The sequence below is a fragment of the Protopterus annectens genome, chromosome 11.part0 (genome assembly GCF_019279795.1).
Source record: "Protopterus annectens isolate FY-2018-M chromosome 11.part0, PAN1.0, whole genome shotgun sequence".
Classification (NCBI taxonomy): Eukaryota; Metazoa; Chordata; order Ceratodontiformes; family Protopteridae; genus Protopterus; species Protopterus annectens.
In genome coordinates this window covers 645,380,482-645,668,839 of record NC_056745.1, presented here as the reverse complement: position 1 = coordinate 645,668,839, position 288,358 = coordinate 645,380,482, and the positions used below count along the sequence as shown (strand labels likewise).

The following is a 288,358-nucleotide window of genomic DNA, read 5'->3' as shown; positions in this document are numbered from 1 at the left end:
ATGTGCCTGACTGATGAAGTTGTTTGCAAATTGACTTTGATTTGAGATAATCCTTCAGACCAATAGCATTGGCAGTAGCATCTAAACTGCAGCCAGTATCAAAATTTGTTGACAGGGCCTTGTTTGAAGTGGTTAAATCAATTACATTTTTGCTAGAGATACCTTTCATTTTTTTTAGAGAAAATCAAAAATGTTGTAGATAACACCTGTGATTTGCTTGTGAATTTGGATGTTATTGGTCTATATATGGTCATTCCACATGAAATTGGCACATAATGGGTCACTTATTTGCTTATTAAAGAAGTACAGTATACTGTAGGAGAGGTCAGAATTTTATATGATTGTATGGATTTCATCTTGAACAGCTATTTAATTTGGTTTGATGATAAATATTTTCAAAAGAAGAAAGGAGTGACTGTGGTGGCTAGGATGGATCCAAGCTGTGCAAAATTTGGTGATCCCATTTTGCAAAAATAACATTCTCAACAATAATCTGAGTTACAATGACCTCAGGGTTATAATAATTTTATTCACAACATCTTTTTTGTTTGGGGAGGTAGTAAAGAGGCATTGTGTGACCTAATGAAAACTGTTAACAGTGACACTTGTTTTTTTTTTTGTTTGTTTTGTTTTTTTCTTTACACTTATATACTCTGGTGACAATAATGAGATTACTTCTGGATGCTGAAGTGTACAAGATCAAAAACAAAACATGTTGCAAATGATTATTAGACAGAAATACTGAAAGCAATGCTTTGCTGTACTACTAGAGCATGCATCCTTGTTATCTCAAGGAAAATTAACTAGTGAGGACAAAGACATTAAAAATTTGTTAAGTAGTTTACATCAAAGGATTCTTGCTTGTGGTTATACAGACAATATTATTATAAAAAGATATTAATCTGGTATAGGAGTAATAACAACAGAAAATAAGAACAATGTGGATTGGAATGCTATCATGCCCTTAGCGTACTTACCTGACAATAATGCTGTTAAGAATTCATTGATTAACAACTAGTACATTTTTCAGGAAACCAAGAAGTTGCTACTAGTTTAGATATTTTTAAGAACAGCCTAGACACTTATTATGGGAACAAGTGTTTTGGTATATTGGCAAGCTAGAAAGGGCATGAATGCCTATGCTTGAAATATTTGTATGTATGTATGTATGTATAGTTCTATGGGCTTTCTTGCTTGTAATTCTAGTTTCATCTTTATGTGGCCTCATGTTTGCCCTGCGAAGTATTCAACATAGGAAGAACAAACAAGAAATTCAGGAAATGCACCTATGGTCATAACTATGCCATTAAGAATTAAAGTTTAGTCAGTGCCTGTCTAAGCATGCCACTAACTGTAAAACTTTAAAAAACATGTATTTTATGTGGTAGATTTTGTAGCTGAACAGTTTAATAAAAACAGAAATAATGAACTGAATTTTACGAATTGTAATGCCAGACTAAACTGAATGCAGTTGATTTTCTTTGTTTTAATGAGTTTTCAACTGTAAATGTACTTAAAAATGAATAGAAAGTTTAAGAAATATAAATATGTAATTATTCACGGTATGGTGATTATACAATTATTCATGTGACTTGTGATTTTCCAGTCTGGTTATACTAGATACATGTTTTTAATTACATTTAGTCTAATAAAGACCTCTGTGTAGGTGAGAAGTGCTTATCTTTGGAATTCAGCTTTTTCAGTAAGATCTTAATGGAAATCAGGTGTCTTCCTCCACTTTTAGCATTTTTTTATTTTTACTTTTAGTTTTGTAATATAAGTAGCTACAGGTAAAAGTAAGCGCACTAATTGTTCATTCTTCTACTAAAATTTATTCTAAATAAATCAGCTTTGTCAACCTTGATAATCATAGGTGTGACAAAAGGAGATACTGCCAGCACAGCTAGCTGGAATTTTGTAAATAATTATATGTCACTGGCGAATATCAAAATGATTTATTCAAGATGCTTGGGTTACAAATGTTATTAGAAATGTATGCCATGTGTATATCAAACTGCTTGTACAGATGTGTGCTTGTTGAAAAGGTGTTTGCAAAGTGCTGTTTGAAATGTAACTGCAGTGTGCCCTACTGGAAGAGAACAGAAAAGTACACGCACTATTGTAACTGTTTAAATCTATATATTTTAACTGTGGAAGCTGGAATACTGGAGGGCTAACCTAAGTCCAGGAAACTTGTAGAAAAATATCTGAAATTAAATTACTGTATAGGATGCAATAAAGAGGCTATCTCTCAAGTTTTCTATGCAGTTAGAGACACAACATCTGTACTAGGAAGCTTTCTTTATTGTCCTTTGAGTGAACTAATTGGTACTTTTGAAGCATGAAGGAATACAATTATTTTATGACTTCCAGCATCTGCCAAAGATCTGAGGAAAACCCCTTGTCTGTATATTTTTACAGGTAGATGCTAAATGCTTCCCACTTCTATCTATGGGGGTTTTGGCCTTGGACCTAGAAGTCAGATGACCGGAAATTATGTAATTCTGTAAGCTATCCCATCAGTATTAATTTGAGAAGTCTCTTAGTGCGACAGAGCATTTGGGATTCTGTCTTGGATCAACAACAACTAGAAGATCCATTCACCACATCTGATTTGCTCTTATGAAGTAAGTTTCTAGGGAACAGAATAATTCTGTTAGATACAGTTAAGAATATAGTGAAGTTTAATTTAGATGTTCTTCTTTGTTTGTGCAAGCCTGTACTGCAATGTTACTTTAAACATTTCCTGTGGTTTTGAACTCTAATGTCACTGTGAATATATATTTAGTGTAGTCTTGTTCTTTTATTATTTATTATTAAGTATATTTAAACTTTTAATTATGGCTGATCTGTGTAGAGATGTTTAAGTTTTGAGAGTACTTGCATATTTATTTGGTGACACTGTGTGGGCCATTCCTAATTGTCTTGCTCTTGGTGAAACTACCATTTGTATTAGTATTAATATTATACAGTAAGATTGGACACCCTTTGCTAAGGGTCCTAAAGTAGCTGATAAGGATTGACTGGTGGCAGTAATAACTACCATATAGTCTGGGCAGAAGGAGGCATAGCTTGTAAACCTGTGCCAGCCTCTCCCAGGTGTTTGTGTGTGTGTGTGTGTGTGTGTGTGTGTGTGTGTGTGTGTGTGTGTGTGTGTGTGTGTGTGTGTGTGTGTGTGTGTAAATCAAACCTCAAAGAGTGTGTGTGTGTGTGTGTGTGTGTGTGTGTGTGTGTGTGTGTGTGTATGTGTAAATCAAACCTCAAAGATGTGTGTGTGTGTGTGTGTGTGTGTGTGTGTGTGTGTGTGTGTGTGTGTGTGTGTGTGTGTGTGTGTGTGTGTCAGCTACATGGGCAGGGACACAAAGCACTGGTTGGACAGCGAGAGTGCTGGAGGTCTTGGCTTGGTCACTCAGCTGAGATCTCAACTCTATAGCTGCACCAGTGGGGAATCTTACTGGGGATCTGGAGAAAGGGGGAGAAACCAGCCCCGGACTGACTGTGGTCTCTGTGTGCTCTTAGGGGAAATTGCACTTGATGCAGAGAACTGCATTTGAAAATGCTGTGTGTGTACCTGTTATCCTCCCAGTGAATGTCACCCACTGCTGCCAATGGTGATGATTGAGGCTCCTTGATTACTGGTCCAGTGGTGGGTCATCACAATAGGTTAATTTAATAGTTGAGTAAGTCCTGTTACCAAAGGCAAGCAGCTGCATACCAATGTTTCCATCTGCAAAAATGTTGCACACTGAGAATAGCTCCTGGAAGCATTAAATTAGATTAAATTTGCCTGTTAACTAAGTAATGAAACTTAAAACATATGTAACATCCAGCTGCTGTCACATGATGCAACTGAGCTTCTGGAAAATATGCCAGTATGATTGTACCCAAGTGGCTGTGCACAAAGCAGTCACAACAGAAGCTATAATTTGTCAGTCTTTCAATTAGAGTGTCACACCATGGGGTGAACTCCTGGGTACACCTGTCAACAAACACACTCAGTGACTCTGAGACTATTTACCAGCAATGCACAAGCCCTGCTCCTCTTCCTAGTCCTCCAGAAATCACAAAGAGGGTTCACATATCCTCCAAAGACTAAGACACACAACAATAAGAGCCCCTTGATCTAGAAATCTGCAGGGCAACATTCCAAAGTCATTAAAAGCTGTTCAACTATCCAAAGAGAATCTAATGTCCTGCACAATTGTACTTCAAAGTAGTGATTGAAGAAATAGTAAGTATGACTGATTGGAAACCAGAGTGCTGTATAAATGCTACAGTTACTAAACCTCAGTCTCTGCCATTCCCGATTGACTACTGTCATCAGTTACATTGTATGGCTTCCTACTTAGTGTCTGGAGACTGCACTTGCATTTTACCTTCTACTGCCACTCTTTGTCACTCCCAAGTGTGTCTCTTAAACAGAGGAAACAGCTCAATAGATGCCTGGACAGCAGCACATAAGGGGCCAGGATAAGTTTGCAAACCCCTATTCCTGCAATCTCGGGTAGTGATTTTGAGGATGTCCTCCTGCAGACTATGCAGGATGCCTCCTTTAATGAGTGGCATGTACACCAGGACCCATTAATACTAACCTGCAGAATAGCAGGATACACAAGTCTAAACTTTAATTTAAGTGGTTTACCTCAAACAATTAAACACATGGTTAAAGGCAGCTCTCTCTTTCCATGTCTCCACAGATCAAAGTAAATCCTTTTACCAACAGTGTAAATCTTGCCTGGGGACCATAATACGCAAATAGTCTGTCGTTTAAGGAGTAAGTGGATAGTCTTACAAGTATGTGTCTAGGAACTTTATTTCTTACAACATGTGGCAGGAATATATAATGAGATCTCTCTGTACAGGTATTGGCTCCACTGTAAAACCAGATCACTCTGTGAGTCTTTCCTTTATATAATTAGCACATCTTCCTGTCTCTTTATTTTCAAGAATCCCAGAAATATACATATTCTTGTGCTGAGCCAAGTCCTCCAATTTGATCAATCTAGCCTCTCATATGTCCAGTTTTGTTTGGCTGAGATGAGCTGTTGATCAGTAACTGATTTTATATATCTTCCAGGAGGTCCAAATGTAAACCTAGGGAAACTTCCATTAATAAATAGCTTTTTTTCTGACCTCTCCATTTAAATATTCAAGGTACTGATTTTTTGCAACTACTACTTTATCGACTTCAAAGAGGCAGAAGCAGGAGTTTGTGGATCCTCCATAGTAACAGCGGATAAAGCACACTCTAATTGGTAGGTCATTCAAGAGGGGCTTGTAGGCTACAGTTGCTGACCTCATGGCAATGCAAGATCCAACAGATAACATTTTGTACTGCTTTAGCACTATGATTTCTAGTCATGTGTAGTCAAAATATTTGAAAGATCTTCTCATTTGCATAAAGCTATCAGGAACTTATTCCTGTTCAGGCTCTCACAGAGAGGAGCAGTGTTAAAGAAATGCTTCCAGTTTCCCATCTTAAACAGAAATCCAAGAATGCTTTCACCTTTTTTCTTTGTAGTAAGGGGTGGGCTATATCTGAATGACTGGGCTGAGACTGAAATTGGTCTGAAATGATCAGTTCCATACTCAGATAAACAAATTCAAATAAATTAAATAAAATTAATATTTGGCAGATCCTCACCTAATTTTTCCACCACCCACTTTCTTACACAGATAAGTTACTGCTGCAATACCCACCTGCCAGTTTTTACCTTGATAGTCAGCCTTTCTCTTTGCAGAGTGTCCCAAAGTTCCCTGACATGCTGAATATGTTCTGCCCATGACAGACTATAGATAGCAATGTCATCCAGATAAGTGAGAACATAATCTTCATCTCCTGCTTGGGTGTGATCTGTCAGAATTGGAAAAGTTTCTGGAACAGTCTTCTTTGCACAGGGTCTGCTGGAGCATGCCAAATGGGTTGAGTCTGCAGATGTTGAGGGTACTTGACAGTAATCCTTAGTTGAGTCAGTAGGGGTTAGATGTTTAGCCCCAGTGAACTGCTCAAAGGCTTCATCTGTCCTGGGCATCGAATATAAATCTGTCTCTGTGGTCCATACAGAAATTGTTCCTGCCATCTTTCTTTGGCACCAGCACCACTAATGGACTGTTGGACTCCTAGACTACCCCTAGTTTCAACATGTCATGCAGTTCTTTTTTCAGGATTTGTCTAACTGGTTTAGCCACCCAATAACGGGCTTTTTTGATTAGCTGTTAAGTTCCTATATGGTGCTTCCCATGGTGGGTATACCCTGGCTTACTGGTAAACATATCCCAAAAATCCTGTAACACTGCTCAGATTTTTTTAACCTATAAAGGAGTTAACTGTTCTGGCAAGACTACCCCATCCAGCAAAACAATCAGACTGAGCCTCACCAAGCACATTTGTCAACATAGCCTTTCTGATTCCACCTGAAACCTAGTCCATATGCCGAGTACCAGAGCTGCTCTGTCATCTTTATCATATTAATATAGTAGTCTGTGCTTCTGCATCTGAATGGTAACTCTGCTATATAGTTAATATCACCCACTTTTTCACAGTAGGCTAACCACAACATGTTGTGTCTAACAGTGATAAGTTCCACTACCTGCTTGCCAACGGTGGTACAGTGGTAGCGTTGTTGCCTCACAGCAAGAGGTTCTCCTGTTCAATTCTCGGCTGGAGTGCCTTCTGTGTGGAGTCTGCATGTCCTCCCTGCAGTTGAGTGGACTCCAAAAGACATGCGTGAATGGGCGTACCTTCGCTGAAGGTTGGGCGTCAGGCTGGCAACTCGGCACCATAAACATCTACTGCCAATCATTAGTGGACCAGAGCTCTGCTGTGGCGACCCCTAACCAGGAAAAGCTGAAAAGACAAACCTGCTTGCCAACAGAGTACTCTCTGTTTCTGGCTGTTCTGTCATACCAGACTTTGTAGGGCTTGTGCCAGATGATCCAGGGTCCTCCCCATTATCTCCCTAAGTATAATCCAAATGTTTAAGACATAATTTACAGGAGGCTCTTTTTTGAAATCACACTCACTTTCCCATTAATTTTAATGTAAATCCAGGCCCTCCCTCCTGCAACCATACAGTAATTCAGAGGGTGAAAAACCTATGGATTTATGAGGTAACTTTTTGTATGCAAAGAGAAAGCAAGGCACGTGTTTGTCCAACTTCCTCTTGAGCTGGCCTGGGAATGCTGTTAACATGGTCTTGAGTGCAGAGTTTGACTTCTCCACCAGAGCATTTGTCAGTGGATGGTAGGGTGCAGTCATTAAATGCTATATCAGCAATTCCACAACATGACATCAGGTCTGATATGAAGTTGCTACCTCTATCTGTCAAAATTTCTCTTGAAAAAACAACCCTGCAGCAAATGTCCAACAGGAAATCTACCACCTCTTCTGTTTCAGTGGAAGACAGACCCAGTGCCTCTGGGTATCTATGTCATAATCTACCATTACCAGAATATGTTTCTTAACTGTGGAACTTAGGGTGCTCAGGGGTCTACAATGCTCATACTTACCCTTTGAAATGGTTTCTCAATAACAGGCAAAGGCATCAAGGCAGCCTTGCTAACCTTTTTGCATGGTTGACATTTCCTGCACAGCCCTGCTACTTCTTTTGGAATCTCCTGCCAATAAAAAAATTTGCATAAACATTTTTTCACTACAGTTTATGACCATATGGCCTGCAAAAGGAATACTGTGGTCTATGGTCAGAAGTGCCTGTCATTAGGCCCTTGGTACTACCAGATACTTGGTTAATTCTACCTGTAGCATCTTTCAGGGGTCCATTCCCTGCACAACAATCCTTTGTTCCAATATATGGATTCTCTCTGCCCTTGAGTAAGCTACCCTCATCAACTCCTGTAAAGTAGAGACCGTGACCTTAGCCTACTTCATATCTTTCTTGGTGACCACCCCCAGCTCCCTTCCAAAGGAAGGCATGTAACTTCTTCCTGTGGTACATCAAATTCTGATTGACTACTACCACCTACATCTCCCATTGAAGTACCATCTTCCAAGAGTAGCTCAGTACTTTTCAGCTGCTGTGGCTCAGTTTTGGTTTACTGCTACTAACCATATCCCCCTCTCTGAAGTATCCACATTGTTTGTCATGGATGTAAGAGTGGAATCTGATTTAGGTCTACATCATATTACAATCCAGATCAAGTTTGCTTCCATGCCTGGCAGCATAACCAACATGCACAAAATGTATTACATTGTATTATCAAAGTCATTCCCTTTTAGGACATCAATAGAGATATCTTTAAATAAAGCCATCTGCTTGCTTACTTTTCTCTTCCCACTCCAGATACTTTATGGACAAAGGCACCTAAAAAGGTTTCCTCTCTCAAGGCATTAACTAAAGTGGAGTTTCCAGGCAAGTATTGTTCCTGTCTGACTACTGGAGGTTTGACTTGTTATGTCTGATGCTGTGTCTCTCTTGATAATGGCTTCTTCCCCTTACCCTGGGTTCATAGGTAAGTACTAGGTCAGATGCCCTTGCTGGGCATTTTAAGCCTATCTTATTTCTTTTTTGTGCTTAAAATAACCTATCCCATGTGGTTATAGATTGACTTTATCCATCCTGTGGTCAATAATTATATATTGCCCCTAATGAGAATAACTGGGATCATACCATATATAATTTGAGGGGACCCATGTACATAATAAAGCATTTAGAAGCTGCCTCTGTTCATTAGTAGTACAGGGGGCAATCCCGGGGTACATTTTCTGTTTTCCTTCCATAGATCTAAGTCAGGCTTAAATATTAACAGGGACATGCTTTGCTTTATGTAGATGGAAAGTCTGTTTCACAGTAGCATTATCCTATGTGAGATATGCCTGTCCCTCCAAACCATTCTGTTGATGTTGAAGATGAGGTGTAGATCCCTAGACTGTGTATTTCTGATGCCATTTGACTTGCTGATGTGCAGTAAATCCATCAGTAATGGGTCAGAGGATGCCTTGTATGCCAGACATATGTCATCTCTTAGCAGTCCGTAGGTTACAGAATATAGTGACAATGGTTTGAGTCAGTCCATGTAGAATGTGATTGTTTAGGCCTTGTATCCTCTTAGTAAGGTATCTCTGTGGGCATTCCAATTGCTGCATGTGTCTGATAGAAACATGCCAAAGGGGGCATTATATTCAATGAATGGCCTAATGAGGGTTGAGTAAATTGGTACAATGCATCCATAGATCTAGACACAATCCCTTGGTTTATAAATAGAAAAGGACTTTCTTAAAGCAATAACACACTGTGATCAAAAGTTACATCACTATCCACATAAGTTCCCAAATCACAAACAACTAGGTCAACTCTTAGGAGCATACTGTCAATGTTGTAGTTCCCTGTGGTAGATGATTTCCCAAATGATACAGTAATGCATTTTTTGGCATTTAGTTTCTGTCCATGATTTTGGCATCTGTTATTTATTTGGGACAGACCTTCCTGCAGGATGGATAAAGTATTTGGGGATTCAATGACTGCTCCTAGCTTGCAGTCATCTGCAAACTTAGTCAGCCTGAGTCCTTTGGTATTAGCTTTTACTTCAAAAACATAGAGGCCAAACAGGAATGGTCCCACTATATAATACAGACCTCTGTGATAGTTAGGAACTGCTGTTGCCTCCAGGCAAACTGTAACTGTCATAGTGCCTGTCTTACTTGCTGCTTTCTGAGGCCATAGTTCTCCACTCTGCTGAGTGGACATGTACCAGTAATTATGGCTGCCCCCTTAGGCTACACTTGTGGATTCCCTTTTACCCATGTCCAGTGCAGAGTACCCCCCATGCAGTGACAAACTGATGCTAGATAGAGATGCCCCTTCCTCTCCATCTCCTAAGCAAAATTACTTTTATTGTCTGCCAACCAAATCCTCATGTCCTCATGCAGAGTACTGAGGGCTTGTTGCCTGACCAACAAATCTGCAATAATTTCAGATGTGGTGACTGTACAATCACTCACTCATCTATGAAAACAAATGCTGGTTTCTATAGCATTGTCACATTGTCATCCACATGCCTTCCATGCTCTCTAAATTTCTTTATGTAGATTTCAGGACTCAGCTTGAAACATGCAAGAAAACATTTTTTAACTTTAGCATAATTTAAACAATCACCATCATTAAGTTAGCAACTGCATGTTTTGGCTTTACTCATAGGTGAAGGTGTTAAAAAACTTGTCCACTAGTCTTTGTCAGATTAGTGCTGATTAAACACTCCCTTTGAATGTCCATACAAATCATCTCTATGTTTATAGTGAGGAAAAAATTTTGTTCAGATGACTTCTCCCTCCCCATGCAGGGCGATCATCTCTTTATTTCATGCTCCCACGACTTCTCTCTCTTCTTGCCTTGTGCTGCTCTCTTTGTACCTCCAGCAATTAAATTCATGCTTTGCATTCCAGATGGTTCACCACAAGTACCAGGTTTTCTAATTACATTTGGGCTCTGTGGTCCTCCTTGGAAGGAATGGATTATCCTTTACCTCCTGTACACCCAAAACTAGGCTGTATCTAGGATGCATTCCAGCTGCATATAAAACTGCCACTATCTCCATCTTGGATATGCTTGCATACAGGATTCCTTTTGCTCTACACTAAGTCAGCTGTAAAACCAACATTTTAGCATAGTTGTGAGAAGAGTTATTTTTCTGCCAGCTGCTGAGCAAAGTTGACTAAAAATAAAATAAGTGCAGTGCAGAACAAAATCTCTATATATTTTACCTTGTGATTGAGAAGGTATGCACACACATTTGGCAATAAAGTTGCTTTATTCTAAATAATTTCAATGCTAGTATCTCCATTAATTGCAATCAAAATTCAGTGGATGGTCTAACACTGCAATAAACATGTGATGAATGACACAAAAGTGGGCTTGAAATCACACCACTGCCAACCTGCATACCACCAGCATATGTGAGGGACATGGACTATGTTCCTTGTATCAACTCCAGTGCCCCAAAAGGGTCTGATGGTTTATAGAGATTTTATCTTTCAGGTCACACAACTGGTGACCAGCAGATTAAAGAGAAAAGTGCACACACATTTGATCTAACAAATAATTCACCAAATGTAACCTGGGCCCAAGAGCATAGAGAGCAGAGTGGGTACTGGCTTCTAGAATCCAGGCTAAGAATACAAACTGATCACTTACAGGACTTTATCTTTGGCTTAGCACCCCAGGTTCCTTTCTCAATGCTCTTGTTATGAACCACAGTGTTTCCCATGACCATTACCAAAACTAACTGCTTTTCAATCATATTGTTGTTTATATATACACATACCCCCCCCCCCCACACACACACACACACGTCCCATGGAAGGCTGGCAGAATACTCCAATTCCCCATTTTTTGTTCCTGACACGGCAGTGCTGCAAATACTTTAGAGAGCTTTAGAGACCTAACACACCAATTAACTGAACAATCTTTATTTAATCAAGTATAAGTTATAGAAAATTAATATCTTAGTGGTAGTGTGCTCAAATTATCTATCTTCTGGAGGAGAATACCACAATTTTTTGTCAATCTACAATGCTAAACAATACATTCTGCTCAGATAATAAAAGCAATGCATAAATAAATATTAAATCAGAGCTCCAAGATCTTAGAAGGCAACAATAAAGACAGTGCTGGTACAGATTAAATATGGAGAAGTCAAGGCAATTAACAGATTACATAAAAATGTACAATGACAGGAATACTTAAAGAAGAATCTGATCTAAAGTAAATACCTCAGCTATCTCTTATTGAAGAAATACTGGCCCTAACTATTCTAAATTAGTAAAATATCATACAAGAGAGAAATGAAGCCACCATAGATGTGCTGGCAAAATATCCTAACCAATAAAATAGCTGAATTTTACACTGGTTTCATTTCCAGATATATCCATCTTAACTCATCATTCTGTTCCCAGAGAAAATAGGTATACTCATATTATATCAGATTACTTTGTTTCTTTACCAGAAAACAAAAGAAAGATAAACTAAAAGTAAGCAGGATACTTATATTACTGTTCATTTCACTGAAGTACATTGTGACTGCATTTTTATGACCATTGCCTTTCCTGAAATAAATTATATTGTGACAGTTATAAGCAATTATATCATTCCTGAGAAACTGCAGAAAGTTACACTTTACATTTCATTTGCAAATTGTGGGCATTTCATCTTTTATTTACAGAGAAACAGTTTCAAAAGTGAAACAATGTTCTTGCCACAGGAAGTACACATATTGTTTTACAAATGGGTTAACAGTGTGATATAAGAGAGATGAAATACATCACAGTTTGAAATCTAGAACAAAAAACACCTCTTTGAAGTCCAATTATATTATGTTGACCACACAATTGTCTGGGTTGGTTAAAACTCATTCTGTGTCTGCATTTTAATATGACTTGATAGTGCATTCTAGATAGGGACCATTCTCATACTGACCATTCCTTTCATTTCATTTGACTATTTGAATATTACCCTTTTTAATTCTAAAATGCATGTTTCTTAACTTTAGACTATGATCTGAACTGTGTGTAGTTCCAGGCAATTACATAAGCATTCATCACAAAAAAAGCTTTATAAGCTGTGATCAGGTCCCATCTTAACATTTTGTAGTGTAGCATGTTGAGACAATTTTCCTAGTCTTTGCGTGCAAGTTCTTTCAAATCTAGAATATTTTTTGTGACTCACCTTTGAATCTGTTCATCTTCTTATAATCCAGATTTCTAAACTCCATAATATGCCTCACCAGTGTGGTATATGGAGTGATCATGATGTGGGGTGTTCTGGTGTATATGAATCTTTGGAAGTCACCCATCTTCCTCCTTTCTCTCTTGCATGATTCTATATGACTTTGAAAATTAACTTTTTATCAGTAATGATTCCCAAATCTTAATACTTATGAACAATTATGATTTTATTTCAGGATTATTCCTTGTATAACTTATTACTATAATATAACTCATACATCTTGTCATTGCACAATTTTTTAAGATGAATAGAAGGCCTTTTGATTCTATACATGCTTTAATTTTAACAGCTGACATCTGCAAATCTGAATCTGTTTGATTAAGCTTTGAGATAGTACTGGGTGCTGTGGTAATATTGTATGCACACTTAGAGCACCAGCACTTATCTGAAAAAGCATTATCACTTTCATAACTAGAATATAGCATGGTCCCAGTGGAGATCCATGGAAAACACTATTTTTTTATAGGAAAATGTGTATTTAGGAAGTCACTATCTTGAGTTCTAACAGTTCTAGCTATTAGCCACTCTTTAATTCCATTGATAACTGTCTACTTTTTCCCATTCTTAGCAACCTTTAGACTGAAGTCCACAAACAGGCTATCAATCTATATTTCTTTATCCATGAAGTTTGCTAGTAGATTATAAAAGTGAAACAGAAAAACAAGAACGAACCCCCCAAAAACTATAGAGTGTTTTGAACCGCAAAACAAATACAAATGCAGCTTGTTTTTGTCATTTGTGTTGCTCACTGATTTTTTCAGACCAGCTGCATTTGTGTTTTATTTTTGTTTCCCAAAAGTATAAACAGTTTGACTCAATATATCCCCTAACATAATATGCATGCTGCCTCAAATTTAGCTTTTGTTTTAATCTATTTCTTTCTAAAATTTCATATGCCATCAATGCCTCCATAACAGATCGGTCTACAATATTTAAGACAGTCTATATTGCCTTTGCCCATTTATTCCTACTTCCATAACCTCCTTTCCCATTTTTGTACATGGGGTCAGAATGTCACTTCACCTGTGACAATCATCTAGAAAAAATGTTTATATTGCCAGGTAGCAAGCCCTGCTAAAGTTGTTCTTCTGTACCATGCACATTCATACTTACAGCTAGTTTAGAGCATCTAATCCACTTACTGCATGTATTTAGAATGTGGGAGGAAACTGGAGCACTCAGAGAAAATACATGCAAACACAGAGATGATATATAGACTCTGCACAGAAGATGTCCCAGCTGATTATTGAACAGTAGAACCTCTTTCTAGACAGTTGTACCCACTGTGCCACTAATATAAGGACTTTGCTCTTATATATTAGTGATTTTTTTCTTAACTATTACAAAAAATTGCTGGATATAATTGGGGTCTTAAAAGACTATACATCAGGTGAAATGTTATTTTTCTTAACTGTAAGCTAATTGTAAAGGGCACAATTTGTGGTTTGAAAAGACTGGAACTGTTTAACTGTTGACCAATTTTCATGTAAGAAAATTATGCTTATAATAAACCTACAACTTGAGCATCTTTAATTAGTTTTAGATGAACTATATCATTTGCAAATAAGATTACATTTTAGCTAAAAAATAAGTAGTTGGTGAGTAATAAAAAAATATATTTGAGAAGCAAAATTAACCATATGACTACTTCAATGATGAGAATTCAGGAGCAGAGAGGGAGTTATCTGCTTTAACCCTTGCGATTTAATTGACAAGATAATTTTCATAGCAGATGTGGAGAGTGAAGTGGATCAGAACTTGGCTTAATGTCGTGGTTGGCTCTAGAAGCATGTATGTTACATTTTAATTTAGTCTTTCCATTATAAAGGATGCTTCTACAGCTTCTTTATCTAATGACAACAGAGAGGTTCATAGTGACATTCACTGAACTCCTGTTCTGTCTGGTTCTTCCAGAATTTATGCAGAAGTTTTAAGTACTGACAACAGAAGATTTTTCCTCTCCACCTATTTTGTCTCTCTCCTTTTTATTTTTCAGAACAAACCAGTGCCAGCTATAAAAAAGACACAGATGCTGAACTTCAAAGGCAAAACAAGGCGGAGAGGACAAGGGAGAGGCAATGAAAAATAGCAGATAACTGTCAAGTTTTTAACTTTAGCAATTTTTCTCTTAACTGTTATCTTTTAAGCCTTTTTAAACATGGCTTGTTTTTTATTCCATCTAAAAGTGTCAATATTGTGAAGACTTTAGTAGTTTTAAACCTTTATGTAAGAAAATTTAACTAGTTATATTTTACATAAAGTTCCTGAAATACAAAATAAAACTGTTTTTTTAAAAAAGAAAAATACATAAAGCCCTATAGCACCATGTAAGTTTTTTTCAAGATGTTCGTAAAGATGATTTAAGAAAAAGTTTAAATAATAACAGAACTAGGTTTCACAATTTGACTTCGTATGATAGGGCTGCTTTGTGAGCTAAAAGAAAGTCATGATTTAAGAATAATGAAGGCAGATAAACATAGTGGGGCAGTCATTATGAAGTCTAAATATTATGTTAACGCTATTAATTGCATGCTGAATGACCATTCTTACTATAAGGAGATCACTTTAAGATTTATTAATTATAGCTTTGCTGCTATCATTAAAGTATTAATAGACATGCTTGATCAAGGAGACATTGGTTTTAATCTTTATCAATTTTTAAAAGTAGATTTCCTATGATAACAAGATTCTTTGGTATTCTTAAAACTCATAAGGAAAGATTACATTCTCCATTTAAGCTTATAGCAGCAAACTTTTCAATCTGTCTCGACTTTATATTAAACCCTGTAGTACAGAAGTCACAATTTTACTTGAGAGATTCTTGGATACTTTTAGACACACTACATACATTTATATTTGATGACAAAGAATACTGTTTAATAACCTTGGATGTTGTTTCACTTTATACTAGCATCATTCATGACACTGGTATACATTTTGTAGGAAAGTATTTAAGTAAGTTCACTAATTTTTCAAACTGTCATATTAATCTTGCTATCTGCTTGTTAAATGTAGTTTTGAACAATCATTTTTTTCACATTTGATGGTAAATACGTACAGAACATAAGGAGTCACTATTGCTCTCTCCTTTGTGAATCTGCTTATGAGCTGGTGGGAGCAATATTTTTTTGTTAAACATCCTTTGTTTAAAGAGGTTCACATCTACTGCCATTACATAGATTTGATTTTCTTTGGGAAGGTAGTGAAGACACTTTTCACCAGTTTTTTTAAATTTTTAAATAACACTACCTCATTTTTAACATTTAGTTGTGATGGTAGAAGTAACCAAGCATTATTTTTACATGTGTTACTATCTATAGATTCTAATTAAAAATGCATTCACATTAATGTTTTTAGGAAGCCCATTTTTGTTAACAATTATCTAACTAGTAACAGCCAACATCCTTTTTTATGAAAAATAATGTAGTTAAAGGACAATTCATAAGGCTGAGCAGACCTATAAGTGAAAATGTGGCTTTTAAGGCAGAGTCCCTTAAAGTTAAAGACTAATTTTTAGAAAGGAGCTATTTTGATGAATTTTGAGTGTTATATCACAAGAAGGGCTCCTAAAAAGACATACTGATTTCAAGCTGATCTTAAAACATGGGCTATTGTTCTAAGGGCAATGTGAGGTCTGACCAACATTCTAGGTCCTTTTTGTTACCAATTATCTGTGACAAACATGTTATAAGAAATGTCATCAATAATAACTTTAAAATTATTTGAGGTAACAAGGGGTTGGTTAACATTGTAGGTAATAACCCTGTCTTAACACTTAAAATCATTTTTTAGATGAGATAGTCCAGCTTTAATGTTTCTAATACATTGCATTATTCTTGTGTTGGTACATTTTGTTGTCAACATTGTAAATATTGAAAATATGTTTTTGTAGGTTCTTCTGTTAAAAACAGGTATACTTGTTACACTATTAGGATAATTATATGTAACAGCTGGAAAATCATTGTTGGTGACAGTGAGCTTTCTAGGCTAATGGGAGATAATCAGTCTTTTGTGTACAAGAAAATGTTTGGTATAAAACAGTTGCCACAAAGAGAAGGTACTAATATTTCTCTACCCACTACTAAGAAATGTTTAGGCAGCTTTAAATGGAATGGATGTGCTGCTTGTAGGTTTATCTATGAAGGGCCCTATATTTCTTTGAAACATACACCATATGCCATCAAGGTTTGAGGTAGGTTCAACTGTAGTTCTGTAGGTGTTGTTTATATTGGTATTTACTCTGGTTGCTCTAGCTTCTATGTAGGTATGACCACTAGAAGCTTGGGGAAATAGAATCAAGGTGCATATTTATGCCCTTAAATCTAAATATAAAAAAATGCCTTATTTAGACATTCTGTGAGATGTAATAGTGTTAAAAAAACTGTAAATGTAAATATTTACCAACTACGTTTCTTGTTGCAAGGAGCACCAGCACCTTAACTTCACATTTAGATGTATCTGTAGTATTTCACTGTAATTTCTTGGTGTAGTACTAAAGTAAAAGGAAGAACTATTGCCTGAAAATGTACCAATTGTTCTTGTCCTCAGTATCCTGAATTTCTGTTTTCCTGCTTTGTGAATTATTGCTTTGTGTATGTCTAAACTGTGCTGTTGTTATCTACTGTTGTTCTGCATTACTTTATGCATAGGTGTAAACACTGCTGTGTTCTTAGCTAGCTATGTGTGTAAGACACTCATACAATGGAAATTAATGCTAGGTATACTGCCTCTGCCTACCTGTATTACTTTTTGTTTCTCTACCCATGGTATTTTTGTCTCTCGCTCTTTTCCTGAATTACTTGCTCATAACTAATCCCCCTCCTCTCTTTTTATAGCCCTAGTGGATTTTTCCCTGTGGTTTTCTCCTGGCCACAGTACAGGCAACACAGGTTTGAGGACCTTAATAGATACCCTGCAACTCTAACCATTGGTCCGGAAGCCACCATTTTAAGCTTAAAATAATACCACTGAAGTATGTGTCCCAGTAAATAACTACTACATAAGCTAATCTTTTAATTAATGCTAGACTTTATAAGCACAACAAGAATTTATAGTGTTTTTTTGCTAGTCGCCATGAAAAGCAGATGCCAGCAGCTCCTATCCTTTCTCTTTGGTCACCCACTATCCTCATAGTGTTTCTGTGTATATTCTCCTGTTCTGTACTTTACCCTTCCCTGAATTCATTTCTAGCCTCACTCATAACTGCCTTTCCTAGTGCACCTGCCCTATTTTACTGTCTTCAGACTCGTACATATTAATGTTTTTTTTTTATTTTTTGCCCTGCTTTTAGCTGCTAGTAATCCCTCTCTCTCCCCCTCCAAAGCCCCTCTCTATTGTAGCTTATTTTAACCATACAGCACTGGGTTTGCTTCAAGGAAATCTACTTGTGTAGCTTGAGGCCAGTGTCCTTTTGTAAGCTTACTTCTGCTCATATTTTATTTCTTTTTATTTTATTTCTGGTGACTATACCTTTAGAAACTTGATATCCTTGTCTCTCAAGCTAGTTTTTCACTATCTTTTTCTGATTGTTTTTATGACTTCATCTTGACCAGGGTGCTGCCCCGCTCCGTTCGCCCTCGCTACGCTCGGGCTCATTTCACTCCCCTACCCTACCCCCATTCCCACCCACCCCATTACAATTACCTTTATACCTAATTACCCCATCCCTTCCTGTCTCACTAGCCACTACAATTCCACTTACTGCCTATTGCCACAACCACCTTACTAATCTGTCAATCTTGTCAACACCACTTCCTCTATACCACTGTCTCTACATACTCTATCTGACCATATTTTATTCCAACATCTATTATTTTCTAATATCTTCTACACTACTCCTTATTCTCTCTATCTCCACCTCTTACCACTCCGATCTCTCTGACCCACTCCTATGTTCACCAACGTCTCACTCATACAACATATATCCAACTACTTCATCTTTTACTATCTCCCCTAATCTCTTTACTACCTCTACCTCACGTCTAAACTATCCATAATACAGGTTTTGAAATCTTCCCACAAAGCTAAGTCAAAACTATACAAACTCCATCTAGCATCTACTACACACTCTCTCCTCACTAAAAACCTACTTTGTTCTGGAGATATCCATCCCAACCCTGGCCCCTCTTCTCTCCCCAAAACTACCTCTACACTGCCCCCATCTTACTCCTCTAACTACCTTCCTCCTGGTAACAATCTGCCCATTCTTGAAAACATCCTATCCTGGTTCTCCCACAACATATCATATGAGACACTTATCCTTGGTGATGTCAACATTGATTGGTCCAAACTTACAACTGACTCCCCCCAACTCAGTATCCACCTACATGGCTTCCACCAACTTATAACATCTCCCACTCCCTTCCATAAAAATTCCACTTACAGCTCCATCATAGACTGGATCCTTACCAATTCCCCCCACCAATACCACAGTCCCACCACCTTACCTGACTCCCTCAGTGATCATCTCCCTACCATCATCTTAAGACACTGCTCCCATATTCCTAACCCCACCTTATCAAAGACTGTCGAAAACTATCGACTTTCAATTCATCCCAGTTTAACTCCATTCTCCACAACATATCCTAAAACACCTTCCCCTAAACGATGCTGTAAGCACTTTCAATAGCATCTTCATGAATACTCTAAACTCCTTAGCTCCCTCTAGGAAGATCAGAGTAAAATCAAGTCATGCTCCCTGGCTCTCCAAAGAGACTAGGTCCCTTATGAAATAAAGAGATAATGCTTGGAAAACCTGGACTAAAACTAAACAACCACCTTTTCTTCAAAAATAAAGGCAACCAAGGAACCTTGCAAAAAAACATACAACTAATGACAAAAAGTTATACTATTTTTCTGCTCAGCTTAACAACAAATCCAATCCTCAAAAATGTTGGTCAACTCTCAACAACATCCTCTATCCTGGAAAGCCCTCTAATCCCTCCCCGTACCCTAACTCTTCCTCTCAGGAAACAGCTACCCTCCTGAATAAACACTTTATCTCTTCCATCCAAAATCTGGTAACCTCTAAGCCAAACTCTACTTCGACACCCACCCCTCCAAGTTCCACTAACACAACTTTGTTTTCTTTTGAGCCAGTTCCCATTACTTACATCAAATCTCTACTACTCAAGCTAAAACCTTGTTCTCCTGCCTCTGACAATCTGTCTCCTACATTCCTCAAACTTGCTGCTGACTCAATTGCCTATCCTATATCTATACTAATTAATCAATCTATTCTGGAATCAACTGTCCTCACCCTTTGGAAATCTTTCTTCACTATCCCGCTTCATAAAGGTGGAAACTCCACTAACCTCTCAAACTACTGACCCATTGCCATTCTGTCCTCCCTCTCCAAGATATTAGAAAAATGTATTTACTCACAGCTTCTCAATCACCTCCTCACACACCACTTACTTACCCCCTACCCAACATGGATTTCGTCCTCACCACAGCACCACCACTGCCCTCCTCTCCTTCACTCATATCATTGCAGAGGCCCTAGACAACAATAAACTCATATCCTGTCTCTTCCTAGATCTCTCCAAACCCTTCGATACTGTCTCTCATCCTCTACTACTATCCAAACTCGCAAATCTCCACCTATCCCCCTCCACACTTGCCTGGTTTAATAGTTACCTATCTGGCAGGGAACAATCTGTCAAATGGCTCTCATCCTCCTCACCTTTCCTTCCCATCTCCACTGCTGTTCCCCAAGGCTCCATCTTGGGACCTATTTTGTTTAACATCTTCACCAATGATCTTTACACCTCATGCAAAGAATCCTCCTTTATTCAGTATGTCGACGACTCCACACTTATATCCATCTCAAATAACATTCCTGAACTACACTCCCTGACCCAACAGGCCCTACTATCCACTGAACAATGGCTCTCTCACAACCTATTGATCCTAAATCCCAAAAAGACCAAACTCCTACTTTTCCTTCCCCATTCTCTTTCTCATCACAAAACCTCCTTTTTATTACATCTTCTAACAATACAACTATCCAACCTGACACCCACACAAAACTCCTAGGGATCATTATCGATGACGAACTAAAGTTCAACCTACACATACTCCAATGTATAAAAAAAACAAACCAGAAAACTGCTATATCGGAACAAAAAATTCCTAACCCCTAAATCTAGACTTACCCTGGGCCAGGCACTCCTCCTCCCCTCCCTCTTATACGCTGCCCAGTTAGATTCATTAGATTCATAGATTCATAGATTCATAGATTAGTACTAGGCTGACTGCTCTTGCAAGCCATTTTAAGCCTAGCCAATTATCCCTTGTGAGACTCAAACCCTGAATCTTGTGTTTGTAGGGCAAACACCTTAACCATTAGGCCACCCTCCCAACCCTATATAAAACTTGATGGCCCTATTCATAGGTTCATAGATTAGTACTAAGCTAACTGCCCTTGCGAGCCATTTTAAGCCTAGTCAATTATCCCTTGTGAGACTCAAACCCTGTACCTTGTGTTTGTAAGGCAAACACCTTACCATTAGGCCACCCTCCCATTCTTTCTTACCAATATCCAGGCCTTCACTCTAAACAAACTCCAACAGACTTACCATAAAATAGCCAGATTCATTACTAACTCCCCATACAACTCACACCACTGCATTTCTTTAAACTCTCTTCAATGGCTTGAACTTCCCCAGTTTCTGCTATCTTATCAATTTCATATGCTACACTCGATTCTTTATAAACCCTCCTTCTGTCCATCTCTATCTTCCCTAGTCTCCATCTACATCCCATCCTGGACCCTCCGTAATTCTAACCAACAATTACTTGATATCTACCACCCAAAAAGGTCAGTAGGCAAACTACTCTACAAACACTCCCTTGCCCATGCTTGGAACAAACTTCCCCTTGACTTACGTTCAATCTCCCACACCTCACACTTTAAAAATGAACTAAAAGCTTATTTTCTCATTTCCATTTTCTCATTTCCAGAACCTGCCCTTGCCATGACCCTACCTAGTCTTCCTTCCCTTTATGTACCCTGGAAAGGACCATACTTAGTACCTCATTACACCTCTCTCTCCAATGTGTCAACTATGCATTTGCATAATTTTATAAAAACAATTTTTTTATTGTTGACCTATTGAACTATATCAATGTAAAATTGTTACTTAGCTTCTTTTTAATGCAACTTTAACTTTATGCATGTAACCCAACATATGTGAATCTTTTTGCTATAACTGCTATTATATCAATATTGTTTAAAGTTGTACTTGTTTAAAATGTACTACTGGAGCTTTTCTCCTCGGTTGTCCACTGAAAATGGGCCACAAGCCCAGTTGGACAAACCCGGTTAACAAATGTCAATAAAATAAATAAATAAATAAATAAAATTATTTGCTGTTTTGGATCAGGTGATGGAAATAGAAGAGAAGTTAATTACAAAAGCCAAGTGCAGAAAAAAGAGACTGAATGGCAAATTAAGCTAGCAGCTGATAGAAACCATTAATAGTAAATGTTTTCTTTAATACTGTAAATTAGTTATTTAACAAAGGTTTAACACCAATCTGTATGTGTTTTAATTCCTTAATTGCATCATTGTTTTATTCAGTCTTTTATGATTGGTCAAGTTGTTTTAATATATTTGTATAAAGGCATCTCATTTTATGTATGTAAGAATTTCTGATAAAGTCTTATTCTTGATGAAAGTGACTATTAAAATGAACTATGCTAAAAATTGTCTTTAGCTGCTGTTTTTTCTTGTGCAACAACTCACTGTTTTTTTTTTTTTGTATTTATTGGTCCTTATTAATCTGTTGAGTCCTGACCTACAAATTCCTTGCTACACCACCTCAGGTTCCATCAATTACTTCTTGCTTGAAATGTTCTAGACCAAATACTTCAGTAAGGTATTCTGACTAGCCACCTTGATCAGAAAAATACTGCTGCCTGTCTTTAGCAGTTTAATGCCTATCATTATAACCACCTTATTTTCCCTCTCCGTTCCCTGATCCAAATTCTGACTAGCTCATCATGCCTCTAATTTATGTTGTGTGGCCTCTAGACAATGGCAGGGTATACATTTTCTCCTTTCCGTTCAAGCAACTTTATTTATTTATTTATTGATTTCACATTTGTTAACTGGGTTAGTCCAACTGAGTATGCAAACAAACCCATTTTCAGTGGAGACCCAGTGGGACCTTTTATTACTAAGAGTTACAAGAATCATAGGAAACACAATACTATTTGACCAGAGACCATGTGTACCATGCCAATAACCACCCTCACTCTACCTACTACCCTCAGACTCTGCTTACTTTTTCAAGAATGGCATGACCTGACAGTCCTGTAGTGCATTTTAAGGCACCCATCTATTTTTCTTAAAAAGAAGTTTTGTCTTACCATAATGTTCCATCTGTGTTGTTGATCTTCTTCCATTCATCACTGATGGGTTCTAATACCAACCACGCATACACCAAAAACTCTCAAACGAATCTTCTACCCACAATGCCCTTCTCCCTGTTATCTCAGATCGAGTTTGCATAAGACATATAAAAGTAAAGTAGAGGCCATTTCTGTGCAAAAACCCTGACACACCACAAAGATCCAGCAGGAGCCTTTGGTGGGGGATGGAGGATGGGATGTGATGAATGGAAGAAGATCAACAACACAGATGGAACGTTATGGTAAAACATAATTTCTTTATCTGATGTTGTTAATCTTCTTTCCATTCATCACTGATGGGACAGAATCCCAAGCTACCTGAGAAACCTGGGTGGCCCTTATGGAAGAACATTCCTGAGCACCATTGAGCCAAAGGCCGCTCTTCCCCTGGAGACCATATCCAACTTGTAATGTTTGATGGGAGTGTGTGGTTTAGCCCAAATGGCTGCTGCGCAGTTGTCGTCCATAGAGGCTCTGGAGTGAAAAGCTACAGAGGTTGCTATAGCTCTAGTTGAATGTGATTTGATATTGTGAGGTCTAGGCTTGTTTGTATGTGAGTATGAAAAGGAAATACAATCTGTGAGCCATTTTGATAAAGTGACTTTTGATGGGTCTATATCAAATTCTTGAAAGCCGACAATGTTGAATCTGACATTGTCAACACGAGAATAGCGAAACTGCAGAACATCGAACAAGTAAACGGAAATCTCCGTAGGGGGAGATTTCCATTTACTTCAATGTAGTATGGTTTTGGAGTTGGTATATTTAAGTAGCGTATGGTATAGGGGGCGCAGCCCCCCATGAGGGGAGTGCAGGGAGGCTTGCCCCCCCTGCCTACACCATTTAGTTTTTTTTTATTGTTTTTATTTTTTTTCTGAACATTCGATATTGTAACAGTTCGATCACTAAAGGTCAACCTTTGGTGATTCGAACTGTTAAATATTCGATGTTCTAATATAGACCCCTTTAGACACAGCATATCCCATCCTTGGGCCAGAGAAGGAAATAAAAAGTTGGTCTGTCTTGCGTATAGATTTAGTCCTGTCTAGGTAAAAACATAGTTACCTATGTACATCCAAGGAGTGTAGGCAGTATTCTCCTTTATTGGAATAGTTCGGCAAAAACACTGGGAGCTCGATGGATTGGTTCACAGAAAAATCAGAAACCACTTTAGGGAGAAAGGATGGATTAGTACGTAGAGATACTTTGTCTTTATGAAAAATCAGGTACTGTCTCTTGATGGATAAGGCCTGTAATTCTGAGATCCGTCTAGCTGAAGTGACAGCTACCAGAAAGAAAGATTTCCATGAGAGAAATTTGAGACCACATTTTGCAGCAGGCTCAAAAGGGGGTTAAGAGAGAGACTGTAGTATTAGAGAAAGATTCCACATCTCTAAGGGATGTCTAATTGGAGGTCTGCTGTGAAACACTCCTTTGAGAAAGGTTTTGCACAGGTGAATGGACATAATCGGGATACGCAATGTACTCCATTATGAAAATTGGAAATTGCTGCTAAATGGACTTGTATAGTAGAGGCTGATGCTCCATTTTTGAAGAACTCAGAAAGGTATTGAAGGATGACTGAGACCAGGGATGTGAAGGGATCTAGCATCCATTCTTTAGACAAAAGAGAAAACCTTTTCTATTTGTCTCTGTAAAGTTTTCTGGTGGATGGTTTATGGGAGGCCAGAATGATATCGTGAACAGGTGAGGAAAGGGCTTCCTGCCTGGTGACTAACGGAAGTGGAGAAACCAAGCCGTCAGCTTGAGAGTGGACAGATTCAGGTGAGTCAACCCTTGGGGGTGAGAAATTAAGTCTGGATGAGTGTCCAGGATCCATGGAAGTTGTAACAGATTAGGCCGAAGGAAGGGGAAACCACACTTGACGAGGCCAGAATGGGGCAATGAGGATCACCTTGCATCTCATCTTAGTGGCTTTCTTTAAGAATAGAGGTATCAAGGGAATTAGGGGATAAGTGTAGAGGAGACCCATGGGCCAATCGTGAGTCAGAGCATCTCTCGGGGACTCCCCCTCTGGAGGAAAGAGGGAAAAATAGCTGCTGCATTTGTTGTTTGAAGGAGAGGTGAATAGGTCCCATCGGTTGAAAATTTCTGCTGTCACTTTGGGGTTGAGAGACCACTCATGTGGAAGGAGAATGCATCTGCTCAACCTGTCCGCAATCACATTGGAAGTCCCTGGGAAGTGTGTTGCTATAAGAAAGCAGTTGGAAGCTATCGCCCAGTGCCACATTCGCATGGCCTCTCGACATAAGGGGTAGGATTTGGTTCCTCCTTGCTTATTGATGTACCAGACTACTGACATATTGTCTGAATGAATTGCAATTGTTCCAGGAGGAAGAAGCAGATGTAATGCCTGCAACACTAATAGCACCGCTTTTAACATTGATATGCAGGTTGACCTCTAAGCTCGACCACGTGCCTTGGACTGTCTTTCCCTGAAAATGGCTCCCCACCCTATCAAGGAGGCATCCATGGTCACAGTGGCATTGGGTTGAGGGGTCTGAAAGGGGTGGCACCAAAGTTCTAAGTCTTGCCTCATCAACCAGAGGAGAGCTTGCTTGCAAGTGTTGGTTATGAGCACCTGTGAGTGTAGGAGATGATGATTTGGAAACCACTGGGACAATAGAAGCCATTGTAACATTCTTATATGTAACCTTGCCAGAGGAACTATCAGAATGGCTGCAGCCATGGACCCCAGAGCCTGGAGAACTTCCCTTGCTGATACCTTTTTTTGACAGAGTATCACACACACTTGCGATCCTAACCTCTGAAGTCTGTGAGCCGGCAGAGATACCAGGCAGGATTGGGTATTGAAAACTGCCCCTATAAATTCCAGCTGTTGGGTAGGTTCTAAGTTGGATTTATCACAGTGTAGAGTGATGCCTAGGGACTCCGCTAGTGAAAGGGTGTATTGGAGGGCCATAGCCAGAAGATGCTTGATGGGGGTGTGGAGGAGCCAATCATCTAAATATGGTAACACCTAGAATCCTTGAAGTCTCAGATGAGCTGTCACCACTGCTAGACATTTTGTGAACACTCTGGGGGCCGTCGAGAGACAGAATGGCAGGGCTCGGAACTGGTAATGATTGGTTCCTAGCTGGAAGCAAAGGTGACTCCTGGAGCATTTGTTCATTTTGATGTGGTAATACGCATCCTGGAGATCTATTGAGCCATTCAAACATCATCCCTCAAAAATGGGAGAATGGATTGAATAGTGACTATGCAGAACTTGGTTTGTACAACTGATTTGTTTAAATGGCTGAGATCCAGAATGGGTCTCCAGTCCCTGGTCTTTTTTGGCACTAAAAAGAATCTTGAGTAAAACTCAGATATGTATTGGTCTGGAGGGACTGGTTGAATGACTCTTTCTTGACACAGCTTTCTTATCTCTGAAGCTGCTTCTTCTCTTTGATTGGGTGGAACATCAGGAAGGTTCTTTGTAAGTTTTGGATGGGAGGTTAGAGGGATGTAGTAGCCTCTGGAGATTATTCTCTGCACCCATTGATCATTTGTAATAGAGCACCAGGCAGTTTGGTGCAGACAAAAACGAGCCCCGACTGCTTCCAGAGGAAAGCAATCAGGCAACGCTTCAGGAGCATTGATAAGACCACCCAGAGAAGGAATCCCTGGAGTCTTGGTTTTGGGGACCCCCTCTGCCCCTAAAGGGGCATCTTCCACCACTGGACCCCCCTCTGCCTCTGGGGGAATCCTCGCCACGTGCGTTACGGAAAGGACCCTAAGAATTCTTGTGCCAGATTTTCCCACTCCTCTGGTTCCTGGAAAAAGAACGTTGTGGCTTGGAAAAATGTAGGCCAATGGCAGACAGAGTCTTTCCATCTTGCTCACACCTGGCCAGCGTGGCCTTCACTTTAGAATCAAATATGGTTCAATAGGGGCATTCAAAATGGAGGACTCAAAGGAGTCTGCGAGGTCACAGATATGCATCCAGGCATGATACCTCATAACTATGCCTGCACCCGCAGCTCTAGCCGCCCCTTCGGTTGCATGGGAGAGCAGCCTCATGGACGAATTGGAAATAGATTCAAGGGTGGCAAGTGGAGAGGCAACCTTGTGCCGTGCCTCATCAGAAACTTGACCCGCGAGGGATCCAGAAAGTTCGGTAATCAAATCTCTTTGGAATCTCGTGAAATGTGCCAAGTAGTTCAGGGACCTGACAGCAAAGGTCACTGAAGCAAAAACTTGCTTCCCCAACCTGTCCACAGCCCAGAACTCCCTATTGGATGGATGAACAGCAGGACTTTCTTCCGCTGGATCCTTTTTAGTGGCCACTGCCACCACCATAGCATCAACTGACAAACCTCTGGACCAGTGTGGATGTTCTTCCAGGGGGGAGGGGAATTGCCTCAATAGAGTCAGGGTTCTGCCAAGCACACTGCACGATGAGCTGGATTAACTCGTCAGCAGGTGGGGTCACCCAAGAGGTAGAAGGCCAGGAGTGAAAAGCCTTCAGGAACATGGACTCCTCCGAGGAAGGGTTGGAGGTCTTCCAGCTACTCCACTGTTTTAATATTTCCAGGATGTCTCTGAAGGAGACATCATCTGGGGGTGACCTTGGGGACCCCTCCCCATCATTGTAGTCTGTGTCTTCTGTCAAAGATTCTTCAGGAGAGTCAATGTGCTTCCTCTTGCATGCTTTCTTCTGAGGAGGCTCTTCAGTGAGAATATCTGAGGAAGACTTGGAAGGATGGGTACCCCAAACTGGGGTTTCCTGAGGCTTCTCCTCCCGGTGTCCCAGGGAGGTGGCTCATGGTAGCTGTAGCTCAGAGGGAGCAGGGTGAAGTTCTGATGTTGGAGGAGCGCTTCCCAAAGCAAGCACCCTCTCCATCACCTGAAAAGCAGGCCCGCCCAAAGAGGAGTGGAAGCCTGGAACTGAGAAGGACAATCTCAGAACCGGGGTCACACCCCGCTGCATTGGACCCACTCCCAAGGATGGAGCCTCAAGCAGGATCGGGGCAGATGTTATCCCTGGATCTGAGGGCAGAACCGATAAAACACTCGGAACCATGCCCTGGACCAAGGACTCTGCCCCCAACCATGAATCTATAGAAGGGACAGTTCCGTTGGAACTAAAAACAAAAAGGGGTGGTCTCAAAGCCTCAGTGACAGTCACTGTTGGTGCCGAGAAAGTGGATTCCACAAAGGACATCGGACCAATGGGCTTTGGAACCGATGGGTCTGGAGGAGGAGTATATGTCGGAGTTCTGGGAGAGATAGACCCAAGTCCCAGAGGGGGATGAGTCTTAGGAACATTTGGTGCCCCTCTGGCCATCAACAGCTGATCCAACAGGTGTGCCACATCAAGTTTGGTGGACCTCGTGGACACTCCTGAAGGGTAGTTGGGTCAGTCCAAAAAGGGACTGTACATTTGACCCAGGAACGGATCCAAGGAAGGGAAGTATCGGGTCCGTGGTGTCTGAGCTAGTGGCACCATAGTCACTAATTTGGAGACAGGTAGCAAAGGAATCACTGGAGTAGTAAAAGGGCATGGTGCCGAAGAGGTGCTCTGAGTCGATGACATCGGTTCCAAAGAAATTGCATGGGGCAGAACCGTTTTCGGTGTGGTCAAGGTAAAGTTGGTGCCATAGCTGTAGTTGAAGGCAAGGTTGGTGCCATAGCTGAAATGGAAGGCAAGTTCGGTGCCATAGCGGTCCATGCTGAGGGTGGCGCTGACGTCGAGAATCCGGTAATGTCCATGGCTTCAGTCAATGTAGTAATCGGAGCAGAGCTCAGAACAGTAGTGGTAGTCGGAGCCAAAGTAGCAAGTCTATACTCCGAGGAAGTTTTGTGGGCCTTATGTTTATGTGTCTTACTCGTATCACCAGCCGGTGAAGAGGGATAAGAATGGGGATGTTTCTTGTCCTTTATTGGAGGGGTTGAGGCCTCTGACACAGAAAGGGCCTCTAAGAAAGGAGAAGCGAGAAGGCCTTTCAAAATCTATTTATTTTTCCTTTCATTCAGCATCCGCTGACTTAAACTTTGGCAAATTTGACAAGGGGGTTTAACAGAGAGGTGAGAAATCCCCAGACAATAAACACAGTTGTCGTGAGAGTAGCTGTTTGGAAGTTTACCATTGTAAGAGGTGCAATGTTTAAACCCCGAAGTCCATTTTTTGTCACACATTTCCACACACATACAAATCACCAGTTAACAATAATATTAAACACTTAAAAAGGCAAGAAAAGGAAGAAGAAAAGGAAAGACGATACCAATGATGGTATCAAGCGATACTACAAGGGTAAGGAGAGGGCATACCAACCTTGGTAAAAAGAATTATCCAATGGGTAGAGCTAGTTAGGAAAGTTACAATAACAGTAAAACAAGTGAAATAGAAGGGGAACATTTTTGAACGTGACTAAATAAGGGCTAAATATCCAAAAATACAAAAAGTATCAAGAAAAATACTTAGCTTGAGAGCTCAGTGAAATGCTGCTATATGGCTACATGGCAAATGAGATCTAAGGTAATATAGAGAAGGACATTGTGGGTTGCAGCTTAGCTCGAGAGTTTTTGGTGCATGCGAGCTTGGTATTAGGCCGACACCCATTAGTGATGAATGGAAAGAAGATTAACAACATCAGATGCTATATTTAGAAGTTTGACATGGAGTGTCATTGCTTGACATGCAAAGTGATTCTATTCCAGAACAAGGGAAGATGCTGGGTAATGAAGCTAACTCTCCATTTAATTTTCTTTATTACCTGATATAGATTAATATCTGTTGTATTAGTGTTGGCTACACTATCTGATATAGCATGAAAGAGGAGGTCTGAAATAGTAGGGTTCCTGAGGGCATGATAAACAAGGCACAGGTCTCCATTCAGGAGCCTATATGACTCAGAGTACAGAGTCAGTGATTCTTGCCTTTTCTGATAACTGAGATTTTTGAGGCATGAGATAACTTTTGATAGAAACATCTGTGTTTTTTGAGCTTTTTGATGTGTCTAGGGAGATACATACCAAAGGATGCATTATGTTCTATAATGGATCTAACTAGGGCAGAGTACAGCAGTAAACTAACTTCCTCGGTTTTAGATGAAATGCCTTTTGTGATTAATTGTGTAATATAGAAGAATTTTCTGACTGCATTTGCTACATGGTGATTGAGAGAAAGGCAATCATTACTTTTCTCATTCGCTTAATGTGTCATGTTATATGCAGATATTTCACATGTATATAGGAGTTTATGTATTATATGCATAATTGCATTGTGTTATATGCACAACTTAGCTTGCATTGTGTATATATATATATATATATATATATATATATATATATATATATATATATATATATATATATATATATATATATATATATATATATATGTTTTTCAATGCACTCTAGCTGGATCTTTTAATGTTACTCTATTTGCATTCAATCTTGGTATGTTCTTAATTTTGCTATGTACTCATTTTGCATATAATATTGTTGATTGAAAGACCATGATGTATTTTCTGCTACTTAAGATCAGGCAGTGGCCTATTTACCTGATGAACTAATAGTAAATAAAAAAGTAAATGATCAACCCAGGTATCCAAGTCCCTGTTCACAGATTCACTTGAAAGTGGGGTGCCATTGATACAGTATGTGGTAGGAGTTTATTGTTTTCAGAGGGAGATAATACTGCACTTTTAAGCATTTAGTCTGAGTCCATTTTGGTGCACCAGGAGTTAATATGTGTTAGTTGCATTCTTTTGGTATCAGCATTGTTGGTTAATTTAACAACTACACCCAGTTTACAATTATCAGCAAACTTTTTCAGCCAGTGATCCTTGCTGTCAGTGTTTAAGTCAGATAAATAAATGTAAAAAGGAAGGGGCCTTAGTACAGAACCCTGGGGAACACCACTTGTCATCACGGACCCTGACAGCATACATTAAGTCATTGAGCTGGTCTGCAACCCATCTTATCACAGAGGGGTCAATGTTTAAGGCCATTAGCTTATTAACAATCTCACCAGGTGGTATAGTCTCAAACACGTTTGCCAGACCCAAGAAGACATCTTGAACAGTGTCCATTGCCTGCATGGTCTTTTCAAATAAGCACACAAGATTTAGCTACTCATGACCTGACCTTAACAAATCTGGATTGTAGCAGGTAAGGACCTGATAAAATCTTTATGTCCTGGTTCATGAGGTTAGTGATGATGTATTCCATGGCTTTACAGACAAAAAGTAGTAAGGCTAATATGTTGATAGTTACCTGGGTCAGTGGTGCAGCCACCATTACAGAGGGTCATCACCACCACAGTTCATGCAGACTTGAGAACATATCCTATGGCAAGGCTTAAGCTGAACAGCTTAAGGAAAGTATAAGCAAAAGCCTGCTTGACACTTTATTAGACAACCCAGTGTATATTATTTAGACCCACTAAAGAGGTGTTTTGGACATGAAGACTGTTTTAAAGATATGATCCTTTGAGATGGTGAGGTCATCTGGGTCAGAGATGTTTGGAGTGGGGATGACAGTTTCATGGGAGACATTTGTAGTAAATTTATTTGCTAGTATGTTGGCAATATCTTTGTGATTGGAATGGGAGATGCCATTATAGATCAGTTCAGGGCAGAAACATATCACTGGATGTTTACTCTCTTCACATTCTTCCCATTGTCATATATTTTCCCTGCACTTTACCCTTGCTCTACATACCCCACACACACAAATTTCTCACCTCCTCTGAAAGCCTTCCCTTACTTAAATTGTACCTCCCATTCTTGCCTACCTTGTTAGTTACCCACATCTCCATTCCCTCTACAGTCTGCATTATTTTCCACTAGCAATGATACGGCTCAGCTATTTTCTTTCCTTAGGTTCATAGGTTCATACATTAATACTAGGCTACCTGTTATGTGAGCCATTTTTATGCCTAGCCAATTACCCCATGTGAGAATCAAACCCTGCATGTTATGTCTGCAAAGTAAACACCTTAACCATTATGCCAACCTCCTAACCCTCAATCCTTTATCTCTTTTATGCATGTCATCCTTTGTGTTACGGAAATCTAACTCCTCACACATGCAGACATATTCACTCTGACATTGTACTATATCTTTTTTGTTCTCTTTCTCCACTGTATTATTTCTTAGACCCAAAATAAATTAGTTCTTCTGCCTTTTGAATTCCTCATCTCCTTGTCAATTCCTTTTCTCCCATCTTCCTGCTTCCCCTATTTCTTCCTTCTACTCTATCTTACTTTGGGTTTGCTACTGATGGCTTCCATTCTTGTTGGTCTCTGTCAGCCCATTCTGACTATATTAGTTTATTATTCTGCCTCTTGTTACTTTTCTTATGTCATGTCTTTCTCCTCCTCTGATACACTATTCTTCCTCCCTAACAGCCTTATCTCACTTCACTGAAGTCTTCAGCTTCCGCAACATTTTCTTTTTCAGCTTTAATAAAGATTGTTCCCTCACAGAGCACCTTTTCAAATACAACAAAAATCCCTAGCTATCCATTGCACTGAAAGTTCTGCTCAAACTTAGGGACAATGTGTAGTTTTCATTAGAGATAAAGCCCCTCACTAGAAAATTGTACTGCATTTTCCTTTCTATGCAGCCTAGCTAAGCAAGCCATATGCAGACACAAGACCAACTATTTCGAAAACAAACAACCTGTTCTGCTAGGCAAACCCAAACATTTCTGGCTGAAAATAAATATTCTTTCAAGATGAAAATCCAAAAATCTCACCTCCTTCCCTATCACCATCCAGATCTCTCAAGGCAAACTCTCAACCTCTGACTTTATCAAGGAATTTAGTCACCTCCCTAGTACTACAACCTCTACCACCCCCGCCCCAAACACACCAAGCCCCCTCTCTTTTATTTCCCTCTTCTATTTTAGGAAAGTTACTAACAAAAACCTTGACCCACTACTAGTAAACATACCTCTGGAAGTTCCCCCTGGTGCAGACAACTGCCTCCATTGGTTTATTTTACTCTACAAAGACTTCTTTACCACATCTCTTATCCATATTTATAACCTCTGCTTAACTCAAAATACAATGCCAGAAAACTGCTTTAGTCAAACCCCTTCCCAAACTGCCTCAGCAAGAAAATGCCTCCCATTTCCTCTATCTCCATCCTTCCTGCACTTGGGGAAATACTTGAAAACTAATCTAAAAGCAATTCTCCACTTACATCCAACAGTACCATTTCCTCACACTTAAACAGCATGGATTTTGGGCTGGCTAGAGCATAATGACAGCACTATGGTCTCTAGCAGATGATCCTTTTCAACATGGATAAAGGATAAAGGAAACTTTTCATGAGTGCTCTTCATTGACCATACCAAAGCTTTTAATATTATTGACCACTTCCTTGTTATTTATTCCTGCCAAGAAATTGGAGTTAGACCCAACACTGTTTCCTCGTTCTAACATTTCTTAATAAGTAGGTATTTCAGAGTCAAAATAGGCCCATCCCTATCCCTTTCAGCACTCCTTACCAGAGGAGCATCACAGGGTTCCATACTCACCACACTCTTGTTTTCAATCATTATTGACAAACTACTCTCTGATCCCCTTAGCCTTCTCATCACTCTTTATGCAGATGACATGGTTATTCTTCGATCCAGTCCTTCACATTCAGCTATTCAGACTCACCGTCAGTCTGATCTCTATTTCCTTAATTCTTGACTAAACAACCATAAACTACTGCTAAACCCCTCCAAAACAAACAATTCTGATATTTGGAACCTTACAAAAGCTGAAAAAAATTCTAAAAGTCTCAGCATCACAGGTCTCAATGATTCCCCAGCTGAAACAGCCATATCCTTTAAATACTTAGGTTTATGGCTAGTCACTTAACTTTCAAAGCCACATTGAAAACACCAGGAAAAATCAGTTCTCTTTTATTCTGGTCCTGGAAGATATCTCATTTTCTTTCCAGACCAGCTAGAGCTGCAATAGACAAAGGAATCCTCCTTGCTTAACATGAATATGGGCTCCCAATTATAGCTCCAGCCTCTAAAAAAACTCATCTACTTAATTGAAAACAAAATCTTCTGACTAATTTCCATTTCCCACCCTCATGAACTCCACTGTATCACTCTCTCCAAAGTCAAATGGCTACCAATCTCCTACAGAGTTGAGCTACTGCTAGAGTCTCTCCTTTTTTTAGTTACTTCAACCAGGTGACTTCCCACTTCTTGCAGCAAAACCCCATAATAAAACCACACCCACAACCTATGTAACCTCTGCTTATTGAGTCATTGGTTCCAGACACCCCAAACCAAACTGCATTTTACCAACCAGTCCTTTTCTTTTCTTGCACCCATAGTCTGGCAATTACCCCCAACCCACCTAAAAGTAGGGTCCTGTTTCCCCACATTTAGAGCACAACTCAAAAGATGCCTGTATCAAAAGTCTCACTGCAAGTACTTTTCCAATGGGCACATAACCTAACTCCCTCCTCAGCTGCAGCACTTCTACTTTAACCATCTGTTCTCACCTGCTGCTTTCCTCCCATATTTACTACCGAAATTAATTCACAGTTGTTTTTCTACTCTGTTAATAATATTTACACATTGGTTCAATTGTCTATGGTTTTATCTACCTTCTGTAATTCCTCTTTGTTTGTGAATTTGCTTTATTTTATTATTTGTGAATTTCTACCATGTGCTGTGCCTGTAAATGGTGTGTTGTGATCAATGTACTACCTCAGTAAACAGACTAAATAAAAAAATTATTAAAAAACCTAAAGCAACATTACAACTGTTGATATAGAAACACCATTCCCAGAGGACTGAGCTGTAGCCTATTGCTACTGAATAACTTATTATCCTTCCAAGATTTCTTCCACACAGTACCAATCCTCTACTCCCTAGCCCAATTCCTGACCCTAATCATGTCTTTCTGCATACTGCTGTCTCTTTGTCTTTGGTTGATTGTCTGATGATGGTACCATACTCCCCAAACGGTACTTACATATTATCACAACCACATTCTCGTGGTTGCGACTTTTGCATAGTGTCAAAAGTTGTTTTGCAGCTTTTCTTTTAGGAAAGATACATTAACAAAAACACATGGAATAATGCTCATTTAACTGTTTGAATTTTATTTTTATGCAGTTAAAGACATTTACTGCAGCTTTTTGTCATATTTACAAACGTTTCGAATTTCAACACAAGTAGCGAAACCTTTCCTAACAGTGTTGCTGATAGTAAGAACATGATTCCTTATATGCACAATGATGACTATTTCTTTACTAACCCGAATTTAAATCTGAAGAGTGTAAAATGTCAGTTGATCACACACACACACACACACACACAAACACACACACACACACACACACACACACACACACACACACACACACACACACACACACACACACACACACACACACACACACACAGGAACTGTTAATGATTGACCAAAGGAATGCAAAATATGAGGCCAAAATTAGTAGATTCTGATACTGCAGAAAACAGGAATTACTCTTTCTGAAAAGTAAAAGGTTAAAACATGCACATTTCCCCTACGGACCAAATAGCAGTTGCATAGCCGTTAAAAGAAGAGTGATGAATACAATAAAACTTAAACACTGGCCATGAACATTCAGAGGGAATATTCCCGATTAACTTGCCTTTGCTTTGGTGGTAATCAGCAAGGCAGGATGTGTCATGCGGTGCAGCAGAGTGGAGTTCACTGTGAAAGTGAGACATGCCAAGCAGGAGTCGAAAAATTGACATTTATTCTACTCCCTGCCTCATAATGTGTGTGCCACAGCAGTACTTACTTGCTTACACTTCCCTTTCTAGCTCAATAAAACTGTTTTCCATGACACATTGCGAATTTCGCAACTGTGAGAATGTGGTTGCGATAATATGTAAGTACCCCCCAAACTTTGCACAACTTTGCCACCTTACTGGCCTTTACCATCCCCTCTTCTACTGTCATTCTGCTGGTGAATATTCTTTCTTTTTTAAATTTGCATTGGGCAATCATGCTTCTCATGGAGAGAGTTAGGTCTGTGCACATTTATCAGACATTTAAGGTCTCTGGTGATAGAATCACTCACTACTAACCACCTCAGTATGTCAGACTGCCTGCTGTTCTGCCTGTGTTCTTCTTGCTGGTCCCATGACTATCTGTTCAACCCCCCCCCCCCATGGTTACCTATATCATCTACCTCTCGCTCCTACTGCCTTCTCCTTGATTGAGTTCAACCACTCCACTTCTGTCCACTTCTTCTCTCATCTCCCTGTGGTACTGCCTCCTGCATGTCCACTTTTGGCCCTGCTGATCCGTCATCTCTCATCCCTTCTGTCCTTACCTCTGTCATGGTTTTTTGCTCTTTGATAACTCTGCCTTAGCTGTCTTCTTCACCCATCATCTTCTCCTTCCAACACATTTCCTGTCAATCAACTGTCCTACTTTTTTGTTCTGCCCTCTTGTCCAGTGCTTCTCATGTCCATATACATCTGTCAACCTTCCACCCCATCTTCTACTATACTTTCTGTTGCCTACTTCTATCTTTTCCTATCTATTCCTGTAGCCTGCCTTCCAGCTATTTTCTGCATTTTCTGTCTGCCTCCTCCTGCTTAACTAAACATGTTACTTTCCTTATAACCTCTCAAGTTGTCTCCCACAGTCCCCTAGTCTAGTGAAAACAGCACATCTCTGACAATACAAATGCTGTCTGAGCCAAGGCTCTGCTTTACATGCTGAACATCCCAATCACATCTCATCCAGTGTGTACTGCATCATTCTTCCTGCCTCCCCTTCTTCCTTTCATGGAAGTCTTTCTTGTTTTATTTTAAGACTCTTCTCACTTCTTGATTATCCTCACTTCTTCTTGATTATTTATTTATTTTGTCTGATGGCTGGAATAGGCCACTTCACTTCTTCTTGATTATTTATTTATTTTGTCTGATGGCTGGAATAGGCCACTTTTAAGTGATGTCCCAAGGAGGAAAAACTCTTACAGTAAACATATAATTGCAGACAAATTACAGTCCTTGTGCATAGGTATTTTTTTGTCTTCACTCTCTCTCTCCTGTTCTGCCCTGGCATCTATTTAACCTTTTGCTCAGTGCTGTGTACTCCCCCAGGGGCTGCATTTGTGGTCTTCCAAGTATGCTGTCTATTTATTGCACCCTTTTTCTTCTTGCTTATCCTATCCTGAGTTACCTGAGTAATCAGCAGTTTCAGACACTTTGTAGCATGTTCCTTACTCTGGCTTACTCTTCAAATAAAGCTGTGCCGCACTGTATTGAATATCAGTCCCTCGTGCTGGGAAATGCTGCTAACCTTTGGTTGAGTTTAGTCCTAGCCTAGTTGGTGCCTACTTCAGCTGGTCTGTCCTGGCATACTTAAAGTGCTAAGGGTTAGTGGTAAGCATCTCTGAGCTAAATTATATTATCTCTTCCCTATTTTGTTCTGTTCAGGCCTGCTGTTTTCTGTATTACCTCTGAATAATTGCACTACTGTGGTTTGCTTTGGCTGCATATAGCTTTTTTGTAGGATGCTACTATATAGCAGCACTAAATGGAATTGTCAACTTCTTCCGGCTTTTCCCGGTTAGGGGTCGCCACAGCGAAACTCCGGTCCGCTAATGATTGGCAGTAGATTTTTACGGTGCCGAGGTTCCAGCTCGACGCCCAACCTTCAACGAAGGCACATCCATTCTCGCATGTCTTTCGAATGCCAGCCACTCGACCACGGGGAGGACATGCAGACTCCACACAGAAGGCACTCCAGCTGCGAATTGAATGGGAGAACCTCTTGCTGTGAGGCGACAACACTACCGCTGCACCACCACGGGTAACCTACTAAATGGAATTGTCAACACTGGGCTGAAAAGGGGCTAATGTTATGTGTACCTGAATGTGTAACCAGGCTGTGTGAAGTTTACCTGGCTAAACATTTATTTGCTTGAACAAGTGAACTGTGTGTTGCTTCTACTGAATATTTATTTTGCCAAACACTGAAGTTTGTGAATTGTTTCCCTTGTCAAAAGACGAAAGGTGGTGATTATACAAGTAGTAGGGGTACATGGGTTTGTGTGTGTGTGTGTGTGTGGGGGGGGGTGTTAGGGTTGGAGTAGGAGTTAGGTAAGGAGAAAGATTTAGTGGTGTGTGTGAGTGTATTGGGTTAGGGTTAGAGGAAGGGCTAGGAAAGAGAATAGTTTTTGTGTTGTAGATGTGTGTGTAACATGTGGGATGTGTGTCCAAGGCTCTTGTGTAGTGACACTATTAGGTAAATTGTTTTTTGTAATGTATGTGTAACGTAGGGGATATGGGGCAGGATTAGGGTTACAGTTAGCATGCATGAGTATGGTAGTGCAAGGGGGAGGGCAAAGTGCTAACCCTAACCATAACTCTGCCCCTAAGCCTTCTATATTCAGACAAAGTACTGTATGTCTGATGTGATTGTTATTTACTTCTTTTTTTTAAGTTAGTGGTCATCATACCTCTCAACTTCTCAGAGTAAGAAATCTGGACAAATCCACAAAAAATGTGGGGACAAAGGCCCAAAACTAGGGACAGATTTTAAATATTGCTCCTACAAACTCTTGATAGTTGCTAGAATAACAGGTTTTGCATTATTATTTTCTAAGGGATATAAAGTCTGAAATTCAAATGTCTGACATTATTATTATTTAGTGACTTCATTCTTCAGTGATTTTCTAGAATACCATAAATTTTACGAGGAACAGACCAAAAATACAAGGCAAAAATCTGGATAGTTGAGAAGTATGGTGGTCGTCTCAATTACAGGAATTGCTTTGGTTGTTGTAGATGTGTGAATGTGCAGAGCTCAATGTTATTGTCACAGATTTTTCTTCACATTGAATTATTTAACTGTATCTGTGAATACATGAGTGGAAGGGTGACTAAAGTTTATTTAGGTTAAAGGCAGGCCTTCATAATATAACCTTGTAGCATAAAAAGATAAGAGGTGGGAAAGTTATTATGTGACATTAGCATAAATAGGGCAACTGAAAAGGCACTTGGTTTAGGAATGCAAGAGGAACAAGGTAAGTGGGATGGGGAAGCTTAGAAAAACTTACACATCAGTTTGTTGTATTAGCTGTTTGAAGAAAAACTTGAAATAGTATCATTTGTTACTTACCAGTTGTTCATTTCTTGCCACAACTCACAAAGTAAACATAAACCAGCACTAGCCCTCACAAAACAAAGTATTCACATTTCTTTTGTCCTTTAACCTGAGGCCTTTTAAAGCTAGAACATATGAATAAATTAACTTTATGTACAACTGAAAGAAAAACAAGAAGAAGGACATGTTTTTCATTGTTATGGATGTTACCAGTTTATATACAAATATTGAACATGTACATGGCTTAGAAGCAATATTATTTTTTTATAAGAACTTGCCTAAAACACATTTTATTATTGAACTAATACATTTTTGTTTAAATAATAACATCTTTGAGTTCAATGGGGAACTTTATAGGCAGCTTCGTGGAACAGCCATGGGGCAGGTTTTGCCCCCATGTATGCAAATTTTTTCATGGGCATGTTTGAAAGCAAATATGTATATAGTAATGAATTTTTTAGGAAATATGTCATAAGTTATTATAGATTTATAGATGATTTAATATTCATTTGTGAAGGGGGGTGGGAAGAAATGAATACATTTGTGCAAAACATTCAGATAAATCCCTATAATATCAAGTTTGAGGGAATACAGACAGGTGTTAAACTGTCTTGATATAACTTTGCAAGGTATTAATAATGGTAGAATACAAACAAGTTTACATAGAAAATTTGAATGGAGTGGTCACAGGGGCGGCTCATGCTATCGGTCTGCAGGACTGCAGCCCTCCCACCTAGAAATAAAAGAAATAAAAAGCATTAAACATAAACTTTAAAATAAAAATATTTTCTATTTTCACAGAGTACCAGAACTGCCACTCATGCGCGGACACACTGCCCTGCCCCGCAGATGCCCAGGAATCTCTGCGAACTCTGACTGGCACTCAGGCAGTCCAGATGCAGAGAAGGTATTTTCTGCCCCGCAGATGCCCAAGATGTCATGCGGTAGATGACCGCACAGAAGAGAGGATTTCTGGACTGCTTGAGCCGCAGACAGGACCAATCAGGAGAGAGGTAAGCAAGGATTTGAACGCAGGACCAATCAGGAGTGAGGTAAGTTCATCGAGCGCGGGCTTGCTGTGAGAATGGAGCTGGATATTGCTGTGAGACAGATTACTGCTTTCTGGACCCTTTGCTGAGAGAATGGAGTTGGATTATGTCGAGCGTGGGTTTGCTGAGAGAATGGAGTGCTTTCCGGACCCATTTACAGGTAAGGGGCGTGTGTGTGTGTGTGTGTGTGTGTGTGTGTGTGTGTGTGTGTGTGTGTGTATTTAAGAATGGCGAGATTTTCTCATAGAGAAAGTGCTCGTACCGTTTGTAAATTCTTGCTGGACTTTGGCTGCTGAAGTGTATGGGCGGCTACTTTTTTCTGTCTTTAAGTTAAAAGTACTGTGTAAGGGAAAGGTTTAGGGATAGTGCAATACGTTTACGTTGCCGACTTGATTCTGTCTGTAGTTTAAAGGTAAAAATGGGTGACACAGAATATAAGTGGGCCTTGAAGAATGGAGACTTGGATGTGGTCCGAGAGTTTGTAGCCAAGGGTGAAGATGTAAATAAAACACTTGAAGGAGGAAGGAAGGCTCTACATTATGCTGCAGACAGTGGACATCGGGAGGTGTTAGAGTTCCTGTTATCCAAAGGAGCAGATATTAATGCTCAAGATAGGTATGGTATCACACCACTATTTTCAGCCGCCTCGGAGGGTCATAAGTCCTGTATTTCATTGCTCTTGTCAAAGGGTGCTGATAAAAAATGTGGTATGTGGAGGAACGAAAATCATTGATGCTACTGAAAGGCAGGACATAAAGGATCTTCTGAAGTGACAAGGATTTGGATTAATGAACTACAGAATGGGTGCCTCTTCTGTGGCCTCATACTGCTGCCTCTTTATCTGCAAGCTTCAGCTAATAGTTGTTAGCACTTAAACTGTGCACTTTAACATCAGTTTTGGAGATATGGAAATCTACACAGTTGCATAACTTGTCCAATTTTCTGTTTGTATACAGATTTGCACATTAGTTTTTTACTCAAAACTTAAAACTGGTTGTGGGTGGGGGTGGGAGGGTCCATAGCATTTTCTGAGGCTACAGCTGCCTTGCATAATGCAGTTTTAAAATAATTGTGGAGGTTTAAGAACTGTTAACCAAAAATCATGTTCTGGAGCACAAAAATTCTAGTGAGAAATAACTGTCTTCTCCCCATCATCTGTGTGCCCAAAAGTCATGGTCCAAGAGCATTTGCCAGTTTGTGTTTTCATTGTTTAATGACTTGAGCTTTGTTTTCCATATTGGTAGTAACTTTTCTGGAAACACGTACTTGGGAGAAATTAAAGTTGCTGTTGAGGTCCTACTTTTTGGGCATGCTATGTAGGTTTCCATAGTTCCATTCAGTTTTATAATTACAGTTGGAAACATTTTTAAGAAATCTGTGAACTGTACTGGGGTATGTTTTAAAGCACCCAACATAATTCAGAAGAATTTCTTAAAGTAAGATTTCATCATGACAAGAGTGACTTGGTGTAAATCAAGAGTATATTGTTAAACATGTAGTGTATAAAGCACTCCCTGAATATAGTAAAGCTATTACTTATGCAGGAATGGAAAGAATATATTTGACCAGTACAACAGTCATGTTTGTATTTCTGATTACTCTGAAAACAAAAAATACTGCACTCCATATTAGTTTCAAGTAGTTACTTAACTCATTTTTTTTCTAAGAATGTTTCCTTGAATGTATTTAAGATGCAGGGCCTTACTTGCAAATTTTCATGCAGGTGTTTGAAATGTCTGTTACCATTTTCGAAATATAAAATATATATTGTCTTGCTATTTAAGAATGACCCCATTATAGTAAGGTTCTTTGGAAGAGTCTTTTATTAGTGAGATTTGTCCTGCCACACAGATGGCAGCACTAAAAAACTGCATTGGAAACCTAGAGAAAGGTTTGAAATTTGTAACAGACTTCACACTGCTACACAACAAAAGTGTGAAAAAGCAGTGTGTCAGACAGCTTTTAATGTTGTTCTTTGTTTGATAGGAGTTTGATTTATGCATAAAGTATTGATGTTCCCCTTTTATTTGCTAATCAAGTATTTTTCTAAACTAGTCTGCTGTTAATATGACAGTTTCAAACCTCTAAGATCTGTACAATAGCAATGTTTAGTAGTCTTATTTTTACGACTATCCTCTTTTGACAGTAACTCGCAAGCTATTATAACTGTGGTTCAGAAAATGTTCAAGCCCAATGAAAGAGGGAATTGAAAATCCTACAACAGATGCTAGTCTGTTGTATGGTACAAGGCATGATAATGCTGGGATGTGACAGCAAGTGGAAAAAGATACTTAATTGGCATTCACATTTTCACTTATTTGTGATTTGAAAGCCATTAAAAACAACAAATGCAACTTTTTCACAACACAGAGGCCTGTGTATCATTTTCACATCTTCATGAAATAGAAGGTACACCTAGAGCAGATGAGTGGCAGTGAAAGGTGGAGATGACATAAATAGCAACACAAATGAAAAATTTGAGCAAGTTAAAACCACTAATGCACCAAAATTGCCATTCAAGCAGCCATACCTGTCACTTGTGCCTATTTTGGAGGAAGAGTCTGATTTTCAGGTGTTATTTACTCCTGCACATGATGTATGTATTTCTGGAGGGATGTCTCTAATTTATGACTTGAGTTACCCCTTTTCATAATTTTCTGAATCCCCCTCTTCATGTGTCATTTTTGAAGCTGTCTACTATACAGAAAACCACACTCTCTGACCAACATACTACTGGTACAGATAAGTTAAAGAAAGACGACACACATCTTACATCTCCGTTTCTCTGAATCAAAAATAAATGACCTTGTGTAGTAGAATTTTGGAAGACAGTTCATTAAAGTCTGCAGATTTTACACTGCCCCCTAGAAGCGGGAAAAGTTTTGTGCTATTTGGTATTCAAATTGTATGCTAATTTGATGTCCAGATTGTTGGTTGGATGTATCTACTTTTCAAGGGAAAACTGAGTATGTAGTTCAACATCTTTGTACACATAATCCTTTTGTACACACAGATGTAAATTAAAAATGCTAATAATTTTCAGTACACATTATTTATCTTATTTTGTTTATTATATAAAAAAAGAAATGCCTTCATAGTCAGTCAGTTTGGAAGTTTAATCTGTACTGCTTTCCCAGAGCTCTGCTGGATTTGGGTCCAACCACTGCCTTAGACCTGCATAGGTAGGAGCAAGTCAGTGGCAGTGAGCATTTTCACATCTTTAAAATAAATGTGTATGATCTGATGGGGAAACAATATATTTATAGGAATAGTATAGAAAGCAGAGGGTTAAGTCTTTTGTAAATTAAAAGAGTAAAAATCAGGATGGAAAAGTAAGTCAGCTTTTGTAGTCTAATGTCTTGTTCTTTGCAAGACCTCTGTGTTGCTCTGTGCTTGTTTTTGTATGCATACAAGTGTTGTGTGATTTATTTAGAAAGCTTTACATTAAAATGTCTGTTTCCTGGAGTGATGTGATGATGATTGCAGGTGTTGATTTATCTACATACAGAGACTCATACTCACACATGCATGAACATGAACACACACGTGCACGCACTCGCACACAAACCCATACACACAATTGAATATATTTCACACAATACAGTTTACATTGACTTGGTTATAGAAACAAAATGTCCTATACCGTACCTTTTAAAGGGTCATAATTAGAATTTCCATATTATAATGAGGTCCATAAACAATATAACATTGATTTACAAAAAGTAAAACGTAGTCACCTGCAGGTATAAAATTTTATGCATCTAAAAGTTACTATGAAAGGACAATTTTAACAGAAGTTTATGTTTTCTCTTAATCTGTGGAAAATCAGTCATAAGATACTGCAGATGAAATGACTGTTTTTATGGTGAGGCTATATCACAAAAGGTAGTGTCAAGGAAAGGAAGAATATGAAGTTTTTCTTCTACATTTCATTTTGTCTTGATTGGACTCTCTTAATGACGGTTTGGCACCCAGGGCAGCATATTTAATTAAAGTTCCAGTTGTTGTGGTTTTGAGCATAGCTCCACCACTTTCACACCCCTTCCCATTGTCCTCCACCCATTCAGTTGTCTCCTGCAGTCCCCTTTTAATTTGAAGTCACCAGCTGCCACTGAGTGGTCATATACTGCATGGGGAAAGTTGTCACCTCCCTCACACACTATTAAATCTACCCCCCTATGGAGAATTTCTTAGAATAAAAAGAATATGTAGTGATAAAAAGTGTGTGAGAAGGAAATAGAAAAAACAGCACGTGTTTGTAACTAGATGTTACAAGGAAACAGTGGTGGAAGAAAATAAAAGGAGGGTAGTACAACAAAATAATATTAAAAGCAGGTATAGCATGCAAGGCAGAGTGCATCAACAGAATAAACAAAAATTATGTTATGTGACCAAATATACAGTGTTTACAGAAGTTTTAATAAATATGGTAAAATATCATTGGGGTATTTTAGAAAAAAATAAATTCCTTAATATGAGCAAATTAGTATCCCATGTTTTCTTATTCGAAAGGTAAAACTATAAGAGATTTCTTGGTACATGGCATGTTTCAGCTGCCTGTAAGTCATAGGAGTTTGGGGGTAGGTGCAACAGGTACTTTCCCTTGTAGAAAGTGCAGTTGTTGCCAGTATGTAGTAAAAAGTTTTGATAAAAGTCATGAAAAGTATTTTACGTGCAAAGGGAGATTTTCCACATTTTAAAGGATGTCACAGTGGAAATATACAAGGCTTACAAGCTACAATTTTGGGGCACGTACAACAATTGTATGGCTGATATTAAAAGACAACTCTGGAAGTTAGAATCTACTTTAATTCTGATGTTTAACACTTTAATTCCATATGGAATGAATCAAGAATGTGATTGGAAATGTTTTCTTCAATTAATTTAAGTCTGTGATTGTTTATTGTTTGTAATCGTGCTATTTAAAGCTAGAATATGTGAAGTATGGATATACTGTGTAAAGGCTGAAGAGCTGAGGCGCTAGAGGAGTCTGCATTTTATGCTTTGTATTTGCTGCTAACCAGATTTTATTGGATCCAGTGTGTGCATATTGTACCTGTTTTGTGAGACTACATTGTGGCTCTACTACTGGACTGGACTATAATTTTAATAAAATAGAAAAGTAATCACTGGCTTTTTTTCCTTGTGTGGTGGTGAGCTGTTCTGTTTCCAGTTTTTGGTGAAGTAAAGAAGTTCTAAAAACTAAAATCAAAAATCAGATTATCATACAGACCAAATTAAATTAAAAGTTATATGTAAGGACAAATGATCTCAAAAGCTTGCCTACCAGGTCTTAAAATCTAGTATTCAAATTATTAAACAAGCCTAATTTGAAAGCCATTCCTTTGTTTTGTGTTTTAAGGTGATAAAATAACAAATTCTAGCCTTTAATTACAACTTTTTCTATTTTATTCAACTCAAAGCATTCAAGTACATTAATTCCTAGAAGCCTTCCTCTTCTGAAGATCAAGCAGAATAAATAATATTTCCACAGTGTGTAAGACAAACAAGACATCCCATCAAGTCTCTTAGTGAAGGCTCCTGGTATCGACACAGTTGTGATCACTTTACTTATATGGAGACCATATTGAACAATCGGGCCATCATATTCATAAAAAATGTGCATACTCCTTGTTGCTCATCCACAGTCAAATCAGTAGTATGATTCTACATTAACTTCATGGGATCCCATACACATTAAGCTGCACACACGAGGCTCTGGTATATGTAGCCGTGAACTTTTATGTACCTGCTTCGTGAATTTTGGAGCTTTGAAACCCTCACAATCCAACTAAAATAGCTTTTTCATCACTTGTGTTTTTGATAAAATGATGCTTGTACATAGAAAAGTATGTCATACATTCTTTCAGTAATAATAATATAGTGTTAGGGAATGTGTAAGCTTATCACACCTTAAGTTATGCTCTAATTAGCAGACCTCATTACAGAAGGCAAGTACACCATTGGTTACTTTTTTGGTTCGGTTATGTTAACAATTTCATTGCCCTATAATAAAAAATTTTCTGTAGGTCATCTGTTAAGATTTTTAAATCAGAAACGTTTGTCCCACATGTTAGTACTGTTGAGATAAATCTATGTTGCCTTTACCAACAGTTCAATAACATCACATTTTTTCCTAACAGTGATAAGGAAGTTCAGTAATTGTTTCTCACTTTGTTACTTTTGCAATTACAAGAGACTCAGGAGACATGCTTGCAGAATCAGAAAACTTGCCCTTTACAAACTGCTGTAGTACTTTTTCCTAAACATTTGTTGGCAACAGGTAATTCATAAAAACATTTGCCTCATTACTCATACCTGTGGAGAACAACTCATTAGCATATATGCTATTAGGATGTATCTAGTATAAGAGCCCCTCCCATTTGCAGGAGCTCAACCTCATCAATGTGTTGTGGGTGGCTGACATATCACCATTACTTGTTCACTGGCTGTCAGGCTGCACTTTTTTTGTGTGGTAATCTGCAGTTGGATATCCATAAACCCCTGCCCAATATAAATGGTGTAGTCCATTATTAATGCACCAGTTATTTATCTTTGTTTGCTGGGAAAGTCCACCTGGGATAAAACCCTTTTTCAGAGGAGACTGAGTGAGAAAAGTTCGACATTTAACACCAGTGTTGACATGTACATAAAATACAGTCACATGATCAGTACAAAATATAGGAAATTGCATACGAGAGAAAAAGCGTTACAGTAGCTTACAGAGACATCACATAGAAACAGTGCATGTACCTAGCTTGCATGGGATTATACAGTGCTGATTATTCATTAGAAATATACAGGCTTATATGTAGTAGAGAGAGAAAGAGAACATTGCAAATAATTATGGAAATATTAGAAAGGAGGAAAGCAGTTCATAATGTCATACAGTATGATATCTTAGCAGTAGAGCTGCTATGATGGTATTGTTACATTTAAGATTGAGAAGTAAAGTAATTAGGCAAGTGAGGAGAGTTAGGGGCTACTTGGACTGTTATAAGGAGTATTAGTTTTGGAGAGATGAGGAGAGAGAGAGAGTGGTGATACTGTGACAGAAGAGGAACAAAGAAAGTAGTTGATCTAATTAGAGAAATAAGATTGAGTCATGTCACTTAGAGCCTGTGATTGATCTAACTTATGTAAACAAAGTTACTCCTAGAGATGTAGTGAGTATCTTTCTGGTCTGATAGAAAAAAGGGGGAAGCAGAAAATATGAAATTAGTAGGTATGGCCGCAACATTTATTTTAGTCAGGAGCTGAGCAGAAAAGTACAGTTTTGTACCTACCATAAATGTAGATGTCCGAACAGGATAGCATCTGCAGTCCTAACAAATGGGTTGACCTGTCGTCAGGCAGCCCTTCGGTCGGCCGGATTCCAAAGTCTGGGTCTGGCCTCGGCTGGTGTCGCACTTCACCCGACGTCATCTCTGCTGGTCTTCGGGTATAAAGGCATCAGCCGGCGCCATTTTCCTCAGTGTTTCTTGCCCCAGATGCCAGTAGCCCTCTTGGATAGCTAAATTTTTGGGTAAATGCCAATGTTTCCCAAAAGGTAGAAGGCAAACACAAAAAATATGCATGTATGTACATATATACAAACAAATACACCATAAGAGATACCCCCCCAGCTAGCTATTAGGTGGGCAATACCCTAGGAGTACCACAGAGGGGAAGGAGGGTGGGTAATCCTGACTGCAGATGCTATCCTGTTCGGACATCTACATTTATGGTAGGTACAAAACTGTACTATGTCCTTCAAGGATGCATCTGCAGTCCTAACAAATGGGTAGAATACCATAGCCAAACTAGGGGAGGAGGAATAAGAATTATGGTGTACTTAGGATCCCTTGCAACACAGCAGTGGCAAACCCTGCTCGGGATCTAGAGTATAGAGGTAAGTTATAATGCTTGGCAAATGTATGCACGGAGGTCCAAGTAGCAGCCTCAATAATGTCCTTGGTAGCCACTCCTCCTAAGAAGGCTGTGGTAGTGGCTGTAGCCCTTGTAGAATGAGGCCTTATGTTCTGTGGAATTTGCTTTCCATGATAGGAGTAACAGAATCTTATGCAATTTCCTATCCACTTGGAGATTGTCTGTTTGGAAATTGCTTTTCCTTCCCTTCCTGTTGCATAGGCTACTAGGAGCTGGTCAGTTTTTATATTGCCCTTGGTTCTGTCCAGGTAGTAGCGCAACTGTATATGTACATCCAAGGTATGCAGCAGTCTTTCCCCTTTGTTCTGTGGATTGGGAAAGAAGGTAGGTAGGTGGATTGCCTGGTTTAGAGACAGTCTGGATACCACCTGAGGCATAAATGTAGGATTAGTTCTCATGGACACTCTATCTTGATGGAAGATTAGGAAGGGTTGTACTGCCATTAAAGCCTGTAGTTCCGAAACCCTTCTTGCTGAAGTAATTGCCAGTAGGAAAGCAGTTTTCCAGGATAGGTGTTGAAGATCTGCTGTTGCTGCTGGTTCGAATGGAGGAAGTGTCAATTTTTCTAGCACAAAATTCAAGTCCCATGCTGGTAATGGTGGTTTCCTAGGAGGTTTTACATTCTTAATTCCTCTGAGGAACTGCCTGAGTAGAGGATGCGAAAAGACAGGAGGATCGAGGCTGTATTCTGCAGAAATAGCTGATGCATGTATCTTGATGGAGGAATAGGACAGGCCAGTATGTAGGAGCTCTGCCAAATATTCCAGGATGTTGGCAATATCTACTTTTGACACATCTTTCCCTCTTTCCGACTCCAAATGACAAACCTTTTCCATTTCCCTGCATAGTTCCTTCTAGTAGAAGGTCTGCGGGCCTCAAGGATAATGTCTTTAACCCTTTGGGATAAATCTGGGTTAGATGTTCTTATGTAATGTTCCAGGCAGTGAGTTGCAGAGTTTTCAGGTTTGGATGCAAGATGTTGTAGTTGCACTGAGTCAACATCAAAGGAATCAGGGTAGAGTCCACGTTTCCCCCCGAGACATGCTCCTCAGTAATGGATACCAATGTTGTCTTGGCCAATTTGGAGCTATCAGAATTATCCTTGGCCGTTCCTCTTTGATTTTCAGTAGTACCTTGTGCATCAAAGGAAGGGGTGGAAATGCATATGCTGTCAGGCCTTTCCAATTGAAGGATAGAGAGTCCACCTTCCAAGCAAGAGGGTGGTATGTCCTTGTGCAGAATTTCTTGAGCTGGTGGTTGAGTGGGGATGCAAATAGGTCTATTTGTGGCATTCCCCATTTCTTTGTGATGGCCTTGAAGATGTCCGGGTGTAGCATCCATTCGTGAGCATCCGAGGTAGTTCTGCTTAACATGTCTGCTAGGATGTTTTCTTTTCCGGTACAAATATTGCCTGTAATTGAATGTTGTAGCTCAGAGCCATATTCCACAGGTCCAGAGTCATTCGCATAGGGGTATGAATGAGTGCCTCCCTGTTTGTTGATGTACCACATGACTGTGGTGTTGTCTGTCCTTATCATCACTTGGCCCTCTTTGAGGAATGGTCTGAATTTCTGGATTGCCAGTTTTACTGCCAGCATCTCTTTTTGATTTATGTGCAGGTGTAGCTGATCTGAAGTCCATAGGCCTTGAATGCACTTGTCCAGCATGTGTGCCCCCCAACCGAGGTCTGAGGCATCCGTTGTGATGGTTTGGCTTGCTTGAATGTTGTGGAAGGACAATCCTGGGTTTGCCTGGCATGTCTGAGCTCACCATAGGAACTCTTGTTTCAGGCATGGAATTAGTGGTATTTCGGTTTCTAAGCTGTGCTTGTGTTGAGACCATAAATTCTTTAGGTACCACTGTAGCTTTCTCATATGCAGTCTGGCATGGGGGACCAAGATTATGCAGGATGCCATGAAACCCAAGGCCTGCAGTTCTTTCCTTGCTGTTAGTTTGTTCTGCTTTGCTAGTGTCAAGAAGTACAGAGGAAGTTGTTCTTGTTTTTCTGCAGTTAGGAATGCCATCTGTTTTACTGTGTCCAATTCTGCACCCAAGAATGTTATTGTCTGGGATGGTATCAGTTTTGACTTTTTTAAATTGACTGTGTATCCCAGAGCTTGTAGTAAGCAAATGACTCTTTGTAAGTCTTGTGTCAGCTTGCTTTTGTTGTCCGCTTGTATCAGGCAGTCGTCCAGGTATGGATAAATTTGGATTCCCTGAAGCCTGCAATGAGCGATTACTGATGCCAGGCATTTCGTGAACACTCTGGGCGCAGTAGATAAGCCAAAGGGCAATGCTGAGAATTGATACTGCTCTGATCCTGCAAGAAATCTGAGGTATCTTCTGCAAATTGGTCGTATGGGGACGTGCAGGTATGCCTCCTTGAGATCTATTGTTACCAGCCAATACTCCTTGCCCAGCATGGGAAGAAGTTGGTGTAGGGTCAGCATTTTGAATTTTGGAACAATGATGAATGTGTTTAAAGCGGACAGGTCGAGAATAGGTCTCCAACTGTTCTCTTTTCTTGGTACTAGGAAGAGTCTGGAGTAAAATCCCTTGCCCTGTTCTGTAGGTGGTACCCTTTCCACAGCTCTCATCTTTTTTAATTGAGCTATTTGTTTTAGGGCTTCTGACTTTTGATTTGGTGGCAGGTTTGGAATTCCTCTTGTTGCTAGTAAGGTGTGGAAATGAAACCTGTATCCTTGGTCTATAGTTTGCAAAATCCAGTTGTCTCGTGATATAGTGCCAGTTTTTTGAAAATAAGGCTAACTTTCCGCCTAAGGGTGCTACTATTTGTTCCCTGGTAGGCGGTGTTAGAACCAAGTCACTGTGATTGTCCTGTTGCAGTGGTAGTGGTTGTATCCGTGCCTCGTTGGTTATTGCCTTGCCACTGGCGTCCCCTGTAGGCACCTCCTCTGGATTGATTTCTGCCTCTGGAACGTCTATTCCTGCCTCTCTGCTATTTAGAGGAGTCTGGAAAGGACCAATTTTTGGAAGGCCAGTTCCTGCTGAACCTTGGGGGCTGTACCTGTAAGAAATCTTTAACCGTTTGTACAGATTTTGCCTTCTCTTCCATTTTCTTCATTACTTGTTGGGCAGGAGAACCAAATAGACTGACCTTGTCCATAGGAGCATCTAAAAGCTTTGTTTTAACATGATCCGGCAAGACCTTCTCTTTCAACCATGCATGCCTTCTTATAACTGTGCCAGTCATGGCTGATCTAAATGAAGCCTCCAGTGCATCATAGCCACATTTTAAAGAATGGTTACTAACCTGCTGAATGTTATTCACCATTTCTAGAACATATTTCTTATCTAAGGAATCATCAGAGGACAGTTTCTTAGTTAACTGATCAAGCATAAACTCTTGGTATTGGATCATATGAAACTGACAGTTCAAAGCTCTAGCTGAGAGAGTAGCGGAGGTGTATACTTTTTTACCCCATCTCTCTAAGGACCTGGATTCCCTATCAGAAGGGAGAGGATTTTTAGCTGAGGTCGAAGCTACTGCCTTAGGCCCCTGGGAGATAGTCTCCGGATCTGCAAAAGGAGCCTTGTATAAGTGGTGATGAGTGTCCGGTACCCTGTAGAACCTGTCGGGCTTAGCAGGGGCTGGAGGTAAAGTATCAGGAGCAGTGCAAACATCATTAAAGGCATCATCCACAACAGGAAGAACTGGAGGTATAGCTAAGGGCCTATGCTGCGGTAAGTGTAAAAAGGTCCTAAGCCTTTTTCTTGAATCTGAGAAATCTTGTCCCTGCCATTGGAATTGCTCACGCATGGCATGTAAGGTTTCCCCAAAGGAAAATTCCTCTGGTGGAGAGGCAGAAGGAATAGATTCTTCAGCATCAGAATCTTCATAAGTAGAAAGAGGAGCCTCTGGATGGTCTGTAATGTCTGAGTCATCAGAAGAGTCATCTGAGGAGCCTGGCTCAGGGGGCTCTACTCTGGGTCTCTTTCCTGGAGGTTGTGAGGCCCTGTCTGGGTGAGATTGGGATCCTCTTATTAAAGAGATGAGATCCTCTGCCAAAGTAAGCATTTGTGAACTGGAGCTGGGCCTGTGAGAGGGGGGCTTAACAGGCACTGATTTAGCAGTTTTGGCTGCTTTAGCCCTGGCAAAGGCCTTTATAGACATGGCTGCAGGAGGCCTAGCAGCACCACGTGCTGGGGTAGAGACATCCAAAGGGATGGTGTCCGATAGCTCTGGAGAAACCACAATTGTAGGCAAAATTTCAGAGGCCGATTCAGCTAGGGTAGAAGGGGCCTCGGTAGTAGTCATGGATTCGGCTGTAGATTGAACCGTTTGCTCGGTTTCGGCCGAAACCGAGACACTCGCGGTTTGCTTTACCGTGGTTTCGGCCGAAACCGCGGACCACGAGTGTCGGTCCTTTTCTTTGCGTTTTTTAACAATTTGGGTAGTCGGAGGATCCGACGGCATAATGTACGCAAAGTCTGAGCCGAAAAACTGTTCAGCAAACTCCGACCGACGCCTAAGCGTTCGTCGGTTGAAGGAAGCACAGGCTAAACAAGCTGCTACGTCATGGTCTGGGCCTAAACAAGGTAAGCAGTAAGAGTGGAAATCTTTATGAGGTATTTGTTTCCCACAAGTTAAACAGTTATTTACTTTTTCTGACATCGGCTGAGGCAAGAAAGAGTCCCCAACGGGTACTTAGCTTTAGAAGTCTTGAGTTGTATTCGGTAGTAGTAATCTCTGGATCTGACCGACCGGCACTTGCGAACAGCTTCTGCTTCGGGCGCCACGTGGCAAGAAAGACTGAGGAAAATGGCGTCGGCTGATGCCTTTATACCCGAAGACCAGCAGAGATGACGTCGGGTGAAGTGCGACACCAGCCGAGGCCAGACCCAGACTTTGGAATCCGGCCGACCGAAGGGCTGCCTGACGACAGGGCAACCCATTTGTTAGGACTGCAGATGCATCCTTGAAGGACATCAGAGCCAGCTTTGCTTAGATATTGTTTTAGTACTAACTTGAAGGTATTCGTCTTGTTGGTCTGTTTTATTTGCAGCAGGAAACAGTTCCAATTTTTAGTGACTTGGTGGGAGTATAGAGAATCTACAGGTGAGCTGGTTGTTTTGGACATGGGGAGATTTGCTACTTGATTATAGTAGTCTAGAACTGGTATATGCTTGGAGCATATTTTTCAGTGATAAGCATTATTCAGGAAAATTAATTAAGTTCTGGGCTATCTTGAGTTATAAACATATAAGGTAGTGGGGGAGTTCTACTGAAAACCTGGATTGCATTATGGAATGTCATTTGCATACTGTGCTCTTTAACACTTCTAGGAATACAACTGTGCATGTTGTTTTTCACTTGTGTAAGTTTTTGTTTCTATGAATCATGTAGGATTGTGTTATGTGCACCAGCCCTGTTCTACTGTAGGCTATGTTTATGAATTCCAGTCTATAACTTTGATAATCAGGAGATACTTAATTGGTTCAGAGTGGACAGGGACAAAGTAGCGAGCATGTCTGACACCTATAGGGCTATTGTTATAAGGCATGGACTTCCTATCCCTGTGGATACTTTTGTATATATAGGCCTCACTATACTTGCCATAGGGATCTTCCAGAGACAGATTGGGGACACATTGGGGATCTCACAGGCTTCTATCTCAAGGTTCCTGCAGCAGTTCCTGAATGTACTCTTGGCATATGTGGATAAGTACATCTATTTCCCGGAGTCACCTCAGGACCAACCTATGACTATGTGTACCTTTTATGAGGTGGCATGTTTTCCTGAGGTATTCAGTGCAGTAGATTGTAACCATGTTGCAATTAAGGTCCCTCCTGGTCCACAGGGGGCATGGTACCACAATAGGAGGGGCTACCATTCCATTAATTTTCAGGTAGTGTGTGTTGCATGAGGTGCATTATCAATGTCTCTGTTCAGCATCCTGGCAGTGAACACAATTCCCATATCTGATACACTAGCTCACTCTATTAACTCTTCCTGCATGGTAGGATGCCCAGTGGTCATATCGGTGGCAAGTGGATTTTTTTTTTCCATTTTATTTAAGTGGTTATTTATATTAAAATGATTGCTGAATACCAAGCCACTTTTCCTTTGTTTTATCCCTCCCTCTTTCTCTGTTTCTTTGTCTTTGAGGTGAAGCTGGATATCCACTGGATCATGACTCATGACACCACTGCAAAATTCAAGTGGATTTGCAGAAGATGCCTATAACACATCCTCACATCCTTGTTCCAGACCTGTATTGTCACCGAGAGCATCTTTGGCCTCCTGAAGAACCATTTCTGGTGCCTGGATGAGTGTGGGAGTGTCCTTCAGTATGATCCAGCTACTGTGTGCAGGATGTTTACTGCATATTGCATTCTGCCCAACATGATCATACACTAGTCTGGTGGTGAAGTGACCCATGCTGTGTCTGCAGCTCCTGGTTCACTGCAGATACGAGTAATGATAACCAGCTTGCAGAAGTAGTAGGAGACTACATGCTGCAGGCTTGTGCATGGCATAGAGCTGCACAGGTAAAGAGGAGGTATCTAGTTGGGAACTATGGACTGTGATATTCAGGATAGTGTTGCCTTTCCTATAAAAAACAGAGTATAATTGATGCATGCACTGATATATGTGTGGGCTATGCTGTGTGGTACATGGTCTGTTGTCACTGTTCACCTGACATTCTGTCTCATATTAGAATAATGTATTTATTTATTTATTTATTTCAGAACAGTTAATCATATTATTGTCTGTAAAAGTCATGCCTGAGAGCTCACCGAGTCCTCTTCAGTGATGTTGTAAGGCATTCTATAAATAATAATTATAATTTGCACTGCTTTGCACAATACATTCTAATCAGATAGTGTACCTAAGTATGTGTGTATGTACTTAATGTCCTCAAGTGGTAAAATTATTCAAAACCATTAATTCAGCATTTACCACAAGTTCATACCTTCCATTTAAATGAAAATATATCATATATGCAATGTTTTCTCCATATAAAATATGTTGTTTGTTGAGGAAATGCACATCATATTATTTTATTTTGTCATATACAATATATTGTGCCTTCAGAGACAAAAAGGATCATCCTTTTCTGCAGTGGTGAGAGGAGAGTGGTAGCAGAGTTTGTTTACATGGCAAGGTACTAATTTTAATCTGTAATTGTTCTAATTAATTTTTCCTTGAAAGCTTGTTTATTGCTACTTCAAAGTTGTAAGTAACTGCCAGCTATAGGAATGGGGTCTATATCACAGAGTCGAAGTTTAATAACTTCAAACACGGAATGTTCGAACCATCCTGTTCAAAGTTAAAAAATTTCGACTGTGGATAAAAAAAAAAGAAGAAAAGAAAAACAAAATAAACTGTTGTAAGCAGGGGGGGCAAGCCCCCCTGCACCCCCACATGGGGGACTGCGCCAACCACACCCCCCGCTACTTAAATATACCAACTCCGAGATCGCACCACATTGAACAAAATGGAAACCTCCCCTTACAGAGATTTCCATTGAAACGCTCGAACTTCTGCAAATTTGAACTTATAGTCTCGACCATATGAGGTTCGAACTTGCAGAAGTTCGACTATCTGATAGGAACCCGTAGGAATGGTACTGCAGAGAGCATTAATGGGGATAATCACTGCAATCTTATGTCATGTCATGTACAGATTTCTTTCCACACTTCCCTGAGGATTTAAACAGCACCATTACAGGAATGGAATGCATACAGTTGTAAGGTGTCCTAGCCCTCCCTTAATTTTTTTTTTCATATTTTTTTTCCCATTCAAGTAAAACAATGACTTGTATTTGTTAAAGTCAAATAGTAGCTAATACAAATATTTCACTTGAATCACAATAGGTCAAATGTCTCATACACATTTCCTAAAGATAGGCTAACTTATGGTGCAAATGATTTTGAAGAGGAGCTGACGTGAGAGATGGATAGTGAGTTGGTCCAATGTCAAGACTTACTTGATGCAAGTGATTCTGCAGAGACTCATCTGACAGTTCTGTAGGAATGTGATGAAGATCTCAAATGAGAGATTCTGCTAGATGCAGATTAATGTTGATGTGGCCTACATGAAATCTGTTTCTGTTGCTCCTCCAATTAATTACAGTACTTCCATGAGAAGCACTTGTAGTGCCATGAGATCTGCTCCCATATGCCCAGATGGTATCCTGTCCTCTTCCCCTTCCAAGACTGACTCCTGCTTGAGTCTGGTAAGTCCTAACTAGTGTGTGAATGGAGGTGGTCGTGAATGTTTGGTGTGCCAGTATAGTACACATCAGTGTGACCATGACATTATACCTACTCCAGAAATCCTCACTCATCCCTTGGAGGATTCTGGTCATTTCTGACTCATTGTGGCAGTGCTCTGAGCCCTAACAATGACGACACATTTACTGCTGGGCAGCCAATGCTTTACATGCTTGCTTGAATAGCTGTAACAAATTCCTGTACCTGGCTCCCCTTTGTAATGGTGTCAGTGTGGACACCGTTACCTCTAACTGTCTGCTTTCATCCCCAAAGTGTTCATCTGAGTTTGGAGATACTGGTATAGAAGTACATGGGTACAAGCATAAGTACAATATCAGCATGTACTTAACTTTCTGATGCACTGTCACTTCCTGCAGAGCTACTGGCATGTTGTGGCATGTGAGATCCTGCCATTAAACTTAAAGACTGCAGGCTGCTTCATAAATATAACTCTGCTACCATCAGCAGCACCACCATCACTAACAGCCAGTCTGCTGTTGCTATCCTCAAAATTTATTAGCTTAATGGAACTATTTAATTCCACTTCTGATCCTGTAAAAAATAAATGGAATACATTACTGGTAAGGAAATAGTATTCACTACTGTATGCTTATTATGGGGGGCACTTACCTTGACCAATGTCTTCATTGTCATTCTGTGTAGATGTGGAGGGTTCACCTATTATTAGCAATTGCTGTGGGGTTAGTGTAATCATTTCTTGTCAGCATTCAATTCTCTACATGAATATGTATTACTGTTTTCAATCCAACCTTCCTGAGCAGACGAGTGTTGGTGTTGCTGCAGACCTTGGTAACAGACAGTGTCCACACTACCTCTAAGTATTGCAGTGTCATCATTTTCTGTGTCATATCCCCACAGATGGACAGGAGGTATTTCCCATCTGTTGTTAATGGGATAATTGTTGGAGGACCCCGGGGACTGGTACAGGTAATTGATTGTGCCTCACCTTGCTTCTAGCACATCACTACCATATCATTTGCACAGTACTTGCACTGTGTTAATGTGTGGTTTCTTCCAACAGCTGTATTAATGTCCAGGACAACTTGATTCTAGGCCTTTGTCCTTTCAGCTTGTTTGCCCCCACTTACCAAACAGATGTTTTCCACGTGTCCTAAAGGCTGCAATGAGGATGTAATTTTCCTCATGGGTGACAATAGGATTTTATACTAGCAGCACTTCTCCTTGAGGAGTGTCTAAGTGGGCATATAGTAATGCAGAGCAACTGACTGAGTTCATTTAGGTTAACTGATGAGCAGTACAAGGAAAATGCTGACATAAGGTTTACTGCTGATAAGCATAGCACCTTGAATCAGGGAAATGCTTACACATTTAGGAAATAGAGCATTATGATCAAGCCTCTGCTCACAACCAGCTTGTTATGTGCTGGACACGTTGATATAAAAAAATATTCACTGTGTGTGAGACAAGTTTGAGAGGTAAATCTTGACATCCATTTTAAGATTACATAACAAGTAGAATTATGATTACAAAAATGTAATCATAATTCTTTGTAGGGCATGGAGCTTAACATGCTCTGTTGTACTATAGCAGGAAAACAGGCTGAAGCAGTAAGTACTTCACAACTTTGACAGCTGTAAAGTACTTACCACTGCCACTCAGGAGAGCAACTACTACAGAACACAGAACAGAAGTAGAAAAATGCTTTAAAATGTGTTCATTTTATTCAGTCTTTTCTGTTTTTTCAGTTGATTGAAGTGTTTAATAAATTATATAAGTTCTTTGCAGATCTTGCCTGTGTTCTGTGGTGGATGCTTCCCACTGTTAATGCTCTAGCATGAGACTTGAACTTAATAGCAGTGTGTCTTTCGGAGGTTTTCACCAGTTTTGGAGGTTAACTATGGTGCTCTATGCACTATATAGAGTTTCATGCTAAGCGCACCTTAATGTGTCATTTTCAAAGTGAGAGCATGCTGCTCATAACATCATTGACTGGATAGAGAACACTATCAGACCATTGGACAGAAGAACTGTACTTGAAGGATGAAAGCTATCCAACAGCTCTGCTCTGTTTTCATATAGGTAACTTCTTCTCACAGAGTGTAGCTGTTATGGGAACTGGACAAACTCTATGCAGTGCAGAAGTTTGTTCCTTATATGTACAGCGAACATAGTGCATCATACATTAGTATCCCATGTAACCAGGAGAAACTCAAATAAAGACCTTAATGTATTTAGGGTAGTCGTGATATGAACAATGATCTTGGGATGTTTAACTTCCTATTTTCTGACACTGCCCACCTCTCACAGGGAGACAGAACTTGATGTTTCACCGAGAATGAAAGTGATAATTTTACATCTATCTTTCAGGTATCATTCACCAGGGAGATACCTCTAAGGGTTTTAAAACCATAGTGGAATGGCATACAAATAACAAACATATAACTATTGCTACTGCTGTTACTCCTAATAATAATAAAGACTCCAATAAAGTAATAATAATAATAATAAATAATCCAATAAAAATGAAACAGAAATGTAAAGCACAGCTAGTTCAGTGAACCAGATAAAAGGTAAGCGTTTTTGTTACTTACCTCTTATCATTATAAAAGTGGGTAAAAGCAGAAATTCACTAGAAACCATTAGATGTACCTCATTCAGGTTTATAAATTGTTCATATCAACACATTTTCAAATAATTATGTCACATTTTATAAATATTCATCTTAACCTGCCATTTTATGTATTTTGCATGCAATTAACCAAGAGTATAACCTAGTATGCTAGCATATATAGACGTACATTCAAGCAATAGAGAATTTTTGTAAAAACTTTTATTTTATTTCATTCCTGCTTAAGCTAATATCCACTGTCAAATAGAAGCATGACGTGATACATAGAACTAATTTGCTGTGAGTATTGGTTTTCAGATGATAAACACACATTTGACTGTAACATCCTACCTGTACAGAGAATATATTTGCATTATGCTTGTAATTATTCAAAAGTAAAGACAGTGAACTGTACAGCCTTGAACAGATATTGTTATAAAAAAAGTAAAATTAAATTAAAAAAAAAAATGAACTGATGGCAAGGTCTCTATGCAAGTAAAACAACACTGTATGAAGTAATATATATATAAAAAAGTCAAAACTTAATGCATTAGAATTATGGTGATCAAAGTTCAGGAGTAACAAAAACATATAGTTCAGACTCAAAAGTGGTGACAATTCCATAACGGATAAGTTTCATCTCTATGGTAAGGATAAAGTCTTTGGGCTCTGAAAATTGCTGCTGTGCGGTCACAACACCAGTATAGTTGTTCAGTGTTTGAGCACTGAAATAACCCTCTTCGTTGCCGCTGGTTATGGACAGTGCAATGGTATCCCCAGGGATGGAATTAGAGGGGCCCATACGGAAGATGTTGGAGGGCACTTGAATGTTGGTAGGAAAAGTGAGGTAGTAGTAGGTTATTCTCAAAGGCAGGCTCTGGCATTCCGTATTCTCATTACAAGGCAAGCGGTCACAGCGACTGCAAGAAAAGTGAGAAAACATGACAAGAGGAGTGTTACTGCACATTAAGCAAGCATGCCAGCAAAGCAGAAAGAAATAAAAGAGGCCCACTCAGATGGACACTTTCTAAGAATGAGCTATAGAGCAAGAGGATAGTATTACAAATAAGCAGCAAAAACCATAACAGTTACATATTTTCTGTACATATTTTTGCATGGAGAATGTCATTATTCTGTGTACACTTGCAATATATACTGCATTGTACACGGCAAACTTTTTCATGCAGATACATCTGGTATTTTTTGCACCTGTACACTACCCCATCATCATTTTCCTTCTCCAAAGTTCTGAATTTGAAATTTGATCTTAATGTCAGCAAATCAATTGTGCAGTTTTGTTAGAATGGGTTCTATATATCTTAAAAGTGCAATGCCCACTATCTAGACAATGTTATAGTATTTTCCCATGATATTTGATTTGATTTTGTCCCATGTCCTCAGCAACTAGATTGCTGTCTGCAATACTCTTAAGCTTCATTTCTCATAAATAATTAGGTGTTTACATTAAAAAAAAGAATAACAGAAAGAAAAGCAAAAGAAAAGGAAAAAAAATAATTTAGGTGAAGTCTGTCTCTCTGTACCTCAACATTAAGTTTCTCGGTTACCTCAGCAATACTACTCAGCATGCACAATTCAGATGTTTGACATGATCTGAACAGTATCCAGTAAAAGGCAAAATGAGCCATGTAAAAAGCTCCTTAAACAGACACATTACCTAATATCATCTCAAGAACACAAATCACTCCTGTACAAAAAAATACTATTGTCACATTACAGGGCATGGAATTATTTTGGCTATTCTGTCTGCAGGGTTTAATCTAGGATAAACCATTTTCAGTAGCAAATCATAATGAATTTCATAAAAATGAATCATAAAATGAAATTGCTAGGAAGTGGAATTCCTTCTGGAATAAATTACTGTTTGTTGTCACATTAGAGGAAGGAATTTCTTCTGTGGCATATGTTGCATTTAGGGTCAATGCTATTTTCTAAAAGCTCAGTTGTATGCAGATGATATAGTGGACAAATAGTAATACAACCACTTCTAACACTGCTGCATCCTACCAACAAGTGTATCCCTTTTTTTTATTTTGCGGGTACCAATCTATAACTTCAAGTGAAAAAGTTAAATAAAATTAAAGAAATGCTTTAAAACAGAAAGCAGACAGTTCCTTTTTCCTTGATCACACCTACTTCTGGTAGGTCCCTTGTACAAATGCATCTCCGATACACATACATTTCCCCTTTTGTACTTATGCAGGTGTGATTCAAGCAGTGACAGAACCAGTTGTAATCAGTGAGACACTCAATGCTGTTCACTGGTCCTATTTCCCTCTTGTACAAATTTATACATTAGTTATGACTTGAGCACACATGGAGGGTGAACTAAATTCATTAATCTGGTAGTCTCTGTCATCAGCTTTATAAATTTCTAACTTAATAAGCATAGCTATGAAGTAACTATAACTTTACTATTCATTACAGAAATGTGCAGGATTAAGATGCAGGCTGAAACTTCTCAGTGTCACTCAGCTAAATGATGACATCATCCCGGGATAGTTCTACTCAGGGATGCAAGAACATGCTGTCTATGCTGTCTAACTATAAATCTGATACCCAGTAGGAGTAACAAATTAGGAATGTTATGAATAAACATGTGCTAGGCTTACCTTTTTAATAGACACAATAATGAGGGGGTGCATTTATTCATTGTATTGCATTACTCCTTAAGTCCCTAGGAAAAAAAGTGACTAAAAATCCATACTACACTTCCTAGTGCTTTATAGCCACATGCACTTGATCAGTTAAGGTTGTGAGATTTTGTTTGGGTAAAGCCCTTAATATGTACTTCTTATAGCTCAGGAACAAATGCAGAAAACTTTTCCAACTAACTGATATTGAAGGTGGCTATAAGACCTGAAGATGTGTACACATCTAAGTATTTAGCAGTCTGGAAGATTAAAGCAGCTATTGAGACAAATGCTTAAATTAAGAAAGCCAACACAATTACTCGTAATTGTGATAATAACACCATTAAATCTGACACTACTGATATGGGGATTTTGGAATAAGCTGAAGTCATCAGAACTGGCTATGATACTATGATACAGGTGAAATGCCAGTACAAACACACACACACACACACACACACAAACACACACACACACACACACACACACACACACACACACACACACACACACACACACACACAAATCCTGTACTACGTGCAGTGCTTGCATTATGAAAAGGGTATTTGGATATTAGGTGTGTAGCTGGATTCTGGTGTGTTATATTGCAGTACTGAAAAACATTTTAAAAAGCTATGTGTGGTCATATTTCAAATACTATAAAGATGGTAATGGATTTAAAAAATTATCGCATGTATTGCTGAATCTTTCTGCATTACAGACATTATGCAACTGATTCTTTCTACAAATAATGTATTATACTAAGTCATTACAGAATAGATGACATAATTAAAAGATCATTAAGTGGCATTTGATCTGTCTGATAAGTGGTAATGAAATCAAACTTTCAGGAGTGTCACAGTCTTATGTATGATAGCACCAGAGACAATAATAAATGGCAATGGTCCTCCTTTCAATAATTCTGAGTTTAACAAACAGAAAGGTCGCAGCACTCTGACTATATACTAATGAGTCAGACAAGAGGTATAAGGCCAAAGACTTCCAAGATGGCTGCATATCAGTCAATAGGTTGATTAAAACTCTCCCATTGTGAAAACAGAAAATTTGCAAAACAGCCAGAAAAAGACATTTAGTTGGAAAAATTAATTTGCTGATTAGCCACTATACGACCTGGATGTCAGAAAGAAGAAATATGGAGAAAGCAAGAGAAAATCAACTACAAAAGGAGAAGAAAAATATGGTTGGGAAGAGCCTTGTAGCTGTTCAGAAAAAAATAAGTTCACATTTTATCCTTAATACAGGAATTAGAGGAAAAATAAACCAAATGCATTCTTTGACACTGGAGAAATTCATATAGTCAATGACTAAAGGCTGGAAGGAATGGAAGATATTTAAGTAGCTATGAGATGATAAAAATGCAGAAATGAAGGAAAGACCAGCTGAATATGGGACTTCTTAATAACAATTGTTTCAAAAAATATCCAGGATAGTGAGCACACAGGGACAATATGAGATTGTCTGCCTTTGAAATTGGGAGAAAAAGACCGCATTAATTTTATGAAAGCATCAATTTGCAACTATACTGGTATTCCACAGCAGAATATTGAAATGGCACATTGTGTGTATGCTGCGAACCTAGCCATGAGAAAGAAACCAAGATATATAGTAATAGAGATACAGTTGTATCAACAGATGGACTATCCTGACAAATCTGTGGCTGAATGGTAAAGTATTATCAATTGAGGACACCAGAGTGTTAGAGGAAAATGATTATTCAGTTTACATCAGGCAGCAGAGGAGTGAGATTATCTCTGCAACCAGAAAATGTTGAGAAGCACGTGTTATATTCAAGTTGCTATATCCAGCTGTCTTCAGAGTAATTTTCTTCTGAAGGAACAAAGACATTCTTGGATGCTGAGCAGGCAAAAGATGAAATAAAAGAGTTTACCCAGCAAAAAGTGAGCCAGCAAGTTGAAGGGGATTCTGCTTCTCATTCCTCAGAGAATGGCATAGCCCATGGGCAGAACTTGCAAGTAAAACCTTTTCCAGTTTTCCAAGGAAAAACATGATTGAACAACAGAAAAAAAGCACAGGAGCAGACTAGAAAAAGCAGGATTACCTTGGACTTCAACTGATATACTGATGTTGGGTAGTTGAGATGATAAAGAAAAGGTACAGTAAGAAAATGAAAGTAGGAAATAAATGGATGAAGTGTGAAGTGAAATTTCCATACAATATAGTTTAGACATGAGAACTATGTTTCTGCAAGAAGAAGGGAAAAAGATTGGAAGGTTGTAGAATATGTTAAGTTTCAAAGTATAATTCCCACTTTATCATTAATGTTTAGATAGATGAAGGAAATGCAGATGTAGCTGTAAGTAAACAAGTCCTTTCTCTCTCTCTCTCTTATTAATATGTATATATTTCTTGGAGTCAACTGTATGTTTCATTGTCAAGTAATTCTGTACAGAATGCAGATGTATTTTAAATGCGAGGTAGGGTAGTCTTATCAGTGACTGTTGTTTGTACCAGGAGTGAACTTTTTTTCCTTTGGCCTGCAATGGATCTGGGGTCAAGACAAAGGCTAAATGTAAGTAGCATGATGTTGTGATTCTGGGCTGTTTAGGGGAAGACGTTGAAGTATACTGATCATACGTGTTTATTAAATTATGGCAATTCCCTTAAGGTGCAAGTATACACTAAAATTATGTAAAATGATAGTTTCCCAGTATTTGAGATGAACCAGAGAGGCCACATTAGAAAGTATGAGTTGTGGTAGATCCACTGGTGTTTCCAAAAAGAAAGCTCAAGAATACTTCCAGCTAAATAAGTAAGCAAATTCAAAAATACTGCCAGTTAAATAATGAAACAATTTCCACAGACCTGTTGAGACGTTAAAACAGAACTCTATTCCTTGAAAGCCTGTATGGGTGCTTGTATCTTCTAAGAGATTTTATCAGAAAGCAGGCATAAGATGAGCTATGCCATGTCATTGTGAAAACATTATCTGATCTTTTTGTTATCTACCAGCAGAGCTATGCAATGGCAGAAACACTGTCTGCAAGTACAGCCAAGTAACCAAGAAATTACTAAACCATGAACTGTGAGGCATTGTTATGGGGAAATACTAAAATTAGTACTTGGAAACAAGAAGTAGCTTATTGAAAATAAATGCTCTGTTACATTGAAGGGAATACAGTTAGAGGCATTCCTAATGGAAGCAATCATTTCAGCATAAATCATAATGCAAAATCTGTTTACATAACTCTAACCAGGGCACTTTTTCTTAAGACTAAAATTAATTTACTTAAGAGTATGCAAGCTGTTTTAACTCCTGGAAGGGAAGACACCATGAGACAAGAAAGGGTGGTGTGGGTGCAGGATAGAACACAGGTTCTAGCATGCATTTTCAGCATATTTAATCCTAAGTTTTGAATGAGGGAAAACTGTGGGTGCAGCTGTATATTTGGGACATTTGTCCATTTGTGGTGGGGTAATTTTACAGTTTGGAAAATGTATATAGTTGTTTGTGTTTGTTTTGATTTAAAAGGGATTGGGGTTAAAAATGAAAATGTGCATGGTTACTTTTTTGAATGTTTTATTGAAACAAAAAGCTCAGGAAATATCAAATGGGTCCAAACAGAGATGAAAAGCTCCAATAAGATCAGCTTGCCAATATTAATATGTGCATGTGCATTGCATGCTGAAATATATTTAAGAGCTGTCAAGTAGAATCACCACCTTAGTAGAATAACTGCTTTATCAATAATATCATGGAATGTGAATGGCATTATATGTACATACAAGAAGCAGAGAGTATTGATTTGTATTAAGGAGTGCAAGTTACAAATAGCACTGTTACAGTAGGACACAGACATAATGTATATGCATGTGTGTTTGAGGATTAGAGACAAAGGAAAAGGGGATACTAATATTGATTGTTAGAGGGGCTCTGGTACTGATAGAGGAGGAGAAGAAAGACAAAAATGATAAATTTGTGGTAATAAGGGGGTTATTGGCAGGGAAGGATAATTACACTGGCATGTATTTAAATTCTACATAAATTTGCTTAAAACTACTATTAAGGAATTTAAGAGAATTATGGGAGAGGAGACTAGCTATCAGCAGAGATTATTATTCATGTCTGGGGACTGGAATCTAATATATAATAATGAAGGTATAAAAGGGGATTCTAGAAGGGAAAATATAACTGGAGAGGATAGATTCCTAAAGGAATACATGAGAATATCTGGAATGGAAAATGTGACATTACTAGCAGGAACCCAGGGAGAATTTAGACATTATTCCCCAAGGTACAGTAATTGTTTTAGACTGGACAGACGTATTTCACAGGAGCATCAATATGTTATGAAACACTTTTAATAGCTATTTCAGATCATGTGTCAATAAAAACTAAAATAAAGATATAGGGTAAGCAAGTAAAAATGAGACACTAGGGTTTACCTACTTACTGACTAAAAAAAGAGGATTTTAAGGAATGGGTGGTGGAAATGATTCAAGTGTTACCAGAGAATATTCAAATTACTTCATAAGAATTAGCTGAGGAGTGGGAAAAATGAAAATGGAATTTAAAAAATAGGTTAAAATACTGTAGATGAAGGAAAATCTTCATAACAAAAAGGAGCAATTGTTGAGTGCTAAAGGGAAAGTAAGGTAGTATTTGGATAATGTGCATGAGTTTGTAAAGGTTTCTATGAAAATCTGCATAGAGCAGGGGAATGAGAGAACCAAGAAAAGGCACAGATGGAAACCGTACTCTACTAGCTTAACTGCCTTAGTCCTTTCCCTCCGGATGCATAGCCTGGATGTGGCTTGTCACTCTAATTGTTACTATTAGGGTGCAAAACGTAATACTATAGAACAGGAGGAATTCAGGTGCAGGGGAGAAGCTGTTGTACAGTCTGACATGGCCCAATCAATGAAGGGAAAAGTTACACACCAGCATTAAGAGGTATCTGCAATTTACCCCATCTACCACTTTACTACTCTAAATGCTTAAGCTAATTGCAACAGCTAATTTTGTTTCCTTTCTCACAGAGCTTGAGTATTCAAGAACACTGCTGCAGCTAAGACTGCAGTACAGAGGGCATTCATTGCTCACCTGTGTTTTTAGTGATGCAATCTCCCTCTGAGTTGGCTGCAGTCATGTTTAAGCATCCTCAAGCATCCAGTGGTACACAGTGCAGTTATATTACACCCCATTCTGCAGGGTTTGCTTTATTACTAGTTTGCAGTGGTGGACTTTCGCTTTTAACAGCCACAGTAAAACCCAGGCCATTTGTTTGCCTTTGTTGGGTTGGGTGTGCAGAACCACTGGATTTGAGAAGACCCAGACTGATTGTCTCCCACATTAGTGGGAGGTACAACTGATAACCTGAAGACCCCCTTTTATATTCAAGCACAGTTTGGCTCTATTTTAGTTTGCCCTCCTTCCCCTATACCTGATTAAACTAATGTAAATTCCGACCAATGCAATACTCGCCTCTCACTCTACTAGCTTTAACTGCCTTAGTCCTTTCCCTCTGAATGTATAGCTTGGATGTGGCTCTTCTCTCAACTTGCTACTATTAAGATAAATATATTATTTAATTATATGCTGAAACTGCTCTAAATATCTGTATTACTGTAGTCACAATTTCTACAGAAAAATGCATAGTCAATGAATGCTTAGATCATCCCTCTGTGACAAAGTATCTTCTATTCTCCATTGTATACTGCATCGTTGCTGTCTGTTATAATGTGCTAATTCCCTTAATGTTGAGTGTCGTTCTTTTGTTGACTGTTTTACAACACTTGTATGCTAAAATGTAAAATGGGAGTCAGGTTTTGACATTGTTTATGCCTCAGGACTAGAACACACTGCTTGAAGTACTGTTCAGTTTTAACTGAATGTGTATTTTGTTAAACAGCTCTTGAAGCTATCGGTTATTCTTCTAAGTTACTGAAACAGGGCTCATGTTTCATATAAAAGGGGAGAGCATTTTGCTACAGATGTGTTTCAGGGATTTTATCTTTTCTTCTGTTTTCTGTCTTTTAACAGCTGCAGCAAAACTCTGCCACAGGTCATTTGTTTACCTTTGTTGGGTTGGGTGTTCAGAACCACTGGGTTTGGGAAGGCCCAGACTGATTGTCTCCCACATTAGTGGGAGGTGTGGCTTGCTTTGTTACCTCCCACTATGAAATCCCCAGCCAACTCCCAGAGCCACACATTTAATCCTACTGCTCTCCTCCCACTTTTTAATGACATCACAAATGTGCTTAAAGACACAGCTACATAGAACCATTTCCACACATTCATCCACCCTATACCATCCATCACAATAGGATTACCTGCTTAAAACCATATTCCTCACTATCCAAACTGATAGAGCGCATATTAAGAGCCCCCCCCGGAATTCAGATGCTCACTACAGGAGGACTAAACAATTCCCATTACTGTTAGGAGTCTAAATATCTTTCCCAGTTACCTCACAAGCAATATTTGTCCATCCTGATTATTCCACCTCTTGGAAAACTTTAAACAAAGAGTAGACATTAACAGAGCAAGAAACTACTGGCTTATGTCCAACTTCTATTAGGTATGCCAGTAGAGCCAGCTTTCTCCCCTATCCAGCTGGTCTTATCTTACTGTTAAGCACTACATTAAATGCAGTGTTTCTGCAATATCTTGTAATAGTTTGCTCTGTCTTCATTTAATCAGCTGTCCCCTACAGCTATTCTCCCATATCACCCTTGAGACATATACTGCAATTCACTTTTCCCTAAAACTAAGCAACTATGTAGAAAAATAACAAGCAGAAACCATGTAACCAGTCTGATAAAAACACAAAGAAAAAATATTTAACATTAGATTTTGATGATCGTCTAGATCTTTCTCTATACAAAACAAAAATACAGCTTCTAGATATTTTCACCCATCAATCACTCACATCTCACTGGTATCTCACAAAAACCTCCAACAAACTGTACACACAACACAGCACACAATAATGATATACCTACACCTAATTTCACCACATTACACAGATGACCATTGAACTTGCATCTCTTCAAAGATGCAAACCACCCAACAACCAACACCCCAGTACACCACTCACAATAGCACCCTCCTTTTTCATTTCATCACAAAATACACCCGCCATATCCCTCCCACCTACTTACCTACAAATAGGTAGAAACTAACCAGAAAACAATACACCACTTCCTTATAAACAAATCCAAATTTAAACGGTATTTCTATCTCTATTACTCACGCATCTGAAACTCAGCAGAGACATCCATCCAAACCGAGGCCCTACTACTATGTCACAAACTGTGTCAGTATTCTCCCTAAGCTCAACAACTCTAGTTGCAAACAAATGTGACATAAAACTACTTATCTCAGAAGCATTTGCAGAAAACTCCAAGAATTCCAAGTATGCCTAGCATTTTACAATCCTGATATAGCTGTAGTCACAAAAACCTGACTAAAACCCCACATAAAAGACAATGAATACCACCTCCAGGTTATAACATTTTTAGACTTAACAGAGCAAGCAAACAAGATGAAGTAGCAGCAATTATATATAAAAACTCCATCGAAAATAGCCTTTACCTACACCCTTTACCAATATTTAACAATGCAGACTACCTCATAGCACATCTCAAACTCAACATCAGAAAAGTCATCGGCATCACTGGGGTTTACAACCCACCAGGATAAAATAATAACATAGCAGAACAACTTCTGCACTGGTTATTTAACAATATACCCCAGGAAGCCATTATAATGGGTGACTTTAACATAAACTGGGAACCTAAAGACACAAACACCCCATCAATGAATCTATTTGGTTTCTCACAAATAATAAATCTAGTTGGCATCTCACAAATAATAAAAGCTGCAACTACGATACATAAACACACAAACAAGGATTTCATATAAGACTGGAGTTTTACAAACAAACCAAATAACACAAATTCCTGTGGCTGTCTTACCGACAGTATCAGGAACCATTTACCAACTTGTACTGTCAGAAACCATCCCAACATATCCAAACAGGTAGTCTACAAACAAGTGTGAAATATAAAATAATTTAATTCAAGTGATTTCATCTCCACAATCAAGCTCCTCAACTGGAATATATAACCCGATTCAATAATACTTTCCTAAACATTCTCAATAGCCTTGCACCACTGAAAACTAAGGGAGTTAAGTCAAACTCTGCAGCCTGGTTAACAAAAGATACCAGACAAATTCTTCTTCAAAGAGATAAGGCATGGAAAATATGGACAAAAATGAAACCCAATCCAACTTTAGATACTTAAGAAGTCTTACAAAAAAGTTAGTAAACAACAAAAAAATCCATCATCACCAACCTTTTGGTCCTCCATAAACAAACGACTACACCTTGGCCAAACAATCACTCTGGCACCAACAACCAGTAACAACCCAGACAATATAGTCACCCAGTTCAACTCTTACTTTGTAAACTCAATGCTCTCTTACTAAACAAAGCTCTCCCATCACCCTCACATCCCCAACCTATTCTAATAGCAATACTGTATCCTTCTCTTTCAAACCAGTCCCAACTATCACCATACAAAATACCTACAAAAACTCAAACTAACAACCTTAGCAGCAGACAACCTTCCAATGGAGTACTATAAATTTCTGAAACTCTAGCCTTCCCTATTTCTATACTAATTAGCCAATACATAACAGAAAACCATGTCACAGACATCTGGAAGGAATCTTTTATAATTCCACTCCCCAAAGGTGAAAATTCAACTGACCTATCCAACTATAGACCCATAGCTATACTGCCACAACTATCAAAAATATTAGAAAAATGAATCCAGCCCCAGGTGCTATCTTACCCCAAATAATTTTCTCTCCATGACCCAACATAGTTTCCAACCTAGTCATAGCACAATTGCTGCTCTTATAACTTTACCAATGCTGTCAAGCACAATTCACTCTTCCTGGATCTGTCGACCTTTGACATCTTCCCATTAAAAACACCTCAGTGAACTCTCCTCCCTAGGTCTAAATAAATCATCTCTTACCTGATTTTGTAGCTATTTCACAAATAGACAATAATCAGTACAATGTTAAAAATGATTCTTGTCTTTTCTTCCTGTCACAGTTAGAGTCGCACAAGGATCAATACTGGGCCCACTTCTATTGGATATATTTGTAAAAAAAAAAAAAAAGAAAGAAAACTCCATACTGCCACAAAGAATGTAACTATAGTTCAGTATGCAGATGATACAACCATCATCTGCTCTGCCCCAAACACTAGAAACCCTCCAGAAAATCACAAAAGAATCTTTTTCATCTGTTGAATCTTGGCTATGCACTGCAGACCTACTCCTAAATGCAAAAATGATTAATGCTCTTTTTACCAAAAAAGTTTAGTACTCAAAAACATAATTTCCATACTGTCTCATCTGAAATACAAAATTTGAAATTGTGATAGAAGCCAAATTACTTGGTGTACTTCTCGATGAGTAATCCAAATACAATCAACATATTCCCCACATTATCAAACATACACACACAAAAACTAGGCTCCCTATATAGAGCAAATTAAAATCTTACAGTATCCACAAGAAAATCCATAGCAGCAGCTTGGCTACCCTCATCTCTATTGTATCTCCTACCTTCCTAATCTCCAAACGTGTTGCATACTATAATAATATATCAAGACTTGTTAAATATTCCTCTCATAAAATCCACCACTGCACAGCCCTAAAGGACCTAAACTGGCTAGAACTCCTAAATCAGCTAACCTACTCTCAACTTACCATTGCCCCCTGCACACAGACTCATCTACAAACCAAATAGTTGCCCCTGTCTAAAAAGCATATTACTACAATACAAGAACAGAACGCTACGTTCCAATAACGAATCCCTCTTAGCTGTAACTAACTCAAAAACTCTGTCAGAAACTCACTCTATTATTTTTGTGTCTCAAAACTGTGGATCATAGGATCATAGGAAGTTACTAGGCTAATGGCTTGAAGGCCCTTACAAGCCTAGCCAAATTTTACCCTTGTTACCATGATCAGCACCTGTTGCCCCTGTCCAAGAGGGATACAGGTGGAACTCCTGGGGTGAATTTATGGTTACCCATCCAATTGTCCAGATTGTGTTTGAAAAGGGCCAATGAGGTGTTCTGTTTGATGTGAAGTGGGAGTCTATTCCAAAGGTGTGGTAGCCTCTGGGAGAGAAATCTGTCCCTCCAGCAGGTTCTACTGATGTCACATACCAGGTTTAGGTCTTTAGAGTGAGTAACCCGTGTACCATTTGCCTTGCAGATGTGCAGCATTTCCAATAAAGTGGGGTCAGAGATCACCTTATATACAAGTCAGAGATCGCCTCTGAGTAGGCTGTATGAAACAGAATAAGTGACAGTGATTTCAGCCTATCCACATTTTCTTTTTAAGGAGCCTTTGTGGTCTCTCCAATTGCTGCAGGTGCTTTGAAAGGTACATGCCAAAAGGGGCATTGTACTCAATTTTTGGCCTAATGAGTGAAGAGTACAGGGAGGTGATAACTTCACTTTTTCTTGAGGCAATGCCCTTACTTATGAGGTGATATATAGATAGAATGCCCTTCTTACCACTCTGGAGACATGGTGATCAAAGGCAATGTTGTTGTCAACCTGAGTGCCCAGATCTCTCACCACTGAGTGCGTACTTAGGGTATTGTCATTTATGTGGTAATTTGCAGGAACATCACTCTTGCCAAAAGGGATAATGATAATACACTTCTTTGCACTGAGTATGAGGCCATGACTTTGGCACCAATCATTTGTTTGCGTAAGACCTTCCTGAAGGATGTTGACATTGTTTGGAGATTCTATGACCACACCCAGTTTGCAGTTGTCAGCAAACTTTGTCAGCCACAGTCCCTTAGTTTTAGCTTGTACTTTAGAGAAATAGATTCCAAACAGTAGAGGTCCCAGGACCGACCCCTGTGGAACACCACTGGTTACAGGTCTGCTGTTGGAGGTGGATTCCCCTATTATGACTGTATGGGTTCTATCAGAGCACCAGTTCACAATCTACCTTATGATATAAGGATTGATGTCTAGCTGGGAGAGTTTGTCAATGATGCCTGAGTGAGGGATAGTGTCATATGCCTTGGTCAGGTCTAGGTAGGCTGTATGCACAGATTTCCCCTCATCCAGGGCCCTTGTGACTGTCTTGAAGAAGTCCACCAGGTTTAACAAACATGCTCTCCCCTTGACAAATCCAAACTGGGTAGAATCTAGTGTTTGGAGATCACCTATATCTTTGTTGATAAGGTCCATGATGATTCTCTCCGTGGCTTTGCAGATAAGGTTAGTCAGGTTAATAGTTCTGTAGTTCCCGGGGTCACTAGAAGCATCACCTTTGTGCAGAAGTATAATAGTGGCTGTTTTCCATTCAGCTGGGATGAAGCCAATGCTTAGACTGTGATTGAAAAGAGTATCCAATGGTGATGCTAATTCTTGTTTGAGCCCATGTAGGACACAGCCTGGAATGTTATCAGGTCCCATTGATGCTGTGTTTTTGGCCTTAGAGAGGGCATTTATGACCTGCTTTTTAGAGATACAAGGAAGGGGACATGTGGTAGAGATATCAGGAAGTATGTGTGGCGGGGATGAGGAGTGAAGTTTTTACTGAACCTGTTGGCTAGCAGGTTAGCTATGTCCACTGGCTCAGAGTATGTGTTACCATGAACTACCAGTTTGGCACAGATCTGAGCCTTAACTTTTAGGTTATGGATGTAACTAAAGGATGCCTTATGGTTGCCCTTGGTTGAAGACGCTAGCTTGGATTTGTAGTTTGCTTTGGAGGACTTCACAAGAAGTCTTATTTGCTTATTTAAGCAAAGGAGGGAGTGTCTTTATTTTAGAGCCTGCTCCATCTTACTCTTGGACAGCAGTTTCTTCCTTTTATTGTAAAACCTTTTAATGGTGGTTGTCCACCAGGCAGGTTTGCTTTTCCTTGAAGAGCTTGTTTTGGTCCTAACAAGTACTGCTGAGTCAATGCAGTTATACAAGTGCTTGTATAGGGCATTGGTGTAGAGCACGGTATAGTTACAGGTTCTGTCTGATGGGAGAGATGCAATTAAGCTATTTATACCATCCTGTAAGAAGTTATAATTTGCTTTGGAGAAGTTTTTTAGGAGGGTCAGGTGTGATAGTTACCTCAAATGAGACTGATTTGTGGTCATATCTCACCAGGGATGAACTCACAGTGGGGGAGCTAAAGTGGTCTCCCGTATTTGTAAGCACCAGATCCAGGATTTTGGCACCTCTGGTGGGAGTGTCAACTAGCTGGTCCAGGGCATTAAAGTTGGCAAAGTTGAGGAACCTTTGGGCAGGTGAGTTTGAGCATGAGTAATTCACCCAGTCAATGCTAGGGTAGTTAAATTTGCCCAAAACAATGGTGTTAGGATATATCTTGATAGACTCAAGTTGATCCAAATAGGCAGAGTGGGTGTCCTGATTCATGGAGGGGTTCTGTAGCTGGCAATGACTTGAATAGGTGTCCTACCAACAATTAATTGCACCTGAAGTATCTCTAGGGTGTCATATGTTTGAGCAATCTGGAGGTGTATTTATCCTTGATGAATATTGATACCCTGCCTCCTTTAGTTCTCTTGCCTTCAGTTTGTGGTCTGAACATGTGGAAGGAGATGTAACCCTGTATGGATGGGATGCTTTCTACAGCCTTGAACCAGGTCTCCATGACTGCACAAATGTCTGTGTCCTCCAGTGTGAGGACTGCTTCCAGTGAGAGCAGTTTCATGTTAAGACCCTTAGCATTTAACATGACCTTGAGGTTGTTTTTGGTTGATATTTTTACATCAGGAGTTTTGACCTTGTAACACTGCCTAAAAAGGCACTATGGGGGTGGCAAGAGCCTTAGCCAGTAGTTGAAATCCTGAGTGACAGATGAAGACCATCCCTGGCAAAGCATCAAGGTCTGTTGATTATCTCATCCTGGGCTGACAGATACTGGATCTCCTTAGAATGACACCAAAAACTCAGCCAATTATTGAAGTCAATCATTTTCTGTTTATATTGAGGCATCATTCTACGTGAAGGTAAACTGCTGCGTAAGGCTAAGGACATACCTACCTGAGATACAAAGTCTGAGTGCTGAGTTATGTCTCTCTTCATATAGTCCAGAAAGGTACGCCTCAAGTTGTTCACACCAACATGGACTATAACAGAGTCATAACAGTACATTTTGTTGAGAAACTTGAGTGCATGTGTGATATGGCAGATCTTGGCACCTGACAGAGGACCATGACCTTCTTCTTATCCAGCCTGGTGAGAGGGACATCCTTGTGTCTCTGGATGGAGTCTCCTGTGAATAATATGTTAGGTTTAGTGTTTAGCCTTATGGGCTTGACAGGTGAGACACTGGTGCATGAGCTATTGAATGTATTGTGTTACGCAGAGGAAGTATTATGTGTAGTGTGCTTCTGTTTGTGTTTGGGATGCCTCTGGTGTTTAGGTAAATTTGTTGTGTGGACCTCCATGCATGTAGTTATGTGTGATGTGGGTTTGGGTGGAGTAGGTGGTGAGGTGTGCATGCTGACAACCTTCTCAGTATCAGATGTATTCCCTGGCATGTGAGAGAGCATTGATTCAAGGTTTTTAATATAGATGCATCTCTCACATGTTGAGTTTGTGTACACTAGAAGTAGGGGGGTTGTCTGCGTAAATGAGGCAGTTGCTATACTACCTCAGGATGCCCATGTCAAGTAAGCTGGCTGGAGAAACTGTGGCAAATTGCCTGTTCATAGTGCTAGGTAAATTTATATGGTCAGAAACAGGAATATGGTGGGAAAGGGGTCACACGTAGGAATAACTAGTGGGTGAGCTGTGTTAGTACCTCAGAGGCTAGGTTTATTGCTACACTAGTAGGTAGGGCAGGGCCTCAGAAAAACTCTTGAGGCTGTTAATACAATGGGTGCTTACACAGCTTCACTAGTACTGCCTCTTTGCCCAGACATGTGCTAAAGATGAAGAACTACACCATTGGGAAACAGCTGTATCTAAGAGAAAATTGTCAAAACTATCTGGCTATGGAGCACAATTGCGTGGCAATCTGCGGTGCTACATGATGAACAAACAAGAAGAAACACACTCAAGGGTGGGGGTTAAATACCAGAAGGTTAAAACCTAAAATAACTTTAAAAAAAGCTCAAAAGAACCAATGAGGTGCTTACTCCAAGCCCCAGACCAGCCAACCTTTATGAACCGGGGACCAGTCAGCACAATCCTCTCACTAGAGTGCAGAAGAGCCCTTTCTAATCTAAGATGGGCTGGAAAATGTGCTCAGAACAAACAGCCACTACAAACAATCAACTAGGTCCAGAAACAGCACTCCATTCCACTCCAGTTAAAGCTTACAGAAAACAACACATGCTTTAAAAGTCTGATAAAACAACACCTGCAAGACACTTGGATCTGCTCTTTTTCTACACCTGAACAATTTCCGATCCTGAAGAAAATACAAGCTGCAATTCCTCTGACAAAAATGATAGCTGCTCCTTTTCTTCTGCTAATGTAAACATTGAACCGATTCTATTTCTACCTACTCCTACTTAATCCTCCTTTTTCTACATCATACCACTACTTACTAATTTCAACACAAATGTCAGTCTTTGTCTCCCCTTGTTTTCTTTGTATTTCTGTCTGCTGTAACCTTATACAAATTCACAGGTAATCCCTTATTTTCTCATCTTCCTTTAGTCACAAATTGTATGATACAAGGCTAGTATTAATCATCTTTTACACCTAATTATGTATGCAAAAATGTATACAGTATGTAACTAAGACAAAATATTATATACTGTACAATGTGGAAAATGAAAATATACTGTATATTGCTTATGTGAATATTGGAAGTTTCTCACCAGGCCTTCACTGAAAAAAAAGGCATATATCCCAGATGGACTTTCCAAGTCAACAAAGATAAATAAATAAATAAGTAATTAAATTAATACATATAAATAAATACAATTTATGGAAGACAAAAATATGCAAAGGGTAGAGCAACATGGGGCTCAAGAATTAATAGCTAAGATGGGAGAGAATGAGTTAAATGGTGATGTATAATCGATCAATAGAGATCTCTCCAAGAACATGGTGGCATTCTTGGGAATGTTTAGAAATTGTGTGGGAAAAAGTCAAAGATTTGAAAGATTTTGTTTATCAATATTTTTAATGGAGGCTGGGATGTAGCCAGAAATTTACTTTTCGTACTTAAAGCTATTGTGGTTGCCCTGCCCAATATCATTTGCTTATCATTTTAAAAATATACTCAGTCCTGAAAATGCTACCCCCAGACATAGATGAAGATAACACTTTAGTTAGTTTCAACTATTACTATTTATACCCAAAAAGCAATTTTTAGTGGTTTATTCATTTCACAAGCATTTTCTGTATATCTCTATGGTTCCCCTTCAGAAGCCTGAATGATCATAAGCTAGAAATTCATAAGCCCAAGACAAAAAGCCTGAAAATTCAAAAGCCTGAAAACTCAAAAGCCTGAAAACACACAAAATACTCATACTGACTTTAATGTGGCTTCGCTATTCTTAGCGCTGTGGTGGAAAGTTATGGGTTGGGTTCAGGTAAGTGTGAGATTGTTTTTACGTTAGGGTTAGGGGTGGGTTAAGTGAGTTAGGGTTAGGGTGCAGGTTAGGTGTGTGTGCGATAGTGACAGACTTTAGGGTTAGGGGCGGTTGAAGTGAGTTAGGGTTAGGGCGCGGGTTAGGTGAGTGTGCGATAGTGAAGGACCTTAGGGTTAGGGTTTGGGTTAAGGTTAGTGGGTAGATAGTAGTGTCTTTGTACTGGCATATTAGCATTATTTGTATTCTGTGTGTTTTCAGGCTTTTGAGTTTCAGGCTTTTGAGTTTTCAGGCTTTTGGTTTCAGGCTTATGAATTTCGAGCTTATGATCATTCAGGCTTCTGAAGGGGAACCATCTCTATACAGTAAATATCCTTATATATGGTTCTAAATATTGTGTGCTTTTTGAGTGCTGACATTTCTAAGAGATTCTCAGAAAAAAATGAACATTAAGTATGCTTAGCAAAACCCTTCAATGGAGGGACAGTACCTGCATCTTGAAAGAAAGCTGTGATGGCTGCACTACTCAAATAGGGCAAAGACTCTTTAAATCCCACTTCATATAGACCAGTTTCAATTCTGAACCATGATTATAAAACATTTATGTCTATACTAGCTAGGTGAATGGCTACGGTTTTGCCAAAAATGACAGATATGGGTTAACATGTTTTTGGAGGGGAGGCAAACCTTTAACAACATTAAAAGAACAATGATTATTCAGATGGAAGTAGAGTGCAAGAAAACCCAGCTACTGTTGGTAGGTCTTGATGCAGAGAATGCATTCAATAGAGACAGATGTGATTTTGTGATTAGGGCAATGGCAGCATTTGTGTTTCTTGATTGACTAATAAGGTTTATTAGGGAGATATATGGAGGGTTAGAGGCAAGAATCAAAATGAGACATTTTCTCAGACAAATTATGTTTTTATGGAGGAACGAGGAAGGGATGACCTTTTTCACCTATGCTGTTTGTTTTACTTATACTCAGAATAATTGGAAAAGAAAATAAGGGACTTGTAAAGGGTATAACTGGTATGATACTCAAGAAAGCTTAGCCTTATTTGCAAGTGATATTATAATGAACTTGATAAATCTAGAAAAGGATACTTGAGTGTTGAGGAATATTTAGGGCCAGTTTCAAGTTTTTTTTTCTGGATATAAAATAAATGAAGATAAAACAAAGGTTATAGCAGTAAAATATGTTCCCACACATGGATTGTTTCATCAATACCCACATTTATGCAGCCATAATTAGATGACTTACTTAGGTTTTTAGATTAACAAAAATATATTATGATAGTGAAGGATTTGTGAAATGAGTATAAGCAAAAGATAAGCAGTGAAACAATTAAACCTCTTTACTGTGGATATGGATAGTAACAGGCAGAAAAAAATGTTTCTAGTCTGCGTAATATTGCATACAGGTTAGACATATTTTTTATCAACCAGAGGAAAAGCTATGGACCATAATTAATAAGGAACTGAAGGAATGTATTTGGGAGGAAAGATGGCAAGAGTTAAATGGAATAAGCTGTTTTCTCTCCACAGAACAAGGAGGTTTATGGTTACCAGGTTTGAAAAGATTTTAGAGCTATGTTGTTAAGGCTCATACACATAACACAAGCAGAAGACTACAAATCAAAGTGGAAAGACATGATGTTGAAATGGGAGGAGGAATTCACTAAATAAGGTGAGAGTAGTATTTTAGATGTAGGCCCTTAAGGAGATCAAGAAGCATAGAGAGCATTATATTTACAAAACAACAGAAAATATTTTGAGAACTAAGCCAATGTGGGAACTAAGAAAGGAGATTTTACTAATACAGCTTATTGCAAGTATGGATATAGAAAATAGGCAAGAGTAAGCTGTTATGTATTATAGAACAAATAGGAAAAGAATTGAGGTATTGGGAGCAAATAAGTAGGGAGGGAAGGGTCATACAGTGGGATGAGGTCAAGAAGAAAATCAGACTCTATATCAGAGACTGCCTTCCCAACGAGGGATTGACAGACTATAAGCAAAGAGAAAGGTTTAGGGGAATGCTAAATGAAAGACCAACTCTAGTTTATAGTTGAGTCTAGAACAAAAGGTGTGGTTCAAAGGAGGTAATTAGCAGGGCATATAAAACAATGCATGAAAACTATAGGAATTAATCAGAAAATGTTAGAAAAGTCTGGGAATTGGGAATAGAGAAGCAATAAACAAAAATAATAGGAGGATATTTGTATTGCTCCCAATTATGCAACATCCTGAAGGCTTAGGATTTTTACATGGAAGTGTTTGCATGGACATTTTTTACCCCCAAGTAGAATTCAGAGAATTTTTACACAGGTATACAGCAATTGCTGGAGATGCTCTGGGAAAGAGATGGGTACTGGGGGACATGTTTTTGGGGAATGCAATGTGTTTGTAGAATTTAGAAATTCCCTACAGGACATTTGTCAGCAAATTATTATAATTCAGGAAATGTTTCGTCTGAGGTGGAATATAGAAACTGAATTGCCTAGCATAGTAAAACCATACTAAGTTTATTGTTGTTGACTGACAAAAAAGCAATTACTAGAAAATGGAAATCAAAAACTAAACCGTGACAGAATTATTGAATGTTGTAAAGGAGATAAAAGAACTGCAGTTGTAATCTTTAGAAAAGGGAAGGATCAAACTACTTAGAAGTAAATGAGCTCTGTGGGAACAATACATACAGAGTAATGTTCAGGAGGAGGAGGAGTGAAGTTTCAGTTAAGGCAAGACTTAAGCAGTCTGTGTAATGTTAAATGAAACAGTAATTTCTTCTATATTTGGATAATGCATAAAGAATCTTTGTAATGATTTTTCTCTATCAAAATTAAATATGTAGCCATCCCATTTTATGCCAGTGTAAAACAGTATATGAGTTGTCAAGATCAATGACATTTAAATTAAGGAACAGATCTCCAGTATGACAAAAGGATATAGGAACTCTAGACACTCTATGACAGGGACCACTCCAGCCATCTTACTGTCCAGGCATGACTACAGAAATGAGATGCCCTCTCATTATGAGCACCTGCAGCCATAGCAGACTTAAATGCAAGAAAAGAGTTTGTGAACAAAAAGACAAAGAAAATAAAAGAAAAATTTTCCTCTTGCCTGTAATTTAAAGTCAGCATATCTTTTAAAATTATAAACAAAAGGCCAGAAAATTCTGACTTTATTAGCAAGAAGTGAAAGACAAAAGTAACCATGTAGCCCTGTTTATCACAGAGCCCTACACTATAAAAGACATTACAGACTCCATGATATCACTGAACAGAGAAAAGCATTATTTAACTAGACATTCTGCTTCCTTCTTTAAAACAATTTAGACAGAATTTTGAAGAATATTTAACTGGGGGATGCACAAGCCAGTATATTTCTTTGTGCCGGTCCCAAGCCTGGATAAATGGGTAGGGTTACAGCAAGAAGGGCATCTGGTGTAACATTTTTACCAGATCAAATATGGGGACAACAATACAGATTTCCATACCAGATCGGTTGAGGCCTAGGCTAACAACGACTGCCTCTAGTACTGTTAGCCAACAGGGTGCTGGTGGAAATTAGGCTACTGCTGGCCAAAGGAGAAGGTGAAGAAGAGGGAGAAGGCATGCCTGGAGGCAGAAGGAGAGGAGGAAAGGTAGGAGTGTAGAAGTGAGGGTAGGAACTTTGAATGTTAGCAGTATGACTGGTCATAAGCCGGCCTTAGGCATAGGCCAACTAGGTGGCCGCCTAGGGTGCCGCTCTAGCAGGGGTGCTTTTCCAATATTTATTTGGTGTAGGTAGACCAGGATAGGGGCAACAGGTGGTGTGGTGGGGGGCACCATGGAGCCCTTTTGCCTAGGGCACCAATTGACCTAAGGCTGCTCCTATGACTGGTAAAGGGAGAGAGCTAGCTAATATGTTGGAGAGAAGGAAAGTTGATATATTGTGCATGCAAACGACCAGATGGGGGGGGGGGTAAGGCCAGGTGTATTGGAGGCAGGTTCAAATTGTTCTGGCATGGTATGGATGGGCAGAGAAATGGGATAGGGGTTGTCCTGAAGGACAGTATGTAAAGAGTGTTTTAGAGGTGAAAAAGGTGTTGGATAGAGTGATGTTAATGAAGCTGGAAATTGATGGAGTGATGACGAATGTTGTTAGTGCATATGCTCCACAAGTTGGGTGTGCGATGGATGAGAAAGAAAATTTTGGAGTGAGTTAGATGAAGTGGTGGAGAGTTTACACAAGAGTGAGAGAGTGGTGATTGGATTGGACTTCAATGGGCATGTTGGTGAAGGGAACAGAGGGGATGAGGAGGTGATGGGCAGGTTTGGTGAAAAGTAGAGAAATGCAGAAGGTCATATGGTATTTGATTTTGTATTTTAAAATGAGGGAGGAGCATAGGGTGATGTACAAGAGTGGAGGAAGATGCACACAGGTGGATTATATCCTGAGAATGCAAAGTGGTGATTAGGCATCATAGGATTGTGGTTTGTAGGATGACACTGGAGATCAAGAAGAAGAGGAGGAGGAGGAGAGTGAGGGGAGTGCCAAGGATCAAATGATGGAAGTTCAAAAAGGATAACTGTAAGGTGGAGTTCAGGGAAGAGATAAGACAGGCACTGGATGGCAATGAAGAGCTACCAGATAGCTGGGCAGCCACAGCAGAGGTGGTAAGGAAGACAGCTAGAAAGCTGCTTGGTGTGACATCTGGACAGAGGAAGGAGGACAAGGAAACCTGGTGATGGAATGAGAAGTACAGGAGAGTATACAGAGGAAGTGACTGGCAAAGAAGAAGTGGGACTGTAAGTGAGATGAAGTAAGTAGACAGGAGTACAAGGAGATGAGAGAGGTGGTGAAGTCTAAGGATAAGATGTATGGTGAGTTGTATGAAAGATTGTACATTAAGGAGGGAGAGGAGGACCTGTACTGATTGGCTAGACAGAGGGACCAAGCTGGAAAATATGTGCAGCAGTTTAGAGTGATAAAGAATTAAAAGGGAAATGTACTCACAAGTGAGGAGAGTGTGTTGAGCTGATGGAAAGAGTACTTTGAGGGGCTGATGAATTAAGAGAATGAGAGAGAGAGAGAGAGAAGGTTGAATGATGTGGGGATAATGAATCAGGAAGTGCAACAGATTAACAAGTAGGAAGTAAGGGAGAAGAGGATGAAGAATGGAAAGGCTGTTGGGCCAGATGACATACCTGTGGAAGCATGGAGGTGTTTAGGAGAGATGACAGTGGGTTTTTTAACCAGATTGTTTAATGGAATCTTGGAAAGTGAGGGGATGCCTGAGGAGTGGAGAAGTGTATTGGTACCATGTTTTTAAGAATAAGGGTGATATGCAGAGCTGTAGTAACTAAAGAGGCATAAATTACAGTGTGAAGTTATGAGAAAGTGTAGTGGAAGTTAGGTTAAGAAGGGAGATGATTATTAGTGAGCAGCAATACAGTTTCATGCCAGGAAAGAGCACTACAGATGTGATGTTTCCTCTGAGGGTGTTGATGGAGAAGTATAGGTCAGAAGGAGTTGCATTGTGTCTTTGTGTACTTGGAGAAAGCATATGGCAGGGTGCCTAGAGATGAGTTGTGGTACTGTACGAGGAAGTTGGGAGTGGCAGAGAAGTATGTAAGAGTGGTGCAAAATATGTACGAGGGCAGTGTGACAGCGGTGAGGTCTGCAGTAGGAGTGATGGATGCATTTGAGGTGGAGGTGAGATTACATCAAGGATCAGCTCTGAGTCCTTTCTTATTTACAATGGTGATGGACAGGCTGACAGATGAGATCAGACAGGAGTTCCTGTGGACTATGATGTTTGTGGATGACATTGTGATTTGTAATGAGAGTTGTGAACAGGTAGAGGAGACCATGGAGAGGTGGAGATATACTCTAGAGAGGAGAGGAATGAAGGTGAGCAGGACAAAGACAGAATATGTGTGTGTAAATGAGAGGGAGGATAGAGGAATGTTGAGGATGCAGGGACTAGAGTTGGCAAAGGTAGATTAGTTTATATACTTGGGATCAGCAGTTCAAAGTAATGGTGAGAATGGAAGAGAGGTTAACAAGAGAGTACAGGCAGGGTGGAGTGGATGGAGAAGAGTGTCAGGAGTGATTTGTGACAGATCTGTACCAGTAAGAGTGAGTCTATAAGATGGTAGCAAGATCAGCTATGTTATATGGGTTGGAGACGGTGGCACTGATGAAAAGAAAGGAGTCAGAGCTGGAGGTGGCAGAGTTAAAGATGTTAAGATTTTCATTGGGTGTGACGAGGATGGACAGGATTAGAAACTAGTATATTAGAGGGTCAGCTCAGGTTAGACGGTTTGGAGACAAAGCCAGAAAGGCAAGACTGCGTTGGTTTGGATGCTGGGTATATTGGGAAAAGGATGCTACGGATGGAGCTGCCAGGTAAGAGGAAAAGAGGAAGGCCTAAGATAAGGTTTATGGATGTGGTGAGAGAGGACGTGCAGGTGGTTGGTGTGACACAGCAATATGCAGAGGACAGGAAGAAATAGAAACAGATGATCCTCTGTGCCAACCCCTAATGGGAGGAGCAGAAAGAAAAAAATGAAGAAGAATATTTAATTATCATATTTGTTAGTGGGTAGGTTGGTCCTTGCACCATTTCAGCCATGAAAAGCACACGTACTTAAAATATGCATGACAAACAAACAGCATATTTTGTTTAAGGAGCTTGGAGAATACTGGAGTAACCATGTAAAGTCCTTTCAAATATAGCAAGAGCAAACTCCATACAGACAGTCATGATAAGTCAAGATTGAACTCAGGTCAGCTGTAAGTCAGCCATCTTACCAATGAGCCATAATGCCAACCAGATACAGCAGTACTCTTTATAATACCACTAACATCTTATCAAACCATGACTAGGCAGTGTTTGTCCATTGTGAGGGGATGCAGTCAATTATTATTAATAACTTGGAAGGCAGTCAGAAATGGTCCAGATCAAGACTTTCTGTTACATAATGTCATGATTAATTTCATTTATAGCTTAATTCATATTTGGCAATAAGTAAAAGAACTGTGCTGAACTAGAAGAAACTAGATACATACAAAGTTTAAATAAGACATCTATGAGTACACTGTCTCACTTGTGTCAGTTAACCAAAACCACCAAGTCCATTGATGATGCCAAACATTTTTTTTCATTCAACACACTTCTACTATCCAAAAAATCACTGCAAACTGCCTTTATGAAAACACAATCATGGGTGTCTACATCTGAATTTAAACTAAACACTAAAAAAAAAAAAAACAAATGTATGCTAGATGACCCAGGTCAAGTCACAACAAGTAGCCAGATAGCTTCATAATGTTTGACACACCCTTGAAATCATATCTTTTTTAAGTTAACAGCTATCACATTTCACCCATCCCTAAAGTTCAGTCACAGGTCCTTCTTGCAGAAACATTTCTCATCCCCAGACAAAGATCACCACCTGCTACTGCTTCTTTCCATGAAGAAATCCTATTTTGATCTTCAGCTATATTAACCAGTGTACCTTTCTCAGAGTAAAATTGAAACATGTACACCAAACAAATCATCTAGTCATCTAGAAAGAACACACCACTTTATCACTTAAATTACTGAAATGTCTAAAATATGACTGTAATTCTCCATTACTTGGCTAAGATCTTCCCACTAAGTACTGCACCATCCTAACAAATGTCCTCCACTACACTCTTTCTTTACTGCAGAATCCCTAGGCACATCCGCTTAGAATCTCAAATCAACAGTGTATAGCAACCTGTTCACCAGACAATAGACATGGAGACTCTAACATCATCTCTAAATTTTGGAATAGCTTAGCCACCCACACAAAACGTGCTACCAAACAAAACTACCTTTAAATACCAGATTTATAAGTGACTTTCTTCAGAATGACAGTGCAGCAACCTGTAAGCTGTTTACCATCTATATAATATGTAATTACAGCTGTATACACGTGAGAACAATTGTATCTTAACTATCTGTAGCCACTCTGTGTTTCCAAAATTTAATAATTGTGCCCTCTCAGCTTCCTACATCATATATTATATTACTGAACCCCAACAACCCATGAATTCATAACTGCTTCTATCAAAATATCTTTTTGTTTAGTTTGTAATTGCGGCTGTTTTTCTTGATCAGGTCTTCCTCCCTGAGTAATCTACAGTATTATTATGCTTAAATATAAATAATATTATAAAGTATACAATTAATTTACAAATTGTACATTGGATCTTTTCTTATCAGACTTCCAATGAAAATGGGGTCTTATCCCTCGCAAACAAAGAATTAACAAATAAATTTAAAAAGCCTTTTCTCCAACAGTGAAGGCCAAGGTTAGACTAGTTACTACATTAGTGCTGCTTGATGTTGAGATGGATAACTGGTAGAAGTGATTCTTAACCTTTGAGACTGGGAAGGACAGTATATCATATGGAGGAATTTAAATGTCAGAGAGACTATTATCTTGAAACTATTAACTTTGAAAGACATCAATAATGAATAGGATTGCTATCATTTGAGTTTCAGGTGTTTGTGGTTCCATCTTTGTTTATTTGTTTGTTTTTTTATGATTATGTTTTTCCACATTCATAATTCTTTTTCTGCTCAAGCTTTTGCTGTCTTTTATGCAAAACTTGGTGAGGTGTGAAAAGCCCCTTAAATGCAGTAAGAGGCTTTTCAACAAAAAAGAACAGAAAAAAGCTTTTATTTAACATCTGCTTAAATATTTTATACTGCACTTAGAGTGACCTGTTTGGCAATTCTTTTTTGTACTTTTCTGCTTTTTTCAGTGTTTTAGCCAAAATACACACACACACACACACGCACATATATATATATATATATATATATATATATATATATATATATATATATATATGTGTGTGTGTGTGTGTGTGTGTGTGAGTGTGTATATATATATATATATATATATATATATATATATATATATATATATATATATATATATATATATACATATGTGTGTGTGTGTGTGTATGTGTGTGTGTATGGATCTCGTACTATTGAACGAAAGTTCAATAGTCCGAATCCACATCTACCGAAAACAATTTAGCGAAAGTGCTTTTTATTGAAAAAACGCTTTCGCTAAAGTCCCAAAAATAAACAAAAAAAATAAATACATAAAAAACAAAAAACACATAACTAACATTTACACAAAAGGGCAAGCTCCCCTGCACCCCTACCCTCCTACTTTTATATTCTCACTCCAAGATCATACTACAGTGAGGAAAAGGGAATATTCCTTTATTCCCCACTGTACTCCGATCTCAGCAACAGCCATTCCCCACTGATTTCCCCTATTTTTTATCATACTTTCACGAAAGTGCTTTTTCGGTGAAAAGCACTTTCACGAATGTATGATCGGCGGTTTCACTTTCGGTGAAATTGCCATTCGTGCATAAGTATGGATATTTTATATATATCTATATATATATATATATATATATATATATATATATATATATATATATATATATATATATATAAAATCTGTTTTCATTTTTAGTGTTGTTTTGGGACTTTAGTCTTGTAACTTCATTTTCTGCTATAGGAAGGTTGTGTATTTACATTATACATTACTATAAGTAGAATTACTTATACAAGCTAGATGTCTGTATTCATTCACAACTGCAGCAGAACTGTGAACTACTGCCAGATTTGAGCCTCACTTAGTCATTTATTATTGATTTTTTTCTATAAAGAGTGTTACTGGTAAAATTTGATATTTTCTGGTGCCTTAGACATTGGATCGAATTACAGTAGCAAGAGGATTGTAAATTCTGCTCCAGAACTGGTGCTTCACTGCTTTTACAGTTGTTTATATTCAGATTTTGCTGCCAGTGTCTTATCTTCTGCTTATTATTTACCTACAAAATGTTGCATTTCAGTGTCTTTCTGTTCCTCTGTTCTTTGCATTTGCCTCCCTCCCTGTGACATATTAAGCTAAAGTTTCTGAAATTCTAACCTACTTGTGGTCATTGACTTGCAGCTGCTTGCAACTTGAAATTTTTCCCAACCCTCAAACATTTTTCCTGTTGTAGTTTTAAAAAAGTTGCTTCTCTGGCCTCTGCCCCTATTGGTAATCTGATTTCCAAAGACCATCCTTCTCCTCTTTCATTGCCATTGCCTGTTGTGTAAGCTGTTTAAGTACTCTTCCCAACCATTGCTTTCCATACATTCATAATACTGATTGCCCACACAGCAAACCAGTATTGCTCTTGAATAAACTTCTTTTACTGCATATCATCTCCCGTTCATTTTTGCAGAGCTCCCATATGTGTGGCACCCTTGCCACTCTCTAAGAGGGTCATGAATTAAGCTTGCTCCATCCTTGGCAGATGAGTTTTATTTCATTATATTGCACTTCATTTGACTGTTTTAGAGTGGTACTACTTTAATTTTGCTTTATTTGTTGATTTAAGTTGCTTTGTGGTAACATTCTACTCTCAAGCAATACTTTGTGCATGTTTAAATTAAGAGAAATTGGATATGGCAATAGTTGGTGGCTTGGTCTGTTTAAGATGAGAAATACATAAGAAAACTGTAAGTCAGGGACTGTTGCTGTTATACACTTGATAGTCCTTTTTGTTGTGCTTTTACATTAGGAAGCCCAGGATCATCCATCTTGTGCTTGCCTGGTCCCTCTGATTTGGGAAACACTCAAGGAGAGCTCAAAGTGTAGTTATTTAGTGGTCAGAGGGCACGTGAGTTAGTTTTCAGCTTTTTTTCTTTTTGCTATAAATTAGGTACATTTCTTTGGCTCTTTGCTCTCTTCCAAAGTGCTCAGCAATGGTTGTCAACCTCACCTGAGAGCTTAAGGTGTTTCTAGTACACCCAGAAACATTCAGGCTAGGATAAGCTACTTTACTTGGTTTTTTGACCTTGGATTTGCTCTTAATTGTGATTGCTACTGTATGAATGCATTTAAAAGCACTAATTAATTTTGTAACAGAAAAAAAAAATCATTCCTTTTTTCTGTCTGATGGTGTTCTGAACTGTTTGGTTTCTAAATTGCCTTGCAGAAGGGTGATCGAGTAAGGGACTTAGTAGTTGGATTTTGAACTGCACTTAACAGTCTTTTTTGCTGTGCTTTTACATTAGGAGGTCCAGGATCATCTGTCTTGTGGCAGAAGGTGTTTGCCTAGTCTCTCTTGGTTGTGAAGCACTCCAGGAGAGTTCAAAGTGTACTAAAATCTGACACTGTAATGCTAAGCAGTTATTACATTTGTATATGATAAATACATTGTCCTGTTGTCCTTGGAGTACCTAGCATTACAGTGTTGGATTTTAGTTGGTTATTTTTACACTGCTTCTTTGGGTAATACTTCAGTTTTTTTATTATTTTTTTCATTCAGTTTCTGGAGGTCCTGATGGCTGGTGCTTTCGAGGGCGACCTACTCAACTTGACTCTATACCATGTATCCGAAAGTCAAGATAAAACCTTACAGGAGTTGATGGTTTTATTTGGGGATATGCAGAAATCCCACACAGTGCTGACCCAGTGGAATGGCTGTTTTGGTCCTCTTATGAACTATGGACAAGGATCTATTAATTCCTCTGATAGAAAAGACACTGTCATCAATTTCCCACTCCACCTGAGTGGGGGTGGTAATACTTCAAAGATGTCACTACTGTTCTTAGCCATAATTATGATCATTCTTCTGGGGTCTTTGAGTATACAGAAGGACAAGTGGTAAAACAAAATCTCAAAGGTTTTCTTATAGACTTGGAAAAGGGTCTTAAAACGTAGAGGGTGATCCTTATAGTAAACAAGTACTTTGAACATTGTATTCAATTAAAAGTAATACCCAAGGGTCTCCAGTCTTCAAAGTCCCTAATGGGATCATTCAGGATAGCCCTTTCTATAAAGAACTAGTTGACTTTTTCAATAATGCTGGACTTGAATTTTTGAAACTCCTTGTCCATAACATCAATGACATTTTGCTGAAAATTCATAGTGAATACACTAATGCAAAGGTAAATGAACTTTTAAACCAATACTCTGATTATAAAACTGACTATGATGGTATATTAGTTTCCACTGGCAGGCATGAAAAGATCATAGTGCAATGGAAACAAAAAAAGCTAAATTTGTTGCTTATGAGAACAATACAGCTTATAATGTCCCTATAAAGAAGAAAACACATTTTGGTTATAATAAGAGGATCTCTGCTAACTTTGAGGGTCGTATTAATAAAGAAGTTGGCAGGGAGAATTTCAATGGTACTGGCCCTTTAAATTCAGAAGCAGCTACATATAGAAGTGATGTCTCCTCCTCTGCTGGTTTAATAGAAAATTCTGGAGGAAGTAAAGAAGACAACGGTGCTGGTTTGGTGAATCTTCACAGTCCAGGTTTGGATTTTTCGGAACTTCATCTATATCCCTCCAGCACAGCTTCTGCTTGTTTTAATGAATAAGAAAGGGATTTTTCAGCAAAAAACTCCAGTTAGGGGAGGGGGCAGAACCCAATACAAAGGAACAGGGGAGCAGTAAGAGGGAAGAAGTGCTGACAAGTGCTTTACAAACTGAGGTTTCCCACTAACATATTTAACTTATCAGACTTTGGAATGAACATCATTGTAAAGTATTCAAATATGGACTAAATGTTATTCCTAGTCAACGTTCTAATATTACGCAATGTATCTCAGAACTGAAATTGTATACTAGGAAGTTAAATTTACAGTATATTCTGTTCACCACCATATTATTAAAACTTTTGAAGCATTTTGTGAAGATATAAGATACAAGACATATTTTGAGTAATAAAATGCATAGACCATTTTTCAACTTGAACACAGAAGAGCTATAGGCCTTGAAAGAAATGCAGAGTAACAAAAGTTTGTGTTCCATGAAAGCTGATAAAGGGGGTGGGTTGGTGATTATGAATGTTCCTAAATATAACTTAGCCATTGAAGAAATGCTTAATAATGAGGAAGAATGTCTTACAGTAAGTGAACATGACGTACAGAAAAGTTATTCCTTTGTGCAAAATTGTTTGTATGAATTCCTTTTGAATTGTGACATTAGTACAGAACTGTATGTGTGTTTTAGTTGTTGAACATCTCCATGTTAGAGATGCTTTTTGGCATCCCTAAGATTCATAAGAACCCAACCCACACTCCTTTTAGACCTATAGCATCAGCTTCAGGTTGCATTACTGAGAGCATTTCTTTATTTTTAGATTCTCTTCTGAATCCCTTGATTCAGAAGCTTCCCTCATGGATCCAGGACTCTTGTGACTTTCTGAATAATATCAGGAAGTTTTCCATGCCATATAAATATTCTCTTAGCAACACTTTTTTTTTTTGTACAGTTGATATTCTCTCCCTTTTTACATCTATTCCTCAGACTGAGGGAGTAGAAATTATCAGATATTTACTAAATAAATATTGTAACACTGTGAACCATATTGTGGATTTGTATTGCGTTAGAAATATTATTGGAGAATAATTTATTTTTATTTAATTCTAAAATTTACAGACAGAAAAAAAGGAGTGGCTATGGGTGCTACTGTTTTCCCCACCTTTGGTAATTTAATTCTTGGATGGTGGGAGTTGGAAATTTTATCTGCACTAGTACAATATTCCAATATTTTTATTTTACAGAAGGTTTGTTGATGACCTGTTTTTTTTTTATTATACAAGACACCATGGATGGTCATCAGTTGTTTCTTGATAATTTAAATACTAGTACAGCTTTTTAAAATTTGTTATAGGAACTGTAGGGCAAGCTGTATGTTTTTTGCAAGTGGAAATTTGTCGGGACAATTCTATTAAGAAATGTAATAGTCGCATTCATTGTAAAAGTACCTTTACTAATAATTATCTTCATTTTAATGGTAATAACCCCACACGCATTAAGAAAAATATTCCTAGGGACCAGTAAATTCGGGCCTCTAGGATGACTAGCAATGACATGGACTTAGATAAAGAATTTGAGATTATCACTTCATGTTCATTGAACGCAGCTATGAAAGAGAGTTTTTACTTAATATTATGATATACTCTCTAAAAGAGAACCATTTTGGATCCATTCATTTATATGGGTTTCCAAAGAAAGAAGGTAGTGAACCGGGAGGCCTTTCAGTTGAACAGGCTTTAACACAAATGGTGAAAAAGAGTAAAATATAACTAAAAACTAAGAACAAACTTTGTCTGGCACACTGGAGCCAATAAAGGCAGATAAAAAAAGGCAAAATATATTGGAATAAGTTGAAACATGTTTTAATATCCAATCACAGTCAATAAGTACAACTCCAGCAAGTCACCTCTGATAAAAATAAAATTTAATCACAAATCATTAAGCGCTTTGATTCATCCCAGGGAATTTCCTCAAAATACACACTGGAGTTATTCTATATAGGCACTTATCTCTGTGAGAAATGCAAAAAATTTATTTTTGCTGTTTTAGAATCAGTGTTATTGGATTAGAAGAGAGGTAACTACAAAAATGCATTAGAAAAATGTGAAGCTAGATTGCAGATTAAGTTGGCTGCTGTTACGCCCCCTGGTTTAAATGAAACAATAAACATTAAATGTTTTCTTAGGTATAGAAAACTTACCATCACATAAAGGGTTAATAATTTCAGAAATTGTTTTTTTGAGTGTTTGATTGTTTTACTGGAACTTTAAATTTATTAGGTGTGGATATTTTAACCTGTGTAAAACCTGCAGATTTTTGTATCTGAATATTTTCTGAAAAAGTAATTTCTGACAAAAGCGGTTATTAAATTTGTATACGCTAAAGAAGTGGTCCTGTTGTCCTTGGAGTGCCTAGCATTACAGTGCTGGATTTTAGTTGGCTGTTTTTACACTGTTTTTTTGGGGTAATACTTCAGTTTTTTTTATTATTTTTTAAGAGTTCAAAGTGTAGTCATTTATTTGCCAGAGGGCACCTCAGTCAGTGTTGAGCTTTTTTTCTGTTTGCAATAAATTAGGACATTTGCATGGAGTTGCTCACCATGTAGTGGCAGTTGGCAGTGCCCTACACAGAAGCAAATGCTTTAGATAGTAAAATGTACTTACAAAATTATATTAAGACAGTAACCTGTAACATAGTGAAGAACTGCATGGAAGTAAGCTTACAGTAGCTAGTTTGCATGTCAAACAGCACCTATACCACATCCTAGGACTATCTAACATCTGCCCTTAACCCAAGAAATCACCCCAGCAGACCTCTGTAAAACCCAGAACTTAAATCATAATAGACCATCCTAATACAGGTCCAGACTACAGGGATATGTAATTTCCAAATGTTTTTTGGCCAGCTTGGTAGCTATGGGTAATGTGAGACAATATAGCAATTGCGTATTTTTTTCAGGAAACCATTTAATCCTTAAAGAAATGAATGCAATATGTGAGAGATGTACATACACAACTTCCTTGGAGGCAAAAATCTTGCTTACAAATAAGGTTGTCAAAAACACACGTACCACATCCTCCACACATACTTACTACACACACACACACACACACACACACACACACACACATGCGCACACACATGCACACGGACACACACACACAAACACACACACACACACACACACACACACACACACACACACACACACACACATACACACATACACACACCATCTTATGCTGAGTCATTTAAAAAAAAAACTTCCAAATCTCAAAGACCTCCTAAGCCTACAAACAGCAATGCCTTTCCTCAACAATTGCCAAAGCACACAACTAACAGCATTAATAAACACCACACATAAGCCTATACCCAATGGTTCCATAGATCAAAGCCCATAAGGTAAGCAAACACTTTACCTTGGACAATTGTCATAGGGGATTCCATTGTATGACACAAAGATGGCCCAATCACCAAGCTAGACAAGGAAAATATAACAGTTAGCTGCTTATCTTGAGCCAGGATCCAAAACATCATACACACACTCAAGTCACAGCACCACATGTACCAATATGATTTTATCATAGTCATTGCGGGTATAAATGACCTGAGATGTAACTCACTGGACTATGTGAAAAAAGACATTATGGTTCTGTCTGAATCTACCTTCACCAGGTATGATGCCACAGTATGGATAAAAATGATTGATTTTAACAATCTTCTTAGTTTCTGGGGTCATTCCAGGGGGATTCAATATCTGTCAGAATGAGAGTACATGCTTTGCCAAGTATAGTCTCTTCCCTCCCGGGCTTTTGGATATTGGCTAAAACTTTATCGCAAGCTTAGAGTTTTCTCAAGCAGTACCAAAATGACAACCCTTCCAATATAGAAAAAAAAAACATTCAAAGCAACTTTAACGTATTACTACTCAATGCTAGGAGCTTCAACAAGAAACCCCACACCCTAGAAGCTCTCCTCACATTTGTTCCATTACTGAGACTTGGTTTAAAGTTGCAGAAAGTACTCCAACAGTGCAAGGCTGCAGTGCCTACCTCACATTTAGACCAACAACAGCACAGTCAGGGTATGAAGGTGAGGTATCACCATTATCAACAAATATACCTCCACGGTGGTTAAACAGGATGATGCCCTGGAGTTAATCCATGTGCAAGTCACCAGAGATAAAGTAAACGAGCTAACTACATGTCGCCATCTATGCCCCAGGAATCTCATAACTTGTACTAAGACCTACTGGAGACACTCAACATCCAACCAAGTACCCTATTCATGGCAGACTTTAACTATCCCTGTACAGAGTGGGAAACATATGCTGCCTCAGAGTCAGAGGCACAACATTTCCTGAACTTTATTAACACAAATATCTTGGAACAGATAATACATACTCCAATGAAAAGTTCAAATATACTGTACCTAATATTCACATTGGTGAGCTTGGATCATAAAGCTGTCTCTTTCAAAATAAAAATCAACTCAGAAAACCCAGCTAAACCCATAACAGTTAGGAACTATTCTAAAGCAAATTATATCCTACTGATGACAAAATTCAGCCCCCTCCCCGAATCCTGAGATCACAGCAACCAATGTGTAACTGTTCACAGAAACTCTGGACAAACATGTAAATGGTTGCACACAGAGTACTGTAACTACCAGAAGTAGAATTCCAACCTTAATAGAGTATATGACAAAAGGAAAAAAGTCATGGCCAAAATGATAAAGTGATACTCTCATAAAGACAAGAACTCACTGATTAAACTAAACAAGAAACTAAGAGGATTAATTAATTCCATCAAGGCCAACTATGAGGCCAGGATAGCCTTTCTTGCTTAGAGCAACCACAAAGCCATCTTCAGATATGTCCAAAACCTTAAAGTTAATACACAGCAATGTGCCAAATTGGTGGTAAAGTGTACCACCTTCACTGAGACAGAGCAAATTTACTGGCAGGCAATTTCAGCTCAAACTTCACCCCTCCCCCACTACTCCCTATTACCCTCTGTGAAATCCCTTCTAGCATATCCTTCCAACTTTCAGCAGGGAGCAGGTTTTGGCAGCACTCGCCAAGACCAAAAACACTGTTTCAATGGGCCCTGACAGTATTCCATGTTTTTTTCCTAAATAGATTAAAACATGCCCTTTCAGGACAACTTGAGGCAGTTATCAGCTACAGCCTCAAAATAAGTTATATATGAAGTGAATGGAAAACTGAAACTGTCATCCATCTTCACAAGGGTGGTAAATCAATCAGCCCCAGAAACTAAAGATCCATCAGTCAAACAAGTCTAATATGCAGAGCCATGGAACAAATTATCACAGTAATGATCAGCAAGAGCACTGGCAATGTACAGACATTGGATCTATCCAAGTTTGGCTTGATCAATGGAATGTCTTGCCTACTTAACCTGGTAGACTTTTTTGAGAGGGTCACCAAGGCAATGGATGAGGGGAAGGTGATGCATACCACTTACCTTCACTTGGGCTAAGGTGTTCAGTACAATCTCATACTCAGATATTGTTGACAAACTCACTGAACATGGCATAAATCTCTCCATAACCTACTGGACTGCTATCTGGCTTACAGATAGGACCCAAGAAGTCAAGACTGTTGAGACCACCTCTACCAAAAGACAGATCACCTGCATAGTATCTCTGGGATTAGTGCTAGGCCCTCTCTGATTTGGCATCTACTTCCCAAAAGTCAGAGCTAATGTCACGGGCCTATGGCTCACCAAGTTTGCAGATGACTGTAAAATGGGAACTATCATAGATCCCCCATGACAAAAACATTCTGAAAGAGGGCCTAGCACAAACAAATGACCAGTGCCAAAGTCAGGTAGGTGGTATGCACCACCTTCACCTCACCCATTGCCTTGGTGACCCACTCAAAGAAGTCTATCAGGTTAAGTAGGCACGACTTTTAAAACTCAATGCCAATAAGTACATTATAGTGCCATCTGGGAAAATGTTTACACAAGCCAACTACTCCACTGATAAAACACATAAGAGTTGACCTGTTAGGGATCTAGGAACATATGTAGAAAATAATATGGCCTTCAACCAACATGTAGCCAAGACAGTAAGAAAGTCATTCTATGCTACCCAACTTGTAAGGGTATGGCACCAGGTCCAAGGAAGTTATAGTACACCACTTTACTTGGCCCGTATCAAACTCATCATTGAGTACAATGATCCCTTTGGCATGTACTTGACCAGGCATTTACAACAGTTGGAATGCCCAAAAGGTTCCTCACCAGAAGAATCCAGAGTGTTAACACACTGTCCTACATAGATTGCCTTAAGGCCCTCTCTCTATACTCATTCTCCTACAGAAAGGCAATCTATGCTTGGCATATAATGCATCTTCAGATCCAGCCCTGATGGATCTTTTGCACATCTGCAAAATGAACAGCACTTGAAATACTAGATCCAAGGATTTAAACTTTACCTGCAAATTAAATAGAATATGCTGGTGAGACCGATATGTGTTTCAAAGGATCCACATGCTGTGGAATATGATCCCCATATATGTGAAGTAGAGTTCATTACTGACCCTATTCAAATGTAACCTTGACCATTACATGGGACATCTTAAATTCACTCAGTCTGTCTCCCATGTCTCTAATGGACAGAGACAGTAAGGAAAAATTTATGCAACTAACATACCCCCCACAAAACCCCTAGCCACATCCAAACAAACATACCCCTCCTAACTGACACCCAGGGTACATGGGGACACACTTGGATTGGGTTGCAAGGCTAGGTTTATGAAGACCCTGTGGTTGTAATCCTAATATATATCTGTGAACCTATAAGATTAAATATTTTGAGTCTTTGTGTCTAGAATATATCACTTACAATTACTTATTAATTTAATTTATACTAAGTTTTCGTATATATCTACTTCTTTGGGTAAGGAGAGTCCAACATTGACAAAAATTCTAAATGAAATTATATATAAAGATCAGGAAATTAATAATCTGATCTCCAAATTACAAGCAATATTAGCAATAGATATTAATAATTTAAATGACAAATTTTTGAATTTCATTACAAAAGAACATCAAATTTCTTTAAGTGAACAAAACAAAGAACAGCTTCTTCATTCTATTTTGAACACATCCTGGTCTTTGAACTGGAAATTCATTTATAGAGCTTTTCTGACTCATAATAGAGTTGCTAAGTTTTAAAAAAGATTCTGAAGTTAAATGCTGGAGATGTAAAACAACATTGTAATGCTAATTGCTCACACGTTTTTTGACTGTCCTATGTCATGTGAATTTTGGGAAAAGATTCAAGATTTTCTCAAAACATTATGTTCTGATTATTTTATACTTATAAAAGAACTAATATTTTTAATGTATTAGTGATTAACAATAAAAAAACATTTTCTATTTAATTTGGACAATTCTTGCAGTGGCTAGGAAAAACATCACATGAAAATGGAAGAAAAAACTTTATTGCCACAATTTCAGGAATTTCTTCTCTCCTTAAAATAAATGGAGATTAAAGAAACAACAACTAAGAAGAACAGAATGTATCCTAACAAACTGGAAAAACAATCCTTGGCTGAAAGTTACTCTTCTCATTGAAACTTTTTCATCATAGTCTTTTTTTATCTTTTTTGATAATTAAATCTGTAGTCATAGCTTGTGTTACTTGAAGATATCTTAGTATCAGGCAATTTGTATATAATGCAAATAGTTTATTTTGTCTTTTTTTTCTTTATTGGAAAATGTAGTATTATATTCAATTTGCAAAATGTTTCTATTTATTCTAATTTGAAAAAAAAAGACAATAATAGGTGTGTGTGTGTGTGTGTGTGTGTGTGTGTACATACACACACACATATATATATATATATATATATATATATATATATATCTACACATGCATGTGACTAATGTTATTTACCAGTTACAGCATGCTCTGATTATATAATACTGGGTAATATACTCAATAGCAGTCTGTATTATTCAGTGCAGCTGGATCCTTTTTACCAATAATAAGTAAATAATTGTGTGGGTAGTTACCAAATACAAGTCTATGCTGAATAATTTACTCTTTTGCTATCTTTGACAGATACTATTAACTATATCACAGACTTTGAGGTTTATAGAAGGAAAACAGAATCATCTCAAAAGAAGCATTTGGTCTTTATACAGTGTTGTACAAACTTTGCATTTTGTTATTTAAAGGGGACAAAGCTTTTGCGTTTTATTTATTTATTTTTCTTATTAAATGTGGGTAAATATAACAAAGACAACAGCACATATTCAAGTCCTTGGGTACATTAACTATCTAAAATGTATAGCTCTGTATTCCTTATCAGTAGAAGAATTAGCAGAAATGTTCCTATAATGAGAATATACACAGAACACTTTATGGATCTGACAAGTTGCATCTGAAGAAATATACAATATTCCAGTTTTGTACCAGCTTATTAACCTTGGCATTAGCTCCCTTTTTACTATTTGGAACAGGGGATCAGAGTGTCACATCAACATTGACAAAATCAACTAGACTCAATGTAGCTTAGTATCTACTTATCTTCCTATCTATCTGTCTATCTACTCTTTTATCTTACCTGTTTTTCCTTGGAGACTATGCTATAAAATGCAATCCTTATAGCTACTAAGAAAAAAAAATAAGTTCATTTATTTTCATTTTGTCTGTATTCAGAAATATGATTTAGAGAAAAAAAAGATTAACAGCTTTGTGTGATAACATATGGCAAATGTACTGCTTTAGTAGCTTTAGGAGCGCATCCATAACTTCTAGCTTGAAAGAAGGTGTAACTACTTCGTAACATACAGTTTGAGTTTTTCTATTATGCTAATTTAAAAAAAAAACTAAAGGAAGTAGAATCTACTTACGTGTCACCAGACTTCTGGTAATTTTTTGGGCATTCAAAAGCCAGGCAGCGGAAGCTACCCTGAATATTAAAACAGGTTTCTGTGCCAGAGCAGTTATGAGTTGCTGTTACACATTCATCAATATCTGTAAACAGAAAGATACAGATTAAAAACTCTGATTTTCACAAGAAATATGTATACACACACACACACACACACACACACACACACACACACACACACACACACACACACACACACACACACACACACACACACATATTTAGACAGATATTAAATTACTTGAAAGTGCTGCATATATTCATTATCTGCAGTGCTACATCTATGAAAGGCAGTCACAATTAAAACTAATATGACTTATATGCAGATCATTAGTTTTACTGAATATTCTAGCGTGATCTTAAAATCTCAGATTCAGAGCAAATACATTTTTTTCTTCTGAGAAAAAATTCCAATTGCTGAATGGAAGATCATAGTCCAATACTGAAATCTTGACAGACAAACCCATACAAAATACATTTTGTATGCAACTTCTAACTACGTTTTCTCATTGGAAAAATAAAATGCTCACTGAAGTAATTACATAGAGGCGTCTTGATCATATATGAAGAAAAACAAGCTGGAAATTGTCCTAAGTGCTAATGAAGAAACATTGGGAAGTAGCTTATGTAGTCTGTAAAACATCAAGCTGTGTTTTCCCTATTTGAAAAGCATACACATATACTAGCCACCTTGCTGTGTAAATATTGGCTATAGGTGATTTGGTCACATTGACTAATATTGATGTGACACCCTAACCCCTTGTAAAAATGGGAAAAAGAGGTTGATGATGAAGATGAAAAATATACATAATATTTTCTTTTCATTATTTTTTTCTAGATATGCATGACAAGAACTTAAACAGTTGTGCAAAAAATGTATTTCTGCCAATGTTCTGAAGGAAATATTTGCAAATAATCATTCATGAGAAGATATAATCAACCCCTGGGATTCATGAAGCTTGCGCCAGGCGCAGGCGTTGTGTAGGCGGTATAATGCCAAATATGGCCGCCGAGCGATTCAGGTATGATCCAAATCCACATGCACTACCAGTGTATGCCAGATCTGCGCAGCCCTCAGCTCAGGTATGCTAATCACCCCATGTGCAGTACTGCAGCATGCAAATTAATGTACATAGCGATTCATGAAGTGGTTCAGGCATAGCGTAAGCCTACAGAAATGTAAACCAAAAAAAAAAAAAAAATGGTTTACATTTTGCCAAACAGAACATCGGAGCTATGAAAGTGGACCAGACTCATGTATTACAAAGTTAACATATGCCAATGGCTAAATATACAGTCAATGGCATAAGAAAAGATGCACAACACCTAAAACACAATATTTAATGTTATGTCCACAGTAACGCAAAGTACAACCGCAGGGCATGTGTGCGCTAACAGGAACACAAGGAAAATATATACAAATGTCATAAAATTGCAATGTAATACAAATCATGATTTCACCATAATAGTCAATGGTATGCATGGTACACCACAACTAAGCTGCAAGGGTTGCTAAGGGTTTGTGATGGCACGGTAACTATGAATTAGTAGTCAATGCTATGCAAATGAGGCAAGTAATAGTGAATCGCAAACATCCCGCTGGACTAAGGATGTACCATACGGCACAGTGCTACAACACCGAGGAGTGGTTTGGAGGTATACATGACATCAGCAGTGGGGTGTGCCACCGTAGCTGTAAGCACATTGGAGCAATGCTAATCCGGGCTGCCCGTTGCTAAGCAAAGCCGCAGGATAAGGGTGGGGATGTAGGTATAACATCTTTTAGCTGAGAGCACACATGGTGCCCGAAAGCGCATGTGTACGTGGATAAAAACATGCCCAAAACCTGGTAAGCGGATGCACGCGCCACTTACCACAGCTCAAACAGGAAGGTTAGGGGAAGAAAATAAGGAAATGCCACAGTAGGGTAATTGGAGTACAACTGAGCAATTATCACCTATTAACTCACAGTGGGCAATCGACGGCAGCTAACAAGTCTGCTCGCAGCAACCTGCAGAACAGGATAGGGGAGGTGTCAGATTGCAAAGAAAAGAGAACTGTCACCGCAGAGCAAAGCAAACCTGCAGTAGATCGGCCATATAACATATTTCGCAAGATAAACCAGGTTTTGGAAAGTACAAAAGAAAGCAAGCTGCTGGATGCATGCCAGAAAATGGGAGGAGAAATGTTAAGAAATGTTAAGGGAAGGGCAAGAGGTAATCCACAGCAGCTAAATGTAATTCAACACCAAAGGCACCACAATAGCAGTACCTGTGGTAAAACACATAAGATACCCTGCAGCTCCGATTGTACATACACACCTTATGACATTATCAGTGTTCAAAGCACAATAGTATAAAGTGTGAAGGCACCTCACACACACCTGTGTATTTCCAAACACTGCACCATCGGTGTAAACAGATGGGGAAATTTTACAATGTACATGTTGGGAGCTGCCATAGCTGTGATTCATCACCATGTGTTGGAGACTGAAGGTGTTGTGGAGGATGATGATGACAACCACCGCAGGCCCCGGAGGAGGAGAAGAGTGTTCAGACCAAGGGTAACCTACCAGGGGCTACATGATCTGGAGATAGTAGAGCATTACAGGGTGGACAGGGACATCTTACAGCAAATAGTTGAGCTGTGCTGGCCACGCCTGAGATCCAGAAACAACAGAGGGGAACCCATCCCAGTGAACACGAAGGTATGTGTAAGCTTGAGAATACTAGCCACAGGTACCTTTCAAAGGCCAACTGGAGATATAATGGGGATCTCACAGGCATCAGCATCCAGGGTACTCCACCAGTTCCTGGATGCCATGTTACCACATGCCAATGAGCATATATACTTCCCCCGAACTCAGGAGGAGTTGGCCAGCAATATGCGTCTCTTCCACCATGTGGCACACTACCCAGAGGTACTGGGTGCGATAGACTGCACGCACTTACATATCAAGTCACTACTCGGTGAGCATGGTAGGCGCTACATAAACCGCAAGGGATACCACTCCATCAACTGCCAGGTCGTGTGCAATGCCCAGGGCATTATCGTGGATGTGTGTGCTGGCAGCCCTAAAAGCTACCATGACTCCCACATCTGGCATGTCTCACAGCTGTATCAGGTATTTGTCAGAGGGGACTTCCCATATGGCCACCTAGTGGGGGATGCCGGCTATGCACTGGAGCCGTGGATGATGACTTCCATCAGAAATGCACACACACCCATGCAAGAACGCCATAATGAGGCACACGCACAAACATGAATCATCATAGAGCATGTATTTGGGATGCTGAAATCACGGTTCCGTTGCTTGGACATATCTGGTGGAGCCTTACAGTACTCTCCAGGCACGTGTGCCCACATCTTCATAGTATGTGCCATGCTACATAATATGATCCTGCGGAAACAGCTGCAGCAGGGACATAATGGTGAAGGCCCTCACAGCCCACCGCAATTGCCAAGGCCATCACAGGCACAGAGGGATTCAGACCACAAACACCCTGTACCAGCCCCAGTAGGCAGATGGAGGCGTGCCCAATATGCCCATGCCTTGGCAAAGAGGGAACGTATAGCACATACACTGACAGTGTAGGCCCCTATGGACTGACACACCTCTCCACCTGCACACACAGTAAACTGGATGGCACACACACACGACCACCTGTAAATTGTAATGTATAGGTGGCCTACTGTGTGAATCCTACATAGGCAGCCCTCAACCATTGCACACACAACATCTATTGGAACAAGGAAAGTCAACACCTGAACAGTACATGCACCTAACAGCATATGTTGATACTGTATGTATAGGTTCCTAGGTACATCAGTAGGTACATGCCCAATTGTCAGAGGTCATTCATCAGCCGAGGCACCACATCGATTAACCAACTGTCCCTCAGTGGAGCAGAGCCAATTGCGGGATTCATGTGTGTAACCACTGTTCCCCACACACTCTGCATGGATTCCCTGGTGTGTTAATGAGGGGCTCCATATAATGTAATCAGGGATGTAGTGCCAAAGCATGGGGAGTACCTATGACAGGTATCTGTCACCCCAGCATGCCCCACTTATGGTTGTGTGAAGGTGTAGCACATTATACTGTGTGGCTCACTGTGACATAGATTCCCAATGCTGGAGCACATCCATTAAACATCACTTGAACATACCATTAATAGGTCTCATCCATATGTAAACTAACCGAGTTACACATTTGATTGCAGTATGGAGTAACAGCCGTAGTACAGTCCACATACAAAACACCATAACACGTGTACAAATCCCAGATGCCCAAGTGGTAAAGGCACTGACTGTCGTGCATGTTCCCGGTTCCACATCCTGCAAGGGCCGTTATGTAATCCCGACGGCATGAATAATGGATGTTGGATGCAGGTCATCAAATCAGGTTTAGCACATGTTAGTGGGTTTATCCGTTGGCAAGTGATGGTAAGCGTCGTTTAAACATGACTATACAGATATGCGCGAAACAGGGCTAAGCTTTGCTGAATATCATGCAGATCACGGTCAGCGATGTCCAGAACAGGTGAAACTAGCATTATTCACCCCTGTACTAATAGTGCCTGCTCTGAAAGGTAAAACGACCACTGCCAGGAGTAGAACACGCAATCATGTACACAATCACCTACCACTAAGCTACCCGAGATGTACCAACAGCAGGTGTGTATTGTGACAGGTTAAAGCACAAACGTGTGGAGTTCAGGAAACAGTATATACCGCCATGTACACAATGAAAGGTGTGTTCACTCTCCCTCTCACTCTCTCTCTCTCTCTCTTCATATATATATATATATATATATATATATATATATATATATATATATATATATATATATATAAAATAGAGATAGAAAGGGTGATAGAGAGATATATGTCGATATATACGGATTCACCTATATCTGCAAATATATAGATAGGTTAATGACATGTACACAACCATGGAGGTACAAATAAATAGGATACTGCCAACTACCGAATGTTTTACATATCGACAAGCGTAATCACGAGGCTTAAAGAAAGACCACAGTACCGAACACTAGAACCGCGAGTAATATTATCACGATGTTAAGGGACATTTAGTTATCGCTGCCAGTGCTGCGGTCCAGGTAGGTACTGTGTTCAAGTGTGTTTGTGATTGCTGTAGTCTGTGTAAGTGCGTGTTGAGGGTGCCGTGTGCATTTCCGTGGGACTGTAATGTGTGTGTGTGTTTGCATCGTGTGTCTGTTAATGCTAACTTGGAGGTAGATCATTACGGTAGATGTGGTCATAGCTGGCCGTAGGCATACGGTTTCCACCTGTCCCACTTTGAGAGGGACAGCCCCTCCTTGGGCAGTTGTGTCCTGACAACAAATATTAAAAAGGGCAAATGTCCGAAATTGTAGGACATAATTATGTCCCATATATTATGTAATAGTTGCATTAAATAGTTATTCCTGTATCTGAAATACGTAAATGTTACAAGAAACATGATAAGTAGCTAAAGTGCTACAAGAATAAGGATGTATTTAGGAAAAAAGTACGTTCTATCCTGTGTACTGACCATGGGTATGTGTTGGCCTGTAAACACCGATGTGTGTCCTGCAAATGTCCCACTATGGCCATTTGAAAAGGTGGCAACCCAAGCCAAAGAGGTTCAGTCACCAACACAACTGCAATGAGTGTAAATATCTGTGACAGAAATACACGAGACAGCTGTCATTTAGTAACATTCCCTTATATACTGATGTATTTCCGGAGGGATTGAAGTATCAAACTCACCTGCATGCTATATAGGAACCAATTAACAATGGCTCAATGAATAAGCCTGCAACAACCATAGTTTTAGTCTACTAAATGATAGGTCTTCAATTAGGGAAGGAGCCCACACACACATATGGAATATGTATAAATGCAGTCCCCACAAACCTGTATATGCTATGTACACCCACCTGCATCTCCCCCACACCCAAAACAATTGCAATACAGACTGTAATAACATCACAAACATCCACTCACTCAATGATATCTGCAGAAGCGTTAACATACCTTGTGAGAGACACACTTGTAATGGCGCCATGTGAAATCGTAGCTGTTGTATAATGGAACAGACGGCGATGTTACAGGTTTTGTTTGCAATATTCCTGTATCAGATGGTTGAGATGACAGGTACACTCACATGTAGAACCACATACTCTAGCCGTCACACACAATCCACGGGGGACATGAATTCAAAATATCCGTGTGTCTCCAAATAGCATTTGCAATTCCTCACAACAAAACACATACAGGCCATCTCCCTCGAAGATAGGGCAAAAGGCCAATGCCCAAGTGGAGTATTCAATTATACCCCACTGTTGCCGCATAATTGGCGAATGGAGCAGCTGCACAGCTGATGTGCATGTAATAATTTACTCAGGAACACCAGTTGGTGGCAGGATACCACATGTTACAGGTATCTACGTATAAAAGGATGGCTTGCCATACATTCAAACCGTATGCTCATACCATAGAACCGTTTAAACAGGAAAGGTGTAAGACAGATATCTACGAAGACTCGGAATGCTAACAAGGTATGTAGAACACTCAGTATGTTAGTGTATGTTCTGTATTAATTAAAGTGTATGCAATGCATAAAGTGGGAAAAGGTATTATGTAGTGATGTCTTGTTGAGCATAGTAACGCTTGTAAAAATTGTGTGTCCTGCTGTGGGCCACAAGGTAAACATCTCATATACCACAAGGGGTGCTACATAAGGGCTTTAAACACAACAATTCCACACCACCCACCATCAGTGGTAGGGTTTGTCCAACAAGTACGTGCCATAAAGTACAGTTTTGTACCTACCATAAATGTAGATGTCCGAGAGGTATGCATCTGCAGTCCTAACAAATGGGTTGTCCTGGCCTCAGGCAGGCCTTCGGTCGGCCGGATTCCAAAGTCTGGGTCTGGCCTCGGCTGATGTCGCACTTCACCCGACGTCATAGCTGCAGTTCAGCGGGTATAAAGGCATCAACTGATGCCATTTTCCTCAGTGTTTCTTGCCCCAGATGCCAGGTGCCCTCTAGGAAGGCTAAATTTGGATAAATGCAAATGTTTCCAAACAATAGAGAGCAAATAGAAATAAACATGTATATACATATATACAAACAAATACACCATAATAGATTCCCCCAGATAGCTACAAGATGGGCAAATACCCTAGGAGTACCACAGAGGGGAAGGAGGGTGGGTAATCCTGACTGCAGATGCATACCTCTCGGACATCTACATTTATGGTAGGTACAAAACTGTACTATGTCCTTCAAGGATGCATCTGCAGTCCTAACAAATGGGTAGAATACCATAGCCAAACTGGGGGAGGGGGCACTAAGGAGGCACTAAGAGTTTATGGTGTAGTTAAGATCCCTTGCAAAACAGCAGTGGCAAAACCTGCTCGGGATCTGGAGTATAAAGGTAGATTATAATGCTTGGCAAATGTATGCACGGAGCTCCAAGTAGCAGCCTCTAAAATGTCTTTGGTAGCCACTCCTCATAAGAAAGCTGTAGTAGTGGCTGTAGCCCTTGTGGAGTGAGGTCTGATGTTTTCTGGAGTTGCCTTTCCATGAAAAGAGTAACAGAATCTAATGCAATTTCCTATCCATTTTGAGATTGTTTGTTTTGAAATTGCTTTTCCTTCCATTCCTGTTGCATATGCTACCAGAAGCTGGTCAGTTTTTCTATTGTTCTTGGTTCTGTCCAGGTAGTAGCGCAATTGTCTGTGCACATCCAAGGTATGCAGCAATCTTTCCCCCCTGTTCTGTGGGTTGGGGAAGAAAGTTGGTAGGTGTATTGCTTGGTTTAATGATACCCTGGAGACCACCTTTGGCATAAAGGTAGGATTAGTTCTCATGGACACTCTATCCTGATGGAAGATAAGGAAGGGCTGTACTGCCATTAATGCCTGTAATTCAGAAACCCTTCTAGCTGAAGTGATTGCAAGCAGGAATGCAGTCTTCCAAGATTAGTACTGTAATTCTGCTGTTGCTGCTGGTTCAAAAGGGGGAAGTGTCAATTTTTCTAACACAAAGTTCAAGTCCCATGTAGGCAATGGAGGTTTCCTTGGTGGCTTTACATTTTTAATTCCTCTGAGAAACTGCCTGAGTAGAGGTTGAGAAAAGACTGGAGGATCCATGTTGTATTCTGCTGAAATTGCTGATGCATGAATCTTAATGGAGGAGTAAGAGAGACCCTTGTGGAAAAGCTCTGCTAAGTATTCCAGGATGTTAGCTATGTTTGCCAATGATGCATCCACCTTTTGTTGCACTCCAAATGAGGTATCTTTTCCATTTTGCTGTATAAGTTTTCCTTGTTGAGGGTCTGAGCCTCCAAGATAATGTCTTTAACCCTTTGAGATAAATCTGGGTTATTTTTCCTTATGTAATGTTCCAAGCAGCTAGCTGCAGTGTTTTCAAGTTTGGATGCAGGATTTTGAAGTTGTTCTGTGTTAGCAGTAGAGGTAGTAGGGGTAGAGGCCATGTGTGTTCCCGGGACATACTCCTCAGTAGCGGGTACCAATGTTGCCTTGGCCAGTCTGGAGCTATCAAGATGATCCTCGGGTGTTCTTCTTTGATCTTCAGTAGCACTTTGTGCATCAAAGGAAGAGGTGGGAATGCATATGCTGTCAGGTTTTCCCAACTGAAGGATAGGGAGTCCACCTTCCAAGCAAGTGGGTGGTATCCCCTTGTGCAGAATTTTTTCAATTGGTGGTTGTGTGGGGATGTGAACAGGTCTATTTCTGGCAGTCCCCATTTCCTTGTGATGGTTTTGAAGATGTCTGGATGCAGCATCCATTCGTGGGCATCCGTGGTGGTTCTGCTTAAGGTGTCTGCTAGTATATTTTCTTTTCCTGGCACAAATATGGCTTGGAGCTGAATGTTGAGGCTCAGGGCCACATTCCAGAGGTCTATTGCCATCCGGCATAGAGGATATGAATGTGTGCCTCCCTGTTTGTTGATATACCACATAACTGTGGTGTTGTCCGTCCTTATCAGCAAATGACCCTTTTGAAGAAATGGTCTGAATGCCTGAATTGCCTGTTTTACTGCCAGCATCTCCTTTTGATTTATGTGTAGGTTCATCTGGTCTTGAGTCCATAAACCTTGTATGCACTTGTTCTCCATGTGTGCCCTCCAACCGAGGTCTGAGGTGTCCGTGGTGATAGTCTGGCTTGGGTGAGGCCTGTGGAAGGGCAGTCCTTTGTTCAATTGACAGGCCTGGGCCCACCACTGGAATTCTTGCTTCGGGCATGGAATTATTGGAATTTGGGTTTCTAGGCTGTGCTTGTGCTGAGACCATAAATTCCTCAGGTACCATTGCAACTTCCTCATATGTAGCCTGGCATGTGGGATTAATATTATACAGGATGCCATGTAACCCAGGGCTTGCAGGATTTTCCTTGCTGTAAGCTGGTTCTGCGTTGTTAATGCCATGAAATAGAGTGGTAGCTGCTTCTGTTTTTCTGCTGTGAGGAATGCCATCTGGTTTGATGTGTCCAGTTCTGCACCCAGGAAGGTTATCCTTTGGGATGGTATCAGCCTTGACTTTTTTGTGTTGACTGTGTATCCCAGAGCTTGCAGCAGGTGAATAACCTTTTTTAAATCTTTTGTTAATTTGTGTTTGCTGTCCGCTTGTAACAGGCAGTCGTCCAGGTATGGATAAATTTGAATTCCCTGAAGCCTGCAATGAGCAATTACTGATGCCAGGCATTTTGTGAATACTCTGGGTGCAGTAGATAAGCCAAAAGGCAATGCTGAGAATTGATAATGCTCTGATCCTGCAAGAAATCTGAGGTATCTTCTGCAATTTGGTCGTATGGGGACGTGCAGGTATGCCTCCTTGAGATCCAGAGTCACCAGCCAAGACTCCTTGCCCAGCATGGGAAGAAGTTGCTGTAGGGTCAGCATTTTGAATTTTGGAACAATGAGATATGTGTTTAGAGCGGACAGGTCGAGGATAGGTCTCCATTGGTTTTCCTTTCTTGGTACTAGGAAAAGCCTTGAATAAAATCCTTGTCCTTGTTCCATAGGCGGTACCTTTTCTATAGCTCTCATCCTTAGTAAGTGGTCTATTTGCTGTAGAGCATTTGTCCTTTGATTTGGAGGTAGGTTTGGCATTCCTCTCTTCCTTGGAAGAGTATGGAAGTGAAACCTGTAGCCTTTGTCTATTGTCTGTAAAATCCATTTGTCTCCTGTAATGTAATGCCAATTTACTGAAAATAAGGATAAATTTCCGCCTAAGGGTGCTGCCAGTTGTTCCCTGGTAGGCGGTTTCAGAGCCAAGTCACTGAGATTGTCCTGTAGAAGTGGTAGTGGCTGGATCTGTGGCAGTAGTTCTCTGGCTGTTAGGCTGCCACTGACGTCCCCTGTAGGCACCTCTGGATTGACCTCTGCCTCTAGGGCGTCTATTTCTGCTTCTCTGTGCTCTGGTGGTGTCTGGAAAAGACGAATTCTTGGAAGGCCAGTTCCTACTAAACCTCGGAGGCTGGACCTGTAAGAAATCCTTGACTGTCTGGACAGATTTAGCTTTTTCTTCCACCTTCTTCAACACTTGCTGTGCAGGGGAACCAAACAAACTGTGCTTTTCCATGGGAGCGTCTAGAAGCTTTGACTTTACATGGTCTGGTAAGGATTGCTCTTTTAACCATGCATGCCTTCTGATCACTGTACCAGTCATAGCTGATCTAAAGGAAGCCTCCAGTGCATCATAGCCACATTTTAAGGAATGATTACTGACCTGCTGAGTGTTATGCACCAAATCCTGAAGGGACTTACGGTCTAAAGGCTCAGGCGAGGACAGTTTTTTAGTGAGCTGATCTAACAGAAATTCCTGATACTGAATCATGTGGAATTGACAGTTTAAGGCCCTTGCCGAAAGAGTAGCAGAAGTATAAACTTTTTACCCCATCTCTCCAATGTCCTAGATTCTCTTTCAGAGGGGAGGGGGTTTTTGGCAGAGGCAGCTGCTACAGCTTTGGGGCCCTGTGAAATAGTTTCAGGATCTGCAATAGGAGCCTTGTATAAATGATAATGTGTGTCCGGAACCCTGTAGTATCTGTCGGGCTTAGCAGGGGCCGGAGGCAGTGAGTCAGGGGCAGTACAAGCATCATTAAATGCATCATCCACAACTGTAAGTACTGGAGGAATAGCTAAAGGCCTATGCTGTGGTAAATGTAAAAGGTCCTAAGCCTTTTCCTAGAATCTGAAAAATCCTGGCCCTGCCATTGAAATTGTTCCCTCATAGCATGCAAGGTTTCCCCAAAAGAAAATTCCTCAGGAGGAGAGGCAGAAGGTATGGAACCCTCTGCATCAGAGTCCTCATATGGAGAGTAAGGGCCCTCTGGAGGATTTGTGTTTTCTGAATCATCAGAGGAATAATCTGAAGAAACTGGCTCAGGGGGCTCTGCTCTAAGCCTCTTCTCTGGAGGTGGGTGAGAGGCCATGTCAGGGTGAGACTGGGTTCCCCTGATCAAAGAAATGAGATCCTCTGCTAGACTAAGCATTTGAGTACTAGAGCTAGGCCTGTGAGAGGGGACTTTATCAGGCACGGCCTTTGAAGATTTAGCTGCTTTAGCCCTGGCAAAAGCCTTAATTGACATGGATGCAGGGGCCCTAGCAGCTCCACGTGCAGGAGTAGATACATCTAAGGGGATAGTATCTGATAAATCCTGAGAAACTGTAAGAGCAGGTGGATTTTCAGTAGCAGATTCAGCCATGCTGGAAGCGGCCTCGGTAGAAGGAGGCATGCTTTCGGCCGAAGGAAGAACCGCGGACTCGGCTTCGGCCGAAACCGAGACACTCGCGGTTGGCTTAACCGTGGTTTCGGCCGAAACCGCGGACCGTGAGTGTCGGTCCTTTTCCTTGCGCTTTTTAGCTAAATGTGAAGTCGGAGTCTCCGACGGCATGATACAAGCAAAAGCGGAGCCGAAAAACTCCTCTGCAAACTCCGACCGACGTCTAAGTGTTCGTCGGTTGAAGGAAGCACAGGCTAGACAAGCTGCTACGTCGTGGTCTGGGCCTAAACAAGGTAGGCAGTAAGAGTGGAAATCTTTATGAGGTATTTGTTTCCCACAAGTTAAACAGTTATTCATTTTTTCTGACATCGGCTGAGGCAAGAAAGAGTCCCCAATGGGGTACTTAGCTTTTTAGAAGTCTTCGATAGTAGAAATCTCTGGTTCTGACCGACCGGCACTTGCGAACAGCTTCTGCTTCGGGCGCCACGCGGCAAGAAAGACTGAGGAAAATGGCGTCAGTTGATGCCTTTATACCCGCTGAACTGCAGCTATGATGTCGGGTGAAGTGCGACATCAGCCGAGGCCAGACCCAGACTTTGGAATCCGGCCGACCGAAGGGCTGCCTGAGGCCAGGACAACCCATTTGTTAGGACTGCAGATGCTTCCTTGAAGGACATCAGGGGATAGTATATGTTGATATACTGTCACAGTAGGCATGTGTATGGGTATATAACGATAATAACATGCCTAAGGTGGTCCTGCTGTGCAATTATGCTTTGCATTATGGGATAATGTTTAAAATATGTGTAATGTACAATATTGTAGGTAGATATGTCAGATATTTTACACAGCATAACTGTTATATCATGCAAACAAAAGGTATGTCTATTGGCATGTACAATGCACAATAACAGGATACATATGGCTTGTAGTCACGGGACAGTGTAACAACATGATAGCTAATTGAAATGGAAGAGTTACTCAATTATCCATGCACAAAGGACATGTAATAGCTTCACAGGTTCATAGTTATGTACTATGCTGTCTGGCCAAGTCCATTTGTAAGCCCAACTACAGTGTTTTCACTGGTGGCACCTCCCTAGAGTAGTGTCCTGTGCCTGTGAACAGCAGAGCCATTTATTACCTGCACCTGTGTACAGTACAGCCACTGCAGTGATCCCTGGTGTACATGTCTGTCTCCCATCCACCCATCGAGGTATCTCATGAAGAATGCTAGTGAGGGTCCCTGCTTGATGTACATATGAATCATGTTCCAAAGCATGGTGAGTGTCCGGTTCAGGAATGTATCCCTCAAGCACGTCCCACTCATCATTGCGTTTGGATACATATCCCTGAGCATGTTGCTCTCAGTGGTGTTTGCTTATGTTGCTTATGTGGAGTATATCCATCAATATTGTTGCAGACATGGGCCTTGTATGTTCAGCAGAGGTCACCCCTGAGTATGCAGTATGCAAATGTGTACAGTTGTGGTGTCTGTAGTTGCGTTACATACGTCATCCTTCAGAGGTCAATAATCCTCATGGTGTGTTAATGTTGTGGTATTTAAAGCCGTTGCTGTTCCATAAGGTACACCCCAAAAGGGGTGTTGTACCCTTGAACGTGTTTCATACGTCAGGGGTATAGAGGTACAATGGGTGCCTTTGTTCCAGCTACAAACCCATTACAGGTTAGGGTGGCCACGTAGAAGGATATCCACGCCACATTGGCAATATGGTTATCAAAGGAGTGGGTGCTATATACGTGTGTACTAAGATCCCATATAATGTCACATGTATGTAGGGGACTACCACCTATGTGATAGTCAGTAGGTGATTGGTGTAATCCAAAGGGGATGTCTATGCACCTTGTGTCATGCAGCTTGAGGCCATGTTATCGACACCAGGTATCCGTCATAGTGACACCCTTATGGAGGGTGTCTGTATCATCTGGTGGATCAATCATGGCTCCTTGTTTGCAGTCATCTGAAAACCTATTCAGGGAAAGTCCCTCTGTGCTAACCTGTACCTCAGGGAAGCATATACCGAACATGAGGAGCCCTATGACCGAGGACTGGGGTACGCCAAGTGTAACTGAATTACAGTAGGTACTACAGTATGCTACTCTCACTGTGTGGGTCCTGTCCATGAGCCACTTTGCATAACATCTCGAGATGTAGGGGTCGATGTGCAGGTGGATGTGTATGTTGTCAATACCAGAATGGAGAATGGTGCTGAAAGCCAATGAGAGGACAAGGTAGGCTGTGTGGACCTCCTTACCCTCATCTACTACCTTGGTAACTGTATCAAAGGAGTCCACCAGGTGTAGGAACCATGGTCTGGCCCTAACAAATCCAACCTGGGTGGTATCAAAGGTCTGCAGCTCACCAATGTCTCTGTGAATGACTTCCATGATGATGTGCCCCATAGCCTTGCAGAACAGTCTAGTCAGGCGTATAGGGCAATAGTCCCTCTGGTCCATTGTGGCGCCACCTGTGTGGAGTGTGATAACTGTTGCTGTGTGCCATTCAGGGGCCACAATGCCTGATACAAGGCTATTAGTGAATCTGGTGGCCAAGTGGGGAGCCATGTCATTCTGAGGTTTGTGTAAATCACAGCCTGGGATGTTGGACGGTCACATGGAGTCTGTGTTCCAGGCCTTAGAGAGTGCAGGTTGGAACTGCGTAGTTATGACCGCAGGGACTCTGCATTGTTCCTGTATAGATTTGGGCCCTGTAGGGTGTGAGAGGGGTGTAAAGTTAGCATTGAACCTATCTGCCAGGATGTTGCCAATATCAGTCGGTTCTGTAATGTTTCTGCCTAACCGTCGTATGTCAGAGCAGATGTGGGTATTGCCATAGAGTACCGACATACCTCCATAACGCTTTGTGGTAGTCCTTGGAATGTGTCACAGTAATGTTTACGTAGCTAGCTTTGGAGGATGTGATAAGGTATCCCGGATTCCTACTGAGGCTGACCAGGGAGCTACCCCACCCATGGGATTGTACTCCACTTTGCAACAGCCTCCACCTTTTGTTGTACATTATGTCCATGGAACTGGACCCCCAGAGTGGCGTCCGTTATCTGGTGGGTACCATCATGGCTCTGCTTGGGATAACATGATCCATGCAGTCGTGTAAGTGCTAATGAAGTGCAGTTGTGTATGTTTCAGCATTTGTAACTACATTGTCCATCTGCACGGGTGTCATGACATTTACTACCGCTGTCAAAAGACGTCTGAAGTTGGCCTTGTAGAAATATTGTACTGTGTATTCCATGAAGGGTGTGGTGCCGGGATGTGGATAACAAGGGTGATTAGCATACGTTCGGAAACTACCAACGAGGGGATAACCCCAGGTGTGGAACACCAGTCACATGTTGGTAATGTCCGTGTCTAGGATATTGTTGGCCTTGGTGGTGGTGTGTATAGGTTGATCCAGCTAATTGGAGGTTATGAATCCCAGAAGGCATTGGCCTAATGTGTCGGTACATGAGTAGGTATCCCAGTTAAGTGTGGGGTAGTGTCAGTCTCACATCAGTAGTTCCTGTCTGAACCCTACTGTCCAGTACACCAAGAAATGAGGGCCAGTAAACGTGGGGTATGGTGTGGAATCTGTAGCAAGTTACAATGTGTATAGCAGTTCTGGCCACAGTTAGTTGCACTTGTATTACATCTGATGCATTGTGCTAAGTAACCAGCCTGGAGGTGTGTACATCCTTGTGAAATATGGACACTCCTCCGCCGTGGGTGTTCCGGTCCTGGTTACATGACTGAAAGGTGTGGTCTGCATATAACCTGTCAGTGCAGGGGTGCTCTCCGGAGCCTAGAAGCAGGTCCCAGTCACTGCAGAGATATCAAAGTGGTCCATTATAAGGAGTGCCTCACCTGAGTACATTAGAGATGAAGATATCAAGCATTGAGTAACATTACCCTCAGGTTTTGCTTGCCTGTTCCTGTCCTGGTGGTGAATATGTTATTGGAAACTGTCCAAGACAGGCAGTATAGGAGCAGCAAGAGCCTTATATGTTATCCGTAATCCCAGGGCCGACAGGTGCAGGTCATCTGTGCCAAAGCATCATGTTTTGTTGACCATGTCATTCAAAGCAGACAGATACTGGATGCCTGTGGAATGACAGCAGAAGCATAGGCAACTGTTGAAGTGAAACATTCAGTCGTTGTACAGTGGTATCAGTCTGGATGAATGCAGAATGCTTCTCAGGGCTTGGGCGATACCTTCCTGGGCTACAAGATCGGAGAGATATTGCATGCCCCTGTACATGTAGTCCAGGAAGTTACATCTCAGGGCATTCACACTAACATGGAGAATGACAGTCAAATTGTACCTGGTGAGGAGTGGCATGAGTGCATAGGTTATGTTGCGGATCCTGTTACCTGACAACCAGATGTAAGCGACTATCGCCTTGTGTAGCCTGCTGAGTGGGACACCAGTGTGACCGCCTACAGAGTCACCTATGACTAGTGTGTTGGGTATGTTATAACACCCTATTGGCTGTAGTTGATGGGCACACATGAGTCTGTGGGCTATAAGTAATTGGTGTTGTGTTTGGTGATGGGGGCTGCCTCTGTTGCCTACATAGAGAGTATGGAGAGGTTCTGCAAATGTCGTAGTCATACTATGTGTGGCCTGTGGTGGTGGAGATCTAGTGAGACTATATGATGAGTGGGTTGTGTTGCAAATGTTTAACATCCCCACATGAATGTCAGGTTCAGTCTGGGTTGGAGAGAGCATTACTCCCAGCATGGCTACATATGTTCATCTCCCACAGGCTGTAGTGTTGTATGTTGGGAGGTGAGCATTGACTGTGTACATGGGACAATTGCTATATTGCCTCATGTTTGCCATATTCATCATATAGACAGGCAATAACACTGGTAATTGACACTTGGACATGCCTGTATATTCAACCATGTCTCACAAGATATGTGAGGTACATTTGTACAACAGCTGTTGTACTGTAAGCAAGCTGAAAATGTAAGGACAAACAGTGTACTTGTAGGAAATGAGTTGGAATGGGTGCTATAGTAATTAGTAGCTCATGAAGTGCTTACATGTTCTGAACAAGTGCTGAGCATGAATATGCAATATAGATAGGGTGTTGGATAATATAAACCCACTGCCCCCCCAACAGGTACAGAATCACATATTCATGAACACTACAGAAACCCTGTAACCATAATTATGATATTACAAGGTGCACTCAGGCTGCATGTGACCTGTCCACATCCCTGGTCGTATCATACACATATGGCAAAACAGTTTGCTCTACACATACACTTCCATGTAAAAAATAGGTTCATGTTAGTCTGTGAAAACACTGAATGGAGCACAGCAACAGTCATCACAACTCACAAAGTGGAGACGCCAGTCATAATGGGAGGCACTGCACTATTACCCTGCTGAGTATGGTCTGCAAGTCCATGAACCTTAATCAACGTAGATGTTAGCAGTACAGATGTAGATGACAGTATGGATGATTTCACACTGCATAGCATACCTGTGACAGGTCATAGGACATCATCACCCATACTGTGTTCCAGCTACACTGAGTATACTAGATGTACCTTCGAATGTCACAGGAGTGTTCTACCAGTGGCCTGTTGACAGAAGCAACACTACAAAAGGTGTCTGAGTGACATGTGCATATTACACCAGTGGCAGCTACAGTAAAACAGGGTTAATGTTTTGTACTCCCCCCTCATTGTAGCCCATACCACACAGACAAATGGGAGGCATCTGCGTATGTAAGGATGTGAATGGCCATGACCTAGGAGCAATAGCTGTCTCAGTGTTGTGGACAACATACAGAATGGGCTTTGTGGGTGAGGTGCGTGACATATGTGCACAATCTGACAGCTGCTTATTGCATTGTCACCGCTAGGTTAATAACCCTGTACCCATTAACTACCACCTAGGCAGCGGTCAACATTATGGACACTGTGTGTAAGGGATGTTACTGTGCAGTTTACCTCCCTGAGCTGGTGACGTCTCCAGGCCTATTAGGTAGTCATACAAGGCACCCAAGTCATGACAGAGTACCATCCATGAGCATGGAGATCATTGGACAGCCATACTCAGCACTCGGGTGACCAATATCGGATCACATATCACCTTTAAGGGGTATTGGCCATGCGTGGATGGGCCACACCAGCCTTCACAATCCTCACCTCCACTATGCAGCATGCTGGCTACCCTGCATAAAGACATGTGCAACACTGTGATGTTGGACATGCTACACGTACATATCTTGATCTGCAAGACATACGTCATGGACAGCCACCTTCCTACTACAAGGATCGCCACATGCTGGACAGATCCCTGTGCCATACATGTTACATACTCCTGCCATACCATGCAACCCTGTCCATCAAAGCTGCACATGTCATCTCTGTCATATATGGTGCGATGACAGTATGGTAGATGTATCATTAACTGTCTGGATCAGTAATGTGGCACTGATGCACCTGGTGGCGGCAACATGGCTGTCGGATACAGCTAGAAAACCTTACACCCTATGCCCATACAAGGCCCAGGGCATACACACTACTGCATGACCTTGTCGGTACATGCTATAGTTGATAACCATCCCTGCGAATAACATCCGGCTAGCCATTGTCCCATGTGTATCACATGTGCAACACAGGCGATACGTGGCAGGATGTTGAACTGCTGTACAGTGCCGTGTAGATGTATATGGCAAAACACATGCATGTAAAGGTTTCCGTGCAAGTCTGCATTGTCACTGCTCATGTCCATTAAGGCAGTGTATGTGTTGATATGTGACATATACACAGCATCAAGGTCAACAGCATTACTGTGGACATATCCAGGCATGTGCTGATAGGTAAGAACATCAGTACAGGCAAACAGACATGCCCACATCAAGACAGCATTCACATGGAGTATGAGCAATGTAATGAGGGGACACATATATATGGTGATGGTATCCAATGCACAATGGGTTTTACATGTGTGTGACACAAACATGTCAGTCGTGCCATTGTCTTGACGATATGCAAAGATAACTGTTCATATGTACTAGATTTAATATACATGTATGTGCAGCTGTATCTCTGTGCATCGCTGAGATGCTGTGACCTGTCTCCATCATTATGTCTTCCAGATAATGCCTCATTCATGCCTGCCAGCATATAGCTGCTTGGAGGATGATGCCCTCATACCGTACCTCCATGATAACTATAAGGTATTGTTCAGCCATGTGCCACAGCATGCCCAGCAGCATGACGACCTGTGGCAGGAACTTCGCAGGAGGGTTAATGATGTGGGTGGCCATAACCACACCTACCAGCAGGTGCGCAGACACTGCATGGACCTAATACGACATGCGAAACAGCGTGCCAATGCAATCGCCAGAGAACAAGGTAGAACAGGTGGTGGGCCACCAACCCAGCCCCCACTCACACCTACTGAGGAGCTACTGGCCAGCCTGGGGACCCCCTCAGAACAGCATCCACAAACACTAGCTGCCATCGTGGAGGTGGGTGTCTCCCAACCATCGTGCCTGGAGTTGCCTGCTAAGTCACTACTGCACATATAACTATTATATCCCATTTAGTTGCATGTGTCACTGTACAATATGTAATGTAGCATCATATGCAAGGTATGTTTACACACATGCCGCATACTATAGTATGCTACCCTGTGTATGCACACATGTGCATACTGCATACTATATGCTATTGTACAGGTGAACGTGTTAACATGCACAGTGCACTCTGTAGCTGTCATACAGTCATGGATAATGATCAAACTGCTGTGTCACCCCTATACAGGTACCTCTGGCGTGCCGCTTAGACAGCAGTCCATTGCTGGTGAGACAGTTATCAGTAGCAGGCATGTCAATGCATATATCTATTTGCCATGTGGCCAGTTAACACATGTACACATAATGTATGGTCCAGTCACGATATACAGGTTGCATCTGTCATCAATCACACTGGCTACCCTTGTGCAATATATACAAACTAAATGAAACACCAACATGAAACCACAGTATCTGTCATTGATAGATGTGTGGACAGCTGTGCATACAACAGTGGAGGTGTTGTTCAATGTAGGAATATGTACTATACATTGGAACAACACATGTGTGGTATGCAAACAGTACCGCACAGTGAACAATGGGTGCACACATTGTGATGTACCATCTGACATGTCCCAGACATGTAGTGTTCCGGCTGCAACATTGTCTCACTATCCCATAAAACATACCCCACATACCAAACATACAACCCTTTGTCTGCATAACCCTGTGGACAGTGACGTATCTGACATCTATGGGTGTATGTCATATGGGACAACACAGACATGTGAGATAGACAGCCATCACAAACATTTGGCCAACACATGTTCACACATGGCCATGGAGGATGGCCAGAGACATGTAGCAACACACAGTAGATGTGATGTGTATACACCTTGTTGCACATTGTCCACACATGGTCCAACTATAGCCTTTGTTGAATGGTTATATAGTTGATGTGGAACACTGGACATCCTAAAAGCCTGTGCACAGCTTGTGGAGGTGTTACTTAATTCGACCATATAAGATGTGCTGAACATCATGACTGTGTCACAGCATGACAGCAGTCACCAGTACAGCTTCCACAGACATAGACACCACATCAGGCCACAGATACCGTACATTTCCCTTGCTGCTGTTGGACATTACTGTCAGCTGTGCACCTCGTGTGTGTGGTACATAAATGTCATGTGGGACATGGTGTATTGACAAGTCTGCCATGTGTGGACATGGTTGCCATGCAGCTAAGACATTTTAGTAGTTGTGCAGGGATGTCATCTGTAAGTCTTCCAGTGACCTGTCACATGACACAGCATGGTTTAGTGTGTATACACCTCAGCGACGTGGGTCACAATCCGCAGTATTTATGTAATGTGTATGCACGCAGTCATGGCTATGCACTCTGTGTGTGTATATTCCACACTGTATAGCAATATAGACACCTCATGATGCCATGCAGTGGCATAGTGTCTGTACTTCACACTGTATAGCAATGTAGATGCCTCATACTACCCTTCAATGCTCATGCACATCTGCTAAAAGTGCATTCTATCTGTAGGGCATACAGACAACACTGCAGTGTGATACCTGTTACACCGCTGTACATGTGTCAGGACACCATTGTGTCAAACATGTATGCATGTCAATGCACACGTCAGCAGATTACATGTCATACTACATGTTAATGTCAAGGTCACATCAGCCATGTGTACTGTTAACCTGTGCTGGTCCACATGGTGTATCACAGGGAATGCATGCTTACTACCATGATTGTGTGAAATGCATGGCTTCTGATATGACAACTGCTTGCTGTTGTGTGCAACCCACGGATGTATGCTAACTACCACTATTAATGTCTGAGCTGCATGCCGTCTGCTGTATCACATGCATGCTGCATGCCTTCTGTCAAATCACATGCATGGTCTGTCTCTGTGTCTGTGTGTGTGTTTGTGTGTCTGTCTCTGAGTGTGTGTCTGTCTGTGTGTGTGTCTGTGTCTGTCTCTGTGTGTGTCTGTGTTTGTGTCTGTCTCTGTGTGTGTCTGTGTCTGTCTGTGTGTGTGTGTGTCTGTCTGTGTCTGTCTGTGTGTGTCTGTGTCTGTGTGCATCTGTCTCTGTGTCTGTGTGTGTCTCTGTCTGTCTGTGTGTGTGTGTCTGTGTCTCTGTCTGTCTCCGTCTGTGTGTGTGTGTGTCTGTGTCTCTGTCTGTCTCTGTCTCTGTGTGTCTGTGTCTCTGTCTCTGTGTGTGTGTGTCTGTGTCTCAATCTGTCTCTGTCTGTGTGTGTGTGTCTGTGTCTCTGCCTGTGTGTGTGTGTGTGTGTGTGTCTGTGTCTCTGTCTGTCTCTGTCTCTGTGTGTGTGTGTCTGTGTCTCTGTCTCTGACTCTGTGTGTGTGTGTGTGTGTCTGTGTCTCTGTCTGTGTGTGTGTGTGTGTGTGTGTGTGTGTGTGTGTGTGTGTGTGTGTGTGTGTGTGTGTGTGTCTGTGTCTCTGTCTCTGTGTGTGTGTGTCTGTGTCTCTGTCTGTGTGTGTGTCTCTATTGTAATGTAGAGTCTTTGTTTGCATTCACAGGTAATGTAGGTGCGTTACCCTCCTGCGGTCCATCTGATGTTATTGTCCCCACAGACTCTAGCAGTGATGAACATATGCTTGAGGTACAGGCAGGGTTGTCAGGGGCTGAATCTGTGCCAATGGTTGCCATCCCAGCTATATCCCCCTCTTCCCTGCACACAGTTCTCATGCCAACACATACCCCATCACCAGTGGCCATAGAGGAAGGACAGTCAGCGTGTGTTAGCTTGGAACAGGAACATGTGGTGGCTACAGAAGGTGTGTCTTCACACCATGGTGTCAGTGTAATGACTGAAGATGTGCCACACAGGCATGTGGCCAGTGCTGCTCATAGGAGGACCTCTGGCAGACATGCACCTACAGGACAGAGCGCAGCAGCTGGTGTCACCAGACGCATGTTTTAGACTGTAATGGCGGCACAGGCACATGCTGAATGGCAGAACAGAGAAGGGCAGAGGCTTCAGAGGGCTGCTATCTGTTCTTTAAATGACAACATCCAGGCACTGGCAAATGCTCAACAGCAGATTGCTGACATTCTGGACAGGCGATTGGGTGACATGGTTGGAATCCTTGACCGTGGCATGGCAATCCGCGAGCGTGAGCTGTCTGTGCTGGAACATCTGGTAGGAGTGAGATGTAGGCCACGTGGACGTAGGCCAGCTACACCACCTGGTGCAGGTCTACGTTAACGAGCTACCTCACATGCCTGCTCCCATAGTGCCGGTAGCAGTAGCAGTGGAGCTGGTGTTGCGCTGTCCACACCAGGGCACAGCAGGCCACGTGGATGTGGCCCTGGATGTTCCCAGTGGGGACACGGTTCCAGTGGACATGTGTCATCAGACAGTAGCCAATCTGTACCTCTGCCTGGTAGTGCCCATGCAACCCCTGGCAGGCACAGGTCACGTAGCCATGGCCGGACACAGTGAGCTGTACATCCTGGTCTGTACAATCTGGAGCTGTCAATAATACCCCTGTGTAGGCCAGACACATGGCAGAACTGTGTGCACACATACACGCACACAGCAGAAACATCTATAGGGCACCTCAACACCCAAATACATAACAGCCACACATGTCCAATCAGATCACCGGCCCTAACCCACACACATGATGTCATCCACTGGTGCAGCCTATGCCCCTGGCAAACATTATCACCCTGTGCATATGATGATGCCTGTGCCACATCCCTTTCATCCACACCATTGGTGCAAAGACATGCTCATATGGTCTGATGCACAGGGTGAACAGAATAGTGAGATAAGTGTATATTACATTTGTTGTGTACTGTTGACACGCAGCAGACATACCATGTAGTACAGGCTTAGAATGCATTGTTATATGTTCACAGTATGTGTCTTGGTAACAACAGTAACAGCATGTTGGTAATTATGCCCTGCTTCCCTACTTAAGGTCTAATTGCATGTGCCATTATGTAACAGTGTTTGCAGTTAGAATGCATTGTTGTATGTTCACAGTATGTGTCTTGGTAACAACAGTAACAGTATGTTGGTAATGATGCCCTGCTTCCCTCCTTAAGGTCTAATTGCATGTGCCAATAAGTACCAGTGTTTGCAGTTTCCCATGTGTAAATGTGCAGTACTCACAGGCATATATGGCAATGCCAGCATTCTATACGTAGCCTCAACCTCACTGTTAGAAAGGCTAACATTCCACAGATGTCCACACATCTACTGATCCAGAAGCATGTGAGCTGTGTAATAGGCTACAGTGGCTAGAGACGTGACATCCATACCAGGTCACATCACAGGTACAGTGACATGGTGCGGGGGGTTTACACAGCGGTCTGGCTGATGTCAAGGGTAGAGGCCAGTTGATAGCATGAGGCCTCACTGTGTAGCAGTAATACACTTTCACATTACAGGATGAGAACACGCACAGACATACATAGACACACACAGTAACACACCCACAATCATGGGGTCAATGACACTATAACGCACACTTGATAGTGTTGAGGTGAGGACCCCTGCCTATGTGGTAATCACCTTCACAGTACTGTGCACCCACATGACGCGACACAGAGAATGAACATGTGCAGGTAGGCAGTAATGGCTGAGACCGACGGCATAAACAGGGTAGTAGATTGCATCACCATGAGGGGTTAGGGATCCTATCTGTTCTGTATGGTAGCATACACCCTCACTCCATGCACCAGACAGCCAAACATACATACACACACACTGTGGAGTCCACAAATGTCATTCACATACAGATAGCTAACATGTGTGTGATACACACACCACCCCTACCTATGTCTTGCTTTCTACACTGCAGTATGTACAGATCTCTACAACAGTGTACAAAGGTGTGTAACAATTGGGATGTATTCCCCACCATATGTGGCATATATGGTCACACAAGCAAACACACATGGCAGTACTGTGAATCAAACACCTGCTTTATGATGATATGTCTGACAGACATGCAGCAGTATTGCTCGCATTATGTGTACCCACGCTACCTTCAGCAATTGTGCTGCTATATGCACTCGGGAGGACGTAAGTGTTACAGGTATCAAGTGATTTACAGTCAGTGACACTCTGACCACCGTGTAGGTTGCATATCTTCACCTTCAAGTAACAGTAACATAGTGTACTGTTTGCACATGTTATGGTAGGACAGCTTGTGACACACCTGTGAGCTGTCTTCAGCAAACATCCATCTGCAAAGGTGGACCACCACTTTATGTACACACATCCATCCATACCTGATGTACATCCTACCGTACTGTCAGTATTTCACCATATACAGGTGTCAATGATGGGGCTGCATTGCAACTGCATGTTGTAGTTAGACACAGATGAACTGTATACATCAGCTACTGCACATGCATGGTAGATGAATGCACGCCACTACATGTACATGTGTGTTGGTCATACATTCCTGTCATGTAGCTATGTTTGTATGCATTGCAATTGGTGGACATGTGTGATGACATACATGACACATGGACTGTTGTATGATATGATAGTTGTCATGGGTAACTAGTACAGAGGGAATGTTACCTCAGTCAACATTGCTACCTTATGTACTGTTAGCATTCAACAGCCATGGACCTACCTTCCATGTGCATGCGTGTGATTGCTGTAGCCACTTGTCTGCATGGAAGACAGCAAAAGTTATGCTATGTACATATGTGTTGTGTGTGTGTGTGTGTGGGCCATGTACATATCCACGGCAATTACATGTATGTCATATCCAAACATGGGTGTGTTTTTTGGTGTACAGCAACAGTTATCTGTCACAGCTGTATAAGACCCAGGGCCCCTGTTATGTGTAGAGCCAACCTGGTTATGAACAGTGGTATCATTGCATTGCATAACACATTATGGAACCCTGTCAGTACATGTGTAGTCTGCACAGTTGCTGTAGAGGTATGTACAGTCCACTGGTCATGAGTAACATGGTGTTGTACTAATGTATGGATGTGTGTTGCTGGTCCAAGGACATGGTGATGTCTGAAGGTTACATAGTAGAATGCGGCATTTACCACTGTGATCTGCACCTGACACATCTGTGATGGCTCTTGAGTGTGTACTGGTCAGTACATGTGAGTGGCCTTCATGTACGTGGGGCACTAACACCTGGAGCGGTCCGTCATGGTCTTATGGCCCACATGTCTGTATCTGAGGTATATGGTGGTAGTGCTATTGTGCACAACTGTGCCATATGCCAGGTGTTCCTCACTGCAGAGATGTCCATATTCCCCATTGTTGGATATGGATTGTCAGCTGTGATTACGAACGCTACACATCTAGCACTGAAGACCGGTGTCAGATATATGTAGTGCAGCGTTCATGCTAACAATGTTCACTATCGACACAATGTGCCCTTCCGTGTTTAGAATCCGTGTGCATACAAGACAGCCGTTCGCTACTACTAAGTGTGTTAGCATGCCCAGTACGCCGTTGTGTAGATGGACACATAGTACATTCCAAACGAACGTGTGCTACTAAGTGTGTGAGCATGCCCAGTGACACCTTCTGTCGGTTATGTGCCTCTGTGTATGGGCATGACCATTGTAATCCTGTATAGTGATAGTGGTCATTCAGACAACAGATGTCCATACCCCACGTCAGGATGGATTCCTACATTGAACACACTGGTTGACTGTCTTGAAAGGTGTACTGTCTGTGGTGCATCTCGTATCTATGTAGTGCTATAATAGTGCTCCGTAGATAGGCAGTTGTCCTGCTCACACCACTGCCGTGTGTTTGTCTCCGTCTGCCTTGGGACAGTAATATGCTTTTAGACTGCTCACACTCCATACAATCCCTATCGGTGTTTGTTCCATTCTTGATGATGTCATCCACCTATATGTATGCCTGTGGGAGTGCTGTGTTCCAGTAATCTTGGTAGCATGTTCTGTGACTGCGTAATGCTGTAGTGTGATAAGATAGTTAGGACTATGTTCGAATCCCAGTCCTGCCAAGTGTGTGTGTGTGTGTGCTTCCAGCTGCCTGGGGACAGAGTAATGCTTTTAGACTGCTCACTCTCCATACATTCCCTATCAGCATCTTTGCCTTTGCTGATGATGTCACCCACCTAGAAGTATGCCTCTGGGAGTGCTGTGTTCCAGTAATCTCAGTAGCGTATTCTGTAACTGCATAATGCTGTAGTGTGATAGAATAGACAGGTAGGTGTTCGATTCCAAGTCATAACAGGTGTGTGTGTTTGGCAGACATTTCTTATGTGTTGGTATCTGTGAGTGGCTAACTCCAGGATGTGTTGAGTGTGTTTTGTTGCATTCCTATATAGTGTCCACAAATGTCATAATCGGCCAAGAGACTGGACTGTCAACACATACACATACATTCGACAATAGGTCTGGTGGGTAAATGTCAGCAGCCCTACTCTTACCCTTACTACAATCTGACACGTGTGATGCAACGTAACACACTTGCCTTGATAGTAACACCACTACATAATGCAGGTGGCACATGTGGTTTCCCTTTCATTCTTGTCTAATGCTTTGGTGTCATGTGGTCCGCTGTTGTGATATAAATTCAATATCTACGTCTGTGTGTGTATATGTATATGTGTGTGTGTGTGTGTGTGTGTGTGTGTGTGTGTGTGTGTGTGTGTATATATATATATATATAGATATATATATATATAGATATATATATATATATATATATATATATATATATATATATATATAGATATATGTGTGTGTGGACATTAGCACTATTGAATGTCTGTGCTGGATGATCTGTACGTGATCACGTCGGATGTATGTATAACTGCCATGGCTTAGTGGTAAAGCACATCGTCTGTGGTGTACAGGGTCCTGGGTTCTGGTCATGTAGAGACCGATTATTTTGTTGATGGGAAGAAAAAGGGACATTGAATATGGTGATAGTAAGTCACCTTTAGCCAGTTGCGTGCAGATCTGAGCGACAGTAAGCAGTGGTTATTAATTTGGAGGATCAGTATGGGTCATATGACTATGCATTAGAAGACAATACTACGCAAATGAGGTTGACAATAGTGAATCCCGTTTATCCCCAGGGTATGATGCAGATCCCAAGAGTGTATGTGTGTAGATAGCTGGGTGCAGGACTCGAATATAGGTGAAGGCATGGGAGGGGTTTTAGGCATACTGTACGTACATTGGAGTCCTGTGCCTCGGGATTGCTCCTACCTAAGCATGCCTAAGCTAGGGGTGTGTCTATACCTGCCTGGTGAAACTGGGAGGAACAACAGCAGTAGTGGAGTAGTCAAGGTGAACAGGCTGCACAGACAGGTGATAATTAGCACAATCAGCAGATTACATGGCCAGCCCGCCCATGAGCACTACGGTAAAGTGACCAAGCACCATACACACAGGTTTCTTCCACACTCTACACCACAGGTGTATACATGCGGGGACATTTCTCAACACAGTCCAACCAAATGAGAAGGGCTGCAGCAGGCAACATGGACCAACATGTGCAAGAGGCTCAGGGTGGTGAGGATGTGAATGCTGCCGAACAACCCTTAGTGAGGTGACAGAACACTTTACAGACCCAGGGTAACCTACCAGGGGCTACATGGGCTGGAGATAATGGAGCGATATGGGGTGGACAGAGACCTCCTACAGCAGCTTGGTGAACTGCGCCGGCCACACCTGACACATCGAACAGGCCGAGGGAAATCCATCCCAGTGGATACCAAGGTATGTTTTGGCCTAGGTATACTGGCCACAGGTACCTCCCAATGCACAACTGGGGATATCATAAGTATCTCACAGGCATCTGCATCCAGAGTATTGCACCAGTTCACAGACTCCATGTCACCATGTGCCAGTGAACACGTACATGTCCTCAAAACACATGCTTTGTTGGCCAGCAATATGCGTCTCTCCCACCAAATGGCAGACTACCCTGGGGTACTGGGTGCTATAGCCTGCACGCACGTACAAATCAAAGCACCACCCGGTGAGCGGGGTAGGGCCTACAGTCATTGCAGGGGCATACCCTCCAACAGCTACGCCATATGCGATGGACAGGGCATTAAAGTGAATGTGTGTGCTGTCTGCCCTGGAAGCTATGACGATTCCGATATATGGCACCTGACGCAGCTGTACCACGCCTTTGGCAATATGGACATCCCCTACAGTCACATAGTGGGGAATGCTAGGTAACCACTGGAGTCGTGCTGATGACACCCATCAGCAATGCACACAGACCTGAACAACTACACCATTCTGAGGCACACGCACAGGCAAGACATATAATTGAGCATGTGTTTGGGATGCTGAGGTCACAGTTCTGGTGTTTGGACACATCCGATGGAGTGCAGTACATGTGAGTGGCCTTCATGTACATGGGGCACTAACACCTGGAGTGGTCCATCACGGTCTTATGGCCCACATGTCTGTATCTGAGGTATATGGTGGTAGTGCTATTGTGCACAACTGTGCCATATGCCAGGTGTTCCTCACTGCAGAGATGTCCATATTCCCCATTGTTGGATCTGGATTGTCAGTTGTGATTACGAACACTACACATCTAGCACTGAAGACCGGTGTCAGATATACGTAGTGCAGCGTTCATGCTAACAATGTTCATTATCGACACAATGTGCCCTTCCATGTTTAGAATGCGTGCACATACAAGACAGCCGTTCGCTACTACTAAGTGTGTGAGCATGCCCAGTACACCGTTGTGTAGATGGACACATAGTACATTCCAAACGAACGTGTGCTACTAAGTGTGTGAGCATGCCCAGTGACACCTTCTGTCGGTTATGTGCCTCTGTGTATGGGCATGACCATTGTAATCCTGTATAGTGATAGTGGTCATTCAGGCAACAGATGTCCATACCCCATGTCAGGATGGATTCCTACATTGAACACACTGGTTGACTGTCTTGAAAGGTGTACTGTCTGTGGCGCGTCTCGTATCTATGTAGTGTTGTAATAGTGCTCCGTAGATGGGCAGTTGTCCTGCTCACACCACTGCCGTGTGTTTGTCTCCGTCTGCCTTGGGACAGTAATATGCTTTTAGACTGCTCACACTCCATACAATCCCTATCGGCGTTTGTTCCATTCTTGATGATGTCAACCACCTATATGTATGCCTGTGGGAGTGCTGTGTTCCAGTAATCTCGGTAGCGTGTTCTGTAACTGCGTAATGCTGTAGTGTGATAAGGTAGTTAGGACTATGTTCGAATCCCATCCCTGCCAATTGTATGTGTGTGTGTGTGTTTCCAGCTGCCTGGGGACAGAGTAATGCTTTTAGACTGCTCACTCTCCATACATTCCCTATTGGCGTCTTTGCCTTTGCTGATGATGTCACCCACCTAGAAGTATGCCTCTGGGAGTGTTGTGTTCCAGTAATCTCGGTAGCGTGTACTGTAACTGTGTAGTGTTGTAGTGTGATAAGGTAGTTAGGTGTATGTTCGAATCCCAGCCCTACCAAGTGTGTGTGTTTCCAGCTGCCTGGGGACAGAGTAATGCTTTTAGACTGCTCACTCTCCATACATTCCCTATCGGCGTCTTTGCATTTGCTGATGATGTCACCCACCTAGAAGTATGCCTCTGGGAGTGCTGTATTCCAGTAACCTTGGTAGCACGTTCTGTAACTGCGTAATGCTGTAGTGTGATAAGGTAGTTAGGTCTATGTTCAAATTCCAGCCCTGCCAAGTGTGTGTGTGTTTCCAGCTGCCTGGGGACAGAGTAATGCTTTTAGACTGCTCACTCTCCATGCATTCCCTATTGGCATCTTTGCCTTTGCTGATGATGTCACCCACCTAGAAGTATGCCTCTGGGAGTGCTGTATTCCAGTAATCTCCGTAGCGTGTTCTGTAACTGCATAATGCTGTAGTGTGATAGAATAGACAGGTAGGTGTTCGATTCCAAGTCATGACAGGTGTGTGTGTTTGGCAGACTTTTCCTATGTGTTGGTATCTGTGAGTGGCTAGCTCCAGGATGTGTTGAGTGTGTTTTGTTGCATTCCTATATAGTGTCCACAAATGTCATAATCGGCCAAGAGACTGGACTGTCAACACATACACATACATTCGCCAATAGGTCTGGTGGGTAAATGTCAGCAGCCCTACTCTTACCCTTACTACAATCTGACCTATGTGATGCAATGTAACTCACTTGCCTTGATAGTAACACCACTACATAATGCAGGTGGCACATGTGGTTTCCCTTTCATTCTTGTCTAATGCTTTGGTGTCATGTGGTCCGCTGTTGTGATATAAATTCAATATCTACGTCTGTGTGTGTATATGTATATGTGTGTTTGTGTGTGTGTGTGTGTGTGTGTGTGTGTGTGTGTGTGTGTGTGTGTGTGTGTGTGTGTGTATATATATATATATACATATATAGATATAGATATATGTTTATAGATAGATATATAGATAGATAGATAGATAGTTTTATATATATATATATATATATATATATATATATATATATTTATATATATATATATGTATACAGATATGTGTGTGTGTGTGTGTGTGGACATTAGCACTATTGAATGTCTGTGCTGGATGATCTGTATGTGATAACATCGGATGTATGTATATCTGTCATGGCTTAGTGGTAAAGCACATAGTCTGTGGTGTACAGGGTCCCGGGTTCTAGCCGTGTAGAGACCGATTATTTTGTTGATGGGAAGAAAAAGGGACATTGAATATGGTGATAGTAAGTCACCTTTAGCCATTTGCATGCAGATCTGAGCGACAGTAAGCAGTGGTTATTAATTTGGAGGATCAGTATGGGTCATATGACTATGCATTAGAAGACAATACTATGCAAATGAGGTTGACAATAGTGAATCCCGTTTATCCCCAGGGTATGATGGAGATCCCAAGAGTGTATGTGTGTAGATAGCTGGGTGCAGGACTGGAATATAGGTGAAGGCATGGGAGGGGTTTTAGGCATACTGTACGTACATTGGAGTCCTGTGCCTCGGGATTGCTCCTGCCTTAGCACGCCTAAGCTAGGGGTGTGTCTATACCTGCCTGGTGAAATTGGGAGGAACAACAGCAGTAGTGGAGTAGTCAAGGTGAACAGGCTGCACAGACAGGTGATAATTAGCACAATCAGCAGATTACATGGCCAGCCCGCCCATGAGCACTACGGTAAAGTGACCAAGCACCATACACACAGGTTTCTTCCACACTCTACACTACAGGTGTATACATGCGGGGACATTTCTCGACACAGTCCAACCAAATGAGAAGGGCTGCAGTAGGCAACATGGATCAACATGTGCAAGAGACTCAGGATGGTGAGGATGTGAATGCTGCCGAACAACCCTTAATGAGGTGACAGAACACTTTACAGACCCATGGTAACCTTCCAGGGGCTACATGGGCTGGAGATAATGGAGCGTTATGGGGTGGACAGAGACCTCCTACAGCAGCTTGGTGAACTGCGCCGGCCACACCTGACACATCGAACAGGCCGAGGGAAATCCATCCCAGTGGATACCAAGGTATGTGGCCACAGGTACCTCCCAATGCACAACTGGGGATATCATGGGTATCTCACAGGCATCTGCATCCAGATTATTGCACCAGTTCACAGACGCCATGTCACCATGTGCCATGGAACACGTACATGTCCTCAACACATGTGCTTTGTTGGCCAGCAATATGCGTCTCTCCCACCAAATGGCAGACTACCCTGGGGTACTGGGTGCTATAGCCTGCACGCATGTATAAATCAAAGCACCACCCGGTAAGCGGGGTAGGGCCTACAGTCATTGCAGGGGCATACCCTCCAACAGCTAGGCCGTATGCGATGGACAGGGTATTAAACTGAATGTGTGTGCTGTCTGCCCTGGAAGCTATGACGATTCCGATATATGGCACCTGATGCAGCTATACCACACCTTTGGCAATATGGACATCCCCTACAGTCACATAGTGGGGAATGCTGGGTAACCACTTGAGTCGTGGCTGATGACACCCATCAGCAATGCACACACACCTGAACAACTACACCATTCTGAGGCACACGCACAGGCAAGACATATAACTGAGCATGTGTTTGGGATGCTAAGGTCACAGTTCTGGTGTTTGGACACATCCAATGGAGCCTTGCAGTACTCACCAGCTACATGCACACAGATTGTTATGGTATGTGCTATGCTACGCAATCTGATCCTGCGGTAACAGTTGCAGCAGGAACAGCATGGGGCAGGGCCACACAGCCCCCCACCAATGCCAATGCCTGTACAGGCACAGTGTGACTTGGAGGAGGAACTACCTGAGCTGGACTCAGTCGGCGAACGGAGGCATGCACAGTATGACCTGCCCTTGGTAAGGAGGCAACACATGGCATATGCACTGACACAGTAGGTACCCAGGGAATTTCACCCTCTCTGACTCACACAGACAGTACAAGGGATGCCAAACATGACACTACCTGTGCTCAGTCATGTACAGGAAGTGCACTGTGTGCATCCGACATAGGCAGCCCTACAGCACCATCCTCAACTCTGGAACACCCCCAAGGTAAGTCAATCAACCTACCATTTGGCAGTTGTATTAGAATGTGTATTTACCTGTAGCTATGGTATGGATGTGAGCATACAAGGGAATTTGGTGGCCGACTGTTAGGGCAGCAGACAGTGCACGTCCATAGTGGCACCATGACATCTGTAGCACAAACCGGGGTCACAATAGTAGCCAGTAGTACACAGGGTGTCCTAACCCACTGCAGGTTATGGGCTGAAGATCATGTCTGTCCATACAGCCCACACAAGTCTCATACAGCTGGACAGGTGTAGACCACTACAGGGAAATGCTATACAATGGCCTCTGGAGATGCCCAATGGATGACCCCAACCCCCACAAACACACACACAGACTACAGCAGGCTAGGCAGTTGGATGCAGGTTGTGAAGGCTAGGATGTCTGAAACCACTATGCTGGTATTCAAGCTAGGATCTGACGTACACTGGTATGCCTCCAACCAGCAATTTAGGTAGGTACACACACTGAAATGGAGTACCTGGCATACCAGTACAGTAGTCACAAATATGTACAACTGTCAGCTGTGCCCCCCTTCCAACGTACACATGTGAGAGTCAGGTGCACCACCCCTGTGCTTTGTAGGACTGTGGATGCAGTTGAATGTCCCCCCACACTGTGCAGAAATGTAGCAACAGTCAATGCCACATGACCGTTAGCTACTCTGCAGATACAGCATGCCACCTGTCGGTGTACAACGCAGGGGTCGGCAACACAGTACTGACTATATGGACATGTGACACATGCGATCCAGTTGACCATACTGGGCATGCTCAAACACATGACGGTATGACAGTAATGTCAGTCGACAACATGCGTAGCAGTCATACTGGGCATGCTCACACACTGAAACAGAACAGCCAGGTCTACAAACACCAGTGGTCCGGACATATCTGCCAGTACCTTGCTATACTGTTGGATGACTGTGCTGTATGGTATGTGTGTGGTACTGTCTATTGTCTGTATATATGCCATGGTGTATTGGCAATTCACATGAGCTGTGTGTGCAGGATATTGCTACCAACACGTGCAAAGGATGGTTCTTTGTTTTCGTCCAGAATGGCGCCTTTGGATACGGAGTGGGTAAGGCACATTCCAGCCGGTGGGAGCGGTTGTGCGTGGGTTTGCGCATTGTTAAGCACTGCTGACCTCTAGTTACTTATACTTGATTAGACTCCACATTTCTTTAACAGTGCAATACTCACATACTGGTAGACAAACAGGTGTACACCCGCTCGCTCACTCACTTGCACGTGCACTGACATTGGTGCTTCCATTTGTCACTCATGCTGGGTGGGCATGATCCCTTGTGATGCCTATTATATCGGACTCCATGATTACAGTATTGGGTATGGCTAAACATTAGGTGACGGCAGGCATTCGACTGTACGGACTAGGCGGCCTGTCCAGTGACATCATCATATGATATGCGTCTTCCTCATACAATCTACTCCCATCTGGCTGATACATGGGAATCAATACTCTGCAATGCTGACATGTAAATGCGTTTTGGGAAACGCATCTGTTGGCCGGGTCATGCTACCGCATACCTATTGTAGGATTTCCACCTTTTAGATTGTCCACATTCTAGGCGTAACAGCTTTCCCACTTTGCATGGGACAGTCCCTCATTAGGCATATGTGTCATGCGGCAATACTCTAGCCATAGCTAATGTCCCGATTACAGGACAATATTATATTCTACGTGTCTGTAATAGTTGCATGTAACGGTTATTGTATACATGACACGTCGATATGTTATGTGAAGTAGCATAAGCAACTTGACTGCTGCTAGACTAAGCTTTGATTTGTGTGACGAAGTAGCATAAGCAACTTGACTGCTGCTAGACTAGGCTTTGATTTGTGCAACTATGTATATGTCTGTACTATGCATGGCTGTAGGTATGTTCTGACCTGGTACGTCTGACATTTCTACAGAGCAGCTCCCACTTTGGCCATTTGGAAAGGTGGCAGCCCTATAGGACCTATATGTAGAGCTGTCACATTTGGCAAGGCAACACATACCCACAGCCAGTAGTATACTGACTACGTCACCGTTTTGTATACGTTAAGGTTATTCTTGTAGCATTATAGTTGCTAATACTGTTTCCTATAACATGTACCTGTTTCAGATACAACAATATCATTTTATGACACCACTACACACAATATATGAACTCTTTTCCCGATATCACAGGCCATGTGCCATAACATTCATTTTGCAGGACACAACTTCACAGAGTAGAGTGTCCCTCACAAAGGCAGACAGGTGGTAACCCCACACTATTATGCTATCATCTACCTATGGTGGTCGGCGGAATATGCGCTTTCCCTCACTAGCAGACCTCACATACGAATGGGGGAGAATGAACACTTGTATCAGGGACACTGCATAACACCCTGAGGGACACATTTAGATGATTGGTTCTATTAACCTGACACATTGACAGTCACAGGGCATGTGTATTCATTCACATTTGTCAAGGTACATGCTGTAAATGACTCATACATGTATTCATTAATCATAACGTGTATTCTGCCACCTGTCCACCTAAACATACTAGTTCTGGAAGTGTTTAGTTAGGACTGTGTTATATTCTGATTCGTAATCATGGATGTCCATGCTAATCGTGTACAAGGCACTGCTATATTCCCTATGTGTTCCCCCAATGGTTTACGGACTATCCAGTAGATGTGCTCTTCAGGTGTGGGAGGTATAGGCATCTGCTATGCCCACATAGGAATATTAATTACTTCCACGGGGCATGCCTAATACATCTCTGCCAACCAACACCTGCACACGTATGCCCATTATGGCATACCCATGATTCCCCTACCTGACACCCCTCTACAGCACTCATGACTCATACTTGCTGTGAGTGCAGCTGGGGTATGAACACACCCCTTCACACTGCACACACTCCCCGTCTCGGGACACATGTTGTACATTCTGTCAAACCATGTGTTATCAGACTTGCACAACCTACTGTTCCGTGTACAGCTACATCCTGCTCCCATCGATTACCACGGGTTCATATGTAAAGTGAATTATTGGTGTCCCGCAAGGGACCCCGTTATCCATGTTTAAAGTGTAGACCTTGCAGATCTCTCACACTGGTACTTTCCTGCCAGTGTTTTTGAAAGCAGGGGTGTATTCACCTTTATTGCATGTCTGTATGTCTGACCATCCTAGCTGGGCAGTGTAGGAGGGCAACATTTGTTTCTTGGACCTCCCAGTAGCATATGTCTGGCCTGTATATCTACAGTAACATATATATATATATATATATATATATATATATATATATATATATATATATATATACATATAGAGAGAGAGAGAGAGAGAGATATGCTGTCAGGCATTACGTCTACTCCGCCATCTGTTGACCTAATATCACTAGTTCTGGCGGGGTTTAGTTAGGACTGTGTTGGATTCTGATTCGTAATCACGGACATCCATGATCACTGGGTACAGGGCACTGATATAATCCCTATGTGTTCCCCAAATAGCTTACGGACTATCCAGTAGATATGCTCTTCATGTTTGGGAGTTATGAGCGTCAGCAATGCCCACATAGGAATATTAATTACTTCCGCTGGGCGTGCCTACTACATTTCTGCCAACCGACACCTACACACTTAGGCCCATTATTGCATACCCATGATTCACCTACCTGACACCCCTCTATGGCACTCATAACTCATACTTACTGTGAGCATAGCTGGTGTATGAACACACCCCTACACACTGCCCACTCTCCCCATCTCGGGACACATGTCATACGTCTTGTCAACCCATGTGTTATCACACTTGCACAACCTACTGTTCCGTGTACAGCTACATCCTGCTCACCTCAATGACCATAGGCTGCTTGTATAGTGAATTTTTGGTGTCCCGCAAGGGACCCCGTTATCCATGTTTAAAGTGTAGACCTTGCAGATCTCTCCCACTGGTACTTTCCTGCTGGTGGTTTGGAAAGCAGCGGTGTATTTACCTTTATTGCGTGTCTGTATGTCTGACCAGCCTAGCTGCATGGTATGGGGGATAAACGTTTGTTTATTGGATCTCCCAGTAACATATGCCCAGTCTGAACATATGTTACCCATAATTGCTTGCTGTACAGTAAACTAGTTATGTACATGTGTATATCTACAATGACATATATATTTAATTTGTGTATATGTGTATATATCAATAGATGTATGTGTGTGTATATATATCTATATATCTATCTATATATATATATATATATATATATATATATACACACATATATACATTTTTATATATATATATATATATATATATATTTGTATATGTGTGTGTGTGTGTATGTATGCATGTATGTATATGCCTATATACATGTATATATATATATATATATATATATATATATATATATATATATATATATATATATATATATATATATATATATATATATATATATATATATATATATACATCTGTGTGTCCGTTGACCAATACATTTCCTGTACAAACACACTTACACATGCGTATTGAGTTTTATCTCTGCTTCAACAGCATACTATTGCCTTAGTCATTACGACACCGACACTTCACTCCGGTTAACTTGTAATCGGTATATAGCATGTTATACAGCGGACAGATGTCGCACTTTGTTCATGTATGGAGTACCGCTGATAAGTGTGATGTGATACAGTGTCATTTGACCTATTCCTCGTCTACACAGCCTAGTATGCCTGCTACTGTATTTGTGTCTGTGCACATTCATATTATTTATGTCAATAAATGGAGTGCATGTGTTACAGAGAATGTACATCAACATATTGATGTCTGCATGTTGTTGTGTCTTTCGGCTTTTCCCGGTTAGGGGTTGCCACTGCGGAACTCTGGTCCGCTACTGATTGGCTGATAGACTTTTACGTGCATAGTTGCCTGCCCTGACGCACAACCTTCAATGACAGCATGCCCATTCACGCATGTCTCCACGCAGAAGACGCTCTAGCTGAGAATCGCACCTACGTACTAGCTGACCTACACGGGCCACTCCTTTGGAACCGGCGCAACCAACCCTGGCACACCTGTATCCATAATGGCATAGCCATAGTTCCTCCAACACACCCGTGTTGAGTTTCCATGCATAACAGCCTTTTTCCACATGATATCGTAGCCATGACACACCTTTACACATTGCCCTCTCCAGAGCGTTAGGGGCCCTACACACATTTTGTACCACCTCGTGTATTATTTGCACATACGTGCCTTTCCTGGTGTTATGGATTACGGGCATTTGTGGGTTACAAGTGTAGGTGCTCACAACATGAAATACATTTTGTTTGTGTGTAATGTTGATGTAGCAGTTCAACGATATTATGCCCACTGGCATAACACTACCTCTGGTGTGAATAGCGGTGCTCTGCTCACTCTTGGGCAGCTTTATCTGACATATGCTGCAAGCACTGTATAATACCTTAGTTGCTCTAGATTCCCTTCACAACCCGTGTGTATGCTTTCTCCTTTCGGCGTTCATTCTATATATATATATATATATATATATATATATATATATATATATATGTATATTTAATTATTTCTTTTCATGTATTTCTTTATTTTATGTCTGTGGATATATATCTATACACACATCTATATAGCGCTATCTATATATATATATATATATATATATATATATATATATATATATATATATATATATATATGTTACAGCTGAACAAAACAACATACATTTCTTATGCTGGGAGCTGCTTACACACGCGCAGGTGCACTTGCATATCCTTATTGTGAGTTACATATGTTTACTGCCACTTCTTTGTGCTTAGGTGTGCCTTATTCATTATGACAGTTCCACTTTGATTGATGGAATCTGGTTAACATCCCCATGTGAAACACACGTTCACCTTTACGTGTTTAAATGTTGGCTTTACAGCACAGAGGCATTCATTACACAAGAAAGTGATACGTGCTATAGTCGTACTTGAACCGGGAATGCATTTACGTTAGGTGGATGCTCTAACCACTACACTATTGGTGTTCTGCTTCATTTATATGTATACCCATGGCTCATAGCTACCCTAACATATGCCTCACCGCTTCACTTACACAGCAGGCATCCATTCTCCTGCTGGGAAACCGCGGTACTACACATACAACATTCCCTATTCCCTACTGCTCTGGACCTGTGCTGCATGTTTACTCACTCCAAAGATATTCAGAACTCCAAAGCTTATAGTCCTGGCACATACGTGTGTTTGTTTGTCAGGGTATTCATGTGGTGATCCGGGTTTAGGCTTGTCCAACTGGTGACCGGAACTTCCCTGACCCTGTTCTAATGTCAGACTTAGCACATGGACGGAGTTGGTCCCAATTTTAACATTCTACCTGTGTTTACAGACGCAGGGGTTTGGCCACCTCTGACCAGATTATTATATTGGCACTACATAATATAGTGTGAGGGGTGGTTCCACTACATAATACAGGGAGGGGGGGGGTGTTTCCACTGGTGTTTCCATTCACATTTGACTATTTCAGTCACATATACGATGAATATTATTCTGGACATCACATGACTCCACTACAGGTATGCAATAGTACTGTCTACATATGTGACAGTTGGTTGGTGTACATGTGTGTACGGACCTCTGTAATAGTGACAGGGACAAGGCAGTGACAAATCAGGGACAATCACGGACACTTCTACAATATTAGTACTATTAACTTGAAACTTGTTGACAGATTGAGAGCCATATGTATTACTACTTGTTTTCTGCAGTTAAATGCGTCTGTTACTCTTAATTACTGTCATGGGTCATTCAAGTGTCATTCAACACCTTTCCTCCAAAGGTCACTGGTTTTGTGGATGATTCAGAGGCTGTCTTCGTCTTCGGACTGAAGTTCGTTTAGAAAAAATTGTCAGGAGACAGCCGACCGGCACTTGCGAACTGCTATCACCGCACGGCAAGAAAGACTGGAGAACATGGCGTCAGTTGTCAGCTTTGTACTCCTGGCACTCTGACGTCAGGGAGCATGGCTGAGCAGCTGACGCCGGACCCAGACTTTGGGATTCTGGCCGACCGAGGACTGCCTGCCGGCAGGGGAGAACCCCACAGTCATGACTGCAACAGTGAAACACGATGAACATCTTCTGATGCAGATGATGCACAAAATGCAGTGTGCATTTAGGAGACAGGTCTAGGAAATGATCTAGTGAGTCATCTCATTTAAGTACATGGATTACATTATTACTTCCCTCATAGGCAGTCTCCAAAATTAAAAATACTACATCTATTTATGGATGTCTGTTAAGAAGTGTAACATCCCACCTTGCAGAACCTCTTCATCAACTCTTCATCCTGAGTGTGCTCACTGATTATGTCCCTGAGGTGTGGAGAATGGCAGGTATGGTGCCTTTGTATAAAGGTGGTCCCTCTACTGACCCTGGAAATTACAGACCCATTAGTCGAACTAGTATTATTGCAAGGCTATGGAACATACTATAGTTGAACTAATAAACAATGATATAAGTGATCTTTGTATACACACCAGTTTGGCTTTGCAAAAGAAAAATCATGAACTCTTTGAAATGGTTATGGAGGGAATAGAAAAGGGGCATACATTGGATGAGAAATTGCAAATTCATCCTTGGATGGCCTCTCTAACTCCGATGGACAGAGGCTAACAGTAAGTAAATTAATTCCAACTAACATACCCCACCATAACCTTTAGCTATCTCATTACTAATAAACCCCATCATATAGTCATCCAAGGAACTTGGGGGCATAACTGGGTTAGGTTGTATGACTAAGCTTGTAAAGACCCTAGAGGTCATTAGCCTATGATCCTATGTACCAGTCTAAAATGCTTATCTGGACCTTGCCAAGGTATTTTACACAAAACCTGGAAATAACTGGCAAACTCTACCAACTCAACATAAACCATTACAATGTTCTCTGGAAAGGCAATTAGCTGTCTAACAGTATCCATATCATTAATGTTGGGGGTATTTGCTCTACACAGGAAAAAAAGTCACCAGTTGTACTCTACAGGGTTCTGTCCTGGACTCTTTCCTTTTTGAAATACATTTCTCTGACATAAAAGCTGTTATCAAGGGACTACAACCAACCAAGATTTTTGATGATTGCAAACTGGAAAGGTTATTAAATCCCTTTCTAATACCCAAATTCTCTAGCAAGGATTAGACCAGGCAAATGTTTGGTGTATTAATCATGGGTTTACCCTCAACACCAAGAAATGCAGCATAGTTTCCTAAGGTAAACATAACACCACTACTGCTTATCATATAGATGACATTCCACTTCCATTTGACACAGTCATTACAGACTTACATATGTAGATTACAGACTCTCCTATGGACACCCTGTCTCTGTAGTAGTTAGAAAATCCTTAAACCTTGTATAACTTTCTTTGTTCTACCTCCTCAAGGGGCAAAGAAGATATACTCTCACTTTATTCATCCCGTATCAGGCTCATCATTTAATATATTGCACTCTCTGGCATGTACCTTGCTAAGAACTTAAACCAGCTTGAGACACCTCAATGTTTCCTCAACAAAAGAATCTCAGCTCTTAGTATTCTTAGCTACTCTGATAGACAAAAAGCTATGTCTGTGTATTCAGTGTCGCACAAACTCCTGAGGCGTGATCTCTGCTTTGCATTCCATGCTGTGAATAACACATCACTCTTTGAACTTCTTCACCTAAACAGAACGAATGGTAAAACAAACTCCCACTGTAGAAAACTGAATCTATACTACCACATCAGCCATACCAAATGGCCTGACAGATACCTCACTAAACGTATCTCCTATTACAGGAAGACAATTGTCCTTGTGTATTATTTAGAGCACCTTTAAAATCAGTATGAATGACATGATGGGTGATTAGAAATGTTCACCTGGGTTATGTGGAGGAATATGTGGAAAACGTCTACTTAATGGGAACACTGTTAGTCTCCCACCACTGCTCAGTGATGTGGTTGAGCTTCTCAGTTGTCTCCTTGGCTATAAGCCTGTTCAGAATCTATAAACCTAATGTCAAAAGGTGGCATTCGTATGGCAGCGTCACAGTTTTTTCAAACCAATGCAGTTGGCAAATAAGTCAATGAGATCAGCTCAGTCTGGCCAGGCCCACCTATTATAACAGTGTCACAATAGTTAATGATTAAGGAAAGTTGGGAAGAAGACAACTTTGCACTGGCTGTTCCTTCCTTATGAGTTTCAGGTAGGACTAGGCAAGGAGGGTAGGGTTAGGCTCCAGGGAAGACTGAGTCATGAATCGAGCATTAGTACCCAGGGCAAGGGGTGGCCAAGGAGGAGCTAACCCAATTATATAAAACAAAAAAATTCAATTAAAATTCATCTCTTTCAATGAATCAGGTAAGAGAAATAGTCAGTTTGATTCACCTATACTCAGATTACATTGATGGTGAAGCTTCCATTGGGCTTTGACTAGAACTTGTGGAGGAAAGGTCTAGGGGAATATTTTCCCAGGTTTGCTGGGTTGTATGTCTGATGTCAACTATATTGGAAGCATGAAAAAACTGTTGTTTAAACATTTACCTAATGAAAGAGTGAAAAGGGATATCAATAGCATATGTGATTATAACTAGGTCTTCAATCACAACCAGCTTATTACATGTTTAAAATGTGGATGCCAAAAAATTCACTTTAAGAGTGAAGCTCAAGAGCTGAATCCTGGCATCCAAGTTGAGAATGCATAATAAGGATTATGGCTGGTGAGTACCCAATCATAATTCTCTGTAGTGTATGGAACTTTAGCTCCTCCTTGTCCTACCAGTTACAGAAAAGAAAACAATACAGGGCAGCAATGTGTTTACTGCCTTTCAAAGTATTTAAAAGTCAGCAAAATTCAGCACTGCCAGACAGACAGAAGGCAGAAACAAAATGTCTCTGCAAAGACTGAAGGGCTTTAAAAGCTGTTAGATATTTTGTACTGACACACCTTTTATTTACAAGTGTGGCAGAGAGCGATATCTAACAGATTTTAAAGCTCTTTTATCTTCTGATGCTGTTCTTTGTCTGTCAACATTGTCCACTAGCAGTCCATAGACCAAATCCCAAACTTAACAATGCTTTATGTGCTTAACACGTTTTTGTTAGGTACACCTAAGAGCTGTGAAGGGCAGATTTTCACACTAGACACTTCTGAAAGGTATAGTCATACTATAGTATAATCATGACATTTAATGATCTAGACAACTGCAAATTGTAATGGAGTTACAGACTATATGGAAATTACTTAGTTATTCAATGATGTGGCTGAATAGCTCAGTATTGAGAGTGAGCTAAGAAAATGACTGCATTGAAATATATGTTGCAGTTTTAAAATGACATGGGCAATGTAGTCACCAGAAATGTGGAGCTGGAGGTGAATTCTGACCTTGCTAAAAATGTGTATGACAAAATGCTGAATGGCAGTGCATGATGGGAGTACCTGAGTGTCATTTAAGCAAAAATAGCAAAAGTTCTGTATTCAAATCAATATAGTCTGCATTGCTACTTTATGCATGAGTATGTGTGCGTTTGTGTGCATATGCATGTGTGTGCATGTATGTATGTATCTCTCTCTCTCTCTGTATACATATATATATATATATATATATATATATATATATATATATATATATATATATATGAATATATACACACACACACACACACACACACACACACACACACACACACACACATATATATATATATATATTTATACAGAGAGAGTTGCATATTTTATTAAACATATAGAACTAAACTGTGATTTTTTTTTTTATTGACGAGTAATCTGAAATAATAAAACTGTGACTAGTGAAAAATAGAACAAGGATCAAGAGGAATCTGGACATGTTTATGATTGTAAGCAAGAGACCTGGACATGTTCATCATTGTAAATGAGAGATCTGGACATGTTCATCATTGTAAACATATTGGCTCTGGAAAAGACCATTCAAAAGAATCAACTAACGAAAGGAGAATCCTTGTGATTATTTTGTCTGAACTAGAAGTAAAGACTGTTTTTTTTTAGGTTTTTCTTTCCGCACTGAGGAGATGAAACTCTTTTAACATGAAACCACTAAAACATTTAATCTGTGTCACAGAATATCCAGACTGAGCAGGATGAACTTACAAGAGATTTTTTCATACATACACTTTAAAAGGTTTATCTGTTTCAAAAACTGTTAATGCATTTTGTTTTGAATGGAAGCCATCCCCCGTATCACTTTAGTAATCCCTGTTAACCATAACCCTAACTCTAATCCAAACCCTGCTCCTGCCCCTAACCATAACCCTACATCTTATTTGATAAAAACCCTTCCTATAACAATACTACTATTCAGATGATTTGGGGCTTTATGTTGAAGAAACTTGGTATAAAAAATTGTATTCTTTTTGTGATCTTTTGTTGTTTTGGTGATAAAGGTTTCTGGTAAAGTGAATATTTAAATTGTTTTTGCCAATGTGTGTGCGTGTGCGTGCCTGAGTGTGTGTGTCTATATTTATACGAATAATGTATATGAATAATGTTATATCTATTGATTTATTTATTTATTGCAGTTTGGTAGCTATGTAAGTTTACTGGTCAAGTGACTTTTTTCAGCCACATTCTGGGCTCCAGTGAAGTAACAGATTCATAGCTACTGTATTTTACAGGAGATAGTTGATAGAGAAAACAGTCAATATTTTTGCAGAGACAAATAGATTTAAAAGACATAATGTTTGCAGTGTAAGTACCATTTACAATAAGTACAGAATAACTTTTTAAGATTCTTTCAGGGCATCATTTTCCCTTGACCATAGGTAGCAGTTAAATTTAGTTAAATGAATTATCTTGGTAGTTAGCCCTTATCCTGAAAGTGATTTACAGATAACATTCTTTAGAAGATGGTCTTTCAGTTTAGAAGTGAAGATCTTAAGTGTTTTTTCAGCTCAAATTTCAGTAGAAAGACAATCCCAGGTTGAAGGATCAAGTTTAGTGAATGTCCTCTCCATATGGCTGTGCCAAAATATGGCCTAACCACAGTAATGTCATTTTCCTTACTACCCTGCAATGTATATGAGTGGTCTCTCATGGATAGTGAGGACTTTAATGGTGACATTGACCAAGTATTATAATTGTAAATACAAGTATGCTGAGTAACATTTTGGCTCTGCTGTGTACAGATGACCATTCAGAGCCCCTTAGCAGAAAACAGTAGTGGGTGTTTATATCAGCTTGCAATACAAAGTGATATATCTTAATTTTCTTCATTTGATTACTGCTGCAGCACTCAAAGCTACATGGGTTGAATCCTGCCAAACTCGAGTCAACTAAATGTCATGTTTGGGTGGAAAATCTTTCAGAGCATTCTTGTCACCAAAGAAACAATTTCTCTGCAGGCTCTAAAGGACTGACTGTTGGATAATGTTGTTCCATTGCTGGACAGATATGCTCCCTTTGGGGAAAACATTCCAATTTACTTTTTGTGACAGAAAATGTACTTTTTCAATGAATCAAATATTTTAGCTAGGATTTCTTTTACTGACTGTCACATGCCTTTTATTCATTTTAAATGCAGCTTTTTTCACTTTTGTGGTAAAAAGATATTAAAACTTAAACTTTTTTTTTCTGTAAAACTAGTGGTATTTTACTTTTGGGGAGATGGTAAGTGTTTAAAGTGCTTTTTACAGTGTAGTAACATGGACATTTTATTTTTTTTATTTGGTAGTAATTAAGAGAGATTTTTCACTTGAGCATAGATCCCAAATGGTGAATAATGTTGTAGGGTATGTATTCAAGTAATGTCACGTATTCAAGGAGTCACTGAGTCAGTGTTTCTTCCCATAGGGTCTTGATGCAAAGTGGTAGGTGTAGCTTCTCCCACAAAGAGAGTTACAGCTTCCTCCCCTTCATGTAGCTTATCTCCTAAAATTGATAACTCAAGAAAGCAGCATTCTACAATTTGGGGTATTGGCCTTTTCTTTTTATCTAGTTCAGTATTACTCCCACTTGTTCTAGCCTTTGAGTCTTGTGTCAGTATATGTCTCTCTCTTCTGGTATAGCGATAAATTGCTTATGACTGTCTCCACCAGAGTTCCTCTACCTACTCAGTTTTGTCTAGCTGTAGACTTTTAATTAAAATCAACCAAATTGTTTTATAGTTTTGAATGCTTGAGTCTGAGCATCAGGACTGTCCATTCTTTCTATCTATAACATATATTAATGCCTTTGGAAACTTCTAGTCCCAAAGCTTTGTCTGTACTGGGTTTATGTATCTCTAACAACACATCAGAATGTACATCACTCTCACATTTTCCATAGTTCATTAAATTGAGGAAACTTTTGGCCAATTATCACATCATATGTTAGAATAGATACTAAAGCTACTGACTGTAATACTCTGCCTAGAATTTCTATTTGAGTTATAGGTTACTCATTTTGTCTTCATATACACACATTAGTTCAGTTTTCTGTCTGATAGTAGTTTTATGCTACATACATATTAACTGGTGTAATCATGCTATTTTTTAGATATGGAAAACAATTACTTTCCTTTAAGGAAGTAGATAGATAGATAGATAGATAGATAGATAGATAGATAGATAGATAGATAGATAAAAATCACACCATCATTATTCAATTCAGTCTGAAAAAATGTGCTCTATGTAGGAAGGGATGTAGGTTAGTTTTATCAATCAGATGTGATAGGGTGGGGGAGTGTTTCTTTAATCAGTTGTGTCTTGATTTTTCATTTAAAGCTTTTTGAGCATTTTTTCTCAATTGTAAATGTAGGAAATGAGCTTTGGATAACCTAATATGCTGATGATTGCATACCATCATCATCATCATCTTCTTTCGGCTGTTCCCGTTAGGGGTCACCACAAAGGAACAGCCTCATGTGTGGTATTAATAGTGCTGATGTGAGAAAGATTTTTCTTTGTGGCAGTGGTTTAACGTTGAGTAAAGCTATTGAGATGTGTCAAATCCTTGAAGTTACAGAAAGGCACACAAGTATGCTTGCAGGTGATAAGAGTATGGTTTCAGCAGGCTCCAGAGCAATTGTAGACATAATGCAACATGTGGCTGGCAGAAGCAGGCCTAAGCACATGGCAGCTACAGCCCCTCTGGGTTTTCCTGGGAAACCACATAATTTTACAGCAATTTCTAAGAAAAGGGCATGCTCAGTGCAGTACAGGTGTGAGTCAGCAAAACCCAAATCCAGCTTTATTGTTAACTGTCACAACTGTGGTGCCAATCATGAGTCTAAAAGAGAGAAATGCTTAGCATTTGGTCAGCATTGCCCAGGCTTAGCTCATGCTATTGGACTGTAGGATTGCATCCCCCCCCCCAGCTGTGAAAACTGAAAAAAAGAATTTTAAAAATAAAATACTTAGCTGTGAGTCCCAGAACTCAAACTGCACATGCATGCTCAGCGAGGTCCAGGTTTCTGTAAATTCGGACTGCTGTTTAACCAGTCCAGATTACGAAGAGAAGGCATCAGTGTACAGATGCCCAGAACTCTATGCGGTTTGTAACCAAATAGACTGGAAGGGGATCAGACTGCAATGTCTGCCGTCACATACGTGGATAGCTACTGACTAGCTCTCACTGCAAGGGAAGGGAATTTGTATTCATTACAAGGGAAGGTTCATCTCCAGGAAGCTGCTGCAAAAGAATATACAGGTACTTAGTGTGTGTGTGTGAAATGCCCCAGTTAAACATATCGAGTGGCTAGAGTTACTCAGGCTCAAACCCTGTACCTTGGGTACAGGTAGCAAGAGCCTGAATTCCCTACCCACCACTACTTGTGAAAACTGCCCAGATTTTTGCCTCATATTTTTTTTCTGTTCTGTTGAAGCCGCAGTGGTGCAGCGGTAGAGTTGTTGCCTCACAGCAAGAGGTTCTCCTGTTCAATTCTCAGCTGGAGTGCCTTCTGTGTGGAGTCTGCATGTCCTCCCCACAGTTGAGTGGCATTCGAAAGACATGTGTGAATGGGCGTGCCTTCATTGAAGGTTGGGCATCGGGCTGTCAACTTGGCACCATAAACAAATCTACTGCCAATCATTAGTGGACTGTAGTTCCGCTGTGGTGACCCCTAACTGGGAAAAGCCAAAAAGACAATTTTTTTTTGTTCTTTTCCTCATAAAATCTGTAGTTTTCTGGATTTTTGTAATAACTGAAGGATTGAATTCACTAAATAATGGCAGGCATTTGAATTTCAGACTTCATATTCTTCAGAAAATACCTGGTAAAACATGGTAACACAAAGCATTTTATTCTAGCAATTTTCTCAGTTTATAAGATCAATATTTGAAATTTGTCTCTATTTTGGGGGCTGTATTGCCCCATTATTGGTTTTGTCCAGGCTTTTTATGCTAAGAGGTTGAGAGCTATGGTGAAAACTGAATTCACTGAATATATTTGGGGGCGTATTCCCCCATTATCAGCTTTGTCCACGTGTTTTGTGCTAAGAGTGAGAGCTATGGTGAGAACTGAATTCACTAAATGATAGCCATTTAAGTTTCAGTCTTCCTGTCTTCCAAGAAACAGCTGATTTGGCGTAGTGCTATGTTGCTCTGACTATAGTGCCTTCCTTGGTTCAAGACTTGGCAGTGTAATGCATGGTGGTAACACAGCATTTTATTCTAGCAACTTTCCAAGATTATACAAGCAATGTTTAAAATGTGCCCCTGGTTTTTGGGCTTTTGTCCCCCCTCAAACATTTTGGCTTTTTCCAGATTTCTTATGCTGCAAAGTTGAGAGATACAGTTGAGTGTTGAGTGGATTTTACAAGGAGCTGAGAGCTTCAGGAGAAGAGAAGTTTAGTGCTGCTTATGCGGAGTCTGCTTGCATTGTTAAATGCAAAACAGGTTGAATAATTGCTTTTGATGCAGAAGGCTGTGGGTTCTACTCCCACATTATGTAGATGCATTGCTGATACTGTACTGTGCTGTACTTTTAAAGGGGGTGGATGCTGCAGTCCTGAGAATGTCCTCTTTGGCAGAGATACCTAGTAACTATGAACATGTTATCAGTTTGCCATCCATGCCCTGTTGCAATATTACTAGCTTATTTTTAATGTAACATAGGCAATTTATTCCTCAAGGGCAACAGGCACTTTATTTGTAGATGAAACAATGAAATATAAAGTTGTTTTTTAGCAGCAACTTCTTCATTAGTTACAGATCTCTTTAATGTGGAATTATTCAGATGACTTTTACTTCTGCAGAGATTGTGCATATTTACTGATACTGGTGGATTGTAGAAGTTTGAGTAGACTTTTATGATGGAAATGTTCTGAATTGTTTACTGGAAAAATGTTCAAAACAATAAATTTAAAATGCCCTCTAACAACTGTACTGTACTGTATTATAGAAGAAATATAATTTAATACAATCAGAAATGTGTTTATTGATTATCTGATCAGCTCAGGAATGCCCTCTCCCAGTTCTTGGTTTTATGTGTTCAATTAGGAACCAGTTAAATCAACTGTCTACAAGCACAAACTTTTTTGTTACTGAATATTTTCACTGATTGAGTCTGAATGAGACTGAAAGTGATTAAGCCAGATTGAAACAATCACTTCTCTTAGGTGTTCATTTGTTTTTTTTTTTTGGGGGGTACTTATTTTCCACATCTAGGGAGCTAAGTCCGTTGTGTAGGATTTCTGCCGCACAATTCTCCTGGCTAAACTGTACTTCTAAATTGTCCAGATTTTCGCAGATTGAATATATTTTTGCTTCTTATTTTTGGTTTGTTCCTCACAAAAGTTGTGGTTTTCTGCAAATCATTTAGGAATTAAGTCAATAAATAATGACAGACATTGAGTTTCAGACTTCACACCCTTCAGAAAAATGCATTCTAAAGCAAGACCTGTTATTCTATCAACTGTCTAAGTTTATACAAGAGCAATTTTTAGTACTGTTTGTTTGTTCCCCCAATATAGTTAGCCTTGTCCAGATTTCCTGTGTTAAGAGGTTGAGAGGTATGTGCAAATACATTGCTTTATAGAATTAGGTATATCCAAACCTCTCAACTGTCCCCAATTTTCTCTCAAAATGTTGCTCTACCCTAATAATCCCTCCACAAAATGGCAATCTTGGAAGAAACATGGAGGGTTTACAATTAATAAATAATTGTAATGATCAGAGTTACAGATTACTTTGATTTCAGAAATGCATGTACTTATTTTGTCACCTTCTCAACTTAGCAATACTAATATTAAAACGTGTCCCTTCTATGACAGGTTCCCAGCTGTATTGTGTAGCTATTTTATATTTTTGCACCACATTTTTGGTCCATTTTTCATAAAATTGTGGTTTTCTGGCAAATTAGTGGCAAATCATTAAAGATTGACGTTAGAAAATAATGACAGGCATTTGAGTTTCAGATTTCATACCCTTTAGAAAATTCATACTAATGCAAGATCTACTGTTCTATTATCTTTCTATGTTTATAACAGCAATATTTAAAAATTGTCCTTATTTTTGGGCCTTTGTCCCACTTCTATTTATTGCTTTTTCCAGATTTCTTGCTCTGAGGTTGAGAGGTATGACCAAATGTGTCAGGGCCATCATCATCAGCCAGACATTTCAAAATGCTGCATACTTGTTGTACCCCCCTCCCCCATGTAGTAACTCTGGGTGTGTCTAAGCAAGGCAAGGAGCAGTTATGCAGTGTAAGTATGCAGAGTATCCCCCCATCCAAGGTAGAAACAAATACTACAGTGGCATTTCATCTGTCCTTCTTTTTGCAGAATGTTCTGGTTTTCTGTCATATTTTTATACTGTTGATTTATGCTTCTTATTATTCAGAAAATGCATGTTGTTGCAGTGCCTGTTGCTCTGTGTTTAAGTAGCAATGCTTTAATGACCATCAGGTAAGCTTGTCTGAGATTGTAAGATGCAAGTAAGCTTTAATAAGCATACTGTTAAGGAATTATCAATATTGAAAGCCTTTTTGTTGTTGCCATGCAGAGAATATTTACATAACTAGATAAAGTATAAGCCTTAGGTATTGAAATGCATATGACAGTATTTGTAATAAAGGACAGGATTACTGTATTTTCAGAAGCTCATTACATTTGTTGGAGACTTGCAGTCATCTTTGCAGGCTTTACCAGTAAACTAAACAGAATGCCAATCTATCATGTGTGGTCTATAGCCTGTGCAGTAATCCTTTAAGCAATTTATCTTGAGCTTGTTTCTTGTTTGCTGTTCATTTTTTACTTTGATCATGTTTTCCCCATGAAACAAGTAGATAGTTGTCAGGCAGCAGGTCTTTTTTTGGATAAGAAACATTTTTACAAGTGGGGGTATCACAGAGATTGCTACTTTCAACATGTTACTTGGTACTTTTATAAAGCTGAATATAAATTATAATTAGAACTGCAGTGCAGGGAGAAGTGGTTTGAGATGAGTGCTGCTTGTTTTTTTATACTTGATTTTGTTTGGCATTCCAGTAATGTATTTAAAAAGTAATTAATTTTTTTCATGCCTCACAACCTTTCTGTTTCCATCTAGATATTAAGTAAGCTGTCATGTAACCAATGCATTGAAATATATTTTTTTCCTTCTCCACTTCATTTTGGCTTGATTGGACTTACATAATGATGGTTTGACACCCAGGGCAGTGTATTTAATTAAAGTCCCAGTTTTTGTGGTTTTGAACATAGCCCCACCCCTTTCTAGTTGGCCACACCTCTTCCCATTGGCCCTACCCATTCAGCTGTCTCCTGCATCCCCCTTTGATTTGAAATCACCAGCTGCCACTAGCAATGCCACAAGTGTACAAAAATGGAACCATTTTCAAAAGTTTTGCAAATCAAGTAAACCTCACACAGTTGTAAAGAAGGGTCACTCAGAAACAAGTTGATCATATAGAGAGCTGTAATTCTACTCTCTATGTAAATGGTGTATCAGTAATTGGTAAAAAGGTTAATGCGGTGAATTTTCTGGCAAAGAATGAAATGTTTATACCGTCCAGATCAATGGTAAATCCACTGAGCTCAAAGTAGACACTGGGTCAAAGTGTAATGTTATATCAGCAGACACATTTTCTAAGGTGGGAGCTGGTGAACAACTGAATGTGGCTAGTTGTATGAGACTTGTTGCTTATGGAGGTGAAGAAATTCAAACCGAAGGCTCAGTAGTGCTTTCATGTTATTTGGCTAGGAACTGTTACAGCGTGTTATTCTATGTAGTCCAAAGACCTGTGCAATCATTATTAGGTCTCAGAGACAGTTAGAGAATGAATCTGCTTTCCTTTACCAAAAAAGTTCATCATATACGCACATATCCTAGCTGCTTATGCCAACTCTGTTGGTATTTGTTGTTAGTAGCACAACAGGTAGAATACTTCCTTTTGATGCAGAAGGCTGTGGGTTCTACTCACACAGTATGTGGATGCATTGCTGATACTGTACTGTGTTGTACTTTTAAAGGGGTGGATGCTGCAGTCCTGAGAATGTCCTCTTTGGTGGAGATACCTAGTAACTATGAACCTGTTATCAGTTTGCCATCCATTTCCTATTGCAGTATTACCAGCTTATAATTTTCTTTAATGTAACATAGGCAATTTATTCCTCAAGGGCAACAGGCACTTTATTTGTAGATTAAACAATGAAATATAAAGTTGTTTGCTAGCAGCAACCTCTTCATTAGTTACAGAATTCTTTAATGTGAAATTATTTAGATTACGTTTACTTCTGCAGGGATAGTGCTTATTTACTGATATTGGTGGATTGTAGAAGTTTGAGTAGACTTTTATAAATGGAATGTTCTGAATTAGGCAGTTTTGTCATTATTGGTTCATGCATTTTGTTTCATTGCTTACTGGAAAAATGTCCAAAATAATATATTTAAAACTCACAAGTGTGCTGTATTATACAAGGAATATAATTTAATACAATTAGGAAGGTGTATCAAAGAACACATGTATGTTTTATGTGGAAGGGGCCTATGATTTGAAAACAGCCCAATGGTAATCTTTATCTGCCACTGGCCACATGCATTTTCTTTGAATGTGGGTTTCAATGTTGTTTCAATGAATGTGAGTTTCAAGGGAAGAGAAGTTTTAATGCTAAGTCTATTTTCATTGTGAGACTGTATTGCTTTGTGTAGCAGATTTCTGTTAGTGTTTGTGCTATAAAATGTAAAATAAAAGTTGTAAATGAAATCCAAATAATCATTGTAGAAATAAAGCAGCATGCACATTACAGTGTTTATGGTAAAAAAGGTGAGTTAGCCAAGTAATGGGACATTGGAATGGCTGCAGGGAGGAAGGCAGTGTATGGGGGGCCCCATTTGACCATGATTTTGTGAGGGGGGTGGCAAACTCAGACAGCCCTGGGCAGCACAAACTCTAGCTATGCCAGTGATCAGTAGGCCAAGGAGAATGGCTTAGCAAACTATAATATTAAAAATAAAAAATATAAAAACACAGACGGATCTCAGTCAGCTGAAGAGTCTTAGGTTAAATTAAACGATGAAAATGAGAAACAAAAACTTCGGACTCTCCACGTTACATAAAGTAGAATAATTTAATGAAAAGAAAGGACAAACGGTGAGCGCTTTCGCGTATGCTCTGATACGCTTCTTCAGACAATATACAACTCAAAGCAGTCAACATATTTATAGGGAGGCATAGTTCAATAATGTTTAATTTTATGACACTATAAAATTTATTTGTCTACTCATGTTATTCATCTATTTACTTGCCTATTTATTTATTTATTTGTTCACTTACTGTCAAAATGTATTTTTAAATATTTTTAAATATTTAAATATTTATAGTATTTATAATACTTATAATATTTACCATCTGACAGATTTTGGTTTAAGAAAGGATATGAACATAGATGAATTGTATATCATATATTGTGTTATACATCAGGATGATATATGTTAAGCAAGTTTTAGATAATTTTAAATGGATCTCAAATTATGCTTATCTCATCATATCAAGTGCTTTTACTATTGTATTACTTTAAATTTTATAAAGAAACTGAACTTTTAGTAGCATAATTGAATTATTAGTTAACTAATTAATTAATTAATTGCATTATTGAACTATGCCTCCCTATAAATACGTTGACTGTTTTTAGTTGTATATTGTCTGAAGAAGCGTATCAGAGGATACGCGAAAGCGTTCACCGTTTGTCCTTTCTTTTCATTAAATTATTCTACTTTATGTAACGTGGAGAGTCCGAAGTTTTTGTTTCTCATTTTCACAAACTATAATATTCTTTTACAAAGATTAGAACATTGCCTACCAGTAAATACCCTTCTTTTACCACACAACCCACATACTGCAAGTCACCAAAAACAAATCCTAAGGTTTATCATCTTCTCCCTTCCCAGTGAACATAATTCCTACACATTTCAAAAAAATGGTTACTATTTACTACAGGGTCTGGGGGGGGGCTATATTTTAGTTGGCTGTTCTTCAGTTTGCGTATGAAAGTTGGTATCCCACAATCCCACTGGAGTGGGTGGGGTTATATAATTATGTATGCAAATTTAATGTTAATCAGCATACAGATTTGTTCCTATTTTTCATGGGCCTGTGTCCAGATTTTTGATGTTTCCAGGCCAAGAGGTATGCTAGTAGGCCATAGGCTTGCCATGCAAATCTGTCAACTTATCCATCTCTGTTTATACATATGTGAACACAAACTCATATTTCCTTCAGTAAATCTCTTTGCCTTACTTATCTTCTTGCTGACATGTCACTTTTAAAATCTCACTATCAGATTACTACTCCTTACAAATGTAGACCTGGACTAATTAGCTAGTAGAGATATTGCCTGTGTACAAAACTGGTATGCATAATGAAGCAGTTTGCACATTAAGGTCTGGACTTGGCAGGACTATACATCCACAAAGCAGTCTCATTAGACACTGCCACAGTGACTTACTCTTACTTCAGAAAGTTTATTGCTTACTGTGGAGTGCTGAATACATGCTTTTTGTCCTTATATCAAGCAACTACCTAAAAAGGAAATATATACTGCTTCTTTAGCACAATGAGCAGAGTAAAGCATTTTTCTTCTAACTATGATAGCTGTAGAGTCATGAAATAATTTCACTTGGCTACCACATACTGGGAATGGACTACTTTCTTTCCAGCCTTGAGCAGTCTCTTCTTTATGTGTCGCAGGGAAGCATCTTTAGAACTGGGACATTTCACATTCCTATACATCCTATCAATTGCCATGGGCTGTGCCAAACTCATGTTACATGCCTTGACTAAATTCTCCAAAAAGGTATATATGTCTCCTATCCAAATTTGCCTGCAATCCAATCAGACAAGGGCTATTTTACCATTGCCTGTTTTCATTCTGCTTTAACTTCCTCTGATTTTCTTATACATTGACTTCACGAGCATGTACTCAGTATAAACATCATGAATATTTAGGGTGGTCTCTAAGAATATGCCCTGTTGCTACACAAACCTCCAGGGCTTGTTGATGTCAAATATGTTATGCTTAACTTGTTTCCTCCTGGACTTCAGCCGTGAGGTTTGTAAGCTTCTACAGCTTAACTGGCAGATTCTCAAACTGCAGTAGACCTGCCAATTTACATGCATTTCTCAATTCTGCACTGATTTACCCCCCTCACAAATAAATTCCTTTTCAAGTACACAACTTATCAATCTTCACAGTTTGTTTGTTTAATTGTACTGTTAGCCCAATAGCTTTCTTACATTTTAAACAGTGATCTCAGCTGGAGCTGGAAGGATTCTGCTGCTCACTCTGTTTAGTCCATCCTCACTCCTGGGTTACAGAGATCTCATAAACCACTCTCACCTCTTCAAAGCCTAGATGGGTGGTCAGGGTCTAATGTCATTGAAAAAGTTGCAAACTTTCCTTGGTGCTCATCAGAGACCTACCTGCAACATCTATCTAGAGTGCAAATAGAGGAAAATATAGCATATTTGAGAATTCTGATGAAGTTCTCTGACCTCAAATGCCCTGGGATAGTATTGTAATGGAATGAATACCAGAAGAAGATGGAGCAAAATAGAAGAAAAAATTAGGTACAGGGGAAAAAACAGCAACGGAGATAGTCTTCTCTCCATTGCTTCTACACAGCGCTGATGCACAAGTCCCATATGCATTCTCAGTATGTCAGTAAAGAAGGAAAAATACAGAGAAGCATTTCAGCCCCCTTATACAAAGGCATTATGTAAGAAAGGTAAGCAATTTCATTCTTAAAATGTCATTGTAGAATAGCAATAATCTACTGCTGGGTCGGATATACCAGAATTTACCCACAGTTGGCTTTGTTTAATCACTCTGGCTTCACCTTCATGCTCAAACCATGCCAAATTGTGGATAAATCCTGATATACCCACATCCAGTCATGGATTATTGCTTAATTCTATGACATAACTGAGATCCTATTGTGATAAAGACTCTTTCTTAGCAGGTCAGTAATAGAGTGGTGGTCCCAAGGCAGGCATACTGAAATGGTAGGTCCAAGTACCTTCAGCGAGTTGTAAGATAATTTTTATTTTAAAAAGTATAGCAAGTAATTGAGAACCAAGAACACTGAGAATTAGACTGAATCCTGGACTCTCCTTTGGAACTAAAGATATGATTTTTGTATATTAGCTAGCTTTCCTTAAGATAGAAAGTACATTCTTAGAAAACGTGCCTGAAGGGAGTGACAGCTGAATCATTCATACTGTCAGTCTTAGCATTACCGGGTGGGGTGTTTTGGGCCAAGATGTTCATGTGCTGAAACAGCATTAAAGGTTCTACCTTTGCCATACTCAATATAAGGAAGAACCATTGTTGCTTGGGCAAAAAGGAAGCTATCAATAGCATTTTGTTTTTTCCTCTATTATTGTTTGATTACCCTGAGAAGAGGATGAATTGAGGAAATGCATGCTGAAATGGGCTTGCTCATATGATGGAGAAGACATATTTTGCAAAGGATCCTGAAAAAAGGTGACCTTTTGTAACACTTGTGGCTCTCTGATTCTAGAGAAACAAAAAGGTCTGTCTCTGGCACACCCACCTGTGGACCAAATCCAGAAAAATATCCCTGCCTAACATCCAGTTATGAGGGGTGTCTTCTGTTCTGCTCAGGTGATCTGGCAGCATGTTGTCATCAGAAAGGCTATAGTATGCCTTGAGAGTCATACCTACTTTCTAAGCAAGATACAATGTTTCCATGGCTAGCCAGCAGAGAGGATCAGGACACGATTCATTCCAGATTTTGAAGCCTTTATAACTATAGTCACTGCCATAATGTCCTACAGTCACTGCCATAATTTCATTCATATTGATATGACTTTTATTTTGGAACCTGTCCCAAGTCTCATGGACCTCCAGCAACCACTGAATGAGACCTAGGGCTGTGTCTAAGGAGTCTATGTTTAGACACAGCATATCTGGTCCCAGTCTGAATGGAGATACTGGATAGGAGGGGAGATAGGGGCTTCAAAGGATGCATATGTTGATACCATCTATTTCTTAAGGTACCACTGGAGATTCTTCATGTGCAGTCTACTTTGTGGTACTGTCAGGATGGAGCAAGCCATGTATCCAAATGTCCAAAGAAAATTCCTGCTCTAATGTGGGGGAGCTGTGCTGCAGAAATGAAGTAGTCACTTGGAAAGATCACTTCCTCATGTGGCAAAAAGGCTTTCTGACTCACATTATCAAGTTATGCTCCCAGAAAAAAGGTTTGCTGGTTGGGCAAAGCTCAGACATTTAGCTTTCTGCAGCGGAAGTCCCAATACCTCATACCTCCCAACTGTCCCAAATTACTTGCTTTTTACCAATTTTTGGGGTCCAAATAATGGGGTGCCACGATTCCCAAGTGGCACCCCTTCATTTCCTTTATTTTTCATGCTTTGACTGGTTCAAATGCTTTGTGAGTGGGAACAAACCAGCCGGAAATAAGCTAAGTCGCCTGGAAGGATTTATTTTCAAAGTTATCCGGAAGGGTTTAATGAATGCATTTGTGATGTCCACCTGGAAGGATTTAATTTATTTGCAAACCTGGAAGGATTTGTTTTATTTGCAAAGAAGGCTCAGGAAAGGTAAGCTGAAGTGTGTGTGTGTGTGTGTGTGTGTGTGTGTGTGTGTGTGTGCGTATATGTGTGTGTGTGTGTGTGTATGTGTGTGTGTGTGTGTGTGTGTGTGTGTGTGTGTGTGTGTGTGTGTGTGTGTGAGCAACTGAGCATGCAAGCATGTGTATGTGTGGTGTGTGGAGTGACGGTCAGTCATGTGAGCAATCATGGATAATTTAGCTAAGCCTCATGTTCTGCCTTGTCCATTATACAAGTATCACAAGTTAAATAGAAAAAGCAAGAAGGGAATTAAAGAAAATATTTGTTGTGTCATTTGCTTTAAAATTGAGCATTTTTGTATTGGGAAAAGTAAAGTAAAAAATGCGTTACTGGTTCATCAGTGAAAAAGTAGTAGTCTGAATTCATCAGAGATATCGGACTATTTCTTGTTCTTCTGATAGTGTGAGAAGTATTTAAAAGCATCATCAATGTTAGACTACAACTCACTGTTTATTCCCCCATTTTCCTGAATTTTTTATGCATTTAGCAAATGTTCCACCAGGCATACACTGTGTACTGGGGGTTGGGGTACATTCTGTCACTACCATCACTGTTCTGTTTTACTAATTAGTATTTGAGAGCATACCTCTCAACTGCCCAGATAGTCACAGAATGTCTAGATTTTGCCTAATATTTTTTGTCTGTTCCTCAGAAAATATGTGATTTTCTGGCAAATCACTGAGGACTAAAGTCTTAAATAATGAAAGGCATTTGAGTTTCAGACTTCATATCCTTCAGAAAGTATGTGGTAACACAAATGTTGTTATTCTAGCAACTTTCTAAGTTTATAAGAGCAATTTTTAAAATCTGTTCCTATTTTTGAGTCTTTGTCCCCCCATTATTTTAGGTTTAGTCCAGATTTCTTGCACTAAGAGGTTGAGGGGTATGAATGAATGTGACATTTAGTGAATAATCCCACTCAACTTGCATATATTGAAAATAGGGACAAAGGCCATTCAAAAGTAGGTACATCCAGCCAAAAAGATGGACATCTAAAGATGGAAACACAGCTCTTCCCACTTCCAGTAGGAATGTGGAATATACTACTCAGAAACACGTTTAAAAACAGAGTGACAAAAATGGGGGGGATATAAGAACATTATCAAAGAGATGGTGTTTGGGTATTATGATTTCTACTGCAGGATTCTACCACACAAGCTCATTTGTTTTTGTTGCTGATAATGGGAGAAGCAAGATGTGTATCACTATTGGTGCCAGTGTAACATATGCAGTCATTAATTAACAGTATTGCAGAATTGTACCATAAAAGATCATTTATTTTTGCTGCTGCTAAATAGAAATGTAAGCTTTCTGTCCTCTATACTGGTGTCAGTGTAACATTTGTTGATTTTACTTATCAGTTGTGCAGAATTCTGCCAAACAAGGTCATTTATTTTTGCTACTGAAAATGGAAATAAAAGATGTGTGTCCTGTTTCTTGTCACCAGTCTAAAATTTCTAGATTTTAGTTATCTACATTGCAGATTTGTACCTCACAGGGTCATTTATTTTTGCTGCTTAAAATAGGAGATGTAGGATGTGTGTCCTGACTCCTGCTTCTTGTACCCAGTGTATAATCTGTATTTTTTAATGATTTTTTATTGCAGATTTCTACCTCACAAGCTGATTTATTTTTGTTGCTGAAAATGGGAGATGTAAGACGTGTCCTCTTTCTTTAAGTTAATTGATGACAGTGTAACATCTGTATCCTTTAATGATCTGTATTGTAGAATTCTACCACAAAAGATCAGTTATTTTTGCTGCTGAACATGGGAGATGTAAGCTGTGTGTTCTTTCTTTAAATTACTGTTAATAGCAGTATGTTCATGTAATATGTTTTTTTGTCTAATAGCTTCACAATAAAGTGTGATGGGAGGCGATTGAGATGATTGTGTGAAGGGGTAAATCAAACCTGAAATTAGAGATACTGCCAAAAACAGGCACATCACATGTAGGGTTGAATCAGGCCAGAAAATCAGTACACTCTTTCAAAATAGGGACAGATCAGAAGTCTGATGTATGTTTGCCTGTGGTTGCATGTATGTGATGGTGATTTGATTTTTGTTTGCAAGAGTGATTTGTAAACTGCTATTGAATCTATATGTTCCTATGTGCATGCATGAAAGTTGTTTAAAGGTAATGTGTGCTTGTACTGGGAGTACATGGATGTTTAAAGGGGTGTGGGGAGGGGGGTCTCTGGAATTTTTTTCCTAACATCTGATTTTCCTGGAATTTATTTATTATTTTATTTATTTCACATTTGTTAACTGGGTTAGTCCAACTGGGTAAGAAATTACCCATTTTCAGTGGAGACCCGAGGGAAAAAGCCCCGAACAAAACATACAAATACATACAAATAGAGACAAGTTAACAATATAAAGAGCAAAACAAACTTATGGATACAATGGATAAGAAAAATAAATGTAATTATAGTACAGATGGGGTTATACTACTGTTGAGAATGAGATATAGCCAGATTTTTGGCTCCTTCCTAGTCTGTACCTCATAAAATTTGTGGTTTCCTGGCAAATGTCATATGTTTGAGTTTTGTTGCAGAACAGGAGAGGGCAGTGGTAGTGCCTATGGCTTACACTAATGTCATTCTATTTATAGTGTGGGTGTGGAAGTAGACTTTTATGATGGAAATGTTCTGAATTGGGCAGTTTTGTCATTATTGGTTCATGCATTTTGTTTCATTGCCTACAGTACAGCCTACTGGAAAAATGTTCAAGCAATAAATTTAAAATGCGCTCTAATAAGTGTGTTGTATTATACAAGGAATATAATTTAATAAAATCAGGAAGGTGTATCAAAGAAAAGAACACATGTATGTTTCTTGTTTTGTGTGCAAGAGGCCAATGATTTGAAAACAGCCCAAAGGTAATCTTTATCCACCACTGGCCAGATGCATGTTTCTTTGGATGTGGTGTGGCTTTCAATGCTGTTTCAATGAATGTGAGTTTCAAGGGTAGAGAAGTTTTAATGCCAAGCCTATTTTCATTGTGAGACAGTATTGCTTTGTTTACCAGATGTCTATTAGTGTTTCTGCACTGTTGTGCTGCAAAATGTAAAAATAAAATCCAAATAATCATTGTAGAAGTAAAGCAGTATGCACACAATAGTATGTATAGTAAATGGGGAAAAATAGCCAGGTAATGGGACATTGAGATGGCTGCAGGGGGACTCTGGTGCCATATTTTGGTTGTCTGTTCTTCAGTTTGCATTTGAAAGTTGGTATCCCACAATTCTGTTGGAGTGGGTGGGGTTGTGTAATTATGTATGCAAATTATATGTTAATCAGTGTACAGATTTGTACATATTTTTCATGGGCCTTATCCAGATTTTTGATGTTTCCAGGTTGAGAGGTATGCCTCACTTTCCAAATCTTCCTAAGTTGTTTCAGCATAATCTGTTTTTAATATCATCTAACTACACATGAAAGACAGAATAGTTGTGTGTTCCTCACCAATGGATTGTATTTCCTAAAGCTGTGAGGCATGAAGGTTTGCAGTCACCCCTCAGAAGGTGTATTGTCAGTCCAGTTTTCTACAGCCTTGTTGGTCAAAGCCTTCAGTTCTGCTGTATCAGCAAGAACCTGGGGAGCAGAATGTGACCCAGTGATCCTTACTAAGCCCCAAACAACTTTCATTTGATTAGCAGCATGGTGCTAGAGGGTCTCAAGGGGATGACAGGAGTGAGAGGCCAATGTCGCCTTGCCATCTTGGGGAAAGAGAGACAGCCTAGGCTCAGTGAAGTAAGTAGTATATGAGCCTGGCAAGTTCCATGCTGCATAGGAAATGAGTCGCTTAGCTGGAAAGTTGCATAGGTTCACAGGTTCATAGGTGTATACTAAGCTAATGGCCCTGGAGCCTTTACAAGCCTAGCCCATAGGATTACCCTGGCATCATGCCACCCGACCTTAGTTCCCAGTGCTTCTGTCAAGTACAGCCACTGGAGTGATCCCAAGGGTGAATTTTCTATTTCCATTCACTTATCAGGATTTCTCTTGAAGAGGGCAGTGAGTTGCTCTGTTTGGTATGTATGGGAAGTCTATTCCATATCATGGGCAGTCTCTGAGTTATGAACCTGTCCCTCCAGCACATTCTGTTGATTGTGGTAATAAGGGTGAGGTCTCTGGAGTGTGTGGTGCAGAGGGATTGGGATTTCTTTAGATGTAACATTTCTAACAGAGCTGGGTTAGACAGGGCTTTTTAAGTCAAGCAGAGATTACCTCTAAGTAGGTGATATGAGACAGAGAATAGTTGGAGTTTTTTCAGTCTGTCCATAAGGATAAGTTTTTAAGGCCTAGAATCCTCTTTGTGAGGTTCTTTTGTGGCGTCTCCAGTTGTTGCAGGTGTCTATTGAGGTACACTCCAAATGGGGCATTGTATTCGATGATTGGACTAATGAGGGAAGAGTAGAGGGAGACAATGACCTCTTTCTTCCTGGATGCAAAACCATTAGTAATGAGATGTGCCACATAGAAGGGCTTTCTGACCACACTGGCAATGTGGTGGTCGAAAGAGAGGTTGCCGTCAACCTGTGTTTCCAGATCTCTTATAACGCCTTCTGTGTTCAGTGGACTACCATTGATGTGGTAATTCATGGGAACCGGGTTTTTCCCAAAGGAGATGACGACACATGTTTTGGCATGGAGCTTAAGGCCATGGTTCTGACACCAGTTTTTGGTCTCAGTGAGGCCTTTCTGTAGGATGTCAACATCACTTGGGGAGTTAATAATAGCTCCCAACTTGCAATCGTCTGCAAACTTTGTCAGTCAGAGTCCCTTTGTGTTGGCCTGGACTTCAGAGAAGTATATACCAAACAGGAGAGGAACCAGAACTGAACTCTGTGGGACTCCACTCATGACTGGTAGGCAGTCTGACTTGGAGTCAGCTACTTTCACACTGTGGGTTCTATCTGTAAGCGAGTTTGCAACCCACCTAATGATATAGGGGTTGATGCCTAGCTTACTGAGTTTTGCTATGATTCCTGAGTGGGGAATGGTATCAAAGGCCTTGGCCAGATCAAGGTAGGCTGTGTGAACCACCTTGCCTTCATCCACAGCTCTGGTGACTGACTCAAAGAAGTCGACCAAGTAGCAGGCATGATCTACCCTTCACAAAACCAAACTGTGTGGGATCCAGAGTTTGGAGATTCCCTATATCCTGCATATGCAGAGAACCTTGCATGCACCTACCGAGAGCAGCAATCACAGAGCTAGAAGGCTGCTTCAAGTGGGAGGGAGTTACAGAAAATTTCATGGCAGCAGTATGATTTTGCAAAGTGTCCTTAGTCTCCTCTGAACACCCCTAGATACGGATCAGATTGAGCTGCAGGAGGCTAAGGCAGGTTGTGTAGACCAATAAATGAGGAAAGGAGCTGGTGGCAGCTGATTATCAGCTAAAAGAAGAAAAAATTGAAAGCTGAATAATGTTGTCTAATTTGTTCCCTATAGTAAGTGATAAGAAGTAGGGCTTCAGGGTAGGCCATAACTGGTGGTTATTCAGAGACGCAGCCTAGGTGGTCTGTCATATTCTCTGAATCGTGTAGTACAGAAGGCCCTTAAAACATTACATAATGCTTTACTACAGCTTTAGAGATCATAGCTAGTGAATAAAGAAAATCAAAATAGAAGCTCTTCTCCCTGGGCCTCCACTGAAAATGGAACTTTATCCCAGTTGGACTTTCCCAGCAAACAAATGTCAAGTAAAATAAAAAATAAAATAAATAAAAGTGCCTCACAGATTCAGATAACTAACAAAAATATATTTATGTGGTTCAGAGCTTGTTAAAAGTTACTGCTGTCATTTTCTCTTTTTGCAGAGCAGGAAGATTTTCTTGCAGATCTGTCAAAATAAAACTTATGTTTATACTTTCATTCTTGCAGCAGTTTCACAGCCACTTGTGCATTGTCTCTGATATCAGTAAAATGAATTAAGCTAGTAATTTATATTTTAAACATCTACCCATAAGTAACTGTGTTGCAGATAAATTAACAGACTATAGGGAAGATAAACCAAAAGACCATGAGACAGTTACATATTATAAAACATAAACAGCAATCAAATGAGTTGTGTTCATATTTCTATGTTTCACATTTCTTTATTATGTCTTTCACTCTTTGATCCATACATTCTAATGGTCCCTTGTTTTGAGGATAACTGGGGCCTACCAGGGTGCCAGGGTTCCCACTGTTTATGATGGTTTCAAACTGCATGGCTTACAAATTCAGAAACATTGTCTGATAGTGCCTCTACTGCAATTCTGTGCTATTTAAATACTGATTTTAGTACAGTAACTATATATTGATGTATCATATCACCTAGATGCACAACATCAGAAACTCTTTGTGCTGAAATATTCTACTCTAAACCATGATAAAGGTAGAATGTTGTGAGCAATGATCTCATTTTACTGATTTTAATTTTTGAACTTGCTGTATGTATTATACTTTTATACCATCTGTTCTGTTTGCTCAGACAAACTAGACCAATACAAACAGCACTTTTTCTGCACTTGCTCATGACTGGATGTGACAGTAAGATTCTGTAAAACATGCTGCTCTATGAGTGTGTAGAAACTGTAACTGTCCCCTTTAAACAACAAGCCTTGAATACATAAAGGTAATCCCTAAAGGTAAAATAAACTCTGATATGGGATAACGTGATTTAGTATGATCAGGTCATCCTGTAAAAATGACATGGCACAATAGGTATAGTACACAGTCTTCCTGTCTACATGCTGTAATGTTTTGTAGCTTTGTGTCAAACAAGAGCAATCAAGAAACAATCCAGAATACTTTCTGAGCTTTGTCAAACAAATCTTCCTTACACTACTGAAGGTAAGCTGTACTCACTGTGTCAGCTCTGTGCATTAGCTTGCAGGATATGCATTGTAATTTTGCAGTGAGAGTAACATTTTGTGGAGACGTCCAGGTACTTTATGCAAAATGTTTTTAAACAAACTCTGAAGTGGTTTAGGATATAATTCCATGGTTACTCTTTTGCTGTAAATATAATCATAGCATTCCTGGCAGCCCAAAACTATGGCTATCATCTCCTTCTCAGTTAGAGCATAATGTGGTTGGCCATCATTTAAAGCCAGTAGCCCATAAGCCACTTGTATATCTTCCAGTATCTAGTAGCAAAATAGTAGGTTATAGCACAAAACCAGAGTGTAGTTGCTGTAATGACCACATTTTTAAGCATGTCAATTAATTTCTTACTCTGATAACCAGAGTCATACTATATCACACCACACTTGCTTTATGAAAAGCATTGCTAAATATAACAAGGTAGAAACAGACTTTGAGTTTGAGCATGCTTAGGAAACAACTAAGAGACATGTTTATGATTGCTTTCATTTTTGTCTGCATCAGGTTGAAGCCTTTCTGGAAAAAATATGGTATGTATATTTGAGTGAACTTACATAGATTTGAATTTGTTTGTGTTCAATTTTAAGCTTTTTGTCTCAGTTTATGTAGTAATGTCACCTGATGTTGATTGTATACCTATTTTATAATACCCTAGACAAAGATATTAGTAATGTGATCACATTATCTAGATCTAGCAGTATATATATATATATATATATATATATATATATATATATATATATATATATATATATATATATATATATATGTATGTATGTATGTATATAGGATCATATTGGCCTTGAGACCCTTATAAGCCTAGCCAATAATTTAGCCCATTTTCCAACAAGTCAGCACCCTGTGCCACTGCCCAGCAGGGACATAGGTGGAATCCCAGGGGGTGTATTTTCTGTTCCCCATGCAGTTATCCAGTTTGCACTTAAAACGGTTTAATGAGATACTCTGCTTTACATGGAGAGGGATTCTATTCCACAGAAGGGGGAGTCTCTAGGACACAAATCTGTCCCGCCAACAAGTCCTATTGATGTCACAGACCAGGTTGAGGCCTCACATGTGGGTTACTCAAGTGGACCTTGACTTGTGGATATGCAACAGTCCCATCAGGGCGCGGTCTGAGATTGCTTTGTATGCCAGTCAGAGGTCATCTCTGTGGAGTCTGTAGGAGACTGAGTAGAGGGACAGGGCTTTTAGCCTATCTGTTTAGGGTAGATGTTTGAGGGCCTGGATTCTCTGAGTGAGGAATTTCTGTGGTCTCTCCAGCTGCTGCATGTGCTTTGTGAGGTACATGCCAAAAGGGACATTGTATTAAAAAATTGATCTTATAAGGAAAGAATATAGGGATGCTATGACCACCTTGTCCCTGGATGAGATACCCTTACTAATGAGGTGGGCCATGTAGAAAGCCCTCCATACAACGGAGGCAATATGGTGGTCAAAAAGTTTGCTATCAACCTGGGTTCCCAAGTCCCTCATGACTGATTGATTGCTTAGTGCCTTATTATCAATGTGATAATTTGTGGGGATGTCATTCTCCCCAAAAAGGATAATGATGCATTTTTTGGCATTCCATTTGAGACCATGTTTCTGGAACCATTTATTTGTTTGGGTGAGACCTTATTGGAGGATGTCTACATCACTAGGGGACTTGATGACAACACCCAGTTTGCAGTCATCTGCAAACCTGGTCAGCCATAGCCCACTAGATTTGGCCTGCACCTCTGAGAAGTATATCCCAAACAGCAGATGCCCCAAGACCAATCCCTGGGGTACACTGCTTGTTACAGGTCTACTACTTGAGGTGGCTTCCCCTATTTTGACTAGGTGGGTTCCATCATTGAGCCAGTTTGCTACCCATCTGGTAACATATGGATTGATGCCTAGTTGAGAGAGTTTGTCTATTATACCTGAGTGGGGAATAGTATGAAAGGTCTTGGCCAGGTCAAGATAGGTGGTGTGCAATGTCTTCCCCTCGTCTATAGCCTTGGTGACTGTCTCAAAGAAGTCGACCAAATTTAACAGGCCTGACCTCCCCTTGACAAAACCAGACTGTGTAGGATCAAGTTTCTGGAGGTTGCCAATGTCCTTGTTAATGAGGTCCACGATAATCCACTCCATGGCCTTGAAGATCAGGCTAGTAAGGCTGATGGGTCTGTAATTTCCTGGATCAGTGGACTCTCCACCTTTGTGCAAAGGGATGACAGTAGCTGTCCTCCACTCAGCTGGAATGAAGATGGTACTCAGGCTTTGGTTGAATAGGGTGCCTAATGGTGCTGCAAGTCCCTGCCTGAGTTCATGTAGGATGCAGCCTGGGATGTTATTGGGTCCCATGGAGGCTGTTTTTTTTGCCTTTGAGAGGGCATTGATGACTTGCTCCCTAGGGATAAGGGGAGGGGGGCAGGTACTGGGGATGTCCTGTTTTACTGATGGGGGGACAGAGGAGTGAAGTTTTCACTGAACCTGTCTGTCAGCAGGTAGGCTATATCTACAGGGTTTGTGTATGTGATGTCCTTGACCACCAGTTCTGAGCAGATCTGGGTGCTTCCCTTTAGACTGTGGACATATGTGAAAAAAGACTTATGATTGTCTTTAGTAGATGTGGCCAGTTTGGACCCGAAGTTTACTTTGGAAGATTTCACTAGTGCTATCATTTGCTTGTTCAGACTAAGTAGAGATTGCTTCCAATTAGACACCTGCTCCTTCTTGGTCTTGAACAGCAATTTTTTTCCTTTTACTATATTCAACAGCATTTTTTTCCTTTTACTATATTCTTGAGTCCATGTAGCTTTATAAATGCTCATATAGTACTTTGGTGTAAGTTTGGACATATGTGCCAGTTTCTGAAGCTGTTTATACCTTCCCTCAGGAGGTTGTAATTTGCTTTGGAGAAGTTTTTTGTTTTGACCCTAGCTGGGGGGGGGGGGGTCGGGGAGATGATGACTTCAAAAGTGACTGCTTTGTGGTTGGATCTTACCAGGGATGATGACACTGTATGGCTGCTGCAGTGGTTACTCATGTTGGTTAATACCAAGTCCAAGATGTTTTCACCTCTTGTGGGGATGTCAACCAACTGGTCCAAGGCATTTGCACTGATGAAATCAAGGAATCTCTGGGCATTTCTGTTTTGGCATGAGTATTTCTTTCAATCTATGGTTGGGTAGTTAAAGTCACCCAGGATCAGGGTAAAGGGTTGCATCTTGATAGATTCGAAGAGTTCCAGATAGGTGAAGTGGCCATCTTGAGTCAGATTTGGAGGCCTGTAGCTAAATATAATTTGAATAGGGATCTTGTCAATTGTTAACTACACCTGGAGTATTTCCTGTGCATCATACTGTTTGACCAGCCTAGAGGTGTGTATGTCTTTTATATATATTGCAACTCCACCTCCTTTTGTTTTGCTGTCCACAGCTTGGGGTCTGAATGAATGATAGGTTGAATAACCTGGTATGGCTGGGGTGCTCTCCACAGCTTTGAACCAGGTTTCTATGACTGCACAAATGTCAGCTTCTTCCAGGGTTAAGAATGCTTGCAATGAGTGCAGATTCATGTTTAGACTCCTAGCGTTTAGCAGCACAACCTTTAATTTACATTTTGATGAAATTTTTATGTTGGTAGTTTTGACCTCATGGCATTGCCTAAAAAAGGCACTATGGGGGAGGCAAGAGCCTTTGTTAGGAGCCTGAAGTCCAAGGGAGACAGATGCAGGCCACATCTGGTAAAGCATCATGGCTTGTCAGTCATGTCATCCCAGGCTGTCAGGTACTGGATTCCCTCTGAATGACACCAGAAACTAAGCCAGTTGTTAAAGTCAATCATTTTCTGTTTGTATTGAGGCATCATTCTGGGTGATGGTAGAATGCTACATAAGGCGAGGGACATACCTGCCTGGGACATATACTAAGGAAGCTTGATCATGTCTCTCTTCATATAGTCCAAGGAGGTACGTCTCAAGTCATTCACTCCAACATGGACTATGACAGAGTCATAACACTACCTGTTGAGAGACTTGAGTGCATTGGTGATATGGCAGATTCTGGCACCTGACAAACAACTAACCATGACTTTTTCCTTATCCAATCTAGTGAAGGGCACATCTGTGTGTCTCACAATGGAGTCTCCTATGACTAATATGCTGGGTTTATGTTTAGGCCTTAGTTGCTGTGAGGCACAAGTGTGTGGACTATGTGCGGTATGTGGTGTGATGGGCAGTGGAGTTTGCATTCGTTTATGCCTCAGAGGTCTCTTTTGTTTGGGTATGCTTTTGTTGAGGGCCTCCGCATATGTGGGAGTGTGCTGTGTAGGCATGGGTGGTGGTTGAGGTGTGGTGTTCATGTTATCAGCCTTGTCACTGCCAGATATTCTGGTTTGTGGAGAGAGAGCAATGACACTAGGTGCTTGATGTATTTGTATCTCTCACAAATTGTATTCCTAGGTGGTAGTAGTAGAGGGTTGTCTGTGTACATGAGGAAGTTGCTACACTGTCTCAGGATGCCCATATTGATCAGACTGGCAGGAGAAAATGTAGGAAATTGTCCATCTATGTTTGTCAGCAACTGAAAGAGCTAAGAGGGTAAAGGGAGGAAGGTCTACGATTAGTACTTCTAGATGATAACACAAGTGCTACAAAGGGAAAACTTGTAGCTGGAATACCCCAAAAGGGTTAAAAACCATGCAGCTGAAGCTCTGGATGCCACCGACCTGTATCCAGATTGTGCTATTCAATTTTAAGGTTAAGAACTCAGTAAGAAAAAAACTCACAATGAAGCACAGATTAATCACTTACAGTCAAAAGAATAGAACTCGCAGTATGAAAATACAGTTAAACAGCAACAGAATGCAGTAAAATGCAGTTAAACAGTAATGAATTGCAGTAGATAGCAATGAAATATAGTTAATCAGTAGATTGCTTTGAAACAGTAACTCAGAAGTCACAACAGTAACAGACAGCACAAATAAAGCAAATAAAGCAGCACAATAAATACGGCAAACTAAATGCAGTTCCACTCCTAAGCACAAACAGCAAAATGAAGTAGAAAAAGGTATGTTTTTTTTTTAAGTAGGAAGTGAAGAGACAGAAGATAATGAGATAATTATAATTCAAGGTTCAGAAGGGATGGGACTTTACTAAGTTCTCACTATAAACAGTAGAATGAGCTGATGCAATGTGACTGGGGGGAGTGTCCAGTATCAACTTTATACTAGAGGTGGGCAACTCAAAGCCAACAAGACTTAACACCACCACAACAGCTGGGCGGGAGAGTGGGGCAAAAAAACAATTAAAATAGTTGCACAGATTGCACAGATATACAGTAAAACAGAAGTGCAGAAACAGTTGAAAATAAGCACTTATCGTTTTCCAATATCACACAAGAGCAAATGGCAGAAGGTCTCACAGTGCATCTTTGAACAGCTTGAGCAAATAAGTACAACTGGTTTAAAACACTGGCTATTAAAGGCAGAGAAACAGAAACCAGCCCAGTTATCCAATCAAAAATAATAGTCTTGCAGGAATGCCTTTAGCTAGAACAAGCTAGACTGATTCTTTCTGCCTCAAAGTATGTTTGTGTGTGTATCTACATATATATATATATATATATATATATATGTATGTATGTATGTGTATATATATATATATATATATATATATATATATATATATATATATATATATATATATATATATAGGATGCGGGATTTGCCCTGGCTGCTGTCTGCTCCCTCTCCTGGCATCTAATCCCTGTGTTACCCTGCTCTACTTGTGCTTCCAGCACTAGTCTGTAAGAACCTAAAAGAACCCCTGCAATTATCAGCGATACACCTCACAGCCTATCTGCCCTTCTTCTTCTTCTTTTGGCTTTTTCCCAATTATGGTTTGCCACAGTGGATCACCTGTCCGCTCATGATCGGCAGTGGAGTTTTAGGGTGTCGAGTTGCCAGCCCGGCGCCCAACCTTCCACAGAAGGCACACATGCACACACACTCACACCTAGGGCCAATTTAGAGTATCCAATCCACCTACAGCATGTCTTTGGGATGTGGGAGGAAACCGGAGCAGCCATGCCATACAAACCCTATATCAAGAATACAGGAAAATTACCCTGCTCTTCTTGTGCTTCCAGCACTAGTCTGTAAGAACCTAAAGGAACCCCTGCAATTATCAGCAATACACCTCACAGCCTATCTGCCCTACAAACCCTATATCAAGGATACAGGAAAAGTATGTGTGTTGAATAATTCCTGCCTGAATGTCATTCTACTAGTGTACCACTGCTACAGGTGGTAAAGTACGTCTTGAGCTAGGGCAGCCAGCAGCCTCCACCCCCTCTCTTCCATACATTAATCACTCTCTCTCCCCCATCCTCTAAAGAAACCCTCTTTTTGACTAAGCACCCACCTTTCCCTTGTTTACTCCATCTGACTCCCTCTTAAATCAGCCTGTAATTTTAGGCCTGTCCACTAGGTGGGACCCTTTACCCAGTCACATCCCCTTCTCATCCTCTCTATTGCATAGCTACTTACCCTATTTCTCCTATAGTACCTGCATTGCTATCCAGTTCCCTCACCTTACTCTTTACTACTACTGTCTACTACTACCTTTCCTAGGCTCACTTCTCACTGGTCTTTACCACATCTGACTTTTCAAACTTACCTTCACATTTCAGTCCTGCTGATTGTTTCCTCTACAACTGCTCCAGTCTCTGTCTCCTGCCCTAGTCCTTAGTCCAGCTCATCTCACTACTGCATGTCACTCTCATTGTCCTCTGTTTTTCCCATTGGTCTTAGCCCATACCTGTCTTACCCTTCTTACTTGCTATACCATTACCATGTACTGCATGATGTCCAGTTGTTTTCTTTGACGTTGCCTGTTCCCTTGCCCCTCCCACCTGCACCTGCACTTCCCCTTACTCACCTCCCCTCACTACCTTTATTCCTCTAAGCTCCCATAAATACCCTGGGCTTAGTGGGGCACCATCTTTAGGATTCGGTATTTACCCTGGCTGCTGTCTGCTCCATCTCCTGGTGTCTAACCCCTGTGGTATGTAGTTATCGTATTTTGTATGCTGCTCTTAATACCAAAGGTTTTTTATTAAATATTTATTGGTAGGTCTGGATATTTCAGTTCGTGCAGACCACTGTAGATGTTTTAATCTGTGCTGAGATTGTATAATACAACTGTTGAGGCAACTTGTTTCTTGCCTTTTTGAAAAGCATTTGTAGACTGCTCGAGTTCTAAAGGCTTATATATAGTGTAAAGTATTTTTTTTGGAGTTCGTGTATCTTGCTACTCAAGTAAGACAAATGTTAGATTTAATCTGCATTTGCTAAATGTACAACTGTTATGGTGACTTGTTTTCCCATCCTTTGTAAAGCCATTCCTAGACTGAATATGCTATAACTGTTGATTTTAGTGTGTTTAAGCCAATAGCAGTGTTTTTTGTATACTAACAACCCTGCTATATACATTTTAATGTAACTTTTTAACATCGCTTGTTGGTGTAAAGCCATTCCTAGACTGACTATGCTCTAACTGTTGACTGTAGCATGTTTAAGCTGATAGTGGCACTTTTTGTATGCTAACAACCCTGCTATATACATTTTAGTGCAGCTTTATAACATCGCTTGTTCCCAAGCCTGGACATGGCTCGGTCAACTACACCAACCATGTGGTGTTTCACTAAGGTTAATTGGAGCTTGTTTAAATGACCAGCTATACTCGCTGGCTTAATGGCTTCATGCTAGCGTGTAGCATATTTTCTCTGTGTTTTACGCTGTTATCAGTGGTTTTCTGCATGCTAGCACCCTAATTATATTGACTTTAACAGACTTTTATGGTACCGACTGTTCCCAAGCCTGGACACGGCCCATTGTACTACATCACCCTCATGGTGTTTCTATATGACTATTTTAGAGCTAGCTTACTTGTCTAGCTGTACTAGCTTGTAAAGTGGACAGTCATAGCTGTTAAAGACTGCCTCTGGCATTGTAACAAGCTGACAATGGCAAGTTTAATTAATCCTACCTCTCAGGCGGATCCTACTCTGAGCGTGACCAAATACCTTGTTTATCTGAAACTGGTAAATGGCACTTGAGCGGCGCCTCCTAAGCACTTACTCAGAAGCCTAGTTTCTTCAACACACATTCTTCTTATGCTGTTAATGTGTTATTTTACAGTCGTTTTAAACCTATAATCGGCTGTCCAAAATACGCCATCCGTGTGGGGTCTCTCTAGGGGTTGTATTACTCTTATGTGTATCCTTGAAGGAATATTAGTATCTTCTGCCTGTAGAATATTAGCACGCCGTTTTTGACTAACATCATGCTTGCATATTAAATGGGGCAAACGTTATATATGGCAATACTTGGTGGCTTTATCTGAAGCCTGCAACTGGCTTTTTGAACGGCACATCCTAAGTGCATACCTTGAAGCTTACATCCTCTCCTTTGTCCTACTCTTGGTAGCGTTTTTACTTTAATCATTGCTACACGGATTCTGTAAGTACGCCATCCACTTGGAGACTATTATGGGCTTGGACTTAACTATATGCCTAGCTGTCCTCAAAGTACCTCCCTACAATAGTGTCTTTATACTGCTGATTTGTTATATATCGCACAGAAGCTGATTACTGATAAGAGCGGTGTGTAAGGCTGATAGTCACTGATTTACCACACAGAAGCAGATATACTTATAAGAGAACCCTTGGGTAGCAGTACTTTAATTGCACTAGCTGTGCTAGGAACTGTATTATCCTTTCTCTGTGTGCTGCATTACTGCAAAGTATCCTATCTTGTAAAGTGTTGTCCTACTGGCCCTTGCATAGTGTCCTGTCTCATCACAGTCTTTCATAGTGTTTGTTTTATGATGGTTGTCTACTGTAGCTGTTAAATAGGTAGGAACATCATATACTACTATCCTCTTGTTTCTGCTACTACCTAGGGGCATATAACTCTTGCAGAAGGTGTTTTACTATCAAGCGGCATATAAATAATGTTTAACTGTGTTTTTACATCTGCTGCTACCAAGGGTTAGGTAACGTGTAACTGATATTTTTACATATCTGACTCTGTGAATGACTAGTATTATCTAAAATACAAAGGTTATTGTACTGTTTATTTGCTATCTACATATAGGTCTCTGTGAATGTTTAGTATAATATGTCCAGTCTTAAAATGCTATGTGTTAACTCCTGTTTCTCACAACTATCTTGTCTCTCTTGCCTCCTTAAGTTACCCTGCTCTACTTGTGCTTCCAGCACTAGTCTGTAAGAACCTAAAGGAACCCCTGCAATTATCAGCGATACACTTCACAGCCTATCTGCCCTACAAACCCTATATCAAGGATACAGGAAAAGTATGTGTGTTGAATAATTCCTGCCTGAATGTCATTCTACTAGTGTACCACTGCTACAGGTGGTAAAGTACGTCTTGAGCTAGGGCAGCCAGCAGCCTCCACCCCCTCTCTTCCATACATTAATCACTCTCTCTCCCCCATCCTCTAAAGAAACCCTCTTTTTGACTAAGCACCCACCTTTCCCTTGTTTACTCCATCTGACTCCCTCTTAAATCAGCCTGTAATTTTAGGCCTGTCCACTAGGTGGCACCCTTTACCCAGCCACATCCCCTTCTCATCCTCTCTATTACATAGCTACTTGCCCTATTTCTCCTATAGTACCTGCAATTTGCTATCCAGTTCCCTCACCTTACTCTTTACTACTACTGTCTACTACTACCTTTCCTAGGCTCACTTCTCACTGGCCTTTACCACATCTGACTTTTCAAACTTACCTTCACATATCAGTCCTGCTGATTGTTTCCTCTACAACTGCTCTAGTCTCTGTGTCTGCCCGCTCTGTTTGCCCTATGGGCTCACTCCACTCCCTTCCCTACCCCCAATTCCCACCCACCCCCAGGTGTCCTGCTCTTATACTTTTTAACCACATCTCTTCCTCCTACCATAACCCGCTACACATTTCCCATTGGCCATCTTCTCTTTCATCTCTCATCTCTTACCACTCCCCTCCATACTCACCACACCCTCCTATCTTTACACACTCTCATCTTAAATACTTCCTTATCTACATACATACATCCAATAGCTAATCCTTCCCAATGGCTAAGCCAACCATCCCTTTTCAGGACCTACTCTACTTCACTCTTTTACCACTACCACTTCTAACCTTTGCCTATTTACTCTCCTCGTATGAGCACCCAATACATCCACACATTCACTACCCCAATCAACAAACCAACTCTCGACCCTTACCAGACCTGCATAATCATGCAAACATAACATGCTCACCCAGCTACCTATTTGCAAAGTATCATAAAATACTACACATTAAATATAATACACTATATCTCAGGAGAGTGTTATTTCTATACAGCAAGTTCCCTAACCCAAGCTATGTAGGACAACTCCTCACATTAAAGGACGGTGACATTCATCCTAACCCTGGCCCAACAGCAACCCCTATCTCTCTCCATAACCACAATCAATTAACTAATTATCCCCTTGCTAAACCATCTAACTCCCTCCTACTAGCTCATCTTAATATACGCAGCATTAACAACAAAGTAACTCAACTCCAAGCTCTCTTAGAAGTTTACTCCTTTGACACTATCTGCCTAACAAAAACATGGCTAAAACTTGTTATCAAAGATAATGAAATTATCCCACCTGGATATAATATCCTAAGAATTGACAGAGTAGCTAAGAAAGGTGGTGGGGTTGCTATTCTATTTAAATCTGGCTTACAGTTAACCACATATGACTGTAATCTACCTCTTGATTACAATGCTGAGATTCTCATCTCTAAACTTGAACTTAACAATTCTAAATCAACCTATATTATCTGTATGTATCTGCCCCCTGGAAATAACATAGCCACCATGGAAAATATCCTTTGCTGGCTATCCCAACACCTGCCTCAAGAAACCATAATCCTAGGTGATATAAATATAGATTGGAACTCATATTGTAGCAGCCTCCCTACCACCCACATTAACCTATATGTTTTTTCTCAAACCATTACCTCCCCCAGCAGAATAAATAAAGCTAACAAGAAAGCAAGCATATTAGACTGGATTCTTACAAACAATCATACTCACTACTATAATTCTGGAACCCTCCCTGATGATATAAATGACCACTCATTTACCTACATCATCAGGCATAAAGCCAACACTCCCATTCCAACCTCTATCAGAAGTATCAGATCCAAAATAAATTTAACCCTGATCTATTCCAAATGGAACTAAGAATATGCAAATGGGTTCCCTTAAAACACCTCCCTTTAGATGAAGCTGTTAATTACTTTAATTCTACCTTCCTTGCCATTCTTAACCACCATGCTCCAACCAGATCTATTAGAATTAAGGCCAATTCTGCCCCATGGCTTTCTAACAAAACCAAACACAAAATTCATCTCAGAAATAAATATTGGGCCAAATGGAGAATGACTAAAAAACCTGTAGACCAACAAACCTTTAGCAGCTAAGAAATGACACTAAGAAGTCTATACCTTCTGATAAATGAAACTACTACCTACAATTTCAACAACCTAATCACAACAACCCACAGAAATTCTGGGCTAGCATTAAGCAGTTACTCCACCCAGGTCAATCCACTACACCAAACCCTCAAAATACAGACCATAAAAATCTCATCCTTACAGCTAATACCTTCAATACCTTCTTTACAGATACTATCCAAACACTAGCTAGTCAACTATCACCTAATACCTTCACACTACCTTCCTATACCTCATCCCCATACCCTCATTTTCATTTCAAACCTGTCCCAACCACATTTATTCTAACCCTTTTGAATAAACTGAAACCATGCTGTCCCTTGCAGACCTACTGACTTCTGAATATCTACAGTTATCAGCCAAGACTATTGCCTACCCTATTTCCATACTGATCAATAGAACTATTAGAGAAGGTCACATCCCTACCTTATGGAAAGTCTCCCATATTATCCCCCTGCATAAAGGTGGACACTCCACTGAGGTATCAAACTATTGCCCCATTACCCTACTTTCTCCTTTAGCTAAGATCATGGAGAAATGCATCCATAGGCAATTACTCAACCACTTAATTGAAAACAATTTACTTTCAAACTGTCAACATGGTTTCAGACCCTCACACAGCACTACCACTGCCCTCCTTTCCTTTACTGATTACATTAACAGGCACTGCAACCTGAATAATCTTTCTTCTGCTCTATTTATCGACCTGCCTAAAGCATTTGACATGGTAAACCACCAGACTCTCATAAACATACTAAAATCTCTGTCATTAGACCCACTTTCCATAAAATGGTTCCAATCCTACCTTGACAAACGACAGCAAGCAGTATTATGGCATAACACTCTATCCACCCATCTACCCATTACCCTAGATGTCCCTCAGGGGTCCATACTAGGACCTCTCCTCTTCTCCATACTTATTAATGACCTTCATCTAGCTATACCCCAAGCCACTTGCATACAATATGCTGACAACTCCACACTATTATGCTCAGCTACATCCTCCCATGACCTTCACTCTCTTACCCAGAAGGTATTTAACATATTTGAACAATGGCTCACTCAGCGTTGTCTTCTTTTGAACCCCCAAAAAACAAACTCCTCCTCTTCAATCCTACTCAAAAGTCCTCTCCTCTTGATTTCTCTGTAACATCCACCAATGGTACTATAATATCTACAGACCCTACCACCAAACTACTTGGTGTCACCATCAACAATAATCTGAACTTTGACATCCACATCAACAATGCTATAAAGACTGTCAACAAAAAAAATTGTCACTCTCTATAGGATTAAAGCCTTCCTTTCTCCTACAGCCAAAACTACACTCATTTAATCTCTACACTCCTCTATGCCTCACCCATTTTTACTAATATATTCAAGATTAACCTCAGCAAATTGGAAATGTCCTATAATAACATTGCGAGATTTGCAACAGGCAATCCATTTAGAACCCACCATTGTATAAATTTAAAGCAGCTAGAATGGTTAGAACTACAACACCTGATTAAATTCCACCAACTAACCATTGCCCACAACACTCTTTATAAACTTTCTAATACTCCAATTTTATCTAGCCTCGTCACCCCCTATAAAAATCTGAAGTCCTTACGCTCATCACACAAACTTCTTGTACACACCTCTAAACCTAAGAACAGGGCTGGGGATTCTCTCTTCTCTAATACTGTAGGAAAATCCTGGAATCTTCTCTCTAATGACCTCTCCACACTCACTTCTTTATCACTCTTCAAAAACAGACTTAAACTTTACCTCAAATCATACTGGCTATGCCCCTGTACCAAACCGGACTAGTTATCTGTCATTTCAAAATTGACTTTGCCTATCCATTACTTATCACCCACTGTTATATCTTCCTTCTTACTATATATTTGTCATATCTCCCTTTTTTACATTATTTCTATCCTCTGTAGATACTTATTTGTAATTAAATCCTTAGTAACATCACTACACAGCTAACTTTCTTTTTCTACTATGGACTTTACCTGTATGATGTTTCTGTACCTGCAATTTGCACTGTTTATGACTCTTGCCCTCATTGTACATTCTGTGATAACCTGTATGCTGTACTGCACATGTTACCATTGTTGATGATTTTTATTATGATATTTGCTATTTGTTGTTTGTACTTGTATTTGTATTTGATTGATCGTGTCTTGGAGCTTATCTCCCCGGGCCTCTACTGAAAATGGACATATATCCAGTTAGACTAGCCCGGTCAACAACAAATGTAAAATAAAAAAATAAATTATATATATATATATATATATATATATATATATATATATATAGATATGGATCTAGGACATTTCACTGAATGCACATTTCACCGAAACTCATATCACTGAACACAAATCACCGAAAGCACAATTCACCGAAAACACAATTCACCGAAACACATTTCACTGAAAATGGTATATGGCCATCTCCCCACTGTAGTGTGACCCTGGAGTTGGTATATATAGTAGGGAGGTTTGGGGGACGGAGCCCCCACATATTTCAAGTATATATCATGTTTATATAAGAGTAATAGATTGCAATTGCAAGTATGCATGTATATAGTCTAACACATTTAAAATATGTGGGGGGCGGTGCCACCCACACCCCCCATACTATATATACTAACTCCAGGGTCGCACTACAGTGGGGACAAGGCCATATACCATTTTTGGTGAAATGTGTTTCGGTGAATTGTGCTTTCAGTGAAAAATGCACACTAATTTAACTTTTGGTGAAATGTGCATTTGGTGAAATGTCCTAGTTCCATATATAGGTTCATAGGTAGGTACTAGGCTATCAGCCCAAGGGCCTATGCAAGCCTAGCCAACAAGGTTCCCTGGCTTACGCCACCCAAGAAAGTTATTTTCCTATGCCACTGACGAGCAGAGACACAGAAGTGATCCCCGGGGTGTATTTCCTATTTCCCATCCACTCATCAAGATTTTTCTTGAAGAGTGCTAATGAAGAACTTTGCTTGACATAGATAGGTAGCCTGTTCCAGAGTATGGGAAGTCTCTGGAATATGAATCTATCCCTCCAGCATGTCCTGTTTATTGTGGTGACAAGGTTTAGGTCCCTAGAGCGTGTAGCTTGGAGGGATTGGGATTTCTTTAGGTGTAGCATGTCCAACAGCTCTGGGTTTGACATAGCTTTATATGTTAGGTAGAGATCACCTCTGAGTAGGCGATATGCTATTGGGTAAAGCTGGAGTTTTTTGAGGCGGTCAGTGTAGGGCATTTGTTTGAGTCCAGTAATCCTCTTTGTGAGGTACTTCTGTGGCCTTTCCAGCTGCTGCAGATGTCTTGTGAGGTACATTCCAAAAGGGGCGTTGTACTCTATAATGGGTCTAATGAGTGATGAGTAGAGGGTAACGATGACCTCTTTTTTCCTGGACGAGAACCCTTTTATGATGAGGTGTGCCACGTAGAAGGACTTCCTGACTACTGTGGCAATGTGACTATCAAAGGAGAGATTACTGTCCACCTGGGTCCCAAGGTCTCTTATCACACATTTGGTGGTAGTTCATGGGTACAGAGTTTTTACCAAAGGGGATGACACTGCACTTTTTGGCACTGAGCTTGAGGCCATGGCTCTGACACCAGGCATCTGTCTCAGAGAGTCCCTTCTGTAGGATGTTCACATCATTTGGGGACTCGACTGTGGCTCCTAGTTTGCAGTCATTTGCAAACTTCGTTAGCCAGAGGCCTTCTGTGTTAGCCTGTACTTCAGAGAAGTAGATGCCAAACAGGAGCGGTCCCAGGATGGAACCCTGTGGTACTCCACTTGTCACTGGTTTGAGGTCAGATTTGGAGTCTGCAACTTTTACAGTGTGGGTTCTGTCAGTGAGCCAGTTGGCAACCCATCTTGTGATGTAGGGATTTATGCCTAGTTTATTGAGTTTAGCTATAATTCCAGAATGGGGGATGGTGTCGAAAGCCTTGGCGAGGTCAAGATAGGCTGTGTGAACCACTTTACCCTCATCTACGGCTTTGGTGACTGCCTCAAAGAAGTCGATCAGGTTCAGGAGGCATGATCTGCTTTTCACAAACCCGAACTGGGAGGGATCCAGAGTTTGGAGGTTACCAATGTCTTTGTTTATGAGTTCCATGATGATACATTCCATGGCTTTGCAGACCAGGCTCATCAGACTAATAGGTCTATAGTTCCCGGGATCAGTGCTGGCTCCCCCTTTGTGGAGTGGGATAACTGTTGCTGTGCGCCATTCAGTGGGCACAAAGCCTGATGTGAGGCTATTATTGAACATGGTGCTTAAGTGGGGAGCCAGTTCATTCTGAAGTTCATGTCAAACACAGCCTGGGATGTTGTCCGGTCCCATGGATGCTGTGTTTTTGGCTTTAGAGAGTGTAGCTTTCACCTGGGTAGTTGTGATTACAGGGACTCTGCATTCTCCCTGTATAGATATGGGCCCTTTAGGGGGTGGGGGTGGGGGTAAAGTTAACACTGAACCTTTCTGCCAGGATGTTGGCAATATCAGTTGGTTCTGTAATTTTCATGCCTTTGTGCTGTAACTCAGAGCAGATCTGGGTATTGCCATTGAGATTCTTGACATAGCTATAAAATGCTTTGTGGTTGTCTTTGGAATTAGTGGCAATTTTATTTTTGTAGATAGCTTTGGAGGATCTTATAAGGGATCTCAACTTCTTACTGAGGCTGACCAGGGAGTTCCTCCACTCATGGGATTTTACTCTCTTTTGCAACAGTTTCTTCCTTCTGTTGTACAGTTTGTTTATGGCAGGGGACCACCAGATTGGCTTCCTTTTTTTGGAGGATAGCGTCTTGGTTCTGTTTGGGATAGCACGATCCATGCACTCATGTAGGTGCTTATAGAGCGCATTTGTGTAGGATTCAGCAGTTGTAACTGTATTGTCCATCTGCATGGGTGTCATGAGGTTCACTACTTCTGCCTTAAGAAGCATGAAGTTGGCTTTGGAGAAATTTCTTACTGTGGTTTCCTTAATGGGGGGGGTGGGGGTGGGATGTGGATATCAAGAGTGATTAGCTTATGGTTGGATCGGACCAATGAGGAGTTGACTTCAGGTGTGGAACACCGGTTACTCATGTTGGTAATGACTAGGTCTAGGATATTGTTGCCCCTGAAGGGGGTGTGGATAAGTTGATCTAGGGCATTGGAGTTTATAAATTCCAGAAAGCGTTGTGCTAAGAAGTTAGTACATGAGTAGTTTTCCCAGTTAATGGTGGGGTAGTTGAAGTCGCCCATTATTAGGGTGTTTGGTTGAACCCTAATATTTTCCAGTACATCAAGAAAAGAGGAGTGGGAATCCTGGGGCATGGTGGGGGATCTGTAGCAAGCTACAGTTTGGATTGCAGTTTTGCCAAGAGTTAGTTGCACTTGGATAACCTCGGATGCATTATGCTGAGCAACTAGCCTGGAGGTGTGGATATCCTTAATGAATACAGACACACCCCCACCTTTGGTATTTCGGTCCAGGTTAGATGGCCGAAAAGTGTGGTATGAATTATAGCCTGGTAGTGCAGGGGTGCTCTCTGGAGCCATGAACCAGGTCTTAGTCACTGCACAGATATCGATGTTCTCCATTTTAAAGAGTGCCTCGAGTGAGTGCAATTTGAAATTTAGACTTCTAGCATTGAGTAGCATTACCCTCAGTTTTTGCTTACCTGTTCCTGTTACGGTGGTGAATTTGTTACTTGAACCCTGCCTAAAAAGGCACTATAGGGCAGCAAGAGCCTTAAGTGCAGGCCATTTATGGCAAAGCATATATACTAACACACACACACACACACACACACACATATATATATATATATATATATATATATATATATATATATATATATATATATATATATATATATATATACATACATATACTGCAGCCTTCTGGAACACTTTTGGAGCTAATAAATTCTAAATGCTAACCAGTGAAATCTGCATTTCCTAGTAGGTACACAGAATGTGGATAGCCTGGAACCAATTTTAGCAAGCTTAACTTAATCCCTGGTTAGCACTGAGTACAAAAAAGTAGCATTCGGTATTGCTATTACCATTTCTCGTAGTGTTTCCTTTTGATCCACTAATGTAGGTTTCAAGGATACATACATATACTTATTTTGTCCTGCTTTATGCCTGTTGTCATGTTATTTATTGATTCATTTAATTTGGTTTGTTTCACTCCAACTCCTAAAGTTTCCATAATCTGTCTTGCTCAGTTCTAGCTCTGTCCACAGTATGAATTCTTTTTAGAACATAAATCAATTGTGCTGACTCAGTGCAAACCAAACATGGTATTTATTTTGCTAACAACCCAAGCTTTCAGTCATTTATTTACTTAATTGTGTTTGTTGACCAGGATAATTCAACTGGGCATAGTCCATTTTCATCTGAGGCCCAGGGAGAAAAGATCCATCACAGTACATTTCTATCAAATAGTGAATTTCAGAAATTTCTCATAAAAAGCAAACATAGTTACAAGATAGGTATATACAGTAAAGTATTTACATCAATATATATATATATATATATATATATATATATATATATATATAAGCCTGGATTCACTTTAGAAGCTGGAAATACTGAAATATCGAATTTCTGTATTTTGTGCCCATAAAGTTGAATCCAGGAAAGAACAAAATCTCACATACCAGAGATTTTGAATTAGTGCTTCTGGTGTTTCACTGTGGTTATGGATTCAGGTAAGTGCTTATGTGTTAAGGGTTTTGGGTAGGGGCTGTGGTGTGTGTTAGTGTGTTTTGTTACTGTGATGTGTGTGTGTGTGTGCAAGGAGAATGTAGCTTGAGTGGTGGTGTTTTGTGTGTTTTTGTATGTAGTGTGACCTCGGAGTTAACCTCCCACATGGGGGGGTGCAGGGGGGGGCTTGCTTATGTAGGACAGAGCTTGTGTTTGTGTGTGGGGAGGAAGGTGTGTGTTTGTGTGTAGCAGAAGTGGTAATTCAAAATCTCAGGTATGCGAGATTTTGAATTTCATGCTTCTGAGTTTTTGTTCTTTCTTGGATTCGACTTTATGGGAGCGAAATACTGAAATTCAATATTTCAGTGTTTCGAGCTTGTGAAGTGAATCCATAAGCCTATACAGCTCTGGCAGCTCTAAATTCTTGCAGGAAGTAAATGGATTTATACTATAGAAGGGACATTTTGTTATAAAGAAGTTTAGTGATCTTACATTTCAGTACAGAAAGGTCTGTAACTAGAGATATAATCAAGAGTATAGTTGAGAAATAAATTATAAAATTATGTAGGAGGGGAATATTAATATTGCATAGGAGGATAGTGGTAATAGCATTTGAGTGAGAGAAAAGAGGTTATAGGATTAATTTTAAGTTGTTCTAAACTGCAGTATCTGAAATATGTAGGATTTGGGTATATAGGCAATGCATGAGATGGTTGGTTAGAGAAGTGGATGGGGTGCAGTTAAAGAAAGAGAATAATGTGAAATAGTGTTGAAGATGGGTGTACTGATTCTAGTGCAGGAGGAAAAAGGTTAGAGACAGATAATAACAGTTTGTGCTTTCACTAGAGAGCTCAACCTGGTGATGAACATAAGTAAGACCAGAACTGGAAAAAGTATTGTTTGAAATGGACTTTATAGCTCAGAAGTTTGTTAGTCATGTTTACTTGTCTACTGATGGTGTTCCAGAGTTTGTAGATGCAACAAAACTATAGTGAGTCCCTTGATGAAGTATTTCCCTTACCAGTACTTAGCAGAAATTTATCACTAGAATGAAGGCCTCTTGTGGAAGCATAGGGCAATACGATATTTTCTTAAACCAGGGCATTTTTCAGGATAATATGAGTTTGTGTGCCATAACTAGCTGAGAGTATATTAGGTAGTTGCTATGCTCTAGCCAGTTTACTTGTTTTAAACCTTGCCAGTGGTCGGTTCGGTGTGCAGTATTGTTAGCAAATTTAACTACTTTGTAGTAAAAGAAGGCTAGTTTGGATTTTAGTGTAAAGCTTAAGTTTGTAAGGAGACATGAGGCGTATAAGAGGGTTGGACTTCATTATCTGTATAAAATAGTTGTTAAAATATGTGGGAATTCACTCAGTAGTTTTGCTGGATGTAGAGGTGGGGTTGGTAATTTACCCTAGATGTGAACATTTGTTTATGGGTGAAAAGAGTTTTAGGTTGCTTTGATGTTTATTTTGGAGGATGTTATAACAAGTTTGTTTGTCACATTTTATTTATTTTGTCCTATCTCTTGAGTGACTGAAAAACTGAAATGTATTCTGTGTTCTATTTTTACCACTCTTTTCCAGGCTTTGTCACATTTGTCACATTCATTTCTTAGTTTACCTTGTTAGCCATGATACAAGGTTAGATTTGACCCTTTTGGTATGTGATGGTACAAGGTATTTGAGAATTTTTATGAATATTTCATTCCAGTAAACAGTAGACTCTAGGGGTATAGATTTTAGTATTTTCCAGTTATGTTCTATTATAATTTTGATAAAAGTGTCTTTGTCAAAGTTTGAGTTATGAACTTTGTAGTAAATTATATGTTCGTCTTGGATATTGTAACTTCTGACTGTGTAAGTAGGTAGATGGCCACTTTGGAAGGCTACCTTTTGTCCTAATTTTATTGGGTCTGTTAGTAAGAATCCAGTCTAAAGTTGATTGTCTACCATTGCTTTGGTGGACTGTAGTAACTGTAGGCTTACAGAATCCGATGGGATGATGCTATTGATAAGCTGCCAGTCTCTATTTTGTCTTACTAGTATTATAGTTCCATGGTGGATATGGTGAGATATCCGGAATAGAATATTTTTCACAGTGGTAACATTATTAACTAGTCAGATTACCTGGTGGAATAACACACACACACACACACACACACACACACACACACACACACACACACACACACACACACACACACACACACACACGCACGCATGCACACACGCACACATCAACACACACTCACACACACATATGTGTATATACATATATATATATATATATATATATATATATATATATATGTATATATATATATATATATATATACTGCTAAACAAAGCTCTTTCCTATTACTGATTTTGAGGTGTGATATCAGCAGTTATGTTTTATTAAATTGTAGTATCTTTCATTTTAATTTTTCTAAATATTTTGGGTTTCTAATACCATGTTGGGAATGGACCTCACTCCTAAGTCAGGATAAGGTTAAAGTTTGTGAAATTAGTATTGTTTCATTCTTTGGTATTAGCCAGAAGTGCTCTTTGCATCACCCATAATGTGCCCAGAACTGACTCATTCTGCACTTCATATGAAGTTACATGTATTGGTAGCATATCTAAATACAGCTGTAAATTCTTTATGAGACCCATTGCTCCTAATACTATTGGAACTGTCTGGGTATCCTTCTTCCACATTACCCTTGTTTCTGCCTGCAAATGCTGGTATTTTGTGATGTTTTGTCTCTCTGTAATACACTATAATCACTGGCTGTAGCAATTCCAGTGATCAACGCTACTTATGTCTTCTTTTCATGGAATATTGTAATCGATTTTCTTGCATCTGTTTTTTGTACTGCTGGTCAGGGGCGGGCAGTGCTATTGGAATGCAGGACTGCAGCCCCCCCCCAGCTGTAAAAGAAAGAAGAAAGACCCTAGCTGTAAAAGAAGAAAGAAACTAAACAAAAGAAGGACAAAAATCGCAGACCTTCGCGCATGTGCACTCGCAGCATTTCTGACATCCAGACTGCTGCTGAATCAGTCCAGAGCATATGCAGAGCTCTGGACTGATTAAGCAGCAGTCCAGATTAGAAATACAGCAGTCAAGAGCATCCCAGAAGTCTATGCAGTTAGCTACAACTGCATAGACTGGAAAGGGATTGGACTGCAATGTCTGCAGGAAGTAAGGACTTTACCACAGAATCGGTGACGTCTCATGGGAGCTTAGCAAGTGGATATATGGAGCTATACAGCAACAGAAGGCCCTGGACCCATGTTGTAAGTGCATTACAAGCAACGGTGTGTGTGTGTGTGTGTGTGTGTGTGTGTGTGTGTGTAATGCCCCAGTTGCTGCATACTGGTGGATAGAGAATACCTCAGGCTTGAACCCTGTAACTTGGTTGCAGGTGGCAAGGGCCTGAATTCCCTACGCACCACCATTTGTAAAATGTTTACCGATTTTTGCTTCATATTTGTTCTGTTCTGTTTCTCATAAAATCTGTGGTTTCTGTATTTTTGTTAACTTATACAGTCAGTAGTGCAGAGGTACACTGGTAGCATTGCTGCCTGATAGCTATAGGTTCTCTGGTTTGATTCTTGGCTGGGGGTGCCTTCTGTGTGGAGTCTGCATGTTCTCCCATCTTACAAAGACATATGTCTGGGGTGTTTCACCCCAGGCCTCTGCTGAAAATTGGCTTTTGTCCCAAGTCAGACTTTCCTGGTTAACAGGTGTTAAATAAATAAAAATAATAGGCATTTGAATTTCAGACTTCGTATTCTTCAGAAAGTACATGGTAACACAAAACCTTTTATTCTAGCAATTTTCTAAGTTTATAACATGGGTCAGCAGCAAAAATAACCAATCCAATGAATAAAGGATTCACTGTAACCAAAATAATCACAAGTCCACAGTAGCTCAGTGCATCCAACAAGGTTTCAGTAGTAGCAGCTGATGAAGCATTGTTGTGAAAGTGATTATCCTGTGGCTATTCTGGTGTTTCATTAAAGAAAATTTTTATCTACATGAAAGTTTGGCTTTCCATGCCTGAAACCTTGTTGGATGCATTGAGCTACTGTGGACTCTTGATTTATAACATGGGTATTTGAAATTTGTCCCTATATTTGGGACTGTATTCCCCCATTATTGGCTTTGTCCATGTTTTTTGTCCTAAGGTTGAGAGCTATGGTGAGAACTGAATTCACTGAATATATTTGGGGGTGGTATTCCCCATTACTGGCTTTGTCTACATGTTTTTTGATAACAGGTTGAGAGCTATGGTGAGAACTGAATTCACTGAATATGTTTGGGGACTGTATTCCCCCATTACTGGCTTTGTTCAGATGTTTTGTGCTAAGAGGTTGACGGTTATAGTGAGAACTGAATTCACTAAATGGTAGCCATTTAAGTTTCAGTCTTCCTCTCTTTCACAAAAGAGATGATTTGGTATAATGGTATGTTGCTCTGCCTGTTTTGCACAGAGTTCTGGGTTCAATACTTGGCAGTAAAATATATGGTGGTAACACAGCATTTTATTCTAACAACTTTCCAACATTATACAAGCAATGTTTAAAATGTGTCCCTGTTTTTTGGCTCCCCCCCCCCCATAAATTTTGGCTTTTTCCAGATTTCTTGTGCTGCAAAGTTCAGAGATACAGCTGAGTGTCAAGTAGATTTTACAAGAAGCTGAGAGTTGCAGGGGTACAAACATTTAGTGCTGCTTATGCTGTGTCTGCTTGCATTGTTAATAGCACAACAGGTAGTGTACTTGCTTTTGATGCAGAAGGCTGTAGGTTCTACTCCCACAGTAGGCAGATGCATTACTGAAACTGTACTGTGTTGTAAAGAGAGTGGATGCTGCAGTCCTTTCTGGTGAAGATACCTAGTAACTATGAACCAGTTATCAGTTTGCCATCCATTCCCTATTGCAATATTACTAGCTTACTAGCTTATTTCTTTAATGCAACATAGGCAATTTATTCCTCAAGGGCAACAGGCACTTTATTTGTAGATGAAAAAATGAAATATAAAGTTGTTTGCTAGCAGCAACCTCTTCATTAGTTACAAATGTCTTTAATGTGGAATTATTTAGATGACTTTTACTTCTTCAGAGATTGTGCATGTTTACTGATACTGGTGGACTGCAGAAGTCTGAGTTGACGTTTATGATGGAAATGTTCTGAATTGGGGAGTTTTGTCATTATTGGTGCATGCAATTTGTTTCATTGTTTACTGGAAACATTTTCTGAATTGGGCAGTTTTGTCATTATTGGTGCATGCATTTTGTTTCATTGTTGACTGGAAAAATGTTCAAAACAATAAATTTAAAACACCCTCTAACAACTGTACTGCACTGAACAAGGAATATACTTTAATACAATCAGGAAGGTGTATCAAAGAGCATGTGTATGTTTCGTGTGCAAGGGGCCTATGATTTGAAAACAGCCCAAAGTTAATCTCTATCTGCCACTGGCAAAATGTATTTTCTTTGAATTGGGGTTTCAGTGCTGTTTCAATGAATGTGAGTTTCAAGGACAGAGAAGTTTTAATGCTAAGTCTGTTTTCATTGTGAGACTGCATTGCTTTGTTTAGCAGATGTCTTAGTGTTTGTGCTGTAAAATGCAAAATAAAACTTTCAAATGAAGTCCAAATCATTGTAGAAGTAAAGCAGTATGCACATTAGTATTTATGGTAAATGGGGTGAAATAGCCAAGTAATGGTTAATTGGAATGGCTGCAGGGGGGAGGCTCCATTCAACCATGATTTTGTGAGGGGGAAGGGTGGCAAACTCAGACAGCCCCGGCTGAACTATGCCCCTCAACTGTCCAGATTTTCACAGAATGAATAGATTCTTGCTTCTTGTTTTTGGTTTATTCCTCATAACATTTGTGGTTTTCTGGCAAATCATTTAGGAATTAAGTCACTAAATAATGACAGACACTGAGTTTCAGACTTCATAACCTTCAGAAAAATGCATGCTAAAGCAAGACCTGTTATATACTATCAACTGTCTCGGTTTATACAAGAGCAATTTTTAGTACTGTTTATATGTTCCCCAATATATTTGGCCTTGTCCAGATTTCCTGCATTAACAGGTTGAGAGGTACGTGCAAATAAATTGCTTTATAGAATTAGGTGTATCTAAACCTCTCAACTGTCCCTGATTTTGGCTCAAAATGTTGCTCTCCCCTAATAATCCCGCCGCAAAATGGCAATTTTGGAAGAAAACGTGGAGGGTTTACAATTAATAAATAACTGTAATAATCAGAGTTATAAATTACTTTTATTTCAGAAATGCATGTAGAGTCTTTTATTTTGTCAGCTGCTCAAGTTAGCAGTACTATTATTTTAAAAAGTGTTCCCTTCTTTGACAGGTTCCCAGCTGTATTTTGTGGCTATTTTATATTTTTGCATCAATTTTTTGGTCCATTTTTCATAAAATTGTGTTTTTTTGGCAAATTAGTGGCAAATCATTAAAGACTGAAGTTAGAAATTAATGACATTCATTTGAGTTTCAGATTTCATACCCTTCAGAAATTTTATACTAATGCAAGACCTACTATTCTATTATCTTTCTAAGTTTATAAGAGCAATATTTAAAAATTGTCCTTATTTTGGGGCCTTTGTCCCACTTCTATGTATGGCTTTGTCCAGATGTCTTGCTCTGAGGTTGAGAGGTGTGACAAATGTGTCAGGGCCATCACAGTCAGCCAGAGATATTTCAAATTGTGACATACTTGTTGCACCCCACTCCCCCATGTAGTGACTTTGGATGTGTCCAAGCAAGGCAAGGAACAGTTATGCAGTGTAAATGTGCAGAGTATCCCCCCATCCAAGGTAGACACTAGTACTACAGCGGCTTTTCATCTGTCCTTGATTTTGCAGAATGTTCTGGTTTCTGTCATATGTTTATACTGTTGATTTATGCTTATTATTATTCAGAAAGTACCTGTTACTCTGTATTTAAGTAGCAATGCTTTAATGACCATCAGGTAAGCTTGTCTGAGATTGTAAGATGCAAGTAAGCTTTAATAAGCATACTGTTAAAGAACTGTGAACATTGAAAGCCTTTCTGCTGTTGCCATGCAGAGAATACTTACATAACTAGATAACGTATAAGCCTTGGGTATTGAAATGCATATGACAGTATTTGTAATAAAGGACAGGATTACATTATTTTAAGAAGCTCATTACATTTGTTGGAGACTTGCAGTCATCTTTGCAGGCTTTACCTGTAAACTAAACCGAATGCCAATGTATCATGTGTGGTCCATAACCTGTGCAGTAATCCTTTAAGCAATGTATCATGAACTTGTTTCTTGTTTGCTTTTCATTTTTTACTTTGATCGTGTTTTCCCCATGAAACAAGTAGATAGTTGTTGTCAGGCAGCAGGTCTTTTTTGGATAAGAAACATTTGTTACTTGGTACTTTAATAAAGCTGAATATAAATTATAATGTGCCCAGAATTGACTCATTCTGCACTTCATATGAAGTTACATGTATTGGTAGCATATCTAAATACAACTGTAAATTCTTTATGAGACCCATTGCTCCTAATACTATTGGAACTGTCTGGGTATCCTTCTTCCACATTACCCTTGTTTCTGCCTGCAAATGCTGGTACTTTGTGATGTTTTGTCTCTCTGTAATACACTATAATCACTGGCTGTCGCAATTCCAGTGATCAACGCTACATATGTCTTCTTTTCATGGAATATTGTAATCGATTTTCTTGCATCTGTTTTTTGTACTGCTGGTCAGGGGCGGGCAGTGCTATTGGAATGCAGGACTGCATCCCCCCAGCTGTAAAAGAAAGAAGAAAGACCCTAGCTTAAAAGAAGAAAGAAACTAAACAAAAGAAGGACAAAAATCGCAGACCTTCGCGCATGCACACTCGCAGCATTTCCGACATCCAGACTGCTGCTGAATCAGTCCAGAGCATATGCAGAGCTCTGGACTGATTAAGCAGCAGTCCAGATTAGAAATACAGCAGTCAAGAGCATCCCAGAAGTCTATGCAGTTAGTTACAACTGCATAGACTGGAAAGGGATTGGACTGCAATGTCTGCAGGAAGTAAGGACTTTACCACAGAATCGGTGACATCTCATGGGAGCTTAGCAAGTGGATATATGGAGCTATACAGCAACAGAAGGCCCTGGACCCATGTTGTAAGTGCATTACAAGCAACGGTGTGTGTGTGTGTGTGTGTGTGTGTGTGTGTGTGTGTGTGTGTGTGTGTGTGTGTAATGCCCCAGTTGCTGCATACTGGTGGATAGAGAATACCTCAGGCTTGAACCCTGTAACTTGGTTGCAGGTGGCAAGGGCCTGAATTCCCTACGCACCACCATTTGTAAAAAGTTTACCAATTTTTGCCTCATATTTGTTCTGTTCTGTTTCTCATAAAATCTGTGGTTTCTGTATTTTTGTTAACTTATACAGTCAGTAGTGCAGAGGTACACTGGTAGCATTGCTGCCTGATAGCTATAGGTTCTCTGGTTTAATTCTTGGCTGGGGGTGCCTTCTGTGTGGAGTCTGCATGTTCTCCCATCTTACAAAGACATATGTCTGGGGTGTTTCTCCCCAGGCCTCTGCTGAAAATTGGCTTTTGTCCCAAGTCAGACTTTCCTCGTTAACAGGTGTTAAATAAATAAAAATAATAGGCATTTGAATTTCAGACTTCATATTCTTCAGAAAGTACATGGTAACACAAAACCTTTTATTCTAGCAATTTTCTAAGTTTATAACATGGGTCAGCAGCAAAAATAACCAATCCAATGAATAAAGGATTCACTGCAACCAAAATAATCACAAGTCCACAGTAGCTCAGTGCATCCAACAAGGTTTCAGTAGTAGCAGCTGATGAAGCATTGTTGTGAAAGTGATTATCCTGTGGCTATTCTGGTGTTTCATTAAAGAACATTTTTATCTACATGAAAGTTTGGCTTTCCATGCCTGAAACCTTGTTGGATGCATTGAGCTACTGTGGACTCTTGATTTATAACATGGGTATTTGAAATTTGTCCCTATATTTGGGACTGTAATCCCCCATTATTGGCTTTGTCCATGTTTTTTATCCTAAGGTTGAGAGCTTTGGTGAGAACTGAATTCACTGAATATATTTGGGGGTGGTATTCCCCATTACTGGCTTTGTCTACATGTTTTTTGATAACAGGTTGAGAGCTATGGTGAGAACTGAATTCACTGAATATGTTTGGGGACTGTATTCCCCCATTACTGGCTTTGTTCAGATGTTTTGTGCTAAGAGGTTGACGGTTATAGTGAGAACTGAATTCACTAAATGGTAGCCATTTAAGTTTCAGTCTTCCTCTCTTTCACAAAAGAGATGATTTGGCATAATGGTATGTTGCTCTGCCTGTTTTGCACAGAGTTCTGGGTTCAATACTTGGCAGTAAAATATATGGTGGTAACACAGCATTTTATTTTAACAACTTTCCAACATTATACAAGCAATGTTTAAAATGTGTCCCTGTTTTTTGGCTTTTGCCCCCCCCCATAAATTTTGGCTTTTTCCAGATTTCTTGTGCTGCAAAGTTCAGAGATACAGCTGAGTGTCAAGTAGATTTTACAAGAAGCTGAGAGTTGCAGGGGTACAAACATTTAGTGCTGCTTATGCTGTGTCTGCTTGCATTGTTAATAGCACAACAGGTAGTGTACTTGCTTTTGATGCAGAAGGCTGTAGGTTCTACTCCCACAGTAGGCAGATGCATTACTGAAACTGTACTGTGTTGTAAAGAGAGTGGATGCTGCAGTCCTTTCTGGTGAAGATACCTAGTAACTATGAACCAGTTATCAGTTTGCCATCCATTCCCTATTGCAATATTACTAGCTTACTAGCTTATTTCTTTAATGCAACATAGGCAATGTATTCCTCAAGGGCAACAGGCACTTTATTTGTAGATGAAAAAATGAAATATAAAGTTGTTTGCTAGCAGCAACCTCTTCATTAGTTACAAATGTCTTTAATGTGGAATTATTTAGATGACTTTTACTTCTTCAGAGATTGTGCCTGTTTACTGATACTGGTGGACTGCAGAAGTCTGAGTTGACGTTTATGATGGAAATGTTCTGAATTGGGGAGTTTTGTCATTATTGGTGCATGCAATTTGTTTCATTGTTTACTGGAAACATTTTCTGAATTGGGCAGTTTTGTCATTATTGGTGCATGCATTTTGTTTCATTGTTGACTGGAAAAATGTTCAAAACAATAAATTTAAAACACCCTCTAACAACTGTACTGCACTGGACAAGGAATATACTTTAATACAATCAGGAAGGTGTATCAAAGAGCATGTGTATGTTTCGTGTGCAAGGGGCCTATGATTTGAAAACAGCCCAAAGTTAATCTCTATCTGCCACTGGCAAAATGTATTTTCTTTGAATTGGGGTTTCAGTGCTGTTTCAATGAATGTGAGTTTCAAGGACAGAGAAGTTTTAATGCTAAGTCTGTTTTCATTGTGAGACTGCATTGCTTTGTTTAGCAGATGTCTTAGTGTTTGTGCTGTAAAATGCAAAATAAAACTTTCAAATGAAGTCCAAATCATTGTAGAAGTAAAGCAGTATGCACATTAGTATTTATGGTAAATGGGGTGAAATAGCCAAGTAATGGTTAATTGGAATGGCTGCAGGGGGGAGGCTCCATTCAACCATGATTTTGTGAGGGGGAAGGGTGGCAAACTCAGACAGCCCCGGCTGAACTATGCCCCTCAACTGTCCAGATTTTCACAGAATGAATAGATTCTTGCTTCTTGTTTTTGGTTTATTCCTCATAACATTTGTGGTTTTCTGGCAAATCATTTAGGAATTAAGTCACTAAATAATGACAGACACTGAGTTTCAGACTTCATAACCTTCAGAAAAATGCATGCTAAAGCAAGACCTGTTATATACTATCAACTGTCTCAGTTTATACAAGAGCAATTTTTAGTACTGTTTATATGTTCCCCAATATATTTGGCCTTGTCCAGATTTCCTGCATTAACAGGTTGAGAGGTACGTGCAAATAAATTGCTTTATAGAATTAGGCATATCTAAACCTCTCAACTGTCCCTGATTTTGGCTCAAAATGTTGCTCTCCCCTAATAATCCCGCCGCAAAATGGCAATTTTGGAAGAAAACGTGGAGGGTTTACAATTAATAAATAACTGTAATAATCAGAGTTATAAATTACTTTTATTTCAGAAATGCATGTAGAGTCTTTTATTTTGTCAGCTGCTCAAGTTAGCAGTACTATTATTTTAAAAAGTGTTCCCTTCTTTGACAGGTTCCCAGCTGTATTTTGTGGCTATTTTATATTTTTGCATCAATTTTTTGGTCCATTTTTCATAAAATTGTGTTTTTTTGGCAAATTAGTGGCAAATCATTAAAGACTGAAGTTAGAAATTAATGACATTCATTTGAGTTTCAGATTTCATACCCTTCAGAAATTTTATACTAATGCAAGACCTACTATTCTATTATCTTTCTAAGTTTATAAGAGCAATATTTAAAAATTGTCCTTATTTTGGGGCCTTTGTCCCACTTCTATGTATGGCTTTGTCCAGATGTCTTGCTCTGAGGTTGAGAGGTGTGACAAATGTGTCAGGGCCATCACAGTCAGCCAGAGATATTTCAAATTGTGACATACTTGTTGCACCCCACTCCCCCATGTAGTGACTTTGGATGTGTCCAAGCAAGGCAAGGAACAGTTATGCAATGTAAATGTGCAGAGTATCCCCCCATCCAAGGTAGACACTAGTACTACAGCGGCTTTTCATCTGTCCTTGATTTTGCAGAATGTTCTGGTTTCTGTCATATGTTTATACTGTTGATTTATGCTTATTATTATTCAGAAAGTACCTGTTACTCTGTATTTAAGTAGCAATGCTTTAATGACCATCAGGTAAGCTTGTCTGAGATTGTAAGATGCAAGTAAGCTTTAATAAGCATACTGTTAAAGAATTGTGAACATTGAAAGCCTTTCTGCTGTTGCCATGCAGAGAATACTTACATAACTAGATAACGTATAAGCCTTGGGTATTGAAATGCATATGACAGTATTTGTAATAAAGGACAGGATTACATTATTTTAAGAAGCTCATTACATTTGTTGGAGACTTGCAGTCATCTTTGCAGGCTTTACCTGTAAACTAAACCGAATGCCAATGTATCATGTGTGGTCCATAACCTGTGCAGTAATCCTTTAAGCAATGTATCATGAACTTGTTTCTTGTTTGCTTTTCATTTTTTACTTTGATCGTGTTTTCCCCATGAAACAAGTAGATAGTTGTTGTCAGGCAGCAGGTCTTTTTTGGATAAGAAACGTTTTTGCAAGTGGGGGTATCACAGAGATTGCTACTTTCTGCATGTTACTTGGTACTTTAATAAAGCTGAATATAAATTATAATGTGCCCAGAATTGACTCATTCTGCACTTCATATGAAGTTACATGTATTGGTAGCATATCTAAATACAACTGTAAATTCTCTATGAGACCCATTGCTCCTAATACTATTGGAACTGTCTGGGTATCCTTCTTCCACATTACCCTTGTTTCTGCCTGCAAATGCTGGTATTTTGTGATGTTTTGTCTCTCTGTAATACACTATAATCACTGGCTGTAGCAATTCCAGTGATCAACGCTACATATGTCTTCTTTTCATGGAATATTGTAATCGATTTTCTTGCATCTGTTTTTTGTACTGCTGGTCAGGGGTGGGCAGTGCTATTGGAATGCAGGACTGCATCCCCCCAGCTGTAAAAGAAAGAAGAAAGACCCTAGCTTAAAAGAAGAAAGAAACTAAACAAAAGAAGGACAAAAATCGCAGACCTTCGCTCATGCACACTCGCAGCATTTCCAACATCCAGACTGCTGCTGAATCAGTCCAGAGCATATGCAGAGCTCTGGACTGATTAAGCAGCAGTCCAGATTAGAAATACAGCAGTCAAGAGCATCCCAGAAGTCTATGCAGTTAGTTACAACTGCATAGACTGGAAAGGGATTGGACTGCAATGTCTGCAGGAAGTAAGGACTTTACCACAGAATCGGTGACGTCTCATGGGAGCTTAGCAAGTGGATATATGGAGCTATACAGCAACAGAAGGCCCTGGACCCATGTTGTAAGTGCATTACAAGCAACGGTGTGTGTGTGTGTGTGTGTGTGTGTGTGTGTGTGTGTAATGCCCCAGTTGCTGCATACTGGTGGATAGAGAATACCTCAGGCTTGAACCCTGTAACTTGGTTGCAGGTGGCAAGGGCCTGAATTCCCTACGCACCACCATTTGTAAAAAGTTTACCAATTTTTGCCTCATATTTGTTCTGTTTCTCATAAAATCTGTGGTTTCTGTATTTTTGTTAACTTATACAGTCAGTAGTGCAGAGGTACACTGGTAGCATTGCTGCCTGATAGCTATAGGTTCTCTGGTTTAATTCTTGGCTGGGGGTGCCTTCTGTGTGGAGTCTGCATGTTCTCCCATCTTACAAAGACATATGTCTGGGGTGTTTCTCCCCAGGCCTCTGCTGAAAATTGGCTTTTGTCCCAAGTCCGACTTTCCTCGTTAACAGATGTTAAATAAATAAAAATAATAGGCATTTGAATTTCAGACTTCGTATTCTTCAGAAAGTACATAGTAACACAAAACCTTTTATTCTAGCAATTTTCTAAGTTTATAACATGGGTCAGCAGCAAAAATAACCAATCCAATGAATAAAGGATTCACTGCAACCAAAATAATCACAAGTCCACAGTAGCTCAGTGCATCCAACAAGGTTTCAGTAGTAGCAGCTGATGAAGCATTGTTGTGAAAGTGATTATCCTGTGGCTATTCTGGTGTTTCATTAAAAAAGATTTTTATCTACATGAAAGTTTGGCTTTCCATTGCCTGAAACCTTGTTGGATGCATTGAGCTACTGTGGACTCTTGATTTATAACATGGGTATTTGAAATTTGTCCCTATTTTTGGGACTGTATTCCCCCATTATTGGCTTTGTCCATGTTTTTTGTCCTAAGGTTGAGAGCTATGGTGAGAACTGAATTCACTGAATATATTTGGGGGCTGTATTCCCCATTACTGGCTTTGTCTACATGTTTTTTGATAACAGGTTGAGAGCTATGGTGAGAACTGAATTCACTGAATATGTTTGGAGACTGTATTCCCCCATTATTGGCTTTGTTCAGATGTTTTGTGCTAAGAGGTTGACAGTTATAGTAAGAACTGAATTCACTAAATGGTAGCCATTTAAGTTTCAGTCTTCCTCTCTTTCACAAAAGAGATGATTTGGCATAATGGTATGTTGCTCTGCCTGTTTTGCACAGAGTTCTGGGTTCAATACTTGGCAGTAAAATGTATGGTGGTAACACAGCATTTTATTCTAACAACTTTCCAACATTATACAAGCAATGTTTAAAATGTGTCCCTGTTTTTGGGCTTTTGCCCCCCCCCCAATAAATTTTGGCTTTTTCCAGATTTCATGTGCTGCAAAGTTCAGAGATACAGCTGAGTGTCAAGTAGATTTTACAAGAAGCTGAGAGTTGCAGGGGTACAAACATTTAGTGCTGCTTATGCTGTGTCTGCTTGCATTGTTAATAGCACAACAGGTAGTGTACTTGCTTTTGATGCAGAAGGCTGTAGGTTCTACTCCCACAGTAGGCAGATGCATTACTGAAACTGTACTGTGTTGTAAAGAGAGTGGATGCTGCAGTCCTTTCTGGCGAAGATACTTAGTAACTATGAACCAGTTATCAGTTTGCCATCCATTCCCTATTGCAATATTACTAGCTTACTAGCTTATTTCTTTAATGCAACATAGGCAATTTATTCCTCAAGGGCAACAGGCACTTTATTTGTAGATGAAAAAATGAAATATAAAGTTGTTTGCTAGCAGCAACCTCTTCATTAGTTACAGATGTCTTTAATGTGGAATTATTTAGATGACTTTTACTTCTTCAGAGATTGTGCATATTTACTGGTACTGGTGGACTGTAGAAGTCTGAATTGATGTTTATGATGGAAATGTTCTGAATTGGGGAGTTTTGTCATTATTGGTGCATGCAATTTGTTTCATTGTTTACTGGAAACATTTTCTGAATTGGGCAGTTTTGTCATTATTGGTGCATGCATTTTGTTTCATTGTTGACTGGAAAAATGTTCAAAACAATAAATTTAAAACACCCTCTAACAACTGTACTGCACTGGACAAGGAATATACTTTAATACAATCAGGAAGGTGTATCAAAGAGCATGTGTATGTTTCGTGTGCAAGGAGCCTATGATTTGAAAACAGCCCAAAGTTAATCTCTATCTGCCACTGGCAAAATTTATTTTCTTTGAATTGGGGTTTCAATGCTGTTTCAATGAATGTGAGTTTCAAGGACAGAGAAGTTTTAATGCTAAGTCTGTTTTCATTGTGAGACTGCATTGCTTCGTTTAGCAGATGTCTTAGTGTTTGTGCTGTAAAATGCAAAATAAAACTTTCAAATGAAGTCCAAATCATTGCAGAAGTAAAGCAGTATGCACATTAGTATTTATGGTAAATGGGGTGAAATAGCCAAGTAATGGTTCATTGGAATGGCTGCAGGGGGGAGGCTCCATTCAACCATGATTTTGTGAGGGAGAAGGGTGGCAAACTCAGACAGCCCTGGCTGAACTATGCCTCTCAACTGTCCAGATTTTCACAGAATGAATAGATTCTTGCTTCTTGTTTTTGGTTTATTCCTCATAAAATTTGTGGTTTTCTGGCAAATCATTTAGGAATTAAGTCACTAAATAATGACAGACACTGAGTTTCAGACTTCATAACCTTCAGAAAAATGCATGCTAAAGCAAGACCTGTTATATTCTATCAACTGTCTCAGTTTATACAAGAGCAATTTTTAGTACTGTTTATATGTTCCCCAATATATTTGGCCTTGTCCAGATTTCTTGCATTAACAGGTTGAGAGGTATGTGCAAATAAATTGCTTTATAGAATTAGGCATATCTAAACCTCTCAACTGTCCCTGATTTTGGCTCAAAATGTTGCTCCTCCCCTAATAATCCCGCCGCAAAATGGCAATTTTGGAAGAAAACGTGGAGGGTTTACAATTAATAAATAACTGTAATAATCAGAGTTATAAATTACTTTTATTTCAGAAATGCATGTAGAGTCTTTTATTTTGTCAGCTGCTCAAGTTAGCAGTACTATTATTTTAAAAAGTGTTCCCTTCTTTGACAGGTTCCCAGCTGTATTGTGTGGCTATTTTATATTTTTGCATCAAATTTTTGGTCCATTTTTCATAAAATTGTGTTTTTTTGGCAAATTAGTGGCAAATCATTAAAGACTGAAGTTAGAAATTAATGACATTCATTTGAGTTTCAGATTTCATACCCTTCAGAAATTTTATACTAATGCAAGACCTACTATTCTATTATCTTTCTAAGTTTATAAGAGCAATATTTAAAAATTGTCCTTATTTTGGGGCCTTTGTCCCACTTCTATGTATGGCTTTGTCCAGATGTCTTGCTCTGAGGTTGAGAGGTGTGACAAATGTGTCAGGGCCATCTCAGTCAGCCAGAGATATTTAAAATTGTGACATACTTGTTGCGCCCCACCCCCCATGTAGTGACTCTGGATGTGTCCAAGCAAGGCAAGGAACAGTTATGCAGTGTAAATGTGCAGAGTATCCCCCCATCCAAGGTAGACACTAGTACTACAGCGGCTTTTCATCTGTCCTTGATTTTGCAGAATGTTCTGGTTTCTGTCATATGTTTATACTGTTGATTTATGCTTATTATTATTCAGAAAGTACCTGTTACTCTGTATTTAAGTAGCAATGCTTTAATGACCATCAGGTAAGCTTGTCTGAGATTGTAAGATGCAAGTAAGCTTTAATAAGCATACTGTTAAAGAATTGCGAACATTGAAAGCCTTTCTGCTGTTGCCATGCAGAGAATACTTACATAACTAGATAACGTATAAGCCTTGGGTATTGAAATGCATATGACAGTATTTGTAATAAAGGACAGGATTACATTATTTTAAGAAGCTCATTACATTTGTTGGAGACTTGCAGTCATCTTTGCAGGCTTTACCTGTAAACTAAACAGAATGCCAATGTATCATGTGTGGTCCATAACCTGTGCAGTAATCCTTTAAGCAATGTATCATGCTTGTTTCTTGTTTGCTTTTCATTTTTTACTTTGATCATGTTTTCCCCATGAAACAAATAGATAGTTGTTGTCAGGCAGCAGGTCTTTTTTGGATAAGAAACATTTTTGCAAGTGGGGGTATCACAGAGATTGCTATTTTCTGCATGTTACTTGGTACTTTAATAAAGCTGAATATAAATTATAATAAGAACTGCAGTGTAAGGAGAAGTGGTTTGAGTTGAGTGCTGCTTGTTTTTCTTATACTTGATGTTGACTGGCATTCCAGTAATGTATTTAAAAAGTAATTTATATTTTCATGCCTCACAACCTTTTTGATTCCATCTAGATATTAAGTAAGCTGTCAAGCAGCTAATGCACTGAAATATTTTTTTCTACACTTCATTTTGTCTTGATTGGACTCTCATAGTGACGGTTTGGCACCCGGGGCAGAGTATTTAATTAAAGTTACAGTTTTTGTGGTTTTGAGCATAGTTCTTCCCCTTTCTAGTTGGCCACACCCCTTCCCATTGACCCCACCCATTCAGCTGTCTCCTTTGATTTGAAGTCACCAGCCGCCACTGCTGCTGGTGATTGGTGATCCCATGTGATAAACTTTATTATGCCTTTCAGTAAACAAGTGTTGTGCCATTAGTGTATCACATCCAGCAACAAGATGTGATTTCAGTTCTGTTTTACAGAGCCCGCATTTGTCTGTTTCTCTTACATGTTCAATGGACTTAGCAAACTTATGTGTATGTAGTCCACTTTCCTGGGCCACCAATATTAATCGTTCATTTTTTAGTTTAAGTTCACTTCTCCTTAATCATTCCTATGTCAGACCCTGATCGACAAGAGTTTTTCCAGGCATTTCTGTACCTACAACTATGCTTTTTCCACATATCTCACCTTTTCATCCTGTCCTTCTCCTTATACTCTTTCTTTTGCTTTTTGGCACATTCAGTTGCTGCCTGATTTTTGTCTACTTTTGGATTGATTTCCATTCCCAATTGATACCTATATGCTTCTGCTAAACTAAGCAGAGAAGTCATCTGAGATTTGTTCTCCTTATGTTTTAAAACCTTCATATGTTTGGATCTTGTGAGGTCAGGAGATATGTATGCAGTGCTACCATTGCAGATCTATACATACAATGAATTTTGAGGAGGCCTATACCTCCTTTGGAACAAGGAATATAAAATCTTGGTGTACAGTGAGCTTTATTTGATAAGCATGAAGCATTTTTCTTGTTTTCTTCTCCAACTGATCCAGTACATTTTGGCACTAATCAGTCACCCTAAAACTAAGTTAGAACAGGAAGAGCAAATTGGTTTATAGTTTTGACTTTATTTCTAGAGTAAAGGCTTTTTTTGGTATTCATTTTAGTCTTTTAAAATATTCCTGAGTTTTTACATTTGTTCATGTTTTAGTCTGATCCTTCATCAGTTCCCAAATAGTTATACACTCCTACCTGCTCAAGTTCCTTTATATCACATTCCTGTCCCAGACTGATCTTTTCTTGGTGTTGCAGCTTTTCATGTTGCTTTTGCACATTTATCAAGACCAAATAACATTCTTACATAATTTGTGAAAGTTTGCAGGTGTGCTTTCAGCTCCTCATCTGCTGAACTATGCAATTTTAAATCATCCACAAAAAGAAGATGAGAAGTCTTTACATTTTGTTGTTTTCTGAGAGCCAAATTATAACCATGACCTAATCTGTTAAGTAAACAGCTTAACAGGTTAAGGGCAGTACAAAAAAGCAGAGGTGATAAAAGAATCTGCCTTGAATATCCTCCTTTGAATTTTTATCCCTGGCATAATAAGTTGTCCTTTATCATGGCTTAGCTGCAAAGTGGTTTGCCACTTTTCCATGGTCACTGTAATATAATTGATCAATATAGGGTGTATCTTATATATCTGCAAGCACACCTTTATCCATGAATGTGGGATGCTGTAAAATTTTTTTTGTAATCAATCCATGCCATACTTAGATTCTTCCCCTTTTTACAGTTCTCCATTATAACTGTATTTAACAACAAATGATTCTTTGCTGTATATGGCTTTCGTTTATTACTGTTTTGTTCTATTGCCATAACTAAGTTTTCTACTAGATGACTATAAACTCTATCTGGATCAGTTCAGACATATAGTTTATATAGGTTCATAGGTTCATACTAGGCTATCTGCCCTAGGGCATTTACAAGCCTAGCCAGAGTGTGTTTGGCTTTCGCCACCCATTTTAAAATGAATTTTGCTATGCCCTTTTTTGAGGTTAGTATGCTGTGCATCTGTCTAACAGTGACACAGAAGTGATACCCGGAGTAAATCTATGATCTCCCATCCACTCATCAAGATTCCTCTTGAAGAGAGTCAATGAGGGACTCTGCCTAACCTGGACTGGGATTTTATTCCAGAGTTATGGGAGCCTCTGGGTTATGAATCTGTCCCTCCAGCATGTCCTATTTATTTCAGTGCTGGTTCAAGTCTCTTGAGCGCATAGCTTGATGGGATTTGGATTTTCTGAGGTGCAACATGTCCATTAAGTCCGGGTTGGACATGGCTTTATACGTCAGGCACAGATCGCCTCTGAGCAGGCAGTATGCCACTGAGGAGAGCTGGAGTTTCTTTAACCGGGCAGCATATGGCATCTGTTTGAGCCCTTTGATCCTCTTGGTGAGGTACTTTTGGGGTCTTTCCAGTTGCTGCAGGTGTCTGGTAAGGTATATCCCAAAAGGGGCATTGTAGTCAATTATGGGCCAGATGAGGGATGAGTAAAGAGGCATGATGACCTCCCCTGATCTAGATGTGAATCCCTTCATGATTAGGTGGGCTATATAAAATGATTTTCTAACCACTTTGGCCACATGGTTGTCGAATGAGAGATTGCTGTCAACTTGGGTCCCCAGGTCCCTAATTACTTCTTCCGTACTTAATGGATTACCATCTATGTGGTAATTTGTCGGCACTTTGTTTTTGCCGAAGGGGATGACTATACACTTTTTGGCGTTTAGCTTGAGGCCATGGCTCTGGCACCAGTTGTCTGTTTCTATGAGACCCTTTTGTAGGATGCTTGTGTTGGCTGGAGAGTTGATTATGGTGCCCAGTTTGCAGTCATCTGCGAACTTGGTCAGCTAAAGTCCTTCCGTGTTGGCCTGTACCTCCGAGAAATATATACCGAACAAGAGAGGTCCCAGGACTGAGCCTTGTGGGACACCACTTGTAACTGGTTTGGAGTCTGACATGGCTCCAGCAATCCTAACCATGTGGGTTCTGTCCTTGAGCCAGTTTGCAACCCATCTAGTGACATAGGGGTTTATGTTTAAGCTGGTGAGCTTATCTATAATGCCCGAGTGGGGTATTGTATCGAAGGCTTTTGCGAGGTCCAGGTAGGCTGTGTGGACCACCTTCCCCTCGTCAATGGCTTTGGTGACTGTTTCAAAGAAATCAACCAGGCTTAAGAGGCAGGATCTGCCCTTAACAAAGCCAAACTGGGTAGGATCCAGTGTCTGTAGGTCCCCAATATCTTTATTTATGAGGTCCATGATGATCCTTTCCATAGCTTTGCAGACCAAGCTAGTCAGGCTTATGGGGCGATAGTTTCCAGGATCTGTTGAGGCACCACCTTTGTGGAGAGGGACCACCGTTGCTGTACGCCACTCTTTGGGTACATATCCTGTAGTAAGGCTGGGATTGAACAGTAGTTTTATGTTTGGGTTTAGTTCTTCTTGGAGTTCATGTGGGACGCAGCCCGGGACACCGTCTGGTCCCATTGATGCTGTGTTTTTTGCTTTGGAGAGGGCGGCTCTTACCTGAGCATCTGAGATGTCAGTGGGGCAGCAGTCTGCTGGGATAGATATTTGCCCTTTTGGTGAGGAAGGGGGGGAGAAGTTTGCACTGAACCTGTCAGCTAGGATGTTGGCAATGTCTGTGGGTTCGGTGTATTTTTTGTCATTTTGGACTAATTCTGAGCATATCTGGGAATTCCCACCCAGGTTTCTAACATAACTAAAGAAAGCCTTGTGATTATCCTTAGTGTCCTGTGCAATTTTTCTCTCTAAGCTGACCTTAGATGATTTTATGAGTGCCCGTAGTTTTTTGCTAATACTGATTAGAGATGCCTTCCCTTTTTGGGATTTTGCTCTATCGTGTAGTAGCTAATACTACATGATAGTAGTAATATATCATTGGAAGGTAACTTACATATTTTTAGGATAGCTTGCAGCTTCACTCTTAAGAAGGAGTGTCATTTTTCCTGTTAACCAGGTTGGTGCCTGGCCAAGATATGCATATAAGTAGTTTTTACTCAGGGCTAAATCTTTGTGTAAAGATGTTAATACTTTTAACCAGAGGTTAGATATTGCATCTGGGCCTGGAGTTTTCCAATTAGCTTTTTTTAATTTTGTTTCAGTTTCTCTGGCTGTTGCTTCATCCCATTTCATATCCTCTACATTTGAATTTCTTACTGTTTCTTTTTCTTTGATCCATTCAGCATCTTTATGTTCCACATGGTCTTCATAGACATTTCTCCAAAATGTGTCTATTTCTTTTTTTTTTTTTTTTTTGGTGGTGCTCCAATTCCTTTTGCTTTGTTTCCCAATTCTCTACAAAACTTCTTTGGGTCATCAAGAAATTGCTTATTTTGTACTTTCCCTTTATATTTATCTGCATATCTTCTAATTTTTTTTATAGATCCTGGTCTGTTCTGATACTGTGTGTTGCTTTTATCATGTCTAACTTTTAAGTATTTTTGTTGCTTTGTTCCTTGTTTTGTGCTCTTCTAACAATGACATTTCTTGTCTGAACTGCATTATAGTGTTCCCTATTTGATGCTTCCATTACGGCATTTGATTTCTTCCCTTCCTTTCCCTTATTGCTCTGTGTTTTTGTGCTAAGGCTTTATCAGTTACTAATGTAGCTGCACAATAATATATGCTATTTACTTCTGTTATATTACATGAATTTCTGTTAATAGTCTTGAGTACTGTACTAATTTATTTTATCAGCATTCTAACATTTTAGGTCTTACTGACTTTCTGTAGTCTACATCCATCTCTGTTAAATGAAGCAGACCTTCCCTTAGCTCATTTTCTTCTAAGCTGAGGGCACATTCTTCATTCTCTGTTTCCTGTGGGCAGTCTACAGAAAGCTCCATAATATCTTCTTGTGACATATTCTCTTCAGCTGCATCATGTGACATCTGTTGCTCTTTCATATGGGAACTCACTGGTCTGTCACTCCACAACATTGACTGTGTCAGAGTTACCTCTGTTTCCTGTTTCTTCCCTTGCCGTGCAACTCTAATAGAACTTTTGTACTGGTTTCATTCTGAAGGCTCCAGAATATATATCTTCACGTGGCAAATTATCAGATGCTTCCCATTCTACCTGTTTCTCCTTAATTTGGAGACTCATCATGCTGTGACACTAAATTCTTCACTCCAGAGGAAATCTGTAACTTCAGTTTCTATTTCTTTACCTTCTCCATTACTAATCCCCTTTTGTACTTACCCCCTTTGTTGTCTCATTTTTTATACTGTGAAATGTTCCATATCTAGATGTGTTTGCCTGCATTTCTCTTCAAATACCTTTGCTGCTGCTTTTTTCATTTTGCTTTGTCCTTTGCTTAAATATTGCACCATATTTATATATGTACACATATACATACTGCTCGGTTTAATCTCTCCAAGTCTTTTGGGTTCCTAATACTATGACAGGAATGGACCCATTCCTAGTCAAAGTATGACTAACGTTCGTGAAATTAGTATTGTTTCAGTGTTTGATGTCAGCTAAAAGTGTTCTATGCATCATCCACAATGTGCCAAGAATTAACTCCTTCTATAGTTCACATGGAGTTACAGTTATTGGTAGTGTATCTAAATACAACTGTAAATTCTTTTTTATAAGACCCGTTGCTCCTACTACTATTGGAACTATCTGGGTATCCTTCTTCCACATTGCCCTCATTTTTGCCTGCAAACCCTGGTATTTTATGTCTTTGTGTCTCTGTATGTAAGACACTGTAGTCACTAGGTGTGGCGATTTCAGTCGTCAATGCTACTTTTGTCTTATTTTCATGGACAACTATATCTGTTTTTCTTGCATCTGTTTTTGTTTTTAACTGTTTTTAATGGGTGACCCCATGTGATATAAACTTTATCATTCTCTATGATGCTTTATGGCTCATGTTTCCAGTGCTTCTCAGCTATTATAATATTGTAATGTTTGCACCATCCCCACTGCAACAGTCTTGTTACATTATTATCCCTTTTAGTATACAGGTTCTCTGTCATTAATATACCACAACCAGCAACAAGAAGTGTGACTGTTTCCAGTTCTGTTTTACAGAACCTGCATTTGTCTGTTTCTCCCACATGTATATATGTGATTATGTTTAGGGAATTCTTATAGATTATGCCAATTCTGCTTGCCTGTTTATTTGCACTATCAAAACTAATTATATTGAAACTAAGTAGAGTAAATTTATTGTCATTTATATGTTTTTTTCAACCAGGTTTCTGTAGCTATGACTGTGTATGAGAAATATGTGGCAATTCAAGCATGTATGTCTATGATTTTATTTCACATGCTTCTAAGATTGATATTTAGGAGGAGAAGGATGAAATTAGGGGACAGGAGAGTGTTGCGCAGTTAATGTGTGCTGTGTTGGGCCAGGATTTGAATGAATGCTTCCACTGACTTTTGAGTGTAAATTTTATGAAGGAATGTATGTAGTCAGAGGCAGCTGCGTTTTATACTTATTGGATTTTGTATGCTGACATAATTAGATTTAAGGTATCTGTAATTTATGCCAGAAGGTTTGTTGGGATTGTGTGTATGCTGTTGTCAGTGATAGTCTTGGTAAATGCTGGCGTAGTTAGTGTGGGTTTGTAGGACTGTTAATTATATCTAGAGGGGAGAAATTAGCTTTAGTGGGGAGATATGGTAGTTTAGTAAAGAGTTCTAATATACTGAGGTGACACACTAGTAGTGTTTGAGTCAGAGTCATTTGATGCCATGTAAGATGAATTTTGCTAAACATATTAGTTTGGACTGTAAAATGTAACTAGGACAAGAGAAGTTGCAGCAACAGCAGAATAACATCTGAAAGGACATGCAGTGTTGTGGCACTTTAAGTGAATGGTTAGAGATGCCAATTCTCTGGCATACCTTTTGCAGATAATTATGCACCACTGACAAAAGGTCAGTTCAGAGGCAGAGGAGTAGCTGGCTCAACCAGCACCCTACGAACTAGTGCCCCATCCCCTCCCCTCTTCAAGTCCATGCACCAGCTGTTCATGTGAATAGCAAAAATAAAGTCCACTCCTTCAGACACATCAACCAGAAAAAAAAAAAAAAAAAAAAAAACTGTGCCTTTAATTGGTAGGGTAGCCAAGTACGAGCTCCAACCCTCCTCCTCCCGCTTTTCGCTATAAGGGCAAAAACAAAAAAACGTCTGTAGTTCTACTGGCAAGGCAGCCAGGTACACACCACTCCATCCAACATTCAGCTCCTTTATACCGGCACACCAGCCAGACACATACCCCCTATTACCCCTTCCCTCCTGCCCCAGCTCTTCAATGGAAAGGCAAATAAAAAAAAGTCTGCAATCAGGTACCTGGGACAGCTGAAATGCATAAGCCAATCAGGTCCCATCCCATGCCCTGCTTCCCACATTTAGTAATAAAAACTCATTTTTCTTAGAAACTGTAGCAAACTTCTTGCTACAAAGGAACCAAGAAGTTGCTACAGTTTATACCTCACAAAGAGCGATTTATCGCTCAGGTTTTACTTTAATAAAAAAGTTATGTTTTTATTACTTTTAAACTGTAGCTGATATTTATTAAAAAGTTATCAGGATTGGACAATTGTGCCCCTCCAATACTTTGCATCCAAGACAGTTGCCCCCATTGCCCCTCGTTAGCTACACTACTGTTCAAATGTTGTTGTGTATCTTGTATATGTAGGAGCTCTAATTTAAAATCATTTGCAGTCTGATAGTGCAAGATATAAATGTACACAACAGTATAGCATCGGATATCTAGAAGTCATGAATGTTAAATCAAACTGGCATGGAGTCCTATTGTATTATAAACAGGTACAACCATATCTGAAGACTACAAGTAACTCTTAGCTATAGGTTAATAAATCACAGTTGATCTGGTCAACAACTAGTATAACCCAGACTTGAAGCATTTGGAATTGCAGCAATAAGGGTGAACATCTTATAGTTAAGTCACTTATTTATGCCTGTGTTCCTATGTTTCACTCATGTTATATAACACTTGCCTGTTTAAAATGCCTGTCCCAAATGATCCCTGAGCTATGGAAAGTACAGTTGTGTACACTTACCATAAATGTAGATGTTCGAGTGTATTCACTGTTGCAGTCATCACATTTGGGTTATCTGCTTGCAGTAGCCCTCAGTCAGCCTGATTATCAAAGTCTTGGGTCCTGCATCGGTTGCTGTCTCATCTTCTGTGACGTCAGGTAGTCAGGGGTATAAAGCATGCAGCTGATGCCATTACATCAGTTTTTCTTGCCCCATATGTCAGGTACCTCCCTAATGGGAAGCAATTAAATATATATATATATATATATATATATATATATATATATATATATATATATATACAAGGTTACACCTCCAACAAAAAAAAAAAAAAACAAATACACCAAAAAGCTTTTAAGCATAGTAAAGGAGAGTAGAGGTATAGCCAAAAGAAGCCAGGGGGCCGGTGGGAGGGTAAACTGGACTGCAACAGTGAATACACTCAAACATCTACATTTATGGTAAGTGTACACAGCTGTAATATGTTCTTCATGCTTCACTGTTGCAGTCATCACACTTGGGTAGATTCCCAAAGCTAAGGATGGGAGTAGGAATTTAGATAGCATTAGGGCCAGCTATAGACTGCAGTGGCAAAGCCAGATCTGGATTTAGAGAAAATTGGTAAATGGCAATGCTTGGTGAAAGTATGTACAGAACTCTAGGTAGCAGCTTCTAGGATGTCCCTGGTAGGGACACCTCTGAGAAAGGCTGTAGAGGTAGATGCAGCCCTGGTTGAATGGGGTCTAATCCCCTGTGGAATAGGTTTTCCATGGTGCTTATAGCAGAAATGAATGCAATGGCCTGTCCATTTAGAAATGATTTGTTTTGAAATAGCCTTCCCCACTGCCCCTGCAGCAAATGCCACCAGCAGTTGTTCAGATTTCCTTTGAGATTTAGTCCTGTCCAAGTAAAATCTAAGTTGTCTGTGCACATCTAAGGAGTGCAGTATGCATTCCCCTTTGTTCTGTGGATTAGAAAAGAAGGTTGGCAAATGAATGGATTGATTAAGAGACGCACTGGATACCACCTTGGACATAAAGGAGGGATTCGTCCTGAGGGACACCCTGTCCACGTGAAAGATGATGAAAGCCTCCACTGCCATAAGGGCCTGTAATTCAGATACCCTTCTTGCTGAAGTAATTGCTAAAAGGAAGGCTGTTTTCCAAGAAAGGAATTTTAACTCTGCACTTGCAGCTGGCTCAAAAGGAGGAAGAGTGCATTTTTCTAATACAAAGTTAAGGTCCCAGGCTGGAGTTGGGGCTCTCCTGGGTGGTCTTAAGTTTTTGGCCCCTCTGAGGAACTGCTTGAGCAGTGGATGAGAGAAGAGGGGTGGTTCTGTGTTGTAATGAGTTGAAATGGCTGAGGCGTGAATTTTGATGGAGGAAAAAGAAAGGCCCTTGTGAAGCATCTCAGTTAAGTATTGAAGAATCTGAGGTAAATTGGGCGCTGCTGCGCCCATCCCTTGAGTTTGGTTCCAGGCACAGAATCTTTTCCATTTTTCAGCATAAAATTTTCTAGTACTAGGCCTCCTTGCCTACAAAATGACATCCAACACTTGTTTACTAAGGGATGGTAACAGAGAGATTAGGTAATTAGCCAGGCTGCCAGGTTCAGGGTTTGAAGCTGAGGGTGCAAAATCTGGCTCTCCTGCTGTGACAGCAGGGTAGGGGTCTGAGGCAGATGCCATGGAGCCAGCAGTGACAAACTGCATAAGAGGGGGTACCAGTGTTGGCATGGCCAGTCTGGTGCAATCAGTATCATCCTTGGTTTGTCCTGTTTGATCTTTAGTAGTACTTTGGAGAGGAGAGGCAGAGAAGAAAAGTTATAAACTGATAGATTTTTCCAGGTGAAGGACAGAGCATCCACTTTCCAAGCTTGTTTGTGGGGAGTCCTTGTGCAGAATTTGTCCAATTGGTAGTTCTGGGGGGAGGCAAGCAGGTCTATATCTGGGCTCACCCATCTGTTTATCAACATGTTGAAAGTCTTTGGTTCCAGTTTCCACTCGTGTGGGTCCATGAAATTTCTGCTTAGTTTGTCTGCCAGTGTATTTAGTTTTCCTTGCAGGAATTGAGCCTGCAGATGCACTTGGTAGATCAAGGCTGTGTTCTACAGAGCCATGGCTAGTCTGCAGAGGGAGTAGGAATGGGTACCCCCCTGCTTGTTTATGTACCACATAACAGTGGTGTTGTCCGTCTTTACCATTAATTTTCCTGGAAGAATGTGGTCCTTGAAGGCTGTCAGAGCATTTTGTACATCTAACATTTCTTTTTGATTGATATGCAGGTGCATTTGACTTGGGTTCCATTTGCCCTGAATGTACTTCCCTGCCAGGTGAGCCCCCCATGTATAGTCTGATGTATCTGTTGTTAGGGTTTGGGCAGTAGGGGGTAGAGTGAATGGTATTCCCTTGTTTTGGTGGCAGGCCTCTGCCCACCAAAGGAACTCTAACCATAGGCAAGGTATGATAGGAATCATTGCTTCTAGATCCTGAGAATGTTGACACCATAGGCTTTTTAGATAACCATTGTAGTTTCCTCATATGCAATCTTGCATATGGAATTAGTAGAATGCAGGAGGCCATGAACCCCAAGGCTTGCAGTATTTGCCTTGCAGATAGCAGGGATTTTGTGGCCAGTAGTTTGAAGTAAGTTGTCAAATGAATTTGTTTCTCTAGCGTGAGGAAAGCCATCTGGAAAGTTCTGTTCAAGCTTGCTCCCGGGAATATAATTTGTTGACAGGGTACCAGATGTGATTTATTTTTGTTTATGGTGTACCCCAGACAAGTTAGCACCTTTTGTACAAATGCCAGATGATTCAAAAGTATGTCCTGGCTTTCTGCCTGAATTAGACAATTGCCCAGGTATGGTTATATTTGCATATTTCTTTGCCTGCAAAATGCAATGACTGGAGCTAGGCACTTTGTGAATACCCTGGGCACAGTAGATAAGCCAAAGGGTAGTGGAGAGAACTGATAGTGCATGTAGCCTGCTTTGAAGTGTAGAAATCTTCTTCAAGATTCCCTGATTGGGGTGTGCAGGTAGGCTTCCTTTAAATCCAGTGTTGCCAACCAGGCATCTATGCCTAGCATAGGAAGTAACTGGTGAAGAGTTAGCATCTTGAATTTTGGAAGCACCAAAAAAGGTGTTTAAGATAGAAAGGTCCAGGATAGGACACCATGAGTTGTCTTTTCTGGGTACCAGAAAAAATCTTGAGTAGAAACCTTGTCCCTTTTCCTCTTCTGGTACAGTCTGAATAGCGTTTATGCTTAAGAGAGAGAGTACTTGCTTTTGAGCCTCTGCCCACTGATTTGGGGGTAGATCTGGCCAACCGTTTGGGGTTGGTAACGTGTGGAAGTGAAATCTGTATCCTTGGGAAACTATATTTAAAACCCATTTGTCCTGGGTAATGAGTTCCCAGTTTTTTGCCTGCAGAGCAATCTTTCCCACTAAAGGAGCAGTCAGTTGAGAAGTGCTTGGAAGTTTTAAAGTTAAGTCACTGAGACAGTTTACCATAGGGGGAAGTCTTACTACTCCCTGATTTGGAAGTGAGAGCCCCCTACTGCTTAGTCCTGTGCGTACCCTGGGACTGAAGCCTGGGTGTTCTGCTGGTTCTGGGTTTGGACTGAGAAGGCCTGGAAGAGGCAGGAAAAGATCAATTCTTAGAGGGCCAATGCCTACCAAATCTTGGAGGCTGTACTTGTAGGAAATCTTTAACAGTTTGAATAGATTTAGCTTTTTCCTCCATCTTTTTAAGAACTTCTGCTTTGTTGCCAAACAGGTGGTCCTGATTTAAGGGAGCATCCAGCAATTTAGCTTTAACATGATCTGGCAAAGATTGCTCCTTAAGCCAAGCATGCCTTCTAAGTACAGACCCAGTGACAGCAGCCCTGCAAGATGCATTCTAGTGAATCAAAACCACATTGCAAAGTATGCTTTCCAACCTGTTCAGCAGAATGCATTAAATCCTGTAAATCCTTATTTTCAGCACAGTCGGGAATCAACATCATTTTCTGTTTAAGTAATCCAATAATATGCTGCTGATACTTTAACATATGAAACTGGCAATTTAAGGCCCTAATGGCCAAAGTTGCAGAAGTGTATACTTTCTTACCCCATCTATCCAGCGTCCTGGAGTCTCTATCAGAGGGGGTAGGATTTTGGCAGTAGTGGCCTTAATGCCCTTGGGTCCCTGTGAAATGGTCTCAGGATCCGCAGTAGGATTTTTAAAAAGGAACTTGCGAGAGTCAGGAACCCTGTAATATCTATCAGGTTTTCTGGGAGCAGGAGGTAAAGAGTCAGGGGTCAAGCTAGATTCCGAAAAGGCATCATCAACAATGTCTAGTACAGGAGGGATAGCTAAAAGCCTGTGTTGAGGCAGGAGTAAGAAATTCCTAAGCCTCTTTTTAGAATCAGAGTAATCCTGGCTTTCCCAGCGAAAGTGCTCCCTAAGAGTATGCAGGGTTTCTCCAAAACAGAAATCCTCTGGGACAGAAGCAGAGGGAATAGAGTCCTCTGCATCAGAATCCTCATAGGTAGATAAGGGTAAATCTTGGTCATCAGAGGAAACAGAAATTTCAGAATCCTGGTCAGAAGTATCATAAGCAAATTCAGTCCTAGGTCTCTTACAGGGGGAAGGTTGGCTTCCCCTGATTAAAGTAATAAGGTCTTCAGCCATTCTTATCATTTGTGTTTTAGGCATAGAGGCCTGACCATGCAGTCTGGGCATTGGTTTTCTAGGCATAGTTCAAGTTTTAGGCCTTGAAGAAGAAGATGGCTTTGGTTTAATATGCAAGTTAGTAGGCCTGACTACACCCTCAGAAGCCGGTGCCTGCACAGCGGCTCTGGACCCATCCAAGGTAGAGACATCCACAGGTTCCACAGTTGAAGCATCTCTCAGCATACCGGACTCTGAATGGGTCTCAGTAGAGGCCTGCGAATCTGAAGTAGCGGGTATCAGGGGCTGTGAAAGCGCCTCACTGAGTACCGGCGAACTGGCGACTGGCTTAGGAGAAGCGTCGTCGGCAGCTTTGGACCTAGGCAGCCTGTCTCTGTCTTTATCTTTGCATTTTTTTTGGAATGTCGATAGTTGGATGGCTTACCGAAGACATATCTAGATAATTGAACCGAGTACCAAAATATTTAGAAGCATAAATATACCGACGATGAATAGTTCGTTGCTTAAATAAGGCATAAAACTGACATTGAGGTACGTCGTGGACAGGGCATAGGCAAGGAATACAGTACAAATTAAAATCTTTGTGAGGTATTTGCTTTCCACAAGGAATACAATTATTGACTTTTACTGACATCAGTTTAGAGAAAGAAAAAGTTTCCCCAAAGGGGTACTTAGCTTTAGTTGAAGACTTTGGTTCTGAAACTCAAAAATGAAAATTTCAGGAGTCGGCCGACCTGCACTTGCGAACTGCTTCTGCTTCAGGCACCACACGGCAAGAAAGACTGATGTAATGGTGTTGGCTGCATGCTTTATACCCCTGACTACCTGACATCATGGAAGATGAGACAGCAACCGATGCAGGACCCAAGACTTTGATAATCAGGCCAACTGAGGGCTACTGCAAGCAGATAATCCAAATACGATGACTGCAACAGTGAAACACGAAGAATGTCAGGCTCCTCATCCATGTAAAACAGAGTTCATCCCTGACCCTATTCAAACAAAATCTTAACAATTGGATGAGAAAATACAAATTTGCCCCCTTATGGACAGAGGCCATCAGTTAAAAAAATATTATCCTAACTAACATCCTCCCCCTACTAATGCCTCCCCCATGTAGACACTCATGATAATTGAGATTGGGACTGAAATTGTTTGGGGAACACATCTAAGCTTGTAATGGCCCTAGTGGCCATTAGCCTAGTAACATCCTATGAACCTATTTATGGTATGCAGTCTTGAGGTCCTATTATATTACAATATATTTCATTTGCTTGACAACTGGAGGAGACTGTAAGCCTATATAATATTTTGTTTAAGTGCATTAAACATTCTTCCTTCCCCTTATATATTTATAACTGATGCTGTCTTAAATGCCTCTGTGAATTCACTCTTTACCAGCCCTTCCATGGGTCTTCAACATCTCTGTGAGGAATTTCTTTTGGAAATACAAAGCAGTACTTAGTCCATCCAGTCCGCTGCCAGTGGTTGCTAGTGGCCTCCATTTCCCAGTGAAGGGAGAAGTGTAAAGATGGAAAAAATATTTAGTGTAGTCAAAATATGTTCACTTTTTAGAATTCATCTTGATTCAAGATGGATCCTGACAGTTTACGTCGTTCTTTGATGATCTGTTTCCTACCAACATCAATACTGCTAAGATAAAAAATTCCATGTAATGGAAGGCTGGAACATGTGTCTAATATGAAAAGCACAGATAAGGGGTCAGCAGATTCTTAGTAAGCAAAATAATAAAAAGGTATTCAGTTTTAATTGGTCAGGTGATATAGTTTATTATATATAAAATATTCTGCCTAGAAGCAATTATAATATAAAATAATGAAGCTTCTTGTGTTTGGGGAGATAATACCTTGACTGCTTAGTCTCCCACCTACTTCTGTTCTTTGCAACAAAAGAGATTATTCTGCTATGCTAAAATGTGTTGTATGAAGTTATTTTTGACCAGTTTGGTGCCATGACATCACAGATCTTTCAAGTTGTTTGTGAGTCGCTACAATATAAAACACCTCTAGGTCCATTCTTGACAGGTTTTCTGTCTAGTGTATTTCTGGTGTGATAGCAGACAACTATATTTTTCAACTTTCAGCAAAGGTTCAAATCTCTACAGGTAAGCCTTTGTTAAACAGTTTTTACAATAAGTTATTAAATTGCATGCAACCAGGTTACAATACATATATTTCAAATATATCGCTACAATATAAAACACCTCTAGGTCCATTCTTGACAGGTTTTCTGTCTAGTGTATTTCTGATGTGATAGCAGGCAACTATATTTTTCAACTTTCAGCAAAGGTTCAAATCTCTACAGATAAGCCTTTGTTAAACAGTTTCTACAATAAGTTATTAAATTGCATGCAACCAGGTTACAATACATATATTTCAAATATATCGTGGGTTCAAATCACAAAAGGAAACACATCCTTCTTTGTATGAGAGCCAATCTAATCACATATACAAACAAGAATGAAGTTTAAAAAATAAGTTACACAATTTCCAATAATCACTGATGAAGGAAAATATAGGTGGAACCTACCTTCCAAACAAAGCTTTGAGGATTTATCAAGTTCTGATTCATTCTCTGATACTGATAATCCCCACCACTAATACACCATCTGATATTCAGATTCATCCCTTGAGGAATATACCTAATGCATTAAATGAGTTTATAGTTTATTTGAATCACACAACTAATTTTTTAAAGTTTAAAAGACCAGTACATTTTAAAATGGATAGATTTTTTAGATATAAGATTAATTAAAAACATGACAGGAGGAGTTGACTGTGGGCTGCACTAGATTTTCAAACTATTATAGACTCCCTCCCATTCGAACATGCTCAGCTAAATATGCTAACATTTTAGAAGGGCAGTTAAAACCTTCTATTGAAGACTAATGAGCAATTTTAAAAGCTTCAACACCTCCAAATATTTTTAGTAAAATATGGGAAAAACTGCTATAGCAGATAATATTCCAAAATGGATGCATGTTGGATTTCTATCTGCAAAAGACAATTTTCTGAAAGCAATCATTGCTGCATGCCCTCCAGTACCTAACTGGGCAGGAATTTAAGCAATCATACAAAAAAGCTGGTCAGCTGCAGATTTTATTTCTTATTTTTGATGTTTCTTGCTATTCAAATATCCTTTCTGAATTGGAGTCATTGAATGTCAACTAAAGATCCTGCTGTGATAACTAAATTAGTATGAAACAGACATCCAGTTCTTAAATCCTTATGTATGATCCACCTTTGGTCTTTCTTTGTAGGACGAGGAGGGTTTGCTTTAAGAATGTTATGAAGAAAGCAGTCAGTTTTAATTTGCTTACCTGAAACGTTACATCTGAGAAGTGAGTAATGATACTCACTATCGATGTTTACTTAAATCTTACTAATGCAGCAGTGCTTTAAGATGGCATTTTTTCTAAAGCTTTCTTGAAATGTTACAGCCATGTCTTATTGAGCCCGTCCACTGTTTCTTCCTGATCTAATATATTCTTACATTTTATGCTATTATCAAGCTATTATCATGCACCCACTTAAAAACTTTACTAAAAGCACACCTAAAAACATGCTGGCTATGCCCTTGCAACTCCCACTCTAATATCACCCACCCCTTCCAACCACTACCTTTCTTTCCACTCCACTAACTACCTTGATTATAGCAAGCTCAGATGCTCATAAGCCTAGTACTTATTATACAGCAGGAACTTCTTATTGTAACATTTGTTAATGTCTGTTATGTACTTCACAGATAAAGATTCTAGTTGTCTACTGATGCACTATGTTCTTCATCTGTAAATATGTTGTAAGTAATTGCTATGTAAATTGTTAATCACTATGTAATCCAATGTAACTACTGTCTGTTTATTTTAACTGTGGAGCTTTTCTCCCCGGGCCTCCGCTGAAAATGGACCTACGTCCAGTCGGACACTCCCGGTCAACAAATATAAATAAATAAATAAATACATAAATAAATAATAAAATAAAATAAATAAATCATTATTAGACATAATTCATTTTTATTCAACATTCCATCTCAAAACATTATAAAATAAATCCAAAATATAGTAAAGTCAAAATATCAGGTAGAGAAATGCTGCAAAGACTTAAATTGCTTAAATGCCCAAATTTTTGTAATGGGCTATGTTCCCATCTACTCCTGTAGTGTATTGGGTTCCACCACCTCACCTCGGTATCTAAATATGCCATCCCAAAGTTGCAGAAAATCATAGAAAAGGGAAAAGTATTAAAACAAACTCACCATTTTTCCTTACTTATACTTTGATATCAAAGACGCCATTCATTTCAGTGACTATTTCCACAGTCAACACAATGTAATGGCAGCATTTCAACATATTCACTTAAAGATGTATAATACTTTAAGCGTTGAAAAAAAACAGGATTTAATGAAGTATACTGTGTATGCATTTCACTTAGTGGTCCATTTCACATAACCAGGAAATCAATTCTCAGTGTGTGCATCCTTTTGTTACTGAAAAGGAAACAAAAAAAATTACATAAGCAGTAGCTCCAAATTCTGTGGGATTAAGCTGCCAGGAGTTATTTATTGGTCCCCTTTCATGTCTTTGAATAATGAAGTTAGAATGTGATCACAGTACAAAGCTTTTACTATTTTATCAAAGTTTATAAATTCGCCTCAGGTGGGAGTTATGGACCAACTGTAGCCACATAAAGAAAAATACTGCATTTAACTTTCTTCTCCCTTCAAATAATTTTTACAATACCAGTAAATCAGTAAACAAAGAAACAAATATATGAAATATCACAATGTACATTCTAGAGTAGCTATAATGTTAGTTAAATTTGAGAAAACAGGCCATGTAACGGCACATTTCCAGCTTACCATGGTCAAGTATGGAAAGCCTTGACCAAAAAGAACTTATCGACATCTGCTTCATATTATTTTACATTTAACTTTCTATCTCATAATGGTAGCATATTCTACACCTTTGTCACCCTCAGCTGGAAAAAATTATCTTGGTGTTGTTACTAAATTTATCATTTTCCATAGACAGCCCTTTTTTCTAGTCCCTAATACATGGTCAACTAGCTGAAAATAAGCTTTTACATGCAAAAAATAAATCATTTCAAAGTAAATAGTAATAAACAAAAATAAGTTTTAAATACCCATATCTTTCACTGTATATTAGATGTCTGACCAGATTAATTTATGAATCTCTTTTCAAGGAAAATCATAGTTGTTTACACATCATTCACTGCCATTTACAATTTGGCATACTTTACAAAGTAAACCACATACTGTCAGACCTGTATTTGTAAGAAAATGTAATATAAAATCTAACAAATCGCAACATCAAAAGCAGTACAAGATATAGCACAACATAACACGAAACATAACACAGTAAAAACAAAGCACATAATGAGAGATCATGTAAGATTTAACAGTTCACATAATAAATTTACTAATATCTCTATACTTTCATTCAGTTCAGCACTGCAGCCTCTGAATCCCACCTAATGCAACCTGGAAGGCAAGACCTAAACCCAGACTGGCTGATAGACCACTGAGCTATATGTACACTCGCATTACCCACACTCAAAAAAATACCAAGGCACAATGCTAGCAAGTCCCTGGATCATAGGTGGAAGCATGACCTCAATGTATGCTTTGCAAGCATAAGGAAAACATGGAAACTTTACACTAAAGGCACCTCATGTGAGAACTGAAACATGGACCAAGCACTGTTGTGCCACCATGCTGTTCATAGACTATAATATAGGATGTGTTATTGATGCTAATGCTCTTTGGCAGCTTCCCTGTATGCTTCAGCATAAGACCTGATCATAACAGCTTTGAAAGGTGCATAACAAAGTTTGTAGTGCATGGAGTGCTGCAATTAAGCAGAACTGCAGTTTGGTTATCTGGCATCCTGCTCAATCCCCCAAAACAATGCCACAAAGCTTAAAGTTGAAAAGCAAAAAACAAAAATGCTTTTGTAACCATACTGTTATTGCCACACTCTTCAGCCATGACTGCAAATGTGGTATTAACATACATTATGAAGGTACAATATCCTTCCTGCTTCATGAATCAATTTCAGTACTGCACTCTTGTAACACCAGCACTTGCTGCCCATGCCCCCAAGAGCCTGTGCTTGTGGCAGCCACTCCCTTTGCTCCACCTTTGTAATGGTTATGCAGTTATGTTCCAAAATTAGTTTTTGTTTAGCAACTCTAATCACTTTTAATCTTTCATCTCATTCTACAGTTTTAGATAAAAACTGTAGTAGCACAAAGTGTTCCATGCCTTTAGAGTATATCTCTGGTGAATTAACAGCTTTAAAGGTTGTTTAGGATGGTGTTTGTGTTAAGCATTAAGTGTAACTGAGGATTAAAAGCTGTAAACGTTGTTCAGGATGTCATGTGTGTGACAGCACTAAGTGTACCTCTGGTGAATGAAATGCTTTAAAGGTTATTCAGGATGGTCTCTGTGCGAAGCATTAACTGTACCTTTGAGGATTAAAAGCTGTAAAAGTTGTTCAGGATGTCATGTGTATGACAGCACTAAGTGTACCTCTGGTGAATGAAATGCTTTAAAGGCTCTTCAGGATGGTCTATGTGTGAAAGCACTACATATACCTTCTCTGAATCAATAGCTTTAAAGCTGGTTCAGGATGATCAATGTGTTACAGCTCTAAATGTACCCCTGGTGAATGAACTGCTTTAAAGGTTGTTCAGGGTGGTGAATGTGTGGCACCAGTAAGTGCACCTCTGAATCAACAGCTTTGAAGGTTTTCATGGTGGTTTCTTTGTGGCAGCCTTAAGGCTTGTATGGCTTTATGCTCAGGACTGCTGTAATAATATACTTCAGTGCTTTGTATGTAGTATAAGCACTTATTTTAAAAGCAATGACGTTTTTGCTGCTAATCATAAAGATGAAGGGTGCAGAAATGGGATCTGTTTTCTGGCTCTTGAGTCTTAGGAGTGCTCCCCAGATCAGAAGGGACATTTTTTTGGCCAGATTGAGGAATGGCACCATGAGATAGATGAGCCAGCTACAACTCTGTTCAAAGTTACTTGTTATATGTTCTTAATTTGGATCTCAAGATTAACCTCATAAGCTTCACTTTGCTTTGCTCTTAAGGTAAATTTCTTGGCATCCATGTTTTGCACACAAAATAAGCTAGTTTTGATCAGAAATCTGATCATAGTCCTCTATGTTATATACTTTTCATATGTCAGAAAAGTGTATAACAAGCTTATCCTTCTGTCAGTTTTGACATGGAATCAGTGCACCCTATATACTACATAATGCATATTACCCATTACAAAGTATACATTTGCTCCACTGAAGTTTATAAGTAATTGAGTAGAATACCACCATTGTTTAAATGAGCCAACTTTACCCCTTACCTTGACAGCTGCGTCCATTTGGTGCCAAAGTGTAGCCAGAAGAGGGGCAGCTGCAACGAAAGCTTCCAGGAACATTGTGACAGCGATAAGCACATATGTGCCCCCCAGTTGGCAGAGCACATTCATCAATATCTAGAAAAAAAAACACAATATACAAATTCAGTACAACAAAACAGACAAGCCAAGTCAGTAAAAGGCTAGCTAAAACAGTGTATACAGTCATTTATCAGTACATACACAGTTCTTGTGTATTACAATACCAGAGAAAAGTTTATCTACATCTATTTATGAATTTTCATTGGTTTTATATTTGATTCTCAGCAAAGTTGCAAGGCTCATGTAGACCCAATTCCATACACTGGTTGGGTTTAGTTACACAGACAAATTAAAAAAAAAAAAAATATATATATATATATATATATATATATATATATATATATATATATATATGGTTCTACCTGACATAAACAAAACCCCAAAACACCGACAACGCAATCACCGAAACCACATAACCGACAGTACAAAAACATGAAACCCCACATGCCCGACAACGAAATAACCGACGGTACACAAACACGAAACCTCATACACTGCACACACCACAATCACAACAATCAACAAACAAAACACATTCCCTGTCCAAAAACCACATACACAACACAAGCACACCAAAATCCCTACAAACCCACACATACACAACTACCTACAACCCTAACCCAAACCCTAACCCTAAGGTCCGTCACTACCGCACACTTACCTGACCCGCTCCCTAACCCTAACTCACTTATCCTGCCCCTAACCCAAACACAATCACTACCGCACACTTACCTGACCCGCTCCCTAACCCTAACTCACCTATCCCGCCCCTAACCCAAACACAATCACTACCGCACACTTACCTGACCCGCTTCCTAACCCTAACTCACTTATCCCGCCCCTAACCCAAACACAATCACTACCGCACAATTTCATTCAGCCTTACCTGCACATTGACGTTCTTATGAGCCGTCGACTTTAACTACTTTCGGCGTTTTCAGATTTCGCGCTTCTAAGGCTTCAAAATTTTCTGTCGGTGTTCTCTGCTGTCGGTGAACTAAGGTAGAACCATATATATATATATATATATATATATATGTATGTATATATATATATATATATATATATATATATATATATATATATAAATAAACCCAATGACAACCATGTTCATGAAATAAAGCATTAGTACATCATGAAGAACAATGAAACAAGCTCTAGCATCTTGGTTAAAATCTTCAGTGGGGTGAAAAACAATAAAATCCAGCAAGTATATAAACCAGCAATTAAAATAAATTAATAAAAACATTAAAAGAGGTGATGACACAATTACAGCAGGCATTTTCAAGAACATTCATTATTTAAGCCTGCCATTGTTAAAGTCTTGATGTATATAATAATTTGCATATCATGACAATTTCTTTCGGGCTTACAAACAAACACAACCATCTCTTTCAGGCTTGCAAATAAACTCCAAATCAGTGGCTTGGAGCAACCTGTAAGTACTGTGATGTGTCTCACAACATTCAGCTACAAAACTCTTACATTTGCAGATGCTATGTCCCTTATGTGCTCCTGCAGCCCGTTCTTTGAACTTCCTACTTGTCAGATTAGCAGTATCAGCTATAATAGAAAAGTCCAGCTACACAGACACAAATATGCGTTTTTGTTAACAATTCAGAAAAAATGTTCTAATCAAAGAGCAGAACATGCAGTACACTCAATAACAAGTAATTAATTCAAATATACTAAATTTATAATAACAATAATATAATTTTCATTCATGGTAAAAGAATGGTACAAAAATTGTAACTGTTATGCTACACCATCTCATTTACCCTGATAAAAGTCATCCACAGATCACTGGAAATATAAGTGAGACATGATGCATAAACAATATAAATACATTCGTATGGCAGGTACAGATACAAGGCTGTGTTTTCCTCAATCCCAGACAGCAGTGGGCTACTTGTTTATTTCTGTATGTAGATACATCACTTTATTTATGTAAATGTTACACTTTATGAAATGGCATTTACCTGAATGACATTGCTGTGATATTTGTACAAGTCTATGATTTTAGGGTTAGAGCTGGAGTTTGGTTTGGAGTTAGGGCTCATGTTTGTTTTTTTGTGTGCCAGTAGTTAGGTTTAGATAATGTTTATTGTATGGTCTAAGATGGGGTTACCGTTACATTTAAATTTAGATTTAGTGTTGTGTTTAGGGTCCATTGATGTGTGAGGAATTATGAGCTATATGTCCCTTCTGCGAGAAAAACTGTGTATGATTCTGTGTATTGCTGTGTTTTGTGTTTTTTATAACTGTGCCTTTTTGATAAATGTTTTAGCAAAATGTATTTTTTTTTATTCAACTATTTATAGTCAGTTACATTGTTGTCAATGGTTTGATGTCAAAAGATGTCCAAGACCTTTCCCAAGCTATTAATATTTCTTAGGTATCCAAGTAAAGTGCTAAGATTGTGACTGCACACAGTATATTTCCAGAATGAGTGCTAATGTTCGGTTTACATACCCGTTGACATTAGCTGCATCCAAGATATTTTTGAGTCAAAAATATGTGTGAAGTATGCATTTAAAGATGATGTGAAAGTGATTTAAGTGTGACTTTAAGTGCTCAGTAGAATAGAGAATACTGTACGAAACAAGTTCATCATTTCATGACAGTAATATCTAGATGTGCATTTTATGGGAAAAGCAAGTACTTTATACACAAATTTCATATTCCATTAATTCAAGTTCTGTCTTTAGCCTGTATATCGGTATCAGAGGAAACACGTGTGTCTGGTATGGTGTATGGGGAGAAACACCCCAAAAAAGAGGAAGATTTTCAAACAGACATCTGTAACCTTCTTGAATTACTCTCAAAACCCAGTAAGGCAGCTGGTCTGATAACCTTTTTCAATTATGATCTGGACCAAATATGTCATATCTGCAGGAAGAGAGACCTTGAAGTCCAAGGCATGGAGGCCTAAGAGTACCCTTCATACACACACACACACACACACACACACACACACACACACACACACACACACATACACACACACACACGCAGACACACACATGCACACACACACACACACACACACACACACAGACACACACACACACACACACACACACACACACACACACACACACACACACACACACACACACACACACACACACACACACACATACACACACACACAGACACACACATACACACACACACACATACACACACAGACACACACACACACACACACACACACACACACACACACACACATACACACACACACACACACATACACACACACACACACACACACACACACACACACACACACACACCTGCCTCACTGTTAAGCCATCACACTCAATTGCTGAACCACTCCATGTCATGTGACCCACATTCCAGACTACTTGTACTCTTACAGGTGTACTGTTTCACAGCATACTCTCTCCTACAACTGTACGCTTTTGAAAAATCATGCATTTGTGTCAGTAAGAGTGTATTTACAACTGTAACTAGTGGTTCATGGGACTATTGGATTTAATAGAACTTGATAATTTGTAAAGCCCTACTACTGAATTATTTTTAGATGGGTGCATGGCTAGGATGCTGAGGAGATAGAAGCAGGATTCTTCAGCTCTACTGTTCTTGACATATTTCCGACAGGAAACTTTATTCCTAAGTTATCATTTTTTTTTTTATAAAACGTTAATAATTTAAACTATTCTCTTAGACAGCATACAAAAATTATTTAATTATTCCTGTATTTTCCTGTCAAACTACTACTTGAAAGATCTATTCACATACAAACAAAATGAGCTCATAGGTTCATAGGTAGATACTAGGCTATTGGCCCAAGGGCCTACGTAAGCCTAGCCAACAAGGTTCCCTGGCTTACGCCACCCAAGAAAGTTATTTTCCTGTGCCACTGTCGAGCAGAGACACAGTGGTGATCCCGGGGTGTATTTCGTATTTCCCATCCACTCATCAAGGTTTTTCTTGAAGAGTGCTAATGAAGAACTTTGCTTGACATAGATGGGTAGTCTGTTCCAGAGTATGGGAAGTCTCTGGGACAGGAATCTATCCCTCCAGCATGTCCTGTTTATTGTGGTGACAAGGTTTAGATCCCTAGAGCATGTAGCTCATCGGGATTGGGATTTTTTTAGGTGTAGCATGTCCAACTGCTCTGGGTTTGATATAGCTTTATATGTTAGGCAGAGATCACCTCAGAGTAGGCGAAATGCCACGGTGTAAAGCTGGAGTTTTTTGAGGTGGTCAGTGTAGGGCATTTGTTTGAGGCCAGTAATCCTCTTTGTGAGGTACTTCTGTTGCCTTTCCAGCTGCTGCAGATGTCTTGTGAGGTACATTCCAAAAGGGGCGTTGTACTCTATAATGGGTCTAATGAGTGTCAAGTAGAGGGGAACAATGACCTTTTTTTTCCTGGATGAGAACTCTTTTATGATGAGGTGTACCACGTAGAAGGACTTCCTGACTACTGTGGTGATGTGACTATCAAAGGAGAAACTACAGTCCACCTGGGTCCCAAGGTCTCTTATCACGCATTCGGTGTTAAGTAGATTGCTGCCTATGTGGAAGTTCATGGGTACAGAGTTTTTACCAAAGGGGATGACACTGCACTTTTTGGCATTGAGCTAGAGGCCATGGCTCTGACACCAGGCATCTGTCTCAGCGAGGCCCTTCTGTAGGATGTCCACATCATTTGGGGACTTGACTATGGCTCCTAGTTTGAAGTCATCTGCGAACTTCGTTAGCCAGAGGCCTTCTGTGCTAGCCTGTACTTCAGAGAAGTAGATACCAAACAGGAGAGGTCCCAGGACGGAAATCTGTGGTACTTCACTTGTCACTGCTTTGAGGTCAGATTTGGAGTCTGCTACTTTTACAGTGTGGGTTCTGTCAGTGAGTCAGTTGGCAACCCTTCTTGTGACGTAGGGATTTATACCTAGTTTAGTGAGTTTAGCTATAATTCCAGAATGGGAGATGGTGTTGAAAGCCTTGGTGAGGTCAAGATAGGCTGTGTGAACCACCTTACCCTCATCTACGGCTTTGGTGACTCCCTCAAAGAAGTCGATCAGGTTCAGAAGGCATAATCTGCCTTTCAAAAACCCAAACTGGGTGGGATCCAGAGTTTGAAGGCTACCAATGTCTTTGTTTATGAGTTCCATGATGATACGTTCCATGGCCTTGCAGACCAGACTCATCAGGCTAATAGGTCGATAGTTCCCAGAATCAGTGGTGGCTCCCCATTTGTAGAGTGAGATAACTGTTGCTGTGTGCCATTCAGTGGGCAGAAAGCCTGATGTGAGGCTATTATTGAACATGGTGCTTGAGTAGGGAGCCAGTTCGTTCTGAAGTTCGTGTAAAATGCAGCCTTTACCTGCGTAGTTGTGATTACAGGGACTCTGCATTCTTCCTGTATAGATATGGGCCCTTTAGGGGGGTGAGAGGGGGGTAAAGTTAGCACTGAACCTATCTGCCAGGATGTTGGCAATATCAGTTGGTTCTGTAATTTTCTTGCCTTTATGCTGTAACTCAGAGCAGATCTGGGTATTGCCATCAAGATTCTTGCCATAGCTATAGAATGCTTTGTGGTTGTCCTTGGAATTAGTGGCGATTTTGTTTTTGTAGCTAGCTTTGGAGGATCTTATAATGGATCTCAGCTTCTTACTGAGGATGACCAGGGAGCTCCTCCACTCATGGGATTTTACTCTCTTTTGCTATAGTGTCTTCCTTCTGTTGTACAGTTTGTTTATGGCAGGGGACCACCAGATTGGCTTCCTTTTTTTGGAGTTTAGCATCTTGGTTCTGTTTGGGATAGCAGGATACATGCACTTGTGTAAGTGCTTATAGAGTGCATTTGTGTAGGATTCAGCAGTTGTAACTGTATTGTCCATCTGCATGGGTGTCATGAAGTTCACCACTTCTGTCTTAAGAAGCATGAAGTTGGCTTTGGAGAAATTTTTTACTGTGGTTTCCTTAATGGGGGGTGGGGGCGGGATGTGGATATCAAGGGTGATTAGCTTATGGTCAGATCGGACCAAAGAGAAGTTGACTTCAGGTGTGGTAATGACTAGGTCTAGGATATTGTTGCCCCTGGTGGAGGTGTGGATAAGTTGATCCAGGGCATTGGAGTTTATGAATTCCAGAAAGCGTTGAGCTAAGGAGTTGGTACACAAGTAGTTTTCCCAGTTAATGGTGGGGTAGTTGAAGTCACCCATTATTAGGGTGTTTGGTTGAACCCTAATATTTTCCAGTACATCAAGAAAAGAGGAGTGGGAATCCTGGGGCATGATGGGGTATCTGTAGAAAGCTACAATTTGGATTGCAGTTTTGCCCAGAGTTAGTTGCACTAGGATAACCTCGGATGCATTATGCTGAGCAACTAGCCTGGAGGTGTGGATATCCTTAATGAATATGGACACACCTCTGCCTTTGGTGTTTCGGTCCAAGTTACATGGCTGAAACGTGTGGTGTGAGTTATAGCCTGGCAGTGCAAGGGTGCTCTTTGGAGCCTTGAACCAGGTCTCAGTCACTGCACAGATATCGATGTTCTCCATTTTAAGGAGTGCCTTGAGTGAGTGCATTTTGAGATTTAGACTTCTAGCATTAAGTAGCATTACCCTCAGTTTTTGCCTGCCTGTTCCTGTTATGGTGGTGAATTTGTTATTTGAACCTTGCCTAAAAAAGGCACTATAGGGGCAGCAAGAGCCTTAGGCAGTATTCAGAATCCCAGGGGCGGCAGGTGCAGGACATCTGTGGCAAAGCATCGTGGTCTGTCGACCATGTCATCCCAAGCAGACAGATACTGGAACCCCTTAGAATGACACCAGAAGCTTAGCCAATTGTTGAAGTCAATCATTTTGTCCTTGTACTGTGGTATCATTCTGGGCAATGGCAGAATGCTACTCAGGGCTAGGGTCATACTTCCCTGGGCTACAAGATTGGAGAGGTCTTCCATGTCTCTTTTCATGTAGTCCAGGGAGGTACGTCTCAGGTCATTCATATCAACATGGACAATGACAGAGTCATATTTGTACTTGTTGTGGAGTGACCTGAGTGCTTGGGTTATGTGGCGGATCCTGGCACCCAACAGGCAGCTGACAGTAACCTTCTCCTTGTTTAGCCTGGTGAGTGGGACATCAGTGTGCCTGAATATAGAGTCGCCTATGAATAGTGTGTTGGGTACGTTGTTTTGCCTTATTGGCTGTGGTTGAGTGGCACACTGAGTCTGTGGGCTATGTGTCACTTGGGTTGTGTTGGGGGGGGCGGAGATTGCTTGCATTTCTGATTTGGAGGTCTCTGTTACTTAGACAGATTATTATTGAGAGCCTCCGTGAATGTTTTTGTGTTACTATGTGTGGATTTTGGTGGTGTAGATTTAGTGAGACTATGTGATGAGTGTGGTGTGGTGCAAATGTTTACCTTCTCCTCATGATTGTCAAGATCAGTCTTGGTTGGAGACTTTACCTCCAGTTTGGCTAGATAAGTGCATCTCTCATAGGTTGTAGTGTTGTAGTGTTGGGTGGTAGGAGGGGAGGGTTGTCTGTGTACATGAGGCAATTTCTACATTGCCTCAAGATGCCCAAAATTCATCAGATAGAAAGAAGAGAACACTGGGAGCTGACCCTTGGACATGCCTGAATAAAAAACAATTTTCCTCTAGATAAGTGAGGAAAGTGAGTACAAGAGCTGTTTTTCTCTAAGCAAGTGAGAAAAGTAAGTACAAAAACTGTTTTCCTCTAGGTAATGAGGAAGATTGAGTGCTATAGTAGTTAGTAGCTTATTTAATGCTTACAAGTTCTGAACAAGTGCTGAGCATGAATAAGCAAATGTAAGTGCTAAAACTAAGAATCTGTATCTGCACTAGATGAGTTACAGGACAGAAACAAGTGCAAATGCAGGCTTTCAAATCAGAAAGTTGAGAGAGATGGGAGAGATTGCCCAAACGGCCAATAACTACAATTTCTGGGCCAGAACCACTCCTTATGTGGTAGACAGATTACCTAGTGCTTACCACTCCCACTGATAAGATAGAAGGTTTTCCTCCAACACAGAAAGGCTTGGGGGCTCAGAAGCTTACATACAGTCCTGGATATAGCAAATCTGTACCTGGAACACTAGTTACAGGAAAAGTAAGAAACAGGCTTTTATTTATTTATTTTTTTTTTTACAGAAAATTAGCAAAAACAGTAGTAAAAACAATTCACATGCAGTGCAAGCTAGCACACTTGAGTATGTAGCAATATTAGACCAAACACAGTTTAAAAAATGCAATTAAATTAACAAGGACTAAAAGCAAGTGCAGAAATAGTTTATTAGGTAGAATGTGGTAAAGAGATGGGACTGGGGGAATGTCCCAGATCAAATCTACAGTGGGGCAGGCAACTAAAAGGCACCAAATTTAAACTACAAGCCAAAATAGGGAGGGTGAGTGGGACAAAACAGTTTCAACAGAGATCTAAGCAACAACTAACAGTACAAACTCTAAAATAAAAAATATACTCAGCTCTGTATATTTGCAGATAGATTGGAAAGCAGTCTCTCAAAACAGAGACAACAGTTTCAACAGAGATCTAAGCAACAATTAAGAAACTCTATAACCAAAAAAGATATACTCAGCTCTGTATATTTGCAGATAGTCTGGAAGGCAGTCTCTCAGAACTCAGGTTCCAGCAATTAAATGCAGGCTGTTACTAACAAGTCAAATTAAGTGATCCTTGAGTTAGATAACACAAAAGTTGTAAAAGCCAGTTGTACCAACAGAAGACATGGCAGAAAATGAGGGGGTGGGTCAGTTTCAAAAGAGATCTATGCAATAACTAACAGTAAAAACTCTAAAACCAAAAAAATACACTCAGCTTTGTATATTTGCAGATTAGTCTCTCAGAACAGTGAGACAATGGTTTCAACAGAGATCTAAGCAACCATTAACAAACTCTATAACCAAATAAAATATACTCAGCTCTGTATATTTGCAGATAGTCTGGAAGGCAGTCACTCAGAACACAGGTTCCAGCAATTAAATGTAGGCTGTTACTAACATGTCAAATTAAGTGATCCTTGTGTTAGATAACACACAAGCTGTAAAAGCCAGTTATACCAACAGAAGACACGGCAGAAAATGGGTGGGGTGGGGTGGGGAAAACAGTTTCAACAGAGATCTAAGCAACAACTAACAGTACAAACTCTAAAACCAAAAAGTCTGTAAGGCAGTCTCTCAGAACATAGCTTCCAGCAAAGCTACAACAAAACTAGCTCTCATGACACTTCATCAAAGAAGGAGATTCAAATGGTCTTAACTAACACCCAAGAGCTATCTTTAAAACTGGATGAAATGGACAGCAAGATAGAAAACTTCATGGATAGTGCACAAGACAGATGAAATTGTTTGAAGAGTCTGTTAACCAGCAGAAACTTCAAATCTCAGGAATGAAAGAAGCTTTAAATGATATGTAAAAAAGACTGTCAAAAGATGAAATCATCATCATCTTTCGGCTGTTCCCATTAGGGGTTGCCACAGCGGATCATCTGTTTCCATTTCTTCCTGTCCTCTGCATCTTGCTCTCTCACACCAACCACCTGCATGTCCTCCAAAAGATGAAATAACATCAAATTTTTATTAAAGCAGAATATACTTTTGTTGGGTAAATTGTATGATCTGGAGAACAGATCTCAAAGAAATAATATATGTATTTTCAGACTCCCAGAGAAAATTGAAGGAAACAGCATGATAATCTTTTTAAACTCCTGGCTCTCTAGCATATTTGATTTGACTGCAGCAATGTGACATGGCATTGGGAGAGCACATAGATCTCTCACAGTGTCCCCTTCTGACAGAGTACTACTCTGAGATCTGGTATTGTAAGATTTTTTTCATCACTTTGTAAAGAATTAATCAGCATGGTCAAAATCTCCCATCAAATTAGATGGGGAAAATAATAAGATTTGATAATGATTATTCACCTGCAATAATTTCGAAAAGAAAAGACTTCTTACCTACTATCAAGGAATTCAAGAAAAAGCTGATTAAAGTTCACTTGTTTTCCCTGCTAGACTAAAAATACTTCTTTCAGATGAGACAAGAATCTTTGAGGACTTAGACTCTGTGCTTTCCTAAAAAAAAAAAAAAAAAAAAAAAAAAAAAAATAGAGCAACCTGAAGAAATGGATTGGAGTAACAGTTCCCTGAAAAGACTGGCTGGAAAACACATTAAAAAAAGAAAATAAAGGAGAAGTGACTATCTAACTAATTAAATTATTTTTATGAGTCTGCAGCTTACATTTTTACTATATATAAATAGCATTTTTTCATTTCTTTACTTCATCATAAACTTCTTTGCCTTAAGAAGAGAAGCTCTCATTCTACAATTTCAAGGTAACTTTACAGTCATTATTTTAGTTAAGCATTTGTCTTTATATACTTTTATTTACATGTTATAATATTAAAGTGCCATTTAAAATAGCTCAAAGTTAGTATGCTAACAATTATAGTAATTGATTTCGTAAATAGTATATATATTTTTTTTCTTTCTTTCTTTTTTTGGCAACAGACGTCTGATACTTTAAGTTGTGTGGTCTGACTACATGGAGTGGAGGGGCATCACATCTAATAAAATTGGTCTTCATCTACCTTCAGATGGGCTTTCATGGAGTGACAAGCTACATCATAGGTGATAAAATTTTACTGTTTGCTTGCATTATATGGATCCAGTCTACATTTCTTTTTTGACAGCCTGGAAATGCATTATCTACGATTGTGAAGTCTTCCATCTGTGATGGGATTGTCGGAGATACTTCTGTGTTAGAAGCCATTGTTCTGACATGCTCAAAGAATGTCAGATATGAAGCTAGGCTCTTTGGTTATGACTTGCTCTTTAATATTGAGTAAGGTGCTATGATTTTGCTGTTTTGCTGTAGGGATGTACTGACTCGGATATAGGTTCATAGGTTCACATACCTCCCAACCATACTGAATTACTCGGTATTTACCGAGTTTTGGGGTCCAAATGAAGGGGTGCCACGATTCCCGATTGGCACCCCTGCAGTTCCGATTTTTTTGCTTCAATTTTTAAATTTTTTTTAAAAATCTCGCTGTCGGAGCTGACGTCATCACGTGCGCGATGATGTCAGCGCCGTCAGGGCTACCAGCCAGTCGGAATTGAGCTCAAGAAGCTCACATCATTATTTCCGGCTGGCTGCGAGCAGGAATATAGCAGCGAGAACCAGGCAACATCACTAATGGCAGCCGTTATCAGCCCACATCAAGTCTCAGCCTTCAGGTAAGAAACAGGTCCCTAAGCTTTAAGCGAAAAAGAGATTAGAGGAGCTCAGCCCTGGCTGACAAATTCAAATAAATGCATACCTTTTCCATCTTCTTTAAATTATTGAAATACTAGATTGAGGCACAAAACAAGCATTATATTTTTGTTTTTAGTGTCATGAAATTTGTTGGATGGGGTACAATGCTGACTAATGGCTTGCTAAGTTAATTAGTTATAAAAATTGGGAGGGGCTTAGGCGCCTAATTATCTGTCTTGCTGTATAGTTTATTCAGAAATTACTGCCGGTATTCTACTAGTTAGTACAAGCTGATTTATGATTGTGCAACAAACTTTCCCTCAGTTTTCCTAAACCTTCGGAAGTGTTAGATTCAGGCAGAAAACAAACCTTTTATCTTCCTATTGTTTGTGTCTTGATATTTTTAGAGGAGAGGAGTGGCAGGATTCAGTAAAAATATCACCGTAGGTCTATTATGACTTCACTGAGAAGTCCTAGCAGTGCTAAAACAAAATTAATTTCAGAGATTTGAAAGACTCTCTCTCTTTATTTTTTAACTACTGCAAGTATGCATGCAAGTTTTATCTGTGCCATTTCAGTTTATCTGCTCATTTCAGCAGCTTTCAGTGTACAGTTAATTTATCCAAAGTCCGTGCATTTCAGGTTTTATGTTATTTGCAAGTCCCATTTCAGTTTACCTGCTGGTGTGTTTGCTGTTCATAAGTGCATGAACCTTTGTTGGGGCCATTTCAGTTTAACTACTGCAACCACTGATCTCCTTAACTACTGGGCAAGGGGTGTGTGTATGTGTTGATCTGCCTAACTACTGGGCAAGCTTTCAGTGTGCGATTAATTTATCAGAAGTCTGTGCGTTTCTGTTTTTTTGCTGAGCTGTATTTGTAAATCTCATTTTTTATGTTAAATGACTTAATTTCAGGTTATCTGCAAGCTGCATTTGTATGTCCCATTTGCCGTTTCAGTTTATCTGCTGCAACTACTAGGCAAGCTTGGCAGTGTACATTTAATTTAGCTTTCAGTGTGCAATTAATCAGAGCTGCAAGCTTAGTCTGTTTCTTTTTTCCTGCTGCTGTGTTTTAACCTTTGGTGTGTGTGTGTAATTAATTTAGCTTTCAGTGTGCACTGTGCAATTAATTAAGCTTTCAGTGTGCACTGCGCAGTTAATTTAGCTTTCAGTGTGCTGTGTACTGTGCAATTAATTTATCAGACCTGCAAGCTTAGTCGGGTTTTCTTTTTACCTGCCTGCTGCTGTATTTTAACCTGTGTGTGTGTGTGCAAGTAGAGTTTTAGATGGAAATGTTCTGAGCTGGGTAGTTTTATCATTACTGGTTAATGCATTTTGTTTCATTGCTAACTGGAAAAATGTTCAAACAATAAGTTTAAAATGTGCTCTCTAACAAGTGTGCTGTATTATACAAGGAATATAATTAAAGTCAGGAAGGTGTATCAAAGAACATATGTATGTTTCTTGTTTTGTGTGCAAGGGGCCAATGATTTGTAAACTAGGTAATCTTTATCCATCACTGGTCAAATGCATTTTCTTTGGATGTGGTGTGTGGGTTTCAATACTGTTTCAATGAATGTGTTTCAATGGCAGAGCAGTTTTAATGCCAATTCTATTTACATTGTGAGACAGTATTGCTTTGTTTTAGCAGCTTTGTTTAGCAGATGTCTTAGTGTTTTTGCATTGTGCTATAAAATGTAAAAAAAAATAAAATCCAAATAATAATTGTATAGTAAAGCAGTATATTCACACATTAGTATTTATGGTAAATGGGGCAAAATAGACAGGTAATGGGGCATTGGAATGGCTGCAGGGAGACTCTGGTGCCATATTTTGGTTGTCTGTTCTTCAGTTTGCGTTTGAAAGTTGGCATCTCACAATTACACTGGAGTGGGCGGGGTTACATAATTACATATGCAAATTTGATGTTAATCAGTGTACAGATTTGTACCTATTTTTCATGGGCCTTGTCCAGATTTTTGATGTTTCCAGGTTGAGAGGTATGTAGGTTCATACTAGGCTATCTGCCCTAGGGCATTTTCAAGCCTAGCCAGAGTGTGTTTGGCTTTCTCCACCCATTTTAAATGAATTTTGCTATGCCCTTTTTCAAGGTTAGTATATTGTGCCTCTGTCTAACAGTGACACAGAAGTGATACCTGGAGTAAATCTATGATCTCCCGTCCACTCATCAAGATTCCTCTTGAAGAGAGTCAATGAGGGACTCTGCCTAACCTGGACTGGGATTTTATTCCAGAGTGAAGGGAGCCTCTGAGTTATGAATCTGTCCCTCCAGCATGTCCTATTTATTTCAGTCCTGAGGTTCAAGTCTCTCGAGCGCGTAGCTCGATGGGATTTGGATTTTCTGAGGTGCAGCATGTCCATTAATTCCGGGTTGGACATGGCTTTATACGTCAGGCACAGATCGCCTCTGAGCAGGCGGTATGCCACTGAGAAGAGCTGGAATTTTTTTAACCGGGCAGCATATGGCATCTGTTTGAGCCCTTTGATTCTCCTGGTGAGGTACTTTTGGGGTCTTTCCAGTTGCTGCAGGAGTCTGGTAAGGTACATCCCAAAAGGGGCATTGTACTCAATTATGGGCCTGATGAGCGATGAGTAAAGAGGCACAATGACCTCCCCTGATCTAGATGTGAATCCCTTCATGATTAGGTGGGCTATATAAAATGTTTTTCTAACTATTTTGGCCACGTGGTTGTCAAATGAGAGATTGCTATCAACTTGGGTCCCCAGGTCCCTAATTACTTCTTCCGTACTTAATGGATTACCATCTATGTGGTAATTTGTGGGCACTTTGTTTTTGCTGAAGGGGATGACTATACACTTTTTGGCGTTTATCTAGAGGCCATGGCTCTGGCACCAGTTGTCTGTTTCTATGAGGCCCTTTTGTAGGATGCTTGTGTCGGTTGGAGAGTTGATTATGGTGCCCAGTTTGCAGTCATCTGAGAACTTGGTCAGCCACAGTCCTTCCGTGTTGGCCTGTACCTCCGAGAAATATATACCGAACAAGAGAGGTCCCAGGACTGAGCCTTGTGGGACGCCACTTGTAACTGGTTTGGAGTCTGACATTGCTCCAGCAATTCTAACTGTGTGGGTTCTGTCCTTGAGCCAGTTTGCAACCCATCTAGTGACATAGGGGTTTATATTTAAGCTGATGAGCTTATCTATAATGCCTGAGTGGGGTATTGTATTGAAGGCTTTTGCGAGGTCCAGGTAGGCTGTGTGGACCACCTTCCCCTCGTCAATGGCCTTGGTGACTGTTTCAAAGAAATCAACCAGGTTTAAGAGGCAGGATCTGCCCTTAACAAAGCCAAACTGGGTAGGATCCAGTGACTGTAGGTCCCCAATATCTTTATTTATGAGGTCCATGATGATCCTTTCCATAGCTTTGCAGACCAAGCTAGTCAGGCTTATGGGGCGATAGTTTCCAGGATCCGTTGAGGCACCACCTTTGTGGAGAGGGACCACTGTTGCTGTATGCCACTCTTTGGGTACATATCCTGTAGTAAGGCTGAGATTGAACAGTAGTTTTATGTTTGGGTTTAGTTCTTCTTGGAGTTAATGTAGGATGCAGCCCGGGACACCGTCTGGTCCCATTGATGCTGTGTTGTTTGCTTTGGAGAGGGCGGCTCTTACCTGAGCATCTGAGATGTCAGGGGACAACACTCTTCTGGGATAGATATTTACCCTTTTGGTGGGGAAGGGGGGAAGAAGTTTGCGCTGAACCTGTCAGCTAGGATGTTGGCAATGTCTGTGGGTTGGATGTATTTTTTGTCATTTTGGACTAATTCTGAGCATATCTGGGAATTCCCACCCAGGTTCCTAACATAACTAAAGAAAGCCTTGTGATTATCCTTAGTGTCCTGTGCAATTTTTCTCTCGAAGCTGGCCTTAGACGATTTTATGAGTGCCCGTAGTTCTTTGCTAATACTGATCAGATATGCCTTCCCTTTTTGGGATTTTGCTCTATCATGTAGTAGCTTCCTCCTCCTATTGTATAGTTTGTTTATTGCTGGGGTCCACCAGACAGGACGCCTGCCTTTGGAGGATTGGGTCTTTGTTTTGTTTGGGATTGCATGATCCATGCATTCCTGAAAGTGTTCATAGAATGCGTTTATAAAGGATTCTGCGGTCTGGGCTGTATTTTCCACAGGCCCGGGGGCTTTGAAGGATTCCACCTCGGTTTTGAGGAGTGTGAAATTTGCTTTAGAGAGGTTTTTCACTGTGGTTTTCTGGGCAGGGGCTAGGGTCAGGATGTGAATATCTAGTGAGATTAGTTTATGGTCTGATCTTACCAGTGAGGGATACACTTCTGGTCTGGAGCATAGCGTCCCCATGTTGGTGATGATCAGGTCCAGTATGTTTTCCCCTCTTGTGGGAGTGGTAACAAGTTGTTCCATAGCATCTGAGTTTATAAATTCCAGGAACCTTTGGGCTAGGGTGTTGGAGCTAGAGTAATGCTCCCAGTCTATGTTTGGGTAGTTGAAGTCACCCAATATAATGGTGTTTGGAGAGACCTTCATATTTTCCAGTGTTCTCAGGAAGGCCAAGTGGGGTTCCTGGGTTTGGGAGGGTGGTCTGTAGCAGGCTATAAACTGGAAGGCAGTTTTACCCACTGTTAGTTGCACATGGATAATCTCTGATGCTTCTTTCTGTGCCACCAACCTGGAGGTGTGGGTATCTTTGACGAATATTGATACTCCCCCTCCTTTTGTGGTTCGGTCCAAGTTTTGGGGCCGAAAAACATGGTATGAGGTATAACCTGGTAGTACTGGGGTGCTCTCGGGAGCCTTGAACCAGGTTTCTGTTACTGCACAGATATCAATGTTCTCCATGCTAAGGAGAGTTTTGAGTGCGTGCATCTTGAGGTTTAGACTTCTGGCATTGAGTAGCATTACTCTTAGTTTCTTATCCCTTGTGATACCTATGGAGGTGGGTTTGTCTTTTGAGCCTTGCCTAAAAAAGGCACTATGGGGTGGCAAGAGCCTTTGCTAATATCCGAAAGCCCAGGGGTGACAGCTGCAAGCCATCCCTAGCGAAGCATCGTGGCTTGTCGAGCATGTCATCCCAGGCTGACAGGCATTGGATCCCCTTTGAATGACACCAATACTTAAGCCAATTGTTGAAATTGATCAACTTGTCTTCATATTGTGGCATCGTTCTTGGTGAGGGTAAGATGCTACTCAAGGTCAGGGTCATACTGGCCTGGGCTACATGCTCAGAGAGCTCCTCTATGTCTCTTTTCATGTAGTCCAGGGAGGTACGTCTCAGGTCATTCACACCAGCATGGACAATGCCTGAGTCATATTTGTACTTGCCTTGGAGTGACCTGAGTGCTTGTGTTATGTGGCGGATCCTAGAGCCCGACAGGCAGCTCACTGTGACCTTCTCTTTGTTCAGCCTTGTGAGCCGGACGTCAGTGTGCCTGATGATAGAGTCACCTATTACAAGTGTATCAGGTGTGTTGCTTAGCCTTAAGGGCTGTGACTGTTCGACACACTGGCTTTGTGAGCTATGTGTTGCATGTGTTTTGTTTTGGGGTAGCGGTTGCTTGGGTGTCTGCTTTGGAGGTCTCTGCTGCTTAGGCAGATTTTTATTTAGAGCCTCCGAGTATGTTTTTGTGTGTTTATGTGTTTGGTTTGCTGTCGTGGTAGGTCTATGTGAGACTGGAATTGTAGTGAGTGTGGTTTCCTTTTCCTCCTGACTGGTTACGCCACTACTGAGTTGAGAGAGCTTAGCCTCCAGTTTGGCTATATGGTTGCATCTCTCACATGTGTTGGAATTTGTTGGGAGGAGGAGAGGGTTGTCTGTGTACATGAGGCAGTTGTAACATTGCCTCAAGATTCCCAGATTCACCAGCTAGAGGAGATTGACAACTGACCTTTGGACATGCTAGAATAGTATTGGGAATTCCTTTATAATTGAAAAAAGGGCCAATGGGGAACAAGGTTCTCAAGGGGAGTTTGTGAGGGTGTAGTGCTTTTAATTTTTTAGTGCTGACTTATATAATTGCTTTAGTGAGCAGTGCCAGGCTTTAGAGTAGGAATAGGGTGTTTATTATGAGAACTAGATCAGTTCTAAGGGAAAAAGTGAAGAGCAGACTTTGTGGAGCCGAGAATGGTTTAAACCCAATTAATCAGCATTGCCCAATGCTGCGCTATGCGCAAAATTGCGCAAAGCCACGCTAAAGCGGATTTTATACAGGGGGGACTTAAAAGAGCTAGAAATTGGCCCAAAACAGCCAATAGACTACCAGATTTATGTGCTGGGAACACTCCTCCAGGGATAGATAGGCTGCTCTAAGACCACGAGGAGCTTGGCTGAGTAGTAACAAGAGCAAAAACTGTGCCAAAGTGGGTTTTATACAGGGGGACTTGAAAGAGCTAGAAATTGGCCCAAAACAGCCAATAGACTACCAGATTCTTGTGCTGGGAACACTCCGCCAGGGATAGATAGGCTGTTCTGTGCTCCCCACTGCCACTGGTGAACAAAGAAGCCTCCCTTTATCCAAGAAAGGAAATGGGCAACACAGGAACTTTCCAAAAATCCAGAATACAGCAAAGCCTGTATTTGGACTACTCTAGGTCAGGAAAGACGAGAAACAAGGATAATTTTTTTTTCTTTTTTGCAACAAACAGCAGGAAAATGCAATAAATATGTAACACATATTTAATAATATATAATAATATTTATAATAATAATTAAATAATTATTTATAATAATATTTATTTATATAAATATGTGCACTTGAGTGCAGCTGATGTCTTTGTTTAGTGGGTTCTCTTGATGCCTGTGCAGGATATTTCTTGTGGATGTGGTGGGTGTTCGAGTCATTCTGTGATTCCGGTGCTTTGAAGGGAGGCTGACAGTTCATATGACAGTGTTTTGGACTGTTTTGGGGAGTGTTTTTTGCGGCAGTGTAGACGGGTGTTTGTTGGAATGAAGGGTGTGATTTTATATGGCAGGTCATGTGTGGCTGATTTTGTGGGATTGGAATGTGGTCTTTTGTTAAATTTTGTTGGTGGTGTCTTTTGTGTGCAGAGAGGGCTTATGAGTGGATGTGTGAGATTTAGAGTTGGAGACTGGGTTTTGTATGGAGGCTGGTCGTGATTGTACCTGTGCGGTTGTTTGGCTGCTTCTATTGCTCTGAAGATGGATAGTTATAATGAGCATATGCTCATGCCTTTTCTTTAGTCTTTTCTTCCCGCCTTGATCAAGAAAACACTGATTTTTTTCATGCTGTACTGGCACACTGCAGTTTCGAGCAGGAAAGGGCTTGGTCACAATGTTGGACAAGTTTATTATGTGTGGTGCACTATGTTAAGGAAACACGATGGGCATGTAATACAAATTTGGTAGTGACATCACACACATATTGATAGCTAGCAAACAAATTCTGTTTATGAATGTCAAAATCTATTGGAATTATATGGAGTATGTATGTGTATATGTGTGTGTGTCTGTGTGTGTGTGTGTGTGTGTGTATATATGGATCCCTATCACATGGTCGACAGGGCAAATGATCGACTTTCATTTGGTCGACAGTTCATTTGGTCGAAAGCAGTTTTATGTGGGGGGCTTCGCCCCCCACACCCCCCAATGTGTACACCCCCCCTAACTATATATACCAACTCCAGGGTTGAACAACAATGGGGAGGGGCAAATCTGCCTGTCGACCAAATAAATGGACCAAATGAATGGACCAAATGAATTGTCGACCAAATAAGAGTCGATCAAATGGCTTGTCGACCATCTCAGGTAGACCCGTATATATATATATATATATATATATATATATATATATATAGATATATATATATATATATATATATATATATATATATATAGTGGGGATATGATATTTCCTAATCACTCTGCAAATTTTTATAACATTTATTAATTTAAACATATTTAATCCAAGCATACGTCTTCACTGTACAGATTTTCGAGAATGTCCATTTTTTGCCTTAGATTTTTGGTCTGTTTTTCATAGAAATGTGGATTGCTGGCAAATTTGTGGCAAATAATTGGAGATTGAACTTAGAAAATAATAACAGACTTTTCAGTTTCAGACTTTATGCCCTTTGGAGGATTCATGCTAATGCAAAGCATGTTGTTCTGTCTGCTTTCTATGTTTATAAGGGCAATATTTAAAGAATGTCCCTGTTTTTGGGCCTTTCTCCCACTTTTATTTATGTGTTTGTCCAGATTTATTGCTCTGGGAAGCTGGGAGTATGAATCCAAGTATTAACTCTACAGTAACTTTAATGAAAATTATCCTAAAACATTTGATTGGATGCCTTGGTAACCCACTTCATTTCAATGTCTAATAGGATTGTAAAAGTTTGATTAGGTTATGATCCTTCATTTATTATATAATAATGTATACATTCCAAACACAGTACAGTGCAGTGTACACAGTGTAAAGTATTGTGCAACCTCATTCCAATCAATCTGTACAAGCTGTGTAAAAGATCTGTAAGGGTACATGGGCTGTCATTTAAAATAAACACTCAGGGGGAAGTGTGTGTATTGAATAGAGGCACACAGATGAATTAGAGGTATGAACGTAGGTCAAGATGGCAGGTGAAACATTGTAATGTACAGCTGACATGGACATGTAAATGGAAGACAGTTGTAGCAGGAGCACTAACCACATATTAACATGGTACAGTATCGACTGACAGTCAAATAAGGTGGCATAACAATGGAGAAGATGTCTTTGTGTGACAAGCATCTTGACATGAACAATGAAGAGGACATCTATTGGAGATCTTATATATAATCGGGGTTGGGTGCATATTACGAAGCTGGGCAAACTGATTTGTTTGAATATGAGTGTAATGTCAGCAGAGGTGTCTAATAAGTGAGATACAGTTACAAGCTCATAAACAACACTGAAGAAGCACACACAATCATGGACATTATCATAATAACACCACAGTTAATCCCATGTCTCTGATACAACATATATGACTCTGTGTGACCACAGATGGTACTGCACGAACATGTTTGAACAAATCTATTATGACGTTAGCAATTTATGAGGGTAATCAAGCACACTGTCCTGACACTATAACGTCTGCTGGAGATGTTAGGAGGGATACTGCTATAACTGTATATGGCATTATGATCACTATAGGCCAGTTGACTGGTGTGCATTGCATATATATGGCTCAATACACATCGTCATGAATGTAACCCATGCCATCAATGTTGTCAAACAGCTAAGTATGTACTGTGTACATCACCTGAACAGGTATCACTCATGCATCTGGTATAACACCTTGATAGATATTCCACAGCATCTGACAGTAATGATATTTTTTCACAGACTTTAACCTCCTTTATAATCCAATGTAACAGCAAGTAGTTCCTTTAAGCCAGCTAATCTTTTTTGTATTTGTCCTAATTTTAAGCTGTTATTTATAAGATAACTGAATTACCTATTCAAGCATGTCTCATCTACAACTCAGAAATATTATCTAACACAACATTCACAAGTATTTGAAAATTTTAAATAACAAATTGATACTTTCCTCTGATTTCCAATTTGTTATGTTATACATATATAAAAACTATATATTTATTCACTTATTATATTTTGTTGAACGTTATCATTAAATGATATAATCAATAATAATAATATAACTATTCTCACCTCAGATTATATTCTTCTGAGAAACACATCTATAAAACGATATAGAGAGACAATAATAAGCAATATACAGTAATAACTAGTTCCCAATTTAGTCAAAAAAGAAGAGTAGCTATTTTGTGGAAAACCTGTTTACCTATATCACATATTTTAATTACCTATAAGGATGATAAAGGTATGTTTTGTTTAGCTGATATATTAATTAACAGGAGGATATATTCCTTAGTAAATGTATAATGGATACCTGGTCTAGGTGTCAAAACAGCCAAAATTCAACTAGATTAGGTTCTTTGATATCCAAAGGGTAGTCTCATTATAGCTGGAGACTTTAATTGTATTCTGCATGAAAAAGATACTAATACTAAGGTGAAGCATAAAATATCTGCCACTGCCAAAGCATTAATAAAGTTCACTAATATACTTAACATTAAAGATACTAATGAATTTTTAGTTAATGACTCTCTGTTTTACTCATTACTCAAATAGGTACGGCACACAATTAAGAATTGATAGAGTCTTTTTTCAAATTATTTAGTTACTTATTTAAAGAAAGTTATAATAATTTCATGCCCAATTTCAGATCATCATGTCATAACATTTTTTTAACTATAGCAATAACATTCATATTAAAAGAATTCTAGCATATATTACACATTTGAAAGATTTAAGGAATTTTTTAACAAAGAGATACAAACTTATTTAGAATTTCATAATGCAAAGGATATATTAGAAGCTTATATATGGGATGCTCTCAAATCCTATGGATATTGAAAACTTATAAATTGGTATTCAATAAAAATTAAACAATGGGATAAGGATTTAAAAATTTTACAAGAAAAAATTGATAAATTAAAACTAGAGAATCAAATGAATAATAGTATCTCATTAAAAGAAATAAATGAATCACAAAAAAATATTTAGAAATTCTAAACCATAAAATTTAAATAAACGTGGAAGAGATTAAATTAACAAACGACTCAATAAACCTAAAATCTTTACTTAAAATTGCTTCTAGACCTAAAATGATGATCAAATCAAAACACATTAAATAATTATACATTGAGAATAAAAAGCAAAATGTTACTGCAGTTGAAAATATACTTAAAGAGTTTAGAACACATTTTATTAAAATTAATCAATTAAATCCAGTAATGGATTCACAAGAAATAATAAAAGTATTTATTAGTAAATGCACCAAAAATAGATTAGCAGATCAGCATTTGAAAATAATTGATAAGCATATAGTGTTGCTTAAACTTACAAATCAAATAAATAAATTAAAATCTAGTAAAGCACCAGGCAATGATGGCATAATATTGGAACTTTATAAACTAATTCCCAAAAATGCACTAAATATTTTACTTCATACATTTCAACAAGCTAAAGATTTAACGATAGTCCCTCCTTCATGGAAATATATGCTTATTTCCCCAATTTTAAAATCTGATAAAGACCCATCTGAATGTACATCTAACAGACCTATTTCATTACTAAATGCTGATTATAGGTTATTTATGTCTATTATAGCAAGTAGAATTCAACAATTTCTTTCATACCTAATTAATAATGTCCAAACTGGATTTATAAAACGTAGGAATACTTATGATAATATCAAAAGAATTTTAACTATAATTGACTACACTGATAATATAAAGTATTATTTAAAATTAGTAAGTCTAGATATTAACAGTGCATTTGACACAGTTAATTGGGAGTATTTTTTCTTAGTATTGCAAGAATGTAACTTTTTAGTAGACTTTCAGCAACTTATAAAAACTTTGTATGACAATTTTTTTGCCTATATAAAAGCAGGTTCTTATGTCTCTCAATCTGTCACCGCTACTATCCACTTTAGTTATGGAACCCTTTGCAAACTGCATAAGAGCAAACTCAGAAATTAAAGGTATACAATTTGGTCATAATCTAAATTCAAAAATACTTTTATTTTCAGACAATATTTTATTGACATTAACAGATAAAAATTCTGTTAATTCCCTTTTTAAGGCTATCAAAAATGTCTAAATCAGGTCTCACTTTTAATGAAGATAAAACAAAAAAGATTATGTATAAACTCTAATATTTCTAACAGGGCAAAAGAGTATTCTAAATATATAGTTAATTATGATAAAATAAAATATTTAGGAACATTAAAGATATACTTCATACAAATTATAGTGATAGTTTAGACAAAATTAAAACTCTTATTAACAAATGGAATAAATTATTTTTTACAATAGAAGAGACTTTTAATGATAAAAATGATAATACTACCAAAAATACTATATATAATTCAATCTTTATCCCTTACCATTCCTAAACAACATATAAGAACTTTCAATACCCTAATATTTAAATTTATTTGGCATCCCACCAGATCTTGATTAGCACTCAAACACAATCAAAGAAGTTGAACCTAAGGAGGAATAAGTTTACCAGATATAGAACTATATTCTACTTCTGCAATTATAAAAACAATTATTTCCTGGACAAATAAAATGATTTTGCTAAATGGAAAGATATGCAAGAAAGTATCCTTATAAAAAAATAATCAACTAACCTATAAGCATTATAATAAAAAGACTAGCAATTGTTTCCTTTGTTATTAAAAGATTATATATTGGAATATCAAAATACAGTAATAAATTCAACCTACATCACTATGACAATCTATAACTTCAGAAATCTTGTTTATAGAGAGCCTGAATATAAAGCCTAGATATTCTTAACATTTCCTATAGCATATACACAAAACAATATTGACTGATTTAATACACTTACAATGAATATTTTTAAAGAAAAACAGTTAATGTTTTGGTTTTAATTAATGGACAAAGAAAAATGCATTATTTAGATTTTATATTTAATAGATTTAAGTTAAATAGTGAAATGTGGCTGGATATTCAAAATTTTAGATATGTTGTAGAAAAGAGAATAACTTTGATGCAAGCTGTGACACCCTGCACTGGCCCAGTAATCACAGAGCCTCAATCCTCACCACTGGCAACAGCGGGGAATGTACACACTGGGAGGATGACAAGTATACCCACAGTAAAGTGCAATTTCCCTTACGAGCACACAGAGATCACAGTCAGTCTGAGAATGGTTTCTCCCTCTTTCTCCAGATTCCCGATAAGACTCCCCACAGGCACAGCTATAGAGTTGAGATCTCAGCTGAGTGGTCAAGCCAAAACCTCAGGACCCTCTCCGTCCAACCAGTGCTTTGTGTTCCTACCCAAGTCGTTAACACATACACACACTTTGAGATTTGATTGATATAGAAACACATGCATGTACACACACACACACACACACACACACACACACACACACAAAACTGGGAGAGGCTGGCATAGGCTTATTAGTTATTACCCCCTTCTGCCCAGAATATAAGGTAATTCTGACTGTCACCAGCCAACTCTTTATCAGCTACTTTAGGCCCTTAAAGGGTGTCCAATCATACTGTGTAATATTACTATTATCCAAATGGTAGACTGACCAAGAGCAAGGCTATTTAGGAGTGGCCTGTACAGTGTCACCATATAGATATGCAAGTACTCTAAGAGCTTAAATATATCTCACAAATATCAGCCACAAAGATAGGATTAAATATATTTAATAATAAACAATAAAAGAACAAGACAATACTAAATTTGTATTTACAGTGACTTCAGAGTTACAAATCACAGGAAATATTTAAAAGAACATTGCAGGACCATCTCAAATAAATAAAGAAGACATCTAAGCTATACTTTACTATATTCCTATCTGAATCTAAAAGAGTTACTATGCCCTAAAATCTTACTTACAGAACAACACACAGGCAGAAGTGCAAAAGGTGGTAATAAGTGGATGTTGCCAGGTCAAAGGCAAAATACAAAATGCACAGTCTCTCTCTGAGAGAGTTCTTAAATTAATATCAAATATTACTGCTGAGTTAGCTTGGATGACATCACTTTTTGTCACCTGATTTTAGTTCCCAAGTTAAACCCCCTTTTGTCAGAAACTAACAGAATTTAACATCTCTGTGTGAAAAATACCTATCTCTCAGATGTTTGAAGACAATGGAAGTCATAAAACAATAAAACACTTCTGCATCTCAAACCTAGTAATTCCTTCTCTTCCTAGACAATACAAAAACTTCTAGCTCTAGACATTGTGTCTGCTACTGAAATGAAACTGAGAGATATTTTTTATAGCACAATTGTAAAACAATTTAATTTCAACTTATTTTCTTGAAGTTTTACAAGTTAATCTTCTATGTCTTAGCTTCTACTGTTAAAACATATACATTTACACAATTACAATAGTTTATATACATTTCTATTCTAAGCCAGCAGGGCATGTTGTGGTTGCATTTTAGCTCAGTAATTTACACCTTTACACACACTTCTGTATGAATCATATCAATATTCACAAATGACATAGAATTATTTACAAAATTCCAGATAGCTGGGCTGGCAGTATTTCCCTTTTCTCACACAAGCATCAATGAAAAAGGAGATTCCAAAATTTATAGAACTTTGGATGTTTATCCATGATTTACAAAGTGATTAAAATTAGGTCAGATTTTGTAAAGATAATTATTGGGGCTACTGTATAACTATTAGCAATTATTACCCAAGTGAAAGTGAGAAAAAAAATAATACTTACATCTTCTGCACAAACCGGAATGTCATTAAAGTGGAAATTATTTTCATGGAAATTTATGCGTAAAGCTTTTATTAAACCTCATAAAATAGAATTGATGTCTAAAAAGAAAGTTGGTTGTTGGAGATGTGGGTTGAATGTTAAAGCTGATTGGCAACATATGATCTGCAAATGTATTATAATTAAACCATTTTAGAACAATGTCAATTTTTTTTTTACAGAAATTATTCAATGATAATTTCATGTTAAACAAATCACTAATTTAGTTTAATACTCCAATTCCAGCATGCGTTAAGAAAAATGACCACTCCCTATTTTGGACCCTTCTCTCAGTTGGAAGTAAAGTGATAACAAAAAATTGGAAAAGTATTTCTACTCCAACAATAAAAGAATTATTTAACATTGCAGCTGGAACCTGTCAATTAGAGATTTTGTCAGTTAAAGAAAGAACCACTAGAATGACCTCTTCTTTAAATTTGTGGATAAAACTCAAGAAATTGTTGAACAAATGGACATTAAACCAGTCATGAAATATAAATTTGTTAAATACGTGAATTTTTATCTTTCTTGTACAAGTAGACACATTGTAAATAGTTGATCTTGTGGGGGGGTTGTTTTCTTGTTTGTTTGTTTTATTAATGTTTAATAATTCTTATATGTCAATGTAACTTCTATAGATACATTGTTATGATAATTTTTGTTATTTTTTTATAATTCTCAATAAAAATAATTAGAAAAAAAAGAATTATTTTTAGACCAGTTTACTATAGTGAGAGTAGTGTTGACTATCCTGTTTCAGTCCAATATCACTCTCTCTATTAGTATCATGGCAAGCAAACTGCAGTATTAAAGTTGACAGTTCACAGTTAGGTTTCACGTTAGACCGATTGTCTGCAAACATTACATTAGATAATAACTAGTCCCCCTCAACCTCTTTTTGCAAAAAATCTAGACAAAGCCAAAAATAATTGGGGAGGTAAATCCCCAAAAATATGGAGAAATTTTAAATATTGCTCTTACAAACTTAGAAGGTTGTTAGAATACCTAGTTTTGCATTAGCATAGATTTTCTGAAGGTTATAAAGTCTGAAACTCTAATGTTTGTCATTATTTACTGAATTCAATCCCCCAATGATTTTCCAGAAAACCACAAATTTTATGAGGAACAGACTAAAAATATGAGGTAAAAATCTGGAGAGTTGAGAGCTATGCTAGTTCACTGTAGACTTCACTACAGTCTCCGGATTTTCACAAACAAGTACTGGCTTCAGTACTTTTAACCAGTGTCTACCATTTTCCCTATACAATTGCATGCCATGACCCTATACTACATAATATTTTGGGTTTGGATAATGAGCAATCACCGTTACTTGTATCTACAACATCTGGTCAAAACTCTGATCCAACATCACTCTGACTCTTTCTCTTTTCTCTGCACCTTTGCCACAAAATTACTTCATTCAGGTCTCCTGTACCAACAATGAAAATGATGTAGGAAGTTTTGTCATGTGGCTTCTCCTTTTCAACAGTTGACATACTGATGGTCCAATGGCTTGTAATGGCACATTTATGTATTGAAATAATGCAATGTTAACATTTGGTTTTACTTGTCATCACTCATAGCTGCTGTCACTTATTGCACTTTTTCTGTTTCAGTGGTATTTTGTCTCAGCCTAGAAAATGCTTATATCTTCTTCTAGCATATCTTCCTTATATTCACTTAGGCAGGCTTTGTGTATATGTACTGTACCTACACAGCATATCTTTGAAGATATCAGCAGACATATCTGCAATCCAGTTAGTGTTTATTTAATAATTTCTTGACAATACTCTGTAGGGTTTGTGATTGAATTCCACTTTATTTAAACGTAATGTTTGGGATATTAGATTAATAAGCTACTAGTAAACATATGGAAAGGGAAAACAGACAATTGATTATACCTTGATCTAGGGGCTTCATATTACCTGACATTAAACTGTACTACTAGTTTTCACAATTTGTTAAATTAGTGAAGCTCATGAAAACCCGCGGTGGTGGTGCTGCAGTAGCGCTGTCATCTCACAGTAAGACGCTGTCCGGTTCGATTCTCAGCTAGAGCGTCTTCTGCGTGGAGACATGCGTGAATGGGCGTACCTTTATTGAAGGTTGTGCATCAGAGCTGGTAACACGGCACGTAAAAATCATACCAATAATTAGCGGACCGGAATTCCGCTGTGGCGACCCCCTAACCAGGAAAAGCTGAAAGACACAAACAAGTGAAGTTCATGAAAATTGATTCATATAGGTGGAATCCTAATTAGACCAACATTCTATAAACAGAAAACATCAATGATTTTTTTTAATCTTAGAGAAGAATATTATATGACTCCTAGTAAATTGCTGCACCACATAATGGAAGCCTTTAGATGGTTGCTGGAGCAGTTTGTTACAGTTACAAAAAGCTTATCTGAATAAAATTTCAATACAGAATTCTCATTTCTTTTAAAAAATTGTTATCAAATACTAAATCATTTAATATTTTTCTCTCCCAGCTTCCTAAGACCATCATTTCTCCAGCATCTTGGGGCACAAGAAGAGAGAGGTAAGACCTGGAATCAGGGCCATCATTCCATGGGGTTTAGATTTTCCAAACATCTTTTGGAAAAAGCAATACAATGCCTGGAATATGGGTCTTTGTAAGTCTTCATTCTCAAAGTCATTGCCCTCAGCTACAGAACACACACTCCTAGACAGGCTGATACCCCCACATACCTAACCAAACAGTGGAAATCCCAGAAGCTGCCTCAGATGGAAGTCTTGTGGGGAGACTCTGCACCATTCCTCAGGAAAGGAGAACAGAAATTAGCCACTGATTCCCACACTTTCTTGTATCATTCAGTACCTGAGTCATTAATTGAACCCAGACCACCTCCACTTAGGGAACAGTCATGGCCAAATCTCACTGCTGTCAATCTGCTCCTTTATAACATACTAAATGACTTGGTATGGAATCTCACAATCAGCCCTTTAGCTAGCCCGAGTCCTACATAAGTATCTTTGTATAACATTTTTAAAAGTGTTAAACTACAACAGAGATATGATATGCACTGATTATTAACATAAAGTACAGTTGTGTAAGTTGCACTTACCATAACAGTAAATGTTCAATGAAATCACTGCTACAAGCAGCCTCAGCTGTATTGGTTATAACAGCTGGCCCAAATTCCACAGTCTTAGACTTCCCTCCAAACCTGCACCCAGGCTGCTGTAGCTCAAGCTCTAAATGAAGAAAACAGCAATTTGGGTGACAAAACACTTCAGAACTTTCTTGCCCTCCAAAAGTAGAGAGCCTACTGTCCTAATTAAAAAAAACTAAGGAAGATGTAACGTTAGCTAAAATATAACTATATACAGGAAAGGAGGATAGAGGGGGTGCAGTTACTACAGCTATGATTTCAGTGAACATCTGCTGTTATGATAAATGCAACTTACACAACTTACTATGTGCATCATAAATCACTGCGGTGGTAGCTTTAAATATACGGGTAGATTACCATTGCTTATCCAATCTAGGAACATGGCAGATTAGGATCCTGATACCTTGGAGAATGATCCTACCAAAGGCTGTTCTAGACCTAGAAAAGGAAGCCAGTTTGTACTGTCTTGTAAAAGTATATACAGAAGACCAAGTTGCTGCCTGTGGAATACACCTCTTTCCAGTATGCCATCAAAGAAAGGAGGGATCTAGTATAGTGCACCTTGACTGCACCTGGAAAAGATTTGACATGTTGGGAACAACAAAATCTCAAGAAGAAACCATCCAGAAATAGCCTCTTTGACATCAGTTGTCCTTTCTTCATCACATCATAGGAGACAAATAACTGATCAGCTTTTCTAAAGGACTTGGTTCTGTCAATATAATACCCAGGTTGCTTGTGCATGCACATCCAAAGTATGAATAATCCTTTCTCTTTATTTTTTGGATCAGTAAAGAAAACAGGGAGATAGATGGCTTGATTCAAAGTAAAACATGAAACTACTTTTGGCATGAAATAAGGGATTTGTTCTTAAAGTAACCCTGCCTCTGTAGAAAGTCAAATAGAATTGAGCTATCATGAGAGTAATAAGCAATACAGTCTTCCAAGTCATGAATATTAAATCAGCCTGATGAGATGGTTTGAAGGAATTCAGAGTTAATTTTCCAGTACAAAGTTAATATCCCAAGTAGTTGCCTCCTGTTTCCTATGTGGTCTAATGTGCAAAACCCCTTTCAAAAAACTGCTTTAACAAACACAAAGAAGAAAGAGGATCCATGGGCAAACATGCTGCAATGTCCAATATATGAACCTTGACAGAGGAATAAGAAAGACCCAAGGAGTCTAAGTCACACAAACATTGAAGCACTATTTGTACAGAATCCCTAAATGAGCTCTGGTTATCAATACTGCGCCAACTAGTAAATCTTTTCCATTTATAAACATAAGATTTCCTAGAAGGAAGCTGCCCCGCTCCTTTGTAAGGATGTTATACTCTTTTTGTTAGGGATTTGTGTAGTGACCTACTTCTCAGTCTTTACGTTATGTGATTGTATTTTTAACTACTAGGTATTTATCTTTTGTTCTTTGGAGATTTTCTCCTTGGAGTCTCCACTGAAAATGGGTCTTGGCTTAGTTGGACCAACCCAGTTAGCAAATGTCAAATAAATAAATAAATTTAATACCTGCTGCATGTCCTCACAAAAAAGGTGATTAAACATATTAAAATTTAATCATTTAGACAGTCAGTTGCACTTGTTTCAGACTGGGATGTATCCAGCTCCCCAGCCTTATGTGAGATGATCCAGTCTGTAATGAAGCTTGTGGTAATTTCCATTGGCCTTCTCCATAATAAAGAAGAACCACTGTTGCCTGGGCCAAAAGGGAGTCAACACAATAATCTGTGGAGACTCTTTCTGAATCTTCATACTGACCCAGGATATCAGTGTAAAGGATGGAAAAGCATACAGGAACATTCCTGTACACAGGAATAAACAAAAATCTGTTTTCTAGCCCTGCCTGCAAGGAGTCCTGGAGCAGAATTTGTTTAGTTGTCACTTTTAAAGAAGATGAACAGATCTATTTGAAGTGTTTTCCACAACATGATCAAATCCAGGAAAACTGCATTATTCTGTTTCCATTTGTAGGGGTCTATCCTGGTCTTGCTGAGCTTGTCTAGCACTACAGACTGCTCTAATGGAATGTAGGAAGCTTGAAGAGTAAGATCATGCTAAATTGCAATCTCCTATGCTATTGTAGCATGGAAATGTACTTGCACATTTGATAAGATCTGGTGCCCCCGTATTTGTTTAGGTACCACATCAATATAGTGTTATCTATAATCACCTGCAAAGGCCCTGGGGAACACCAATGATACAAAGGTTCTATAGCACAGATCACAGTTAACATCTCTTTCATGTTTGTATGCCTTGGCCTGTCTGCTTTGTCCCTGCAATTTTAATCCATTAATACATCTCCTCATGCAGAATTTGACTCATTTGGTTTTATAGATTGAGCATCTGTAACCCTCTTATACTACACAGAAAACCAGTCTGTGGGACAGAATTGAGGATGTGGTAGTGGAGGAGGTGGGGAATGGTGCAACAGTCATTCTGAAATGAAAGACTATTCCGTGTTTGGAAGGATTTGTGTTTTTTTTTTTTTGTTCATTTCTGTCACTTTTTCAAAGAGAACTGCTTGCCAGAAGCTTATTAGGATTGCTTGTTTTGCGTTTAAAAAAAAGACGCAGAGGTTTTTTGCAGATTTAGAGATAGAGGTCTTAAAAATATTAGTAACCCTCTTTATCAGCCTGCCTCTTATATAAAACTGTTTTAGTACATGTGTAGCAGAATGACCAAATAAAAGCTCCTTATCCAAAGTTGAATTCAAAATCTCAGATTTAACACACTCAAAAAACGTCTGAATATGTACCCAAGCAAAATGCCTCATAGCAATAGAAAGATCTTCAGACCTGGACACCACAGAGCTAGTACAATCATATATATTCTTTAAAGAAAGATTATAAACTTGAGAAAGTATAGCAATAACAGGATTCAGAAAGGACATACCTACCGAAGGTAAGGTGGCAGAAAAGCTCCTCAGACTTTCAATATGTGCTAGCATGTGTGTCAGCATAAGAGCCTGATAGTTCAAAATTCTGAAAGCTATAGCAGAAGAAGAAAAAATTGTCTTCCCAAACCTGTCAAAGGCTTTTTCAGTCTAGTGAGAAGGAGATGGATTAGCATTGATCAAAAATCTGTTAGCAGTTATAGCTGCTGGGTTAGACCTAACATGATAAAACAAATACTTGCTAGACTAAGGAACTTTATAAAGTCTTCCTGCCTTTTTAGAGACTGAGAATTGACTATCAGGGTTATTGCAGGCTAAGTCAAAAGCACTACCAAGGCCGGCATAATAGCAGCAATGGGAGAAGAATATAGCAATAACCCACGCCTGGGTGTGGGTAATGCGGGATTTAGCCACGGTTGGCGTGGTTTGGTCCCGAGGGCGAAGCCCGAGGGACCAAACAAAGACAACTGTGGTTAAATCCCCCATTACCCACACCCAGAAGTGGGTTATTGCTATTATACAATGACATTATTTAATAAAAGAAATAATTACTTTTCTTAAATAATGGCATTGTATAATGCCTCTTTGCTGCCCTTCCGCAGCTGTCTGGTATTCATGGTAGTTCTGATGTACTGCGCATGCCTACGCAGTACATCAGAGCTGTGGGCAAAAGCAACGGAGAATGCAAGATCTCCGTTGCTTTTTACTATTTTACTATGTTAAATGGGTTTAACATAGCGAGACAGCTTTAAAAAAAGCAACGGAGATTTGCGTTGCTTTTTTTAAACCTGTATCGCTATGTTAAACTCTTTTAACATAGCGAGACAGTGTTTTATACTAACGGAAAAAGTCCGGGCGACTGGACCTTTTTCCGTTAGTATATTGAGGGATTTACAACGGGCACGCTGGTTGGGCTGGCCAATCAGCGTGCACGTTTTAGAGGAGGAATTGTATAATGTGGCATATCCACTAGCAACATATCACAATAGCTCCTTAAAAAAGAGGGGACAACTACCTATTCCCACTAAAACATGTCTCAGAAACAGAAAATTCTTCAATAGGAGAAACTCACAAAACACTTTCCTTAGAATCAGAATCTGGGCTTGGAAAGAAATTACAAATGAAGCCCTGTCCTTGTCCTTATCAGAATCATTTGACGAATGATCCTCAAAACTGTGAAAAATTATTTTTTACACTCTAATCTTTCTTATATTTCAAAAAATTCAAAGCCTTCAATAAACCCCTAAACAAAGTAAATAATTCATCTAAATCAACAGAAATACTGTTATCATATGTAATATGTCTTTTTTCCCTAGGAAAATACCTAGAAGGGGACTTACTTATTGATGGAGTTTCTACCTGAGAAATGGGTATCTTACCCTGGCCACACTGGGAAGAACCGTCCCATAAAACTCCCATGGCTGAAGAAAATGGCTGTCCCATGCCATGTAAGGGCATTTAAACATATGCAGAGGATGTGTTTGACCTCTGGTCCATGATAGTGGTAGGGACTACACCAGAGGGTCCTGGAGAATCCAGTGAATGGTCTGAGGAACAACCTACAGCCATTGTAGAATCACCCACCTGTGGCTGAGGCACTGACTGAGCCAGCGATGTTTTTAAGGTTTGGCTAACAGTTTTTGTTTTCTTAGGTACATCTGGAGGAGGAACTGAAGAACCAGTAAGAGGATCCATGTTCCTGCCAAGAAAGAAGCCTGTTCCCTTGTAAGTGTAGCTGGAAGGAGTCAGTAAGTTGTCAGTAACATGTTCACAATCATTACAAACAATCTTCACCACACCAATCTCAACAGAATGCAAAAGCCATTCACAAACACTAGACGTTTGCCCCCAAACTTCAAGAAATACCTCTATAGCAATAAAAATACAAAAATAAACTGCTAGACAGCAGTGACATGACAGTCATACCTCTCAACCTCTTAGTGAAAGAAATCTGGACAAAGCCTGACATAATGGGGGCACAAAGACCCAAAAAGAAGGGCACATTTTAAATATTGCTCTTATAAACTTAGAAAGTTGCAAGGATAACAGTATTTGTGCTAGCATGCATTTTCCTGAAGGATATGAAATCTGAAACACAAATACATATCATTATTTAGTGACTTTAATCTTTATATCATCCCAGTGATTTGACACAATTTTTCTGAGTAACAGACTAAAAGTATGATGCAAACAACTGGACATTTTGTGAAAATCTGTACAGTTGAAAGGTATGATGACAGTCTAGATAACACAGTAAAAATAGCACTCAAAATATGTATTCTTACAGAGACCTGGCACAATTTTTTTAAACACATGGAAGGATTTCTCCAAAAGGGCCTTATCTGCCCAGAAATTGAAAGTAAGAGAAGACCATAGATCCCATGAGCACAGATGGAGCTCTCTTGAGGGCAGCAAGAAAGCACTGAAGGCTTTTGGTACACATGATGCTGCTTTCTCCCTTTGGTGCTCAAGCTACAGCAGCCTGGGTGCATGTCTAGGGAAAAGTCTAAGACTTTGGAAGACTGGCCAGCTGTTGTACTCTTGATATTATATAACCCATATAGTTAAGACTACTGCAGCAGTGATTTATGATGAAGATTAATGGTTTTAGAGGTTTATGCTTTCCTTAGACCTAAATATACTCTTCAGATAATGCAAAATGGTTGTGGATGGAATTCAGAAAGGTAGAACTCACTCTCTAATTTTGGTGCACGCTGCATAAGAGTGGTATTAAAGAAAGGATGTAAACTTTGCATACTTTTTTCCCGTAGTTTGTAAGTTACACCAATACAAATCTGATAGATAAGAACAATTCAGAGGCCTGTTAAACAACATGAAAATGATTTTCAGAGATATGCCTCTGATGCAGAGGAGAATTCAGAAACAGGGATGTCTATAGACAGTATAATGCTAATTTATAACATGCTGTCAGAGACAGGGGTGCTTGTACAACCCCTTTGCTTTATATCACACCATAATAGTGTAACCAAATCACACAGGCTATCAGACTTTCAGTCTTCTGTTATGTTCTTGCTTACAGCCATCTTAAAATTATGTTGTCATTCATGCTTTCATAGCTACTTTAACCTGCTGTTAGAGGTGAGCAGTGGACATCCTGCAACTCATTGAGCTTAAGGCAGGGCACTAATCCTAAATAGGTGATAGTACATTGCAGGTTGCGAGCACACATGCATACACAAACCTATATATATATATATATATATATATATATATATATATATATATATAAATATATATATATATATATATATATATATATATATATATATATATATATATATATATATATAGATCTATCTATCTATATATGTATATAGGTACATACATACATACATGTATATGCACACACACACGCACGCGCACACACACACACACACACACACACACACACACACACACACACACACACACACACACACACACACTCATGTGGACACGGCATACTCCTCCTCAGCGATTAGGAGAAGGAAGTTTGAAATGGGTTCTGTAATATAAACAGACCCCAAGACAATGGTTCTCAATGTTGGATTTTACATTTTTTTATTTACTTTTGTGGCATTGTAGAGCCTAGTAATGTTTTTATTCATCCTACTATAGGGAAATTGTATTATTGTAATGATTTTGAAACATGTGAGACAGAAGGGATGGTTTACTTAGTATGATTTAAGTGTGGCAGTTTCTATGTAGGCAAAACAGAGCATGGATTTAAAGTCAGAATAAATAAAAATATTTTAGATATGAAAAACGCATAGACAAATGCACTTTATAAACATAGCAAATCCACATCTTATTATTATGTAAAAATGTAAAGACATGCGTGAATAGATGTGCCTTCGTTGAAGGTTGGGCGTCGAGCTGCCAACTCGGCACCGTGAAAAATCTACTGCCAATCATTAGCGGACCGGAGTTCCGCTGTGACGACACCTAACCAGGAAAAGCCGAAAGACAGCAACAACAACAGGTAGTTACAATTTCCATGAGAAATGGAGATTTAAGAAATGAATCGTTGCATGAAGAACTAGTGTCAATTACCTCTGAAAAGTGCAAATGAACCAAGACTTATTGATGCTGCATCTTTAAAATATACCTTAAGAAAGAAAGGTATAACAAAGTTTTAGTCTATTTTAATTTAATATATATTTAATATATAATGTAGAATGCTTATTTATCTTCAAAATGCTTATGCTTTAGTTATATGGATACGTTCTTGTTCAAACTGATTGTTCTGTTATTGGTTTTTGATACCTGAAGAAATATTTACAGTGAATTTAACTCATTAACAAATATGTGGTGTGGAATGTTGTGTCTCTTACATCCTACACATATCCTTGCATTCCAGGCATTTTCTGAAAAAGCAATTTAAAAAGCATAAAAGCTTTTCTACTGTGGGACATCCTAGATTAACAATCTTAGTGTCATTTTATTAATAAATCCTTACCCTTCCTATTCCTGCCTATTATAAGATGGCAAGTCACCAAGTTAAAAAATCCGACCAAAGGAAGGTCCAGATACCATAAAGCACTATCGGTGTTAACTGGAAATGTATAGAAAGTCATTATTTGCTTGAACAATTTAAAAGACAAGTGCCAAAATATTTGTTTTGCATGTTGTAAATTGCTTGTTTATCTATAAATTTTATACAAAATAGGTTTGCAAACAATACATATTGAGATTTTAGCTGGGGTTTTGATCCCAAGTGCAATGATCATGTGACTAAGTTTCTATCTCAACTGATTGTTGCTGTATTTGATTGTTGATGCCTGAAGAACTTGTATTGTCTCTGAAAGCAAGTTTTAGCAGTCTGAGTTGAACAAAAAAAAATAGTTTTATAGGGTCTATAATTTATTTGGCATTCCAGCAGTTTTGTGCCACTGTACAATTACCTGATAGTTTTATTTTTTTTATCCTGTGCATGGCTTTGCCTTCCACATAGGTGTTTTTAGGATTTTTTGAACTTTTGCTTTTTGACTAAAAAGGAAAGACTACATTAATGTGTTTTCTAAAGGATACGACACATAGCTTCATTGTAAAGGAACTTTATGTCTTAGATAATATGGACATGGAAGGTTTATTAAATTATACAGCAGGAAGATTATTCGTCTAATAAAACTGCTGTAGCAGAAGTTTGCTTTTCTTGCTTACATTAAATACAAGACAGTACCAAGGGGACTGCATGTTTTGAACTGGCCTAACTATGGACACAACGTCTTTCTAAAGACGTGGCAAGTAACTCATTTAGAAACTAGCTTTTTATATATGAAACTAATATTGAAATATTAAGATTTAAAAATGGAGTCATTAAAGATTGAAATATTACCAGTACTTAACTGAAATTACAAAATCATGCAAAATATGAGGAATACTGCAATAGAATGTTAAGATAAAGTTTAAACGTGATGAAAAAGAATTCAAATCAGGAAGTATTTTTAGCTAGAAGAAAAGTGATGAGGGAAACAAAGCCAAATCATTTAAAAACGTGACTTTTAATGAGATTGTTTGTGAGTCAGAGACTGCTTCAGATTCAGAGAAAAAGCAGGAATAGAATGCAGAGGTAGCAGCCATTACTTCAAAAGGCATTGTAAATGAAGGTGTTAACACAAACAGAGATACAAGTTTGTCCTTGGAGGTGATCTATGCCTGGCTTACAAGGCAGCCACAAACCCCACACTTATGAATCTCCTGCCAAACTGTAAGTCAAACAGTACCAGAAATACAAGTTCTAGAGATCTGAATTTTGTTTGTGACTTAAACAGAACATGCTGGAGAGACAGATAAGTGTCCCAGAGACTGCCCATCCTATGGAACAGGTTTCCCATCTATGTGAAACTGAGTTTGTCTATTGCCCAACCTAGACCACTTGATGGGGAATAGGAAATTTACACCTTGCCCGGCACCCATGTCTCTTATGAACAAAAAGGTACATTATTAATACCTGACCATCAATGTCCTGTTTGGATACCAGACATCATTATTCTTTCTGGAAAACTTGGCTATGCTTAGAAAGAACACCCCCCTGCCCCAGATTGTTAGTCTAGTAAGAATCTATGAATACAGTTAATTAATTCAATGGAAAAGCACAATGACTTCAGTATACCCACCCAAAAAATGAGGTATGCTATGCCTACCAGAAAGGTTTCACAGGGAAACCTTTGAAACATAACTTATGCAGAAGTTGCAGGGGAATAGCATTTGAGAGAAAAAAGTAGTTCAAAAAAATTTAAATGACCTCAAAGGCAAATAAGGGCAAACAAAAAGGGATACATCAGTTTAGGAAGCACCTTCCCCCTGGCAGTGCTGGCAGTGGGAGGGTTTAGTCGAGTGACAGCATAATTCAATTGAGTGAAAGCGGTATATGTTGTCAATGACTGTTCATAGGTTCATAGATTAGTATTAGGCTAACTGTCCTTGTGGGCCATTTTAAACCTAGCCAATTAACCCATGTGAGAATCAAACCCTGCACCTTTTGTTTTTAAGGTAAATATCTTAACCATTATGCCAACCTTCCACTCAAAATGCTTCACAAGAGTTTCTAATATCTTGATAAGACTGGACTCTCACTCCTAAGTGTTTCAGTACTTGATGTTTGCCAACAGTGCTGTTGTCAGCAACTGCAGTACATCCTGAATTCCATCCTTTTTACCTTCATAATATGAAATTATATGTACTTATTACTTCCTAACCTTTTACAGCTATGTAGGCATCTCTATTTCATCTACGTGATTAGAATTTCTTTATTCGACTAGTCACACTATTGTGTACCCAGCCATCTTGTATATTGAACCAGCAACAAGATGTAACATCTTGAGTGCGAACAGTTTTCATTCATTTTCTGAACAATGGTAAGTATGAAACTCTGACAAGTCATCCTTGCGATTTACCGGGAAATCAAATATATAAGGAGAGATGGGAAAAAATGAGGCAAGACAGTTAAAAATGTTCCAGTTTATGCACTTGTAAAGGTGGCAACCCTACAGGTGATTCCTTTAAATGGGCATAAACATCACAGGATGTGTCAGGTGGATGGGGTGGTATGACATGTTGTGATATGCCCTCCAAGAAGGTGATCCTAAACTGAAATATCACCACAAAAATACAACTGGGTATACAGTTAAATGATATTAAGAATGTTATTAACATTTCTAATGTAGAAATCACTAACGATGAACTGAATGTGTTAATAATGGTTTGACATTTGTGCCATCATATGTTAGCTGTTAGAATTATTATCTAGGTTTGTAAGTCTTCTTAATTTAAAAGTAATATTAAATAATAATAGAGACACAGAAAACTTGTTCCAAATAGGTAAGATTTTATACCCCAATTACACACTTGTTCAGTTACTTTAAACAATTTTTGAAACTGAAATAATAAATTTAGATTTGGGGAAAGCCACTTGAAATGAGAGACAATGTTGAACAGCTTGAAGTTAAGACAAAATTTAGTAATACAAAAGCAGGCAAAAGAGGGGTCACAGTGTATATACATCATTATAAATGGCATTGTCTTGGCTTTTAGAAGATGAAACTACAGATAAAACAATACTTTATTACAGTTATTAATGACCAATTTAAGTGTTGTTATAGGACCTACTATGTAATAGTAACATCTCAAAAGAACTTCATGCATAGTTTCATACATCTTTAATTAGGTTCCATATTTCTATGATATCCCAAACGTACATAAAAATTTGGAAAATCTACCCTTGAGACCTATTGTCTTGGGTATGGATATATTACAGAGGCTATTTCTAACTTTCTAGATCACATACTGAAGCCACTGATTAAGAAAATACCAAGTTATATTAGATTTGAGAGCTATTCAAAATAAGCTAAATGCACTGGAAGTAAAGGACAGTTATTTTATTACAGCAGACATAACTGGCTTATATAGCAGTATTTGCCATGAAGATGATCTGAAGGGATTGAAATGGACATTATGCAAATGTTCATCCTAGCCAGAATTGTTAACAGAAATGATAATCACATTATAGCCAAATTTGTGCTACAAACAACATGTTCATGACAGGCAAAGAATGTTATCTGCAGATAAGGGGTGCTGAAATGGATACCCCCATGGCACTAATCTATGCATATGCATATTTAACATATCATTTTATATAGCCCACCTAATCATAAAGGGATTCACATCTAGATCAGGGGAGGTCATCATGCCTCTTTACTCATCCCTCATCAGGCCCATAATTGAGTACAATGCCCCTTTTGGGATGTACCTTACCAGACACCTGCAGCAACTGGAAAGACCCCAAAAGTACCTCACCAAGAGGATCAAAGGGCTCAAACAGATGCCATATGCTGCCCGGTTAAAGAAACTCCAGCTCTACTCAGTGGCATACCACCTGTTCAGAGGCGATCTGTGCCTGACGTATAAAGCCATGTCCAACCCGGAAATAATGGACATGCTGCACCTCAGAAAATCCAAATCCCATCGAGCTACATGCTCGAGAGACTTGAACCTCAGCACTGAAATAAATAGGACATGCTGGAGGGACAGATTCATAACCCGGAGGCTCCCTTCACTCTGGAATAAAATCCCAGTCCAGGTTAGGCAGAGTCCCTCATTGACTCTCTTCAAGAGGAATCTTGATGAGTGGATGGGAGATCGTAGGTTTACCCCGGGTATCACTTCTGTGTCACTGTTAGACAGAGGCACAGTACCCTAACCTCGAAAAAGGGCATAGCAAAATAAATTTAAAATGGGTGGCGAAAGCCAAACACATTCTGGCTAGGCTTATAAATGCCCTAGGGCAGATAGCCTAGTATGAACCTATGAACCTATGAACCTATATAAAGAGGGCATCTTGTTAAAGAGCCATGGCTTCAGTAATGTGATACTTTTGGATGCTATATTAATTATTAACAAGTACATCCAGAGAATTAGACAACTTGATACAAATCTTAAGTGGTTGTTGGGATGTTATGCACCATTAACAAAAGATGTTAATATCAACAGTCATATAATTAACATCCCAGATGGAACTTTATAAGTAAGGTCAGTATCAAGGACATACAGCAAGTAAAAATAATAAAAGAGCAGTGGCCAAAAATAACTTATTACAGTTTAAGAAAAGTCTCCATTACTTCACTAAAAGCAATATCCCAGAGGGGCAGTTCAAGAAAGTACTTAGAAACACTACAGACATGTCATTAGTAGAAATAGAACTGGCTAATGAAAACTGTTGGTTAAGTGAAAGGCATTATTAAGATCCCTTGTTAACCAAAAAATGAAGGAAGGAAGGAGAAGGATGCCTTAAAGGAAAAATGCATCCCAAAACTGGAAAAAAACATGTTCATTTCATCATGTCTTGAAGTTTCCTTCATTTTAATACCACTTTGAGACACTAATACATTTTTAAATATTGTATGTGTTATACCACAGTTTGCCCACAGGGGGTCAAGCATCTTGATGTTTTGATTTTTTTGTCTACCTCTTGGTTTCCCACAATGCAGTGCATGACTCTAAAATATTGTATTTCACTGGTGGCTCATCTGCAAATCTCATGGCTCTGCATTATTATTGCCACCTATCTGTTTTTTCCAGACTATCTGAAGTGTCCAGAAGTCCAGAAAACACTGTACAAACTCCCGTATTCTGTTTCAAAAAAGAAAAAGACTATCAGAGTTTGTTAAATCAGCGGATTTACTATGCTTTTTTACAAAAAGCATAGTAAAGCCACAGAAAAAAAGTATCACAAACAGAAAAGAAGGCATTCCCCCTTGTCCGACGTGGAGATGATGTCACAAAATGGGCATAAAGTGGGCAAGATATGGTCAGGGTTGTGGGAGGTGCAAGGGGTGTGGCCTAAGTCAAATTTTAGCCACATCGAAAGATGGCAAACCTACTCTGCATTCACTTTTAATGGGATTTCAGGCACTTCCTGTTTTCTTTCACTCACTCAGGTTTAAATTATACTTCTTGTGTTTCAGTGACTACACCTTTATGCCCTTTAGGTCATCTCCAAAAATAGTTTTTCTAAATGTATTTTACAGTTCTTCCTCCCTTTTCTTAGTTGTCAGAGTGCCAAAGGTAATTTGAACTATTTGCTGGTGTGATCACCAGCTCACTGTGGGGGACTAATTCATGTACTGTTGCCTTAGTAACTATCAGCACTGCTGCAAGAAGGACAATAATTTGTGTTGCACTACACAAATGGTTAGATGCACTCACATCTGTCTTCTTGTCCTCAAGTTTTAGCCATACTGCTTTCTACTTTGTAACACATCCATTGGCATACCTGTCAACAATCAACGTCTTTGCTCAATAATTCTTTACAAAGTATAAATCAAAACAATGTTGTTTCAAAGGTCCACAATCAGGAATAAATTTTAAATATTACTAGTTTTCAAGACTGTAATTCACTTCAGAAAGTTTACAGGTTTTGCATCAATATGCTTTTTTGTACTGTTGTAATTTCTGGCATCATTGACTATATTCCTTAGCAATTTACTACAAAAAAAGTGTTATGAGGGACAGGACAAAAGTATGATTGCAAAATCATATACATCCTGCCAAATCCTCACTTCTACATTGGTGTTATTGCACTAAGCACATTGGACGTTTTTATGTTTTTTAGTCATTCGTGTATAACTGCCCCTATTCTTTTGTGATAGGTGGATCTCAAGGGTGTGTGTTTTACCATTGTTTATTCCATTTTACTAATGATTGGTTGAGCAACCTACTTGCCATTGATTGTGAGTGGTATACATAGCCGGCTTTAGGCACCAGCGAACCCTGCGGTCGCTGGGGGCCCCCAACCACAGAAAGTTGTCTGATTTTGATATTTTGTAACATTTGTCAAACCAATGAAAGCTAGTACAGCAGTCTCATAGACTTAATAAACCAAGAGAGTGATAACGCTTATTTGTATCTCCTATAAAATTCAAAGATTTCTGTGGTTATAGTGACAGTATTTTATGAAGTAAAAGCCTTCACAATTCCATTAAATATTTTATCAATAACATAGTGCCCCTGCCTTAGTTAAACCCTGCTGGTGAATATTCTCTCTACTAAAACTAACAACATAGCTAGCTTTAGGTACAAGCAATACCCATGGCTGCAAGGAGGGGCCCTTTCATCATCCTTGATTACATGGGGGCCCCAGAAAAGCTTCTTCTGGTTGGGGAAAATGAGGAGAAAAAAATGTATTAATTTCCTGGTTATCTGCTTTAACCTGAACCCAGCTTTGAAATGACCCTGTTAGGATAAAGCTGATAATGAACACGAGCAAGGCAAGCAGTAGAGAGATCAGCAACCCAGAGTGACTGATGTCATGGCAAACCTGGAATTTTAAGAAGAGCTGATGCTTTCAATCTACAGCAATGATTTTCCTTTTCAGGGTTTTTATAAATACTGACTGAACACCAGATACTATAACTCTCAACTTCAGTGCAGTGCCAAATATAATAGCAGAACAGAGGTTCAAAATCTGGAACACATTTTAAATATTATTCTAATTCACTCAGAAATTTAATACAATAACATCTTTTACATCAACATGCATTTTTGGACAATAAGAAATATAAAACTCTGATGTCTGGATTTATTGACTGTCTGTAATCCTTAATGATTTATCAGCAACTTAAACTGTTTTGAAAGGCAGAGCAAGAATATAAGCAAAATCAGGAAAGGTCTGTGAAATCAGGGACAGTGACTGCTATCCATTACTCCTCAATGAGGTTAATAATTGACTTACCCCTGCTGCTGTTTGACAACTTCTAAACAGCAGTCACTGATCTGGCGTAACAGTACCATTGCTGCACAATGTATTGCTATTTGCTGAAATAAGTACAAAACTATTATTGATATGGCTAGTGTGTGGGTGTGTGTGTGTGTGTGTGTGTGTGTGTGTGTGTGTGTGTGTGTGTGTGTGTGTGTGTGTGTGTGTGTGTGTATGTATTTATGTGTTATCACTGATTTTTATCTGTGCACACACCCAGTAATGACAGGACACACACATTATTCTTCTGGGTATCAGCAAACAAATGCAGCTAACATGTAATTGTATTTCAGAAGTTAGGCATAAAATATATCACAGAACATTCAGACACTTAGAACTTTACAAGTCTGGTGGCCCCCACTCCTCAGACTATGTAAATGGATACAGGGGTATCCCTTAATTATCAATGACTATGTGGGGTCCCCACAAACGCTGTTGCTGGATGGGGAAAAATGAAGAATAAAAAAAATATTAATTTTCTATTACACTCTTTAACCTGAACAGGGCTATGATATGACCCTGTTAGGAAAAAGCTGATAATGGCCTCTGCTCTAAACTGCACCCATTCTAAAACTAGCCCTACTTAGATATGTGTGTGTACAGAAAGTTGCTGTAGGTTATGTGGAGGGGGGATTGTGTGGTTATTACTTTAATTTTCATCACAGTCAAACATGTTTGCACAGGAGGTCATTATAGCTTGTGTTTGGGCTGGGGACAGTGTGGTCATTCTTACTTTTACTTTTCTCACAGACCTGAATGGTGTACAAACATGGTTACTATAGCTTGTGTAGGGGCAGTGTACTGTCTAGGAGCAACAAAGTAAAATACATTATTGTAATAATCAGTTTTTTTTTTCACTTTCCTCACAAACACACATCAGGCTACCTTTGGGGGTTAAGGCTGAGAAGGCATGCGATGTGTATGTATGACAGCAGTCACTTGAAATATATGAAAGTAGCAATTTTAATCTCTGCTTTCATCCTAATTTAACACCAGAAGGATGTATAGGCAGTGACTGTCTTTTTTTATTGTTGTTGGGGGGTAGGGAAGCAGGCAGTATTCCTAGATGAGGAATTAAAGATTAAGCCCTGTGTATCCTCACAACAATTGGCTTGTTAGTTTATTGTGAGCTACTATTTTGTCAGCTTTGAACATTGTCTTCGGCACAACTTTTTTTTTTCTTTCTTTCAAAGAAGACATAAGACAAATTATTTTTGTACTAATGATTTTTGTTTAGGCCACCATTGGATTAAAAGGTTGGGAAAATGGTCTAAAATGCACCCCAGAGGATCTATAACCCTATGGCTTCTCAGGCCCTGGTTTATTTCAGTTATTTCCTAAATGCTTATTACTGTCTTGTTTAGGAAAGGTATTTATTTTATTTTATTTATTTTTATTTTACATTTGTTGACCGGGATAGTCTGACTGGATGCATGTCCATTTTCAGCGAAGGCCCAGGGAGAAAAGCTCCAAGGGTAAGCAGATACAGCATTACATAATACCAGCATTACATATTACAAACAGACTATTTACAGAGAGTACATAAGTAAGCAAGTTAAACAAGGTCCACAGGTTACAGTTAATCCTGAGCACAAGTCAGGATTAAATTAAATTACACAGTAAACTGGTTAACAGATTTTTACACATTCTAGAGAGAGTTAGCCAGGCTTGATACATTGACATAGCCAGTTAAGTGACAAATGTTGTTTGAGTCTAGTTTTAAATTGACCTAAGGTGGAAAGTAAGGTAATATCAGCTGGAAGAGAGTTCCAGGATCTACTTACAGAGTTTGCAAAGAGAGAATCACCGGCTGTGTTATTAATTTTGCTAGTCTGAATGAGTAGTTTGTTAGAGGATCGAAGCGGTCTAGGATTGTTATAGAGGGTGATAATATTTTTAAGTGCAGGAGTATTGTCCGGATTATAGAGGATTTTATAAACCATAATCAGTTGGTTATACTGGATTAGGCTGGGTAGTTCAAGCCACCCAAGCTGATTTAGATTGATGCAATGATGTGTCCTAAAAGGCAGCCCAGTGGCAAACCTGGCAATGTGGTTGTAGCAAATTGAGAGTTTGTTAAGGACAGTCTTGTTTAAATTCGAGAGTAGAGGGGATGCATACAGAAGGATTGAAAGAAGGTGAGAGCGAGCTGTGGCAATTTTAGCTGGAGGGGTTAGGAAGGCTTTTATTCTGTAAAGTGACCCTAGTTTTTTATTGATGGTTTTGATAGTTTGGTTAACATGTAGGTCAAATTTTAGATTATTGTCTATGATGACACCTAATAGTTTTGTAGATGGGTCAGGGGAGATTATTGTGCCATCATATGATTTTATGGTAAAGGTGAAAGCGGTAGACCTACGTGTTGGTGAAAATAACAGCATTTTAGTTTTTTTGGGATTTAGGATCAGATGATGTTCAGAAAGCCAGTTTTCTATTGTATTAAAGGTGGTCTGGGTAGCTGACCATAAGGTATGTTGAAAAGATGCAAGAAAAACTAAAGCTGAATAACAGCAGTGAATTTCTTTCCGTAATCATAACTTCTGTTCAAGACATCATCGAATGAAAAGACTGTGTAAAAAGAAAAGCAAACTTTTAAATGCACTTCTGAATACATAGAAGGTTGTGTATTTTTGAAAAAGTTGAAGAGTGAGGTACAATGTGAGGAAAGGAAGAAAAAAAAGTAACGTGTATGGAACGGGGAGCCCAAGATAGGGAGAAGGACTGCAGAGTGAGTGTGTGTGTGTGTGTGTGTGTGTGTGTGTGTGTGTGTGTGTGTGTGTGTGTGTGTGTGTGTGTGTGTGTGTGTGTGTGTGTGTGTGTGTGTGTGTGTGTGTGTGTGTGTGTGTATGTGTATGGAATGGAAAGCCCAAGATCCCAAGATAGGGAGAAGGACTGCAGGGTGTGTGCATGTGTGTGTGTGTGTATGTGTATGGAACGGGAAGCCCAAGATAGGGAAAAGGACTGGAGGGTGTGTGTGTGTGGGGGGGGGGCAAGAAAGGGAGAAGGACTGGAGGGCGTGTGTGTGTGTGTGTGTGTGTGTGTGTGTGTGTGTGTGTGTGTGCGTGCGTGCGCGTGTGTGTGTGTTGTGCATGCGTGTGTGCGTGTGTGTGTGTGTGTGTGTGTGTGTGTGTGTGTGTGTGTGTGTGTGTGTGTGTGTGTGTGTGTGTGTGTGTGTGTGTGTGTGGAATGGGGAGCCCAAGAAAGGCATTAATCTGGAAGCAGTGTGCAATTTTTTAATTCTATTTTCTTGCCCAAAATGTCTCCCTCGGATCTCTGCGCAGTGTGTTTGCCAGTAAGTAAAGATTCATGGTATTTTGGCTTTATTTAATGAAACTATAACAATTTCTATCACATACATATTCCTGTGGCCTCACAAGCTATTGTGAAATATGCTAGTTGTACTGGTAGTGCTTGCAAGCGCTCCTCTGAGGAACTTTGTCTATGGTTGCACATAAAGTTACCTGAGCATTGTATTGTAATATCTGAGGCTAATACAGCTCGTGAACTGTTTATTTTCTGATGTAGAGATGTAATGCTAGACTATCACTGTTAGAAAAATATGTATTAATGTGTGTATTAGTGCTTTTAGAAAGCCCAAAAAGGTTAACACATTTATTCTATTTCATACTGCATAAATCCATATAAACTGCGAATGCTTTCTGATCTTGTATTTTGTCAGCACAGCTAAAATCTTGTTTATGTCTTAGGAAATTTACTGAGAAGCAGATAATTTTCTGCTAGGTCAGGAAAATAATGAATAGAACAATACTGCTTTCTATAATGTTATTAAACTTAGACAATTAGCCCTGTCTGTGCTATGAGAACATACACAGCTGCAGGAAGAATAGATAAGTAGAACAAAGACTGCTTGAAGAATATGAACTATAATCTGTGTTTGCTTTGTGCTTGAATAAGCAGAGTACCTTGAAATGTAACACAGCACTGTAGAAATAACTAGCTAGTGGTCTTCGAGGCCATGTTATCTTTCAAGAAAAGTTTCTCACAAATCTAGAAATGTAATGTAATATCAGCAGAAAATATTGAACAACATCTGCTGTGAAAAACAGTATTGTAGGCTTGTATTTGATTACGTCAGCTTTAGAAGGCAATGTCTTGTAAAACAGTATAAGAACGGCATCATTTCCTGTTACAGACCAGACAAATTCTGTATTTTTGCATGCATGTTTTTGTCTCCTTGCCACAAGAATTAAAGTGCCTTAACCTGAACCTTACGTGTATTGGTCTTTTAAGTTTTTTCCTTTGACAATCACTATAATATCCTATCTGTGGACATATGTTAAAGGCATCACATTTACAACTGAAACTGTCTTTGCCATTTTCCCAGTATTGTGAGCTGTTGCACAGAAACTAATCTAAGCAATGTGGACTCTAGCCTGATATTTAGCTTAGAAATTGTCTGACAAATTGTTAATAAGTCACATACACCCTAGCCTTGTAACTGACTGTTACTTTTGAGCTAGTAGGACTCAATCAATGTAATGAATTTGTTTTTGCCGTTCCTGTTAACATGGGTATTGTATGGAATCTTTTTGAGCTATGTGGAATATTGTCTGAACTTGACCTTATATTTGTAGCATGTTTTCATCATTACTCCTGCTGTTCAAATATCACAGTCTACTTCCATTCACTGTTCTTTTCCTTTGCCTTTCCTAGTTCTCGTCTACCTTCTCCCCAATCCCATTTCTGTCATTAAACTTCTAAACTTCTTTAATCCCAATTCTCGCTCCACTCCTTTTGGCCCCCCTCTTGCTTTCACGCTCATTTTTTTCAAATACTACACTCAATACCAATATGCTAGTGTAACCATCTAGGACCTTTTCTGGCCAACCATCCCTCCAGCTTCTCATTCACTCTGTAAAATACCTTACTAAGTATTGTCTTTCCATAGTAGCTTTCTTAACTCTCCCCTTTCTTTGCCTTGTACTCATTTTCACCTCTCTCTCTTTTATTTTTACATCTTGGAAGAATGCCATTTACTAAGACCACCCTCCCATCTATAATACATCCTACAGTATCTGCTCAGGTTCCATTCTATGCACTGGTAGCTGCTAAACCTCGGCCGGACATAAAAAAAGATCCTTCCAATTAGGCCTGCTGTGTAGATGACAGCCTACAGCTTTAAGCTGATATTTGGTGCAGTTTATAGTGTTAATAGTGGCTTGCACACTCGTGGACCCCGAGGACATTTTTCCATCCCCCGCTGTGTCTCCCATTTACATATACCTTTTGTTAGTTCATTTAAACTGTCCTTTCCCTCAAAGTCCACTAGATGGCAGCAAACACCTGATAAAAAGCCATTATGCACTGTTTTACTCGCCCTTTTAAGTACTAGACTATATTAACCAAACAGCAAATACAAACTCAAGAGAAAGCCTTTATTTCTCCTATATTTTACATGCTGTAAAGCCTGTAACTATGCAGGAGTGTAGTTTCCCATTGCATTAATTTTTCCTCATCTAAAAGAGTGTCTCACATCCAAATACAGCATGGCTTACCTGGTAATCTAGTTTCCCGTGTTGTACCTGACTGTTTTTTTCAGGACTCCTGCCCTCTTCCAGCTCGGCAAACCCACTCATTTTGCTCATGTTATGGTCGGGCTCACTCCACTCTCCTACCCCACCCCCATTCCCACCCACCCCCACTTCAACTACACTTGTACTTATCCTCACCCCTCCTACTCATCCATCCACCAACCACAGACCTCCCCTTCACACTCCTTCCCCTACCTCATCAACCTTCACAAACACACACACACACACACACACACACACACACACACACACACACACTTCTCATTAGCCCCATACTCTCCACCCATCATAAACTCAGTCTACTCACCTCCTTTACACCCTTCTTTAAGCCCACCTTTCCACCCCTTACAACAGCTTTCCCTCATAACCCAATAATCCTAGTCACACATTTGCCCTCCACTCATTCTATACTACTATGCCTCCCCCATTTATACTCCTACACCACAATTCTTCACCCACAAGCTCTGAAACTAAAAGATCACATAGTTATGGCTCTTATACTGAACATCTTTCTTTTTACATTTACTATATACCTCTCACTTTTTCTAAGACTATCTTCCCTTCACACAGATTATATACCTCCTATACCATCAACCTTCATGTCTACCCATATACACACCCTCCCCAGTTACTCTGCCATATGCTCCACTCTCTATAGCACAGATTTAATGCTACTAAAGAAATTCATCACTCTTCCCCCTTACCACAACCTTCCATAGAGCCGTAACTTGAAATACTTCCATTAGCTAAAAAAGAAGCCCTTCCTACCTACTTCCCAGTTTTCAGTAAACTAGTTCTTTGTGGTGACATACATCCTAACCCTGGCCCTTCTGCTCCTTCACCTAATTCCCCTAACTCCACAAAATCCCTAAACTTTACCACAGATAATCTGCAAAGCATTAGAAACAAAATTCCCCAACTGCACACATGGCTAAATCAACATAATACAGACTTTACCGCTATCACTGAAACCTGGCTAAAACCATATATCAAAGATTCTGAATTTCTTCGCCCAAACTACCCTTGCCTCAGAACTGATAGACTTCATAAAAAAAGGTGGTGGCATTGCTTTATTATTCCCAAGCTCCTTTGCAGTGATCCCATATTCCAAACCAATTCCCCACTTCTCCACTGAAGAGCTACTTGTCTCCTTCCTAAAACTCAGTGATGGCAAAAGCCTCTTCATCATAGTCGTATACATCCTCCCAGGTAATAATCCTCCTATTCTTGAGGAAATTCCTGCCTGGACTACCAACAATATAAAAAAATGAAACTATCATCCTAGGTGATATCAATATTAACTGGCTAGACATTTCTAATAACAACCCCTGTACAGATATTAACCTTCATATTTATACTCAGCTAGTTTCTGACATTACTAGACCCAATGTCAAGCAAAACAAAGGCTCAATCTTGGATTGGATCCTGGTTTCTGACCCAGTAAAGATTATCACCTCAGGGACTCTCAGTTAGCATTAGTGACCACTCTCCTGCATTCATAATACGTAAGCCTCCCTCCATACCAAATGTACACCAATATAGATATACCAGAGATCTATCCCAGTTCTCCCCAAACACCTTCAATGACATCCTGCAAAATACTAACTGGAGCCCACTAAAAATCTACCACTCAACGAAGCTGTAGAATTCTTCAATACTACATTTCTTCTTCTTCTTTCAGCTTTTCCTGGTTAGGGGTTGTCACAGTGAAACAATGGTCTGCAGAATGATTGGCAGTTGAGTTTTATGTTGTCGAGTTGCCAGCCTTCCACAGAAGGCACACACATGCACATATTCACACCTATGGCCACTTTAGAGTGTCCAGTCCACCTACAGCATGTCTTTGGGATGTGGGAGGAAACCAGAGCACCCAGAGGAAACCCACTTGACCACAGGGAGGACATGCAGACTCGGCACAGAAGGCACCCTAGCCGAGAATTGAACCAAAGAACCTCTTGCTGTGAGGTGGCAATGTTAACTGCTGCACCACTGCAGCCACCCTCAATACTACATTTCTAGGGATCCTAAATAGCCTTGCCCCACTCTAGTTAAAAAGGATCAAGGCAAAACATGCTATCTGGCTTACAAATAACACAAAGTAAGTTATGTTTTCTAGGGACAAAGTCTGGAAAGCCTGGCAAAAAAACAAATCACCATCCAACCTCACCCTTTATAAACAACTCCACAATCAGGCTATGTGCCTAGTTATCAAAAATAAAAAAAAGAATACTTCCAGGCTATCCAAGACCAACACTGACTAAACCCCAAAAACTTCTGGGGAGCAACCAACTCCCTTCTCCACCCTGGAACTGACAACAACCCATGTCCAAACCCTGAAAAAAACACCCTCTGAGATAACATCCCTCTTTAACACATACTTCACTGACGCTATCAAAAAACTTACTACTACCTTCCCACCTATAACAACTGACCCACCAGGAACTTCACCTGTACATTCCTCTTCTAATCCTCTACATGCTTTCACTCTAACACCCATACCCATCTCCACAATCAAAAAACTTCTTCACATGTGCAACAGTGGGTAAAATTGCCTTCCAGTTTATAGCCTGCTACAGACCACCCTCCCAAACCCAGGAACCCCACTCGGCCTTCCTGAGAACACTGGAAAATATGAAGGTCTCTCCAAACACCATTATATTGGGTGACTTCAACTACTCAAACATAGACTGGGAGCATTACTCTAGCTCCAACACCCTAGCCCAAAGGTTCCTAGAATTTATACACTCAAATGCTATGGAACAGCTTGTTACCACTCCCACAAGAGGGGAAAACATACTGGACCTGATCATTACCAACATGGGGACTCTATGCTCCAGACTAGAAGTGTATCCCTCACTGGTAAGATCAGATCATAAACTAATCTCACTGGATATTTACATCCCGACCCCACCCCCTGCCCAGAAAACCACAGTGAAAAACTTCTCTAAAGCAAATTTCACACTTCTCAAAACCGAGGTGGAATCCTTCAAAGACCTCGAGCCTGTGGAAAATATGGCCCAGACCGCAGAATCCTTTATAAACGCATTCTATGAACACCTTCAGGAATGCATGGATCATGCAATCCCAAATAAAACCAAGACCCAATCCTCCAAAGGCAGACGTCCTGTCTGGTAGACCTCAGCCATAAACAAACTATACAATAGAAGGAGGAAGCTACTACATGATAGAGCAAAATCCCAAAAAGGGAAGGCATCTCTGATCAGTATTAGCAAAAAACTACGGGCACTCATAAAATCATCTAAGGCCAGCTTCGAGAGAAAAATTGCACAGGACACTAAGGATAATCACAAGGCTTTCTTTAGTTATGTTATGAACCTGGGTGAGAATTCCCAGATATGCTCAGAATTAGTCCAAAATGACAAAAAATACATCGAACCCACAGACATTGCCAACATCCTAGCTGACAGGTTCAGCACAAACTTCTCCCCCCCTCCCCACCAAAAGGGCAAATATCTGTCCAGCAGAATGCTGCCCCCCCTGGCATCTCAGATGCTCAGGTAAGAGCCACCCTCTCCAAAGCAAAAAACACAGCATCAATGGGACCAGATGGTGTCCCGGGCTGCATCCTACATAAACTCCAAGAAGAGCTAAACCCAAACATAAAACTACTATTCAATCTCAGCCTTACTACAGGATATGTACCCAAAGAGTGGCGTACAGCAACAGTGGTCCCTCTCCACAAAGGTGGTGCCTCAACGGATCCTGGAAACTATTGCCCCATAAGCCTGACTATCTTGGTCTGCAAAGCTATGGAAAGAATCATTATGAACCTCATAAATAAAGATATTGGGGACCTACAGACACTGGATCCTACCCAGTTCGGCTTTGTTAAGGGCAGATCCTGCCTCTTAAACCTGGTTGATTTCTTTGAAACAGTCACCAAGACCATTGACGAGGGGAAGGTGGTCCACACAGCCTACCTGGACCTTGCAAAAGCCTTCGATACAATACCCCACTCGGGCATTATAGATAAGCTCACTAGCTTAAATATAAACCCCTATGTCACTAGATGGGTTGCAAACTGGCTCAAGGACAGAACCCACATGGTCAGAATTGCTGGAACCATGTCAGACTCCAAACCGGTTACAAGTGGCATCCCACAAGGCTCAGTCCTGGTACCTCTCTTGTTCGGTATATATTTCTCGGAGGTACAGGCCAACATGGAAGGACTGTGGCTGACCAAGTTCGCAGATGACTGCAAACTGGGCGCCATAATCGACTCTCCAGCTGACACAAGCATCCTCCAAAAGGGCCTCATAGAAACAGACAACTGATGCCAGAGCCATGGCCTCAAGCTAAACGCCAAAAAGTGTATAGTCATCCCCTTTGGCAAAAACAAAGTGCCCACAAATTACCACATAGGTGGTAATCCATTAAGTACAGAAGAAGTAATTAAGGACCTGGGGACCCAAGTTGATAGCAATCTCTCATTTGACAACCACGTGGCCAAAGTGGTTAGAAAAACATTTTATATAGCCCACCTAATCATGAAGGGATTCACATCTAGATCAGGGGAGGTCATCGTGCCTCTTTACTCATTCCTCATCAGGCCCATAATTGAGTACAATGCCCCTTTTGGGATGTACCTTACCAGACATCTGCAGCAACTGGAAAGACCCCAAAAGTACCTCACCAAGAGGATCAAAGGGCTCAAACAGATGCCATATGCTGCCCGGTTAAAGAAACTCCAGCTCTACTCAGTGGCATACCGCCTGCTCAGAGGCGATCTATGCCTGATGTATAAAAGCCATGTCCAACCCGGAATTAATGGACATGCTGCACCTCAGAAAATCCAAATCCCATCGAGCTATGCTCTCAAGAGACTTGAACCTCAGCACTGAAATAAATAGGACATGCTGAAGGGACAGATTCATAACCCAGAGGCTCCCTTCACTCTGGAATAAAATCCCAGTCCAGGTTAGGCAGAGTCCCTCAATGACTCTCTTCAAGAGGAATCCTGATGAGTGGATCGGAGATCGTAGGTTTACCCCGGGTATCACTTCTGTGTCACTGTTAGACAGAGGCACAGTGCACTAACCTTGAAAAAGGTCATAGCAAAATGAATTTAAAATGGATGGTGAAAGCCAAACACACTCTGGCTAGGCTTATGAATGTCCTAGGGCAGATAGCCTAGTATGAACCTATGAACCTATGAACAAACTTAAACCCTGCTCCAACACCCCTGACAACTTACCCGCAGAATACTTACAACTCTCAGCCTCCTCCACTGCATATCCTATCAGCATCCTTCTCAACAGGGCCATTCAGGAATCCAACATACTTGATATCTGGAAAAAAGCATATATCCTTCCACTTCATAAAGGCGACAATAACTGACATCTCAGACTGCCGTCCTATTGCCATCCTCTCCCCAATCTCCAAAATACTTGAGAAATGTATTCATATTCAACTCCTCAGCCACCTGACCCAACACCAACTCCTCTCCTCCATTCAACATGGCTTTAGGTCTGGACATATTACAAACACTGCCCTCATTTCCTTCCTAGACATTGTAAATAGAGCTTGAGATGCTAGTTCATTAGTCTCAGCAGTCATCCTGGATTTATCAAAGGCTTTCAACACTATTTCCCACTCACTCCTGCTTTCTAAACTCCATATTCTCAGACTATCTCCCCCATCCTGCAATGGTTTACTGTCTAAATAATAGGTAGCAATCTACAAAATGGTAACACTCTTCCTATCCTTTCATAATTACAAATACAGGAGTTCCCCAAAGATCAATATTGGGGCCCCTCTTATTTAGTATATTTGTCAACAACCTTCATTCCTCTCTCATCCACAGTAGTGTTATACAATATACAGATGACTCATCTATTATCTGCTCTGTAAATCTGCCCTTACACTGCAGCATCTCACCCAAGAAGTATTTACTTCCACCAAAACCTGGATGTCCCAGAACCATCTCGCTGTCAACCCCAATAAAACAAAACTCTTAACATTTATCTCCACAAAATCCAGCCCTGTTGACAAATCACTATTTTCCATTCATTCCCTGAATAACACCATCATTGAAGTCGTCCCCAGTACCAAATTGCTAGGCATCATCATTGATGATAAATTAACTTTTGACCTTCACATCTATAACAACATAAAAAAAAACATCAAAAACTAGGTGCCTTGTATAGGCACAACTGTTTTCTTAGCCTCTCCGCAAAAAATGCTCTGACCTCTTCCTTCCTGCTTCCAACACTTCTATATATCGCTCACATCCTGACCAATCTACAGTCCTCCCTGAGAACAAAACTTGACTCTTGCTACAACAAAATCATTAAATTTGCTACAAATACTAAATTTTCTACCCATCACTGTTCCTCTCTGCATCACCTAAATTGGCTAGAATCCCCTCACTATCTCACTTTTCGACAATGAACTACAGCCCACAACCTCATCTACAACCCAGAAATCTGTCCTTCCCTCCCCTCCATACTGAGCATGTATCAGCCTAACCGACACCTCAGGTTGGAAAATAAAATGCTACTATCCATTGAGAAACCTAAGCTCACAGCTGGCCAAATATTGTATACCTACACTGTCTTTAAAGCATGGAATAATCTCCCCCTTCACTCAGAACTATCAGCAATCCTGCCTCCTTTAAAGAAAATCCCTCAAACTACATTTCTCCTCCCATTGGTTATGCTCCTGTAGTCCAACACATAACTCCAACTTCTGACGTCCTTCCCCAGTGTTATACCTCTCACTGTCACGTCTTTCCTTTCACTCTGCCTACCTCCTGCTTCCCTGTCACTTTAAACTGTCCTTACCCTCCCTTACCCTTCTAATCTCCTACGATTTCTTACACTGCACTCAACTCTCCATGGCAATTAGCCTAGCAGATATACTACATTCAGGTGTTATCGGGATGTTCACAAAGAATCTTGTAGACTTATTTTTCATTTGTGTTATGTAAACATATGCCATTTATTACTTCTACTTTTCCAGGATTTTAACTTTTTTTCACTTTTGCTTTATTACTCTTTATTTAATGTAATAGTGTCTGATATCCTCTATTATGTGAATCAATACATTCTTTGTAAGTAATTTTGTTAACTTTTCCATGTAGTGTATTAATTATTTATCTTTGTATGCAGTTTTTTGGAGCTTTTCTTCCAGGGCCTACACTGAAAATGGGCTCATTCCAGGCCCAGTGGACTTTCCTGGTTAACAAATGCCTGTTAAGTCTCTATATTGTTCATTCTTCCACGTGGACTAGGAAGATCCAAGTCATCTTGAAGGAGGAGCTAGTGACAACAGCCATCAAAATATCTTCCTTTTTTCAATACATTCTGAAGGATTATAGACCTGTCAATAATCTTAACTTCAGTGGCAAAGTTATTGAGAAGGAGGCTCATGCACAGCTGTATTCCTATCTAATGTCTCATGACCTACTTGGAACCATATCAATCAGGCTGTAAATCTAGGCACAGCACAGAAATAGCACTCATAAGAGTTGGAAAGAATCTGCTGATGGTGAGAAATCAGAAAAAAAATATTAATTCCTAATTTTACTTGAGCTCTTTGCAGCCTTTGATTTAATGGATCATGGAGTCATGACTGAACATCTGAGTCAATACTGTGGCATTGCCAGAATGAAACTGAAATGGTTTACATTATCCCTTTCTGGACATACACATTGCCTGGTATCTGGCCTAAGTTCATAAAGCAAACACTTTGTGCAGTGTGACTTAGAACAGAGATTAATCTTGGCTGCTTTATCATTCACCATGTACATGCTGCCTCTCAGGGAAATTATTTCAAGGAAAGGTATTTCTTATCAGTCTTATATTGGTGACAGTTGACTTCCTTTCCTTTTCTCTGGATTAAGTCACAGACTTTACTACTTTAGAAAATTGTTGGAGCCTATCCTTAATTGGAAATGTGCAAATCGACTAAAACTTAACCCAACCATGACTGAGACACTACTAGCACATGATACTGTGTGTCCGCTGAGTATTCCACTGTTATCACTTTTGTTAATTTATGGTAACCATCAGCTGGAATTTGTTTCTCAAGCATGCAATCTAGGTGTAATTCTTCATGACAAAGTGACTTTTCTGGCACAGGTATCAGTGGTCATTAACAAACTATTTCTATCTTAGAAATGTATCTAGGATCAAACATTGTTTATGTAGGTTGGACCGTTTGGTGGTGATAAATGTTCTGTTGCTGTCCTGCTTAGAGTACTATAATATCCAGCATCAATTGCTATTTAATAGTGATCTGTCACACATGTAGTAGGTATAGAACTCTGCAACTAAGCTAATAGCAGGCATTCTAATAACTAGCCACATTACACTAGTTTTGTGGAATCTGCATTGATTGCCAGGTGTGGCTCATTGTGCCTTGCACAATCTGGGTTCTGCCCAACAAAAGGAGCTATTGAAACCCTATGTCTCAGTCAGGGGCCACTAGGCATCTGGTGCTAGGCTGCTAGACATCACAGAGGTGTGTTGTGAAAGTCCTGGCACATAGTCTTTATCATACTTTGCCTTGGTTCTAGAACAGGCTACCATCCTGGATTTGGGGACGTGAGACAGAATTCTCCTTCAGGAGGCCCTTGAGGATATATTTTCTTAAGGAGGGTCTGCTGTGAGTACTGGTATAGCAATAACCCACGCCTGGGTGTGGGTAATGCTAAATTTACCCACGGTTGGCGTGGTTTGGTCCCGAGGGCAAAGCCCGAGGGACCAAAGCCAACCGTGGGTAAATTATTACCCACACCCAGAAGTGGGTTATTATTATATCATTACATTATTTAAGAAAAGAAACTATTACTTTTCTTAAATAATGGCATAGTATAATGCCTGTTTGCTGCCCTTCCGCAGATGTCTGGCATCCGCGGCAGTTCTGATGTACTGCGGCGCCTGCGCAGTACATCAGAGTTGGCAAAACAACGGAGAAAGCAAGACCTATGTTGCTGTATTTTTAGTGTTTCCCGATGTTCAATGAGTTTAACATAGCTTGTCCGTTTTAAAATAAGCAGCGGAGATGTCCGTTGCTTATTTTAACTGTCTCATGTTAAACTCATTTAACATAGCGAAACATAAAAAAGCAACGGAGATCTTGCTTTCTTCGTTAAACACTGTCTCGCTATGTTAAATGGGTTTAACAGCGAGACAGCTTTAAAATAAGCAGCGGAGATCTCCGTTGCTTGTTTAAAGCTGTCTCGCTATGTTAAACCCATTTAACATAGCAGATGTTAAAACGAGTTATACTAATGGAAAAAGTCCGGCGACGGACCTTTTCCATTAGTATAACTCGATTTACAACGGGCACGCTGGCCAATCAGCGTGCACGTTTTGGGGGGGTCATGGTATAATAGGGAATATTCACCATTTTCTAGTTCCTAAATTATTGACAGCTAAGCTCATACTGGTTTAGGAATTCTCAATTCTTACTTTAAATTTGACAGTAGATGGTTACACAGTTCTGCCTTTTTAGTTTGTGTAACTGTTTTAAATTGCTAAGTTTTATTGTTTCTCATTGTCTTCTCTGTTTTAAATTGCAAATACTTAATGGTAACCATCAAATTAAAATAAATAAATAAATAAATACATAGTCTTTTTCTCACTCTTTCTGTCTCACACACACACACACACACTATATATATATATATATATATATATATATATATATATATATATATATTATATAAGAAACTGGATGCAGACAATACTTACTCAGTCTTAAAATGTATTGCAGGGAAGTTAAACAATTTGTGTGTGAAGAGGGAGAGGTGGAACTTAAACACTGCATTGAGACCAACTGAATAAGAAAGTAAAACATTTCAGAGTACAACAGCAAAAGTACCATAGCTGTTTGTCCCTTTTAGCCTGATGGGCTTCAGAAATGCAACTAATCAACAGTCACTTTAGTGGCAAAGTGCCATTTCTTTTCACAGTTTTCTTGCCAGATCTAATTAAGCAACAGTTCCTTCTCTTTTAATAGCAGCATGAAAAATTAACAGTTTACAGTCAGGACTGGCTTTAGGTAAACTGCACCTAGTGAAAACCCATTCTTGCTTAGTTCAGGTCCCCAGAAAGCATGGGGGTTCTAGATGCTCTGAGGTGCATTTTAGAGGTTTTAGCAGACCCCCAGATTTACTAATCTTCCATGCAGGACTAGCTTAGTCCTGCACAGAAGCAGACATTTAGGGGCAGGACACCAGCGCGCCATGCATATTAATGAAGGCGCACTGCTTGAGCTCCTAATCTTACACAGATCATGTGCAGGGGGCGTGTCTGAGAGCAGAGCTTTCGGAATATACATGCCCCCACAATGAAGAAAAGCAGAAAGGCCAAAGGAATGAGTGAGACCACTCATAGGTGTCCACATATTCCCAGCAACATCCCCCCACATGTACAACAGCAATAGTAAATACAAATCAAATAAACAAAACTTTTTTTTTTATTATGAACCCGATTACAGCTAACCGTAGGTGCGTGGGTTTGCCCATCACTTAGTTATGGTTAATGCAGCTTAAATGGCTGAAAGAGGATAACAAGGAAGATATATGCAAATGAAGCAGTATAGCAATAGTGTAGTGGGCAGAGCATGCGCCTTATGAGCAGGCATTCCCGGTTCGAGTCCCACTGCAGCACATTCCATTTTCCATGACAAATCACATTATGACCAATATTTTAGTTGCATAACCTACGAAATAACATATATTTGTGAACTGGAGTACTGCATTAAATGTGTCAGTGTCTTTATGTTGCAAAGTCCACAGATAAGCACATGTGCCCCATACAGTATATGTAAACAGGAATCATGGATACAAATGAAAGGTAAAATGTGTAATGAATGACAACTCCATACAGCTTCCAAATCCCCCACCTTCCCAAGAACCATTAGATATTACTGTCTAAAGCAGTGCAATTGTAAGTGGGAGTAAGCACTAGTAAGCAAGTGTCAACACCAATAAGCAGTAGTAAACATATTTAAGCACTAGTAAGCGAGTTTAAAGCCGTTTGTGTGGGGGTAAGCAATGCGCACACAGGTTAAGCAATATTGAAGCTAATTCTCTGTAAGCATGTTTAACCAGAGGCTAGCATTGCTTACCCTCACGCAAACCCACTTACAACTGCTCAAAAGTACCTTAATCACTCAGTATCCAATGGCCCTTGTTATGCCCAGCAACAAAATAAACAGCCTTGCAGGTCTTGAACACAGGACCCTATACACTATAGTCACAGTAGTTAACTACCAAGCCATCAAAGTAGTACAGAAGAATGAGGTATCACCAAACTAGTTCTCACTATAGTAAAATCAAACTGAACCTGTGAAAGAAATCAGTATACAGTCATACGTTCTACAACCCACTACATAACATAAATATGTGAACTGGAGTACAGCAGTAAGCCCAGATGTGACGTGTAATTGTAATAGAGTGTTGAAGTCCCCAATACAACACAAGGACCCCATACAGTGTACGTACACTTGAATCATGGCCAGGCATATATATGAGATGTAATGAATAATAAATCAATGCCAAAAAGAAAATATAATGCAAAGTCTAATGTAAGCAAGGCTAAGCATTGCACAGGCCAGCTTAGGAGGTGTAAGCAATGTGTAGGCCAGCTAACTCAATGTGCCCAGTGGTATACCCCTTTAAACAATGCCAACCTTAGGTAAGCAGGTTTGCCCATAGCCTAGCCTTTTCAAAATCATGGAAAAGTGCGGGAAATCACCCCTACTTAAACCCAACAGGTGAGAATACATCTCATAACTGTTTGTAGCTTCCCCTTGCAGGCACAATGGCAGAATGGGGAGATGGTGTGTGCTTCCGGGCACAGCGCTGGTGCATCCAGGAGTCCACAGTCATGGCAGAACTCCTTGTCAAAGAAGATGAGCAGAGACTGCTGCATGGCCAGTACCAGGGCTCCCAATATAAGGCAGAAGCCTGGGACCGTCTTGCCTGTGACCTCACCAGTGCCACTGGCATACCCCAAACTGGTGAGCAGGTCAGGCATCACTATGCCGACCTGAAGTGGAGTAAGGGGGACCTCTTGGAGAAGTAGATCCAAGAGGCTAGAATGGCACGGGCTGTCCCAGCTGTGTGTAAGTATCACTCCACTATGTGTTTAATAATTGCCAGCTCATGTATATCACAGATAGGTATGGCTAAATATTCCTCTTATGTCCTCCACAGCTGCAAGTGAGCAGGCCGCGAACCAGGAGGCCCATGGAAGTTGCCTGGAGAGGTTGCGATGTGAGGCAGGTCAGTAATACTCTTGCATGTACTGTCATAGGAAATAAATCTAAAAGTATTAGTAAATTAATTGCCTGTATAAAACCTGTATTGTTTAAGGCAAGTACTGCATACACCAGAGAATATGGCAGGAAGAGTCTCACCCAAAGGTCTATTTCGCAGTGAATGACATAAGCAGGATTGCCAAAGTAGGGCATTTGAATTGTAGTGAGTATGACTAGCCTAAAAAGCATTGCTCTCTACACAGACAGGGACACACACACACACACACACACACACACACACACACACACACACACACACACACTTGCCACATCTGGGATTAGAGCTCCTACATAACTAGTTTATCACACTATAGCAGTACGCAGTTATAGGACGTGCCACAGAGATTTTCCAAAGGTGTATTTCACAGTGAATGACATCAGCAGCCTTGCCAAAGTAGGGGATTTGAATTGTAGTGGGTGTAACCAGCCTAAAAAGCATTGCTCGCTACACAGACACACACACACACACACACACACACACACACACACACACACACACACACACACACACACACACACACACACACACACACACACACACACACACACACACACACACACACACACACAATTGCCATGTCTGGGATTAGAACTCCTACATAGCTAGTTTATCACACTACAACAGTACACAGTTATAGGATACGCCATGGAGATTACTGGGCTACACCTTCACCAAAGGTGTATTTCACAGTGAATGACATCAGCAGCCTTGCCAAAGTAGGGCATTTGAATTGTAGTGCATGTGACTAGCCTAAAAAGCATTGCTGCCTACACAGACACAGACACACACACGCACACACACACACACACACACACACACACACACACACACACACACACACACACACACACACACACACACACACACACACACACACACACAGTTGCCATGTCTGGGATTATAACTCCTACCTAATTAGTTTTATAACTCCTACCTAATTAGTTTATCACACTACAGCAGTATGCAGTTATAGGATGTGCCATGGAGATTACTGGGCTACACCTTTCCCAATGGTGTATTTCAAAGTGGATGACCTCAGCAGGCTTGTATTAGTAGGGCTATGGGGAGGGCAGTGTGTGTGCATGAGTCATAACCCATTCATCTGGAGGTTGACACACCACATGTGGGCACACGCAGGGTTATATTCCACAGTTATGTGTACACAACTGCTAGATGACTACTTCCTTGCACAGTCATGTTGCACAGCTAGCACTTGCACCACATAGCCTGTAACGCTGATGGATACTGGTGGCTAATGTCTACAGTGAGTGACATTTACACCTCATATGGTTGTAGCCATTTGGCTGTGTGCTGGGTGGGACAGGTCTCATAATGGATGGCTTCTTGCCACAGTCACTCTCTTCCACACATCTATCTACATCTACTTTTGGCTTATTATAGAGTGTTGCCCTTGGATATATGTCTGTATTCCTATCCACTGTGTGTGCAAGGCATGACTGGTGCATACTGAGGAGTGTATGCACTAACATCTGCAACTGCCAGATATGTATGGTCCACTGTCATTTGCAGACATGGGCTTCATTTGTTTAAGTGTGTAAGCATGCCCAGTATGACCTTTCAGTATGTTGTTGCCTGACATTGCCTTCATTTCTCTAAGTGTGTGAGCATGCCCAGTATGCCCTTCTGTATTGAATGTGTGGATCGTTTCCAGGTAGTTTGTACTCCAGTGCAGACCTTTGTGTTGTACACCTACAGGTAGCAAACTGTTTCTGCAGGGTATCCGTCGATCATTTGGCAATATGGGGACAAACTGTGCAGGGGATAGTGTGTACTGTAGGTGATTGTGTCTGTGCTGCTTCAGCTGCATGGTACTGCTGTTAGCAGAGATATTCCGACATGTGTACTGTTTTACACTGTGATGTTTTCTGTCCTTATGCACTGCCAGGTGGACATTCTTGCTCACAATGATGTCTTGGGGGACAAGGGTGACTGCAGCTGTGTCCGGTATTGTGGGCAGATGCCTACATATTCATGGTAAGTTATGCCATTCTGGAGGGGGAGCTGCAGACACTTGCTGCTGGGTCTGTGTATCTGGTTCAGCACCTTGGTACAGTGCTGGCAGAGGATCCCATATTTGTACATCCATCAACATGACAGTATGGCCTTATCTTGCTGTGGCAATACATCACAGCTGTGCAGATTCGCACAGGTTACCCAAAGGCAGGGGCCATGAGTCAGGACATTACCCCTATTGTGGTGTACAAGCAGGTATGTAGCTACCCATTAATGTGTTTGCAGCCAGTGATAGTGTGTGCAAACAGCTTTGTGTTGGACCTTGCATATTACATGCTGCCCATGCTCCCTCCCCGCCTCTGTTATTCTATCCTCTTCCATACATTATGCATACATTATCTGATACTTTTCCTAAGGTTATCACCCCATCACAGCTATGTGTTGGTGTTGGTCCACAGTCCATGCAGTGGGACATGGTGGACACGTTACTGTGGTTTGTCCACATGGCCTTGCATATGGCTTATGTGGAGTGTGTTATGTTGTTATTTGGGTGTCCATGCCATAATATGCATTGGCAGTATGTGTGAGACACAGGTCTTTGGCAGAGGCCTGTGGGCCATTAAGTGTTGATGTGGGCCAGGTGTAGCAGGCCATTGCATTCTGTCAGTCCTACAGTCTCAGACCACCACCAAGTATATTCCCCTGGGATAACAGGGTAGGTGTACTAGGTGTTCATGACAATACGTTCTATCAATCTTGATCAGATGGCGGATGCTGGCAGGGTGCTACCTACAGGTAGGACACACCTGTATGGGACACCTGCACTGCATGCTGCATTCTTTCACTATTGCCCTATACAGGTGGGGTCATATTGTACCCATTCCCCACAGCAGGGATACGACAAGAGAGGTACCTGTGGGTGGTGTTTGCGTGAGCTGGGTGCATGTGTGGTATGGACACTACTTGCAACTGACACACAGCTATGCATGGGGAATTCCAGTTTTGCTGGCATGTGCAGGTACATCAGCAGTTTCCCAATACATCAGTCCTACCTCCTTTGTTATCTGCAAGTGTTCGGGCAGACAACACTGGTATCCCCTACTACAGGACCAGATAATGTTATGCATACCTGTATGAACAGTTCCAAGGGTATCTCCATTTCATAGTGACACAATATATACTCTATGTCTGGGGTACTTTCCCCTGTGTACTGCTTGTATATCAAGCCCAACAGCCATGCCATGTCAGTCTTTCAGATGGTGACACATATTAAAACCATACATTTACAATGGCTTACTGCTAGCATGTGTTATACTGGTGGGAATTGTCTTTGGCACTGCAGTTGTGAGGACTTGTCCCTGTCATCAGCAGTAGTGGGCAATGGCCACCAGGTCTTACCTTAAACATGCATACATACTGACCACTCTCACACGAAATGAAACACACACCAACCTAACACACACATACCTGCATATTGTGCAAATTCTACAACCTATCTTACTACCTTGGCCACCTCTGGGCATCTGTGTTCTACTGGTATTATACCTACACATACATGTTACTACATTTCTATATAGGGATGTGGGGGGGGCACACCTGACTGTTACGATGTGTGTACATCGGAATGGGGGGGCACACCTGACTGTTACTGCATTTCTAAGTAGGGTTGGGGGGGGACACCTGACTGTTTCTACATTCCTACACAGGATTGGGGGAGGGGGCACACCTGACTGTTACTACATTCTACGCAGGATTGGGGGAGGGGGCACACCTGTCTGTGTCTACATTTCTACACAGTGGTTGGGAGGGGGCACACCTCACTATTACTACAGTTCTACTCTGGATTAGGGAAGGGGCACACCTGACTGTTTCTACATGTCTACATAGGAGTGGAGGGGGACACACCTGACTGTTACTACATTTCTACATAGGATTGTGGGGGGCACTTGACTGTTTTTACATGTCTACATAGGAGTGGGGGGTACACCTGACTGTTTCTACATTTCTACACAGTATTGGGGGGGCACATCTGACTGTTTCTACATTTCTACACAGGATTGGGGGCACGCCTGACTGTTACTACATTTCTACACATGATTGGGGGGCACACCTGACTGTTTCTACATTTCTACACAGAATTGGGGGGGGGGCATAACTGACTGTTTCTACATTTCTACACAGGATTGGGGGGGCACACTTGACTGTTACTACATTTCTACACAGGACTGGGGAGGCACAACTGACTGTTACTACATTATACACAGGACTGGAGAGGGGCATACCTGACTGTTACTACATTTCTACACAGGATTGGAGGGCACACCTGACTGTTTCTTCATTTTGGCATAGGATGGGGGCACACCTGACACTTGTATACATTTGCTATGACTCTACTGGTATGTCAGGTACTCCATTTCATTCTGTATTCTAACCTGTCATGCTGACTAGAGGCATATCAGTATACTACAGGTCTTAGCGTTGGTTGACCTACATATTAGTTTCTGACTTCCTACGCTTCAGAACTAACATCCCACTGCCTGACCTACTGCAGTCTGTCTGTCTGTGTAGGCCTGGGGGGAGGTTACCCATAGGCATCATTCAGAGGCCATAGCACAGCCTTTGTGTGTGTTTGTCTACATCTGTCCAGCTGGCTGAGACTGTTGTTGGCTATGTGAACCTCCCTGACTGGCATGTGTGAGTCATTTGGACACACGTGTGGCCCAGCATATTTCCTGCAGTGGGTTCTGTCACCCTGTTTAGTACTGGCTACTATGGTGACACCAGTATTTGTTACAGATCCCATGGTGCCACTATAGGTGTCTACTATCTGCTGGCATACCATTCAGCCACCCAATTCCCTTGCCTGCTCATATCCATACCATACATACAGATAAAAACACATTCTACTCCATTCAGCAATTGGCAGGTTGAGTGACTTACCTTGTGGTTGTGCCAGTATTGAGGGTGGTGCTGCAGGGCTGCCTATGTTGGCTGCACATTGTACACTCTCTACACATAGTTGAGCACAGGTAGTGTCATGTTTGGCATCCCTGTTACTGTATGTGCGAGTCCTGGGTCCCTGTGCATTGCCTCTTTCCAAGGCCAGGGCATACTGGGCACACCTCCTTCTGCCTACTGGGGCAGGCTCAGGTTGCTCCTCCTCTGAGTCACTCTGTGCCTGTGTAGGCCTTGGCAATGGTGGGGGGCTGTGTGGCCCTGCCCAGTGCTGTTCCTGCTGCAGCTGTTTCCACAGGATCATATTGTGTAGCATGGCACATACGATGACAATTTGGGTACATGTAGCTGGTGAGTACTGCAAGGCTCCACCGGATGTGTCCATGCACTGGAACCATGATTTGAGCATCCCAAACACATGCTCTATTATAATTCTGGTCTGTGCATGTGCCTCATTATGGAGTTCTTGTTTGGATGTGTGTGCATTTCTGATGGGTGTCATCAACCATGGCTCCAGTGCGTAACCAGCATTCCCCACTAGGTGACCGTAAGGGATGTCCCCATTAGCAAATCTCTGGTACAGCTGCATCAGATGCCAGATGTGGGAATTGTGATAACTTCCGGGGCAGCCAGCACATACATTTATTATTATGCCCTGGGCATCACACACGACCTGGCAGTTGATGGAGGAGAAGAACTTGTGGTTGATGTAAACCCAACCCCGCTCACCGGGTGGTGCCTTGATGCATATGTGAGTGCAGTCTATAGCACCCACTACCTCAGGGTATTCTGCTATTTGGTGGAACAGTTGCATATTGCTGGCCAACGCCTCATGGGTGCTGGGGAAATATATGTGCTCACCGGCATGTGCTGACATGGCATCCAGGAACTGGTGGAGTACCCTGGATGCTGATGCCTGTGAGATCCTCATCATATCCCCAGTTGGCCTTCGGAAGATACCTGTAGCTAGTATTCTTAGGCCTACACATACCTTGGTATCCACTGGGATGGGTTCCCCTCTGTTAGTTCTGTGTGTCAGGTGTGGCTGGCACAGCTCAACAGTTTGCTGTAAGAGGTCCCTGTCCACGCTATAGTGCTCCACTATCTCCAGCTCATGTAGCCCCTGGTAAGTTACCCTGGGTCTGTACACTCTTCTCCATCTCCTCACTGTGGGTTGGTCGACAGTATTCACATCCTCATCACCCTCAGGCTCTTCCATATGTTGTTGTATGATAGCTATTGCAGCCCCTATCATTTTGTTGTTTTGTTTGTTAAAACTTCTCCGCTTGTATACACCAGTGGTGTAGAGTATGGGAAAAACCAGAGGGAAAGGTGTTTGCATAGTTTATAGTAGTGTTCTGGGCTGTGCTGGTCTACTAGACACCTTGCTTAGCTGTGCTAAGCTGGGAGCAAACCCGAGCCACAGGGCTCCAATCCGCTTACAGTATGCCTGACACATACCCCTGTGATGCCAGCTAACTCCTAGGCTTGAACCAAGCTATTCCTGCTCTTACACTGTTGGGAGCTGCCTAGCATGCAGGGGAAATCTGGGATTCACTATCATTCCCCTCATTTGCACAGGATTGCCTGCTAATGCATAGTTACATGTACCACACTGAGCCTCCCCCCTTAGCAACCAATATTCACTGGCCATGTTGGCTTCTGCCTACCATTGAGTATAATGGTAGAATAGTGATTTTGATTAGAATGCTTATTTTAGGGTTTTTTTCTTATCCCCCCCATCCCGTTTGCGCGCCACTGCCCTACGCTTAAACGGCTAAAAAAAATAAACGTTGATTTTTTTTTTTGGCAAGTGTTTTCCATGCCAATGGCCTTATAGTTCACCATTGGCATGCTTTATACATGATATCCACTATATTTGGAGCTGTCATGGCTCCGTTTTGTAATTTGCAGAAATGTACTCTGTTACTGGTGGAGTACATTTCTGCAGATTACATTAGTCCTGCACGGCCGGTTTCCAGCTTCCGGGATCGCAAATTCATCTCATTTACATGGGGTAATTTGCATACAGGGGCTGAGTCCCTGGAGGACTAGTGCAAGAGCGCTCGTGCACGCCCCTACAGGTTATTCCTGGATCGCACAGCAGACATATTGCCTGCTGGAGCTCCTGCACTAGTCCTGCATGCCGTGCAGGGCTTGCAGAATCTGGGGGAGACTTTTTTTATTCAGTGAGTGCCTGAACAAATTCCATGATCACAGAAAGACATTCAGTCTTACTCTTCAGCTTTGTTTTATACCTGCATCCTTTCAGAACATCCTAACTAACCAAGACTACACTGTATTAACTGCAGTGGAAATAACTGTATTAAACCTGGGGTCTAAGGATCACTATACCCCCAGCAGTGATGAGTTTTCCAGATGGTCTGAGATGCGTTTTAGATTTTTTAAAGGAAAATGCCACCTTCTCCTACAGTTTAACTCAACTCTTAGGTTGATTTTATCCCTACAATATGGTTCTAGTATTGTGAAGGTACCAGAACTTACACTGACTCACAGCTACTTCTAAAGTAGTCATGACTTTCATAACAAAACAGAGCAATTAGATCGGTCATTGGTTCAAAGGCAGTTGTCACCTCTGCATAAGCAGCATCACAGTACTGAAATGTTAAGCTTTAAACTTTAAATGTTTGTTGTTTACACTGCTTTATGTTTTAATATGATTTAAATATAGTATCAAAGATGTCTGTGACATTTAGAGAAAAGTCAAAAAATATTTTTCTTGTAAAG

The 288,358-nt window shown here is 39.9% G+C and overlaps 1 protein-coding gene across 1 annotated transcript; it reads right to left on the bottom strand.

Annotated features, from left to right (window-relative positions):
• Positions 1–59,271: 59,271 nt before the first annotated feature.
• Positions 59,272–268,431, bottom strand: LOC122814978 (fibulin-1-like). The gene is made up of 7 exons (XM_044087235.1): positions 268,351–268,431; positions 255,133–255,187; positions 252,664–252,947; positions 220,885–220,981; positions 219,304–219,504; positions 98,602–98,725; positions 59,272–59,987 (listed from the first exon to the last, which is right to left on the bottom strand). Exons 1-7 carry the CDS (start codon positions 268,429–268,431, stop codon positions 59,633–59,635), a joined length of 1,197 nt encoding a protein of 398 aa, XP_043943170.1. The 3' UTR covers positions 59,272–59,632.
• Positions 268,432–288,358: the final 19,927 nt, after the last annotated feature.

Excerpts from the sequence above, each read along its gene's own strand:
- LOC122814978 (XM_044087235.1), bottom strand. The coding sequence starts at position 268,431 with ATGAGTGGGTTTGCCGAGCTGGAAGAGGGCAGGAGTCCTGAAAAAAAC. Across the intron at positions 255,188-268,350 it reads ACGGGAAACTAGATTACCAG|GTATATTTTAAAGATGCAGC; the intron begins GTAAGCCATGCT and ends TTCTTTCTTAAG. Across the intron at positions 59,988-98,601 it reads TACCAGAAGTCTGGTGACAC|TCGCTGTGACCGCTTGCCTT; the intron begins GTAAGTAGATTC and ends CTTTTCTTGCAG.